This window comes from Vidua chalybeata, chromosome 25, assembly GCF_026979565.1.
Source record: "Vidua chalybeata isolate OUT-0048 chromosome 25, bVidCha1 merged haplotype, whole genome shotgun sequence".
Lineage (NCBI taxonomy): Eukaryota > Metazoa > Chordata > Aves > Passeriformes > Viduidae > Vidua > Vidua chalybeata.
Genome location: NC_071554.1, coordinates 4443015 through 4724428, shown reverse-complemented (window position 1 = coordinate 4724428; position 281414 = coordinate 4443015). Strand labels below are relative to the sequence as shown.

The following is a 281414-nucleotide window of genomic DNA, read 5'->3' as shown; positions in this document are numbered from 1 at the left end:
TGCCATGGCTGGGGGCACAGGAAAGGCTGTGCCATGGCTGGGGACACAGGAAAGGCTGTGCCATGGCTGGGGGCACAGGAAAGGCTCTGCCATGGCTGGGGGCACAGGAAAGGCTGTGCTATAGCTGGGGACACAGGAAAGGCTCTGCCATGGCTGGGGGCACAGTGAAAGGCTCTGCAATGGCTGGGGGCACAGGAAAGGCTGTGCTATAGCTGGGGACACAGGAAAGGCTGTGCCATAGCTGGGGACACAGGAAAGGCTCTGCCATGGCTGGGGACACAGGAAAGGCTGTGCCATGGCTGGGGGCACAGGGAAAGGCTGTGCCATGGCTGGGGACACAGGAAAGGCTGTGCCATAGCTGGGGGCACAGGAAAGGCTGTGCCATGGCTGGGGACACAGGAAAGGCTCTGCCATGGCTGGGGACACAGGGAAAGGCTGTGCCATAGCTGGGGGCACAGGAAAGGCTGTGCCATGGCTGGGGACACAGGAAAGGCTCTGCCATGGCTGGGGGCACAGGAAAGGCTGTGCCATGGCTGGGGGCACAGGAAAGGCTCTGCCATGGCTGGGGACACAGGGAAAGGCTCTGCCATAGCTGGGGACACAGGAAAGGCTGTGCCATGGCTGGGGGCACAGGAAAGGCTGTGCCATGGCTGGGGACACAGGAAAGGCTGTGCCATGGCTGGGGGCACAGGAAAGGCTCTGCCATGGCTGGGGGCACAGGAAAGGCTGTGCTATAGCTGGGGACACAGGAAAGGCTCTGCCATGGCTGGGGGCACAGTGAAAGGCTCTGCAATGGCTGGGGGCACAGGAAAGGCTGTGCTATAGCTGGGGACACAGGAAAGGCTCTGCCATAGCTGGGGACACAGGGAAAGGCTGTGCCATAGCTGGGGGCACAGGAAAGGCTGTGCTATAGCTGGGGACACAGGAAAGGCTCTGCCATGGCTGGGGGCACAGGGAAAGGCTCTGCCATGGCTGGGGGCACAGGAAAGGCTGTGCCATGGCTGGGGACACAGGAAAGGCTGTGCCATAGCTGGGGGCACAGGGAAAGGCTCTGCCATGGCTGGGGGCACAGGAAAGGCTGTGCCATAGCTGGGGACACAGGAAAGGCTCTGCCATGGCTGGGGGCACAGGAAAGGCTGTGCCATAGCTGGGGACACAGGAAAGGCTCTGCCATGGCTGGGGACACAGGAAAGGCTGTGCCATGGCTGGGGGCACAGGGAAAGGCTGTGCCATGGCTGGGGACACAGGAAAGGCTGTGCCATAGCTGGGGGCACAGGGAAAGGCTCTGCCATGGCTGGGGACACAGGAAAGGCTGTGCCATGGCTGGGGGCACAGGGAAAGGCTCTGCCATGGCTGGGGACACAGGAAAGGCTGTGCCATAGCTGGGGGCACAGGAAAGGCTGTGCTATAGCTGGGGACACAGGAAAGGCTCTGCCATGGCTGGGGACACAGGAAAGGCTGTGCCATAGCTGGGGACACAGGAAAGGCTCTGCCATGGCTGGGGGCACAGGGAAAGGCTGTGCCATAGCTGGGGACACAGGAAAGGCTCTGCCATGGCTGGGGGCACAGGAAAGGCTCTGCCATGGCTGGGGGCACAGGGAAAGGCTGTGCCATAGCTGGGGGCACAGGGAAAGGCTGTGCCATGGCTGGGGACACAGGAAAGGCTGTGCCATAGCTGGGGGCACAGGGAAAGGCTCTGCCATGGCTGGGGACACAGGAAAGGCTGTGCCATAGCTGGGGGCACAGGGAAAGGCTCTGCCATGGCTGGGGACACAGGAAAGGCTGTGCCATGGCTGGGGGCACAGGGAAAGGCTCTGCCATAGCTGGGGACACAGGAAAGGCTCTGCCATGGCTGGGGGCACAGGGAAAGGCTGTGCCATGGCTGGGGACACAGGAAAGGCTGTGCCATAGCTGGGGGCACAGGGAAAGGCTCTGCCATGGCTGGGGACACAGGAAAGGCTGTGCCATGGCTGGGGGCACAGGGAAAGGCTCTGCCATAGCTGGGGACACAGGAAAGGCTGTGCCATGGCTGGGGACACAGGAAAGGCTCTGCCATGGCTGGGGACACAGGAAAGGCTGTGCCATGGCTGGGGACATCTCCCTTTATACTTGATGTCACTGGAGATGCTTGCAGGACAAGCATGGCTTTCTCTTATCTTCATGTAGTCATGGATTGCAAGGCCAGAAGAGACTGGCTTGGCCAGCCAGCCTGACCTCCCACTGGCCCAACCTCAGAGCTCTGGGTTCAGGTTTGATAATCTGGAGAAGTGTCCACATTTGGTTTACAGCTGAGGACCCAAGGGCCAGTGCCAGGCTCCTCTGAGGAACAATTTGAAGTATAAATGGATGTGAAGGAGAAATGGAGTCTTCCCTGAAGGGAAGCTTTGGGTAGATTTGAAACATTTCCTTTAGTCAATCAGGAGTAAATTGGTCTGAATTTCAACAACAAAGGTTGGAATGACCACAGATTATTTTAAAATCCAGTTTTTATGTCCTTTTGGTGGCTAAGAAGGGCTTGAAAGCCTGAAAAATTATCACAGAATCTAGTGTGAAATAAAAATTGTTGGATCCCTGCCTTAACAGGAACAATCTCAGCTGAGTCCTGGCTTTCAGCCTGGGCATTGGTAACACCTTATGGGTTGGGAAGGATAGTGTGGACTGAAAATAAAATCCATTATGAGAATGCATTCAAGAAACTACAAAATAAATGGAGATGGAACAGCCACGAGGATAAGGACAAAGACCTGGAATTGTTGAAATACACCAGAAGGAAATGTACCGGCTGAAGATGCCACAGGCCCTTCACTGGACTGAAAGGATCAGGGATTAACACAGCTCCAAGGAATTCACTCACTCTTTTGTTAATATCTAGAAAGATAGTGGGAGAGCTTTCCCAGCAAGCTGAGATAACACACAAGTGTCTGCTGGACCCCCAAGAGAAGGAGGGTGTTAAATTGCAACCAGGAAAAACAAAGTTTAACTGATTGCTAAGAAACTTCAAAGTTAAACACCTCCAATAGCCTGAAACCAAGGCTCTGGAAGGGGGAGTCCTCTCATGGCATGATGATATTTTTAATAAATCTAGGAATGCCATGAAATATTTACAAGACTGGGAGAAAACAAATGCTGTGGCATCCTCCACATAGAGCAGAAGGGAGGCTATTCCTTTTCCCTGTGAAAGCAAACTCAGCAGCCCAGGTCCTTGATGTCAGTTTGTAGGGTTCCCTTGGGACTGTCAGGGCAGCACAGGTTTGAGGTGGGGGCAGCTTGGGTCTGGGACACAACCTGCGCTGTCCAGATTTTCAGGTGGTGGCTGCATACTCAGGTTCACAGGCCCCTGAGCATGGACACCAACCCTCTTCCATGTGAAACACAACTTGCCACACCAGGTTTGTGATGTCAGTTTGTGGGGTGAGCTTGGGACTGCCAGGCAGCACAAGTTTGAGGTGGGGGCAGCTTGGGTCTGCGACACATCCTTGGTCATTGGGATTTTCAGGAGGTGGTTGCCATTCTGGGCCACACGCCAGGAGGTAAGTTGGGAGTTACTGCCCTGCTATAAACACCTCTGTAAGCTGAGGGAATGGCTGTGGTGGTGTTCACACCCCAGTGTTAAAAACAGCTGATAAATGGGGCTTTCAAAAGAATGCAGGAAGGTCTAGGAAATCTTCCTAGTGGTGAATAAAGTGAGGTGGTCAGTGTGTTAATTTATCTGTGAACAGGTGCTGGGAAATGACAGAAATCGAGATCTGCCTGTGAGTGGATGCTGGAAAAAACTCAAAGTGGAAATAAGTTGCAAGTAAGGAACCTTTGCTTAGGCAGGAGCACTTGACTTTGGCATGGGATAGATTTTCCAGCAGGTGATATCTGTATACAAGGATTGCATTTCTGGTGCATTTGGCTCAAGGAAAGAAGTGGAGGAACCCATGAGCTGATATCCAGGCAGTCACACAAGGAACTGTAGTAATCTCTGCTGGTCTTACTGTCTGTGAAGGTCTTCCAGAAATGTCCTCCACTAGAGATTCAGCAGATCTTCAGCAGATCCTCAGCAGATTCATTTCAATATTTGGGAAGTGAGTATTTGTCCTCCATATCTTCATAAAGCAGTAGCTATAAAAATAAAGGTAACTCAATCTTTCTCAAATAATTACTTTGTCTCTCAAAACATTACAGAATGCAGAGAAAATAAACTGTCTGAACTTAGCTGCTTACACAACATATTTCACAGAAAAAGTAAATAATTTAAGCTGACAAGAAACTGGAGAAATTTCCTAAATCAGGCAGAAAGCACTAACTACGAAAGTAAAAGTGAATCCTGCTGAAATTGCAATGTTTTTTAGAGCATGTTTAGTCAGTTTGGCTGTGGTGTCCATGATGGCTGCAGGGGGCTGCTGCTGCTGTGTGTGGGAAGGGGAGAGGCTTGGTCTTGGCTCTGGTTTGTTTTAAGGCCTCTTAGCCCATGAAACTGCTGATTGCTCTGGGAAACACTGATTCACAAAGCCTCACATTTCTTGTTGGAGATGTCTTCGTTTGGGGACGATTTTGTAGCTCACACCTGAACCTGGGGCTTCCAGAGCAGCAGGCACAGTGAGAACAGCAGCTGGCCCCATTGCAGGCACCTGGGTCACCTCTGGCTGGGGACACTGGGACTGGAAACAGCTGGAAACAGCTGTTGTTCTCAGCAGTGATGCTGATTGACAGCTGTCTGTCTTGGAAACATCTGGAACATTCCCTGTCCAAAGGAAACGTTGACAGTTTCAGCCCATTTCAGACTGAAACCAAATTTCAACTGCCCCAAGTATTCATTTTCTTGGAAATCACACTTTCCAACCAAGTTTCAGTTCCTTTTCTTAGGGGAAGTCTAAAGCTTTTGTCTCATGGGGATCAGCAAACAGGATTCTCCCTGTGGCTGGATCCAACCACAGATGGACCTGGCTGTGCTGGATCCCTGAGCAGGTGGAATTTAGAGCTATGCCAAGGCTCCTACGAACAAGAAACAAAATATTTGCATAAAATCCACTTCCCCTCCACCTGTGTTATTGCTTCCCTGCATGATGAAACACTGGCCTATTTCCATAACAATCAAAATGCCTGAAGAAATGGCCCAGAAGTGCTCAGGACTTGTGACAGCACTGATAGGATCGGGAGTGCAGAGAAACCCTGAGGCTCTGAGAAGAAATGGAGCTTTTCTATGTATATTTATTTCTGTTACTCCTAATACCTTTGCTGCATTTCTCCACCATGAGGACAAAGCTGTTCATGGTATTAAATCTTAAAAATTTAATCTTAAAATCTTAAAAAATAAGTCTTGAATGTTACTCATTATGTGCTCCTATGCAAAAAAAAAAAAAAAAATTGCAAAATCAGGGGGCATTTGAACTGCATGGACTGATGTTATTAAAGCTCCAGGCTAAAATTATTTTCAAGATCACATGAGAAATCTATAACAAGAGAAGATGAGCTCAGGTTAAATTCATTTTTGCTGGGGGTACACTGCACAGTAACTGCAGAGTAGCTGCTGCAATCCATGGTTTTTCGAACAGTTACTTTATTTTCTGTTGTGCCATTTGTTTAGCTATCCTATCAGATGTGCAGGCACACTCAGTTGTGAGCCCCAGGAGCGGGCTCCAGCGCTGCCCTTGCTGCCTCTGCCTGCCCTGCTGTGTTTGCCAGCAGTACAGCAGTTTGCCAGCTGGTTCCCAAATGGCTTTGAAATTTTCTCTTCTTGTTTCTTGTGTCCCTTCCCCAAGCCTGCAGCTGGACGCTCTCGGGTGCTACGTCAGGGAAAGCAGTGCCAAATTAGCATTTTCAGAAGTGCAGAATAATGTCACTGAGAGGATCGTTGCGTTCAAGGGAAAAAACTAAACCACAGGAGCAGCAAGACATGACAGAACATGGTTTCAATTCAGCTGTCTGAACAATGTGAACTTCCACTTTCCAAGAAGCAGGAAAATATTGCCTCTCTACAAAGGCATTACGTTGATGTTTCACCTCCTGAAGACCCTGTTTCCCTTCTTCTGACGTGTCCCTGTTTCAAAACTGAAATTAAGTACAAAAGGATCCATAGGAAAGAAAGCAACACCTTGCTGTAGCACAGATGTGCCTGGCCAGCCTCGTAGGTGCCTACAAAATATGAATTAAATAAATTTACTGCCATTCCTGCAGCTGAGAGGAGGAGCTGGACCAGCTCTGCAGAGCAGGGACATGCAGCAAGGAAGGTGAGGGGGCAGTGTGCTCTCTGGGGCAGGGGACATCCAGCTAGTGAGCAGGGAAAGGACAAGATATTCCCAAATGTCAGGGCTGAAGGATGTCTGGTGCTGAGTCTGGTGCTGAGTCTGATCCTACTGAGCAGAGTCGTCCATCCCTTGCCATGATGGAGGGGTTGGAACCAGGTGATCTTTAAGAGCCATTCTGTGATTCTATGGTTTTCCTGTTCTTACCTCGTGTTCTGACTGTGCATATTGAAGCTGTGCTTGGGCCTGAGCTAACAGGTCAGGTGTGAGCTAGAGGAGAATTTTACCAGCATATCCAAGCCTCAAACACTGTCAGTGAAAAGTCAGTTTATGTCACAATTCTGTGATTCTGTGTCCCATTGCCAGCATCAAACTTTCTCTGCTCACCCTGGTCCTTTGGCTTTAAGGGGGGGTGGAAGAGACACTACCTAGTTCAGTGCCTTGTAAATTGGCTGGAATGAAAAATAAATAGAGAGCCAAAAGCTTCTGCTTTTGGATGGACAATCTCATGGGCAGAGCTTCAGCTCATAGCTCCAGTCGCTGGAAGAGAGACCACAGGTCTGCAAAGTGGGAATGCCACGGCTGGGAAGGATCATGGGATGCATGGATTTCCTTAGGAGAGAGTCACTGAAGTAGATAAGGAGGCACCCTCAGCATATTCCCTGCAACCCAGGTAGGACACGTTGATCTGCATTTTCCTGCAGGAAAACAAATGCATTTGGCAAAACTTGGGTGTATTTTCATATGGTAATGTGGGTTTATGCAACCCAGCCCCACTCCAGAGCACTTCAGTAGAAGTTTTCTGAATAAATACATGGGGACTAATGTTTATTTATCAGAGTTAATCCTTCTGTGAGATAAGCACATCCCATCTAATGCTGGCCCCTCCTGGGACCCTCCTCTGGTCCTTGTAGCTCTAGGCACGAGGCAGGGCTCTCACACAGCCCTGACTGTGTGGGTATCCTCAAAACAGCTCAACCTCCCTTGCATCCCCTTCCTTCCTTCTAACTAATCAATGTAGGAAATTTAAGGTATTTACAGCTTGGGATCTCTTGTTTGTGGCAATGCAAATGAAGCGCTGTCGGAGCTTGTCGGGCCTGGAATACACAAAGCCTTTGTGATATGCTGATTGCTCACACCAGGCTCACCCTCCTGCCAGGCAGCTGATTGAGTTGCCACCTTCCCAACTACCCTTTTCCCAGGCAGCTGGAGGGTGTGGTGCTACCAACATTTTTGTAGTGGCAAAGCCAGTTTGAGAAATTCCTGCCCCCACCCCTCCAGTTGTGTCAATACAGCTGTATGCGGAGCTGTGTGGCAATTGGGATGGCTCACACGGGCACACAGAGAGAATAATTGGCAGGAAGTGTTTGTATACACCTGGCTGATGTCAGCAGTGTGGTCAGAAGGAGCCCTGTGCAGCAGATTAAACAGTTATTGGGACTGATAACAAAACTGATCTCTGCTTTTTGTTGGCAGAGCTTCATCCTGATGGACAAGGGGCTCAAAAACAAGGTGCAACCGAAGAGTTCGGTGTCACATGCATGTGTCAAAAGGAGAAGCAGCTGGGATCTGCACAGAGCAATGGGTTAAAAAGCTAATTGGTTTCTCCAAGGACCAAGAAAATGGTGCCAGGAGTTTTGAAATTAGCAGTGAAGATAAAAAGAGAAAGATAAATGAATGAGAGAATCCTGCGAGAAGGAAATGAGCCTCTTCAAATGGGTTTTTACACAGAAACAGTGAAAAAGTGAGTGCAACCAACAAGTTTGTCAACGAGCTTTGGGTTCAGCTGCCCACTGGCTGGTTAATGCTTGGCAAAAATGAGCACTTGGGCAGCAATGAATCCAGTTTGATTTGAGAGGAAGGCTGTGATTCATGTACCTTGCACTTTGTTTCTGTTGAATATTGCCAGTCTGGATTGTAGACAGAGACAAAAAGGAGGATGTGCAGGGATGTGCTTCCAGGACACAGCTCCAGAGCAGGGACCAGCAGCTGTTTCTTGTTGGCTACAGCTCAAAAAGCCAAAACTCTGCCAAGCCAGCCCCGGTTCAGCTCTGGAGATGCCCCCCATTCATAAGGAATGCTGGTTTATCACAAACTTGACCCACTTGAAATGATAAAAAATTTGAGCTCTGAGCTGGATCTGAACAAGTTGCTCTCAGTTTTGCACCAGACCCAGGGCAAGGACTTCCTAAGTGAGCACTCAAGTCATTGGCATGTGCCCTGCTGTCTGTGGGGCACAACTTACTTTTCTGATTGTTCCAGCATGTGCTGATAGCTTTGTACCTATCCTCACACACCATCATGCATGGTTTTGCACCTGAAAATTAATTTGAATACACATTTTGTTTGAAGCAAATGTTTTGCAGCTCAGGTCTTTGAGGCAGAAAGATAATTGGATTGTATTTTTAGTTGAAATTAAAAGTATTTTAGTTCCTTGTCATCCAGAATTTCCTGCTAGTGACCACATCTGATCCACATACACTTATAGAAACCAAGTTAGGCTGCAAAACACAGACTGGCAATCACCGAGCCCAACAGAAACATCTCCCAAACAGCCCCCTCTGAACAGTGACATTTGCTACCAGATTTATTTCCCATTAGCTGGCTCTGCTGATGGGCTATCATCTCCATTGATTTTTTTTTTTTTCCCATTAAAACCACAAGTGCACAATCCTGCCTGTGGGAAGCACACACTCCCTGGCTGTTCCCAGGCCCTGGTTGCTCAGGGTGTGGTCCTTGCTGTGATGCCTTGGAGTGGCTACCTAAAACAGAGGCTAGACAAAATTGGGAGAATAAAAACAGGTATTTATTGAAGGCCTTCAATAGATTCACCTTGGGCAGCCAAAGCCTCCGAGGGACTGCACCCAAGATGGACAATGGTAACAAGTTTTTCAGACAATTTTAAGTTTGATCCATTTACATATCAGGGGTTAATCCTCCAATTACAGTTTTAGGTAATGAACTAATTTACTCCAAGTTTGCCCCCCCCAATTCACTGCTGTTTACATCTCTCAGTGCCTGAGACAGTGAGGTGTCCTTGAGTTTCAGGCCTAGGGAGGAATTGTTTTGTCGGAATAAAATGGGAGAACAGTAGCTGACAGTTTTAGAGTTATGCACTAAAGCAGTACAGGATTTGAAAAACATAAATGCTAAATTGTGAGGCATCAGCTGCACCCTTCCTCGCTGGGCTGGACAGGCCAGGCCTCCATCCAGCATCTCCCAGATCTCCTCCTCCCCTCCTGCCTGCTGTGATGGGGGCTCTGGAGACCCTCACAGCGAAAAATGAAGAGAGGGAGCCAAAAGCGTGGCTGGAGGTCCTGCTGCCCTCCCCACACTGCCCTGCCTGCCACAGAGCCTGCAAGGGCTCCCAGGCCTGTGCAGGTGACACCAGGAGGGTGCTGGCCCCCAGGAGCTCCTGTGTGATGCAGACAGCCACCTCAAAGAGCTGCCTGGTGTTCCCAGAGCTCTTCTACACCTTCAGCCTTCTTCTTCAACCCTCCCCAGCGTGTGCTGGGCAGCACAGGTTGGTTTAACCCGTTTAACAAAACCGCCCAGCAGGTCGGTGCAGGAACAGGCAGGTGTATCAGGCTGAGAGCTCCAGCCATTCCCTGGTCCCAGGCAGGCTCTGGAATCTGGCACGGGCAGTGCTGCAGCTCTGCAGGCCTGGGCACACTGAGAGAGCTCATGGGAGATCAGTTTTCTTAGTGGTGACCTTCTTAAAAGCACATATGGGGTTTGACTGGCAGCCTGGAACTAGCCAAAGCCATCAGTGTAATCCTGCACTGGCTGCTGAAGAAATCAAAACTCTGGAGGAATTGTTTTGGACTGTGTTAGCACGTCTCACAAGATTTGAACGTGAGCAACCCTAGGAATGTGTTTTTCCATCCATCAGATGTGCTTTGCTACCCTGCTCTTGATGTTGGCATCTCTTGGAGCCAGGCTGAGCAGACGTGCCTGCACTTGTTTCACCAGGATCCTTCTGGGCCTTTGGCTGAGCTGAGCTCTCACAAGGCAGGGATCCCTGCCAGTTTTCGCCTGAGAAGACACCTTGCCCACCTTCAGCAGAGCTGAACAGAGCACTGGGGCTGGCAGCGTGGAAGAGCTGCCAAGGATCAGTTCTGTCTCCTGCCCTGGAGGGAGCGGGAAGAGATGAGGCAGGGAAGAGCTATCCAAACAAGTTTGTACACACATGAATTTGTAATGTGCTGCCTGGAAGAGACTTTGGAGCTATGGTGTGGAAGAGCCTGGAGAGTCTTGTGAGGATCACAGCCCTGCCCTCCGAGGAGGATGGGGCAGGCCAGCACAATGCTCTGCACTGGCATTTGGCTAACCCAAGCCAGCCCCTGCAGATGGGTTTGGGAGCAGCACAGCCACGCAGTGCTGTGAGGACACACAACAGCTCCAACTCGGTGAGTTGGTGTCTCCTGTATTTAGCTGGCTCTGCAGGAAGTTCCTAATGAAGTGCCAATAAAGCTGCCAGATGTCAGTGACTGCGCATGGAGGCTGTTTTGGATGCATTGAGCAAGGCAGGGGGTGATTTCAGCTTGCAAACATTTTATAGTTCCATATCTGAAGAGCAAACCACACTCTTTTGCCAAGAGAGACACAGCAGGTTTTACCAGCACCGAGAATAAAGAAAATGTCGGTAATGACCGTGGTTAGGCCCCAAGGAAGTGCTGCTTTCAGATATGCTGCTGGCTTCTGGATCATTCTGGGAAAACTTAGGGGAGTGCTAGACACCTCACCAGAAATCAGAGTCCATCTCAGGGCATGACTTCTCTGAAGCATCCCCCCCTCCCTGACCAAGCCACACTACTTGAACTACAGCTGTGAGCAGAGAGACCACCTCTAAAGGTACACTGGGGAATAATCAGGTACCAGAGAAAATCCTACCATTGAAAAATCTCCCTGGAGGACGGTGACACAGAGGATCATTAACAGTGTTCACCTTCCACAGCAGTTAAATTCACATTTGGCATGACTCTGAGTGTGGCAAGCACATTTCTCTCTCTCTCAGGATTTTTTTATTGAGGTGCACAGAGAGAAATGAAAGAGAAAACAATTTCTATTTCTGCTCCTTGTTTTTCTCTTGTGGAATGTGTTTGGAGAATTGTTTACCCAGAGTGAGCGCTTGGTTGGACCATGGTGGATTGTTTGGGCCTGATGGCCAATCGGATCCACCTGTGTCTGGGCTCTGGAGAACAGGGTCACGAGTTGTGAGTTAGTTAGATATGATAGTTAGAGAAAGTAGCATGTAGTATTTAGTATCCTCTTTTATATAGCATATTAATGTATTATAGCATAATTATGACAAAGAAATAATTCAGCCTTCTGAACTAAGTCAGACATCAGCATTCTGCCCATTGGGCTCGCTGACATCTACAACACCTGAGGACCAGAGAGTGGACCATCAGCCTTGCTGGGCACCAGCACCTGACACCACCTCCTTCCACCACCCTCACTCAGAGGCAGTTTTGTTTGTACCCTGACAGGGAATCACCTGTGCATGGCACTCCAAGGACAAGCTTGCTTCTCACCTCCAATGGGACCCCAAACAAAACAAGTTTATTTGTTGTCATGAGTTGTATCTCCATTACCTGCTCTGCCCCAGAATTGTCCACACTCTTCCTCAGGACCTTTGGTCTTTCCAGCTGAGTTGCTGGCTGATGGGAATCTCACCAGCTCCCAGCCTTATGCCTGCCATAAACTGCCCCTGTGAACCCCCAGCCTGTTGCTGATCTTTAAAATGGGACACCAATGCATTCCAGCTAAGTGATGAGTTTACTGTGAAATCAGAAAGAACCGATGAAAGAAAACATAGGCTTTGAAGGTCACTGCCACAAGATCAGCTCCTGTCTCCTAGATGCCACCCTCTGCCAAAGCTGTCCAGGGCAGTAATGCAGGGGTTGCCCATGATGCTGACCATGATGCTCCCTCCACTGGGAACTGAGTCTTGCTCTGCCTGGAAACAAATCTGAAAAAAAACCTTGACCACTGGACCAGTCTCTGGCCTGATCCCACAGGAGCCAGGGGACCTGCACACACCCAGCCAGTGGCCAGGGAAACATGGGCACCCTGATGTGCCACAGCCTCGGCCACAACTTCTCCCTGCCTTTTCTTCAAGTCAGGATCTGCTCTGTGCCATGTGATTTCTGACCTCTCTTCCCAATCCCTTCCCCTACAGCAACCAGCAGCCTTCTCCTTTTCTGCCTGGCAGTCTGGGACACCTCAGTTTCCTCTCCCTTGTTTTGAGAGCACCACGTGGCAGTACCAAATACAAGCATTTCCAATACACCTCCCTGCTTTGTTCTCCATCCAGACACTGCCTTGTGGATTTTCCAAGCTTTATCAGCACTTTCTATATCACACAGTTTGAGAAATGGTGACTGTTCACACACTGTGTGTTGTCATGTGCTGGTAGCTCAGTTCAGCTTTGGAGAAGAAATCTGATATCAGAGATCACAGAATCATAGAACACCCTGAGTTGGAAGGGACCCCAAGAAACACAGAATTTCTAGCCCTGCACAGGATGACCCCAACAACCCCACCCTGGGCATCCCTGGAGCTCTGGCAGCCTCGGGGCCGTGCCCATTCCCTGGGGAGCCTGGGCAGTGCCAGCACCCTCTGGGGGAAGAACCTTTTGCTAATATTGAGTCTAAACCCCTCACAATGAGGCAGCAAAGAGGCCCTCCTGTTCCCAGAAGAGTGGTAGAACCCAGGTGCCATCCTGGGTTTCCCTGCCAGCACCTGTGCCGGGTCCCATCCCACAGCTGGAGCTGTGTGGACCCCTTTGCTGTGCTCTCCAGGGCAGGAACAGCTGCTGCTCCTGTGACCACAGTGTCTGAGCACAGCAGGGCCTGGTGCTGCCCCAGAACGTGGCTAATGGCAGTGACAGGAGGGGAGGAGGACGTGAAGGCACCCCAATAAAGAGGAAATGGCTGCAGCCATCCCTTTAGCTGACACAGCTCCATTTGCAGCCCAACAAGACTGCAGCCCAGGAGGAATGAGCACAACTGGAATCCCTGCACTGCTCCTGTGGGACTGGCTTCAGCACCAATGGCTGCTGCCAGATGAATTTTGCTCGGAAGTGTGATCTGCTTGAGCTGCCCTGTCCAGGGCATTTGTTCTGCTGACACATCACCCTGGCAGGAGGATGTTCACAAGCAGCTTCTGGCACAAAGGAATGCTCCCACTCTTCCCACAGTGGTGCAGATCAGAGTAAATCCTCTTTGATCAATGCAAAATCCAGTGTAAAACAGGAGTATCCAGCCCAGGCCATTTAATTCTCCAAGATATAAGCAGGCTGGTAATCTTCATCAGCGTTGCTTCCTGCTTGAAATGCTTTTCATTAGCTGCTCATTCAGTGAACACAACCACTTCTGCTGCCTCAGCAAAACACATGCCACACTTCTTGCTCAGCAGCAGAAGGCAAACATTTTATTGCATTTTAATCACTGGCAGTTTCAGCAGTTGCTTCCTGCTCTGTGTTTCTTCCACCCATCCTACTGAGAAGCCTCTATAAACTTTGATTGCTTGGCCAAAGCAATACAGGACCTCCTCAGCCTCCAGGTCCTGGGGAAGCTGGAGGTTGAAAGCTTGGTAATCTCAGTGGCCTTTTGATCCTGTTGTGGAAGAAGTGGGACAGGCTGAGCACAGCTGATCAGCTGCAGAGCCTGGCTGCCCTGCTGAGACCTTTGCTATGTCACCAGTCTTGCTGGAAAATTCCATGTAAAATTTTTATTCTGAAAGTAATGATTTCATGGAGCTGAAATGTTTCAGGGGAATATTTCAATGACCAAGAGAAAAAAAAAATGGTTTGAATTGCAAAATAAGAAAACCCACTGATGGTGTGCCTTCTCCCAACCCAGCCATTGAGAAGGTAGAAATGCTCCGTGACAGCAGTGCAGCCAACAGACAGGAGAGCCTTAGGGCCCACAGCCCACTCTCAGGACATGGTTCAGGCTTACTCTGACCCTGCAGTTTCAAGCCAAGAACTGTTGAGTGACCAGAGAAAGGCTGATGGATCCTGGCTGACTGGGACCAGCCCAGTGACTGGCATCTGTCAGCTGCTCAGTGTCCCTGACAGCTCTGTGGGTGATGCCCAGGGCCAGGCTCTCTGAAGTGTTCACTCCTTTCCCCCGGGCAGACCCTGCCCTGCAGCTTGTGACCCGCTGCTCCTCTCCCAGGATCATCCTTCCTGTGCCTCTGAGTCACAATGAGTGTTTCAAAGAAAATTTTGGTGCCTCATTTCTTCATTTTCCTGTGTCTGGGGATTTTCCAGCCTCCGATCCACACCCTTCAGGCTGTCGCAGTGCAACTCGTTCTCTTCACTTGTTCTCCTTGCTTGGGCCTGATCCTTAATGTGCCTGTAATTTGCTCACAGTCCCCACCTTAAGGTCAAAGCCCCTTGGTTTGTTCTGCTGCTGCACCAATGGCAAGGTGGGCAGGAGATGGGGCAGGGAGTGTCAGAGCCCCCCACCAGCTGCTGATGAGCACCAAACAGGCTGGGTGAGGGCTGACAGAGCCTATCACTGCCCAAGGATGGGACCCAGGACTGCCTGGGGCAAGGGCAGTGGGGCCACCAGCATCCCACCAGCAGCATCAGCCTTTTTCCTGCTCGGGCACCCCAATTAGTTTCAGCAAAAAAAACAAAAAACCATTGACCCCCATTTACTCCGTGAAAATGAATGATAGTATCAGGTCCAGCCTGTGGCTATCAGCTGTGCCTCGCCCTGTGCAATTGCCTAAAGAGGAGGGTGAATTCACAGAAATTCACAGAAATCCCGGCAGAGGAATAGCAAAGGCAGCTCCCTTCCCCTCCCTCGGCGTTCTCGGGGTCCATCACCCCGAGTAACTCGATCCTGCCCTGCGCCCCCGGCCCGCACAGCTGAGCTCCAGCGAGTCTGGATAACAATGAGTTAATTTCTCTGGAGCCTCACAGGACTCCCCAAGCGGCCCTTTCAGGAGGGGACTTTGCTGACTCTGCCAAATAACCCAGCATGGGATGGGGGTGGGGGGCACTCATGGACCCCCAGATCCCCAGGTTTTCTCCTCCAGCCCTGACTCCCCTGACCCGTGAGGCTCAGGTTGCCCTGGGACAGTCACTTGCTGAAACTGTGCAAATGCAGTATTTTCTCATCCTGCACAAATTTTGCCACATCTTCCTCCTCCCCCACTGCACCCTCAAGGTCGCACCGGAACGATCTGATGAAAGGGAACAGGGAGGGAGAAAAGCCCAGCCAGAAGAAAACTGATCCCTGCTCCTGCTAGTTCCCCTGTCCCCGCTTGGCTCCCTTCCCGCTGCCCCAGGATCTTCACACTTTGCACCCTGGACACACTTTTGAGGTGGTTATGAAAGGAATTGGACAATCAGGTATTCTAAGAGCTGGCTGAGTCTTTTGTCCTGAGCGTGGATGGGAAAGCTCCTTAAGTGAAGGATTGTGTAACCCTGGCATGCAGCAGTGCTCCTGCTGGAAAGTGATGGGAAACTGAGCAGAAAACAGCCTTTGAAATGCCCAGCTGGACACAGAAGGGCCTCACTAAAGCCCTGGATCCCCCTCACCCTACTCATAACCTGACGGCTGCTTCTCCACCCAGGAGGAGATAGACAGGGATTTACCAGCAGCCAGAGTCCTGTGTCTGTAGCAGTAATTTGAATGTGACTGGCACTGCTCCTGGCCCTGAGGCCACTGACACTGAACACTGTTCAACTTTCTTACCCCCAAGCTGGGATGGATGCAATCATCTCAAGGTGCCCTTAAATGTTTTTCAGGACCCCAAATCGTGTGCCTGTGACCTGCAGTCACAGTGAGACCTGGTGATGTTCTTGATGGCCACGGAGACCTTCCAGCCCAGGTCCCTGTGGCCCAACCCTCTGTCATCCCCACACTGGGGAGGGCTGGAGCAAGAGAGGAGCAGCAGGCAACAGTGATTTGCACATCCTCACCCCAATGGCAGCTGCAGCTGGGTGCAGTTTGTGCCAGTTTGCCCAGTCCTGGAGCTCCCGTTGTCCTCAGCTGACAGGTGCTGGTGTGGGAAAGGATGCTCACTTCCAAAAATTTAAAAGGTTTATTAAAACCTTATCAAAAATACAACAGAAGACTGAATAGAGAAAATATCACAGCGCCAGGAGCAGAGGATTTCCCCACCATGTGCTCACCCCCACAGTGGAGGTTTCACCTTTTAACCCTTTGGCCCCTCCCAAGGTTCTGTCCATCGACTCCTCCTTGGCTGCCCAGGGCTGGAGATCACTGCCTGACATCCTGACTGGGGGCAGCTGTTGCCATGGTAACGAGCCCACCCTCCCAAATGTCCCAAACCCAGGGCAGCCCTGATAACAACGCAAGGGGGGAAAAACACAACTATAAATCCATAAAACTTCTCTTAACATGATATTTGATATTTGTGAGATATATATATATATATATTCACACATGATATTTGTCTTTTAATTGTGAGAGTCAGCCATCACATTACTCATGTGTCACACTGGGCATTCCCAGACCACTCCAGAGAGCTGCAGCTTTCACTGCACAGCCCTTAGCTGCAGCTCCTGGCTGCCACCCCAGCCTCCTCAGGGACACATGGCAGCTCTCCCACACCCATCTGCAGTCCAGACCTGGCTTGGGTGCACCCCTGCCTGGCCACGTGCACCAGTGCTAGTGAGAGGGCCATGACAGTGTGATGAGAATGAACACATAAGAGAAAACACTGATTTTGCTGAAATTCTGTGGTGAGCAAGCTGAAGACAGCTTGCACTGGGACAGGAGCTAAAGAGGAGCTGAGCAGGGGCGTGGGCTGTCCCCTAAACCAGGGTTTGGACAAACTGCTTCCCATCACTGCTCCTCACCCCAGTGTTAAAAACGGGACCACACTCCCGGTACTGAAAGTGATTTCAGCACTTATTATAATAAAAGAAAGGCCTAAAGCAAGGGGGCTCGTCCGGGCTGAGCAGGAGCGCTCCCGTCGAGGACGCTGCGGCGCTGGCGCTGGGTCTGCTGAGCAGCGATGGCCCCGACGTTCCAGGTGGGGCAGCACGGGTTCAGTGGGTCGGAAGCTCCCTTTTATCCTGTTTTTTGTCCCTTTGGATTGGTTTCTGTTTGGATCCTTCATTTGCATGAAGGTTTAAGGCGCTTGATTGGCCCATGGCAGTTCTGTCCAGGCTGGCTCGTTCCGCTGGGGGCGGTGCGCTTTACTTAGGTGTAATACGGTACTGTTATAGTTTAATAAAAAAGTGAATTTTTTTAAGAAGTTAGAGTTAAATTAATTAGTAGTTAAGTTTAAATATTAATATTTAGAGTAATTATTGAAAGTATTAGATATGTTTTTGAGAATATAGAAAGTTAAAAGTAGAAAATTTTTAGAAGAATCTCACAGCACTCATTTAAAAAAAGTGTATTTTCATAAAGACACTAACATTACACCAAGATCAAACCATAACAGGTACATAGAGTCCTGTATTTCTGACAACCACCCCTTTAAACCCCTTTTACCATAACCAAACTAACAGTGCATGCTTAACAACTATCAACTATTTTACAAATGTTTCTAACCTATTTTTAACACCAGGCCAGCGTGGGCAGGGGCAGATGAGTCCTTCGGCTCTCGGGAGGCAGGAGCAGCGTAGGGGAAGGGATGGTGTGAGGACACCTTCAGTGTGAAAGTCACTGGCAAGGCTGAAAATCCTTGCTGTTGTTTGAAGCTCTCCTCAGCATTAGTGGGATTTTCCTGCCTTGTTTCCTAAAATGCCCACCATGGTTTTCAGTGCTAACAAGGTGGAAAGGCAGTTTCTGTGGTAAATACAGGACGGTGGGACTTAGGAAGCTCCAGGAGTTCCAGTTTCACTGTTCTTCCTCCTGCTAATGGCAATGGCATTGTGGCCTCCAGCAAGGTCACTTGAAGGGTATTTCCTGTCCCACTGTAAACCTGAGGAGCTCTTGGCCTGCCAGTGACTGCACTGCACAAAAGGATTGGTGTGCCCAGCTCCCACCCCTGCATGAAACAGCCCCAGAGAGAGCTCTGCCCCTCCAGACATGCTGCTCCTAAGGCAAAGGAGAATCTTCAAAGACTGAACTCTCTCTTCCCACAGAAAACTTTCCCTGATGCTCTGTGTCCATGCAGGATGGCTGAGCTCCCCAGAGGCAAACCAGGGCTCTTTGGAAGTTCAGAGCAGGTCCCTTAGCTCATCTCCCACCCCTCTCTGGAAGCCTAGGTAAGGGTTAAGCCACGCTTATCTCTTTGTCAGCCTGGGCAGGAGCATCCATAACCTGAGTTTCTCCAGCAGGTCTCCAGGCTCCCCACTTCTCAGGAGTGTACTGAGTAGCTCTCTCCTTCTCCCTTGTTTTTACCACTTGCATCCATGTTTTCCAGAGTACCAAACACACTGGGGCTGCATTCCTGGGCCTGAATGCTCAGATGAGCCACCCAACACGCTGGCAGGGTGCCAAAGTGCTTTCTGCAGAACTGCTGGACTGTTTTTCGGCAGATGTCCTGTCAGTAGCTGGATTGTTTGAATATCCAGGGAAATCAAGTGCAAAATTCAGGTTGGCCAGGTGAGTTCCCAAGAAACAATTTTATCAATACTTCTGGCAGAGCAAGTGCCTGGTTTGACAGAGCCGTTTCAGGGGTGGGCACGGAGAGCAGGGATTCAAGCAGCACCTTTGTTTGAGCAGAGTCAGAAGCTTGGCTTTGCTCCTCACTTCCAGTGTGTGCCCCAGGCACAGGCTGCAGGAACAACCATCCTCATGAGGAGTGTGTAATTAAATTTTCACTGGGCCAGGAGAAGCCTGCTGTGCATGGTGCAGAAGATACCCATTCAGATACCTGAGCTGCATCTTTCCAGGGTAACATATGAACCACAGGTCTGTCTTCAGTGATGTGCTCCCAAATTTCATCTTCTCAAGCATGATTTGAGTTGCTGCAGGTTTCATGCTGCTCATAAAACAAACATTGGGGGAAGCTTTTTTTCCTTTTCACAAAACAAGCTTCCATTTCCCATAAGCAGGGAGCACAAGTTTAAGCCTCCTAAGAATATCTTTGCATTTTTGTTTGGGTTTTCAGTGAGACATCATCAAACCCCAGGTGGAACAACACACTCCAGAGTGGCCATCACACTCCATCCTAACAGAGACCTCTAGTTCAAGCAGCAGGAGCACTCCAAAAATCATATCAGGCACATGGTTTGATTTTTGGGGTGTCCTGTGCAGGACTGGGAGTTTCACTTCAACACTCCTTGTGGGTCCCTCCCAACCCAGGGCGTTCTGTGGTTCTGAGTTTGCAGTGTGGGACATCACAACACCTGGCATTGGAAAAATCAGGCTGCTCCCTGGCTGTTTGATATGCTATTGTTAGCAGCAGTAATCCTGTGCTACAGGAGCTGTGAGGATTAGGAAGGAAGAGCATTCTCCATGTGTTGTGGGGATTGCACAGTAAATTTCCACAGGCTGGTGTGCACTGAGGTGAGGGTTCCTCAGCTACAGCTCTCCTGCAATTGCTGCTACAGTTGTGGGCTCTTTAAACAACACAGGAGTCAAGAAAAAAGTTGCACCACCATCACAGAAGTGTAAAACCCCCAAAATGGTTGTTTTTTCCCTGAATAGTGGTAGAGCTAAAATCTGCTTTTATAATAATTTTGTTTCTGTTGCTTGGATTTCAGGCAAGGATTGCTTTCCTAGGAGCACAGGGTGGCTGGATTCTTTAACAATGCGTTTCAGCATTGCCAGTCATTGTTAAACCTCAAAAGTGTGAAATCAGATTAAGAGATATTTAAGAATTGAAAACACATTGGATCCTATTTTGCCTACTCCATTCTGCCCTCACTTGTGTTCTCAAGCATTTGTCTACTTCACCTAACCTGGCAATAAAGAGGCTCAGATTAGCCTCCATCATGGATTTGTGGTGGGAAATGTGCCTGAACTGGTAGGTCCTTCTCTGTCCAACTGCACCATGACCTGCTCATCGTCCAGCCCCCTACCCTCAGACATCCTCTTCCCACTGGAAAGCCACAGCCAGCCAAAGCCATGGCCCCAGACAGCCTTGGCCATCCAGCTCTGCTGTGGCAGGCACATTCTTTTCTTTCTCAGGATTTTTCATAGAGGAGCACAGAGAGAAGAAAGAGGAAACAATTTCTATTTCTGCTCCTTGTTTTTCCCATGTGGAATGTGTTTGGAGAATTGTTTACCTGGGGTGATTGCTTGGTTGGATTCTGGTGAGGATTGTTTGAGCCTGGTGGCCAATCCAATCTACCTGTGGCTGGACTCTCAGAGAGGGTCACGAGTTGTTAGTAGTTAGATATGGTAGTTAGAAAAAGTAGGTTTGTAGTTTTAGTATCTCCTTTAAATAGTATATTAATGTATTATAGTATAGTTATAATAAAGAAATCATTCAACTTCTGAACTGGAGTCAGACATCAGCATTTCTTCCCACCGAGTTCACCTGCATTTACAATACTGTGCCATGCTGGTACCTGCAGGGACAAGAATGACACCTCGCTGTGTGCCTGGCTCCTATGGATTTGGGTTCATTGGAAAGCCAGGCTGTGCCAAACAGCAGCAGTCTGGCCTCTCACCAGAGTCCAGCCAAGGCTGAGTGTGCAGTGTCTTCATTTGGAAGAAAAACCCAGCAGCAAGGATGAGTTTTTTTCAGGTTTTGTTACGTAAAGGTAATTTAAACACTTCTGCCTGTGGTAAGTAGCCAGGATTGATCTGTCTCCACAGAGGCACAAAGGAGGGCACAGACTCAAGGAGATACATCCTCCTTCATGCCATGAATCTTCTTCCCTATTCACACCCACAGCATTGTCCAGGTTTCCGCTTGGCAGCGTGACTGGAGCCGTTGTCTGCAGTCCATATCACTCTTATTTTCCACAGGGCTAGAACAGGAGGTGGAGCAGTGACATGTGACAGACTGATTTAGGCCCTGCTGAGAGGATGTTTACAGAACTGGGACACTGGTGACGTATTAAAGAGAAGCAGGATGTCTTTGCTCCTCTAACTCGGTGGCTCAGCAGAGCTTAACCTGTTTGCTCCTTCCATAAATGTCCCAAAGAGAGCCTTGAGCATCTCCAGGCCTTTGCCACCAAGGTTCAGTCAGTGTTGTTGCTGTCAGGGGTTACAGGAATGCCCTGTGCTGGGCCAGTGCCATGCCTGGCATGAACATAATGGCAAAGAACCACATCCAGAGACTGGGGCAGATGTAGCACAACTTGATTTCCCATTTCTTTTGGGAATTTCAGCAACAGCTGTAGGAATGCATCTCTTCAGAGCCAGAGACTGCTTGCAGCTGTCCCTTTCCTGGGCAGAAGTACAGCCCTTCTGGTAAGAAATACACCTGGTCATCCTCATGTTGCATCCCAAGAGTCAGAAATTTTCCCCATGAGCGTGTGTGAGTGCTCCAGCCAGTGCTGATGGAAGCAGACAGAGAGGATGAGGCAGCCAGTGAACTCAGAATAACTCTAGAAGTGATTGGACTTTGCACTGAAAATTACCTGGCGCCTGATTGCTCTGACCAGAGCCCAAATGAAGGCTGTGGGGTGGTCCCTGAACCATCAGGGTGTGGCCCCTGTCCCGTGCCACACCCAGGCTGGGCTGCAGAGGTAGCAGCTCTCAGCCCAGTAAAGCACCAGGTAAGGGTTTGGAAGTTCCCAAAGCTGATGCTGTGGTTGGGTCACTTGGCCAAGTCCTAAGCCAGGTGCTTTGTCCCTGCAGTGAGCAGGAAGGCTCTGAGCTCAAGACACGCCACAGCACTGGCAGGCAGCTGCTGTCTGTGCAGCAAAGATCACATCCATACCCTGACAGCTCCCTGTGTCCCCAGCTCCACCTCCCAACACAGGGCCTGGCCGGATGTTCCCATGACTTCCAGATCTTACAAATATTAACTCCAGATCATCTAGATTGTACAGCCCCCCCCAGCCCTCCAGTCTATCTGCTGCCTGTGAGCAGCACAAGGTGGGAAGGAAGCAGCTGGTTCCCCTCTCAGTCTTTAAGACTGTGACTTTCTCCATTCAGACACAGGCCACACCTGCCCTCTCTTAGACCTTGTTTCTTCCCAAGGGAATTTGCTGATGTGAATGCATAAAAGGCAGGAAATGTAAAAATTCAAGACCTGCTAGTGAGAGGAACTCTCTTAACCTTGCCTATCCCAGCATCTCGGGAATCCAGCCAGGAGCTGAGTCCAAGGCATGGCCCAGGGCTCAGCGTGCTGCAGTCAGGAATGACAAACACTCCCCAGGGCATGTGGCTTCCCAGCCAGCTGGGGCCTGAGTGCCAGGGGCCACTGCATACAAAGAACCTGTTCTCTGTAAAACCTGTGGTCTCTCATATCTGGTTTTCACCACTGTTTGGTCTGTTTTGAAGCAGCACAAGGCACTGCAGGTTCAGTTTTGTCTCCATATATGCTGGTACAGGCTCTTGCACATTTGCTGATGCTCAGCACCTGCCAGAAGCCTCTTCTCAGTCCCTCCCCCTACACTCAAGCTGCACTGTTCAGCAAGAGAACACAAAATTTAACAGGTGTCCAAAAGTTTCCTTGTTGTTACTTACTGAGATTGTGGATGTCCCTGTCATTCTAGAACTATCTGGTAAGATTTCAAAGCTCCCTAAAGTGCCAGCTGATCTCATGAATGCCACAGGTGAATGCCACGCTCGGTTCCTGCTGTTTGAGCTGCACTGGTGACGGCTTTTTTCTGGGAGATGTGCCACGGTAACTCTCAGAGGAGCTCATTAAAGGGCTGTGGAGGAGCTCATTGGCTGTGAGTGGTAGAGCAGGGAGAAGACCAGGCTGTATTAGATACCAAGTGATTACAAGCTGCTTACACAGAAGGCCCATAAAAAGGTGAAAGGATGATAAAACAGGTCTGGGAGACACAGCAAGGTGTCAGCTAATCCCCTTCCCACACAGTGGTGCTTCTGGCACTTATGACAGTGTCTGACCTGGATTTAAAATCCTCTCATGCTGGAGTCACAAGATTTTCCCCAGCATTCGCCCTTCCTGATGGTCAAAAGATTTCCACTTGTGTTGAACCAAAACATTCCTTTTTATTGTTTATTTTCACTACTTCTCTTCTTTTTGCCCATGAACGCTTGTTGCCTTCAGCTTTGTACAGACTTTCCTCTTGAAATATGTCTCAGCAGCTGTAGAAGCAATGCCTGCCATTGTAAAACATCAAATTTTCCGGAGGCTTGTAAATGGTTTCCCTAAGGCTCCACCTTTCATGAGCACACACACCCCCACACGCTAGCATTCTCCTCTGATTATTTTGGGAAGTTCTCTTGTTCCACCATGGAAAGAGAATTGGAGATCTGCCTGCCCCAGGCAACATGACCAGCTTTCCCCAAAGTGAAGTGGAAATAAGATGCCAGAGTCCAAAAGTGAAACAGAGTGCAGTTCACCTCCTGTGTGAAATGGCTGAAAGGCAGGGAAGCCGATGTGAGCAAATCATGCCCAGCTCCGTTTATAAGCACTGGAGGCAAAAAAAAAAAAAAAAAAAAGTACAAGTGATTAATTTGTTTCTGACCTACCTGTCAGGCAGGTGAGTCGTGCCCCAAAAGGGCTTCATGCCCTGTATGGAGCCTGAAGCTGGTCTAGACAGCTCGCCCATGGGGAGACAGTGACAGCACCTCCCATGTCTGAACAGGGGGGAAGAGGAGTGTGAAGCCAAGCTGAGAAGCACCAAAGCCAGGCCTGGCAACATTGCCTAAGCCTGGGCAATAGAAGGATCAGAGTTTTTCCGTCTTGCAACTTGGAAAACATCCCTCTGCCCCTTATTTTTGCTCCATGTTTTCTATTTCAATAACCTCTTTATGTGGAGTCCAATCACTGGGTCCCCGCAATTTTCAGTTGTCCTTAAACTGCAGAAAACTGGGATGGAAAAGAATAGAATAGAATAGAATAGAATAGAATAGAATAGAATAGAATAGAATAGAATAGAATAGAATAGAATAGAATATTCCATTTGGAAAAGGCTTACAATGATCAGCCAGTGCAACAGCCCAACCATTTCAGGGCTGACCAAATCTGAAGTGTGCTATTAAGGGCACTCTCCTAATGCCTCCTAAACCCTGCCAGGCTTGGGGCACCCACCAGCCCACCAGCACCCAAGGAAGCCTGTTCAGTGTCTGACCACCCTCTCAATAAAGAAATGTTTCCTTAGGTCCAAACTTCTTGTGCATCCTGAACCCATGAGCTCTTGGCTGGCTCTTGGCTGGGCGTGCTGTGAGGAGGGCAGAAGAAAACCTCACTTCCCAACCTGCAGGAGGATAACTGGTGTTCCCAGACATGCCTCATGGGAGGAGAGTGGGTGAGGGGTGCGTGTGTGAGAGGGGCATTGGCACTGTGGAAGCAGGATGGCTCCATGGCTGGCAAGCCCTTGCCCTCACTAATGTGCCAGCCAAGCTCCTGGGCAATGGAATTGGTGCCAGCAAAAATCCAGACTGACTACTCTTTAAGAAGGCAAATATCCCTGATGGGGAGTTTTTATTATACGCCTTGAGGGAAGTTAAACACACAATTGTTCTTAACGCTAGAAGAGAAATTTAATGAACACTTATTGGGCAGAGTCCTTCTGCAATATGCAGAGTCTGAAAAGATGCATCACAAGGAGATTCCTTATATACCCTTGCTCCAGCACCAATCCCTTGCAAGGAGCCATTTAGTCTCTGGCACTCCTGCTTCCAGAGAGTTTAACCCCTCCTTGCATTTGGCCCTATGCCCCCTGTGCCAGATCATTCCTTGGTCACAAATTTTCCCTGCTGAGCAGTTGCAATCAGTATTTCTTTCACCCAGCCCAGACCCTGGAACCAAGAATTAAGCCCATATGTGTGTGAAAGAGAGCAGGCTGCAGTGATGTTCTCATCTCCTGTGACTACACTGCTGACCCAAGTGCAGCTCCTGCAGCAGTGAGACAGCTCTGCAGGAATCTGCCTTGTGGGGAATCATCTCCAGGTCCAGACTGAGACCATGATCCAGCTGGAAAATTTCTTGTGTTTTGTGGCCCACCTCCTTGGCCACCCATGGTCTAGGGTTTATTCAACAGCCCCTGGGGTTGGATGCTTTCATCAGAACAGAGGATTAAGCCAGGGAATGCAGGGCAGGTGCACATGTGAGTGATGAGCACCAGAGCTGCTCTCAGGCCAGGCCCCAACAAGAGTGGCAAAGCCATGCTCTGAGCTAGTGAGATTTGCCCCATTTCATTAACTAATAATGTGGCTTAACCCCATCCCAATTGGCAAGAAAAGCTTAAAAATAGGGATTAAGTGAAGTGTCTGTGGAAGCACATCCTGGACTGCAGCCAGGCAGAGCTGTACCTTTGAGGAAGGGAGACACAGTGTAATGTCAGCAAGGCTTCTTTCAGGGGGTTCTCTCACTGCCCAAAATCCAGCAGAATGTTCTGGCCAGTCATGTTCCCCAGAGAAGCTGTGGCTGCCCCTGGATCCCTGCAAGTGTCCAAGGCCAGGCTGGACAGCAGCCTGGGACAGTGGGAGGTGTCCCTGCCCATGGCAGGGGTGAAACAAATGAGCTTTGAGGTCCCTTTCAATACAAATCACTCCATGATTCCATGATTTTATGATTCTATGACCTGGTGGTCCCTTCCCTCACACAAGGGACTTGGGGCAACTCTTGAGGTGGAGAAGGTGCTCCAGGTCAAGGCTGCAGGTGCAGGCTGAGGAGCTCTGTGCAGGCCGTGGCCAGCCAAGCTCCTGGTCATGCAGGAGTTGTTTTCTGTAAGGAACAGGAGGCTCTGCAGGGCAGAGAGTTGGGTGCAGATGTGCAGCCAGTGTTTGGGCTGACAGGTGGGAATCAGACCTGGAGAGTGAGCTGCAAGCCATGGGAAAGGAATGCAGAGGATCTGCCAAGAAGGTGAGTGAGACCTCTGGACTGCCAGCATTGCTGCTGAGCCTTGCAGAGCAGCACCCCAGAATGAGCATTTAAAGAACAGATTTTGCAAATAGCCAGAGTCCAAATTACAGATCAACAAACCCAGCCAGATGGACACTGCTGCCTTCTGGACATCTGCATCATTTATTGATGCTATCAGGACTCAGCCATGCTGCCAAAACTGGAGGCACAGGCCCTTTGCCAAGGCTATGCCCAGCACAGCCTCCTGCTCTGCCACAAGGACAGAACAAACTAACCAGGGCTCACATTGTGAGCAGGAACCTGGCCCGGCTGTCCAGCCTTCCAGCAAAAACCTGCCCTGAAAGACAGGTTTTAGGAAAACTCTGTCCTGCCAATTGAACCATCTGTCTTGTTCCAACTTATTAATGAGCCACATTCTTACCTTTGCTTGTGTAGTTCTTCAGCTCTGCTAGCTGAAAAAGCAGCTTCGCTTTAGCTGAGAATTGACAACAGCACTACCCTGGAAATCCGTCAGTGCAAATGATAGCCACATCCACAACTTTTCCAGGTCTGAGGGAGTGAATTAAACATTTCCCAAACTGACAGGAGATCAAGCTGCCCAGATGTGCCCACAACCTTGCTATCAAACTCTTTGAGCCTCCAGAACAAGGTGGTGGATGCAGCCTGGTGGGTGCAGCCTCCAGAACAAGGTGGTGGGGCTGGTGTCACTGCACAGGGAGCCCTGAACATGCCCAGGAGCCGTTTGCAAGAGCATCACTTGGCCCTGGTGCCCACAGTGGCATGGGCTGTCTCTTGGCATCATTGACTCAACCACTGTGATGGGGCAGAAGAGAGTCTGGATAATTGACAGTGGCTCATCATTCACTCTGGTTTTACTCCACTTTAAGGCTGTTGCAGTAGCCAGGAATGCTGGAGCCTGCTGCCTTCAGAACCCTTCTGGAGTGGTTGCTGGAGGCACAGGGATCTCCAGTGCTTACACATCATTAGTGATCTCATACAGCTCAATATGAAAAGAAAAAAAACAACCAACAAAACCAAACCAAACAATTTAAGTCTGTAGCACAAGGAAGAAAGCTGCCTCTATGCAAATATAGCCAAAAAATCCCCAGACCATATTCCTGGTGGCACTGCAAAAGGTGGCTGAACATAAAAGCTGTGGTTCTCTTCTTCCCCCTTCTCAGTGGTTAGTTTTGGGTGGTTGGGATTAGCACAGCATTGAACACGTCAGTTAGGTACAAAATTGTTGTCAGCATTAGAAAAATCACTTGCCCCGTGGAAAAGCTTACTGCACAATGAGCTGCTGTGGCATGGGCACAGATTCAGCATGTCCAAACACAGGGAGTGAGCACAGGAGCTCTCTCTGGGATGAGTGAACTGCAACCAGCACACTCCTGGCTGAAGTGCCCCAGAAAGCTTTGTCTCACTGCAGGTGGAGATCTGATTTACACTGATAAAAATGTGGCCCTGAGTGTGCACAGAGCCCTGGGTCAATTTGTCTTTCCCAGGCCACGCTCAGCACCATCACATTAGCGCTGCTCACGAAGATGTGGTAACCTGATTGAGAGGGGAAAAGGGCAGCAGTGAACAGATGCCATCTGCCAGGGAGCTAAACCTGAGCCACTCTGCCCTGGAATAGGGACTCCGGTGTCAGAGCAAAGCTCTGCCTGCAGGGATGAAACAGAGCAATTGACCTTTAGGTGACAGTTTGCAGGATGTCAGCTCGAATGACACTGTAGGGAGGGGGGTGGGTGTTATTAAAGTATAAGATACCACCCACAAGCAGGAAAATAACAAAATTCCCCTAGGAAAAAAAAGGCCTGTGATTTGTCCCTTGCCATGTTAGACTTCTTGGCTCACTGCTTCACAGACCCTCTATGGGAGACAAGAGCTTATCATCAGGATACCTGCATTTCTCCTAAGAGGTGAATTGCCTTTTAACTCCTCTCCATTGCTTTATAAGCATCCTACTTAAACCTAATGATGTGCAGAAGTTTAGAAAGCATTTTCCATGACCTGCAATGCTTGGCAGCTTGTGAGTAGAGCAAATAGCTTAGCTGGGATAATAGAGAGGAAATCCACTGAAGAGCTCAAGTCATTAAGATGTTTGCATTTGATGAGACAACCACTACCAAGGGCCAGAGCACAAGAAATGAGCCAGTGGTGATAATTCGAGGTGTTTGGAGGCCTTTCTACATCCATCCCCCTTCCCAGCACCATCAGAGCTGCTGGCTCAAGTCTTTTCCCAATGCACCAGCTTGATTGCTTTCTGCCCAAAATCTTGACATTCGAGCGATTCTACACAAGGAAATAAATAATAAATAAAATTCCACAGTGACAACAACTGCATCACTCCCAAAACTTTGAAGAGAAGGGCTGAGGCAGCATGTACCTCACTGGAGCTCTCTTTGGGAAACATCATCAACCTGAAGTTATAAGGTGGAGTTAAATACCTCTTTGTTCCCAATCTCCTTTGCTGTAGCTTTCATTTGTATTTTAAAACTTTAGGGAAACTGCTTTTGTTTTTTTTGTTTTTGTTTTTGGGGTTTTGTTTGTTTGTTTGTTTGTTTGTTTTTGTTGTTTGTGTGGGTTTTTTGTTTGGTTGGTTGGTTGGTTTTTGTTTGTCTTTTTATTTATTGATGAATTAAATGCATCTTTTTTCCCAGGAATAACTGGGAGCTGCCTGGAGAATGGGGAGGACCATTGCAGGAGGACAAAGTTCTGGCACTATGAACTCTGAGGGGTCAGGAGAAGGCAGACACAGGAGCCCTTTGGACTCTTTTTGGGTATGTCCACTCATGCCACACACCTTGGAAAGGGAAGCTGAGGCAATAACAAACACCTTATGAGCATCAGATGGAAAGGAGGATTTTATCTTTGTCACACAGCCTCAGGGACACATTCAAATGGAGGCAGAAGGGATTCAAGGGAAGCAAGCAAAAAAAAGCTGTTTCACACTGATGGTTACTGTGAGGAGGCCAGGAGTCAGAACCTTCAGGCAATGTGGTGCACAGGACCTTGTCCCTGCCCAATTTTTATCTCCACTCTGAGAGACCCTGTCGTACCATCAAGACTTCTGCCCACTTGTTCCAAGACACTTGACCTTCCTCCTCCTCTGTCTCCTACTAGGTTGTTTTCTCACTGAAGACTCCAGTTCCAGGAGCACAAACAACCAGGGAGCTCTCATGTGGGAGATGTCACACTGGGGCAAAAAAAATTTGTGTTTTACCCAAGCTGTCAGAACATCACTTGAGGACTGACACTGGTGGTTTTATCTGAACTAATCCAGATAAATTCCTTGCTTTTTCTCTCCAACTGACTGTGGCAACTCAGCATGTCCAGGTGCTATCTGGAAGGACAATGATCCCCCTTGCAGAGGGATTTTAAAGTCATCCCTAATTTGGCTCATTATCCTCTGAGTCCCTGGGTTTCATTTCAACAGCTCATGAGAAACAAATTACTTCAGAGCATTGTACATTGCACACAGTTGCGTGGAATTCTTTCCCAACCCTTTTTTCTTTATAGGAATCACAAAAATGCTGGATTTTTAATGACTAAATGAACACTGTGACAGCAGCAATTGTCTGCCATAAATAAATTGCCAGGACTAATTAGATTAGGCACAGGTACAGTGATGAAGTCTTCAAAATCCACTTTTCCATGGGGTGTCCTCTTGCAATGTCACTCTTTGAGACGTGACCCTCTGCTGACACAGCACAGGTGCTGTCCCAGGGCTATGGAGCTCCTTTCCCTGCACCAAAACATGAAGTTTTCAGACAGGAAATTGCAGGGATTCACATAAAACTGTGTTAGAAACAGTTTCACGGGTGCTTAGTGGATGCTGGATTTGCACATATCCCCCGCCTCACCATTCATAAATATATGCACAAGCGTTATTTTATTCACACAGATTTTGGCAAGAGGCCCATTGAATTCAGCAGAGAGAAGTCCATTGACTTTGGTAGACTTTGCACATTGCGGGTGAGAACAGATGGAGGCTCCATTCACCAGTTGCCACTCGTTAGTTAAAGCTTATTATTGCTGAAGAGTTTTGTTAATGCATTTCCAAATGGAGCATGATCCGAGTGATGTAACCACTGCTGAGTGCTGGAGAGCAGCAGATGTGCTCTCCCAACACGGGTGGAGGGAACAAAGGACACCCCTGGATACACAGGGCTTACAGACTGGACTTTACTGGCCCACTCTTTTCTCAGCCTTTGGAAGGCAGCAGGCCTGCAGCCAGGCTCACAAGGAAAAGGCACTTTCCAGCAGTCCCAGTGTGGCACAAGGCAAGCAGAAAGAAGGCACATGTGAGCACAAGCCTTCTCTGGTGCCTGAGGAAGGTCCCATGGGTTTGGGCAGGAGCCACACTGAGCTCTTCCACAAGATACAGCCATGCAGAGTGGAAATTCTCCTTGCTTTATGAGGGAACAAGAAATCACATTTCCTGAGCACAGTCAGGGGAAGGGATGTCTTCTGGAGAAAAAAATCTCCCTACACAGCTCCTGCAGCTTTGGCCAAGATCTTTCCTCCAGGGACCCATGCCATTGTGTTTCTCAAAGCTGGATCTTGTTTCCATGGAGCTCCACAACTCCATGTGGCAAAAAAGGTCAGGTAGGGGCTGCCCAATGGCTCATGGGCAGGCACTGCTCAGCAATCAGCTTTTGCAAAAGGCAGGAGAATTTACATTGCCCATGGAGCCATAACAGCCTTAAAATCATGTAATGCCAGGATGGATTGGGTTGGAAGGGACCTTAAAATTCATCTCGTTCTACCCTCTGCCATGGGCAGGGACACCTTCCACTAGACCAAGTTGTTCCAAACCCCATCCAACACTTCTATTTGGACATTTCCAGGGGTCCAGGGGCAGCCACAGCTTCTCTGGGCACCCTGTGCCAGGACCTCACCCCCCTCACAGGGAAATGTGCCAGTAGTCTGGCTGTGGGACAATGCAGAGCTGGTCATGAAGCTCTCATTAAGAGCTGACTCCCCAGAAAGCTCCTCAAGAGGCATGGATGAGCCAAGAAGAACTTGTTCCAGTGGTCAAGCACTGGCATAGGGGCCCAGAGGGACCATAGCGGGTCTGTCCTTTAAGATTTGCCCAACTTGCCTCAACAAACACTGAGCAACCTGTGCCAGCAGGGCAGTGAGATCTGTCTGATCTGTGATGTGATTTTACACTTTCTATTCCAGGGGTGCTGGAGCACATGTGAACTGAAATCCTTTCATGGAACAATGCCAGAGTCACATAAGATAAACAAAACCTGCTCTTTCTGCACTTCTTAAAATGGTTCAGGGAAGAAAGTGAACATATGTGAGTTACAGAGGAACTGAACCTCCCATCCCTGCTTTCTCTTTCTGCTTCAGGGCTTTTTGTCAAGGCTACAGGAACAGCATCTCTTGGGGCAGAAAATGGCCTGAAGGGCTTATGTTGGGTTATTTTTTTCCATCTCACACATATCCTTCCAAGGCTGGATTTGGTGTTGTGTGGCCTCAGCCATGGTCAATGAGCACACTTCCACGGAGCTGACGTGTGTGAATGCCTTTTGTACAATAATTGAAACGTGGGTCTCTCAGGCAGACTGTAACTAAGCTCATCCTACAACAAAACTTTTGTATCTGGGGGAAGTTACCTTCACCTCAAGTCTCCTCAGCAGTGAGCTCTTTTTACAACATCTCTTCTTTAACCATTTGGCTTGACCTGCTGCCTTCCCCCTGTGCTAACCCTCACATCCTGCAGCCCACAGATGCATCTACGCACATCATGCTTCCCCATCTGAGCCACCCTGGTGAGTTATGGAGTCTCCATCTTGTTTTTTTGACATCTGTGAGCAGGTCTGAAAGCATTACTGAGAAAACCATGAATTTCTACCCAGGATTGATTCATATGCTCAAAACAAGGCCCCTCCTTTGGTCTCTAAGGCCACGTCTGGCCCAGGACTCTCTCCATCACATGTCCCTGTGCTCTTCTGCACCCAGTGCAGCTACTTAAATCACACATTGGTCTCCTTCCAATCAGCTCCTGAAATAAAGGCAGAAGTAAAAGTGTTTCTTCTATATTTCAATGCCAATTCTTCAAAAACAAAGCATACAAAAATCCTCGATCCCAGTCCCACCAGTGAAACCAGTTCAGGCAGGAGAGGGCCACGAGATGCTTTTCTCCCAGAAAGCATCATTGTGCCAAGCTCAAATCCAAGTAGTTCTCAAGTTGTCAGGTTTGGGTGGTTGGACTTAGTAAACAAAACTTGAAACTTTCTGCTACAAACAGTTACCATAAAAAACAAGGTAAAATCAAACGCCTGCATTTTTGGGAGAAAATGATGAAAGCCAAAGACGGCAGCTAATGCCTGTGCAGAACTGGCCCTTCTCACCAATGTGCTCCAGCACAGGGGGCAACATGGGCAGGGATGGCCCCCTGGCACAGTGGATATGGACTGGCACAGCTCCTGGGCTGGGCAGGAGGGTCACATCTCCATCCCCTCCTCCATACCCATCTGTGAAGCCAAACCAGACCCAGGGAGCACCACTGAGCCGGGAGTGAGGCTTTGCAGCTGTAACTGGCTGTGGAAGAGCAGCCTGGCTCTGTAGCTGGTATCAGTTAGTGTGTGCAGAGCCTAAAAATAGAGACCCTCTCCTCTCACAATGACTCAGAGATGCAGAAGGGAAACCCACAAGCTCAGTGCTTGGCTGTCCCCTGAGCTGATTGAAAGTTTGCATCTAAAACTTTGTTTTGACACAAAACGGCTTTTGAAAAGCAAACTAACGAAAAAGAAAAAAAAAAAAAAAAAAAAAGAAAAAAAAAAAAAAAAAAAAAAAAACAAAAAAAAAAAAAAAAAAAAAAAAAAAAAAACAAAAAAAAAAACCCTAGAAGAACCAAACCTCCTCTCTCACCACCAGAGCTGCTGGGAATTCTTCTCATTTGGTCTAAGTTTGGAAGAGGTCCTGGCCAGTAAAGCATGACATTTTGTAGTTTTTAAATGCTAGCTGGCAAACCCCCTGCAAGTATTTACTTGCTAAGCTCTTTCTTGGCAACCTTTGAGATGAAATGGTGCAAGGTGTGCCAGTCCTCTGGAACTTTCATGGGCATACAATTCCTTTTCCAGACAGCTCTGATTCCAGCTCAGGAGGAACACATCCACCAGTGGCCTCACTGAATCCCATGTGGAGGGGATCCTTTAACTCCCTGCTCATCCCATGCACAGAGGGCTCCGGCCAGTGCCACCCAGGTTTTGGCCATGCCATGGGTGATGGTAGCCTGGAGGGGAAGCAGAAGGGAACCAGGGTCCCAAGGAGAGGTCCATCACTGCTCCTATCCTGCCCATGATAAGAACAGGTCCTTCCTCCCCTGTGTCTGTTTATCTGCCCCATGGTCACAGGTCATTTTGGGCCTGGATGAGCAGCTGCCTGTAATTATGGAGATGTAATCCACAGAGATTTTCAAAATTGCTGGACAAGGCTAGGAGCATCCTGCCCCATCTTTGACATGGCAGGTTGGATTAGTGACCTCCAGGGATCCTTTCAGGCTCGGTGTTTCCCTAGTGTCTCCTCTCAGGCTCCCACGCCTGCTGGAGTTGAGCAGGCACAGACTGAGAGCAGAGGAGAAGAGCAGGCCAGGGCACCAGCACAGCCTCTAAGCCTCCTCTGCTTCCACCTGAGCCACAGCTGGGCTCATTTGGTCCTTCCCATCTGGAGGTGAGGGAGAAGAGGCAGCTGAGACACTCCACACTGGAGTGTGGCCCCAGAACAAAAGCCACTCGCTCACAGAGGTGAGCCCTGTGTCTGCTCTGGCAGCTCCACCCCTGCAGAGGACCCGGCCACCAGCCAGGATCTCCTTCTCCTTCCGCAGTCCTGGAGGGCCAGGTGGGCTCTGTGGTGGAGCCGTGTTGGGCTGTGGCTCTTTGAGAAGTTCATCCATCCCCATGGCACACATGGGGCTGCAGAGGTACAACCCAGCTCCCTGCCATGGCCGAAGAGTGGGGACAGAGACCTGAGCACACAGAACTGCTCCAAGTTCATTCTGTGGGAGATGTCAAGCATTCACTGGGCAAGAGCAAGTCAGGGGTGTCCATGCTGCCCTTCACCCACCCCAGGAGCATCCTCGCTGCCTTCGTTGTACCTTCAGTCTGAGCTCCAGCACAGACAGCCCAGCCCCAGGCAGGAGCCCACGAGCTCACACACCTGCAGGAGGTCTCAAAATGCTCCATTAAATCCCTGCACTGCCAAGAACTGAGGGGGACCACAGCAGGGGTCTGGCTCAATGCCTGTCTCGTCCCTGTGAGGGGCAGCCCAGATGTGGCACCAGAGCCAGTCTGGGCAGCCCTGGTCCCCCAGAAAGGGGCTGTCCCAGCGGGAGACAAGGTGGACCCAGCACTGGAACACCCTCCCAGCTCCCTCGGGAACACCAGCACATCGTCCTGCCTCGGGCGCCTGTGACAAGGCCAAGGGGAGACAGTGAAAAGGAAATAAACCCACAGTGATGAGCTGCCAGTAATTCCCACAGACAGCTCGGAGGAGAAAGACCTCAGGAAGCCTCCCCCCTTCCCTGCCAGGATCAGCCCTACCTAAACTAATGGACCATCTGCCTGCTGGCCTGGCCTGTGACCCCAGCAGGGCAGAGCCAGCCGGCTGCAGGGATGGGGGGGAAAATAGTTCCTGCAGCTCAATCCAGAGCTCCCATGCTCGGCACCAGGAGCTGAGATCTCTCCTCTGTTGGCTCCTGCTGGGCCATTCCCTTTCCAGACACCCATTCCTGCTTTACCCACCCCTGGCTCATGTCCCAGGGAAGGTGATGGAGGCAGCATGTTGCCCCTTGTCGCCACACACAGTTAGAAGTTTCCCCTTGATGCCTCAGGTTTAGCTTTTCTATTTTTCAGATTCTGGGCTGCTTTAGTGTGTGGGTCTGGGCTTCATATTATGGGATGGTGAGCTCTCTGCACAGAGTAGGGAGACAAAACAATTCCTGCTCCAGCTGGGCACCAAGGACAAATGATCCAAAGCTCAGGCCCAGGAGCACAAACAGCGTGGGCTGGAGAGAGAAAAACAAGCAGGATGGGAGTGCATGGGCTAAAGCTGGAATGGGACAATGAACTGCAAGGTGCAAATGGAGCAGAGCTGATCCCAGTGAGAGCCCCCGGGAGCGCTCGTGCATTTTGGGACCATTTTGGTTCCTCTTGGGTGTAGCCCTGGCTGGGTGGGCTCTTGTGCTGCCCAAGGTGGATCTACTGAAGCCTCCTAATAAATCCCTGCTTTATTCTTTAACTCCATCCAGCCTCTGTTCTAGGTCAGCCTTCCCAAGGCATCACCCTGTGTGGCAGTGGTCACTGCTCCCATGACCTTGGTGTGGGCTTTTCCATGTCCTGCTGAGCTCCACCTGGAGCTTCAGCAAGTCTGCCAGGAATGAAGTGGCCTGTCCTGAGTTCACCTGGGAGCTGACACTGCCACACGCACCTGCCACTGAAGGAACTGCATGTGGTGACCCCAGCTCTGGGGTGGCCACCCTTCAGCTCACTTGTGCCAGTGGCTCACAGCCAGGACAGGGTCCAGCCCATGCTACCATTGGTTTGTGACTCTATCAATTAAATAATTGAACCAGAAAATTATTTCATTATCAATTCAGATCTAGTCACTTCTATATTCCCCTTTTCTCACCGGCAAAGTGCTGTGTTTGAGATTAGTCAGGAGCATTTTGTTCCAGCTGAAACAAAATTTCTGCTTTCGTTATGGCCTCTGTACCAAAGTGAGGTCCTTGGCCCTTGGAGGGTTGGTGCACTCCTAAGTGAGACCCCAGGGCTCAGGCTGCTGTAGGACACTGGCCATTTGGGCTGGGTTTTGTCCCATGTGTGGCTCTCTCCTACATGGCAGGTTTGGAGATCCCTCTGGGCCCCTCACACCTCTCTCCTGGAGAGCCACTACAGACTGACTCTCACAAGCAGGAGCAAGATCCCTGCCCCTACAGGAAGGGCCATAACCCCCAGGACAGCAAGATGTTCTCACTCTCCACGGGCCACTAAATATTTCATTATCCTTCACAGAGCAGAGAAGACAGGCCATTTTCCACCCCCTGGCTCTGCACACCCACAGCAGGACAAAGGCACTTCACAGCCCAGCAGCTGTGGGAGTCCAGCCCCAAGCATCTTATTCAGACCAAAAGGTCTTGTCCAGTTTCCTGTGACTATCACTGGCATTTCCACGAATGCCACACTCACTGAGAGAAAAGTCACTTTCTGTTAATAACGATACTTGAGTTGGTGGAAAACACTGGGAATTTCTCCCTCATGAGATGAAATGGTATTTTGTTTTGATCTGAATCAAGATCTTCTTTAAATTTTAGTCTGAAAATTTTGGAATTGATGGCTCTGTTACATTCTCAACTTCTTGTCTGTTCTCTCTCTGAGCTGCCAACCCCCAAGGTATCCTGGTTAAGCTTTGGAAATTTGTCAGTACAGGGCAAAATTTGGACTGTCAGTTGCACTTAAATGCAACATTTTTACAAATAACCAGAATAGATGTGTGAGGATCTGCTCTGAAATAGGGCACTGGGACAAAGAGAAAAGCACAGTGTGCCCAAAGTGTTCATGATGAATAACAGTGCAGAAATGTCACAGCTCCTACACAGCAGCCCATCATTAAATACTTCCACTTTAGTGAAATGGCAAAAAACCAGTTGATGCCTTCAGCACAGAACAAACCAAACTCTATCCACATCTGCCTTACAGTGTCAGATTCGTGCAGGAAGCAGAAGTGTTCCTGTGAGATTATCATCTCTTACTAGAACATGCTTGTGAAAGGTGAGAACACAATGCCAACACAGTGCTATTCCTGTGCATTTTAATAGTGATATCATTGCTAAAATGAGATATAATGATCTTTAGTTCACTTAAAAAAAAAAAAAAACTGACTCAAAGGAATTTCTGGGCACTTGCTCAGAAATTTATTCTTCCTGGACCTTAAAATAGCCCTTCCAACTCAGTCCTTCCAGACCACAGAAGAGCATTGCTGTGTAATGGTTAATGCCCTCTGGTAGCACTCAAGGGGTTTTATTCTGCCACCACAGTTTATCTAAATTCCCACAAAGAAATGGTAAATTCCAGCTCTGAACAGCACACAGTGCGAAAGCTCAAAGAATTGAAATGTCTGCTTATTTTTAGGAGAAGCTGATACAAATTTCCCAGATGCAGGAAAAGGAATCTAGGAAGAGCAGCATCAAGGAGAGAAGTCCTTCTCTCTCACTGAGAGACCAGAGGGGCTGTTCTGCCTCTCCCACCTTCTCCTCTGGAAGAAGGCCCCTCATGGGGCCACTGATGTCCTTTGTGAAGGGCTTAAGTCAGGCTCTCACCTTTCTACCACAGCATGAGGATAACTCTCCTCCATCTAAACTAGGTGGTTGAGAGGCCACAGTGGGACACGCAGAATTTGGGATGATGTAGAAACACTCATTTCCAAAGAGCTGCTCCAGAGTTTTGGCCAGGTGGGTGCCCTGGAGTGTCTCAGAGCTCAGATCTCCCTCACTGTGGTGCTTGTGGCAATACCACAGCCACGAGCACCTTTGGTGGGTTTAGCTCCACCTGCAATGCCCGGGAAGGTGTGCTCAGGATCAGAGAAGTTGCTGTCCCATGTTAGTAATCAACAGGAGCACCTTGGGGCTGACTCCATATCTTGCATTCCCAGGGAATACCTTCAGGTATCCTCTACCTACCTGGCCTGTCTGTCAAACCCAAACCAGTTTCAGTCTTTGCAGATCCTCAGCACTGGGCATCAGGAGAGAGAGCCCTTGGATTCATCCTCACACAATGAGTATAGATCCAGTGCAGGAAAAGCCAGGGGTGCCCTCCTGAGCATTCATCACCTCAAACCATCGTTTGTCTCCTTCCTAGGCTGCCTCATGGGAGATAGGAGAGAAAAACACCTATAGAAGATATCCTGGGATTACTTTAGGAGCCATGAATATTTTATCTAGAGCAATCAAGTGGGTTAGGGAGGTATTTTGGTTTTTGTAGGCAGTATTCATGGACTGTGCTGCCAGTTATGGTGCCCGTGTTTCACAACAAACGTGGACAAATTAGAACTTGCCTGGGATTGTTGGATTTCTTTGAAAACTCACAGCAAAAGTATTTTTTTAAAAAAATCCTGCATTCTTTATCCAGAAGAAAAAACAACTTGAGGTGACACTCTGACACCTGCTGAGTGGTAAGTGACCTGACTTCTTTTTGTGGCTTTTCCCCAGATCTGCTGGTGACTCAGTTGTCCCACACATGCCAGAAAGGACGGCCAGCCCTGAATTCCCTTCTGTGCTTGGCTGCCCTGCTAAGCCCACTGAGCTGGAAAAGGATTCACTGGGAAGCTCCTGAGTGCTGCTCATCCAGCACCAAGCAGTCGTGCTGGTCCCTCTGCTCTGCTCTTTCCATCTCAGCGCTGCAGCCCGAGAGGAAATGGGGCTGCATCAGCCCAGAGGAGCTGAGATGATGCAGCTTGTGGCCACACCAGCCTGGCTGAGCAGGGCAAGTAACAGGGGCATTTGGCCACATCCAATGGTCACAGTCTGGCACAGGGTCTCATTGGCTCTGCCATTTCCAAGACCTTCGCTTCCATCCATAGGCAGCTCCTATATTTAGTAATTCTGTTGGTGGCAAAGGCCCAGCCTCCAGGATGTTGATTCAGACACCCAGACACTCAGCCACTTCCTGTTTGGATGCACTAAAATTATTTGCATCATTTAAAAAGTGATGCTGGTTAAGAGAAACAAAGTGTTATTGTCAGAGGAGGCTGAGCTGGGTTAAGAGCCCATGCACAATGGAAAAAAAAGCAGAACAAAACGCCTCCATCTCCCAACAGCAGCACACTCAGACAGTGTGTCCTGGGAGCCACTTTCACCCCTCCTCTGGCCCACTGGCACTGCTATTGCCACAACAGTGCAGTAAAGCACTGGCATCCCCTGCCCAGCCTCCTCCCAGGGTGACCCAACACCATGTGTACCTAAATCCAGGAGCAGAGACATATCCAGGAGCTGTGGTGTGTGCTGGAGCAGGCAGTTGAAAGCACCTGCTTGCTCTGCCACCCAAGCACTCACAGCTACAGACAAGCTTTCCCACTGCCACACCTGGACAACCCTGGGCATAAATGTGGCACCCAAGATCTTCACAGACTTCTGGTGACTTGAGGACCACCTGGTGGGTGGTGGCTGTGTCTAAAGCCGGAGTCAGCTCTGTCACCCTTGTGCTTCATGTCTTGCCAGGGCAGCTGCTGAGTGAAAAGGCCGACAGGACTCAGTTTGGGCTGACTGCTGCTGGGTGAGGGGTGATGTGGGACCCCTGCCCAACTCTGGCAGGGCCTGTGTTTGCCCTTCCACAGAGCCTGGCTGTGCCCCAGGGCCACGTGCTGCAGTGTCACCCAGAGCTCAGCCCGGACACCTTCCAGGAGCTGCAGGTACTTGGAGACATCCCCTGCCCTTTCAGCCTCTCATCCCAGCCTGTGCCTGCAGCCACTGCGGCTTCCCCACTCCCAGAAGAGAGCCAAGAAACAATTTGCAAAATATTTTCAGGGAACCCTTGCAAGTGATTCCTTCTCCACTGCCTGCAGGAGCTGCATGTCCGATAACTCCCAACTGCTCCGTGCTCAGCTCCTCACAACCTCCCAGGCACACAACGCCCCCAGACACTTACATGAAGGGAGTTGTCCTGGATGCTTCACATCCCATCTCCAAAATACGATCAATTTAGCCTTTCTCCTGTTTTTTTAAAGCCTTACTAAGCTATTCCCAACGTCTAGGAAGGCTGATGACTCAATAGGTTTTTCCACACAGAGTCTGGACAAGCAATCTCTTGGCAAGGGTTGTTTATGACTTAGCTGCAGATGGATTTACCTATCCTGCCTTCTTTTTAGCAGAGATGTAATTAGTCATGTGCTCCAGGAACTTTAAAAGTGAATGGGTACCTTAGTGCCTTGACTTTCATCCCCAGCTGGGCACCTAAAGAGAAGGTAACCCTGTTTCACTGTCCTTTCTAAAATTCTTTGTCAAAGTGCATCTTCCAAGCCCAAAACAGGTGAGTGCACTGTTTGAGCTAAGGAATAAAAGGCAAATTACAAATAACTAATCTCAAGCAGTAGGTTCTGAGTCACCCTCAGCCTGTGGCAGCAGCCCTGCAATCAGCATTTAGGTCATAACTGCATTGCCATTGTATGTCCAGGAATATCTTCTGGCACCCACAGCAATACCTGTGTTGAGTCAGCAAGGCAAACAAGAGTCAAATATAGTTAAAATCTTATTTTTTGTTACTGGATTTAGCAACTGTTTCTGACTATCTGTCACAGCAGATCAAACCTGCAAAGTCACATCCCTGGATTTCTCAGAAGAAAGTTGCAGTTTGATTGTTGCTAAGTGTTTTAAACCTCAGGTCAAAAGTTCCCAGTTTGTGGCATCCCAGAGTTCTTCAGGTTTGAATACAATTTTTGATTTTAGCATCTGATAGCAAAATGTCAGGAAAGCACTGATCATAACAGAAACTACCAGTGTGAGAAGTCAAGGATGTTTCTCCAACACGAGACCCTGGAGCAGGGCTTGTGCTTCCCCTGCAGCTTCAGATGGCAGCAAACACGATGTTTGGCAATCCTGAGCAAGCCTGGTCCAAGTCAGGGGTGATGGCATGTTGTAGTTGAGATGGTCACAATACAAAGCAACACACTCCATTTTCAGAAGGCTTCAAACCTGTTTTTATTATAGCATGCAGGCTTTTTATACATTCTTACATGATGCCTCAGGTTTAGCTTTTCTATTTTTCAGATTCTGGGCTGCTTTAGTGTGTAGTTGTGAGCTTTCATATTATGGGATGGTGAGCTCTCTGCACAGAGCAGGGAGACAAAACAATTCCTGCTCTAGCTGGGGACCCAAGGACAAATGATCCAAATCTCAGGCCCAGGAGCACAAACAGCGTGGGCTGGAGAGAGAAAAACAAGCAGGATGGGACTGCAGGGCCTGGAGATGGAATGGGACAATGAACTCCAAGGTGCAAATGGAGCAGAACTGATACAAGTGTGAGACCCCATGACCAGTCATCCATTTTGTGACCATTTTGGGTTGTGCTGCCCAAGGTGGATCTATTTGAGGCCTCTTAATAAATTCCTGCTTTATTCTTTAGCTCCGTCTAGTCTCTGTTCTAGGTCAGCCTTCCCAAGGCATCACACAAAACTCCTAAGTTTACACTTTACTCATTGGTCACAAGAGAGAAACAAAATACTTATTGGAATTGGCAGTTGCAGGTTTCTCTTATTTTTCCTTCTTTCTTTCTTGGTTTCTATGTCAATGACCTTGGTAGGAAATTCTTTCAGGGGTAAACATGGATCCTCTTATCAAACTTCCCTCTGGCTCACAGAAGTCGCTGTAAAACCTCTCCCACGATGGCAGCAGGAAGGATCCTGAGCCCTCTGCACACAGAGGGGCCCCTGCTGCCCCCTCCCTGAGACAAGGTGAGCACTGCCTGCCCTTGCCAGGCCCAGCCAGGAGCAGATTTCCCCACATCCCAGCACTCAGGAGGTCTGGCCCTGACAGCTCAGAGAGGTGCAATGTCCAATCTCAGATTGCCAGATGCACCCCAAACTGCAGGCCCTGCCTGCACCTTCCCCTCTGCACTGATCCTCTCCTTGTGGAGACCTTGTGTTTTCAGCTCCATCTGCTTTGCCTTCTCCTGGCACACTCTGGAGCTGAGAGCATGCCAGCTGACCACGCTGCTGTACAAAGATAAGCCTTTGATTGCAGAGTGGAGAATAAAGTTAAAAACATGAGAAAATACAAATACAAGGACACAAGGCCAAGATCATTGCTGGTTACTGCCCAGACTGCTTTCTGGGGGATATCCCAGGGTGTAACTCCAGCAGCCATGCACCTGGAGACTGTCTGCAAGAGCAGGATCCTAGAACATCACCCTGCCTTTCCCATCACATCTCTTTTATTAATTTCCTTTCTGTTTGGCTCATTTGATGCAAATGCACAAGGAACTCCTTTTTCTCCACTCAAGTCTCCCTGCCCTTGCAGACCTCCTGATTTCCATGCTGAGTTCACTCCTTCAGGCTGCAAACACCTTCTTGCTGCCTGCAGGATGATCACACTATTTAGTGACTCTCAAGGAGCCTGCAGCACTCTCAACATCACTCCAGTTTCCTCCAGAGTCCTTATCTGTGCCCACACAGCTGCATCAAGGGCAGCTACACCAGCCAAGAGCCTTTTGTCAAACAACTTCCCCCTCCTTCTGCCACTTTGGGGGCTGCACTCTTACCCTGCTCACACATTCACTCCCCAGCAGGTTCAGGATGGAGGAGCTGGGGATATTCCTGTGTGTTTTGAGCAATTAATCCAGGCACTGGCTTTGCAGGACTCCTGGGCTCAAGCAGCCCAGCAATAACAGCACAGAGAGGCCAACCAGGCTTCCCAAGCTCCCACCAGGCAGTCCAGCAGCTCAGGCTCAGAAGAGTTGGGGAAGGAGCTGGGGCTGGACAGGGCTTGGGGAGGTGTTGGCTGTGGGTGTCACAGGCACTGGTGGAGTTGTTTGTTGAAAGAATTTGCAACTACTGTAATTGATTAAGAAATGGAGTAATTGTGCAATCTGCTGATTACAGAGAAAGGTTTATTAATCCTCCAGACAGGCCTGCTAAAGGCCCTGTCAAAATATTAGGGAAGATGCTGTGAGGAAGAAAAAGGGCATGTTGTGCTAGTTACACCACACCTGACTGCCAGCTCTGCTGCACGAAGGATTAAACTGATTCAGCATCTGATTGGATCCAGACATCCCCTGAGAGCACTGGTTTGAGATTCATCCCCCTGAGGGAGAACCACACCACCCGAGGGTCCTGTTGCAAACCGTGGTGGAGTCAACTCACCCCTTGGAGCCTGTTAAGAACAGGGTTAAATCTGATATTTAGACACTGATGTGCCTCCATCAGTCAAGGGAGTTTAGGGGAAGCTGGAGATGCCAACTTCAGGGTGAACTGACCTTCTCTTATATCTCTGCTGGCTCTGAATTAATCAGAACCTCCTGGCTGACGGGAGAACCTCCTGGCTCCTGGCTCTCCCAGAACCTCCTGGCTGATGGGAGACATTCACCCTGACCCCTAGATGTAGGTGTGATCACAACTCGAGTCTGATCCCAGATGTTATGGGAGAGGAAAGCACCTCCCCAGCCTGTGTCTCTCCTGCCCTTTTGACTTTCCCAGACCCTAAGATATGTTGTCAGCAAAGCTCCTGTTCTCACCAGCAGGCACAAGCTCAGGGCAGAGGTGCAGGCTGACTGCTGCCTTCCCCTGAGTCTTCTCTGGCTGCTTGACACCCTTCCTTTGGCCAGTCTCTCCAGACAGGAGCAGGGATGCTCAGCCAGAGCCCCACAAGCACTTTGTCCTCAAGGCTCACACAGCACTGGCTGCTCACAGGGACCAGGTGGCACCTGAAGACAAAAGGAGAACCCAGACCCACCCTGGGGACATCCTGAGTGGCTGAGGCATCTCCAAGTCCTGGCTTTAACAAGGACTGGGGCATTATCCTCCCCTGAGCAGAGCCTTGCAGAGCGGGGGCAGGTAAACTGACCACGGCCTGCCCGGTTAATCTGGGCTCAGTTCCTTCATCCTGCCTGCCTATATTTAATCTCCGTGCCAGCCACCTGCAGCCACGGGCGGGGGGAGCACATGCCACAGGTGTGGGAGGGCAGGGGGGATGTGCAGGGAGCACCTCAGTGGCAGTTCAGCTGCTGCCCCAGGCCAGGCACAGCTGGGAGGTGAGGAGGTGTGAGCAGTGCCACGTGCCAGGTCACACAGGTCACACCTGTCACACCTGGTCCCATCTGATCACACAGGTCACACCTGGTCCCACCTGGTCCCACCTGGTCCCATCTGATCACACAGGTCACACCTGGTCACACCTGTCACACCTGGTCACACATGGTCACATCTGGTCACACCTGGTCATACCTGGTTACTCCTGGTCACACAGGTCAAACCTGGTCTCACCTGTCACACCTGACCACACCTGGTCACACAGGTCACACAGGTCACACCTGGTCACACCTGGTCACACCTGGTCACAGAGATCACACCTGCTCACACCGGTCACACCTGGTCACACATGGTCATACCTGTCACACCTGTCACACCTGGTCCCACCTGGTCACACAGGTCACACCTGGTCACACCTATCACACCTGGTCACACCTGTCACACCTGACCACACCTGGTCACACAGGTCACACAGGTCACACCTGGTCCCACCTGGTCACAGAGGTCACACCTGGTCACACCTATCACACCTGGTCACACCTGTCACACCTGATCACACCTGTCACACATGGTCCCATCTGGTCAGACACGGGGGCTGTGGTCTCCTCTCCTCCCCAGGCTGGTTTGAGTGGCATTGCTCAGTCTGGGATGCAACCACGGACAAGGTGGATTTGGCATTTGGGACAGTGTCAGCCTCAGAGCAGGATGGAGGTGGAATGAGAGATGCAGAGCACAGGGGAGTGGGGACATTGTAGGGGTAAAAAAATCCATGCAAACAGATTTGTCTTCCCACAGAAAAACTGGGTAGAAATAGAGGTTGTGATGACATGGCAGGGAAAATTGCTGGAATCTGTCCCATTATGGTACTGCTGGGCAGGACAGAGGGACACAGGGGCCAGGCTGGGCAGAGTGCATGGCTGGGGTGAGGTGGGGGAGGCACAGGCAGGGATGGGTCTCCAGGTTGGTGCAGAGGAGGAATTGGGGTCCCACAGCAGGATATGAGCTTTCCTCACCTTTGCAGGCACAGTGTCCAGTGCAGACCAGTTTGGATCCTTGCCACCTGCCCACTCCCACCTCCAGTCCCCACCAGAGGCTTCATGGCACACACTGCCACTGTGGGCCTGGTGGGGTGGGGTGCTGAGCCTGCTGAGAAACAGCTGGAAGAAAGCCTCTGCTCACAGGGTGCTTCCTGTTGGAGGAAAAAGAAGAGAAATACCAGTTCTCAGTTCTCCCTGCTGTCAAGATGGAATTTTAGGAAATTCCCTTTCATCCTCACAGACATGTTTTCTATTTAAATATCGATCCTCCTACTTTGAACGTGTTCTGTAATCACTTAGCCTGCTCCTCTGATAAAGCAGAGACAAAATGCTCAAGGCTCATCTCTTAATATGCTTAAAAAACCCCAAAACCATGGTGTTCCTTCCCTTGGTCCATCAAGGGAAGGGCAGGTGAGGCAGGGCAAAGGCACCCCACTGGTATCTGAGAGCTCTTGTCACAGCCTGGCTACAGACCGTGGTGGCAGCAGGGCAAGCCCCACCAAATCCTCTTTTCTTGCACCAGAATTCATGCAGGGTTTGTGCTGATGGTTTAAATGAATTTCTAAAATCCAGACAGCACCAGGGGGGCTTGGTGTGCCCATTCTGATAGCCATATTTAAAGTAAAGGAGGTCTAAACTGCAAATTACCCTCACAACATAGTAATTGCTCAAAAGACAGAAAAACCACCAAAACAAAACAAAAAAAAAAAAACAAAAAAAAAAAAAAAATTCTTTGATCTTTGAGAAAGTTGAAACTTTCTCTATAAGAATCACTTCCTGGATTATCCTTCTGGTGCAAGCAGGCATCTCCCCTTAAACAATAATAAATTCATGGGTATTATATTCAAAGGAAAATAGCCAGATAAACTAAGGAAAATAAATCAAAATTGTATAACCAAACACATTGGTGCATCTCCAAAACTTTTTCATCATTTATTGCTTATTCTACTAACTACAGAATTGTAAGAAAAAAAAATTCTGTCCACTCAAATCTACATTTTTGTCTTTGCTTAAATCAAATATTTGACAAGTGGAAACAACACAGGTTCACAAGTGGTCAGTGAATATTGTGCTTGTTGCAGTAATTTATTTTAAAGCCATTTCACATGAGGCATTTGACATCTTCTCCACCCTTAGGTAAAATTTACATTCACCCTCCCTCAGTCCTGCAAAGCCAAGACCCTCCAGCCTGATGGGATGCAGTTGGTCTTTGTATTAAAGTAAACTGGAATAAAATCCTATTTAGCTTATGCTCAGGGACACTCTGAGCTTCTGGTGGCAAGGGCTTATTCCAGGGGGATTTGTGGAGTTTGACACAGATAGGAGTTCAAGTGGAGGGGCAGGAACGTGTCACCAGGGCCAGGCAAACAGGATGGATGTCCTGATTGTGCCCTTGTGCATCTGCTGGGGGATGAAGCAGAGAGTGCACAGACACACAGCCCCTGCTCCTGAGGGGGCTCACACGTCCCAGGCTCCCTGCTCTGGGGAGAAGGAGTTTGGAAGGAACTAGAAGAGGGATGGAGGGGTGAGGACAGCTGAGTCTACCTGACAGAGAAACTAGTGAAGGGGATGGGGGGAAAGCAGGAGGACAGGAATACCCAGGGCTTCTGCAGCAGCAGCTGAGCCTTGCACAGCAAGCACTGAGCCCAGGAATACTGGGAGTAACAAGGAAACCAGTGCAGTGCTGCCCCAGCACTGCTGGCTGTGCTTTGCTGGTGGGTCTGGTCTCAGGAAAGCGTGGCAGGGAGCAAAGCCGTGGGTACAGACTCTGCCCCAAGTCTGAGGGCTCCCAAAACAGCTTGGCAGCTGCTGGGCCTCTCCAAATGCTCCCAACCAGTGCCAGTGCCACAGCCTGGTCAAAGAGGATTGGACCATCACTAGTCCAGAAGAGGAAGACCTCTCCTGGTCATCACATCCCAAGATGGAATGATCAGTCTGGTGATTCCTGGTTATGGCTGTAGATTTTTTATGAACTACTGATGATCTCACAGAGAGATACCTCTAATCACCAGTAGGATGGAGTGGAGGTGAAAGTGGGTCAGTGGTGGTTCACCACAACTCAGATACCTCACAGAAACCATAGGACAAGTGAGGAAGCCAAGCTCTGCAGTTCAGCTAACCTGGGGGCTCCTCTGCAGCAATGAGCCCTGTGCTCCCCAGGCTGATGCCACAAGAGATCCCTGTGGCAGGAGCTGAGCCAGGCTGGCCCTGCTCTGGACATGGAGCATGAAGTGCATTCATGGGCTCACAACACACCACTGCCTCTGGCTGGGCCGGGTCTGCTCTTGTGGGAAGCAGAGTTTCTGTGCACAGCATTCCCTTCACAGGGTGAGATGGTCCAGCATCAGCCAGGGAGAGAGACACTGCACTGCACTGAGGGTGCAGGGCGGATCAGGGTTACAGCATCATGGTCCCTGCGGGATGGGCAGCCGGGTTTTTATCACAGCCACATTCCAGGGAGACATCCCAGGACCATCTGGTGCCTGTGCAGCCAGCGAGGACAAACCACATCTGGACAAAGCACAGCAGGAGAAACCACACCTGGACAAACCACACCTGGACAAACCACACCTGGACAAACCACACAGGAGAAACCACACCTGGAGAAACCACAGCAGGACAAACCACACCTGGAGAAACCACACCTGGACAAACCACAGCAGGACAAACCACACCTGGAGAAACCACACCTGGACAAACCACAGCAGGATAAACCACACCTGGAGAAACCACACCTGGACAAACCACAGCAGGACAAACCACACCTGGACAAACCACACCTGGAGAAACCACACCTGGACAAACCACAGCAGGACAAACCACAGCACGACAAACCACACCTGGACAAACCACAGCAGGATAAACCACACCTGGCAGCAGGACAAACCACACCTGGACAAACCACACCTGGACAAACCACACCAGGACAAACCACAGCAGGACAAACCACACCTGGACAAACCACAGCAGGACAAACCACAGCAGGACAAACCACACCAGGACAAACCACAGCAGGACAAACCACAGCACGACAAACCACACCTGGACAAACCACACCAGGACAAACCACAGCAGGACAAACCACACCTGGACAAACCACAGCAGGACAAACCACAGCAGGACAAACCACACCAGGACAAACCACAGCAGGACAAACCACACCTGGACAAACCACAGCAGGACAAACCACAGCAGGACAAACCACAGCAATGGTCAGCACTGCTGTGAACACCCTGTGCTGTGCAGACAGAGGGAGGCAAATCATTCCATACAGGTGCTCTGAAAGTTGCTGTGCCCCATCAGGAAGAGGAACAGGACAGCTCCAATTAACTGCATGGGTCCAGCCTCCCCACCCCCCACATGCTGCATCAGGCCATGTCCCTGTGGCTTTCACATCATCCCACCCTCCCCTCTTTAGGACATTCTGGGAAAGGGGAAGCTTGGTTATTTCTGATAGCCCAGTCCTTTTTCTTGCCTTCCAAGGAACCCACCACCACCAATTGCCTCCACAGATGCAACCAGGCAGAGCTGACCATGGGTCTGTGTGACATAAATGGCTTTGCTGACCTTAATGCTTCAGAGCTTACAGCTCCTGTCCCAGGACAGCCCTTCTGCTCAGCTCACTGATGGCAAAATTGTTAGACAGGCACCTTGGGAGCTGGCACAAAAATGACTTTGTGGTCCTGTCCTCCTGCCACGACCAGAGGAGCTCAGGTGAGCGTGTGTCCCAACCCTCTCCTGAAAGCACAGGGTCTGCCCTCTGCCTTGGTGCTGAGGAAGCAGGAAAGTCAGGCTGACCCATGAGCAAGTGCTGTGAGAGGGTTAAGCAAGAGGTGCTGATGGCATCTGTCCAGAAGCCAGCAGGTAAGTCAAGAATTTCCCCAGTACATGCCTCAACCTTGGAGCAGAGCGAGCCAAAGTGTCGTAACACCTCCTGCAAGCTCAGGAGACACATTAAAGGAGTTCACAGGATGGAAGCACTTCTAGGCCTGTTGCATAATCCAGATAAGTAGATAAGCCTGTAATATTTGCACAACATGGTGTCCCTTCCTTGGCCTTGTTACTGGTCCCGTTTTGCAGGACTTAATTCGGGGGATCTGATGGATTGAGGACACCTTTCAGGTCATCGATTCCTTGGGAGGTGGCTGTGACTCAGCTCTAGCATTGTGACACTGTGAGCATTAAAGGGACAGGGACACCTTGCTGGCACCTGGACTTCCTGCTTCGCAAAGGCATTTTGGAATTGCACTGTGACACCCATTGGGGAGCTTTTTGTGGAAAGACACTGGTAGTGCAAAACCATCGTGGAAAAAGAAAGGTGTCCTGCCAAAGATGCAATAACCTTTACATCAACACACGAATACACCCAACTTGGGCATAGTCACAATCTATTTATTTGACCCAAAGGGTGCAGGATGTAGGAGTTGAATAGCGTCAGGACTCAGGTGCCAGGGAAACTGTTGAGTGCATTGACTGAGTACAGACATGGTCCAGAGCCTGCTGGGATCTGTCTTGCTTCAGTACCTCCCCTCTCTGGGATTTACCAGGCAGCTCGAGGCGAGGGCACGGTAGCATCTCCCCAGCTAATGACTGGCATCACCTTGCACTTATCTTTGGACTGTGGGTGCAGGGAGGATGCAGCCAGCAGGCTCCAGGGACATGCCCTGAGCACAAAGGCACAGAACTGAGCAATCAGCACTCTTATCTGGGCACTGGCACAGTCCTACAGCAAGACAGCAAGCAAGGAACAATGCTGTGCCAAATGCCAGGGCCAGCCTTCCCTCCAGGAGCTTTCTGCACACCTCACACTGGGAGGGACTGGGAGGTCAGAGCAGGAGGTTCAGGACCCTGCTGATAACTGCCCAAGCCCACACTCTGTACATGAGCCTGAGTTAACAGGCTGAGTAGCAAACAGAGCTGCACATGCAAACTTTCTGACCCAAGGACCCCAGCCTGGTTCCAAGTCACACCAAATGGATTTTCACCTACCAAGTGAAAATTTTCCCCATTTCTCTCTTCAGAGCCTGGGATGCTTTGTTCTTGAGCGCAGATGATCTTCTTCAGGGATCTGCAGCATTCCTAAATTGCTGCAGGATCCCAGGAAGGACCACATTGCTCCTCACATTCTTTTAAGACAGATTCCCTGTGCCTGTGGTTATCCAAAGGCCATCAGCCCCAGCCCACTCTCACACCATGGGGAAGGTCCCCGACCCTGCTGTGCCCCCACTCCTCTGGTCAGCTCATGCTGGTTTAGCAGTGGAGTTCTCCTCTCTCTCAGGGGTTTCTTTGACTCGTTCTCAGGCCACAGCCCTCTGTCAAAGTCCATTCAGAAATTCTCCCTGGCGTGCTCATGGCCACAGAGCGGGGCTTGCAAGGAAAGCAGGCAGCACACGCAGGATCACAGGGTCAGGAGTGGCAGGACAGGGAGCAGGGCCAGCAGGGCCAGCAGGGCCAGCAGGGCCATCACCCCTGAGCTCCTGGCCCTGCTGGAGTGAGTCACCCCGCACACTGACACCAGTGCCAAGGGAAGGGCAGGGACACCTGGCCCAGGGGAAGGCTTTTCCATGCTGTGTTCCCTGCCTGTAAAAGCACTGCTCCTGCCCTTCCTTCCATGTCCTAAACACGAAGCACCTCTTCTCCTTGCCCTGTTCCTCACCTCAGCCTGATCCACCTGCCAGGGGCACAGCCTGCTCCTGGAGAGAAGTTCTGCCCTCTTCAGCTGCAGGAGCATGCACAGATGGAGAAAGGAAGCAACAGAGCTGCCTCATGGTGTGGGTGCAGACAGCTCCCTATCTTCCCCAAAATCTCTTCCTGGGGCAGTGCCAAGCAAAGACCAGACAGGAAGAAGAGTAGAAAGGAAGGAGTCGGCATAAGTGATGGTAAAAGACTTTCCACTTGTTGCTTTTCCTTCTTAGTAGGGATTGTATTGCACTTACAAGATTGCAAAATCTATGCTTGGGATTTTTTTTTAAATGCTAATTCTGGATATCCAATCTTGAGCTGGGCAGGGGGCCACACTGAAATAATAAAAACCCATTTGTTTCCCTGAGGGGGAAACTAGAGGCTTGTTTGTTTTCCTTCCACATCAGAAAGTCAGATCTTGTGTGTCTAACTTTCTGAATTATTGGATGAAAAAAGGCAGGTGGTTTTGTAGCACCAGATGCACCAAGAAAACATACTCCTATTGCTTGAGTTGTGACAAAATGGCTAAACATGTCAGTCATTGTTGTTTGCTTCACTCAATAACTAAACAAACACTGGGAGAAAAGGTTAGTCCTCTTAAGTTTCAGTGCTCATCAGTGAGAGTCAGATGAAGCTTATTTTCTGCATGTGGGTCCTCTAACAAGCTCTACAGGAAACCCAAAAAATGTCAGATGTGACCTTCCTGACAAATCAAATGTGAAAAACAAGGAAGCCATCCTAGGCAGGCTCTTTAAGGAAGTAGAAAATGGGCACAGCCCACTTATTTTTCCTCAGCAGATCTCTCTGAGGTCATTATACTCCTGTAAACTACATCTCAGTTTGGCTGATAAGAGAATTGAATACTCTGTGGCATTTGTTGTGTGTGGGTCTAAGTTCATCCAGAGGAGAGCAGAGCCTGGAGAAAGAGCCATGAACCTGTGTTTGGCTGTGGGCAGCTGTGGTGGGGAACTGAGCATTAATCACAACCTCCTGGTCCTAGCCTCATCCAAACCCAAAAGACAGAGTGTCTGTGACTGGACCCAGTTTAAAAAAAATACTTCTGTGTTCAAAGGAGCCAGAGGTCTTTTATGGCTCCCCATTGTGAGGATCCAGCTTCCAAGCAATGTGGCAGAGGGGTGCAAAACTGAGTGTCCTGATTAACTGCCCACATTGTCTCCCCTTTTGGCCATGTTCCTTTTCAAAGCCTCCAATGTGTCAAGATGTTTTGTGCTAATTAAAGCTGTGGCAGTCCCATCCCAGATGAAAAAAAGCCAGCGGGACTGTCTGAGTCACCCCTGAACCACAAAACAGCCAAGACAAGATGGGTACAGAGGTCATGGAGTAAGAGCAGGAATCTCCACGGCTGGTGCCTGTATCTCAGGGGTTACTTGAACTCCTGTGGGCACAGAGAGTGTGGGGCACTGCTGACCAGACCAGAAATAGGTGCCCAGCAAGGGAGAGGTGGACTGTGTCCTGTTGTATTGTGTTTTTATCTCTTTGTAACAGTTCTGTAATGGTTTGCCCCTTCACCCCCCATTTTCTCCCAGTGGTTCCACCCCGAGCTTTCCTGCCTTTCCCTCAATGCCAATCTCCCTGAAAATGCTCAGTCACTCCCCTGTCCCCTCCCTGGCACCCTGTCCATCACTTGGGTCCCCATCCCGCTCTCCCAGAATCTTCCACCTTGGCCATCGAGTGAGTGGACGAGGGCCAGGGGTCCCTCCCTTGAACTTCCCCATTGGTTTGTGTGTCTGTCTGTCCCTCCCCGAATCCCCCCATTGGGTGGTGGGTGTCCCTTCCCCCTGGTCACCGCCCCGGTACTTAAGATGATTGTGAGCGCCTCGAGGCCACTTTCGGCCGCCGGGACAATGGCGGGCAGAGCTTCTCGGAGCTTGCATTAAACCTGAGACTTTTTCTCCGGCCTTGAGTCGACTCCCTCATTACCTCCTCGGACGCCGCCTCTCCTCCGTACACGGCAGACAGCGAAGCGCTCTGTCTTAGCCGCTCCCCGACTCTCCTCGAGACACGGGAGTGTCCCCCGCTGCTGACCGTGCCTCGGCCGGGCAGGCGAAGCCAGGGAGCTTCAGGGCGGGCACTGCGGCAGTGTCCCTCACTGCCTGAGTGGGGAGGCTCCCAGAATCTCAAGGAGAGCCCCACTTTGCCAAATGAATCTCACATCCTGCGTGATGTGCAGTCAGCTTTCACTGCCAGGACACAGCGTGGCTGCACTCTGCCTTTGCCAGCTTTCCTCTGCCCTCTGACTCCTACAGCTGCTGGCCTCATTTTCTCCTGTTGGGATTTAGCAAGAACAGTTGTGAGGACCAAATGCAGGACTCCTGCAGCTGGAGAGGCTGTTGGGATACTCCCAACATGGTGAGGGAAAACTCCCTCACCATTGTGAGCTCAGCCCCAGGGAACAGAGAGCTGCAACAGGAGCAGCACAGGCACTGCCTGTCACAAAGGAAGGGTTTGCATCCCCACAGAAACTGTGTCTGCCTGGCATGACCAGCTAGAACCAACAAATGACCAAAGAGGAGGGAAAGATGCGATACAAGGATGAGGCAGGAAGGATGGTGCTCTGATATCCAGCAGCCAACACCAAGGCCTGATCTCAGACCCACAGAGAAAATTACATCTCTTCCATTTGGGACCACGGCCACGTAAGCCAAGCCAAGCTTGGAGGCTGGTACAGGCATAGCTGTACCCCAGGAGGCACTGGGAGGCACTGGGAGCTGCCTGCAGAAGCCAGCACCATCCTCCCTCCTGCCACGCTGCCAAGGGAGGAGTTAAAGTGTCCTTCTCAGCAAGAGCAGCTCGCAGTGTGCCCATCTGCTCTCACCCCCACGTGCAGGGCACCACTCCCTTTCCCATTTATTCCCATTTATTCCCATTCATTCCCATTTATTCACATTTATTCCCATTTATCTGGGTTTTTTTGACAAAACCAGAGCTGCTGAGATCCCGTACCATGCAGAAGGGTGTTTGGGGCATTCCCAGTGTGCCGGGGAGCTGGGCAGGCTGGGAGCTCAGCTCAGGGGAAGCAGCCACAGGAGGGTCCTTCCCTGGGCAGGCAGGATGGGGCTGTGTCCTCCGTGGCTGCTGCCATCACCCACAGCTGTCCCCCCGTGTCACTGGGTGCCCGGGCAAGAAGGAATATTTACGCACAGGGAGCATCCTCTGTTTGCGGAGGCTCTCCAGCAAAGTTTCCCTCTCCTCCAAACCAGCAGCAGCACTCTGTGCTTTAACAGTCTCATCATAAACAGCAGTAACCCAAGACACACCCCAAGAGTCTGCTCTGAACCTGGCCAGCTGAAATGTGTTCTTTTAAACGGGCATGAAAAGAAACTGCAATTGCTGGAGGGCAACAACCCAAGCCTCACTCAATATATTTTTTTTTAAACGACCCATTGTCCTAAAAAAAAAAAAGCATTCGATAGTCAAAAAAAATCACTTTTCATGTAGACCTTTCTGGCAATTTATTCTGTAAAAGGTTTCTTTAAAAGGCTGGAATATTTTTATATATATATTTCTATTTTTAAATATATATATATAATAGATATAATATGCATTAATATAATATAATATAATATAATATAATATAATATAATATAATATAATATAAATAATATAATATAATATAATATAATATAATATAATATAATATAATATAATATAATATAATATTTGTATTAATTTTATATAAATATATTAATATATAGATAGAATATTTCTAAATTATTCAAATGAAATGTTAATTCAGGGCAAACCAAATCCTTCTTTAAATGGTCTCTTCAATGAAATTTTCAACGATTTGCCCTAATTCAAGTAGAAAATGGTTTCAGATACTCATGAACTATGGGATGGGAAGTGAGAGCTAGTGAAAACCAGCTGATAATTGCCCGTCTAAATCACTTGTCAAGGCCTTGTGAAGAAACAAATCAGCAAAAGGAATGAAGATGGGCAAGGTAAGGCACAGCACTGGTTTCAAAAGGCACCCGGATGGATGCTGGCCTGCAGAGGCTTTGGTGACTCACGGGATTTCCTTGTCTCCTCTTTTTAGCTCATGCCAATACAGTTTGTGGTCTTTCCCCTGCCCAGGGTTTGTTCTCTGGAAGTCCTGGCTCTGCAAACAGCAGGGCCAGTTCCTGCTCGTGCTCTCAGAGCTGGATGCAGCCCAGAGGAGCTCAGAGCTGAGGTGGTTGCAATGGAGACAAGCAAAGTTTAGAAAGCTGAGGCACAAAGAGGAAGCAATGGGGGCAGGGAACAGTCCTGCTGCTGTTTTCCTCCCGTGTCTCATGAAAGGAATGAAGGATTTGTCTTTACATACTGTAGGTCTGCTGATAAATAAAACTGGACACAGAGATGAAAGGAACTATGGGAAGATCCATAGATTCCATAGGAATTCCACCAGTTGGCACAAGGAAAAGAAAAAGGGGGGATATACATTACAAGGGGGTCTGTATTAGGTGATTTGGGAAGTCTGTACCTCTCAAGTACCACAGGCAGTGGGGAAAGAGAGAGGGAAATGTGGCTGGGAAATTGGGATAAAAAGGAGGCTGTGTCCTCTAACAATCCGGGAAATGCCCCATGGCCTCTCCCTTTATTCAAATAAAGTTACAGGGCTCCCCTGTCTCCTTTCTCGATATAAACCTCTGGTGATTGTGGATCAATTTTCCTGACACTCGCTGGGCAGTGCACAGTGCTGGTGGGGCAGAGGGAGCACTGATGGTGCCAGGAGACCCCTTACTGAAGGGCCACCTTGGTGGCATCCCCCACTGCCCCCATTTCCTGCTCCTCCTGCTGGCCCTTCATTCTCCTTGGATCCCCCTTGGTGACCCCTTCCCGTTGCATTTTCCATTCGCAGCCTACAATCATTTCTGCATTCACTTCACAGGTCGGGAGGTGAATTTCTTCTAAGGAAAAACAGGCCAAGAGATCCCAGAGACCCAGTTAACCTCCCTGCATCCACTGCAGAGGTATTTGAGAAATCCCCCTGGCAAGGTGACCCGCTAGTCTGAGACACCGTGGCTGTTGCCTTGGTTTTGATATCCCTTGCAGGGTAACTCTCCCTCCTGGCTGCAGGGACCCCCTCAGCTCTGTGCTGAGTGTTTTGCAACCCAGATATTGCAGCAGGAGAGCTGTCCCCGGGAGCAGGGTCTGAGCCCTGCACTAGGTGCCCTTGCCTGACTTAATTCAAAACAAAGCAGAGAGGGAGCTGCAATGGGTGGCAAGTCTTCAGCTACAGCCTGCCAGCTCCCACACAGAGGTTTCATTCCCCACATCCACCCTGGAGTTCCACAGGGAGATTTTAAACAGTCTCAGGTATTGACCCAGGGCATTGATCAACTGGAGGTGGACAGACAAGTTCTGTGCCATGATGCTGAGCAGTCACAGATCTGACACTGAGACCCTCATCCTTCAAATCCTGTCTTTCAAAGTAAAATAAACTACAGCAAGAGTTTAAAAGGCACATGACAGCACCTCCAGGTTAAAAAGCCAGACCATAGCTGGGATAGTGGCTGAGAGCGATGAATTTTGGTTAATGGTTGGATTCAGTGATCCTAAAGTGGTTCTGTATTCTGTGATTCTAAGATGTGCAGAGCCCACAGGAGTTTGTTCCTGTGCACCTCCTGGTTCCAGTATTCTTCAGTTAATTCTGTCTACAGGGCTATGAAACTGCAGAGACATCTGACTGCATTCTGTGTAAAAATGAAACTAATAAACCACATGTTTTTTATCAGAGGGTAATAACAGCAGGTGAAAACAAAACTGTTTGCATCTCCTTTGAGACTAAGGAACAGAGCTTGCAGCACTGACACCTGAGAGGCCCAGAGATGCTGGCTGGCATGCAGGGATCCCCATTTCAGGGGATGCAGACATGGACAAGCTCCTCCGGCCACAGCACAGCATGCAGCACCAGGTGACCCTGGATCATTCCCTGCTGGTTGGGGCTCACAAAGTCCTCTGGTTTCACAAGGAGAGGCAGTGGGCTGTGCCTTACCCACCACCACCACCTCCCATTGCCTGGTCTGGTGACCTGCTACTGCCTGGGGACACCAGTGACCCTCTGGACCACTTCTGGTGGAGATGTAGAACTTCAATCAGCGAGAGCCCAAGGTCAAAAGTGTAAAATACCCTGTACTTTGCATCATCCTCACTGGGATATCCCTGCTGATCATAGTGCCCCTCACTGCTCTGCTGATGGGATGGAATGGGGGGGTTTGACTTACTCCTTCCTTTCTCTCACTGGAGAAGGAATATTTGTCTTGCTCAGCAAAGAAAATGCTCAGCTCTCCGATGTAAGTAAATCTCAGAACTGCACAGTGAAAAGGAAAGGGGAAAGCCAAGCCAGGAAGTGGCAAATTATTTTTCTGTGTCTCTGCAAGTCATCAACAGACAGAGGGGAACATCACTGGCCAGTGGCCAGCACAAATGGAACTGCTCAGCCCACCAGCTGGAGAACATCCACATATTGCAGAGAGGCAGGAGTCAAACCAGGCTGCCCAGAGCAGAGCACAAGAGCTGTTCAGCATCTGACAAACAAGACAAGGTCAAATCTTGTGCTTGGACACAGGGGCAGGAACCTCAGAACATGCCATTGCTCTCAGCAGCTTGTGACTGTCAGTGGAGCACCCATGGCACAAAGGAAGTTTGTGCAGCAGCCCTTGGTGCACAAACACCCCTGAGAGCTGCTGGCCTGGGCACTGTTGGGGTGAATGCAGTGGTGGGTGGAAGGCAGGGACCCCCTCATGTCTGAGGGGATCTGGACACTGGAACTGTGTGACAGCAGCACTGGAGGAGTGTCTGGGGAGAAGGAGGCTGTGAGGTCCCGCTGGGGTGAGAGGGCTGAGCTGCCTCTGAGCTGAGCTGCTGCCTGTATGGCCCAGCTGATTAGAAAAGATAGAGCTGTACTGGTCAGAATACCCATGGCAAGGTATGGGTATCCTCCCTCCGGGAGAAGCCAGGGCCCAGCACTTTGGGATGTTGTCCGTGGGATGGAGAAGATTCCAACAGTCACAGGAGGACATCGATGCCATTGTCCATACCACACTTTCAAAAAGAAGCTGGATTTCAAAAGCTCTGAGCACTTGTCAGGATTCAGCTGCCTGCACTGGCAGAGAGGGACTGCCTGGCTCAGTGCAATAGCACTGCTGGTGCTGCAATTGCCCTTTCCCCTACTTCTAGCGCTGCATAGAACACAAAATATTAAATAAATACATAATAAAGGGAAGGTTTTCATCACAGGAAGAGGACAGTGAGGGCGCATCTGGTACCAAATATTTTTCTGTGCCTGCTGTGTCACTACAAGTTGGGGCAGGTGCATTTAGAAAAACAGAACCCATATTTGTGCACTCTTTAAACTGTCATTGAGCTGTGTTTAGGACCCAGCAGGAAACTGAAACTCCTTTTTGTAATGTGGAGGCCATGAGTGTGTAAGTCAACCACATATTATCTGGTTAATAACATCAGAGCCAGGGACTCCAGGCAAGTCTGGGTTAAACAGTCCAAACAGCAATATCCATATAATTACTAAAACATTTGTTGATGTCAAGATAGCAAAGATGCAGGGAGGGTGCATGTGGGTGAGGGCTGTCTAAGAGTAAAGAGGGCTGTCTGAGAGTAAAGAGGGCACAGAGGTGCCTTGGACTGCAGGGAGATGCACCAGTTACCCCAGCAAAGACACCAAAGGGGTGTAGCAGGGAAGTTCCCTGCAAATCCCCAGCCTGCTGCACCCTGGCAGTGAGAGCAGAGTGATGCTGCCCGGTGGGACATCCCCAAAGCCCACCCCAGCCCACAGATGAGACCCCAGCCCCAGCCATGTGCTGGCAGAAGGGGCAGGCACACAGCTGCATTCTGGCTTATCCATGCAAATACATCGTTTTATTACAGGAAACCCTGGCCAGCTGAAACTGGCCACAAACCATTTAATCTCTGTGCCCACAGGGTATCAGTTAATGCCTCTGACCTGAGCACCCATGGGAAAACACCTTCCCTGCAAAAGTCCTTTGCAACCTGTTTCCTGAGGTGCTGGAGGACATGGCAGGGATTGTGGCTGCCCAGAGCCAGCCCAGCACTGCAGAGCTGTCCCTGGGGGGCTCAGGCTGTGCTGTGTAAGTATTGCAAAACCTTTTTGGGTTTTGCTGTACCGCCACTAATCCCTGGTGCACCCTACCTGCACCTGGGGTTATTTTCCAAACCAAGTCAGACTCCAGCAGCATCCACAGGGCCAGAGCTGTCACCTGACTCTTCTAGAAACACAAATGCAAACAACCACGATGAGAAACGGCCCTGGAAGTCACTGCAGAATGCAGAAATTGCAGTTGCAGCAGGAAACTCAATCGGGATCATCTCAAGAGGGGAATGTGGTTTTTATTTTTGACAAAGGTGACTTGGCTCACTCGGTCTCTCCCGGGGTTTCGCTCACTCCTCCTTCATGCTCACATACAAGAGATGAGTGTCCAGGCAGCCTGGCCAGGCCCACTGGAGGTGACCCAGGAGATGAGGGACACCAGCTCCCAGTTCCTCACCCACCACGGTGGATTCTCCTCAGGTGGGTGGCTGTGCCCTGGTTCTCAGGCATGCCTCTTGTACCCTGTGGGAGCAGACCTGATTGTGATCTTTGCCTCTTCCCTCAGTCCTGCCTGTGAGTCATGAGGAGCAGCTGATTTACTCAGCTGGTTGGGCTCCTCTGGGGTGTGATCTCTCCTTTGTTTTAGGCTGTCCTTTGTTTTAGTGCTCTCCTTGTCCTGAGAAGCTCAGGCCAATTGCTCTGCTCTCAGGACCTGCTGATCAGGCAGATCAGCACATGCCATTCCTTTAACCCTTCCTCTCTCGCTGTTTCTCCTGCTGCTTTCACACCCGGACATCTCCAGTCAGGGCAACTTTAAGTTTTTGTTACAAATCTCCACAGCCTGAGCTGGATTCCAAATTGCTGACACCACGTTAGAGACTCCTAAAAGCACTGCAGGTTTGGGTCTCATTGTGTTGTTTCACACATGGACAACTACCACACACCTCCCTCTTGCCAGCCCCTTGGAAAGCCTCATCATCAGCATTAAAAGCTGAATTTAGCCATTCATTCTCTCTGCAGAAGGACAGGGGGCACTGAGTGTATCACAAAACTGTCTTGTTTGCCAGGACATTTCCTTTGAAACCACTCCTTGCACCAGTTCAGTAGATTCCTGGAGTAGTCCCACGTTTTCTTTGCTGTATTTTCTTGGAGCCCTGCAGCTTTGAAACTGGATCTCCTTCGTGTTCAGTTGGATACATGGAGGGACAGAGAAGATCTGGTTTGTTTAAAAAGGATGAGATCTGACCCAAATCTTACATCCAGGAAAGGCTCTGAAAGCTCATATACACCCTGTTGATTAGATGAGGCTTCTTCTGTGTGACATCTCCTCTCCTGTCTGATATCACAGAATCACAGAAAACCAGGTTAGAAGGACCTGAAGGATCATCTGGTCCAACCTTCCTTGGCAAAAACAAGGTGTAGACAAGATGGCCATTGTGAAAAATTCTCCTCATATGTCCAGTCAGATCTTTAAGGTCCCTCCAATCCAAACCAGTCTGTGATTCTAACATGTGATAAGAGGAGGGTTTGGAATATCAGCAGAGGAAGGGTGTTCACTGGAGAGGCAGGGGCAGGCTGTAGGAAAGGAGCTGTCTCACAGGATGCACCAGGAGATTGAGGCTCATGGAAGGACATCCTCCCCTCCAGCTTTTTAAGGGCAGAAGAGCAGCAGTCATCAGTGGGCCAACTCAAGCTGCCCCATCAGAAGAGCAGAGAGCAGCTCAGAGCTGCAGACACAGCACCCTCCATCCCCTGTGCCCTCAGGCTGGCACAGAGGTCAGGGGGTCTTTGATCTTCCTTTCTGCTTGTGAGAGGAGACACAGCACTGCCAAGCCCAGAGCAAGGTGGTGGATCTCCAGGGCTGGTGTCCCCAGACTAACAGAGGGGATCCTTAAGCCAAGCTCTCCCTTGAACCTGACCTGGCCCGGTGCTCCTGTAGCACAGCCAAGGCATCTCTGCTGGCCTGAGCAGCACAGGGCCACCACAGGGACCGTGTCTGTGCCATCAGCAGCTGCTGCTCACAGAGCCACCGAGGGCCTGAGCAGCTCCCACACCTCCAGACTGAGCCAGAGCTGCCAGAGCTGGTCCAGCAAGCCAGCCTGGGTTGCAAATCCACAGCTGACAGGACAAGCCCAGAGCAGACAGGACGGCATTCCTGGGCTGCAAGCAGAGCCTCTGGCACCCTCTGTGAGCTGTTCTCCAAGAGATTATGCTTGCAAATGAGTTCAGCAGGCTGGGACTCCCAAAACAGCCCCTGTGCAGCCAAGGGAGCATCCCCTGCTCCACTCCCAGCATTTGGAGACTTCAAAGAGGGCTGTGACAACCAGGAAGATCCCACCCTGGCCCCTGCTCCCCTGGCCACAGTCATGTGATGGGTCTCACCAGGACAGCTCTCCTTCCCTGCCAAAGAGCTTCACTCTTTGCCTCATGTCAGGTGCTCACACAGCTCTTTGCAAGGGCAATCATCTTGATTGTTTTTTTCATTAAAGATTTTCCTATGTCATTTAGAAGTTCTCCTGCTCCCATAGAACTTAAAGAAATGGGTCTCCTTATCTGCAGGCATGAGCTGATAGCACATGAACTCTGGCAGCTCTTCCAGGAGGGTGTATGCAAGGTGATTTCAGCCATAAACCCATTGAGGGAGGGGTGGGATTATTTTTTTTTACCCTTCTCATTCTCCAGTTAGAAAGTTGCACTGATTACAGATTCTCAGTGCCCCCATGGGTTTATATGTGCTGAGAGACATTTGACTGTGAAAGCACAAGCTCAGAAGGGTTGTCCTCTGCAGGGTGCATCCCGTGACTTCAACTCCAGACAGGCAGCCCAGCAGGATACTGCAATTTTCCTCTCTAGGCATTGAGCCTGATGCTGTGGTGTGATGGGGGGACAGGGATGGGGAGCCCACCATCCCAGGGCTGTGGAGATGGAGATCATAGAGATCCATGCTGGAGGGGCAGGCTGAGCTGTGCTGCCCTGGCTGCTGTCAGCGAGCAGAGCAGGACAATGCAAGGGGAGGGCAGGAAGGCACCAAACAGCCCTTTTGGGGAGTGAGGAGTGAGAGGACGGGCTCTGCAGGGCAGCAGGAGGGCTCAGGGCTGCTTCCTGCAGAGTGGGAGCTCCAGCAGGGCCGTGGTCACCCGGACACCCCCTCTCCCCCTCAAAAGGATGGCTTTGTGCACAGTTTATGCATAATAGATCTTCAGAGGAAAGAGATACTGTCTCCTTGCTCCAAATACAATTTCAATTAGATGAATAGCAGCGTAATCCCATAGAGGCACTCAGCTGGGAACTGACCATGTGAGAGGCAGCCAGCCCTCCCCCAGCCGAGTGGTGAAAGGGGATCCCCCCCTCAACCTGCTGGCAAAGAGGCCCCGAACCCTCCAACAGGGACCATCTGCTCCTGCAGCAGCCCCTCCTCCCGCAGCCCCAGCGAAGAAAGAGCCAGGGCTGCCAGTGCCTTCTGGAACAAAGGCAGGCTGAGGGACCGCTGCCTTCAGCCCCCCGGGACCAAGGAAGAGGAGGGAGTGAGAGCCCCAGTGGCTCCCTAGGAGACCCCCTTGCTGCGGCCCTTTGGGCAGGCAGAATTGGAGGGAATGCTCCAGGAGAAGATGAGGCACTGAAATGGGGAGAAATCATTGTCCCCCTGCAGCAGATGATGCCAACACAGGGGAAGAGGAGAAGGGAAGGAGGACAGATCACAGGGACACACCAAACTCTCCTCCTTTTCCTCCTGCTCTGCCCCTGGCACATCCCAGGGCAGGGACTTGCTTCCCCTGCCATCCTGGCCAAAGGGCAGAGCTGCTGCACCATCTGCCAGCGATGAGACAGCAGCAGTGCAAGTACAGAGCTGAGCACTCTCTTCCCTCTGAATATCTCTGGGCTCTTGGAGGGAATTTCCTCTTGCGTCGAAATTTTCAGAGTTGTCCCTTAGTGCCAGAGAGGTAATTTAGGGAAAGTCTTGAGAAACCTTTCCCAGTTGTGCAACTGGGAGTTTAAAGAGATTTTCAACCCACAAAGCAACTGACACCACTTTTGTCAGCAACTCTTACCAAAGCCCTCTGTTACAGCAACCCCTTCCCAAGCAGGAATGCACTTCACTCACTACTCCACAGCAGATGTGCTCGCTGGTATCAAACCACCAGACCCTCGGCTTTGTGGAGTCCTACTCCACACATCCCAACACCCTCCAGAGCAAATCTCCCCGTCAGGGACGCCCTCCATCTCCCTGCCTCAGGACAGATGGGAAGGCAGTTCTGCAGCACGTGAAGGAGCATCACTCAGCAGAAGGGGCAGCCTGGCAAGCTCTGCAGGGCAGCAGCAAGTCATTTTCTTGCTAAAGTCAACAGCTCAGAGCCTGAATACACACAGCTGGGCACAAAGTGGCTGGAGATCACATCTGCTGAATAAGAAGTGGCCATTGTTATGCTTTGTCACCCGTTTCAGAGCAGATAGCACTTTAAAGCCATTTGGTGCTGCACTCTGAATAGTTAAAAAGGTCAGGCTCTGAGCATGGGCAGTGGGGTGTTTTCCCAGCGCTGGAGCGTGATGAGAATATTCCCAGGTGCGAATATTTGCCTGAACATCCGCTGCCTTCCCAGTCCCTCCGCTCGGGAGGGGAGAGCTTTGATCTCTTCCCCAGCTGAGACCTGGAGCACGTTGTGCTTTCTCTGTCCCCACTCACCCTCTCTGCAACCTGTTGCTGCGGAGCAGGACTAAAGGCAGGACTAAAGGCTGGACTAAAGGCAGTGACACTGAACACAGCTCTGCAGGAGACGGGCGCGGGCGGACCCGGGGTCCAGCGGCGGGTTTAGCCCAGCCTGACCCTGCAGTCAATGCCTTAACGTGCTCTTGATGTAAGATACAGCACAACGTGCTCACAAAAGGCCGGTTCTTGGTTGCCCAGTGAAAGGGGTGCTGCTTTATCCTGCTTTTTGTGTCCCGGGATGCTGCTGGAAGCACAGCAGGCACCCACGGCCGGCCAGGAGTGCGCCCCACCACGCTGCTCCCACAGTGCAATCACAAACCCAGACATAAATCGTGGTTAACCTTTGCTCTCTTCTCCTATGTTTGTCCAGAGGCTACAGAAATATTGCACAAGACACGTGATAGCCAGAGAAACAAAAATAACATTTATTAAACTGTCCCAGAGTGGGAGGGGTGGGGAAGTTTTTGGTAAGCCAATGCTTCTCACAGTAAGGGAATGCATTTGGGAAAATAATGCAGACCAGGTAGTCCTTTATCAGCAAGTAAAGGTATGTGTTGGGATCTCAAAAGGGACAGACACACCCCCTCATGACTCACCTGCTTTTTACTCTGACTCTGACTTTGACTTCTTTGCTAAAGCAAAACAACTTCTTTCCCATCAGCTCAGCTCCTTCCAGCTACCCTGACTTTAAAAACTCCTGCTAAGTCCTTTTTTCCTCCCTTCTATCACCGCTGCAAAACAAAGTTGAACACGTCCTAATGCCTTGTTATTACTGAATGACGCAGGATTAACCAGAAGAAGAGAACCTGATTTTGCAAAACCGACTGAGATTTCAGCTGCTAGAAAAATAAACACCTCGCTGTGCCCAGTACGGAGCTGACTGCGAGATGTTTGTCTACCTGCAGAGAGAGATATCACCCAGCTGTGCGTGTATTTGTGATGCTAAAACTGGCGTCATAAAGGCTGATAATCACGGGAAAGAACATTCCTGTGGGCTGAAACCCATGAAAGCACCAGAAAAGGTGGTAGAAAAGCCCAGTGAATATCCAGGCTGGGTTTATAGAGAGGAATCATCTGTGCTAGAGCATGCAAATACAGCCTCACGCAGCTTTTGTATTCACTTGCCACAAACCTGCGACTGAATGAGTTTTACCAGCACAAATGTTGGAGGAAAGTGAAGTTCAAAGCTGCACGCATGAGTAACCATGGAAACAGAATTTTAAATTTGCACATGCGAGTATTTGTATCCAAAGTACTTTGTAGGGCTCGGCCAATGCGGGAAGAGGGACACCCCCATGTCACACCCGGCCAATCGCAACTCGGAAACACGGCTTGAATTTCAAATATCACCTACTTACAGCAAACCTCCGCTCCGAGTGGAGAAAAAAGGAATGTGAAAAAACCTGCCTGGAATTGCCATCTGCTCGTGAATATTCCACAATTAGCAGGGACGGGATTCATTGGATACATTATTCATTGTGGATTATTCGCCCAGATCTAACAGCAACAGTGCAACGGGCATTTAAATATTGTGATGAGGAGCCATTGCAGACATAGAAGGTGTATGTCACTGTCCCCATGTATGAATATGGATGTGCTCCTCTCCTCCAGGAACCTCTGGGAACAATAAATGTGTGGTCAATACCACATCTAGAACTCTGTGATAAACTGCAATTTTTGGTTTTGATCCCTTTTCCTGATCATTTGTCCTCTGTCTCAACCACTCCTCCCTCAACTGGGCTACTCATGCCCCAAAATCCACTGCCATTTCAGCAATAAAGGCACTTGCTGTTTCCCTTGCTGTGGCTCAGGCTGTGGAAGAGGTTTGGTGGGACAACATTTTTCCCATTTGCTCCCCAGCCTTCCAGTGTGGCCCATGTTAGGCTGTGAAAATCATAAAAACAAAACAAAATAAAAACCTCCAAGTTCAACATTATATTTGCAGTCATGCCTTTCCCAGGAAATCTCCATGAGCTGCCTTGCAGTTTGCACTGGCCACAGCACAGATGGGTTTTGGGACCCTTTGCAGGTTCAGCTTTCACAGCACAGAGCCAAATAATCCATGATTGAGCTTTGCAGACCTGTGTGCCAAATCATGGCAAAACAGAGACACCCCAAAAAACTCCTCAGCTGAAAGTGATGACCAGCAGGCACAGAAAGAAATTACCTTTGGAGGGGGACAGGTTTGAGAGGGTTGTGTGTGAGGCTGGAGTAGCACGGAGCTGACACACCTGGGCTGTGCCAGGTTTGCTTAAGTAGAAACAACACAGAGAAAAAGAAAGAGGAAAAATGATAAGAAAGAGGAAAAAACCCACAAAACATACAAATCCAATGAAAGAGTCCAAAGTAGCAAGGGATGGGGTTATGCAATTTCAATTTGTCCAGCGCTGCTCACAGACAAACACTCCCTGCAGCAGCAGGGACTTGTGCAAGCGAGGGTTGTGAAATCCCCGTGCCCTGCCAGCTGTTGCCCAACGCTGCTGGGGAGCAGGGCAGCACTCCAGGATAATCCAGGATCCTACAAACACCACAGCAAGGCCCTGGCACTGTGCAGCACTGCAGTCCTCTGCCTCTGGTGGGGTCTCTTGGCAATGGTGCAACCATCCTGCAGGAAGAGGTGGTCAAGAACAGACGGGACAACCTTTCTGCTGCTTTCAGTAGCCACTGCCTGGCTGCTCCTGATGAAGTCTCTGATGGGCCAGGGTTCCCCATGCAAGATGTCTACAGATATCATACACAGGCAGAGGTGACTCCCCAGGTGATTGTTTCCTTCCCCATTACCAAAAAATTGTCTCCTGTGAAATCTAGACTGTGAGAAACTCCCATCCAAAAGTTCCGTAACGTCCAGAACTGTATGCTCAAAGCTGGCAATCTTCCCTGGGGTGCACAGGTACATGAAGGCTAGTTTTTTGGTCCCAAAGTTTTGAGGCAGAGGGTTAATCTTGGATCAGTGCACAGACATCCAGATTTAAGACCTTGAACAGGATCTACTGAACCCACACAGGCCAGATAAGGATCTGGAGATGCTCCTGTGAAGGTGAGCATGTAAAAATCTTCACAGAGGGCTCCAGGAGCTGAAACACTGCCTGGGAATTCCCATGGGAGGGCTGCTGGGTCTGGGGCTTAGTTAAACCTTCCTACTTAGATTCTCATGACTGTTGACTGGAAGGGTAATTCCCAAAGGGATCAAAGCAGCACCTCCACACCTTGCCTGGTCCTGCTCCTTTTCCTCTCCAGTGCTGAGGTCTTCCCAGGTGCTGGTGGCACTCTATTGCCTCTCTTTGCTCGCCAGCCAGATAAAACTCCAGATGATCTAAAAACAGCTGTAACATGCCCAGAGTCTAGGAGAACCTCTCCAACACAAGGGCAAAAGCCACCAAACCCATCACCCCTCACCACCATCCTGCTCTGCATAAGCTGCAGCTCCAGAGCTGAAGCTCATTTGAAACTGGGGAGATAATTACTCCATCATTTTGTCCCCTTCTTGGACAAATCTTTGACCACACCCATGAAGGTAAAAAGTTGGGGAAAAAATAGGAAGAATGATGAGAAAAGCAACACATTCCAGAGAACTTAAAGGAAAAAGAGGAAGGGGTGTAAGGGTGGGAGTGACGGGTTCAGTAAGTGCCACCTGAACTGCAACCACTTTCAGAGCTAGTTTAGGCCATGTCAGAGGGTGGCGAGCAGTGAGTTCTTGTCTGAGACCTGTTCATCTCAATAAGTTTCCACTAGAAATACAATTGGTCCAAAATAGAAATTCGTTGTTGGAATGTGTCAATTTAGATAATATTTTATTTGGGAAAAAAAGTCAAAATGAATCAGTACACTTTTTTCTTCTCATTTCAGTGAGGTAGAAAGTTTAATTTGACAATTATTTCTTTCATTTAAACCTTTAAAGCTAAATAACCTCTTGCACAAGAATAACATACATGAAACAGCATTAGATATCCACCATGTAAATCTTGCTGCAATGAGCCACCAGTACCAAATTACTGAGTTCTTCATTCCTCTAACTTAGCAACTACTCTTTAAATTGGGGAAAGCTCCCAATTTGTGCACTGATGTGAACTCGTGTATTTTCTTATGGCTGAAGCAACCTAATTGTCTAATAGGATCTATCCCAAAACCCCACCAAAGTGCACTTGGGATTGGATCACTTGATGAGCCTCCAGAGTGAGCAGCATTTGCAGGAGTTACCTGTGATTCAATCACTCCCCAAAGGCAACAAGGCAAAGACCCAGCACATAAAAAGTTTTACCCTTATGAATCCATCCTGTTCCAGCGCAGACTGAACCAGACTGGTACACAAATCACAGTTAATATCCTCAGAACTCTCACGGTATGCAAAAAGAATCGATTTAAATCTGGAACTGCGATTTGACTTTGTGGACAAAGACTTCCCAAACCTTGGGAAGAAAAGGGCTATTGCTTTCTTGTAGGAGACCCTTTCCTTTGCTCTTTGATCCAGCTCCTCACCCATCCACGCTGCATCCAGCATTTCTGGGCCAGCTCCTCTCAGGGCTGTTCCCTACAGGGAGTGCAGAGGAGTCTGCCCCAGGTTTGGTTCCTTTTGCTGTTCCCAGACCTCCACTGTCTCAGACACAACCTGATTTTTCCTCCCTCACCCTCAGGAATTGCTGTGACTGTCCTGTCCCAAGTACATGCCTTTTGGGACTAAAGCTGTCTTTTCACCTGTGCCTGTTCAGCACCTAGCACAACGACCTGATAATTATAACAGGAGCTAAATTACTGCTAAAATTAGGTGCTTATTAACATTATCGCCTCTGGGCACCACCACAACACTTAATAATGCTGCAAGTGTAAGAGGAACCCAGGACCCATCATAATCTTCATGAAAAACTGTCCTTAGGGACAGTATTTCTGTACTTCAGGTCTCAGTTTTCCACTAGGTCACATTTTACTCATGGAAAAAAATATCTGTTCAACTGCCTGAGGATTTCAGTTCAATGATTTCAACTGCAAGATGAAGGCATGCATATGTTGTCACCTCTAAACTTTACTTTTGGTTGTAAGCTTTGAGTTACAGGTTTTGAGAACAGTTTGGGGTTAAGGGACTTGGACTCTGGCAGGTCCCACACGCCACCCCACACACACAGAACTGCAGAATCAGCAGCACAGAGCCAAAACCAAGCTGTGTTTTCTCCTCTCTAGTTCCCACAGCCTCTTTCCTAGGACCAGGATTCCTGGTGGGGTCAGGCCCAACCCCAGGGTGAATTTAGGACCATGGCTGGAATGGAGCACGGCCAAACTTCACTTTGCTGCTGAATTTCAACCCAGTTAACTGAACCGTTGAAGATGAAATGTGGTCCACGGAGAGTCCCTCCGGAAAGGCTGAGGTGAGGGCAAAGCCAGCTTGTTCGGGTGCCACGTGCTGAGGCAGGGGGCAGGGCGAGCTCAGCATGCCCCGGGGCTGCAGGACAAGGAGGAAGAGTTTGGGGGCACTTCTCGGGTGGCAGAGCTGTCACCTGCCCTACACAGCCCCCTGGAGAGGACACAGACATCCCAGCGGGACTATCTCCCGCTCGGAGATGCAGAGACAGGGCTGGAGCAGAGACTGGCACACACCTGAGCACCTCCTCTGAAGATAACCCCACCACCAGCCCGGTCAGCTCTCTGTGTCCCGGGTGAAGGAACGACGGGCACAGCCCCAGGCGAGGGGAACAGCCCCGCTATCATCGCTATCGCTATCGCCGTCGCTATCGCCCCACACCTTCCCTGCGCTGATCCACGAGCCTGGCGAGGAGGCACCGGCAGCCTCCTCCCGGCTCTGTCCCTCTCGAACACCCCCACAACCACTCATATTATCTGTATCAAGCACATTTTTATGTAAATGGCCCAAGCATCCCTTTCAGAGGCACAATGGCTCCCAGGCTAAGCCCCTGAATGGCTCCGGCACATTTCCCGTGCCTCAGCTGCTCGCCCAGACAAACAGAAGTGTGGCTCTCCACAAAGGGCTATGGTAATGCCGAGCTGAGGAGGGCTGAGGGGAGGGGGCAGGCAGGGGCCAAAGCTATTTCAATGACAGAAGAAAAGCCCAGCTCCGGTATCCGGATGAGTCGAGGAAGGGACAGGCTCCACAGATGGATAAATGGAGCTACACCAGGCAGACGGCTCAGCCTCCCAACAATGCCTCGGCTCTGGGCCCCGGAGTGTTGCTGGGAAGGCAGGGGCTGCACTTACAGCCTGGGATCTCTCCATGGAAACAGCCTACAGGGCAGGGAAGGAGGGTATGCAGCATCAGGAGACACTGAACGCCATCACACGGTGTCCCCAGCCTCTGCACATGCTGTAGGCAACAGTCCAAGGGACAAGAGAAGGGGCAATATCCCATGCTCCACCCTCATCCCACCATCACTGGGACCCTCCTTTGGTCCTGCTGTGGTGTGTTCTGCTTCCCCTCATGTGCTGGTGGTCAGGGCTTGGTGGCACATCCAGCAGCTCTGCCTGCTCGAGGTGTGCAAGAGCCCTCAGTCAGGAAACAACCATTTCCTCTGCCAGGAATAGATCAGCAAGAAACTCACGTTCAATGAGAAAGCTTTGAAAGCATCCATGGACACCCCATGCTGGAGGCTGGTGTGCCCAAGAGTTTTGGGACACACTTTTTCTACATTTAGACTTTGTAGCTGTAACTGGTTCTAAGTTCTCTGTTCTTTATGTTTTTAAGGTTTGTTTTTTCTAGCTTTCTGAAAACCTTCTTACCTTTGCTATTTCCCACATTGATTCCCCAACACCCACCCAACCAGAGGGACTTTCTAGCTTTTCTCTGCAGTGGTTTTGCAACAAATCAGGTGTTATAACACTACAATCTCATAGGTTGTACTTTCCCAGTCATAGATTAGGAACAACTGCATCAGAATCCTGATCTGGGGGTACCAGAGATGTGGCTTGCCTTGGCCTTCCCATGCGATCCATCCTGTGCTCAGTAAAGCCTCTATGGGGACAAGCCAGGATCAGCAGGGGGGTCTGATGTGCATGGGACCCTCTCTCTTTTGGAGGGCCCAGAGGAAGCTGAAGCTGCTGCAGAAATGCTGCAATTATGAGACACAGCAAACAAAACTCCATGGGGAATTGCATGTTTGTCTGTGGGTGAGGTGGGTGTGGGAGGGTCAGCAGGGAGCTGAGGACAGATGAATGGACATCTGGATTTGACATTTCACCACCTCACACACTGGCTGGGGCAGAGCCCTGGAGATGGGAATATGAGACCAAAGTCTGTGCACAAATGGGACACTTTGGGGCAGCCCAGGTGTCTCACACCAGTGTCACCTGACTCTCACAGGGCCAGCTCCACAACACCAGCTGTGCTCTGCTGATGGAGAGCAGCAACACCAGACCTCACCTGGCAAAATCTTCTCCCTCTGCTATCCTCTGCTGTCACACATCCCAGTCACTCACATCAACTGTCCCAAGAGAAACTGGGCAGAATGTGGCAGGGATGAGGGGCCAACACAGCATGGCTTTCCCAGCATCACTACAAGCCAGAGCACTGAGAAAGCTTGACAAGAAGGTCAGGATCCACGTGGAAAGCCCTGGGCAGTGTTTCCAGCTGCTTCTCATGTACAGAAATCCAGGCAGCACATGGCCTTACTTTTGCTGCCAGCCAGGCTGTGCACTCAGTGCATTAGTCTCTCTCTGCAAAACCAGGCCAAGGGCACACAGATATCCTTTTCATTGATTGTTCCACTCTGCCCTGGCAACTCACCAATAAACTGGAAGGAAGTTTGCAGTGAGAGGCAGGGAGAGCCGTGGGACATCCACAGGATCTGGCTCTGTGTGACAGGAGGGGCTGGTGCAGCTGCAGACAGGACCAAGGGAAGGGCAGGCAGTGCCACATCCCCAGGGCTGCAGCCCACGGGCACCACGCGTGCCACTCCCAGGCAGTTTCCTCCTGCTCCACCAGCTGGGTGAGCTGGAACAGCCTTGTCCTCCTCCAGCTCCTCCAACATTTTTTATTCCAGCCAACTTTGCAGCATCCACTGCCCCACCAGCGGGACAGAGCAGGAGAGACGGGGCAGCCCTGGGTGTGGGAAGGAGACCCCAGGGGTGAATCTGGAGTGGGGCTGATGGAGAGGATCAGGCTGTGGCAGCCTGGGTCTCTGTGTCCTGCTGGTGCTAAACAAGGGCTAAAAAAAGCTTTGATTGTAACTTCCCCCTCACTCCCTCCAAACATGGAGCTTCCTGGTGTTCCCCAAGTCCAGGGCTTCATCCCACCAGGCTGGGAGCTGCAAACCCGAGCAAAGAGCAGCTGAGGCTTGGGTCAGCTCAGCAGCTTTGCCCTGGAATGTGGGCTTTGCAACAAACAATTATGATAATTGGCAGTGACAAAAACAGGCAGAAAACGCTTGTGTCATGGCAACACAGGAAATAAACCCAGAGCAGAGCCTGTGTCCATCGGGCACTGCTGCCAGTGCAGCTCATGCTCCAGGGCTGATGCCCTGTGTTTTCTAACAGGCTCTGTCCCCACTGTGCACCCCTCAGGAGCCAGGCCGGGGTGGGTTACACCATCCCAGAACTGCCCTGACCTGCAGACAGCAGGCACAGGGCGGGGTGGGGCAGTTTTCACTCACACAGGGATCCCTGCAGTGCTCAGCCCCACAGAAGTACCCCAAGCAGAGGTAATCCTCCAAAATGGGGTGCACCAGGTGACCTCACAGGGAAGAGCTACTGTGCAAGCTGCACTTGGGGGTTATTCACCTCTTGATGAACACAGACCTCTCCCTCCCTCCAGCTCTTGGCACATCTCCCAGCCTGGGTGCTGGAGGTGCCTTGTGTCCCCTCCAGCTCAGGCCTGGCAAAGACCATGATGTCCAGAACAGAAGTCCCCTCCCTGCCAGGTCTTTTGCCACGGGAGGGTGGAAGGCCCAGCAGTGCAGGACCTGGCATGTAACTCCCTGTGGGCCTGCCATTCCCAACCTGCTCTGCTCCCCTTTCTCCTCACCCCTGCTCATCTTCTTGCATAATTCAGTCATGACTGATGAGAATTCCCTCCAATTTCCAATTCTAAAAAAAAGATGATATCTGGACTGAGGCCAGGGAAATAAAACTTCAGCTCTACAGGACAGTGATTCAGCAGAGTATAGCCAGGGTTATAATTGAAGCTGCACTTGCTCATCTGGTTTGTGTGCTGGCACCTGCTCATGAACACCAAACCATGTGTGTCAAATTACAAACCAGGGAGAGGGCAAACCTGGCTGTTCCTGTGCCAAGAACCTTCTCCCCTCGTCTCCTCAGAGGCCAGCCATGCTCTGTGATGTGGCTCTGCAGGGCTCACCCACCCAGGGAATGGACCTGGGAAAGCTTCCTCCTCCTCGTAAATCAGCAGCATCCTCACCATGCTCCAGGTGCAATCAGGCCTGTGTGGTTATCAAGCTGGATTCTTGTCACCAAGGGTGGACAAGGATGTTGTTTCAAAGGAGATGGGTGGCACTGATGTGACCTGCGGCATTCTTACTGCCACAGTGATGCGAGGGAAGCAGACAGCACAGGTTGTTTCTAAGATGCCAAGCTGACAGGTAGAAAAGATGGTGTCCCCTGCCTTGTTTGAGCTCCAAATATTTTCATTTCACACTATTTTCTGTGGAATTTGTGAGAAGCTGGATAAGTAGCTCTGCAGCTGGCTGCTGTTCCCTGACCCCCACAGCCCTGGGGAGTTCCTAAATTGCAGGTGAAGGTAACAGGGGGCCACATGTGGAGCAAGGGGAGGAACAGTGGCTCAAGGCACACTTGCTCATCGGTCTGGCTTTGATGCCAAGTGAAGGAGCAATAGGTGCATCACTCTGTTAGCAATGAATTAAAATAGAACAATATAATTAGCACCAATTACATGGTTATACAGAAACGGATTTTGTCAGATTAGCATGGTGCTTCTTGAGGAGATTAAAAGATTGGGTGATCCTGGAAAAGAGCTTTTAGGTGAATTTCTGACAGAGGTGTCTGGGTTGATGCCACAGAAACACTCTCAGGGATCACGTGCAGAAGCCTCTTTGTGCACCGTGATGCCAAATCTGGGGGTAACCACTTTGCTGCTTTCCAACCCAAGTCTCAGCTTTTCACTTCATTTGTTACCTGTTTCCTGAAAAGAAATCAACCAGCAGAAGTATTGCCAGTGACAGGGGACTTCACCCATGGCTCTCTTGAGCAGAATATTTGGAAGGCTCTGAAAATCTGCCACAGCAAGAGTCTCTGGAGATGTCTCTGGGCAGTGGGGCAGAGCTGGGCTGTGACAGGAGCTGTGCAGTCACTGTGGACACTCTGGAGAGGCTATGGAGTGCTCCTGGATGAAGTACAGGTCTCTGGACAGGTGAGGAGCCTGTGGAAACCAGGCACAGTGCTCAGCCTCAGCCATGTGCAAGGTTTTCCCTGGCAGCAGGACAAAGCAGCGGAAGGTTTGGCAGAGGTGACAGGATTGCTGTCCTGGTGTTTACCTCCCCCCATGGAGAACAGAAGCCCAAACCATGAGAGGCAAGTGGGGGAAACCAGACAGCACTACAACTGGGAGTGGTCTCTGGTGGGCAGGTGCAAGGGACTTGGTCCATGGAAGGACTTGAAGGTGAAAGAAAGCAACTTTTACCTGTCAGAGCAGGTGTGAAGGTGTGGAGAAGAACAGGAGAGAGGGATTAGGCAGGGAAGCAGCAGGAGAGCAGGGTCCTTCACACACTGATCTGGGCAAAACAGGCAGGAGAGATGACTGAGGGTACCCGAGTACCCAAGATGGTGGAGAATAAGAGGAAGTGATCTTTGCCTTGAGCTGGCAGCTGATCGTCCCAAGTCCCCGGTCAAGGCCTTTGGGACAGATCCAGCTTCCTCCCAGTGAGAGGAGGAAACCAGTACCCTGCATCCCCATTAGCTGCTTTCAGCTCAGGGGCCCTATGAGAGCACAAGGTCCAGCTGCTCAGAGATCCTCTCCCACCCACATCAAGGGAACAGGAGGGGAGAGAAGAGGAGCAAGAGGAACCTGAGGCCAGCTGCTGTCCATTAACCTCTTGCCCAGGCAGCAGGAACGCTGCAAGGAAAGCCCCATCCCAGGGGGTGCAGCTTGAGCCCACGTGCCCCAGAGCTGGGCAGTCCCCCGTGCAGGTGCCAGCCACACCAGCAGAGTGTCACCTGCTGCATCCCCACTGCCCTTCCAAGCTCTGCTCAGGTGCAGCCACCTGCACGAGCTGCAGGTGAAGCAGGGCTGAGGAAGGCACCTGCTGCCCTGGTCTGAGGCACCCCACAGCTCTCAGACACAGCCCTGGGGCCAGGTGTGGCAGCAGAGGTGCTGCTGAGGTCTGGCTCTGCAGGCAAGGGGGTCTGTGCACACACCTGTGCAGCCCAAGGGTGCTGGTCCCTGACAGTGGCAGAAGGGATGTTCTGAGGTACAGGCTGATTTCACAGCAGGGCCCAGCACATCCATCCCAAAAAAGAGGAGACAACACCAGGAGAGAAGGCAGCTGGGCAGAGCTGAAGAAACACTGACTTCACCCCAAAGTTTTTTCACTGTAACGTCAACTGAGCAGGAAACATGACAAAAACTCCAGGGAATCCCAAACACCTTTGGGATTTTCCCTTGCCAGGAGTCAGAAGTGATCCCCAGGGCAGAAGCAGTGTTGCAAAGGCTGGCAGCCCAGATGCTGAGTGGGGCTTTCACCTCCAGGTCTTGCTCTGTGCCACAGCCTTCAGTAATCCAAACCCTGCACAGCAGGCACTTCTTCCCAGCCAGCAAAGGCAGGAGGGCACAGATCAACCTGGAGATTTTCTCTTATTACACCACCTTGCACTGACAAAGGGAAAGGGATGTTACTCTCCACGCGACTTCAGCAGGGCTAAGCAGCCACATGTTACTGCTCACAAAATGTGATTTTACCCCTTGATGTATCTCTATAGCCCTGGCCCTGCCCTGATGAAGAGGCTGAAACAGTTAAATCAAATCCTGAGGGGAGCAGGAAATATCCAATTCAAACTGAAAAGGTAAGTTTATTTTCAGTACTACCAAAAAGCTTAGCTATTAAGGGGATATTAATTTCAAAAAAAAAACACAATACAGTAAATGTAATTTATTGCACTATTTTTTCAAAAATACATTTAATTGCCAGTACTTACGTAGATACATTTTGTGGAGAAGTGCCAGATGAATTAATTCCCTTTAAGATCTTTATGTTTCTCTAGCCTACTGATTTGCTGTCACAGACTCAGACTGACCCTGTATCACTTATTTTTGTAATTAAATAGGATTTCATCCTCACTATTTTTGGGTTTGACTCCTGTGTCTTTGTCCACTCAGGCAGCTCCTGCAGACACCACTGCAATTCACACCTGCATGGGAAGGCCCTTGTGTGGCACTCCCATGCACTCACACATCTTCATGGCAAGCCTCAGGGTAGGGGACATCCTTGGCCTGAGGAGAATGTTTTAGGAAGGCTGCTAGTGTTCTTTTAGCTTTCCTGATGACTATGTCAGTCTGGAAAGCCCCAGAGTCACCCAGCTGATCAGCTCAGGAAATTAACCCAGGGATTTGAGAGCATCCAGGAGTTGGCAGAAAGGGTGTCTGGAGGTCTTTGTCCAGCTTGCTGTCACCAACCCTGCACCTTTTCCTCGTGAAGCCCTGTAAAAGCCCAGAACACAGCCTGAACCTCACCCTTCAGCCTAGCTCACACCCCTTCCCCCACACTGTCCCCACCCTGGGGGGCTGCACAGCCAGGACCTGCCTCTCCCCTGCTGCAGGTGGGCTGTGGGGAAAGGGCAGGACATGGCTCTGAGGGGCTTGTGGGGCAGGAAGGTTCAAGGGTTCACGCTCTGCTGGTAGGAAGCACTGCCCAAAGTTCTGCTGTGCTCCTGCCGTGTTCCCCCAGTTCAGGGGATGCTCACCCCATCCTGCAGAGCTCAACCCAGCCCTTGGAGCTCACTCCATCCCTTGGAGCTCACCCCATCCCTCAGAGCTCACCCCATCTCTCAGAGCTCACCCCGTCCCTTGGAGCTCACCCCATCCCTTGGAGCTCACCCCATCCCTCAGAGCTCACCCCATCCCTTGGAGCTCACCCCATCCCTTGGAGCTCACCCCATCCCTCAGAGCTCACCCCATCTCTCAGAGCTCACCCCATCCCTCAGAGCTCACCCCATCCCTTGGAGCTCACCCCATCTCTCAGAGCTCACCCCATCCCTCAGAGCTCACACCATCCCTCGGAGCTCACCCCATCCCTCAGAGCTCACCCCATCCCTTGGAGCTCACCCCATCCCTCAGAGCTCACCCCATCCCTTGGAGCTCACCCCATCCCTCGGAGCTCACCCCATCCCTTGGAGCTCACCCCATCCCTCAGAGCTCACCCCATCCCTTGGAGCTCACCCCATCCCTTGGAGCTCACCCCATCCCTCGGAGCTCACCCCATCCCTCGGAGCTCACCCCGTCCCTTGTATCTCCCTCAGAGAATCAGGAGCCAACCAGGCTACAGCCAAGTGAGTTTTTGCTTGGGCGAGCTGGAAACTCACTCCCACCAAGAGCCACCCCCTTGCGCCGTCTTCCTGAGCCCCAGCAGCTCCACTCATGGCTGAGCCCTGCAGGGGCTGTGGCACTGGCCAGGCAGCAGAAGCCCAAGTCACACTGAGATGACCTCTGCCAGCATCAGATAGCAGTTCAAAAGGCAAGCAGCCTTTCTCCTCACTCTCAGACTCCCTCTCAGTTTCTTTTAAGCACAGAAACGGCATCCCAAAAAAAAAAAAAAAAAAAAAAAAAGGGAGGAGAGGAAAGAAAAGAAAGGGGCGATTTCCAGCCAGGCAGTAAAATGCCATCTGTCTCCAGACGGCTCATGTGACATTGACAGACGTCCACTGCCAGCCAGAGCCAAAGGCTCGGCAGCTCAGCAGCAGCCCGTGGTCCCTGGGCCCTTTCCCCAGTCCCCAAACACAGCAAGGGCTCCTGAGGAGGGACAGAAAATGAACCAGGCTGATCCTTGGTGCCCTTCCCGCAGGATGACGTGCCCAGGGTGGTGGTGGAGGAGGCAGTGCTGGACTTTGGAGCGGGGTTGTCTGTGCCTGGTGACTTCTCACCAGGCTGAGATCCCCTCGCATCCACCTGTTTTCCTCTCTAAAGCAGCTCCCAGAAAACAAAGGGGATGAACAGCAGGCACCCCCACCACCCCCACGACACACAACTGCTTAATTGCCTCTAGGAAAAGAGCCTGGCTGACCCTGGGACCCTCCTGGGCTGGGAGGGCAGAGAGCAGAAGGGCTGTACAGGACTGCCCTGCTGCCCGTGACCGGCCGCAGGCTATGCCTGCCCACACTGCCACAAAGGGGGAAGCTGCAGCTCTCCTTTCCTGGGAGCACAGATGTCTCTGGATGACACAGCCACATCCCACAAAGAGATATGCACCTCAGGGGAGATGGCAGGGAAGTCCCTGTGCTGTGGGTAGAACAGGAATAGCTCCAAATGTTCCTGGTTTCCCTGTATTTCCCAGCAGTGAGGGTTTCAGGAGAGCAGGAATGAGGTGGGTGTTGGAAGGCAGAACCTCCTTTCCCTACATCCCTGGCGTCTGTGGCTTTGCAGAGCAGCACAGCCCCTGGGAAACTCAGCATCCCTGGGTCCTGTGATGGCACCAGCTGGGCAGCCCTGGGCAGGCTGGGCACGAGCCACACACCTGCCTGTGGCAGCCACCCTCGTGCCAGCCAGGCCAGCAGGGCTGGCACAGCAGCAAGGTGATCACCTTGCCCTTCACTGGAGCACCAAGGAGCACCAGGAGGCAGCAGTGCAGGCCAGCACACACCTCCTTCTGCAGGAACCTGCTGTCCCTACCCTGGGTGGCTGCACAGCCAGGACCTGCTGCTCCCCTGCTCCAGGTGGGTGGTGGGGAAGGGGCAGGACAGGGCTCCGAAGGGCTTGTGACCAGGACCTGACAGGGCCCCCAGCCATGCCCACCACTGATGGGTGGCTCTGGGGAAGTGTTGAAGGGTGTTGTAGAACCTCGTGACATCATCCTGCTGGCCCTTGGCAGGCAGGGGAAGCCACCTCACCTCACCCCCCCAGCTCTGTGTGTGGCTAAGTGCCTGCTCCTGCAGCTCTGCTCCCAGCAGGCAGGTTTAGGATATGAGCAGCTCAGCTCTGAGATGGACAAGGTCTCCTTGCACAAGGTCCTGCCATGTACTGGGTGGTGGGCAGTGGTCTGGACGGTGAGGCTGGGCATGAGAAGGAGTTACTCACTGATCCTTGTGTCCCCTTCCATGAGCAGGACTCAACATCCTGGCAGTGGCTGCCAGCACTGTAGTCCTGTCGGGTGAAGCCACCAGAGAAATGACACCACATTTCCCACTGTGTCCTCCCTGCTGCCTGCAGAAACAGCCTTGATCCTTGGCATTACCAGAGGGGTGAGAAGGGCTGGACACGTGGCTGTTTCTTAAGGGTGGGCAAAGAAACAGCAAGATCACCCCAGGGCAATGCCAGGCCTTGGGACACAGTGCCAGGGCAGCAGCTCTGTCCCTCGCTGGCTGCAGCAGGTCAGTGCTGCCATCAGGAGAAACCCCATGAGGAGCTGCTGCAATGACACCCCCAGAGCACACCCTGAACTTGGGCTGTGAGGCCTGGACAAGCCTGGTATAGCACACAAGATGTACCAAGGAGAGCCCCAGCATCACTCCCGAGCTCCTGGGCACAGGTGTGCATTGTTTCACTTGTTCCACACCATTCCACCCAGAGATGTTCTGTTTGACCTCTGCAGCCACCCCTGACCCCACAGGTGACTCCTATCCACATCCTGCTCCCCTTCTCTGGGTTCTGCAGTTTTTCAGGAGGATGGTGCACAAAGGGGACCAGGGCTCTGGGCTCTCTGGGGGATGGAGAGAGCATCAGTATCTGAACAGCTTTGAGCCAAGACAGCAATGGTCACAGGGTGCAAAAGGCCCCACAGAGTTTACTGTTGTAGAAGCTCTGATTGTGTTGTGAAATGGTGCTGTGGGATGGAAACAGACATCACTGCAGGTGGGGCTGGCAGATGTGAGGCTGGGAAGTGTGGGGCTGCTTCCAGCTCAGCCCCACAGGAGCCACTGTCCAGTGCTGGGTGCAGAGAAGCACAGAAGCATCCTGGCCCTGCTGTGTTTAACCTGGCTAATGAGTAGCCAGGCAGGATGTGGCCATTCAAGGACACTGGATGACAACAGCCCTTCTGCCTCTGTTTACACAGCACACACAGCTGGGCCATTCCCACATCCCAGGATCCTGCCTGAAGCCTGCACATGGCTGCTGGGATCAAGAACTGGTCTTGGACCAGGGAGTGACCCCATCTCTGCAGTGAGAGAGCATCAAAACCTCTGAGAGAGCAAAGTGTGGCTGAACAGATCCCTGCCTACCTGAGAAACAGCCCTGCTAAAACCCCACCTAAAGTCACCTCTGACCAAAAGCTGAAGGCAGCAGGTTCTGTGCTTCTCCCAAGCCAGCAAAAACATCAGGACCAAGAGGCTGGAGGAATGGAGAGACTGCCTTGCCCGAATGCACACATGGTGCATGTGGGATGACAGGGCCAGAGAACGTGGGTGTGAGCAAGCAAGCACAGGAGACCAGGCTTGCCTGCTCCGGGCTCCTGCTCTGCTTCACACGGACCTGTTGAGGGACTCACCTTAGGAACCATTTCACAGAATTCACAGAATTCATAGAATGACTAGGTTATTGTCTTTAAAGACTTTATTGACCTTAAAGATCATCGAGTCCAACCCATTTAGAAGGAGCAGTTCAGGATTTGTCTGTGGTGCTGAAGAAGGAGGGAAAGTCTCCCAGTTTTGGAGACTAAACATAGGACATGTCCTCTGGCAGGTACTCACGTCTCCTAACATGAATGGTTTAACACTGGGACAGACACACAGGGATGGTGTGGACTCTTCATCTTCAGAGAATTTCAGAATTTTAATGGATTGGGCCTGAGAAACCCATTGCAGATTTTAAGCCAGTTATGCACAGAACAGGAGGTTTGACCAGGAACCTCCAGAGGTTCCTCCTAAACTAATCCTTATTGCAATTCTTTCAGCTCCCTGAACTTCTGATCTTTGCAGACCGGCCAAAAAATTGGGCCTATCCATAGGTTCCCACCTAAGGCAAGTTTGGGTGAACTCAAGAACTGGATTTTCTTGGGTGTAAGTAGAGTTGGGTTATTCATGGTGTTTGCTTTGCATGGCCCTGGGAAAGCTAAGGCTTGACATGTCTCTCACACATGCCTCCCACTCAAGTTAATATTATTCTTCTTGTGAGGAAGAGGAAACCACTTAAGGCTCTCACAAGTGCTTCTCATCAGCTTAAGTGAACAGAAAAGTGAATATGAACTGATCTTAGGTAAATGAAGTCCACTTCAATAGTCAGTTAAGGGTTCAAAGCCATTTCATTAATACATTTCAGCTCCACCTCCCTGTACACAGACCCAAAGACACACCTCACACCCACTTTCAGTGCTGTTCAGCAACTAACATCCCCACTCAATCCACAGGTACTTGAAAACCTTGGTGAACCTCACCTAGGTTCAGATCCAAAATCCCCCTCTGATTCAGCAGACCCAGGACAATTTCTACCATTTTCTAGCCCTGCACTTTTCTTTTTCCTTTCCTTTCCTTTCCTTTCCTTTCCTTTCCTTTCCTTTCCTTTCCTTTCCTTTCCTTTCCTTTCCTTTCCTTTCCTTTCCTTTCCTTTCCTTTTTCCTTTCCTTTCCTTTCCTTTCCTTTCCTTTCCTTTCCTTTCCTTTCTTTCCTTTCCTTTCCTTTCCTTTCCTTTCCTTTCCTTTCCTTTCCTTTCCTTTCCTTTCCTTTCCTTTCCTTTCCTTTCCTTTCCTTTCCTTTCCTTTCCTTTCCTTTCCTTTCCTTTCCTTTCCTTTCCTTTCCTTTCCTTTCCTTTCCTTTCCTTTCCTTTCCTTTCCTTTCCTTTCCTTTCCTTTCCTTTCCTTTCCTTTCCTTTCCTTTCCTTTCCTTTCCTTTCCTTTCCTTTCCTTTCCTTTCCTTTCCTTTCCTTTCCTTTCCTTTCCTTTCCTTTCCTTTCCTTTCCTCTCCTCTCCTCTCCTCTCCTCTCCTTTCCTCTCCTTTCCTCTCCTTTCCTCTCCTTTCCTCTTTCTTTTTCTCCTTTTCTTCTTATTTTCCTTTCTTTTTCTTTTTCTTTTCCTTTTCTTTCTCTTTTATTTCCTAATTTCCTTCTTACTTTCTTCCCTTCTTTCCTTCCTTCTTTTTCTTCACTTCTTTCCTTTTTTCTTCCTTTTCCTCTGTACCATTTGAATGACAAAGGTTTCTGATTGCAGTCCTCCAGGGGAATCAAACACCAAGGCTGCTGCTCATTTACTGACTGGCAGATTAAGATGGATAAAGGGAAAGATTTGTATATTGACTCTGTGTTTATGTAACTCATGTGCAAGGACTGGCCAGAAGCAAAGGGGGATCTGACCCACATAAATAATAACGAGCAGCATTTTTAAACTAAATCATCTGGAAAATTCACAGACGATTCCATCGGTTCCTTCTATTGTGTCACCAGAGGGTCATAAATAATTCAGCCTTGCTCAAATATTTATGGAAATCAATTTAGCCCTCAGACCAATGCCACCTCCCTGAGAAAACAGTTTTCTTTCCTATCACAAGTGCAAACTGACTGCCCTCTATCCCACGAGCCTTCCCAGGGCCAAGGGCACCTGTAACCTTCCACAGCACATCCAGGTGCCAGCTCTGGGGCCACAGGACCACAGGGAAGATGAAGGTGCACATGGTCTTCCAGGAGAGGAGCAGGTCCAGCACCAGTCCAGCTGTGACCACCCTAAGCTCCACCGTGGGCATCTGCCCTGGCCCAGGGTGGCTGTCAGCTCCAGAGCTGAGGAACAGCCTTTGGCAAAGCTGTGGGCACATGGAGAGCAGCTCCTTGTGCAGGTGACAACTGATGCTCGAGTCAACAGCTCCCGCACAGGAGAGAGACACCTTGATGAGATCAAAGGTCACAAAACAAGCTCCCACAGGAGCCAGCAGCCCAGGGGAGCTCCCCATGCCCGCTCCCAGGGCAAGGTCCATGGCTGTGCCATACCCACCGAGGAGCAGCTGCTACGCAACCTGAGCCGTGACCTGGCACTCGCTGCTCGCTTCCGTCCTTCCTCTCGGGCTGGCACATGGAAGGACTCTCTTGCAAAAGCAGAGCGGCCATGTGGGCTGCTCATCATGACCACCATCCCATGGTGAGCCCACCATGCTCCTGAGCACCTTATTGATCCTTCTGGAAGCTCAGCATTTCATGGGCTATTCCTGTTTCTTGACTGAAAACCCCATTTCCTGGGAACTGTGAATCTCTTCCAGCACCTTTACTGCACACAAACAGGACAAATTCCTGGGGTCCAATACATGCACACTCTTTGGGGGTGCAACACATTCAGCAAGTAACTAGACCACCACACAGATTAAGATCAAACCTCCTCCCAGCTCAGCCACCAGCACAGGAACTGGGAGCAGCCACTCACAGCCCATGACCGTACGGAGAAGCCACATTTCCTCCAGCCTCTGTGTTACCTGAAATTCCTGATCACCTCTTAGTAGGTCATATATCTGGCCTCTCCCCAAGTTTCTGAGCCCATTTCTCTCCCCAGGTGCACTTTGCCTGGAACAACATGCAGAACTGTGCAAAGGCACAACCCAGACGGGTTCCCATGGATCCGTGGCAGACACTGGGACATCTCCTCCTGTGGGGTGCCGTGTCTGTCCCAGGCAGCAGTGCAGTGAGCTGGGCACACACCAGCTGTGAATGCCATGGGGATCTGAGGAGACGTAGACATGCTGCAGTGACCAGGAGTCCAGTGAGGGAGTGTTTTGGTGGTTTGGGAGAGATTTTCCTCCTGTTTCCATCACAGGGGTATCTCTGCACCAAAAGCTCCAGTTTACAAACTTTGAGCACCTGGGGCAGGAGACAAGCCTGGTGGTGAGCTCAGGGCAGGTGTCTCAGTGTGTAACCAGGGTCACTGACAGCCAGAGAGGTGAAACAGGAGTGTTCCTTCCAGCCATTCACACTGTTTGGGGCTCTTCAGGGTAAGGAATGCTCTGTGCTGCAGGGCGAGGCAGAGGGAGGGTGTGACTGGCAGTCAGAGGGGCTGCGGGAGCTGGTGGCACTGTGGGTTAAACTCTGCACCATCCTGGCTGAAGGAACAGCAAAGGCACACTCCAGTGTGTGAGGAGGGTTTGTGAGCTTCTCCAGTGTCACATGTCTCAGCACAGGAGGCTTCCAGCCGACTCCCTTCTGCTGTCCAGACTCTCTTCTTTCACTCTGCTTTGTCACCATCCCTGGAGGATTTTAAGAGCTGTGTAGATGTGGCATTTGGGGACATGGTTTAGTAGTGGCTTTGACAGTGCCGGGGGAATGGTTGGACTTGATGATCTTAAAGGTCTTTTCCAACCCAAACAATTCCATAATTCTATAAATCTCCTTGACACAACTGCTGAGGCACCACCAAGGCCCACGTATATCCCACATCTGCACATCTGTAGATGTCACTAGATGAGTGCACGGCTGTTGCTCCCACATAGAAAAGCACCAGTGGTCCACAGAGGGGACACTTGCATGGGTTTACATGTGCAAAATCTTTACTGCAGGTGACTCTCCCAAAATCACCACCCACCGTCTCTGCTCTGCATGCACACCAAGGAGCAGCAGGATGCAGCTGGCTTGCAGCTCCCACCATAGGGGACTGCAAGCACCAATGCTTCCCCAGCACCCCTGGGCATGGGAGACAAAAGATCATGGATATTAGTAACATGGAAGAGTTTCACAAAGGGAAATAATTTGCCCTTGTTAGGAGAAAATCCTGGGGAAAAGTTAAGTAGGGTCCTTTTCTGGTTTGTATTTTTTCTTTTTTTCTCCTTGCTTGGCAAAGTCCCTCTCCTGTCCAGCATTAGTGATTTAGGAGCTTGGAAAGTGTGCTTTTCCTCGTCAGACAGGTGATTAATCACAGACTGGAATAAATGGATGTTCCTGGGCTGCAGGGCCCTGAACTGCCCAACATCTGGGATGCCATCTAACCATTACCCTTAATTCACAGTCTGTTGTACGAGTGTCTGCTTCTGCAGTCAGGGCAAGGACATCACCTGGTCTCTCTGCAGAGCTGTTTCCTGACAGTATGTGCATTAGTTGTGTTTTATTCAAAAAGGGGTTAATTTGTGCCCTCTTATCCCCCAAGCACAGGAACACAATCAATCTCAAAAGAGCTGCTTGGCTTTTTCCTCCCTTCTCCAGCCTCACTTCTTGGCTCTTAATAAATTATTCAGCTTTCCTAAATATGCATAGGGATCTCATTAACAACTAATTTTGCTTATTTAAACCAACTGCATAATCAAACCACTATAGTGTTTCCCCTTTCTTATAGGCATGAATTATTCATGTGCTGGGAATCTGCATACAAATTTATTGATTCTTAAAGGGTGCCTTTTTCACAGCCTGGAAAAAAGAAACCCTGGTTATTCTGGTGTCCAACATTTTGGCCCAAACTCCCATGTGACAAATCATATGGTGTTTTCCTGGGAACAGACAGCAGACAAACCTACAGCATCACCAAATGCACCTGGAATTCCTGAGTACAAGGAAAGGGAGCGTTTCCAACACTGCAATTAATCGTTTGCAGAATCTCAAATTGCAGAGTGTGAAGGGCTTATTGTTGCAGCATCCATTTCACTCTGACTCCCTGGTGCCTTGGGGTTCTCCCACACAAGGCAGAAAAACACCCAGATAAGAAATGGACATCTTGCAAAGTCCTGCAAAGCCACCAGAGCCCCCAGACACAAGCTGGGCTTATCCCACAAAGGAAGCACTGCAGATGAAAGCATGCAGAGGATCAAGAGGGAACATGGACCAGTGTGTGCTCAGCCCTGTCATGGAGGGGAGCAGGGCTTTAGGGACCCACACATGGCCCTGCTCATGCACACCCCTGGATTCCATACTGGCCTGTTACATTTTGTCTCATTGTGAAGCTCTTCTGAAGAGCTGTTTTTGGAGATCCACCCCCAGACCCCACATCCTTCTGGCACAGATCCCTGAGGAGGTGGTCCCATTCTGCTCTTAGGTTTACAGAATTACAGAGGAATTCAGGTCAGAAGGAGCCTCTGGAGGTTTCTAGTCCAACCTCCAGCTCAAAGCATGCTCAGCTGTGAGATCAGACCAGGTTGTCACACCTTTACCCAGTGTTGTCTTGAGAATTTCCAAGGGTGGAGACTGCAAAACGTCTGAGCAATCTATTCTACCACTTGACTGTCCCCATGAGATGTTTTTCCTCATATCCATTCTGAAACTCCAGTTTTCAATTTGTGTCCATTGTCTCTTGTCCTTCTGTAATTGATTGACTCATCTTTCCCAAGTGCTTCTGGTTATCATTACTCTCCAGCCTTCAAGGCCTGTCTAAATCTCAGGCTGAGATCTGAAGGAGCAGTGTCCATAATGATAACCACAGCGCAACAAAGCTTTTACAAACATCTCCTCCTCAAGAAGAGCATTTTCAGAGAAGGCTTTTACATCCTCATCCTCTGAAAAGTGAATGTCAGAAATGGAGCCATGAAGCAGTGACCTTCAACTCATTGCAGACAAAGGAAGATTTAGAAACATCTGTGCATCTTCTTGTAGATACCCCCAGGTTCTCAGTCCCTGCTGGTGGTTGGAGACAAAAGGGGAGGTGAGGAGTGTCTCCACTTTCCCCAGCTGGAGCTCTTGGTATGAGCCCCAGCACAGACAGCTCTTTCCTGAGGTCTGCTAGGAGCCCAGCAGCAGGTCCAGAAATGCCAGGCACAATCCCAGGGACTGCACACTGCTGCTGCTTGCGGGGTATTAGCTATGCTCCCTCCACCAGGAGCTGCAGGTGGGTCCACCCGAGCAGGGGAACTTGGAGCTGCAAGAGCTCTGATCCTGCCTGTCTGGGGGCACTCCAAGCTCTGGACAGTGCTCACACCTGCAAAGCCAAGAGCCCCGAGTGGCTGCAGCAGTGCTCACGGGGAGCCTGGTTCACCACAGGATGGAGTCTTACAGCCTGGGGCTCCCGGGGTCCATCCTCCCCGGCTGCCGTAGGTGTCCCGGATAGCGCTGGGCTGATAAGCACAGCCTGTCCAGGTCCCTCAGGCAAGCTCCCAGCCACAGGCAATCTTAGCAAGCAGCTCAGCTCTTAAGTGAGATCAGCTCTTTGGTGAATTCAGCTCTTCAGTGATTTCAGCTCTTTGCTTGCTAAGTGCCCCAGGCAGACGCACAGAGATAGAGAGAAGGCTGTGTGAGGTTCCACAGAGGTGTCTTTATTGGCAGCTCCTGCCAAGGGTCTCAGTGACAGCTCTTCTGCCAAACTGGGCAGAAATGGGGGTTTATGTAGGGTACAGGGGTGTTGGAAATTGTCCAATAGCCAGGGTCAAGGCGAATATGACCTATGGTCTTACAGAGAGATAACAAGGGTCCGAAGGCAGAAGAGGGGGCTTGTTTGGTCCAGGCATCATGACTAGGCATTTCTTATCTTAGGTGAGTGACCGCCAGGGAGGCCTTGCAAGGCCTCTGGCTGCTACAATGGAGATTTCAGTTCATCTGCTCCAACACTGTCACCAACATCAGGGCAGCAGCACACACAGCCCAGGGACATTTGCAGTGCTGCCATCCAGAGAAGCCTCCCTGGCAGGCCCAGCTCTAGGACCTGACCCTGGCAGCCTCTGGTTTGGTGCCTTGGTCAGATTTGTCCCGCACGGGGCAAAGCTGCACCTCTGTAGCCACATCTCTCTCCAAGCCTCTGCTGACAAAGCCATGGCTTGTCTGCCCCACAGGCCATGAGTGTTTCTGCACTGAATGAACATCAGATGGTTCATTCTGTTTGTCTTTTGAGAACTGGTGAGGCTCTTTGTTTGCTTGCTTTGTAAAGGAGCAGGTTGTTGTGTTTTAATTTGTCTTCTTGCTCCTTCATGATAAAAAATAACCCTAGCTGTGGGAGGAACACGAATCTGTAAATGTTCTTTTATAACACAGCAGAATCCTGACACAAAATCTCCAATTTTTTCTTTTCCCTGAGCCTGCATTGGTAGCTGGCTGGCTCTCTACTTACTCACCTGCTCAGCTGCAGCTTCTCAGAGTGTCATTCAAAAGCAGCCCCATGTGGAACAGCTTGAGAAGTTGATCCCAATCACAGCCTGCAATGGTCTGGATTCAGCCAGGACTTGTTCAGGGAGAACCTGGTGGTGAATCACAGAACCATTTCATTTGGAAAAGCCCTCTAAAGTAATAAACTCCAACCACTAACCCAGCTCAGCCAAGCACAGCATCCAGGGATACAGGATTGCTGCTGAGTACCCCCATTTCACACATTCAGCTTGAGGCAGTGGGGTGCTGACCCACCCTTGAGCGAGGGAATGGATCTGCTCCTTGCCAGCCCCGTGGAGGTGCCAGCACGGGTGTCACAGCAAGGTCACCTCAGAGCTGGCAGGACAGCACACACTGCTGTGAGTCACCCGTGGCTCTGCCAGAGCTCCTCACATGGCACTTGGGGAAGGCAGTGGCACTCAGGGTGACCTCTGGAGACCAAGGCACTGAGGAAATGGCAGGTGCTTTCAGGCTGTTGTGGGTGTCTTCTCAATGGCCCGCACTGCTGTGCACCCAAAAGCCACCTCTTCTCCTCACAGCTTGTGACACCCCTGATCACAACCCCACTGCTCTTCCTCAGCCCTGTCCCAGAGCTGGACTGTGCTGAAGGACTGAACACGACACGGAGAGCAGGGGAGGGCCTGGGTGAGTGATGCAGGAAGGGCAGGGAATACTGAAAGCAGAGATGGAAAGGCACTGTGAGGAAAGGGTAGGAGAGCACTGGTGAGATGCTCCTCACAACCACCAAGCTGAAGCAGCTGAACTGGTTGTTTGTAAACCCAGCTCCTCCAAATCTTTGGAAAAGCCTTCAGTAGCTGACTGAGAGAAAACCTGCACAGGACAGAGCAGCTATCACCCCTATTCTGATCAAGCAGCTGAATGATCCCAGGAGGAAATTCATTTAATCAGAACAGCAGGAACTTGACAAAAATCCCAGCTGGGCACCAAGGGACACATCAACCCAGCCACTGCGGTGGCCAGCAGGCAAAGCCCTGCAACCCTGGAGCAGCTGCATGGACACCAGTGAGGCTGCTTGAGGCACAGATGAATACATGTTCTCAAGAGCTAATTTTGTGTATACAGCAAGCCTGAAATAGCAGCTTCTGGGAAACATGGCCAACAGGCAGGGAAATGAGACCGTTCCAAGGGTGCTGAAGGAGTTCTTGGCAGTGTGGCAAGGAAGGTTTGGTTACTGTTGAACCAGCAAGTTTGTGCTCTTGTCTTTTGCTCAGAGTTCTGAACCAGCTAAAAGGCATCCACATGGCTCCAGCTGGGAGAGTGCTCGGGTGGGGATTGCAGGATGAGCCACTTGGCAGAGGACAATCCATGAGCCACATAGATCCCATCCTGCTCCAGGAGTTCCACTCCTCTGTGCAAAGAGCTTCGGGGTCAAAGAAGTCACATTTACTACCTTGAGACTGAATTCTGCCTTCCATGGCCCCTTTTCACCCTAAGAGGAGAGGGAAAAGGCACCAGCATGCTGGGCTCACAGAGCACACTGCTGCTGGGCACCAACAGCAAGCACAGGAAACAGGGAGTTTCATGCCTCCAAAAAATCAACCTGCATACATTTTATCAGGGACAGCTGGTCTCAATGTAACTTCAGGCACATTCCCAGAAGAACTCAGAGCTTTTTCTCCTCTTTAAGATCAGGCTTCTTCTTGTCTGTGTCTCTTCACTTAGTCTCTGTTCCTTTGTTCACCTGCACATTATAAGAGCTAAATTCATCCTGTGATCCTGCTGGTACCAGGATGCCTGGGTCCTGTGGAGGGTGGAGAAGACAGAAGACACTGTCCTTGACTTCTTTGTGAGCATGAACCAGTCACCTTCCTCTTGCAGACCTCATTTTCCCAGCTGGAGATGGTTCTATTTACCCACACTTGTCAATACAGCTTTACAACCTGGGTTAATATTGATTTCCAAGGGAATGTATCAAACTCATATCCAATCCTCAGCACCCGTTTAGAGCTTCCCTCTTTCCCAGCACCTCACAGGTCAGCTGCCAAGCAACACAGATGCATTGAGAAGCTTCTACCAAAGCACAGCTCTTTGCTGCAGCTGCTCTTCAGAATGATCCCTGGGACAGACCCCTCACACAGCACTCACGAAGGAGAGAACTTGGCTTTTCTGGATGCATTTTACTCATCACAATTGTGCCTCCTGGTAGTTATTCCAGATCTGTTCTTCAGAAACAGGTGGCTGACCTGCTCTTGACATGTGTGTCCAAGCAGAGCCTAGCACACATCCCCCATTCCCCCCTACCCATGGTTTAGCAGCAGCAGATAAAATCCAAAATGTTGTGAGAACAAATATACAAACAGCTTATGTTTTGTTTACATCTTTGCACATGTCTGAGCAGCTCTGCTAGGCTCTGTGGGTGTGTGCATGGCGCTGTCCCTTCCCAGCCCACCTCCTCTCTTGCCCACAGCCATCGCTGCCCTCTCTGCCTGCCCTGTGGAAACAGGGAGTGGCACAGAGTGTCTGGATTCCATAAGAAGCTGAGATCCTCACATAGGCAGCATTAATTGCAACTTTTAACCTTTAATTATAGGTTCCCTTGGTTTCCATTGTGTATTTTCAGCTGATTGCCTCTGTGTTTCCATAGCTCGGACGTGAACTCACACTCTAGCAATGGCAGAACCACTCCAAGTGACCCAGGCCAGTTTGTGACCTTAATGATCTGCCATCCATTTATGGGCACCTGGAGAGAGCCCAGGTGAGGATCCCAGTGTTCCCCACTGACTTCATCCCCTGTTAAAGCAATATGTCCCAAAAACAGCCTCAAGTGGTATAGGAGAACAAGAGTCTCCTTCACATCAGCAGAGTTGGGGAGTTGAGCCTTTGGGGCCAGCAATCCACAGGGAAATTGGGACCTTCAGTCACACAAGATACTGCTTCTTCTAAATGGACCGTCAGAAAGATTTGATCATATGCAAAAATATGCAGATGGAGCTGATTGCTCTGAGTCACACCCTGAGTGCTTCTCCCAGTGCCCACAGTTTCACAGGAATGCATGCAGCAGGGACAGCACAGGGACTTACCTGTGAGAAGTGAGTCATATCACAGCATGTCCCATCCACATCCCTTCCTTGCAGCTCCCTGCTCCCTTCCCATACAGTCTCTGCTGTATGGAGCTGCCCTTGTTTGGGGGTGATACAAGCTCCCTGTGGAGCAGCATGGCTCCAGGCCTGGAGGGGAGAAATGGCAGGGCACAGCAAGAAGGGAACATCCTTGTTTCTGCACTAATCCCAGCACTCTTCCAGGAAGCTGGACCTGCAGATCTGGGCCTTAATTAGGGCTTCAAACACCCCTCTGAGCACTGGATGTCCATTATCTTTGCTGTGAGGGAGGCAGCTGCTTCCTTCAGCTGAATGATGGGTTGTGTGACCCAGGAACAAGAGCCCGTGGCTTACTTTACAAGATCAACCATTTTCCCCCGAAGATCCTCCCTCAGAGCTTGCCTAAGGGACAGGTCCGACTGGACAGGAGGCACCTGGCCATTCCCAGAACCAGGCGTGATGTGTGTGAATGTGCCCTGTCCTGCCCTCCCAAACACAGCCTCGTGCACAGCCACTCCCTGCCTTCCCTGGAAGTGAGTGAGCTGCCATGGCAAGGCCGTGCCCGAGGGTGAGTGCACAGGAGCTCCACGCTGCCATGGCGAGGAGCAATGAGCTGGATCCACCTTTAGAAGGCAGGAAGCAGCACTCAGCTTTGCCCAGCTCCCCGGGACAGCCTGGCCCTAGCCTTTGTATGCACTGGGCATCACAAAATCACCTCCAGATGCTTCCTCCAGTCTTTTCCCATGGGTTATGCCTACCTCCACCACAGAGGGCTTGGAACTCTATCTTATCTTATGCACAAGCACCAACTGGCTTGAGGAAAACAGCAGCAAAACAGCCCAGCTGCCCATGCTCCTGACACTGCCAGGAGCACACGTGTTCCCAGCTTGGCAACCTGCTTCCCACAGCAGCCCTGTGACTCCCATTCCTCCCAGAGCTGCTGCATTTGTTAGGGCAACTTGGAAAGAGAAAGGACATGGGGAGCTCATCTCGCGGGGCTGAGTGCTCTGTGGTTCTGGGCCCCCTGAAGCCTGCACATCCCAGGACCAGGAGTTACAAACATGGCTTCGTTTCTTTGAGGGAAGGAGGAGGATACGCCCAGCCCAGTAGAAATGTGACCGCTCCCTCCTGCACTCTGCCCTACTTGGAGACAGACAAGATAAATCCTACTGACTCCCAGCTCCTTCTCCTCCTGCCCTGTGTTTGCTCAGGCTGGCACACCAACACACGGCAGTTCTGCACTGCCTGCTCACCGCCAGCTGCAGCTGCATAAGGCTGGCCTCAGAGGAGCTACGAGATCCCTACAGCTTTTATCTCAACTACCTTACAAACCACACAAGGACCCAGCCCTCCCCAGATGGTAGAAGATGAGCCCCACCACTGGGGATGCAACAGGCTCGGTCATGGGAGTTGCCAGAGTTGTATGCTGGTTTCCAGGAAATGCCCTGAACAGTCAGGAGTCCCTGAACCCCTTCAGAGGGGTCTTCTGGCAAAGACAGAAGCAAGGCTGGAAGGGTGTCAGACACCTCCCACCCAGAACAGGTCAGGTCAGAGTGCCCATGACTGAGGGATTGAAAATGATGGTTGAGGTGGGGCCTGTCCTTGCCCTGGTCTGTGCTGTGCATTTCTGAAAACTGAAGGACAGTGAAAAAACCCCATTTCCCTGCACCTCACTGGTGCCTCTGCTTGCTAAGAAGCTCATGTCTCTTCCTAGCTTCACCTGATGAACAGCTGCCCCTTCCCACTCTGCTTCTCAGCAGCACAAGGACAGCAGATGATTTGTAATAAAGGAATTAAGGACAAGATTTTTAAGTGAGCCAGAGGGAATTTGCAATCCACAATCCACTGCAGTTCAAACCTGTTGCTTTCAAGCAGAAAAGTCCTTTCTGCAGCACCAGCACGGTGTCTGCCTTCACTCCCCAGTGATGAGAAGAAGCCCTTTGCCTTCCCCATGGGGGTCAGTCCCACCACAGCTACACCCCAGCTGTGCAAATGGGGCTCAACCTGTGCCTGACTTCTGCCAAGTGCATTCAAAACCCACATGATAAAAGGTTTAGATGTCATGCTCTGCTCCATTACGTCACATTAAGTCATTTGTTGTCACCCCACACTATGTCAGCTCAGAAAGCAGCTGTGTCCTGGTGACTCAGTCATTTAGGCTGAAATACAGTCCCCTCTCCCTACTTCCTCTCATGTCTGGGTGACATCTGAAGAACACATAATATTCTGTAATTCTCTGAGTAACTGTTTTCTAGGTGCAAAAATGAAATTTCTGAAAATTTACAAGAAAATTATTTATTAGCACATGAGATAACATTAATGCAGAGAATACTCATGATAAAAGTGGTGTCAGGGAGCGTGTCCACCACTGATCCCATCAATGAAACAGCACACACTCTCAGCCTCTGATACAGATGAAATTCTCTAAAATCTCAAGGAGACATCACATTTCAAGAATATTTTCTCAGAAATAACAGGCCTTTCTGTCTCTAGCACTCTGAAATTTCCTTCTGCAGCAGCTCTCGCTCCTCCTGACACTCACAGCTTTGTCATTCCTTCTTATTCTCAATTGGCATGAAGCCATGGCACTGTTATTAGGAAAACTCTTCTCTCGGAAGGGTCACTGCAATTTAATCCTAACTTTAGCCCTGACTTTCCCATTTGCTACAATTGAGTATAAATAACTTCTGAAAACATTTTATCATCAATTTTTGAGTCTGGGCACCCCATCTAAGCAGACTTTCCTGGCTGCTCCCCATCCAGAGGTCTTTACACCCCTGCTGTTTGCTCTGGCCTGTGCATTGCTGCCTTCACAGGTGGGATTGCTCTGTGGGTAGGTGAGAGTTGCTCATTTTTCACATGCTGCAGCAAAGCTGCCTGAGCACAGTCAAGGACCACTGGCACTGCTGATGAGCTGGAAAAGAGTCACAAAGCTGATTATAGTCTGTCAGCTTCCCTAACCACTTCCAGCAATTAGATTTAAGGACTTTCTTACTAAATTTGCAGAAATTGCTTCCTTTCCTCCTGTTCCTCTGAGCAAAATGAGCAGAGCCTAATCCCAGACCTGCCCACTTGCATTGTCAGGACAAACAGTCCCACTGCACCCTGGTCAAACCACACCTCCAGACTGCTCAGGCAGACCCAGCACCCACTCCCCCAAGACTCTGACCTTTACAATAACCCAAGAAGAGAGAGCAAGGATATTTACCTTCAAGCCAGGTGCATGTCATTCAGCAGCTGAAGACAGTGGGTGCTGGACTCGGGTCAGGGACTGCTTGGATTGATGCCAGCCAACTCTAGGGATTTGTGGACTCATTTCTTCCCCTTTCTCCTCAACCCCATGCAGTCAGTCCTCCTGCAATTTAAACCCCTCTAATTCTGCCAAGGCAGGACCTGCCTTCCCAGCCCCAGTGAAACAACCCCTTCCCTGGCACCAGGCACTGCTCTGGCCATGCAAACAGCCATCACACAGGCTGATTTGGCCCAACACAAAGCACATTTGCAAGGTTATTTTTCCCTGAATTAGCTCAGCCAGCGCTGGCACAGGGGCAAGCAGGAAGATGCCACCAAGGGCAGGAGCCCTGGCAGGGTCATGGAAACCTCGACTCAGATTAGCTCCAGTCATGGAGTGAAATGGATGCATGAAAGAGAAGATCTGTGTAGGGGACAGTTCATCCCCTCCCTGCCACACTCAGTGTTCCTTCCCTTCCCTCTGTCCTTGGCATAACACAAGCTGTACCTTTCCACTGCAGAACACAATTTTTTTTTTCCTCTTGCAAAGAACCAGGCAGCCCTGTGACACCAGGCAGGAGGCAGAAGCTGTACCAGAGTCCTTGTTTCCCAGAGGGTCCATCCCCAGGAGACAGACCAGCTGACACCCTGCAGGAGAGTGCAATCCATGGCGTGTCCTTTGTATGTCACACACAGAGAATGAAGAAACAGAGCTTCTAGAAACATTCCCAAATCACAGGGATGGCAGAAATCTACCCAAGCTCTGGGGACCTTTTGGGCTGGAGAGAGTGGGTAGAGACCTAAAGCTCTGTCCTCCTGCTGAGCTTTCTCCCAAAGAAAACTTCAGGTCTAACAAAGCTATCTCTCAGCTCATCCTGTTTCTTGCAAGGCAAGTGGGAAGCCAGGAGTGATTTCTCATGCATTATTTTGCCATTAGCTACTCTGCAAAGAAGAGGCAAAGGATGTCTGAGAAATGTGGCTGTATGTGCAGAGCAGAGCAAGTGCTGCACGCACATCCCAAAAGAGAACTCTAGCTGCAGCAGTTCTCATTGTTTGCTTCTTGGCTGTTTTACTTAGCACACATGTCCAGCTGGCAGGAAAGCTCTCCTGTTATCACAGAGTAAACTTCCCTCAGTGATGGGCTCAGAAAACCTCCCATCCTCTGATCCAAACATAAGAAAATACTCAAATTGCCCTTCTGCCTCTTCAGCTTTCCCTCAAAGGGAACTTGGTCAGTGGAAGAGTTCTGGATGGTTTCCTCACACTTCCCTGGTTCCTGTCCCCATCCTACACATTTTTCCCTCTTCATGGGGGAGCACAGTCAGGCTGGGGATAACCATGAGTGAAGCCTCAGCACAGGAGCCTTCTCTTCATGAGGGCTATGCTGTGGAGCAGCTTGTCTCTCTCCTTGCCACTTCCTCACATTCCCTTGTCTTAGGAAATGCAGTACTTACAATTTAGAAACATTCTGTCAACACATATCAATTTTGGCAGTTTTTCAATTTAAAAATCTGTCACCTCCCCCCCTCCACCTCACCTGATCCCTGCTCCCATGTCAAGTCTGCTTTTTAGCTGTAAATACAATGCCGCCACTTCCAGTCAAACAAAAATAGCCTCCATATCCTCAAATTGGCTTAAAGATCATTTAGAGCATAATTTTTAAAAATTATGGGAAAATTAGCTTGGTGTACTTTGCCATCTATTCTTGAGCCTGAAAAGGTTCATTTCTGTCCAAGTGTCTCCACCCAAGACTCTTTTTCCAAGGTGACAGCTAAGGCTCAGCTTGGCATCTGCTCTGAATGGAGCTTCCTTGGGGACCAGAGCTTGTGTGAGTACAGATTTTGTTTTCAGGTTGAGCCCTGGGGCTTCCCAAATGCAAAACCTCAGGCAAGTTCCTCTCGCTATGGCATGCAACATCAGCTGGGTGCTTCCTTCTGACTTGGGCTCTGCCTCATGCCAGAGAACCCAGAGCACACCCATGCAAATGTGGCAAAGCTTGACCTGGAGAGCAGCAGACGAGATGTGCCTGGCAGGCTGAGGAAAGGGATTGTCTGCCCTGTGTGGGGCTACCCCTGGATATGGGGAGCAGTGGCCCCCAGTTCAGAGGGACATGAGGAAACTGGGGAGGGCCAGGTGCCAGGAGCCAGGGCTTGAGGAAGAGGCTGGCCAGCATGGCAAACAGAAGGATGAGGGCAACCTAGCAGCCCACATGGAAAGGGAGATCTTCATCCCATCCTCATCTCAGAATTTTTCAAAACTAAGTGAGACACAGCCAGCTTGATCCAGTGCTGGGAATAGTCCTGCTCCAAGTGTGAGGCTGGGCTGAAGTCCTTCAGACATCTGACACCAGCACTTGAGTGATTCTGCAAGTCTCCTTGTCCCTGCTCTGAACCACTCAGTGCCACTGAAAAATGTTAGAGAGGAACCCAAACAGCTGTGTCCCTCAAAATGCTGCAGGATTGTATCAGTCTCCCAGGCTGCAACACTGCTCAATGGGTACAAAATATTCTGGAGAAATACTGGAGAGGCATGAAGAGTACAAAAACTTTTTTTGTGGTGTCCACAAATGGACCAGGCACATCTCCCCAGCCTCTGGGGGATGAAGGGCAGGGAAGAAGAATTGAGGAGACTTGAGGAGGTGCTGCCCACAATCCCAGCACATGCTCACCTGGGCAGTGCAGCCTGAAATACCCACAGCAGCAGCACCACGGGGACGGGGCTCTGGCCAGTCCTCCTACCCACCCCATTTCCCTAGAGAGAGATCCCGTTTGGACAGCCCCAAACATGGGCAGCACAGTGGGGCCCAGTGCCTGTCCTGGAGTGTGCCCACCTTTCCCAGCCTGCCCAGCAGCAGGAGGGCTCCTCCACAGAGCCCAGGGGCAGCAGCAACAGCTTCCCCTGAGACCCCAGGTCGGTTGCTCTGGCAGCCAGGACATCACTGCAGAAAGAGCTGTGCAAAGCCAAAGAGCTGGCAGCACTGGAAGCAGACAGAGGAGATAGCAGAGACTGCCCAGAACCTGGCTGGAGCCTTCACAGCGCCAGAGAACATCCAGCAACCCTGGGGTCTGCTGAGGGCAGCCCAGGGTGGCCTCTGGATGTCTCACCAGGTGCTTCCATCACCAGTTCGTAGGCTGGGAACAACCACCCCTGCCACATTGCCTGTTCCTGGCTGGGTGCAATGCTTCCTTGAGGGGCTCTCAGAGATATCAGCAAGCCAAACCCTCTGCAGCCACCCTAAAAGCCTCTCAGGAGTGCCACCTCCTGCATCATTCAAAGCATCTTCTCACCCAACACCCCTCAGTCAGACAAGGGCTGGGACAGCCTCCAGCAGAACCTTGCTGTCAGTTCCTGCATGCTCACCCTCCTCCCCCTGCCTCGACTCCCAGAAAGCCCCCATGGCTTCCCCACATGCTGCTTTCTAGAAATGCTGAAATATGGCCAGTCCAACGTGGAGCAGTCGGGCCTGGCTCTGCCATCTGGGCTGGATGGAAGCAGCCAGTCCTGCCTGGGGAAGAGGGGGGCTATGGCACAGGGTGCCCCCAGTCCCTGCCCCCCAACCCACACACTGCCTGCACCCTGAGGCTGCTGCTGCCTCCTCCCCAGCGGGGAAACAGCTTCCTCCTCACAGAGCCCACAGGAAGCACCGTGGTATTTATAGAGCCCTGAGAGCGTCGTGCACAAACTCGGGGAAAAACCTACACTCAGTCAAAAACAACCTCCTGCACCCAGAGCTGCACTGGGAGCTGGTGCCTCGGGATGTGTTCCCAGGCCCACAGGTCCTGGAAGGAGGTTGTAGGACCTTCTTCATCATAGAGATGGGATGTGGAGCCTTTCCAGGACTATTTCTGGCCTTCTCCGCTGTCTCCTCCTCATGTGACTCCTTCCATCTCCCACCTTTTTCGTCATGTTCCTCCCTCTTCCATCTTTCTCTTCCTTTCTCCTCATGGTCTGTGTGATCAAAGCTGCTCCCACCTGGCCACATGCACTGAGCAAAGCAAAGCAACCACCAAAACACAGAGAACACTTCTGCACAGGACAGGAGAACAAACCTGCTGCCCTGCATGGGGTGAAGAAAAGCAGAAGAGTCAGAGCTGCTCGTTGACATGTGCTCATCTCTCTGAGACATCTCTCTATGAGTGGCACAGAGTGCAAGGACCCCTTCCACCAGGAATTTCAAGATGTCAGAATCTGACTTTCATCTCAATTTTTTGGAAACAAAATTTTGCATTTCCGTCTCAATTTTTGGAAACAAAATTTTGCATTCATTATTTTAGAGAATTCCAAGTTTCCATTTCTGTTCTGAATTTGAGATCATTTTCTGCTATCACAAGCAGCAGGAAAACATTGAGATTTCAAAATATCCACTTCAAAAGGAAACCTGGAAGTGTTTCATTCCAAAAGAGCTCTGAAAGAAGTTCAATTACAACCCTGAACTTTTCTTTCCTGAATGAATTCTGATTCATCTGGCCCAGTTCCATGACTTCTTAGTAAGTTCTTATAAGCTGAGGCAACAGCAGTTCCAGGAAAATTTTCCCAGCCACTTTTGGCCCTAACATGAAGTCCACTTCCAAGCCCAGTAATGTTCATTTCCACCTGAGCTGGAGGTACCCTTGCCCTCAGCTGTGTCCTGCAGTCAGCCCTCTGAGCAGCCTGCAAGACACAATGGGTGATGATCTTCCTAAATCTCACTGCAGATGACCCCACCAGTGCTTTTGCTCCCCTTCTCCCAGCCCTACAGCTAGCCAAGCATGCCCAGCAAAGCTCTTCTGTGGCTGGGAGAGGCACACAGGCAAGATTATCCACCTTGCACTCCTGAGGGATACAGGGTCATGCAGAGCCCAGGCTGGATGTGCTCAGAGCAGCAGGGCCCTTGCAGGAGTTAAACTGCTGGACCCCTCCCAAGGCTGTCCCTCACCGAGGAAGCTGAGAGCCAGAGGTGACCCATTGGTAGCTGCCTGGGCTGAATCTGAGTCTGGAAGTGCTGCTGTTACCTAAAAATCATGTCAGGGAGCCAGTGCTGCCTCAGGCACAGGAAAGAAGAGCCTTTGCTACATTGCTCAGCTGAGGGCAAAGAAGTGATTTTATTCCTTATTCCATTTATTCCTTGTTCCTCCACTGTGAATGTGGAATTGGCTCTCCCAGCTGAGCTGGAAACAGCCAGCAGGGGCTGGGTCCACTGGAGCTGTGGGCCTTCCTGAGCTGTTCCACTGCAATCAGACCCATTTTTAGGGACAGGCAGGCTCTCATGTTTAACAAACCTGCTGTGGCTGAAAATTCAGTTCACCAGAAAAGTGCTCTTTGCTTACCTCTCCTGTGTCCCTGCTGCAGCAGCACAGGGAGAGCAGGAAGCCCTGAGGCTTGTGCTGCTTCAGAGAAAGGAGGTGGCAGATGACACAGTCCACCTGCACTCTCTCCACCCATCCCATCCCATCCCATCCCATCCCATCCCATCCCATCCCATCCCATCCCATCCCATCCCATCCCATCCCATCCCATCATCTGTAGTTTCAGGTGCACAAATAGGAAACCTAGAAGACCTAAACTAAACAGCATTTTACTTTACAGGCACAATGCATGAAATATATATGAAATCTGTGCTACAGCTCCATATTCAGGACTTTTTTGGATTAGCAGAACCTATTGCCACAGCTGCAAGGGATTGTCAGTTCCAAAATACCAGTAGGGAACATGGAGAAGATTTTTGATGTGACAGAGCTCAAACTGGCACGGATTTTGCCATTTTGCTAGTACTATTCCTCAAAGTTGAGCCCACGGGGACTGGCAACAAACACACCATACACCCTCCTTCAGCCTGGTGCCCTTCTCTCTGTGTGTATGTGCAAATGTGTTGTCTGAAAACTCCTGCCTGAGTCTGGGAGCTGCAGAAGATGAAGCACTGGAGAGAGCAGGAGCAGCTTCCCATGACCCCAGGTTGTGCTGGCAGAGTGCTGAGATGATCCACCTTTGCCTGTAAACCATTCTCTCTCCACCCTCTCTGGGAGGCCCAAGCTGTGGCAGCATCTTGGAGATAACTTCTAACACAGGAATATTTGCACATCTCTCTCTCCTGGAGCCAGGCCAAGCTGCCTGTGGTTTGTGGCCAGCAATTACAAACGTTACAGCAGAAGACAGTATTTGTTTAACTGCTTGTTCTGTCAATACTGCAGCTTGCAAAGCCCAATTGCACAGCCAGAGCTGGCAATCATCTGTTCTTGCACCAAGAATAGGGGCTGATTTCCTGCAAGGTGGGACTCTGCTAGGCTTCACTGCTCTGGAGACCAGGGGGGATGGATGGGATGGGATGGGATGGGATGGGATGGATGGATGGGATGGGATGGGATGGGATGGGATGGGATGGGATGGGGGTGTACCTGCTTTTCTTAGTCATGATGCACACCACGATCATGGCAGAAAGATCCATCCTCCACCTTCTCTGTGGATTTGAAGACTTCTCCTGCCTTCCTCTGCTGTCTGTTCTCCAGGGTAAACTTCAGCACCTCCAGCTGTCAGGGCTGTGGCAATGACTGCACGTCTCAAAACACTCTCCAGTCCATAAGATCCATATCTTCCTGAAGTGCTGGAGCTTCGGGAATTCCCTTCCTGAGTGCTTCCTCATTCACAGCCATCCCGTCAGATCTGCTCCTCTGTGCCAGGACAACACTGAGCCAAAAATCCCCACACATGTTTGGGGGGTTTCAGCACTGCAGCACAATTTAGCCCAGGTTCATGCCCAGAGCAGGGAAGGGGCAGCACCCAGAAGCTCCAGTACAGGGCTGACCCTCTGGCCAGAGGCACAGGGTGAACTCTGAGAAAACCTTCAGCAGACATCCCTGCACTCATTTCAGCTCCTGCTATCTTGCTGATGGTTTCCTCAGCATCTGGCTGAGGTGCAACACAGATCCAGATGGAATGATATCCACTGGTGTTAGTACAAAGCCTAGAGCCCTGGAATGGCACAGGGTGCAGAAGCAGAGGGAATCAGAAGCCGTGTGTTTTCTGGTGCAGCAGGTGTGGCAGGTAGCTGGGACTGTGGGCTCTTGCCAGCATGAAGGTAAGTTTTCTGGTGGAGCTTGGGAGTTCAAGAAGCATTTGGACACACTCTCAGGCACAGGGTGGGATTCTTAGGCCTATCTTGTGCCAGGCCAGGAGTTGGACTCAATGATCCTTGTGGGTCCCTTCCAGCTCAGGAGAATCTATGATTCTAGAAGAGTTAAGCACACTGAGAGAGGCAGGCAGCCCCTGGCAGCCAAGACCCTGACTCTGTACAGCACCTCCATGGCCTGCTTTGCAGCACAGTTCCACTTTCCTCTTTGTGAAAGGCTTCAGATTTCTTTCTGTGATGGCTCAAGTTCGTTGTGAACCAGAATTGAAGCGTTGAGCTGGTCAAGCTGCTGGTTTCATTGCTCCTCAGAATAGCAGCTCTATTTCCTAAGCCTTATTTATAAACTGCTGCTGTTTGGGGTTTTTATGACAAAGATAGTGAGCTCAGGAAATCAGCAGTGGTTTCTGTTATCTGGAGCACAGCCACACGAAAGAGGGAAGAGCGTTGTCATACTCCAGAAGCCTATTCATGGAAACTAGTATCTCACTGCTTTGCCCCTGGAGAGCCAGATATTTATAATCCCTCTCACTTCCTCTTCCTGCTCCTTGCTGTCACCAGCTCCAAAACCTGCTCATACTTTTCACCCCACAAAAGGACTAGCAGGGGAAGGCCACCTCTCTTCACTGCCTTCACTTCCATGTGTAATTTGTTGCTCATACATTACACAGAACAACACAGAACAGTTGCAGCACCTCAAGTTGTCTCCAGTGGACCCTCCCACCTGCTGGCATGCTTTGTCCTGGCCTTGGGAGTCCCCCCATCGACCCAGGCACACCTCATGTCCCTGCCCAGACACAGCTCAGGTCCACAAAAATCCTGACATACCCCAGGCTTCTCGGGCAGCTCAGAGCCCAGAGCAGGAGGGTGCAGTGAGGAGCAGTGGGTGGATGGACAGCCCATGGGGCACCCGGCTGCCCCAGGGTGGGCAGGCCCCGGGGTCATGGTGGCTGCAGCACAAGGACATGGGCACCCACGAGGGCTCCAGCTCCCTAATGCAGATTGCAAAGATAACAGGGAGACATCGGCAGCACAACCCTCCAAGGCATTCCCAAAGGTGCTTGGAAGCCCAAGGAGGTCTCAAGATCACTGAGGAGCAGTGCCCAGAAACTGCTGCACAAACTGCAATACAGAAAAGACGTGGAATTACTGGTGCAGACAGGGCCAAAAAATGAAGGGGTTGGAGCATCTTCTGTATGAGGAGAGGCTGAGAGAGATGGGACCCTTCAGGTCCAAGAGGTGTCCGTTCCCTGTGGCACAGAGCTGATGAGGACAGATGATTTCCTGGACCAAGAGAGGAGCCCATGGAGGCAAAGGACAAGGCAGGGATGCCACAGCAAGGTTTGTCAAGCTGGAAGACTTGAGAGCTCACAGCGGGCTGCCTCTGCCTGTGAGACCTGTGCTCCCAGTCCTGCCATCACAGCGAGTGGGGCAACCCCAGTGAGCAGGGCAGACCTTTGCAGTGATTCAGACCTTGATCTGCAGGTTTGGAGCAGCTTTGTTCTAACACAATGCTCCAGCCAGACCACTCCAGGGTGCAGCCACAGACTTTACCACATCCCAGGTACAATATCTTAAGGCAGCTGCTCTGGGGACAACACCCGAGTGGGTGCCCTGAGAGAGCAGCAAGTGCTTTCAGCTACCAGAAAAGCCACCTGTGCACAGACCCCCTCACCTGCCTTGTCTTTGTCCTCCCCTTCCCCCAACATCACCTAGTCCAGCACACACCCAAAGCTCAGGGACCCAAATGCTGCACAGTCCAAAACATGGGCAACACCTGCCACATTCCTGAGCAGTGACACTGGGCCACCAGTCACAAGCTGGAAAGCATTCCACTGTGGCCATGGAGCAGAGACTGTGAAACACATGCCCAAATCTAGGTGAGCCCATGGAACACATGCATCTCCACGTTGTCCCCAGTGAATTGTGATCATTCCAGGAGCGCCTGCAACGTCTGTGTGCTGTGTCACCTGCTCCCACACCTTGAGAAGGAAACTGCATTGCTCATATGACTTTGGGAAAGGGGATCTTAGCTGGGAATGCTGCAGAAACCTGTGCAGCTTGGATCAGCTACTCATGTGGGGAGAGTAGCAGCAGCTCTTTGCCCTCTTGGGCTAATTTACAGGGCCCACATCCATGCTGGACCTTGCCAGTCCAAGCCCAGTCCAAATCCTCCTACCTGACAACATCCAGCTGAAAATGCCCAGAGGAGGTCCCAGACACTGGTGGGGCTGCACTGCCCTGGACAGTTTCTCCTCCTGGTTGCTCCAGCCCAGTGCTCCTCTTTGCTCAGCTCTGGGGGAGCTCAGCTCCTGAGGCTCAAGGCCCTTTGAACTGTCTCACAGAGACTCTCTGGAGCACAGCTGGCAGGGGACTGCAGTGCCACCAAGGTGGAAGCTTAAAGCTGGTCCACGTTGCTCTCCAAGGCTGAGGGTGCATCACATGAGATAAAGTGGACCAGATTCATGCCACATATCCATAGTAAGAAGGAGACCTTGCTTCCCAGCCCAGAGCCCTTCTTCCCTGCTTATCAAGAGTTCCAGCACTAGATAAGCTCCTGTGTGAGATACTGGAAATCCCTAAAGCATCAGAAAACTACACCAGTGAGAAGGCAATTCAGCCTGCAAAAATGCAGCCATGGAGCACAGTTCTATGTGTTGTTTCCTCAGGACAACAGTAACACAGCCACCTCACCCCAAGACAAAGGAATGCTTTCACAGTGCTGCTGAAAAGTGCAGCACAACCAAGCCACAGCCTGGAACACAGAAAGAGTTGTGGTGGCCCAAATCTCACCCAAAACCTCCAACTTTGTCCCAAATGAGAGGCCTGTAACTCCATGCAGAGCTGCCCCCCAGCCTTACACTGCTGTCTCCCAGGGACTGCAGTTTTTTAATGTGGATTTTTCCCATTTCAGATGCTCAACTTTTCCCTAAACTCATTTCATGCTCTCAACTGCAGAGCCCAACTCAGACCTTGCCAAGGCCAGAACTGGCAGCACTTGAGGTCACTGGTGTCAGGAAATGAGATCTTTAAAGGATGCCAACCTATGACTGGCACCATCTCATGTCTCTGCTGGGTGCATCAGGGTGATCTCAGTGACAGGAGAATTTCAGAATTTTCAGAGTCTGGCCTTGGCCGCTTTCTCACTGAGATACACAGGAGTTCCTTCAAGGCAACCCCGCCATAGATTCAGCAGCAGGGAGAGATAGATGGGGCAGGTGGAGGAGGGTGAGGGAGGAGGGAGGGAGAGGACGGTGGGAGAGGAAGGAGGGATGCTGTTCCCACCCCTCCTGCACCCTCCTTACCCATAGCACCAACTCTCCCAACACCACTGTCCCTGAAGCCCGGGCAGGAGGAACACCATGCAGAGTGTGGAACTAGCAACACCTTTCACAAGCCCACAGCATGGCCATGGCAGCAGGAGGAGAGGTTCTCTCCCCACCTGGCAGTCATGTACTTTCACCAGCTTGTTCCTTACACAACAGATGCCTTCAGCAGTCAGTGTTCCCAAAAAGGGCAATTGAGTTTTAATCCTGACAACAGCAGCAGCAACACGAGCTGTTTTTCTAACATCACATATGCCAATAACTCCCATGGATTTCAGTGGATACTGGCCAGCAACGTGCATTTTTGGACAGCACACATTTTCAGTTTACTCCCAATAAATTAATAATTCACTTAAGCGTCCAGACAATTTTCTTCATGCAAAAAGAAAACCTGTCCACATGAGAACTGGCCTTCCTTTGGCCACAAACCCCTTTGCTTTGGCTGATGTCCACATGCACTGCAGCAGGCCAGCAGCGCTGCCTGAGCCTCTGCCACACTGCCCTGGTGGCATGACAAGATCACTGAAGCTCAGGCAGGCAGCAGCAGCAGGGCTGCTCAGTGAGATAGGCACAGCTCTGCTTCTCTCACCACAAACACCAACAGATGTTTTCTTCTGTATTTCTAAGATCATAAGCAACTCCTGCTCCCTGTCAGCTTTTACCGCGATAAAAAGGAGAATGGATGACGCAAGAAGAAAAAATTGTTTCTTTATTTCTTCAACATAAATATTTTCATGGTTTGCTATTAAGCAAAAAGTTACCTATCAGTGAAATCCCTGGTTTAGCTGGCAGGTTTTTCTGATGAAGTTTGGCTTAAGAAGAAATGTCCTGCTCCAGAAAGACGTTGTTGCAAATGAAGGAAACAGTGTCTGGCCACCAGAACCGTCTCCCCAGAACTGTCTGCGGCCTCCCGAGGTTGTTCAGGCTCTGTCAAGGGCCAGGCTCCCCAGGGAATGGGCACGGCCCCGAGGCTGCCAGAGCTCCAGGGATGCCCAGGGTGGGGTTGTTGGGGGGTCTGGGCAGGGACAGGGTTGGATCAATGATGTCTGTGGATCCCTTCCATCTCAGGAAGGTTCTAGAGTTCTGTGAAGTCACCACCACACACAAAACCCAGGCACACATGACAGAGTCTGAAGGTCTCCTCTGACAGCAGAGGCTGTGGTGCTTTGCCCTGGCTTTGGAGGAGCTGGCAGGGGCCAGGTCCCCAGGCAGCACCAGGGCTGTTCCAGGGGCACAGCCCAGGAGGAGCAGCTCTGGCTGCAGGCAGCCACAGCACTGGCACAGCTGCACATGGCCACAGCAGAGCTGAGATCCAGCCACCCAAACAGGCTCTCCACGCCGGACACTCTCCACCTCTGACGCCTGTGATGCCAATCAGATGACAACAACACAGTTTGTTTTCAGGAATACTGAGCTAGTGAATAACAAATAAAGGAACCTGACAAACAGGTCCCAGCGACCTGGATCCCAGGCAGCTCTCCCAGGACAAAACTTTCAGTTGCCCTGAGTCACCTGCCCTGATCCTCCCCTGGCCACGCGAACCAGAGCTGCCAGCACCCAGCCCATTCACAAGCTTGCATCTTCCCAGGGCTTTGCTGTAGTCCCTGCTCATTTATGGAGTGGAAAAGTACTTGGGGATCCTAATGCAGTCAGAGAAGGGCAGGTGTGACATTGGATGTTACAGCCATGAGGGTCTGGAAATACCAGCAAGAGTTTTGTTGCTACATCAACCCTGGAAAAACAACCACTGCCATCTCAAAAGGAGGTTGCATAACACGAAGGAAAGAGAAGGCAGATAAACAGCAACAGATACTCCTGATGATAATGAAAGAAACACCATTCTACAGCCCCCCCAAAGACTCACCACCACAGCCCCGACTACCCCAAACTCCAAATGCAAGTCAGTTGCATGAGGCAACAGCTGACCAGAGAAACCGCCACAGCTAATCTGCCCCAGCACAGCAGCAGAGCAGGTGCCTGGAGATAACAAGAAATAACCCTAAGCCTCTCTGGCTCCCTGCCCCAGAGAACAATGGGTCTCACAGGAGCAGCACTGGAGTGAGAAAGCCCCACTGCTGTCCATCTCCACTGACCCCAGCACCACACCAGGCCCTGGGAGGAATGGGCAGAGGGACAGGGTGTGGCAGGGGGACCCAAGAAGAGGCAGTCTTGACCTGTGATGAGACAGGACACAGTAGGCTTCTTGCCAGAGAAGCCACCGCCCTGCTCTGTCCACCTGTGCCTCAAATCCCGCCTGAGGGAAATCGTGGTGACCAGCACATCCAGAAAGGCCATGCAGTGATGACCACAAGCCTGGGCAGCGATGTGAGCCAGGCCTTGGGCAAAGCCTTCTTACCCCAAAGCAGATCTACAGGTCATTCACACGACAAGGGTTGACTCCTTGGCTTGTCTTTAGAAGGGAAAGAACATGCTGGGGGGCCTGGACAGGACAGCCATGGGACTGATGGCACCATGCAAGAGCAGAGCCCCATGACTTGGCGAGTGGACCGTCCCTTGGATGTCACTATAGGACACGAGAAAGCACGACGCCGCCACTGCTATTGTCAAGGTAAAAAGGCTAGTTTATTTTTTCTGACTCCAGCATTTATAGTTTTCCAAAGGTGCCAGTGGATTGGAGGGTGAAAGTGCCACCTCTCCAACGACAGTGGACAAACTACCAGTCCATCAAATTTCTCCGCCTCTATGAAGGAATGCAAAAACAATAAGTTATTTACAGAAAGTGTGTGAGAAAGTTTGCTGCAAGAATGTAAACTCAGAAGGCTGTAGAAAATCTTAAAAATCAAGGCGACACTTGGACACCAGAGCCAGCTCGTTCATAGTCTGTGGACCACAGACTCCATACAGAAACCTGGAAAACTCCTGGCTGGAAAGGAGGAATAGAAGTGGGAAACACCAACAGAGCACAGGCAAGGCCTGTGCAGGTTGGTGGCTCAGCTGTGGCCAGCAGCAGGACAAGGTCAGTGCCTCAGTTTCCCTGGTCGCAGCAAGCCACAGAACTGTGCCGGGGAAGGATGACAGCACGGGGAAGAGGTGAGTGGTGCCACGTGCACTGCTGAGGCACGAGCTGGTGACACTGATGGCCCTGTAGCATGTCAGAAGCTGTGCTGGCAGACTGGTCTGGCAGGCTGCCTGTTCCTGACACGCTCGGAGCAGCACCTGGAGCCCTTTGGGCCAGGCTCAGGCTGCACATCCATGGCTGAGCGGTGCTTGGGCTGCCAGCCCTCTCCAAAGCAGGACAGATTTTCTGTTGTCAGACCCTATAGGAAGGTCCTTGAGGGCTTGAGGGGCGATAAGTGGAATCTCTGGGCAGGGTTGGGACAGGCAGCTGGGTGGGCTGGGGCTCAGGTACCACACCACCTGTGCTGGGTTTGGCTCTGCCACAGGACAAGAACCCCTCTGGGCCTTTGAGGCTGAAGTGCAGCCCACCCCAGCCATGGTACAGGCCTAAAGCCAAAGCAGCTGCCCTGGAAAAAGTCAGGATGCAGAGCAGGAGCTCACCAAGTGCCAGCCCACTCTGCAGGGCATCAGTGAGGAGAGCCCAGACCCCACTGCCCCTTCTGCTTCCTGAAGCATCCTGGTCCCAGCCCACAGGGACATCCAGGGAAGCACAAGGTATTGCAGGAAATTTAGGACTCTTGAAGAACTGACTAATATGATTAAGTAGAAGTTGCTGATTGTTTATATTACACACATATTTATAGATTTTACAAACTACTAAGTACACACTTCTTGATTGGTGCCTTTGTCTTGTATACTTGTTTTCTGTCTGAATTTCTCAGAGTATATGATTGGTTATAGTTTAGGTGTTTCAGAGTTTTCTGTTATTTCTTTCTTGTGGTCTTGGTATTTGGTTTCTCAGCCTCTTCTTTCTTATTTTAATACAATTTATGTTCTAATAGCTTTGATGAATTTTTGAGGCTTTGATAATAAACTTAGAAGCAGGCTGGCTGATGCACATTATGGCCTAACCCTTGCAAACACATTGCAACAACAAGGTGGTGCTGAGTTTGCTCTGGTCACTCTCCATGAGACCAGGAACCAGAAGCAGTGAGCAGAGCAGGAAGCAGGCCCAGAGGAAAGCAAACAAGAGAAAGCAATTGAGGAAGCTCGTGTCTCATTCATGTGTGTCTCAGCCAAAGTCCAAAGCAGGAGGCTCTTGCAAAGGACACTGGAAATATTCCAGTGATGTTATCTGCCCCCACAGAGCAAGATTAGCCCAGAGGAAAAAAAAAAAAAAAAAAAAAAAAAAAAAAAAAAAAGTTGTTTACAACCTGGGCAAGCCAGCTTGGTGGTTGGAGCACACGGGGCACTGGGATCAGCTGTCTGCCACTCCTCAGGGAGCACCAACCCCTCCTGCCTGGCTCTGGCCTCAGCCACCTTTGCACCCTTTAGTGGCCCTGGCAGGTGAGATGCTGCTGAGGGGCAAGTGGGCCCCCATCAGTGCACACAGGAAGCATGTGCAAGGAGACTGCACACCCACCACCTGCACATTTGGCAGGCTCCCACAGAGCTGAGAGGAAGCACAGCCTTCCCATCCGTAGCATCCCAGCGGGGTTCATGACTCCCCAGACCTGGCCACTGGCTGCAGACCAGTCCCTGCACCCTGTGGGGCCTCAACCCACCCTTTGCCCCCTCCCATGGGCTGTTTGCACCCCTTGGCTCTGCCTAGCACCCCCTGCTTTTTATGAAGTGTTTCCATCTAAATGCAGATGAGAATTACAGGCTAACGTAGCACCTGGATTCTGCTCTCCTGGAGGACCCTTTCACCAGGCAAAAGTCAGGGAGAGGAGATTTGGGGCTGCTGCAGGGTGTGGCTGCTGTTACTGTGAGTTACTTGTGCCCAGAGAGGAGTCACATCTGAGCTCTTTGCTTTTCCTCCTTAATATTCTGGGTGTTTTTTAATCTTAATGAAAAGTCTTTCCTGCTGCACACCCATAGCTGCTCGCAGAGAAATGAGAAAACCCACACTCATCCCATGTCTCTCATCTAAGAGGCATTTGCTCAAGGAAGCTCCATGCTGGCACGAGCCTGTTCGTGCCCCACATATACTGAGGGATGGCACGACACCATGACTGTGCTGGGCAAAGTCCTTCCCTGTAAATCACCTGTGGGGTGCCAACTCCACAGACCCATCACCAGGCAGGCAGTGTCTGGGCCACCTTCCCAGGAGATGTTGCTCTGCCCTGCTCACAGCCCCCAGGGAGCTCAGATCCACCACACCTCTTTGCTGGGCCATGCTGGCACCCGTGGCCCTGATGGAACCACAGATTCCCCACATCCTGCCCAGTGAATGGCAGTTGTCACCTTAATTGTCCATATCAGACCCATCTGAGGACAATAAATAGGTTTGGGGTAACAGGGTGTCTCAAAGAATTTGTTGTTGGCCAGTTCTCTTTGTCAGAGACACCTGTAAGTGTAACTCGGTGTAAAGAAAATTAATATTTCATTAAACTTCTAAATCTTGGCTTGTTGACATACCTATTTAAAGCCAAACTGAAGAAATGCCATCAGAATTTGCTCCTGGTTCAGTATTTATAGCACCATAGTCTCTGCTGGACTTCTCACCTTCAGAGTTGAGGTTTGCAAACTGTGATGGTCCTTAAACAAATGAAAAATGACAGTGCATTGCACCTCCTTCTCATCTCCTGGTTGTCAATAAAAAATCTGCTGGGAAAGCATTAAATGTGCAGCAGAGACTCCCTGGGATCCTTCCAGATCTGGTATAGAGACCTTCAGCAGCTGACACTGAATGTTTGATTAAAGTGTATGTCCCAAGACAATCAAACATTAGGTAGAAAAACTTTCAACCCCTTGGCAGTGCAGGGAGAGGCAGCAGATGACTTGAAGGAATCAGATGCACCAGAAAGGGAAAAGCAGGCCCTGTGGGGTGGGCAGTGTGGGCCCTGGGACCCTCCAAGTCCAACAGATCTGTTTAGCCTCCCTCTGCCTGGTCGTGGTCCCTCTTTCTTCCCAGGAGCACGAGCCTCCAGCAAGGATCTGGCTATGGGCTGGTGAACCTTGCAAGCTGCAAGTCTTTGCCTCTGCTTACAGAAAACACACACCCATGCTACCTCTCATCCCTGGGGAGCTTGGAGGCAGGAGTTTACCACTGGAATTCCACCCGAGCTGCACAGTCAGTGCATGAAGATCAGGCATCAAGCATGCGGAGGGAACACCTCACCTAAACAAAATCATAGGTGACACAGAGCTGTGAATCAGGCTGCCTCCTAAGAGGGGAAAAAAAGATCTGCAATGTGCTGGTGGTCAGATCCCTGAACTTCTGCCCGCCCACATGGGTGCCTTGACCTGGGACAAAGACACATGGGCAGTGCTGCCACATCCCCAGTCACACGGAGGCAAACTGGTGCCACTGGGGCAACAATCTGACTAATCCCCAGCCTGGGTAATGCACCCTTCATGACACAGGGCTGATGATACCAGTATAGCCAGTACAGTAGAGACCTGGGTGTCTTGGTTTGGAGACAAATTTAGGAGAAAACACTCTGAAATGAGTGTTTCCTCTAAAGAGAAGGGCTCCAGTTATCCCTTTTTCCAATGAGAAATGAATACCAGTGGGTGCAAGTGAAAAAAAACCAACAAAACTGTTTATTAACAAAAAAAAAAAGCAAACTGAAAAACAAAGGGGTGCCTGCAAGGCACAGAAAAGGATTGAACAAATGCTAAATATTGAAATTTCAAAACCTTAACCCCCACCCCTCCCCAGACCGTGTGGATGGCAGCTGCCCCCCTTTGTCTCAGGGAAGGGAGGGAACAGGAGCTCACACAGCGCTTGGGCAGAATAGATGGGAACCTTTCTGCTGTGGGTCTCCTCACAGCAGGCAAAGCTGGTGGGTTCAGGGTGGCCCCCTGCCAGCTCCCCAAACAGACCAAAAAAAAAAAATCAAAGCCAAAATAGTTCAAGGAAAAAAAAAAAAAAAAAAAAAAAAAAAAAAAAAAAGCTGCCAAGAGGATTCCCAGTGCAGTCCCCAGGCTAGAGGAAGAGGGAAAAAAACTTCTTACTTCAAGCTAGCAAAAAATCTAATCCAGCAAAAGGAACAATGTAGTGTTCTGCTCCACACACAGCCTGAGCACACTGGAGAGAGAGGATTTGAACCAAACTATGCAGGAGCCCAAGGCTCCCCACCCCACCCCAGGTCCATCATAAAGCTACAGCAGCCATTTCTGGGCATAAAACAAATTATTAGGGAATAAAGTATGACCATAAAATCACCCCAAGACACTGGGGAAGTGCCATGTCAGGAAGCCATGAATGACACACTGATGGAGGTGGCTGATGTGGTGACTTCAATCAGGGCTCACTGACCAAGAGCCCAAGAGCTGGATCTGGCAGTTTATCTGCTTTCCCAGAAAGGCCAGTCTGTCCTAGGGCTGATGACAGATGGCAGGGCAGAGACACAAGCCTGGGGTTAGATGGGTCACACACAGTGTTTGTAAATATGGCTGCAGCGGTTTGGGTCCTGAATCCTCAAGACCTGAGCACAACAAGGACCCACTGGTTGTTCTGGGCCAAGAAGAGCAGAGAGAGATGCTACCAGAACTGATCAGCCCTTTCCCAGCTCTGCTCCCCAGCCACCAGCTGGGGCAGTGTGAATTGCAACAGGCTTGTCCAAGCTGGTCCCTGTGAAATAAAATATTACTGATTCAAGAACAGGGAGCCCTCCAGACACAGAGGGAGTTGTACAGGAAATTGGCACACACATGGCAAACATGGCAAACATGGAAGCTGTGGATCTCTGGACACCTCTGCCCACTGCAATGCCTCCCATCATCCCATCCCCTGTGCCCTTCCCTTTCTGCAGGCACTGGTTCTTCTCAAACACCCCAGGTCATGCTGGGGAAATATTTAGGGACAATGGCACAAAGCTGGCACACAGTTTTATTTCTGGTCAAACTCTTCTCAGACTGGATGAGTAGCTGATTGGTCTTACCCATGCTGGAGAAGGGGCATGAGTGAGGACAGAGATAGAGGGGACCTTCCCATTTGTGTTCAGCAAGAGTGTTCTGTCCTATGCTGATTTGTTTCCAAAATGAAGGGCAATTTACCACCTTTGGGGTCTTCAGTAATGCAAATGCTGTGGAGAGCCCTTTCCCACCTGTTACTCCTGTCCAAGAATTCCTGCCCCTGCCCAAGTCTTATAGGACACACCACGCCTCTCTTCCAAGTGAGAGATGTTTTCATGGCTGGATGCCTGTGAAAAGACCAGGGCAGACACTCCCCTAGCATTTATTCCTCACCTGGGTGTGCATCTCCATGTGCACTTGTAGGCAGGCGGGTATATGTATGTGAGCGTCTGTTTATTAGTACTAAAAATGCATTTGTCAAAATCTCTAGAGTTAAAAAACAATCATTACATAATTATAATGAACAATTAACCAACTGATTCATCACCTAGAGGCTCACCAACAACACCTGAAACCTATCCCAGCCACCTAACAAGGCAGAAGGTGGCACAAACAAATGCAACTCCCAGAATGTCCTGGAGATTTATGACCCTGTGCTCTGTCCAGGTAAGAGAAGACACTTTCCATTCCTGGTTGCTGGCATCTTGGAGCTGAAGGCTCCCAGGTGTTCCCTGCTCTGAGCTGCTGGTTTAAAGTGTTTTGAGACAGAAATTTTCCATAAAAGTAACCCTTTGGGTGAGTACCATGGCTCAGAACTCCCCTAAGGTGCCCATGCTGCCTGACTTAGACCTTTGCTCTGCTCACAAGGATCTGCAAGCACTATGAATATGCAGAATACTTAAAACTCCACAAATAACCTGCTCCAAGCCAGCAGAAAAGTCCTGTCTGTCACTACCAGTGCCATGGACTGTAATGCTGTGGTTAAGAGTTGTCTGGGAGAGGACCAGAGACAAAGAATGAAGTTGGGGAAGCAAGATGAACTGTGTCATACCGTGCCTTCCAAGCAGGTAAATATGCAACACTAATATCTTTTTAAAAGAGGTCTCTAGGTTCCTCCAAAACACAAAGCAGACAAGGAAGATCACTGCTGCTCTTTCATACATTACTGGAATGCACCACGTCCTGAAGAGAGCACCAGAGCTGCTGCAGTCTATGCCCATGGTGATATAATTTGGCTACCAAAGCTCAGCAGGTGGGCATGGGAGACAGAGCTCACCTCAGAGGTGACAAAGACACTGCTGCAGTTATACCAGCAAACCCCTGCGTGTACAATATCCTCAGTATCATCTGTGTTTGGAAGGCATGGAATGACACATCGTACTTGCTAGGAAGATACTTCCGACCGAGTAACCAACACAGCTGATGCCACCAACTATTCTTGACCATGAACCTCGGCCCTGGGAGCACCTGACAAAGGTGCATCCTGCAGCATAAACAGGGAGCTCAGCACAAGCCCCGCAGCGGGACCTGAGGTGCAGTGTGTCAGCGGGTACAAAGACTTGGGCAGTGGCGCTGTGAGGTGAAAGGCACTGGAGAGGTGACTGCAGAGAGCTGACGGGGTGCTGCTTGCAGTATCAGAGGGATGCACCGACAGGACTACCGAGCTGAGCAGAACCAGGAGCGAGCCCACCGCGCCTCCTTTCCCTCCGTCCGTCCCTCCCGCCCGCGCTCCAATGGGCGCCGGGGCCGCCCCCGCCCGCCCCGCCCGCAGCGCTATAAGTGCGGGAGCGCGGCCGGGCGTCCCGGCCAGCCCAGCCCAGCCCAGCCGCGCGGAGCTGAGCCCAGCTCGGCAGAGGGGAGCCGCTGCCCGCCGGAGCCCGGACCGGTGCGTACCGCGCGGGTACAGCCCCGCTCCCGCCGGGGCCCGGCCGAGGCTCCGCGCAGCTTCCCCCGCCAGCGGACCCTGCGGAGAGAGCGGAGCGGTGCCTTCCCCCCCCACCCCGGGCGGAGGTGGGGGCTCGCCGGGATCTTCTGTCGGAGCCGGCTCGGCGGGAGCGGGACGCGGTGCCGTCCCCGGGAGCCGTGGCCGAGCCGCTGTCATCTCGCAGGGACCTGGAGCCATGGCCGAGCATATGATGATGCCGATGAGCCACGGTGGCGCCGGGCTGCAGAGCTACCGCATGGGGGTGAGCGGGCTGCAGGGACCCCCGCAGCACGGGCAGCATGTGCTGAGGACGCTGCCTGCCGCCGCTCAGATGATGCCCTACGGAGGGGCTGGCATGGACGGTGCCATGAGGCCAAGACCCAGCCTCAGCGGACAGATGGGCCACCACCAGATGCAGAGCGCGATGATGTTCAATGGCCCGGGTCAGCAGCAGCAGTACATGGGGCCGGTGGGCACCCAGCAGCTCATGGCCAGCATGCACCTACAAAAACTCAACACCCAGTACCAGGGCCACCCGCTGGGCATGAGCAACGGGCCCATGGGAGCTGGTGCCCAGCAGTACAGAGTGGGGCCGGGCCAGCACCCGGGCATGCAGCACATGCCCTCACCAGCGCTGACATTGAATGTTATGGACACTGATCTTATAGATGAGGAGGTCTTGACATCCCTTGTCCTGGAATTGGGGTTGGACCGAATTCAGGAGCTGCCAGAGTTATTCTTGGGACAGAACGAGTTCGACTTCATTTCAGACTTTGTTAGCAAACAGCAACCCAGTGCCATCAGCTGCTGAGGGGCTTTGAGCTCCTCCTTGTGTCTTGGTGGTTTTGAGTTTGTTTCTAACTTTTCCCCACCTGCCATCCTCCTCCCTTCCCCTGCCTTGTCCTGACCTGGATTCCTGCCCTTCCCAAAGGGACAATCATCGGACACTGGCTTGCAATGGATTGCTTTTCTGTGTGTTTTTCCTGTGTGGGAGTTTCTGGAGAGGGGGTTGTTGCACCCCAAATAGAGAGCAGATCAAGAGCTCCTGCTGTAGAACTGCCTCTAAATGACATTAACAGGATTTCTGGCTTAAGTAGAAATAATGGACTTAAGACTTTCCTCAACTAGGCTTGGAGCACAAGAAGCGATAGGCAGCTGGCAGCCCTGCTGGTAGCTGGATTTGTTCGTGGATTCTGTGGTGCCAGTGGAGTTGAAGGATCCTGAGAGGGAATTGTCTCCCTGGTGCATGGTTTGAACCAGTTTTCCCTTGCAACCATGGGTGGGGTTAGTTATTTGTTGGGATGTTTTACTGTGACAGTAAATAGGTCTTCAGTCATGTCTGTTCAGCTCGGGAAGGGGCACTTCCCCATAGCAGGCTTTTTTCTAACTCGCAAAAATAAAGTATGCCTTGGGGAAGGGTGTGCGTTTGTGCCTAAATGTTAATCTCCGTGGAACTTCAGATCTCGGACCTGTACTGCTAATCAGCTGTAAAATTTACCAAGTGTTTGAGGTTGATTCAGGCATGAGGCTTAAAGCTGCAGTCTGGCTCCACTTTTTTTCCACCTTTGAAACCAAATAAAGACCATGTTAACTGTACATTTCAGTTCTAATCTTATTTATTTTCCTGTGATTATTTATTTGCAAGGGCTTCTTTTGTTATTTGGCTTTGGGACTGCTGGGAAAGATGCCTGGAGAGTACTGCAGCTTTAAGATGCTGGCTTTGGGAAAAGCAAGCCTGGGATAGCTTTCAAGCTGCTCTGCAGAATAGTCACTTCAACTCGAGATCGTTATGCTGAACGCGCAGTACTCTAAATCCAACACCTTTCTGAATGTGATAAAGATGACTCGATTTCCACCTCCTTTGCTCAGAGAAGGTGAGATCTGAGAGCCGGCGGGGTTTGGTTTCCTCCGCTGGCTCCTGTTTCCAGGCGCTGGGGAAGCTCCGGTGACTCCTGGTTGCTGCTGCCCCCTGGTGCTGCCGGTCCCTGGCAGCTGCCACTCGGCGAGTCGGAATGTACAGATGGATTTGCGAATAAAAGCTGAAATATCTCCCGTGTGCGTTTGTTCAGTGCCCGTCTCCGGACTGGTGCAGTGTGGACCTCTGGGAGAAAGGTTGCCTTTGCTCCTGCTGGTGGGCTGTAGGCCCGGTCACTTGTGTGCCCCATCTGATACTCGAGTTGGAAGGATTGGGTTTCTAGTTTAATGCTTGGAAATAAGTCCTTGAAGTGTGGCTGGGAGGATGAGATGTTCCTTTTCTGTGCTGGGGAGCAATTACAGATGTGGATGGCGTTGCTCTGTTGCAGAATGGCTGCTTTTGCTGGCTGAGCCAGGTGACAGAATCATAAAATGCTTTGGGTTGGAAAGGAATTGAAGATCATCTAGAGTTGCTTGGATGAGTGGGTGGTGCCTCCTTCCAGGCTGAGTGCACCTCTGGCAGGTGGGCTACAGCTCTGCTGCAGTCTTCTATATCACAAAGGCTCTAAAAATCAAGACAGCTGTTGCTCTCCTACTCTTACAGGGCTTGGATTTTCCTTTTTAAAGGATTTCCAGCCAGTTTCTTTGCAGAGTAGGGATACACCTAAGTGTTCCTTTCCTGCCCTGTAGTAATGGGGCTGTGGATGCTAGTATTGCAATGGCTGAACCACTTTGAACTGTCTGTCAATGTCCACTGGTCTTGTTCTGTGCACAACTCAAGACCAGTTGTTGTGGTTATGCCTGTACAGTCTGGAGACCTGGTCAAAAAATAACTGCTGGGGCTTTTGTTGAAGGTGGGAGAGCCCTGTTTAGGCTGTCAACTTTGTGGCAATGGGCTATTGGAGACCTGGAAGAACTTTGTTGTCTCTGTGTAGCTGCAGGTTGTAGGTAAGCAGTGAAGAGTTGGCAACCTCCTGTGGGAGCTCTCCATCCCACAGCAGGCAGGAGGGCAGCAGGGTGACCCCCAAAGTAATTCAACCACAAGAAAAGTATGTTCTAGGCTATCAGTTCTTGTTTGGGGGGGGGTGGGTGTAGGCTCTGTGGCACATACCATTGTGACCTACAGTGTCCCAGTTACAAGTGGGGAGCTGTGTCCATCCCACAGATGAGGATTATCAACTCAGCAATTTCGGCAGAGCTTCACCAGGACCAGGTTTGTGTGGTAAGCACTTCGCACTTGATGGCCAGAGGAACCTGTCTGTACATCCTCTCCAAGGGCTGTGCACTGCACTGGGAAAGGTGCTGTTGATTTAAGTCAGAGTACAGGAACTGATAATACCAGAAATGTGGAGTGACTGGGGGTTCACAGGATTTTCTTGGGAGTCTGTCCCAGCAGGCTCAATTGAGATTATTTCAATGGTTCTTGAGTATGTCACCCCTATTCCAATTCCACAAAAGACTCTGTTAAGTGTGGCCAGTCTGTGATCTAGAAAATCCAGGTCAAAACCACTTATCATTTCTGCTAGAAGCCTGTTTTTTTCTGTCTGGGCTGGACTGGCCAAATGCTGTGATCATTTCCTTTGTAATGCTTTCTTAGTTCAGGTGCAGTTTGCCCCCCACACCTTTGTGCTGCAGGCTCTGTATGCCTTGTATCAGGCACACAGGACCTGTACAGCAGCACAAGCTGCATCTTGGACAGCTCAGGTCTCCCTCTCCACTCAGCTGTGTGGTGCACCCTGCCTGCCCAGGTCCCTTGGCAGGGTGACTGTGAACCGAGGTGCCAGGTGGCACAATGGGACAACCCAGCTACCTGGGTCTGCAGGTGAGGTCCTCAAAGGTCACCAGAACTTAGCAGGGCTAAGTTCTGCTTTTCCCATGCAGCTGACACTGAGCTCTCCATCCCACAGCAGGCAGGAGGGCAGCAGGGTGACCCCCAAAGTTCTGATGGGGACTGACAGGCTCTGCAGAGCACTGCACACTGCTGCTGAATGACAGTGCCTGTCAATTTGGGAGCTTTGAGGGCAAATAATTGAACTCTGCACATGGAGAGCTTATTTACAGACAAGCACCTCTCCTCTGAGGTACCAGGAGATTACTTTCTGTATTGTGGAAGAAGGGAGTTTCTCAAACCCCACCCTGTCCCCTCATCTAGGCTGGATCCTTTGTAACTCTCCAAATAGGTTTTGTAACTATTTTTGTAATGTCCAGGGCTTGAGGCAGCCTCTGGGAGCATGTGAGTGTGAAAGACAAGGCCTTTTTGCACATGCCTGTCTCTGACCACGTGCTCTTGGGGTGATGAAGTTTGTTGCTAGCTCAGGGTGATGTAGAGTTGCAAAGGTGAAAGTCTGGTGCAGAGCTGGTGAAGGATCTAACAGTGAGTGGCCAGGCAATAACATGAGCAACGCCTGCTAAATACAAAATGATGGCTAGAGGGTTAATCCTCCTTGACTTCATGCAGTGCTGGGCTCTAAACCAGCTACAGCCACTCAGCAAAGATCTTACTGTGACAATTAAGGTTTTTATGAAAAATCTCAGCTTGCTGTTCAGGAGGAGCCAGACAAGCAAAAGGAAGGCTAGAAAATCATTAGAAGATGAATGAAAAGTACAATCAAACAGTGAATGCCCTACAGAACTAGCTGACAATTCAGACCCATGATGGTGAATTGTCAAAAATTCTGGTCTGTTTATAGAAAAATGATAATGTAAAACTAGAGAAATGGTAGAGAAAGAAGAATCAACTGAGGTGGAGTAATGTTTTTCAAAAGAAGCCACAGAACAGCTTGGGACTCCTCAGTCAGGAGGAAGCTGGGCAACAGAAGTTTATAATGTAAGTGAAAGGAGAAGGTGACAGGGAATTCTTTTTCCCAAGTGTGATGGGAGATATCAGCTGATGTCTGCAAGTTTAGCAGAGGCCAGGGTCAAACCCGAGTGAATGGAGGTGTTTCTGCAGGCAATGTGTAGTTCATTGAAGCTCTTTCTGACAGTACAGGAGGTACATGGACACTTGGGGATACCTGAACATTTCTGTATGGCCAAAACCACTGATCTGTGGCTCAAAAGATCTCCTGAATCAAAAGTTCCTGACTCAGAAACAGGAGGATGTTTGTTTTATTTTGGGGGTTTTTTTGAGTGGGTTTTTTGTTTGTTTGTTTGTGGGTTTTTTGGGTTTTGTTTTTGTTTTTTGTGAGGTTTTGGGTTTTTTGTTGTTGGGTTTTTTTGGTTGTTTTTTTGGTTTTTTTTTTTTTGTTGGTTGGTTGGGTTTGTTTATTTTTAATTCATAGATACATTTTCCTTCAGTGATGTCTTGTGCCAATGAAATCCACAGGGGAGAAATCAAGGTCTTTGTAAGAAGCTTAAGCTCTCTAAGCTCCTCTTTATTTAAACCTGCCACCCCCTCACTTTGTTCAGTGTCCCCAAATTCCCAATCATTTCTTGTTCATCTTCTCCACATCAGTAATGATTTTGGAGCTCCTGAGATGTTCCCTCTTGAGTGTCTCCCTGTCCAAGAACCACTGTGTGTTGTAGACTGTGATCACCTTTTTCTGCCCTGTTTCTAGCTTTATGGGATGGGGGAGGGAACAGCACTGGTTTAAGCTCTAGATGGATGTGTCATGGATTTTGCCAATGCTATAATTAGGTCTGGTTGTTCTATATTTCAAACATCCATCACAGAACCACAGAAATATTTAGACTGGAAGGGACCTTTTGAGGTCACTCAGTCCAATCCCCTGCTCCAAACAGGACTGCATTTAAAGGCAGGACAGGCTGCCCAGAGCTTTATCCAGGCAGATTTTGAAAACTTGAGGGGATGGGATTTGTTTGGAACCTTGTTTTAGCTTTAGGGCTCTGTTCCTTCATTTTTTAAACCCCTGTATTGCTGGGTTTGCATTTGCCTCAAAAATTTGGAGTGAGGAGTCCCATCTGCTCCTCTTCCTCACGCTGCCATCTTGGGACCTCATAGTTTCTGCACCACTGTCTCCTCAAGCCTTTAGAGAAAAGCCTGTCTGAGTTTCCTTGAGCAGGGGTACACTTTGCTCTGTTTCTCTGCACACTTCTGGGGATGGTTTGTTCCTACTCAAAACAGCCAAAGTAAGAATACAGTTTGTTCTTGTGACATCTTGACTTTGCCCATGAGTCCTCTGGACTACCACGGGGTGAGGAAGAAAGGGGATTTTACCTCACCCTAAAACTCCAAAGCAGAGTTACTAAGAAATATTCAAATAGCTTTCACGTTCTTGGCTACGACAGAACTGTGTCAGAAGTGGTTTTCTCCTCTAGAAAACTGGAGATGCTCCTGGTCAAATACTAACAATTTAGAAAAATAAAACTATGGCTGTGCCTGATGTCATCCTGTGCAGCTCCCAAAACAAGTCACAGCACCTGCCTCGAATACAAGCTGGCTGCTAAGGATACCCATCCCACAAACACTGGCACCTGCAGCAGAGTCCAGGGAATGCTCCACACATCAGCTCCAGTCCTGTCTTACAGGTAAGTCCCTCCCTATGTCCCAGCACTGCTCCTGGGGTATATGGCAAGAGGCAGAGGCGGATGTCAGCTCCCAAGGAAAGCATGACTCCACTACCTCCAACTCCATCACACTCTGCATTTGGACAGCACCGAGCCCCTTGACCGTTGCCTGTTAGCATGGGCTCCCTGACAATCACATTGCCTCACTGCATTGCCAAGGAAAAGAAGCAATTTGGAGTCAAGAAGCCAATGGCAAAGACAAGACAAAGAGTCTCACAGCTGCCACAATGAGGCAGAATACCTTCAGATGAGGGGACCAGGCAGGGCATCCCATGTACCAGGTCCTTTGTTGATCACAACAGAAACCAGAGTTAAGTCTGGCTGTGTCAATGCCAGAAACATCTGTGTTGTTCCCTCTTCCAGATCCTCAAGTCACAAGCACATGTTGCTGAGGATATCTGTGAGATCCTACATGTGATTTGTTATAGCTGGACTCTCTGCTCGAGTGCCTCTGCAGCCATAACTGAGGATCCCATTGTGGAGTATTCCCACTTTGCTGAACCCAAGTCCCTAGTGCAGCAGGGGTTCCCAGGAGCCTCCACATGTCTCTACATGAATAGGGATTAGGGAAAGCAGCTCTTTGCCAAATCCAAGTAATATTCCAGAGACAAAGGACTAAGCCCATAGTAAAAGCTGTGCAAGTGACTGCTTTCGCAAGCATCTGATCCCAGCCCAATTCCCAGATCAGCCTTTGCCCTGAAGAAGAGGAAAAACAGGGATCTGCACCTCAAGTCTTTGATAACATGCTGTTGTTTAGAAAGTGGTTACACTGTGGTCCATCTCTGCAGTATTCCCATGCTGAGGGGCTCTTCTGGGGCACGTCGTTGTTGAGCACGTTACAACACTCCCGATTTTCAGATGCTGGTTACAGTCTGCCGTTAGGTTGCTTCATAATTGCTACACCAAGGTATGGACCAAGTCCTGCTTTTCCTGTTTCAACTGTAAATGCAAAAGTCAGTTGATTGCAAAGCACTGTAGTGAGTTGAGGAAAGTTTTGACAAGTCAGCCAAGTCCCATGTCCGTTGTATGTGTGCAGCTCAGAGGCAGTGGGACTTTTCCATGTGCAGGGGCTGTGCTGCATCCTGCAGCCTCCGGATGGATTATTATTTCCTTTCCAGATTTGCCAAAAATATCCCTGAGTTCACATTTCCAGGGAATTTTGCAAGTTCAGCCTGCTACAAACATTCATGACCTGCTCATGACCACTGAAATACCAGGGGGGTGAAGAGACCTCAATGCAACAGTTTTCTGATCTTCCATGCTGCTGGCTCTGATCCATGGTCCATGCTCACTGCTTCAGCTGCAAAAAGAAAGCAGATTTCCCCATGGAAATCTGTCTCTCCCTTCATGGCTGAAGAGTTGTGTCTGCCCCATTCTCTCCCCATCCCTCTGCACACCTCTGCCTTTCTTCAACAGCACAAAACAAACTCCAGAAGGGGACGGCGGGTTTTATTTAATTCTTTAATTCTCAGACAAGCCCCTGTGCCGGGTGTTTTGCCAGGCACACTTCTGTGCCAGAGCCACAACCAAAAGCCATCACATCCCTACAGGTGGGAGAAAACAGGTAATGCTGCAGTACTGTGAGCAATGTCAAGAGCAAACCTGATTTGCCAAGAGGGCACAGCTAGGTAAGGAAAGGAACAGTAATTTTAATAACTAAACATAGCTGTAGCTTCCTCAGAATTTCTGGCAGTGTTCAAAAGAGGATCCCAGTGTCCCTGAAGGAAGAGGAGCTCAGCACTGCCTACAGAGCCACTGGCCTGCTGGGGTGAAATACAGGGAGGGAGGGAGAGTGTTGCCCAGCATCCCAACACAAACTGGCTAAAATCCAAAGGAAGGCATTTTATGTAGATGAGATTTGAAGGTGCCTATTTCTCTCCTTTCACAGGTGTTGGGAGGAATGGGTTAAAAGAAGACGACTGGTGAGGAGGATTGTAAACGCTCAATTGACCTTGCAGCTGGGAATAACCCTTGATAAAGCAGTGTAAGTAGCAGACCCGTGTTCCTCCAGCATGGACCAAGTTTTTGTACCTCTGCCTGGCTGTTGCTTTGGGGATCCCTGGGACTGCTCGGTAATGGGAATAAATTTGCTCTTTGTGCTTGAGCCACGGGTTTGTGGCTCTCCTGACTGCCTGCCTGTACTGACTCACACAACAAAGAAGCAAAGCTAGCCAAGGCTCCAAGGCTGTGTTTTAGACCTCTTGGAGCAGCCAAATCCACCTCTGGTGTGTGTGGATGCAGTGAACACTGCACTGTTCAGCATCTTGGGAAGACAGAGCTACAAGTGCTCCTGATTTCTGCCCTTGCACCACGAGGATCTGCCCCTTTGGACAAGCCCAGCTGTGTCACACATCAAAGGCACGACTGCCACAAATGGCCAATTTCTCCTGCAAAGCCTTTGTAAGAATTCAGGGCTGTGAACAGCACCAACGGCACAGCCCAAGGGATTTAAGGCTGAATTAGGTACTCACTGGAGTTTGACATTTCCAAAGAGTTACTACAAGCTGTAGGTACTGGAGCATGCCTCCAGCAGATGGGCAGCAAGACCTGCTCTATTCACTCCTGTCTAAAGGATCTCTGGGTGAGCTCAAGGCAGCAAAAGAAAAGCTGCAAGAGTCCCTGCCCCCCTGCAAGGGAAGGCTCTGCACCACAGGCTGTTTATAAATAGCCAGTTTCAGGAAAAGGCCTTTTCCGTTCTGGTGTCAGTATGCTGTAAAGAATAAACAGCTTTCAGGGCTGAAAAAAGCCCTCCTTATCTTCCCATGCAAAACCTGCCTCCTTGTGCTCAGCAAGCTCCAGCATTTAGCACACAGCTGGGGTCCCCTCAGCCATCGAGGAGGCAGGCAGGAGACCCTGAGTCACATCCTCCACAGAAATGTTTGTGGCAGTTTTGACGTGGCCACCAGGCAGAAGGCAGGCTTGTTAACACAGGACGTGCAATCAGGGCCCTCACTTCTGGACTGCTGACCTGGGTTATGCTCAAGAGGGGTTGAGCATACTGGAATAGTGCCCAGGGTGTGAGGGCACAGCCTCTCATTAAAGATCATTACCACACTTCCACAAATCACCTGAGCTGGACTATGGGTTAAATACATCGTATCCCAGAGGAAAAACACGTGAATGCTCTGGCAGTGTGAGACTGGCAAGAGAGCTAGGAGCAATTGGGAGGGAGCCTGCAGCTTCTGCTCTGAGCGCTGGGCAGCTCAGCCCAGCAGAGCCCCATGGGAGCTTCTTTATGGACTCATCTAACTCAAAATAGCTCTCAGACCTCTCTAGTGAAGACACACTTTCTGGAATCTTGGCACTTTCTGGAAAGCACCCTGACTTTTCCTTTTGTCTTCATCCCTGAGAACCCAGGACTACTCTGCTACCCGGTGCAAAGGGGTTGGAAGGGACAGGAGAGGATTGCCATTGGTAGGGGTGAAGGGGAAGAAAAGCCCTATCTATAGCTGGGTCCATTGCCACGGCAGCATCTTGAAGTCAGCTCTTTGGAGCAGCCAGTGTAAAGCAGAAAAGAGTACAGATAGAGTGCGATCAGCCTGTCCTCCCCATCCCAGTATGGCTGTCCCCAAATGAGGAGGGACACTCAGGTGCTGCGGAGTGATTGCTTGGGGGCCATCGGTGCTGACCTCACCCTGGTACGGGCACCGCTAATCAGCCGTGGTGCTGATAGAGCCAGCGTGGGCAGGAAGGGTCCCCGGCACCCAGGGCCACGCAGGGCCACCAAGGGCCACCAAGGGACACCCAGAGCCACCCGGGGCCACCCGGGAACTCCCGCGGGGCGCTGCTGCCCCCTCGCGGCACTGGGCGAGAACCACAGCCCTGTCCGGCCCGGAGCTGCGGGAGTGGAGTGCGGGGAACGGGGAGAGGAGTGCGGGGAACGGGGAAAGGAGTGCGGGGAACGGGGAAAGGAACGGGGACAGGAGTGCGGGGAACGGGGAAAGGAGTGCGGGGAATGGGGAGAGGAGTGCGGGGAACGGGGAAAGGAACGGGGAGAGGAGTGCGGGGAACGGGGAAAGGAGTGCGGGGAACGGGGAGAGGAACGGGGACAGGAGTGCGGAGAACGGGGAAAGGAACGGGGAGAGGAGTGCGGAGAACGGGGAAAGGAGTGCGGGGAACGGGGAGAGGAGTGCGGGGAACGGGGAGAGGAGTGCGGAGAACGGGGAAAGGAGTGCGGGGAACCGGGAGAGGAGTGCGGGGAACCGAGTGCGGGAAGCGGGGAGAGGAGTGCGGGGAGCCCGGGTGAGGGGTGCCAGGTTATAGGTACTGAGCGCTGAGTGTGGGGTGCTAAGTGCGGGGTGTCAAGTGCAGGATGTGGGTTGTGGGGTTTGGGGTTTGAGATTTCCAGGTGCTGGGTACTGAGTGCGGGGTGCAGGTTGTGGAGAGCGGGGTTTGGGGTGCCGGGTGCTGGGTAGGGAGTTTGTGGGCAGAGCGCCAAGACCTGGGTGATGAGTGCTGAGGGTCCTGCGGTTCACACCACCGGCCCCATCCTTCCCACAGCCACGCTGTTTCCTCCAGAAATGCATGGATGTGTGGGCTATGTGTAACGGTGGTGACATCTTCACACTGTGCACCCTCAGAACACAGAGCGAGGAGCCAGAGCCCTGGGAATCCTTCTTGCTGAAGCAGAACACACTGTAAGCACAGCAGCACCACGGGCATTCCCTCAACAGCTACTGCTGTCACTTTAACTCCTCCTGCAAAACTTCTTTCCTGCCCCATAAGCTCCCCTGTCCCATCTTCCCTCTTCCATTTATGTCGCAGGTTGGTATGAGTGTGACCCCCAGAGTGGCATCTGGGTGGGCAGATGGGAAAGTTTCCTTTCCAGGGCCTCACCACCCTCACAGGGAAGAATTTCTTCCTAATATCCCATCTACCGCTGCCCTCTGACAGTGGGAAGCCATTCCCCTTTGTCCTGTCCCTCCATCCCCTGTCCAAAATCCCTCTCCAACTTTCCTGGAGCCCCTTCAGGCACTGGAAGGTCACAATAAGATCACCCTGAAGCCTTCTCTTACTTTATTACACAAGTTTCATCCATGGCCCTGCTCCCTATTTACCATCATTTTGACCTGGTGTGGATGCTTCTGAAATTAGAAATTGTTTGTTGTACCAAGCATTTCTTAAAGAAATATTTACACTCTTTACACACACATACACTGACTTCTTAAGATCATACAGGGCACGACCCCAGTTTTTTTATTCAAAGATTGGATGTACTTTCCTTAAAATACTCCAACTCCTGCAGCAGGGAGCAGAAAGGGTTCTTCCCTTATATTCCTTTACTCATTATTTGCAAGCATTTACATTATTGCTGGTGGGATTGCACAGTATTGGAAGCATGGCTCTTCCTCACCCCAGGCCAGGCTGTCACAGCAGCCCTCACCCTGGCAGGGCTCCTTTTCCCTGGATCAAGAACCCAGCAGGGCCAGGGAAGTGCCTCTGCTGGGCTGCAACCTCCTAAAATTCTGAACAGCGCAGGATGTGTCCCAGACCCAGCCTGCCACCACCTCCAACTCGGGCTGTCCTGGCAGTGCCAAGCACCTCCTGCAAACTGTCATCAGGAACCTGGGGTGGTGGGTTTTGTTTCCCATGGAAAAGGGTCAGCGTTCATGTTCAGGGGCTGTGCCCTGAGTGTGCTGCCACCTCCTAAAATTCCAAATGGCACAGGATGTCTCCCAGAGCAAAGCTGCCACCACCAATAACTCAGGCTGCCTTGGCAGTGCTAAACACCTCCTCTGAACGGACATCAACACACTGTGGGGTGAGTTTATTTTTACAGGGAAAGGAGCAGTGTTCGTGTCCAGGAGCCTGTGGCCCTGAGTGGGCTGCCACCTGCTAAAATTCCGAACAGTGCAGGATTTCTCCTAAAATTCCGAATGGTGCAGGATTTCTCCTAAAATTCCAAATGGTGCAGGATTTCTCCTAAAATTCTGAACGGTGCAGGATTTCTCCCAGACCCAGTCTGCCACTGCCTACAACTCGGGCTGTCCTGGCAGGGGTCAGGCCAGGCGCCTGCACTCAGCCTTGGCGAGGCCACACTGCGAGCACTGCGTTCAGTTCTGGGCCCCTCACTCCAAAATGGACATGTAGGTGCTGGAGAGTGTCCAGAGAAGGGCAACAAGGCTTGTGAAGGTTCTAGAAAAACATGTCTTACGAAGAAGTGGGTTTGCTTAGTCTCGAGGAGGCTCAGGGGGATCACATAGCTCTCTACAGGTCCCCAAGAAGAGATTGTAGTGAGGTGGGTACTGGTCTCTTCTCTTGCGCCTGCAGTGAGAGGACAGGAGGAAATGGCCTTGAGCAGAGACAGTGGAGATTCACATGAGATATCAGAAAAACCGTTCTCCCAGTGAAGGGGCTGCCCAGGGAGATGGTGGAGTCACCACTCCTGGAGGTGTTCAGGAGGCGGTGGGATGTGGCGCTGGCTGACGTTTTAGCGGTTGAGGGGTTACAGCGGCAGTGCTGGGCGGACGGTGGGGCTGGAGACGCTCCAGCCGCGCCCGCACCCCCCGCCGCTCCTCACGCCGCTGCTCTCCCGCCTCACGCCGGCCGCCCCCAGCGCGCAGGCGCGGCGGCCGCGCAGGCGCGGCGCGGGCGGGCGCTGTCAGCGGGGCCCGCGCTCGCTCCGGCCCGGCCATGTCGTACGGGCCGCTGGACCCGCGCGGCCCCGGGGCGCCGCCGCCCCGGGACTTCGGCGGCATCATCCAGACATGCAGCGGCAACGTGCAGCGCATTGCGCAGTACAGTGAGTGTGCGGCCGGGGAGGGACGGGGCGGCTCGGCAGCGCCCCGGGGCCGGAAGCGCGAGGGTGCGGTGGGAGCCGGGGTGGGCAGAGCCTCCAAGCCGGGCTCTCCCGGGCCGGGCACACGGCAGGCACCGGGCGCGGTGATGCCCAGCCCGGCTGCAGAGCGGGGTGAACACTGCGGGCGCTCTCGGTGGGTGTTTGTCCCTGTCACCGAGCCCCCTCTGCCCCCAAGGCACTGGCACCTCGGGCAGTCCGGCCGCTCGCTGGCGTCGGGTGCCCTCAGTGAGGGGCTCCGGGGGCAGCAGGAGCCCGGGGTGTCACCGGGCTCGGGAGCAGCTGCTGTCCCAGGGATCTCGAATGGGCGTGGGAGCGTGCGGGTTTCCCCCTCGCTGTGCTGGCAGTGTCCTGCTCCCGGGCAGGATGTCCCTGAGGACAGTGTTGCACTTTCCTTGTCATTAGAGAAAGTTACCGGTGTTGTATGATGATCGTAGAAATCTCAGTACTGATCGCTGAATTGCTGCTCCTTAAAGCAGTCACATCCAGGAGAGTCTTTGATATAATCCTTCCTAAGGGTACAGGCTTTGCTAAAAAATACATTAATTGTTCAAGTGCCCATGCTAGATCAGTTGAACATGTTGGTTCCTCAGAAAGCTCGTGACTTCTCTGATGACACAAACATATTTATGTTACTGGAAATGCTTTGCTCAGTCATGTTCATTTCTCCTTGGGGTAGACATTGCTGAATTGCTGGCCAAATAGCATGGCTTGTTGAGTTTTTTTTCCCCTTTTTATTTTTTCCTTTACACTCCTTCCTTCTTCCTTCCACGGGATTTCTTTGAGCCTCCTGTTCTAAGCAGCTCAGCTTCTCTCTCTCATGGGGCAGGCTTCTGCTGTCTCATGACCTGCAGCCATCCTATCTCCATGCACTGCTATCTCAAGTTAAACAAATAGCCCTACAGTTTTATTGAGGTGGGTGGGAACACACAGAACATCTGACTTAATGTTAACTTTATTACACACTATATAAAAGCTTTCCATTCAAGCCAAGAGAAGATATATTGAAGCCTTAAGGCTGTCCTCGTTTCTTCTTCCCCTGTAAGGGAAGGAGCAGGCAAACAGTATGCACTGCTGAGTATTAGTCACTTCTTTGGGGAGTCTCTGGAGTGAGCATTTCACACAAAATGTACAGAAAACTGGTGGCCTGAGCTGGCAAAACTGTTGTTTGCTCAGGTAATGTAGCAGACTTGCAGCTAGAGGAGAGATTGAAGTGTTTCAAGAAATTGTAGCTGTCAGATAGTGAGTATGTGGAAGGCTCTACAAAAGGGCTTGGAGATGGAAAGCTGTTGACTGAGGGGCTCTGTGTGTTGGTGCATATCCACTATCCAAAGAATAAAGAGCTCCAGCCTCTTCCTTCCATTTCCTAGACACTTTATTCTCATTTTGTGTAGACTGTGCATGTTGCTGTTGGCTGAGAGAAACTAAGCAAAGCGAACTGCTGAATCTAGCTCAGGGCAGGACAGACATTGCCTGGCCTGGAAATGGGGCTGTGCAAGAATCTCCCCATGCAGAGAGAAAGAAGTCACAGAATGTCTGGACATTATGGCACAAATGCTGTTTGCCAAGTCCTCAGCATCCGCACTCAGAGTGCAGTCCTTGTGCCGTTTGTCACCAGCTTGACTATGAATTTTTCTGACCTTCCTGTGTCTGACAGAGCTGTGAAATATGTGCAGACTTGCTTGCTGGAACCCAAGCTCAGTATATGAGGAGTTGCCAACCAACTCCTCGCTGTATAAACTAACAGAAGTCTGAAATTCTAGGTGAGAATACACTTGGAGGATGTAAAAGCTAATTACTGGCTAATTACTGATTAACTCGTATTGCAGTCTTAGCTGAGCTGCCCTTGTTGTAAGCCATTGGACATCCCTTTAAAAGAAGTGGCCATTGTAGGGATGTGATGCTTCTCCAGCAACACATTTAATCAACTGCAGAGACTCCAGGCTGCAAGCAGAAGTTACACAGGGGGGTGTCTCTGAATTGGAAGAAACTCTTGTTAAACTCACGGGATAATTCAGTTCAATTCACTTGCCTGTGGAACTGTATTAAGGTGATTCTCCTTGGTCTTGCCTCTCGCTGCATGATGCAATAGCATAGAATTCATGATTGATTTGGGACAATCAATCTTTGTACTGCTGTTGTAAGTGCTGAGCCCAGCACTTTAGTAATGATAAAATCTGTGCTGCTGCAGAATATAGTGGATCAGCTTCTTGATCTGTCAGAAAAGAATTCTAAGGTAGAGGGACTGGGGAGAGAAAATGTACTTGGTTTTCAGGTAGGTGAATGGTTTGATGTTATTCATTGTGTGGTTTCATGATCATGAGTGCCTACACAAAGAAAATAGTGGGAGAACATCAGAGATAAGGGAGAAGGAGGTCAAAAATACCTCTATGTGCTACAACATGATTTCAAATTGACAAAGGCAAACTGTGAGGTGCACATTGCTATCTGTTCTTGAAAGATTGTTTGTGCCGGTATTGTGAAAGCTTTGGACTATCATGAGTAGAAAAATTCAGGTCTAGGTCAGGGGGTTTTGAAACTAATAGCAACACTTGGCATTTTCTTTTCATTTTTTTTTAACAGAGCACTAATAATTGAAGTAATTTAAAATAATGTAAAAGTGGCAACACAGCATAATGAAGTTTTTCTGCAGCAGTTTTTCTGATAGCCTAAAATACTGAAATAGCAAGGCTGGTAGAAACAGCTCTGTTAGTTGGTCTAAAAAGGCTGAGGAAAAGGAGTGCACAAGCTGTCAGGTCCACTGACTTCTCTTGAGGGTATCTATGCCTCACTATCACTTTCTCTTCTGAAAGTTAGTTTGTTAGGCTGGGTCATGTATAGGTGGGGATTTTGCATTTCACAGAACCCCAGAACTGTTGGGTTTGGAAGGGATCCCTGGAGATCACCTGGCCCAGCCCCTGCTAAAGCAGGTTCCCCTGAGCAGGTTGTGCCGGAGAGCATCCAGGCAGTGTTTGAATATCTCCAGGGAAGGAGAATCCACAGCTTCTGTAGGCAGCCTGTTCCAGGGCACTGTCACCCTCTCAACAAATGAATTTTTCATCATATATAGATGGAACTTCCAATGTTTCAGTTGTGGCTGGTGTCCTGTGTCCTTTCTCTGGACACCAGTGAGAGAAGTCTGGCCCCATCCTCTTGGCATCCACCCATAAGATACTTGTATATATTTAAAGCAAAGAATGTAAGTGTTGCTTTATTAAGTTAAGTCAGATATTAAGATAAAGTTAGCTTTTAGCTTTCTTTTGGGGAAAGCTAAAAGAATACATTCAAGAAGGAATAAAATGCTTGAAGTTGTCTTACTAACTCATCTTGTGATCTCTTTATCTTCAGCTGCTCAAATAAAGAATTTGATGAGCCAGCTGGGAACCAAGCAGGATTCCAGCAAGCTTCAGGAAAATTTGTGAGTATTAAATGAGCAAACATTTGTATAGATGTTCCTTCTGTCTGTGTTCTTAGGGATAGTGGGTTACTTGCTTTGGGGAGATGCTTTATTAGATAAATTTAATACAGTCCTGCAAACCCAGAATTACTAGCTGCATTAAATAGTTTACTGGACAAATTAAGGTGTTTCTGCACGACTCTGGAGAAGCCATTCAAAACTGCTGGATTTGAACAGTTCTTCCTATGTTGTTCTTCTGTATAATTTTTTAATGTTTTCTTTTAAAAGTACTAGTACCCTCAGCCATTCATTAGCATTAGCTGTCCTCTGAGGAGCACTCATACTAGCTTCACACATGGTTCAGAAGAAATGAATGCCATACCAGGTATTTGGTGCTCCCATGACACCAGTAAGGAAAAACAGTCAGGGAGCCCCATAAATGGAGAAAAAGGAGCTTGTAGTACAGATGGATTTAGTCAGTAGAAAGATTAGCAATCATATATGGCAGACAAAATGTCATACATGACATTTGTATACAATATGTCAGATGTAATTTCAGAAGAAGAATGTGCCAGTGGGGCACAATGTAGAAGACATTTAAACAGCTGTAATTCAAACTGACCCCTGCAGAGTCTCTACAGGGGCTCTCTGTGTCTGTGCATCTTTTACAAACTTGTAGAACATAAATAGCACATTATGGAAGGAATAATTTCTGAGGTCATCAAAGAAAACTTAAAAGTACATTCTTTCACTCTCTCTTCATGTGACAGTACCTTGAATCTCTGAATGCACAATTATCCTGGTTTTTATAATAGCAATTTTTTGATAAGATCATGACTTGTGATGGAAGATACACATACCAGATTTGAAGGATGAGATCAGAGTCCAATTGGGAGAGAAAGGGATTTGTTTCCTTGAGCTGCTCAGTTGACTCAATCTCTATTTAATCGGTAGATTAAAGAATTAATCACTGGTGACCAAACAAATGCCTTCCCATTTAACGTCACTGCATAATCTCTCCTCTTTGGGGTGAGAGTGGCTGCACCCCACAAATTGTCAGCTGCCATACCAACTTGCCAAAATGCATGGATGCTTTGTTTAGTTTACATATACAGCTTATACAATAATGGAGCCTGAATGCCTTGATTGTGTGTCCATTGGGCCAAGTAAGCGACTTTCACTTAAGCGTCCTGTACCTGTTGAATGCAAAAGAAATTGCTTCTGGTTTTAGTATTTTTTCTTCCTAGTTTACAGTATAGGATTTGTATAATAGTATTAGATTCTTCACAACAATAGCTTCATATTGCAATGTTGTTGGAAAACATAAAGGCTTAAGGGAAAGCCTTGCAATTCCTGGATTGTTCTTCTTTCTGATCACTGTTTTTCACAAAAATGAAGAATTTTGTATCAGAGTCCCTGTACTTTTATCAAATGTACATTTAACCAATGGAGTTGGTGGTTGTCAAGAGTTAGTTACTAATTGGTACCATAAGGAATTCACCGTAAAAGTGAGATTATGTTCACTCAATAAAGTTGTTTCTCTCTTATGCCATTGGAGAAAAAGATATTTTTTTAAGCTACTGAATTATACTAGTTAGCAGGAGCAAAGAAATTATTTGAATATTTTTTTTAAAATGTAGTCCAGAGTCAAGTTGATTTTAAAAAATCAAAGTACATCTCTGATCCTTTAGGTTGAAAAAAACCTACTGTAAGCTGTGTGATCTCAGAACCCCTATTTAGTCATTATTCTGGATGCTAAAATGCTCAGTGGCTGCTTTTTAGGTAGATCTTGTGTAACTGCTTTTGAACTTCTGTTTCAGACAACAGCTGCAGCACTCTGCAAACTGCCTTGCCAAAGAGACCAATGAATATCTAAAGGAGTTGGGGTCTCTGCCACTTCCCCTGTCTGCTTCTGAACAGGTAGGCAGGTAGAACTTTCTGGACATATTTCTAGATCACTCATTTCATGAAACTAGGGTAGACCACACTGTCACAAAGCCTGAACTGGCACAGCTGAAGAGACAGCAGCCTTTTGCAATGAAGGATGATGATGAAGTAGAGAAACTCTGTAAGCTGGCTGCATCCTGGCTGCTTATATGACCCTGGGAAAACCATGTTTCCTAGGAGCAAATAGGTATAAAACTTCCCCGCATGAGAATAAGAGGCCCGAAATGTTTGGGGAGAACTCAGTACGCAAGACTGGTTTTCTGAGTAAATTTCTGAAAAATAATCTTGTTTACAAAGTGCCTGGTGGTGCAAGGTAGTGTTTTAGGATAAGAATTCAGAGGAAACTACCTATCGGTATGAAATGTGAGCATGCCAGAAAGCTTTCCCTTGCATGTGATTTATTAGTGGTGGAGGGGGGGAAGCTGACTCACTTTGCTTATATTTGAGTAAAGCAAAATATGATGAGGCAAAGATTATGATTTTCTCTTACCAAATAGTAATTCCTGCTCCATGTGGGAAAGGGAAGGGACAGTCCTCTGCTGCTAGTGTCCATCTACCACTGCCTGCTTTTGGGGTGCTGTTGTAGGATGATCTGGGGATGTGGGTCAGCAGATGTTGTCTTGGTCTAATTCTGTATTGAAGGTTTATATGCCAGTTGGAAGCATGGCCATGCTTTGCTGGTTTGTTCAGCAAATATTTTTCTGTTAATCTTCTGTGATGAACAAAATCCTGTCATGTGCATCTCACTGAATGCAGCCCAGGGAAAATTCAGTCAAAATCTGCAGAAGCTGGTATCAGTATGCTGAGGATCTGCTCTGGAAGAAGACTTGTTGCTTCCAGAGGGTTCAGTTGGAAGCTTCAGTGTATTATGAGGCTGCTGTAGTGGCTTGTTATAGCAAAAATATAGTTGAAAATGTTTTTTTCCTTGAGATGATTGTTGAATTGGTACAAGCTCATTGCAGAATTGCAGTCCTGGAAATCCCACAATTTGAGCCAGCTGTTGCAAATCTCTCAATCAGAAAACATAAAAACTGATCTAATGTTGTCTTTGGGACCAGCTTTTTCACAATTTCTTATTTCCCATTGCTGGAATGTCACAGCACTCCTCAGATGTCCTGTGGAGGCTAAATAAATTGACATTGTAAAATGAGGATGAAAAGGATTATTGCAACTAATGTATTTGAAGAAAAGATAAACTGAAATAGTTATCAGGACTAAGGATGTTATCTGATCTAAAAACAACAGGCTTGTAGTGTGGCATGATTGGGAGAGACAGCTTAGGAGACTGGGACATTGGGTGTTATCTTTAGTTCTGGAAGTGTGGGGCTTCCTGTTTTTGTGATTAAAGTGTGAATTTGTGTGTGTTTTGTTAAGTACTGTGAGGTTAGCTAAGTGAAGGAACGGAGGGAAAAGGCATTGTATTTAACTGAAAGGTATGTAGTTAAATGTGGTGAATTACTGGAATGTAATTAGAATAAAAGTAGTGGTGTACCTCAGACTTTAGAACTAGATTAAATTGGAGGGTCTTGTTGCACAAAGCTGTCCTGCAGTTGGCAATGCATGGGCATTGGTGTAAGGAATTAAAATGTGGTGGGCTTCTTGTTCTGTCCAGCACCCCAGCCCACTGGCACCAAAAGATCACTGAATGCCAGTTCATTGTTGTTGTTGTGATGGTTTTTAAGAGTCTTGACAGTCACTTTATAATGAATGGGAATGTCTAAACTCTTGTTTGTGTTTTGATTCCTCAGCGCCAACAGAGGCTTCAGAAAGAAAGATTAATGAATGACTTCTCCACCGCCTTAAACAATTTCCAGGCAGTACAGAGGCGAGTGTCAGAGAAGGAAAAAGAGACTGTAGCAAGGGCAAGAGCTGGCTCCCGTATTTCTGTAAGTATTTATGGGAATTTTGGAGTGATACAGTGAACTGTGAGTCTTCTGAGAGATCTTGTATTTGCCTTCCAACCTCATACCTGTTTACTGACACCTTACTGAGTGAAGCTGAGGCCTTGGTGCAGTAGTTTTCCATTCCAGATGTTGGAAGTAATCTCTCATTTCAGTGTACTCCAGTGTAGAGGAGAGAAGGAATCCTGGTAGTTGCAAATGTTGCAGAAGATGAGATGGGGAGTCAAAGCATAGTGACTAGCAAAGTATTGTAGGCTGCTCTTCACTTCATGCCTGTCCTATGCTGTAAAATGTAAGACTTCAGAAGGAAGCTTACCACACCTTAAATTACATCTCAAATCTCATACTGAGTTGCTTTATATTCTTATAATTTCTGTCCTGCTAATATCTCCAATGTATGTTCACTGTTATGTTTTGACAAACCCCTGTGGCTACTAAGAATTCATAATAAAAGGGCCAGTGAAAACATTTCTCTCCTCTTGCCTCAGGACTTTCTGCTAGGTATGCATTCTTAATTTCTGCAAGGGAACACATTTATCCATTGGATGATGCTCTTAAATTTTTGCTTCGTGTTGGGAAAGGAGGTTACGAACATTGACAGCTGATCCAAGTACATGGACTGGCTGCTTTTGATCATTCAGTTGCCTCTGATTTGCAGAGACAATCTGATCTAAAAATTAAATCTAGAGATGAAGCTAAAACTAGTCTTGCATAACCTGAGCTAAATCTGAGGGCTGCAGTGACAGTGGCATCTCCAAGAACTCTCTGGACAGTATGTGCCTTGGTCTTCAAGATACTGCTGGTGATTTTGTGCATGGTCCTGGTGGTCTGTGAGAGTAGTGACTCATTTATCTTTTCCAGGCTGATGAGCGGTTCAGAGAAGAACAGCTTGTTTCATTTGATAGGTAATAACTTCTTATACTCCTGAGGTTTTCACTACATATAACTTAAGTTTTTATGGTGTGATGTATTACTGTAACTTGGGCCAGGCTCTGCTGGCTGAATGCAAAGCAAAAAGAGTTGAAAAGCAACTATTACAGCACATTAATCTACTATGTAAAATCTGCATATGACAGTATTTTATCCTCCTTAAGGACAGATTGTGTGATTACTACCCTGAGGGGAATAGTAGTGCCCTTAGGATGTGGCAGCTGGAGCTCCTGGTATTCTGGCTTGTAAACAGAAGATTACCAGACAGGATTTCACTCACTGTGACTCTTTGCACAGAGAGCTGCATATTTATATCATGGGTTTGGATGTTTTCTAGCAGCCCAGTTGGAGTTACAGCAGAATGGCAGATGAGGCTGCCTGAAATTCAGAAGTCCTGCACACTGTGCACTGGCAAACTAATCCTGGAATGTGCACAAGACAGCATTACTGTCACCTGTCAGTTGTACTGCTTCTGCAGTAACAGTGTGCCTGTGTGGTAGATGGCTTTGTAAAATGTCACATCAACTCTGCAGTGTGGTAAAGAGAGCCTGAGCCCCTCCAGAAGTATCTGTGATTAATGTGTCAACTGGGCTGAAATCTATTGGCCGTGTCTGTATAAATCCTTTCACTTTCTGAATCGAGACCTTGCTTACCTGTCTCATCCTCCCTCTGCAAACTGTCCTTCATCTGCTCAGCTGCTTGGTACTGTCCCTTCGTTAGCCCTGGGCTTTCACTCTGAGCCAGGGGTGAAGCCCCAGGTGCTCAGTTATGCAGGTGCTGGGATGGGTTTGAAGGCTTGCACACTAAAGCAGTGGGACCCAGAGATAAGAGATGATGGCACACAGCAGCTATTCCACAGTCAAAGCTGTTCATGTGTGTCATGTGTCAGAAACTTCTGCTTTTGAGATTTGCAAACCCTATGGTCATCTCAGAGCTGAATTACTGGAATGGTCAGCTGCGTCCGACCTATTCATGTAGTTTTTTTCATTTCTTTAGGCACTTTTAAGACTTTAAAACTTACTACTTAGTGTTGTACCAAACACTGGATTGATACAATGTTTTCTGGCACACTTCTCTATTGAAAAGATGGAGATGTTGCCCTTGAAGAACATTTTAAGCTGAACATAGAGGTAGCTTTGTATTATAGATGCTGGCTCCACTCTAATTGATGTAACTTCTGTAGCAGTTGTGAAGAACCATCTCATCAGGAGAGAGGTAGACTGGGATGCAGAATTACTTGAGTTTTGATATCTCTTCTGGTGTGTAATTTAATTCAAAGTTGCTACTAGAGTAATGAATTAAAATACTAAAACACTTCAGTCTTATCTCCAAATGCCAGATAGGCAAGAGTCTTTGAGTCCAGATGCTTTTCAGGTGTTCTTCTGTTCTGTTAATGTGCTTGCAGGCTGCTCTCTATCAGAACTTTCACCCTGATTTCTCCATTTTGGAGAGATGATAAGAAGCAGGGAAGGTACAAGTATTTTTTTTTTTAAGCAGAACTGAAATAGACAGTTTCTTCTAAAATGCTGTAGATAACTGTTATATTCTAGAACAGGTGTGCTATGCATGTAACTGCTTTCCAGTGTCTTCACATTGCCTGATCTGTCCCTTTTTTCAGTTGTTCAACCTGGGGGTTGTTCTATAGGGAAGTCTTCAACTTTTAACTCATTTTGCCATAAAATGCAGCATGGAAGTACCTATGCTCAGAGAAACACTGACTTTCCCTCTCTTTCCAGTGGTGAAGATTGGAATCAGATGCAGTCTCAGGAAGAAGATGTGGCAATAACTGAACAGGACCTTGAACTCATTAAAGAAAGAGAAACTGCAATCAGGCAATTAGAGGTGACCAGTCAATCCTGCACAGTTAATAGCACTGGGAGATAAAGCAAAGGATGCAGTGTTAATTAATGGGATGGGCTGAGGAGAGCTGATGGTGGAGGAATAGAGTTCCTCATAGAGAGGACTGATGCCAAGATAATCTCCCTGCTCCTGTTGAAGGAGATATATTTTCCCTCAGTGTTGACTGGTGATCCTTCAGATATGGCAGGAGCAATTCATGTTACAGTGTTCATACTGTGCTAATTGCTGGTGTGATGAAACAAATATTCAGTAGCTGGAGCACTGTAGGCTCCCATGTTAATCCCAAGTTGCACAGGTGGTAATATCAAGTTACCTCAGTCAGAGAATGCTGGTGCCTATTCTGACCCTTTGAGTGATGGTCAGAAGAAGTACTAAGAGTGAGGATTAGAAAATATTGTACCCAGTGTTCATTGTAACTTGTTAAACTGTTGTCTTCAGGCAGACATTTTGGATGTCAATCAGATATTTAAGGATTTAGCCATGATGATTCACGACCAAGGAGATATGATTGGTAAGTGCATTTGGATAATAAGTTTTTTCTTGGTTCAGTTACCTGTTTTGCCAGTTATGGATTAAATTTTTCAGTATTTTGCATTAAAAGTATTGTATTTTTTGGCTATAAACACTGAAGCTCTGAAATATTTTGCAATGAGTTCTCCTGTTTTTTCCATAGATAGCATAGAGGCAAATGTGGAAAGTGCAGAAGTCCATGTGGAAAGAGCCAGTGAGCAGTTACAGAGAGCTGCCTATTATCAGGTAAATTCTGTGTGCTCGCTTGATTGTCAGTGGATGGTTGAGCACTAATGAAACAGGCAGAGCAAGACACTGAGGACTGCAGCACACCAGACTGCTTATTAAAACCAGCTCATGCAAGCTGGCATTCATTCAGAATTGCCTGCAAGGAGTATATAAAGCATTCGAGTCAAAAACATGGTATTGAAATTCACCTTCTACTTTAGAGTAAAAGAGTAGAAATAGAGTCTGGCCCTTCACACTCTACAAGCCTAAGTGTTTACCTGTCTTTGTTTTTGTTAGGAGTTAGTAGAAGAAACAAGAACAAATTCTGATACTGTTTCCAACTTTTAAACATATCAGCCAAGACACTGACGTGCAAAAATCTATGCCCAGACTCGGGTCTGGTACCTCTGGTGACCAGGATTTGCAGCACTCCTGTCCAGCTGCTGAATTTCTATCCCATAGTTTGTGCTCCATCAAATCTCTTGCAGTGGCTCTCACTGCTGTGTGGTAGCCAGTGTTTCCTGTAGGTTCCTTTCACCATCCTTGTCCCTCTAGGTCCAGTTTCTGTGAAGGGGTAAGGGTTCTGCTTTAGTCAGTCCTATTACTGCTGGGACTTACACAAGAAAATACTGGACTCTTCCAAGCTCTTAAGTGGGAGGTACTGGAGGGCAATAAAACTCCAATGCTGTTGAGTGCAAGGGTGGGAATGTTGCTTTTACCATCTGGCAGCATGTAGTAGTAGTCTGTCTCTCCATGGCTTCCTTGCCAAAGTTCTGAGGTATTTATAAATCTAAGTTTTGGAGCTGTTGGACATGTTTTGCATGGGGTTTTTTTTCCTGGATGGAGAAAGAAGTGGTTATATATAGCTACCCTCAAATCCTTAGATGCCAAATTAAAAATATTTGGTGTATATGGATGGACTGTAGTTTCCTGTGATGAATAAAGTGAGCAAAGCTATAAAATCCAAGTTCAGTAACTGTACATGAAATCATTTAAATTGTAGAAATGCAACACCAAGCCCAAGTGGCCAAAGGAAGATTGTATGTGAGAACTGCTTAGGAGTTTGATTAGGAAAAAAATCTAAATAGCTAGAAAGGTTTGGCCTTCTCTGAGGTTTGTATATTCCTTAAGAGAAGCAAAACCTGTCACATTTGGACTTAACTGCATCTCTTAGACCACTGCACTCCTAAAATTAAAAACATTCATCTGTAGAATCATGGAGTTTAAGGAACATGTGAAAGTGTTCACTCTACACTGGTTACTTCTCTCTAATAACTGTGGGGGTACCAAGTGCTCTTGTTCACCCAAGTTAGTAACATGAATGGTAGCCTTGCTTTCTCCTCAAGTGTTCTTGTGTCAGTGGCTTCTTTTTTCTTCTCTTATTAGAAGAAATCCCGCAAGAAGATCTGTATCCTGATTCTTGGCCTTGCTGTGGTCTGTATAATCATAGGACTCATTATCTGGAAGGTAAAATGAAATCTTCCCATGGAACCCAGTGTCACAGCTGAGATTTTTTCTGTCAGAGCAAACAGGCTGACTAGTCTCGGAGATTAATTGACCACCCTGAGAGAGCACAAGTTGGAACTACTTCTAATAATAGATATTAGCAACTAACGTGCAGATAACTAGTATTTGGAATTAGTGAACCATGGAGACAGTATTTATCAGTTTATATACAAATTATATTGTTTTATGTAACTAAAATCTTGTGGTTTTGCTTTCTGTAATGTGTTCTTCCCTGTCCCAGCTGTATGCTGAAATGTGATGAATAATTGGAGATGTCTTGTTTTTGACAAGTCGCACAACTTCAACATTTTGTACGTGTAGGTAACTTTGTTGGACTGGAATGAGAATGACATTCAAAGAGAGCCCACCACCAAGTCACATTATGTAAATCCAGCAGTTTCTAAAGTCTCCAGTATCTGCCCCATGGTTTTATTGTCTCCAAGTGGCTCTGGTTCTAGATTCTCTTGAAGAAAAGGATGTCATCACAGATTTGAGAGGCAAGGAGGGTATGTGTGGATGATGATTTGAACCTCTACATGCTGGTCAGTTTAGCCTTGAGACTCATAACTGTGTTTAATTTTTTTGGGTGTGGTTGGGTTTTTTTTGGGTTTTTTTTTTTTTTTTTTCACAAAATGCATCACTTGAGGACAGAATGTTCTTTGACTTAAATCTAACAGTGCAATCTCCTTAGACTAACTAGTTGGTCGCTTGCTAGTGGACAGATAAGTCTCTTCCAATGCTGACTCAAGCACTAAATATAAAAGCTGCTCACTCCTAACTGTTTTTAGAAGCTTCCGGGAAAAAACACTTAAAAATGAGGAAGTGGGCACCTAAGTTTACAAGCTAGCAACATTAGTGAAGAGTGTTAGCAGAAATCTTGATTCTGAAGAAGTGCTCTTGAAGCTCACTTGTGGTGTTCTAGTAAATATTATGTGTGGCTTGTGAACATTTGGTATTTTCAAATCTTTATGAAATAGAAAGTGCAGAAACTGGCTGAGTGAAGTGCTAGGATTTTCAGACTGGGGATGTGTGTGCAAATGAAAAGGATTGCTGGTTCCAGCTCATAGGGTTGGGCAGAACAAGCAGCCACTCCCCACTTCAATGTAGCTCTGAACTGACATGCACTGAGGGAACAGTAATCTGTCCAAAGCCCAGTGGGGATGGTAAATGCAGCATACTGACCCATTTTGTATTTAATCCTTATTCCATGTCTCGTCTATAATAAAGTAAACATGAAAGCTGGGAAGGGAGTGTTCTCCCAATTGCACAGTGGTTTGCACTATTGCGCCGTCATTCCATCCAATAATCATCAATAAACACTTTTAAAAGCCTCTGTCAGAGCTCATTTCTCTTGCAGTTTACACATTGGCACAGGTGTGTTTGCAGAGTAGAGGACTTTACATCAGCACAGTAGTGTTTCTTGCAGCTTTAGTTCTGTGGTCCCTGATTTTTCAAAATGAAACTCCCTGAAGTCACAAAATTCATTTCACAAGGACATACACAATACTTCTGTGCAGAGTCCTGTACAACAGCTGATCCCAGAAAAATGAATCTCATACCTCAGCAGCATTGGGTCAGCTCTGTTTGCCTTTTGCTAGAACTTGGAGCCATTGGTGAGCTTGTACTATAAAATCTGTTTGAAAGTAAGGGGCCTTCGTGTTGCTCTGCTCGTTTTTTTTAAAGTTTTCCTTGGAAATGGTAGGAGATACTGATTTGTGCATGCCTGCTGCCAGGCAGAGTCCTTTGGGTGTCACACTGCCACACAAGAACAAAAGCACTTAGCTTTTGTTTGTTTGTTTAGGTCACCAGACCTAAACATGAGTGTTAATTGTAGGCTCCATCCTTCTCCTAGCCTGTTTTAGTCCTCTGGAAACTGGAATTGAGGGTACAGGGTGCTGAGCTCAGGGTTTCTGTAACTGCTTGACTCCTTTCTCCTCTCTACACAGAGAAGGGAGATTGCATGTGAGAGCTGCAGTTCTGTGGTCCAGCCCTGCCTGTCCCTGCAGAGCCCGGGCTGCCCCTGCTCACCCAGCTGTGCTGTACCTCTCGGTTGTTCCTGGCAGTAGAACTGGTGTTTTTAACACTCTTGTCAAATGTTCTCGAGCTTTAAAAGCCACCGTCTTGAAAAGTGGAAATTCCCGTGGCTGTTGCTGTAGTGTCTGGCTCTCGGGTGTGTGTTCGACCCCTCCGGGAGTTTCGGGAAGCGTTCCGAGGAGCCTGGCTGGCCGTGAGAGCCGGGGAGCGAGCGTGGCTGTGCCTGCGGGCCCCGAGCACAGCCCTGGGGCAGCTGCGGGGCCGGGGCCACGCGGGACAGAGGCGGCTTTTCACCGGTGTGCTCCTACCGGGCCGTGCCCTGGGTTCTGCTCAGACAGAGGCGCTGTCCCCGCGTTCCAGGCTCGGTACCGGGGCTGTTCCCCGTCCCAGGGTCGGTACCGGCGCTGTCCCGGGCTCGGTACCGGGGTTGTTCCCGTCCCAGGCTCGGTACCGGCGCTGTCCCGGGCTCGGTACCGGGGTTGTTCCCGTCCCAGGCTCGGTACCGGCGCTGTCCCGGGCTCGGTACCGGGGTTGTTCCCGTCCCAGGCTCGGTACCGGCGCTGTCCCGGGCTCGGTACCGGGGTTGTTCCCGTCCCAGGCTCGGTACCGGCGCTGTCCCGGGCTCGGTACCGGGGTTGTTCCCGTCCCAGGCTCGGTACCGGCGCTGTCCCGGGCTCGGTACCGGGGTTGTTCCCGTCCCAGGCTCGGTACCGGCGCTGTCCCGGGCTCGGTACCGGGGTTGTTCCCGTCCCAGGCTCGGTACCGGCGCTGCCCGCAGCTCCCGTGCCGGAGCCGGGCGGGGGCGGGGTCAGCCCTCAGGGGGCGGGGCACCGCTAGGCCCCGCCCAGCCCCGCCGGCGCCGCGCGGGGCACGCCGGGATCGCCGCGCGCCGATCCGCGCCTCCCATGGTGCCCCGCGGCGGCTGAATGGGGCAGAGCCAAGATGGCGGCGGGCGCGGCGCCGGCGGGCGGCGGGTCCCTGTTCGAGTGCCCGAGCTGGTGAGCGGCGGCGGGGCCGAGGGGCCTGAGGGGCGCGGGGCTGCGCTCCCCGGGGCCGCAGAGTGCTGGCCGGGCCGGTGGGGTCCGGGCGCGGCCCGCGGGTGCCGCCATCGACAGCGCCGCGGGGGGCCCGGGCCCTCCCTGGGGTGCCGAGGTTTTTCCTCAGAGCTCAGACAGAATCCGTGGTGTGGTAGGAATTAAATATCCTGCTCAGGGGATGTGTCCGGTACGGGAAATCTGTCAGCTTGAAACTCGGCTGGGGTTTTTATTAGCTTGAGTTCGGAAGTCAGGGCTGAGCGGAGTGCTGGAGGAGAAACAGCGCGACCATGCCTTGGGCTGGGTTAGAGGTGGGAAAGCCGCGTTGGAAGGGATCCCTGAAAATGTCCTGCCTCACCCTCCTGTCGGGAGCAGAGCTTGGCATCAGGGTACCCTTGTTCATTTGTTCTGTGCTTTGGTCATCGCTGAAGAAATCTTGGCTCTCCTGCCTTCTTTGGGTACCGGGGCACTGGGATGGGCACGGGAGCACTGGGATGGTACCGGGGCACTGGGATGGTACCGGGAGCACTGGGATGGGCACGGGAGCACTGGGATGGTACTGGAGCACTGGGATGGTACCGGGACACTGGGATGGGCACGGGAGCACTGGGATGGTACCGGGGCACTGGGATGGTACCGGGGCACTGGGATGGGTGTCACAGCACTGGGATGGTACCGGGGCACTGGGATGGTACCGGGAGCACTGGGATGGGCACGGGAGCACTGGGATGGTACCGGGACACTGGGATGGTACTGGAGCACTGGGATGGGTGTCACAGCACTGGGATGATACCGGGGCACTGGGATGGGTGTCACAGCACTGGGATGGGTGCCAGGGTATTTTAAATCGCACAAGCACCCCACCCCACCTGAGAGCTGGAGTTGTGTGGCCCAGCCCTGCCTGTCCCTGCAGAGCCCTGCCTGTCCCTGCTCACCCAGCTGTGTTGTACCTCTCAGTGCTTTGTGACAGTGCTCAGTGCATGAACGTGTTGTCATTTAGACCTGCTTTAGTTGGTTAGTTTTAGTGCCTGCTTTAGTTGGTAAAGCCATTTAAGCTTCTCACAGAAGAGAATTCCTCATGTATTTTAGTGTCTTATTTGTGCTGAACATACACAATAATTATCTTCTACATGAGACAGGATGGTGTTCCATAAGATAATAACACAATAACCAGATAAAGCCAAAGATTATTCTAGATATTCAGCTTGAAATTTGAAATATCATCCATTTTTTTTCATAGTGTTTTTATACAACAGTGATCACAATATGCATTATATTCCATATGAATTGGAATGACTTGTACTTTTGAAAGCTGTAGATGGAGGAGCTGGGGAAACACAGCTTGTAAAATGCTCAGTCTCAGTGGCTTGCATGCTATTGCAGAAGAATTCCTAAACAAATCCCATCTGGAGGAGAGAACTGTAACACCTGTAACTGTGAGGGCCTCTTCAGGTATCTGTTTTGTGTCTTATCTGCAGCAGGGCAGGGTCTGACAGAGAGAGTTTCCCCGTTTTCCTGCCCTGGTTTGGTTCTGAAGCACAGTCTGTTGTGCTGGATGAGAAATGAGGTGGGATCTGGGAGATGATCCAAACCCAGGGGTCAGGGGGGCATGTTTGGGTGCCAGGTCCTTTTCTCACATTTTTAAGATTTTTTTTGTAATTCGCTTACTGCAACCTGAATGTCCTTTTACAATAATATTCCAAAATAGTTCTTGGGTACAGCAAAGTTCCTGTCTGGACTCTGTCCTTGTACGTTGTAAGGAAACTTTTTATTTTCTCTTGGACTCTGTTGTATGTTTGCACATTGTAACAGTTTTAGGGAGCCAGCTGGGCAATTTGTCTGTTTGTAGCTGTGAAGTAAAGGAGTGCCTGAGACAATTTCATCTTGTCCAGTTGGCACGTGCAGACATGGCAGCTAACACCACGAAAGCTTTGTGTTTTTCCTTAATGCTGCTTTTGAAACCCAAAAGGTGTTTCATAAGAGGAAAAATAAAAAAGTGAGCTAACAGGAAGCCAGTCTGGAGAGCTTCCAGTCACAGTGTTTGTGTTCTGAACAGTGAACCCAAAATGGGGAGTGTTGGGTGATGCTGGCTGGTGATAACCATGGCCTCATCCCTTGGTGGAAGTGAGGAGCTCTCCCACCAGGTGGATTTATTTATTTCTGGTTATTTTTCTGTTCTGCAAAACAAGTAGAGTATATTTCATGCTAAAGCTCTGGATGCCTTCTGCTGGTATTTGCTGAGCTGCAGCTTCCAGCTCATGGTTTTTAAGTATTTGCTCTTTTCAGAGCCAACCAAAGAGTGCACAGATAGGATGTGGAATCAGTCTGGGCCTTTCCCAGGTAGGATTCTCCAGGCTGGAGGTGGTTTTCAGGAGCAGGCTTGGATCAATAGTGGTGTTATTCAAAGCTCTGATTTAAGAGGATATAAAGGTACCCTGCAGGAAGCCTGGTCTCACACAATCACCAAAAAGTCTCCTGTGAAGGCAGCATTGTAGGGCTTCATTCCAAGAGCTTTGGGTGACCAAAAGCATGGAGTTGCAGAGAGTCTTCACAGTCAGAAGCAGATTCTTCTGTAGTGAATTATCTTCAGTCTCCTCAGCCTCTATTAAAAACAAAATCACAGTCTTTACCAAAATGTTTCTTTTCCTGCTTCTAAAGAAAGCTGGCTGGGGCCTGTGAACACCAATCATATGAGAAATGCACCTTAGATATAATCAAAAGGAGTTGTTTTTTTCCTTGCCTTTAAGTTGTTGCCCATGCTGTTGAGGTTTGCCTCTATCATTTTACCTCTTCTTCCATAATTTGGATAGTATCTGAGTACCCCATTTCCAGAAAAGACTTCAGCACTGAAATTCCCAGTTTTCATCCAATTTGTGGCTTTGATTTAGTTTTTGTGCTGTTATAGGGTACTTGTTCATAATCATACAATATTTGTTCTTTCTTTCCTTCTGTTTCCAGCAACTAAACTTAAGACAGATGAAAAACAGTGGTTGCAACCTGAATAGTATTTGCTGACGCCAGAACATGTTTATGCATGTACTGTAACTCCTCTGTACATGTTAGCCAAGATTTGGGCTGTGCATTTACAGTTGGCATAAAGAGGGTGCCAGTACTTCCTGTAGATTAAAATTTAGCTATTCCATGAGATCAGAAAATGTCTTTAGATAGCAATTAGACATCTTAGTTTGATTAAGAATTTTGCAAACCTTCTGAGCTGGCTTTAGGCAGTAAAAGTGATTTCTCTGAGGTACAGGTTATCTGGTGTATACTTTTGAAGTGACCATCAGATGTTTAGTGGATATTGCCTGCCTGTCCTTTTGTCCTAGTGTAACTTGTATTTGGAATTGTGACTCTTCTCTTACTCCCTTTGACACATCAGTAGTGGGGATGCCAGGTTTGTCCTGGAATGGATATACATTAGAAATAGGTTGTTTGAAAGCAGCAATTGTTTCTCTTTAGTTTCTTTGGCCAATAACTGGCTATTCCTGGTGATGCTTTTACACAGATTTCTGGAGAGTATGAGCTCCAAAGTTCTGCATATTCCACCCTGTCCTTGAAGTTGGACATGAAGGTGTGTACATGAGTCAAAGAGGCCAGGATTTTAGGAAGTGGCTAAATTTAGGTTCTGAGTCCACGTTTAGAAACCCAAATAATTGACCTAATTTTAAACGAACACAATAGAATTATGGCTGTCCTATCTATGTCCTTAATAACAATAATTCCAAATTTCTTGTAGTGACTTAGATCAGTCAGGCTGCTGAGTTTCAGCTGGATATAGATATTATAACCCTGCTGGCGTGTCAGCATTGAATCTGCACTGTGGAAGAGATCCTGATTTGGAAAACATCAGTTCTTTTACTTGGCACATTCCAAAGTGTTAATGGCCTTGTCCTTCTTTTCCAAAATGCTTTATCTTTGTTAAAGAAACATAGCTTGGTCTGTGGTGCATGAGGTGGAGAAAGCAAGGAAACACAATTTTCTGTTTCTAGTACAGAAGAAAGATTTCTTTGCTTGTAGGTATTTAAATCTTTTAAAAACCTCTGCTGGAGCCTGGTTTTGTTCAGTGGTATCCCTTGTAAATATTTAACTGCTGATCATTGTAAGCGGTTGATGCCTTCTGTAAGGCCAGCAAATCCATGTGTGCAGCTGCCGTGGGAAATCCCAAGCTGGGAATGCTCCTGTTCTCCTTGCCAATCAGCTCTGTTAATTCTCTGGAGGTTTTACATCCCCCCCAGGAGTTTCAGGATTCAGGAGGCAGTCAGAGCATCCTGGGTCTCAGTCAAACTAACTCAACTCGTGACCACCACAGTCAGTGCATTTGCAGGTGCTATTTTCAGGTCACTTGCAGGATGCTGCCCTGGGGAGGCACTGGGGACTGTGACGCACCATCTGGAAGGTCCAGAAGAAACAGCTTCTCATTTTCAAACACAAGCTCTTGTGCTGGAGCCAAGGTGTGATAGGAGAGCGTTGGCCTTGGGGCAGTGCTATGGGCTCTTTGTGTTCTGTAGAGGGGACAATCTGCTGACCTCAAGTCATTCTTCATCCTTCAGAACAGTGCAGGAAAATTCGTTTAGTGGATACTTTAGCACATAGTGGAATTAGTTTAGTGGAAAAGGACTTTTTTAACATTGGACATAAAATGGGAAAAAAACTGCTCTCCTGTAACAGCATAAGGCCAGCTTTCTAACAAACTTTATTCTAGGAGATTTTTGCAAAAGATTTCCTGTCATATTTTACTCCTTGATCCATGAGGTGAGAGGTCTGGTGGGGCAGAGCATGTGAAGGGTGACTGATACTTCCAAATCCAGGCGTTACTTCTGATCTTTGGTGACTCTGGAGCTAATTGGTTTTGAATATAATACTGAAAAATCTTTCTCCTTTTTTCATTAAAAGGCTTTTCAGGTATCTAACTTGGGCAGCCTGAACTGTGACATTGACTTAAAATGTTCCAAAGGACTTTTCTATCAGAAATTATTTCTGTGAATTTGTTTTCATGGTATCATAATCAGTATTTACAACCTTCCTGTGTTCAGTGTTTTACAGGAATAGGTAGATGGAGAAATGCTGCCTACAAAGGATTCCCTACAGTCCAAAAGAAGCCAGAGAATAGGTAGATTTTTCTAGCACTTTAATTCATAGCTGAAGGCACTGCCTTGTAATACTGCTGGGCTTGGTTTATCTGTTGGAAATAAAGTTGAGGGTAGAGGCAGAGTAAAAATAAGAGCAAGGGTGAAACTAAAAGTAGAGGGGGCAGTGAAAAAGAAGAGCTGGTATATAGCAAAAGAAGAAGACCATGAGAGAGGATTCAACTGTGCTGGAGCTCTTGAGGGCTCTTCTGTGACCTGACAGGTACAGGGAGGAAGTTGCTAAAATGTGTTAGGACAGGCGGACCATTGAGTATCCAGGAAGAGATCACTGGACAGGAAAAGAAAAGTAAGAAGTAGACTTGTAGAACAAATTTGTTGAAAGGTTGACCTATTTGGAAAGAAAAAAAAATGGGGAAGTAGCTGTTGTTGGATCAGAGTAAGACTGGTGTGTGAAAATTACCAAAAGTTGGGTTGCAGAGTAACCAGAACTTGGCAATTTCACAGGAAGGGGGGAAAACAAGTTTTCCAGTGCTCAGGGGCAGAAAGAGGGAATACTAAGTGGACAGGAATCCATGAAGGGAACCTGTGTTTCAGTGAAAATTGAGCACTGAGATCTGCAGGGAGCACAAGAGGTGACAGTGCTCAGATGTAGCCTGGCTGTAAGCTGCTTGAGCAGCTTTTCCTTAAGAGGAGGAGCTTCCTTGGCTGTGCTGGAGGAACTTCAGCTCATCACACAGACTGTGTCCCACCTTTGGGAGCATTTCTGCTTGGTGGTCTGTCCCCCACATCACCATAATCCCATTTCAGAGGTGAAGTCACCACTTCAGCAGATTGTGCTGGAGTTTAGCATCCTCTGCTTTTGCTGCTGCTGTTTTTTCATCCGAAACAGTAGGAGTCAGTATTAACCATGTACTTGTTAGGGTGGGTACATCCACAGTCTTTGAGAAGGGCCTGACAAGAAAACTTGTGAAAGTCCCAAGTGGTCAATTGAGAAAGGGCCAGAGAGATGTGGGCAGGATGGTGTAATGGCTTGGAAACAAGAAAGGAAAATGCTTGGGAAAGAAATGAAGTAGAAATAACAGGAGACTGTGTTCTTACATGAAATTATTGAGGGGAGCTGACCTTGCAACACAGAAGAAACCAATAAATGTAAGGCACACCCCAGAAACATTAACATCTGTATTTAACCTCTTCAAACAACTTCAGCTATCAGTGACCTTTCTTTCTTCTGCAGCCACCCTGAGAGCATTGCTGCCCATTGTCACTGTTCCTGGGCTGGCTCCATGCACTGAGCAGAATGGGAACATTATCTCTGCAGAGTTCCTTAGCAGGGCAGCAGTGCAGCCAAGAACTAGGTCACTGCTGCTGCCTGGAAAGCTGGTCCAGCTTTAGAGACGAGCAGCAGAGATGTAACCTGTGAGGAAGTACTAGAGATGCAGATTCTGAGATATCTGAGCAGAAAAAGATCCTTTGTGCCAAGAGCTGGGGGATCCTCTGTGGTGCAGGTGGCACAGCAGGGTCCTGGCTTTGAGCACTGTAGGTTCCAATATGTTCCTGCTGCCCCTGTGAGTTCACCCCTGTGCTGGCCTTGTCCTGCTGTGATGTGCTGAGTCCCTGTGTGCTCCCTCTGCCCAGGCTGCTGACAGGTGAATCTGCTCCACAGGAGGTGAGCAGGAGCAGTGGGGCTGGGGGAGCTGGGCTGCTGTTTGTGTGGAATGTGGTGGGGGAGGACTGTGCTGCCAGAGGGCAGGGGTCCCTCTAGGACTGTGTGCCTGTGTTGTGATCACAGGTGAGTGTGGAGGAACACTGGCTATTGGCCAGCTCTTCTATACTACTACAGGTGTGTGCAGAGCCCCTTTGAGGTTTTTGCCATCACCATCCTAGAGGGGAAAGGTGGTAGAAGTTTCTGTTCCTCTCAGCAGCCAAGGGTAGAGATGTGCTATTTTGAGGGTGACATGAGAAAACAGCTTTTCAGCAAACAGTCCCAGCCTGTCCCCATCTCTAGTTGTTGGTCTCTTCCTGCCTCATGCTATGTGCTCTCAGGACTTGCTCTGTTTATTGTGTAAATCAGATGGTTTTCACCTGGAGAGGTAAAGCTTGAGATGCTTCATGTCCTGTTACCTTCACTCTTACCATAAAAAAATCTTAGTTTATGTGTTGTCAGAAGGAATCTGCAGGGAGGAAAAGAAAATTATGGGATTTTCATATTTTTCCCAAAATACTTCTGCTTACATTGGTGTAGGTTTGGTCTATAGCTCAAGCAGCTCTAATACTAATAAAATATTTATTAAGTGTTTTGATACTATATTTTTCCTTTATTTTCCAGGGCAGGGAAACCACCACCTGGCTTACATCTGGATGTAGTCAAAGGAGACAAACTCATTGAGGTATGGAATTAGAGTCTGATGGATTTGGTGTATCATGTACATAGGCACCAGCAGCAGAACATTCCCCATCATTTTCCACACTTATTCATAAGTATTTCCTTTCTCTCATGTATTCATTATCTTCAAATCACTTTTTTTTTCCTCTGAAACAATGAATGAAGTGACTTTTCCCTTGCCTGTGCAAGGCAGCCTCGTGCCATGCAGAGCTTCCATCAGTCAAACCTCTTCCCTTTGTACTGCTTGTTTGAGAAACCTGTCTGGTCAGTTAATTTTTTTATTTTGCATTACAGTCACATTAACCAGGCATCCTGTATTTTGCAAGAGTGCTGCTCTGTCCTACAGTATGAAATACACTTTGATTTGATTTTTCCTCCCACATTGAGGATCTGTGAACAGTGTTGTGATCAGCACAGATACTGCAAGTTATTTTTATTACAGCACCACCTCATTCTCTATTTCATATTTTATCTTATATCACACTGAAAGTAATAAATAAAGAAAAGTCACTTTACCACTGTTGACAGAAAGAGCCCAAACCAGTGAATGTATTTCAGCTGTGGAGAGACTCCTAACTTGAAGCTGACTGAAACAGAAATGTTTCTGGGTGTAGTGGTTTGACACTGGCCAAATGCCAGGCACCCACAAGTCATTCAGTTATCCTCTCCTGCTACAGTTGGGCAGGGGAGAGGGAAAAAATTAGCGAAGGGCTCATGAGTCAAAATAAGGATTGGGAGAAAAAAACGCTCTTAAGGGCAAAACAGGTTCAAATTCAAAGGTATAAAGTAAATGTATTATTAAGAGAGTCAGAGGAAGCTAAAAAGAAGTAAAATAAGCCTTTACAACACCTTGTTTTCCCCCCAGCCCCTGCCTCTTTCCCACCAACAGTGCAGGGAGGTTTGGTGGAGGTGTGGGGGGTTTGGTCAGTTCATGACTTGGCATCTTCTGTTTGCTCAGGGAGAGGAGTCTTTTCTCTGCTGTGCCATAGGGTCCCTCCCACAGGCAAACAGTCTTCCCAAAACTACTGTGGCATGGGTCTCTCATCCATGGGGTACAGTCTTTTAAGGCTGGGCTGCTCTAGTTTGGAAGCAAAAGACCCTCTCTCTGTTCGGGTCTCCACTGGATCACAGCTTTCTCTGGCATCCACCTGCTCCAGTGTGAGCCCTTTTCCCATGGACTGTGGGTGGATCTCTTCATCCTCCGTGGATCCCTACAGGCTGTGGGTGGATCTCTGCATCCCCCATGGATCCCCATGGGCTGTGGGAGGATCTCTGCCTCCCCCAGGAATTCATGGATTACAGGGACACAGCTTTTTCACGATAGTCCTCACCACAGCCTGCAGAGGAATCTCAGCTCTGGCACCTGGAGCACCTCCTCCCCCTCCTTCTCCACTGCCCTTGGTGCCACCATGTTTTTTTCCCTCACATGTTTTCCTCAGCTCCTCCTCTGCCTAGAAGGAAAAACTGCTGCTCTTAGGTACCACTGCCAACAAGTTTCATTAATTTAAAGATTCTTGCAAGATCCCGTAGCGCCGAGGCAAGCAGCACTTGGATGTGATCCTTGTGTTCCCCTGTTCAATACAGGTGGCAGAGAGTTTTCAGTTTTGTCTTTTCTGGTAGCCAGCAGTAACCAAGGAAGACCATTGTAAAATCCTGTGGCTTATTGAGCACTTGATACTAACCGAGCCATCGGTGTCCCAGCCTCGTGCAGAGGCCTGAGGATCACCCTGTGATCGCTGGGTCTGCAAAGTGCAACAGCAAAACAAGCCATGCAGTGTTTAAGCTCAGTGTGTGAAGGAAGACACTGGGTTATAGCTCAGAGGCACAGAACATTTTGGAAACATTGTCTTGAATTAGAGGCAGTAAAATTGTCTTCTCTGTTGATGATTTGTTGCAGTAACTTCCATGAATTTGTGTCTTTGCAAAATCTCTTGGAAGTGCTGCCCAGTCAGGGCAGTATTGTTTGTGTGTAACAGGTGCAAATGAAAACTTAGAGGACGCTTTTGGTTTCAGCTGTGGGCAAGAATGAGAAATGGTTTGATCAGTTTTTATGGTAACTGAAATTGTGAGGTAACTGCTTGCAGAGCTGATCAGTGTTTGTGGAGGAATAAGTGAGCTTCCACTTGGTATCAGAGCTGTGTTTATATAAGACTTACTTTCAAATTTGCAATAAATACTCATCTTTTTTTTACAGTGTGGAATCATAGGATTCACTAGGGCAAAGGTGTTGAGCATGGGAAGAGTCAGAGTGCTAAACCAAATGAGTAAGGAACTGCAGAATATGGGATATAAATCTAATGCTGGGAAATTAAATCCCGAGAAAACCTAACCAGGGTTCCTCAAAAGATGTGATGTAACAAACAGCTATGGTGTTCTTGGATCAATATCTGGATGAAACAACTCTAATCTTAAGGGAAAATATCAGTAAGACACATGAAATTATGGTCAAGAATTGCAAGGGAAAGCCTCACAAAGGCACACTGACGTGTAGAGCATTCAGGGAGGAAGTGGAGGGGTCTGTTTACAGGTGGGATTAAAAAATGAAATAAAATTCAAGCAGAAAGGATTGAGGAGACTACATACTCTTCATCTGTGGCTTATACTTTCTGGTTAACTTTGGAGGTCTTGTGAAAACCAGCGTTTGTGAAGACACTTAAAGTGATGATAAAGTGGCCAGGGGAGAGCAGAACCCAATAAACTCAATATAGTGGTTTCTCATGGTTTTAATCTGAATATTCTGAGGCTTTGAGATGCATTGCTCTGCACCAGACAAACCAATTCAGAGGAGACACCTGCATGTTTTACATCTCTCATTTGGAGGAAAATCACTTGCATTTTGCATTTGCACTTCATCTGTCAATGGACCATGTACTTACACGTGAATTGCCAATTGAGCTGTCATTGCTGCCTTAATAAATGAGATGTAGACTCACAGAGATTTTTTGGGGGTTGAAATCTAAGTATTGGCACTCTTTGGGATTTTCTGCCAGCCTCTGTATCACTGAGGGGATTGATGGAGTTATCATTCTATCTAGCTGTTTGTTTCTACAGAATTGCTAGAAATTTAATAATCTTGTAGTGCTGGTTGAAACTGGCCAGAGGATTAGAAGTTATTTGGTTTAGTAGTGGGTGTTAGAGCTGATAAATATGCACACCTTGATCACCTAAAAGCTCTTTTTTTTAAGATGGCAGGCCAAAATATGTTAGTCAGTAGATTTCACAAAGCAGTTGCTGTCATGAATTGATGCTTTAATTGTATACCTTGGGTTGGGGGGGAATAAGGCATTTAACAGAGTATTATCTAAGGGACCAATCAATCATAAAATTGTCATGATACATACAAGTGTGGAGTCGGGTTGTTCATTTAATTCTTTTAAACATGCAGAAATAAATGCTTATTACTGAATGCCAGATGATGAGAACTTGCAGCATGGGGGCTGACAGATACTCAGTAGAACACTGGAAAATCCAACCTGGAAAATATACAGCATGTGTATGGGGGAAAAATCAGAAAAAAAAAAAAACAGTGGGGAAGTGACATGTGACTGTAGCAGTGGTAAAACCATAGTTGGTAGGTAGGTGAATAGATGTGATTGGCAAGGTGATCTGCAGTAGAAGCTGAGGTCCATGATGGGATTTTTCTCCTCACAGATAAGGCAGGGGAGTCTAAATACTGTATCTTGTTCCAGTCTGTCTCCTTATTTTCTGTATGACTTGGTGGTGCCCCAGAGCGAGTGACTGTGTGGGTGCTCCTTGTGTCATCTGACAGCTCAGGAAACCCCCAGCCCAGGCCCCTGGGCCTGGCCACACACTGGCTGGTTGGAGCTGAGCTGTAACTGGTGTGTACTGGCCAAGGGAGGAGCAGACACCTGCTTGGCTGGAATGCTGCTGCCAGAGAGGGAGATCCTTGGCATCACCCACCCCGTGCCTGGAATCCACTGCTTCCGTGGAGCTGCTGGGACGTGCAAAGGCAGACTGATCCAGCCCACCCAAATGGGGGAAGATGAACACAGAGGAAAAAAGGCTTTGCAAGCCAAAACCTTTGCTCAGACACGTGGCAGTGGGATCAAGGAGAGGACTGAATAGCTGAGAATGCAGGGAGGCAGGGGGAGAAATCCAGGTGCTCAAGCAGGCAGAATGTTAGTTCACCTCAGACCACCTCTTGAAAGCAGTGTTCTCCTGCACCAAGATGTGGGTTTTTTCAGTGGATGATGTTATTGAAACGTGGGCTTTGGAAAATGTTTCAGAAAGCAGGAGAAACCTGTTAACAGATATGTAATGTGCAGCCAGCCTTTGGTTTGTGCAGCTGGAGCAGGAAAGTACAGATTAGATGAAGTTCTTGGGATGCAGTGAGAAGGTTCTGCACATGCTGCTCAGTATTGCAGCATTCAGGTGCAAGGAGTTCCTTTAACAGCACAGTCTGGTCACTTGAATACTGTAGGACTTTGTCAACATGTGCCTCACTTCATAAAGATGTTTATGGAACTGATATTAAGAGTTGTAAGATATTTTTTTAAAGATACTAGAACTAGGATCAATAAAGAAGAAATACCTGAAAATAATGGTTTACTTGAATAAACTAATATGGATTCAGATCACACCCATACTCAGTATAGTTTTGTCCCTTTATACCAGAGGTCTGAAATCTCCTGTAGGTCCATTTCTGTACAGAAGTATAATTTTGATGTCCTGTATCAGACTGGAGAACACCAAGCACGAGTTCCTGTCTTAGACAAAGCCTGAAGTCATCCATCAAGGAATGTGTTCAAATCTCTGGGAGCAGATGTCAGAGAAAATCTCCTGTATGAGGTAGTCTAATGCTTTGAAGAGTGACTGTCCTTCCCAGAATGTCCACTGTTGGCTGGTAAAGAAGGGAATAACTGGTACTCTCCCATATTCAGCTGTTCTAATTTCATAAAGAGCAGACTTGAGTTTATGTATTTAACAGTGCCAGACTAAACTGAAATACGATGAGCTGTTGATGCTTTGCCTTGAATTTGCTCTATTTATTCATGTTCTTGAATTCTTTTCAGGAAGATCCTAAAGATTCTAGGTGTCTAATATGCTTCTCTGTTTGATATTCTACCTCAGAAACTCATCATTGATGAGAAGAAATACTATCTCTTTGGGAGAAACCCTGATCTGTGTGATTTTACCATTGACCACCAGTCTTGCTCTCGGGTCCATGCTGCCTTGGTCTATCACAAACATCTCAAGAGGGTTTTCCTCATAGATCTGAACAGCAGTAAGTAGTGTGGCATTTAACCAGACAGAAGAGCTATACTTCAGTGCTTAAACATTCTGAATCTGAGACACTTTTTCCTTTTCCATTGTTGTCTGCACTGTGGGCAAATAGATATAATTTGAATTTGCATTGTAAGGAAAGACAAGGGTTAGGTCAAAGGAGTGTTTGCTCCAGGCAGCCTACAGCTGCCTCACTGGGTGTTTCAAACATTTCTAACTTGTAAAAGGCCAGAAGAGAGGAGGAAAGTGACTTGACCTTCTTGTCACAATTTTAGTGAAGCCTTGTCTTCTGAGGGTGATTTCCCAAGGTCTGAAACCTGTCAGGTGTTTTTTTGCACTGTCCAGACAGTACATTGGGACCTACAAGAATACAGAAAGTAAAAGGTGTTTTGTAGTTTATTTCCAGTAATTTTTTGAGGACTTCTGGTGTGTGTTACCTCAGTTTGTGAGATGGTAGGTCTACATAGCTGATGTTTTCAGCAGTACCTCAGTGCCTTGTACCTTGGAACAATTGTTACAGTTTCTGAGATTCTCAAACTTGAACTGGAATACCATGATCCCAAACTCAACAGACTATTTTGCATTTTGATGTCCTCAGCACATGGCACGTTCTTGGGCCATATCCGTTTGGAAGCTCACAAGCCCCAGCAGATCCCCATTGACTCCACGGTTTCCTTCGGAGCCTCCACCCGGGCGTACACTCTGCGAGAGAAGCCGCAGACGCTGCCCTCAGCAGTGAAAGGGGACGAGAAGATGGGTGGTGAGGATGAGGAGCTGAAGGGTTTGCTGGGACTGCCAGAGGAGGAGACAGAACTGGATGTGAGTATGATGGCACACTGCCTTGATGGCATTTCCAGCAAGGACAGCATTCCCTGCTCATTTGTTTAGTCATGGAATCATTTAGGTTGGAAAAGACCTTTTAAGATCATCAGGTCCATAAATCTAACAGGGAGGTTGAAACTAAACAATGTCCTGTGGTCTTCTGACGTGCACAGTCATGTGATTAAATCAGACTTCATACACTAGTTGCTTAAACTCTTTCATTTCTAAATTTGCTGTTAGAATCTGACAGAGTTTAATACAGCCCACAACAAAAGGATCTCCACACTGACCATTGAGGAAGGAAACTTGGACATCCAGAGGCCAAAGCGAAAACGGAAGAACTCCAGAGTGACGTTCAGTGATGATGATGAGATCATCAATCCGGGTAAGGAGTTTGCTTTAATCCTCAGCTGATGCCCTTCAGGACCTCCTTCTAGTATGCTCATAGGGATTCCTTATGGGTGCATATGGATAAGGAGAAGATAAATTTGGCAGTCAATATTCGGGATCTGCTATTTCACAGAAGCTGCCAGCATGTCTCACTGAAGTCTGGGACCTCTTTCTGTTTCTTCTGTTTTACCTGTAAAGTAACTGCAAGCTCTGAGCAGGATGAGGATATCAAACTCAGTTTCGTTGTTCAATACTCTATCAGATACTGGAGAAATGTCAGGGGTCCAAAAGGAGGAAGGTGGTTTACATTTTTTGCCCTCTTTAGAATCTCAGTGGGAACAGAACTTGTTTGCTTTTCACCTATCCTTTGATGTTTTTTTTTACCTGTTGCCTCTGGGATGTCTCAAGCTCAGAGGGTTTTTGCTACTTTTCTGCACATCTGAACCAAGTCATCCCTAAAACTCATTCAAACCAATGTATTTGAAGATGTATCCAATTCCAAATTAGTCTTTTTTTTCTCCCTTAGCTGTTCTGTATTAATAGCATTCTTATCAATCATCCTTTATTTGGATAATATTCCTGTTAATAAGAGCAACTAATTAATGAGCAGGTATTTTGAAATACAGTGTGGAGGTGGATCCTTTGGCACCCAGAGTGACCATTTTGGTTTATAATGTGATTCAGTGCTCAGTTCAGTGCTCAGAACATCCTAATGCAAACACCAATCATTCTCATCCCAAAAAAAACGATAATTTTTCCAGACTTTCAGAGACTGACTGCTTCTGACTCCTGCTTCAAGGCCCCCCAAGGACTTTAGGGACCAGCTGCTGTGCCTTTAGCACATGCAGAGCCTTGTCAGCAGCAGCTTTCAGCCCAAACTCCAGCCTGTCTGATCCCAAACCACTCATCCAGCTGCTCCTATTCTCCATTTGAGGGAAAGCCAGGATGCTTAATGAGCCACATGGAGACAAAGCCACTGGATTTTCCTCCTTTTATTTGGTCACACTTCTGCTAACTGGGAGCTGCTGGAGTGCTAGCTTTGGGAGAAGGTCTGTTACAGCTTTTCATATAGATTCCTTTACCCCACAGAGGTTGTTTTTTTCTGTGTGCTCCCTGATGGCATCACTGGTTGTGCTCTCTGTGAAGGCATCACTGGTTGTGCTCTCTGAAGGCATCACTGGTTGTGCTCTCTGAAAGCATCACTGGTTGTGCTCTCTGAAGGCATCACTGGTTGTGCTCTCTGAAGGCATCACTGGTTGTGCTCTCTGAAGGCATCACTGGTTGTGCTCTCTGAAGGCATCACTGGTTGTGCTCTCTGAAAGCATCACTGGTTGTGCTCTCTGAAAGCATCACTGGTTGTGCTCTCTGAAGGCATCACTGGTTGTGCTCTCTGAAGGCATCACTGGTTGTGCTCACTGAAGGCATCACTGGTTGTGCTCTCTGAAGGCATCACTGGTTGTGCTCTCTGAAAGCATCACTGGTTGTGCTCTCTGAAAGCATCACTGGTTGTGCTCTCTGAAAGCATCACTGGTTGTGCTCTCTGAAGGCATCACTGGTTGTGCTCTCTGAAGGCATCACTGGTTGTGCTCTCTGAAGGCATCACTGGTTGTGCTCTCTGAAGGCATCACTGGTTGTGCTCTCTGATGGCATCACTGGTTGTGCTCACTGATGGCATCACTGGTTGTGCTCACTGATGGCATCACTGGTTGTGCTCTCTGAAAGCATCACTGGTTGTGCTCTCTGAAGGCGTCACTGGTTGTGCTCTCTGAAGGCATCACTGGTTGTGCTCTCTGAAGGCATCACTGGTTGTGCTCTCTGATGGCATCACTGGTTGTGCTCTCTGAAGGCATCACTGGTTGTGCTCTCTGATGGCATCACTGGTTGTGCTCTCTGATGGCATCACTGGTTGTGCTCTCTGATGGCATCACTGGTTGTGCTCTCTGAAAGCATCACTGGTTGTGCTCTCTGAAAGCATCACTGGTTGTGCTCTCTGAAAGCATCACTGGTTGTGCTCTCTGAAGGCATCACTGGTTGTGCTCTCTGAAGGCATCACTGGTTGTGCTCTCTGAAGGCATCACTGTTCTTGCTTTGCAGAGGATGTGGACCCGTCTGTGGGGCGCTTCCGGAACATGGTACAGACAGCAGTGGTCCCTGTTAAGGTACGGGGTGACTCCTAACTTTCTCATTAGCACATTACATTGATGAATTCACTTTATGATTTATGAATTGCACCTTAGAAACAGAGTACTCCCACATGGGTGGTGTTTCATTGTTAAGCAGAAGTCATGTCTGTGCTCCAAGATGTGTGTGCTGCCAGTGCTCCATTTAATTGGAATATGCAAGGAAAAAGAAAGATCTGCACAACTTCAGAGCAGCTAAGCCAATTGTTTAACAGCAATTTCACTTGTTGGTGGTATAGACTAAATAACATCATGTGGAGAAGGATAATATTCCATAAACCCAGACTGCAGGAGAAGATTCCAGTGATCAGGAGCAAAAATGACCCAAGTGATCTATAAGTTGCAGTTTCTTTCTGTGGGGGAGGGAAGGTTTGTGTTATAATGCTCTCAGGCACAGGGTGGGATTTGGGGTATCATGTACAGGGCCAGGAGTTAAACTCAAGAAGCCTTGTGGGTCTGTTCCAACCCAGGACATTCTGTGACCTACTTGGTCTTTGTTCAGGATGAGGACTGGCAGGAGTGTAAAGGAGGTGAAGAGGTGCTCAGACTTCATCTGAGTTACATCTGAGTGTCAGCTTTTGTCTCCCTTCCTGCATTGTGCACGTCTAAGAGTTGTTGTGGTTTTCAAGGGAACCCAGAGGAAACCTTGTAGGACAAAGACTGGGACATGGTCTGTTGGCACTTTGTATGTGGCAGATTTAGGTATCTCTTGGGGGAAGTGGTCTTGGCACCCAGTTTAAACAGGTTGATGGTTTCATGCATTGTGACTAATTCTTTAACTCCTTCTGTCTGCAGAAGAAGCGCCTGGAGAACGCGGGCTCGCTGACCACGGACGAGTCAGCGTCGCGGCGCATGCAGAGCTTCCCCTACAGCGGAGGGTTGTACGGGGGGCTGCCCCCCACCCACAATGAGGCGGGGTCGCAGTCCCACAGCGTCCACGGCACCGCGCTCATCGGGGGGCTGCCCATGCCCTACCCCAACCTCGCCCCCGATGTGGACTTGACTCCAGTTGTGCCCTCCACAGTGAACATGAACCCCGCTCCAAACCCCACTGTCTTCAACCCTGAAGCTGTGAATGAACCCAAGAAGAAGAAATACGCCAAGGAGGCCTGGCCGGGCAAGAAGCCGACCCCGTCCCTGCTGATCTGAGCTGGGCTGAGGGAGGGTAGGAGTTACCAACTCCAGAAACTTTTCATGTGCGGTATCGTCTTTTTAAAATTTCAGTGTCCTAACAGATGTAATACCAAGATTGGAGGAGTGAACTATCCTTTAAAGATCTGTCTTCAAATGTTTTTATATGTCTGTTATAAAAAAAAAAAATACAGCTCCCATCTCCTTTTGAACCAAAACCCCTACAGCCTTTTCTTAGCCACCACTGTCCCAGAGGTCTCTGTGCTGAGTTTGGATCCACAAGTCAAAGGGGCAGTCACACAATTTCATTGTCACTTATGACATGACCCTGCAGGTCCGTGTATTTCAGTGCTGGGCTCACTGTGGTGACACTGCTCCTGCTGGACATTCTCACAGCAGGGCAGCTCTGTCAAGAGGAAATGTTTGTGGGGCCAAGCCTTGAAGAATCCCATTGGAAGGAGTTGTAAAACTTGCAGAATATAGGTCAGCTTTTATTTTTTATATTTTAAAACCCCACCAATGTGGGGCATTGTCTTTTTTATTATTACTATTAGTTCAGCTACAGCTCGTTTTGATTTCCACATAAAACACTAGATCATCCCATGAGTTGAGATGGATAAGCAGGGAAGCAGGTGGGTTCCTTAGCTTTGTTCCAGTGCTGCAGAATGGGGTCTGTGGGATGGATACAGGGTGCAAACGGTCGGGGTGTCCGACAGGATCAGGCACCATCTGCACTGTGCCATGGTGACTCCCCTGGATAACTCAGGGTGAAGTTAACACAGTGGAGTTTCTTTTAGACTTGATGGCCCCTGTCACTTAAATAGTTTCATTTTTATTTGCAAATGGAACTTTAGAGTATATGAGATTCATCAAGACAAAAAGCTGGGAAGACTGGTGTGTTCCCCACACACTAATATTTTGGCTGCTGGGAACTGCAGGTGAGAATTGAGTGCTACTGAGAGCCAGAATAGGAATTCTCAGTGGACTTGGGTTGTTGCTCAAGCCCTTTATTTCCTTGGGTTTAGATTTGAAAATTATTCACATACTCAGATATATTGTGGCTATACTTTATGCAAGGTAAGGCCAGAGTTTTATTATTCTTAAGTTTACTCTGGATTTTTGTACACACTCTAATGCAGTTCACATTCCTTTGCTGTTTGGGGGATCCAGGAAACGTGCACCAAAATGAGAGCATGTACCTGGCTGTTCACTGTGTGCAGGACTGCAGCTGTTTGGGGAGGTAGTGCCAGGTTGCTGGATCAGTGCTGTGTTCAGTGTGCTGGGGTGCTGGATGGTGCTGGATTCAGTGCTGTGTTCAGTGAGCTGGGGTGCTGGATGGTGCTGGATCAGTGCTGTGTTCAGTGAGCTGGATGCTGGATGGTGCTGGATCAGTGCTGTGTTCAGTGAGCTGGGGTGCTGGATGGTGCTGGATCAGTGCTGTGTTCAGTGAGATAGGATGCTGGATGCACCAGACCCGTTTCAGACAGATGCCCCAAAATCTGTGAGTTCTGCTCCGCAGTGATTGCTTCTATCAAGTCCCCGAGGTGCCAGCAGGCAGCTGCCCAGCTCACAAGAGCCATGGCTTTAGAGACTGCTCTGTTCCCTCCCCACACCATCACATCCAGCTCAGACTATTCCTTGTGTGGATTCAGCACCTGCTCCATGATCCAGCTGTGCTGCTCTGTGTTTAAGTTGCCATTGATGATTCAGCTGTTGGGCATTTGTTCTGCTTCCCAGTGCTCCCACAATGACACAGAATCTTCCTCTCTTTAGTCTGGCCTGTACGATTTTCATTTCCCAGCCAGTTGCTTTCTGAAGGCAACTCTTTAGAGTGAGACTAGTCAGGACAAACAAAAGTTGAGCAGGTTTTTCCTTCTTTTTCTTTTGGGTTTTATTTTGGGGGGAAGAGGGTTGGGGGTTTTTTGGGATTTTTTTTTTTTTTTTTGCAAGTGGCTCTTTGCAAGATTTTTCTTGACAAGGAAACTTCACTGCTCATTTTTTTAAAGCTCTTCTCCTCTCAGACTCTGAACCAGCTCTTATTATTTCAGAGCTTAGAGGCCACAGCTGGCCATGAGGGGACAGGAACATCGAGGAGCTTTGTACAGACATTTGTACACTTGTGTAATATGTAATAGGCCTTTTCACACTTCTGTTGAGCTTTTTACCTGTAACCTTTACTATGTTGTAAATTAAATGCAGATTTTGCCAGGTTGGAGAGTGTAGTGTGTTTGTTCCAGTCTGCCCTGCTACAGCTGAGCCTGTTGTGCTGTGGCTCATGGGAGGATCCTGCCATGGCAAAATGTCCTTCTCCCTGCAGGCCTTGTCCTTGGGCTGCAGCTCCTAAAGCTGCCCCAGCTGTGACCTGCTCTGCTGCCTCATGCCGCACTTTGGTACACAAGTGACACCTAACAGTGGATTTTGAACAGTGGTTGCTTTTGTTTTCCGAGTCGAGTTTTATCTGGTTCTGGCACAATCCTCTTTGTAAGTTTTACTCCAGAGCTCAGCTCTGCTGCTCCCATTGCTCAGCCTGCTCCTTCAACAGAGCGAGGCCTTGGGCATCATCCTGACACCATCCCCTGTCACTGGATCTGCAGCCTGCCCTGGCCTCTCTGGGCTGTCACCCCACCCCACCTCACTTTGCTCATAAGCCACAGGCTGCTGTGGAACAAAGCCACCACAACAAGACTTCATGAGTCACCAGCTGTGCAGACTTGCAAAAGTGTGTGCCAAAATAAGGAATGCTGGCAGCAGCCTCTGGAACATGTGGCAGCTCCCTACCCTCACCCCTTGCCAGTTCATGTCCACAGGCAGGCCTGCTCTTCATCTGATTTGTGAGGCTGCCCCAGCAGTCCTAGCAGGGGGAGACCCTCCTTGCTGCAGTCACTTTGGCACAATAATGCTTTCAAAAACATTGCTCTTCACACATCAAGCTTCTCTAGAAAATTTCAAATCACAGGGTTTTAGTAAACATTGACAATTTTGTCCAAGTTTTCCAAGCAAGTTCTCGATGCCAAAATCACCAATTCACATGCAGTGTAGTGTGATCTCGTGCCCTCCTCCTTTTCTCTTGCTCTTGGCCATCACAGCACTTGCTGAGGACTGAGAAATCCTAAGAACATGCAGAAAACCAAAAGCCAAACACTGCTGGCAGCAGAGGCAGAGCTGTTGGTTTTCACACACTCATCATACTTTATAAAATCGACTTCCCTGATGGCACACAGGTGATCCACACGGCATTCCTGCTGGCACAGCTCCAGGTCATACCTGGCAGAGTTAAACTCATAGTACAGCTGCAAGTAGTGGGGGTCCCTGGAGATCCTCTGCAGCACCGTCTGCATGGAGCGTGCAGAGCCATCAGGGACCTGGAAGGTTTCTGTCAGCCTGTACTCCTCTTCCCACTCTGGGAACTCCTCCTGCCATGGTGAGGCCATCTTGTTGGCACGAGTAAGGTTCAAGTAGTAAGTCACCATATCCTGAGGGAGAGAAAAACAGAACTGGGGAGACAGCAGGACAAGACTGGCCGTGGAGTGAGACACTGGGTCAGGCTTGGCCCCCACCCCAAGGGCCCAGCTGCCCTTGACAGGGCTTCCTACCGAGATGGGCACCTGGGGACACCTCAGGACCACCCTCCAGAACCCACCCCAAATGGAGCCTGTTTCCTAAGGGGTGAAGGTGTGGCTTTGCTCTGCTTGATTTTGACCTCCAAACATCAGAAGCTTTGAGCCTGGCCTGCTTCAGACATCAATCAGTTACTATCAACACTGCCCAGCAGCAGAAACAAGGGCTACACAAGTGTTACTGAGCAAAGTTACCTTCCCAGCTGTGAACAAACTGAAGAATCGAGTTTTTCACAGCTTCTGTTCTCAGTCTCTTGCTCTTTTTCTCTCTGCTTCACTGACTCCCCAGCCTTGCAGAGAGTATTTTAGCATTCACTTCTATGCTATAAACATGTAAACAGAGCAACTATAGAGAGCTTCATCCACTACAAAGGAGGGCATAAACACCCATCCTCCACCTCTTGGCAAACCAGAGATGCTGCCCCTACAATTCACCTCAATTCAGATCCACTCCAAATGCATTATTTTAGCAAGTAGAGGGACACAAATAATTTTTCAGATGGTTTAAAGGTTTTGAAGGGGGTCTAACAAGTTTGTTACTACTCAAAGAGTAGTTCTGTGATCCATATTATCTGGGGAGCAAAGCAAGTGTCAAATGAAACTCGCTAAGGACATGAAGAATACCACAAAAACTGTCTGACCCTGCCCAGGGGTGTGTGCGGAACTCATCCCAGCAGGGTGCACTGGCTGCCAGGGCCGTGCTTTGACTCACTGATACTCTGAGTAAATCTTTGTGCCAGACACGAGGTTGAAATATCCCGGGTCAGAGTCCTCTCCCACACAGCCACTCAGCTTCTGTGGACTGAGGAATCCTGAAAAGCCTCTTCTGACTACAGGGGGAATTAAAGTTGTTCCAGAGCTGCAGTGTGGTGCACACAGGGATCCCCTACCAAGACCTGCAGGGTGTCCTGATCATAGTCGACCACCCGAATCGCAGGGTTGTTGGCTCCATTGCTCACTCCAGGTAATGTTGTTTTCCAGGGAGTCACTCCAGGGGCCAGGAACATGACATTGATTGGAGTACCTTCACAGAAATGCAAAGCAAACTGTGACTGGAGACCACGGCTTATCCCACACCCTGTCCCCATCACAGTGAGCACCTGGAGCAGATTGCACTGCCAACAGCACCTTTGTCACCAGCTCCCAGTACCACCACACACACAAAGATTAATACGTGGAACAATACTGGGGACTGAGCACAGGGAATGGGCTCTCCAATGCTGGCAAATGCTCTTGCAGTGAGGGTGGCCAGGGAACCACACTCAGCAAAGATGTTTACCCAGAGCACCCCCCACACACACAGATTCAGCACTGCTCCCTCAGCAATGCCCAAACCCCTCAAGAGGGAGCAGGCAAGAAGCTGCCAGGCATTGAGGCAAAACAACAATATTTGAGGGTGAATAGGAAGGAGGGCAGGAGCTACAGACTGGGGATAGAGATGAGAACCACTGTTGCCTCTTGTTGCTCAAAGGATGTCAGATGGTTTTGCTGGCTTCTTAGTCGCTTTCAGCCAACAGCCACTAAAAACTCGTACGGACAGCGATTGTGAGAGCTGTCAGAGCTGTCACAGAGGTGCTTGGGTGACCAGAACAGGTACCTGTGGGGCTGTAGAACATGCGAAAGCTGTCCGTGTGATGGTGCCCAAAGAACTGGGCAGCGATCACGCTGTGGTGCTTCTGCACAATTCCCAGGTACCGCTCGTTAAAGCCCCTCCGGAACCAGGGCTTTCCCCGCTTCTTCTCGAAGAAGCCAGGAGGGACATGCCCCACAATGTAGACCTACAGAAGCAAGAGCTGCCCTGAGCACAAAGCCCACACCACCTATGGAGCACCAGCCAGCTGCAGCTGCACCCAGAGGGAGCAGAGCAGGAAGAGCTTCCAGGCTGGGGAGAAGCCCAGGTTGTTTATTCAGTCTTTTTAATACCATTTCATCTGCTCTAGAGGCATTGGTCAGTGTTTCTTCCAGCCACTGGAACTGCCCCCCAGGATCCTCCTCACCAGCTGTCTCCTCATTCTGGTCATAGTACAGGTTGGTGTTGAGGACAACCATCCGCCCCCTCATCACTGGGCCAGGCAGCTTCTCACTGTAGAAAGCTCCTTAAAAATGCAACCAACAGAGGAAGAGCTGGAGATCTGCTCACAATGGTGGCTGTGATCCCAGATCTCATTGTTTCCACCTCTCTCTGTTCTCCTTAGCAACAACCACAGCAGGGTCAGTGCCTGGGACAGTGCCCTGACCACTCCAGGATGTGGATTTGGAGTGACTCTTCCCTTTGTGTCTCTTGTCATTCTCGTGCCTCTCCCAGTGAAGGGAGACCTGAATGGGTACAATGGGCAGCATCAGGAGCTGGGCAGCTCTGGAGAGCCCCAGCACTGCCTGCACCAGCTGCCACCTTTAAAGATATTTTCCTCCCTTTGCAGGTCATCACTCTGCATTCTTTCCAGTAACTTGATAATGGCAGAAGAGACTAAAGTATAAAATAATTTCTCTTCTTGCAAGCAGAGCTCCAAGACAGAAACCAGCATTAAATTGGACCCTACCTCTGCAAATTTTCTATGAACACTGCTGCTCTGAGCATAGAAGCAAGGAAAACTGTTCATGGTATTCTCCTACCCCTCCTCATATCCCCAGCATGCTCTAAACACAAGCCAGTGGTGCCAGACCTGCTCTGAAGAGAGGAAGGGAGGCATCACTCAGCCAGGGCCGCCACAGCTCTGCTGTTTGGTTGTAGATCCTGTGCTCCTTCCCAGGAAACTGATTCTTGGGGTGGAAGTCATGATTGCCCATCGCCGCGTAGACCTTGGTACCTGGAGACAGAGCCAAGGAGGCGCAGGGGAGGTCAGTGCTGCAGAGCTCCTCCGAGCTCCCTGAGGCACTCCCAGCCTTGGGAACAGAGCTTTGCCAAGGCCAGTCACCCTCTGCCCCGGGGTGACACTGCCCAGGGCACAGGAGGGCTCTGACCCGCCCTTGGGACAAGCTACCCACAGCCAAGTGACTGAGCTGTCACCAGCAGTAACGCTCCTTGCCCCCTGCTGACAAAGGTTACCTCTGAGGGTTTCCTGCACCCTTTTCTGCCTTCATTACTAATGACAGAAACCTTTCCTTTCCTCTCTCCTGAGTGAGCTAACCTGAAACATGAGTGTGCATCAATGCTGTATGGCACAGCAGAACTGAGGCCACCAAACAAGTCCCACTGACCACAGCCCTTCTGTGCCTTTCCCTGTCCCAATTCTGTCATTTCTCCATCCTGGTTAACCCTTCCCATGAGTCTCTATGGCCCTCTCCCCTTCTTATCCCCTCAAATCCTACCTGGAAATGTCTCTTTAATCAGAGAAGTCAGATTTGCTATTATGTGCAGAACCTTTTCTTCTCCGAGCTGCTCATTGGGGACATGGGGAGTGTCATCTCTAGAAAAAGAGAAGCAGCACAGTCACTGTCGGGCACTAACAGGGCCTGTGCTTACAGCAATGAGCAAGGCAGAGAACTTGCCAACTCCTCTCTGTGCCTCCTAGAAGAGAAAGTTTAAGCTTTTAAGTGCAGAAGTCAGTGCTACGTTGACTAGCCAAGACACTGAGGGAGTTTCAAGAAATTGCTCACAGGGAAAATGAGCTCCACTCCAAACTTGCCAGAGTCAAGGAGTGTTCAGACAACACTCTCAGGGATGCACAGGGTGGGATTGCTGGGTGTCTGTGCAGGGCCAGGAGTTGGAATCCATGATCCCCATGGGTCCCTTCCAGCTCAGGCTATTCTGTGATTCCAGGATTCACTTGACCTGAAACTCTTGTGCACAAGGGCATGAAGGGGAGGCTCCCTCTGCCTAGGCAGCACTAAAGCTGCCTGGAAACATTGCAAGGGTCAGCACTTTGCAATCTGAGGGCATTTGATCTGCAATAATGAGGCAGAGCTGTTTGCACAGCTGTGATCACCATGAAACAAGGAAATGCCTCTAGTAAAGCAGCAATCTAGGGCTGCTCCATGTCTGTGTTTGCATTAACATGCTTACAGCATTTGTAGATGATGCTGGGCTGAACACAAAGCCAGTGGAGAGAGAGAACATTCAAAATCATGTCAGAGGACTGGGGAACATTGCTTGAGGGGAAAAAGAATACTCAACATAAGGCAACAAGAACCAGTAATTACATCTAAGTAGGAACAGGCATCTACAGGGACAGAAAGTGAAAACATGGGACAGGCAACAGCCCTGCAAACTGGAATTGGAGGTTACAGCAAGTCGTGGCTGCACTATCAGAAGAAGGATATATACACCGTCACCATGCAAAATAAAGCTTTTACCATCTGTAAGTGCTATTGAGGCCTCTCGTAGGACAGGGGACCCACCCCTGGAAACCATAGCAGGAGAGAACATCCTCCACTGGGGAGGTTCCTCTGACTCCTGAAGCAGATCTGTCCCTTCTTGAGACAGGTCTCCCAGGCGCCTCATCGCAGCCAGAAGAAATGCTGCAAGCTGGTTTACAGTGCTCTCCTCCCACTACTCGGAGCGGCAGCGCCGGATGCACGCACACACAGCCCACAGCTCCTTCCCCTGGGCATTCGGGTACTCGGACTCGCTGTGGGGTCAGACACGGCCGGACAGGATGCACAGAAGACGGACAGAAGAGTTGTGATCCTTTTGTCTCCTCACTGCCACGAGCGTCTTGCCAGTGTCGAGTGCCCTCGCTGGGGTTGTGCTTTCTTCCAAGCCCTTGTTTTGCATTACGAGGCACGCTATCCCCTCTCCTTTTCAAAGCGGGGACCATGGAAAGAGCCCTGACACCCCACGGGCTCCGTACGGGCTCCACTGCCCTTCTCCCGCCCAGCCCTGGCGTCCCTCAGGCGGGCCCGGCCCCTCTCACCCGGTCCAGAGCACGAAGTCCGGCGTGGCCAGGCGGCCCCGCATGGCCCGGGCGGCCGAGCGGAGCAGCCTCCAGGGCGCATCGCACAGGTAGCTGCCCCACGGCCCGGCGGGCCCGGCCCGAGCGCCGCCCGAGGGGCACGGCCGTCCCGCTGCCGCCGCCGCCTCGTACCCGGGGTCCCAGTGCAGGTCCGTGAGGTGCCAGAACCTCCCGGAGCCGCCGCCCGCACCGGGCAGAGCCACGGCCAGTAGGCAGAGCAAGAGCACTACCAAGAGCTGGCCCGTGGGCTGCATGGCAGACACCGCCGGCCTCACCTGGGCCCCGCCCTCACCTGTGCTCGGCCCCGGCCCCGCCCCCTCGTCTATGCCAGGCCGGGCAGCGCCCGCTCTCAAAATGGCGGCGGCGGCGGCTTCCCCATGGTCTCCTCCTATTGGACGGAGCCGGAAGGCGGAGGGACGCGATTGGCTACCGGCCGGCAGAGCGGCGCTCCCGGATTGGGCGGCAGGCGGCGGCGCGCGGCCCGGCGCGCGGGCGGGCGGACGGGCGGCGGCGGTCCCGGAGCGGCGCCATGTGGAGCGGGCACGGTGCGCGGGGCCGCGCGGGCCGCGCTCGCCGCCTCCGGGGGACCCTCCGGGGGACCCCCCACCCTCCGAGGGGGCCCGCTTCCCGCGATGGCGGCAGCGCTGGGAAAGGGGGTTGTGTGCCCGCCACCGCGTCACGGTCCCTCTCTCTCCCCCCTTAGGGAACTTCGATGGCGGGTACGGCAGCATGGGCGGCGCGGGGCTCCCGGGCGGCTACACGCAGTCCCCGGGCGGGTTCGGGTCGCCCGCCGGCGGCCAGGCGGAGAAGAAGCAGGTAGGCCGGGCGGGGGCCGCGGGACGGGGCCCGGGCCCGGGGCCGGCTCTGACGGCCCCTCCGCCCCTTGCAGCGGAGCCGCTCGCAGAACATCGTGCCCTGCACCGTGTCGCAGCTGCTGGCGGCCGAGCAGGTGGACGAGACCTTCCGGATCTGCGACGTGGAGATCTCGCAGGTGGGCGCCGGGGCGGTCGCGGCCGGGGCGCAGCCGGGCCGGCCCGAGTGACCCTTCCTCCTCCTCCGCAGGTCACCGTTGTGGGCATCGTCCGGCACGCCGAGAAGGCGCCCACCAACATCCTCTACAAAGTGGACGACATGACGGCAGCCCCGATGGACGTCCGGCAGTGGGTTGATACTGATGTAAGCATTGGATTTGCTATGAACCGGCTTCTTTAGCAGCTTTGGGGAGCAGCGGGTGGAGAAAAGCTGTAGAATTATACAGTGTCTCGGATCGTTGATGAACACCAACTCCCTACTTCTCACAGAGCTTTTTGAATCCAGAAGGTGTGGCTTTTCTGGGAAGTATTTTAGGGATAACATGTCCCTGAAATCAAAGGGAGATCCTGCTGTAGCAGAGGTCACTGGTGGTGTATATGACTGTCTGTCTGTTTAGTAAAGCTGAGTGCACTTGAACAGTTTTGGGAGGGTAATCAGGCAGAAGTTTAGCATGACATAGGAATGCACGTTGTTTGTGCTTGCTTGAGATGAGCCTTCTTTGCTGAGTTGCTTCTTGTGACAGTTGAGAAATGGAAACATGAAACAGCAAACCTCTGTTTTTCCCTGTCTGTTAGGAGGCAGGAGGTGAGAATGTTGTGGTACCTCCAGGAACTTATGTTAAAGTGGCTGGACACCTTCGGTCCTTCCAGGTAAGGTCATGTTACTGTGTGTGAGTCTTGTAGGACTTGTAGCACTTCATGTACCACATGTAGTTTAAATATTCAGATAATGGTGTATGTGCATTAAGGCAAGGTGCAGTTAATTCCCAACTGGTTAGAAAGAGGAGTGGCTCTGTCTCCATTGTCTTTCAAAACCACATCTCTCCCCTACTGCTTGCTTGCTCCCAGTGGGATGGGGGGGATCAGAAGGGTCAAAGTGAGAAAAACCATGAGTTCAGATAAAAGCAGTTTAATAAGTAAAGCAAAACAAGGAATTAATTCCACACTGCCCATGGGCAGGCAGGTGTGCCTCTTCCTCCTTCTTTCACCACTTTTATAACGGAGCATGACACTGGCTGGTCTGGGTTCTCCCGTGGGGGATTGGGGTCCCAGCTGTTTCCCCTCACAGCTCCTTGTCCCCTCCCAGCCTCATACTGGTGGAGCTGTGTGAGGAGCAGGACAGCCATCGGCTCTGTGCAAGGGTTGGTGAGCAATGACTAAAACATCCCTGTGTTACCAACATTTTTTCCAGCACAAGTCCAAAACCATGCTACTGTACCCCAGCCAAAACCAGCACAAGATGTAGGTCAGAACGTTTTGGACAAGCTGTATGCAGAGAAGCTCTCTCCCCGCTGCTGTCCCACAGTCCTGGAGGAAATGGCTGGGTTGGCTGTTAGGCATCATTGTGTTGCTGTGCTGTAAATGGTTTTCTTTGTTTTGTGTTTGGGTTTTTTTTTCCTCTGAAAGAATAAGAAGAGCTTGGTAGCATTTAAGATCATGCCTCTGGAAAATATGAACGAGTTCACCACACACATACTGGAAATTGTCAATGCACATATGATCCTCAGAAAAAGTCTTATGGTACGTACAAAGACCCTGATTTTATTGTGACCCTTCCTGAGTGACTGGTGATCTCCCAGAAGAGGGACCTTTCACTGGGAAAATTCCCTCATTTTGGGGCTGGAAAGCCTAAAGCTGGGCAACACTGAAGGTGTAACAGGAGTCCTGGCTTCCTTGCAGAGAGATTGCAATCCACTTCCATAAGAAGCTATTTTTACTTACTGGCTTAGAAATAACAGTGAGTCTTTAACTCTGGGGGCTTGGGCAGCCTGGGTAACCACAGCACTTTTATTCTCCTAATTCCAGTCAGCATCAAGAGTGCCACAGTCATTTTCCTCCAGTGCGATAAGTGACATGGGGGGCTACGGTGGAGGTGGCAGCCTGCCAGTGAACGGGCTCACGGTGCACCAGAGCCAGGTGGGTGTCAGCAGCTCTTCTGGGAGCCCAGCAGTGGCAGCAGAGGCTCCTCCAATGTGATCTAGTGTGGTTCTTGCTCATCCAGGTGCTGAACTTGATCAAAAGCTGCCATGTCCCAGAGGGGATGAGTCTACAAGACTTGAAGCTCCAGCTCCACAGTATGAGTATGTCAACGATCAAGTAAGTGTGTAGAAATGAAGGATGCTATGGAAATCCAGGCAGTCCTTCCAGAGGCAGAGAGAACAGTGGACAAGCCCAGACACTCACCTGTGAATCAGGGTGGGTAATTCAGGTGGTCCCAGCAGCACAGGAGCCAGAGCTTTTGAAAGATTCACTGCCCTGAATGAGCTGTTGCCAGTTGCTTTGCTCCTTGTTTTCAAAACAAGCTGTTTATCAGTTCAGTGGCAATGTACTGCAGTGCCTCAGTAGCATTTCTCCTGTTCAAAGACTACCTTGCTCTCTGCACACTGATAAAAATCTAGGAATAGTGTCTTCTACTTCACTGTCTCTTACAACATCTTCTTGAGATTTAAAAAAGTAGTCATTAGCTTCCACGACCTTTATATGTGTGGATGCCAGCCTGGTCAGGGAGAGAGAAATGGCAATCGTTTCTCACAGTGGCTTGGGAGAATTTTTAGGGAGCTGTAGGAATGTAATAACTTCTTAGTCTAAACAATATGCAGGTGGTGTTTTTCCACCTTGCTTTTCTGTTCCTCTCAAGGACGGTGTGTGAGAAAGATGTTTTTTATTAATTAACCAATCAACTAGAATGTGTCGTGTCGGTCTATTTAAGCCGAAGTTTCCCTTTCATTAAGGCCGCCTTTTATTCCTGTTCACGCGGTGTCCTCATCCGTTCTTGTGTCATTCTTGGGCCAAGGGTGACGTGTATGTTCTGTCCCCTCTGGAGCAGAGTGGTGGGTACTACTTATGAAATGCAGAGTGGTGACTCAAGCAGAGTCTGAGCTTCAGGGGGAGCACACTGCCATAGCTTTGGAGAAACTTCCTGTGTCACTTAAACTGCCCACAGGACAGAGACACCAAGAGCTTCCCTTGGCAGCTGCCCAGAGGGAACTGTGGGGATGGGGTCTGTAAATGGGAATCACCTGGCAGAAAGGTGGTGACTTACCTCCCTTTGCTAACTAATTGCTAAGCAGTTACCAGCTGTGGGGTTTTTCTTCAAGGCAAGCTGTGGAATTCCTCAGCAGCGAGGGACACATCTACTCCACGGTGGATGATGATCACTATAAGTCAACAGATGCCGAGTAAAATTGCTTCCATCTGATTTTAGTTCCAAGTAAATGTTTGTCCACGTTTCAAGATACCTTGCTGAGCTCTGCTACATGGAGGGTGACGTTTGCTCTTTGTGGGAAGTCCTGGTTATTTGGTGAATGCCAACTCCTTGGAATTCAAGGATGAGCAGAACGTGTGTGATTCTGGTAATTGGACCTGATTCTGTACTGTGACCATGTGGCTGAAAGCATGAACAGACATGAGAAAACTGAACTCCTCAAAGCTTGAGAGCTTTCACTTTGTTTTGGCTCCTTAGAAAGTGCCTGTTAGAAAGAAGAGCCTCTTTATGATTTGTCCTTTATTTCTAGAGTTGTTTCTCCTAACTCAGCTTCCATTCCATTTTCTTCACAAAGTGGATAGCTAAGAGTAATCTTCCACTAATGTACAGCAATCATGACAAGATGTTTTTATTGTTTAGTTTGTGCACTTAAATCTATATTTGTACTAGAGCTGATCTTGTTAACTAGAGCTTTTGAACTTTTTCAATAAAATGTTAACTTGAGGCACCTTGCGTCATGTATGACTCTAGAGGCTTCTCTGCCTTGAAGAAGAAAACTGCATAACAAAACCTGGGGATAAAAGCACAGCTCATACTTTCAGTTACCTATTCTTATTTTTTTCCTTAGCTTTTTACTTTGAAGGTTCAAACTGAAGTGAATGTCTGGCCAGTAAGAAATTAAATAATTGTACTACTGAAGAAAACAACGTGTATCAGTGTTCCAAATAGGGCCAGAACCATTTCTACCACCAAAACAGACTTCCCAGGGAAGGGGTCATGGTCCCAAGGCTGCCAGAGCTCAAGAATTATTTGGACAACACACTCGGGCTCAGGCTGGGATTGTTGGGCCAGGAGTTGGACTCAAGTATCTCTCTGGGTCTCCTCCAGCTCAGAATATGCTATCCTGTTTCATAAGACATGCATGCTGTGCTTTCAGCTGAAGCTCAAATGAATTACACCACCGTGTGAAACAAGATTTTATTCTTTAAACCATTTTTAAAGCATAACAGAAAAGCAAATAGGATATAGGTTGATAGTGGTGGTGGATTGAGATGGAGAAAAAGGCTAGACTGTTGCTCCAGCCTGTCCTACCCTGGCTGCCCCTGGAGCAGACCTCCGGTGTCCCAGCCCGCCCTGACCCTCTGTGGCGGGGCCGGAGCGAGCGAAGGTGCCGTGAACAGGGCGGGCTGGGGGGAGCAGCCGGAGGTAGAGAAGGGCAGTGTCCGAGCAGCCCTCCCACCTTCCGAGCGCCCGGGCACCTCCACCCCGCTTCCCGCCGGGGTCAGACCTCGCTCGGGCCAGGCGGGTCAGGACTGCGTGGGCAGGGGCTGTGGAGGGACACGCGAGTCCGGGGCTGCAGGGCTCGGGGTGCTGTGCCCCGGTGCAGCAGAACCGCTGCGGGAGACCTGCGGGGCTGCGGCCGGGAGGAGCGAGCCGGGGCGGCTGCTGCTTCCCGGGAAGGGGCCGGAGCGGCTCTGCCCCCGCCCGGGCCACCGCTGGGGCTGCGGGAGCGGGGCCGGCCCGGGGCGGGCACACGGCCCGGGGCGGGCACACGGCCCGGGGCGGGCCCTATCAGGGAGTGGGGCCAGCTCGTGCCGGCGCCGCCACCGCCGGTTTCGGGCCCGGTCGTGGGGCCCCGATGTCTCCGCGAACTGCCCCGCCGCGGTTCGGGCCGCTGCAGTTGGCGCTGGCGGCGGCGGGGACGGCGGCGGCCACCCTGGACCTGTGCATGGACGGGTGGGTGGCGGCGGGGTACGCGCGGCGCGGCCACCCCGGCTGGGCCGCGCTGTCGCTGTCGCTGCTCGCCGCCGCCTCAGCCGCCGCCCAGGCCTGCAGCTGGCTGTGGCTGCGCTCCGACCCGCCCGCCCTGCGCCCCGCCGTGCCCGTGGCGCTGCTCGCCGCCCTCCACTTCCTACAGCTTGGCTTCTTCTTTAGGTACGGCAGCCCCGCACCGAGTTCCCCGCGCGTCCTCGGGCATCCTCCGACCCCCGCTCCGCCTCAGCCTCTCCTCGGGTGCCCGAGGGTGGACCCCTGTCCTGCCCCACCCTCCCTGGGTGCCCTCAGCTTCCCCCCGGTGCCCGACCCTCAGCAGTGAGGACCTTCCCTCCACTGAGGTGCGCGACCCGCAGCATTTCACCTCTCGGCCCCTCCCTGCAGCCGGGGGTGGCGGTGAGCGGTGCCTTGGCCGGGAGGGCCAAGAGGCTCCCGCGTAGAGCGGTTCGGCCCAGCCCCGGGCTGGAGCCGCATGAAGAGTGTCGGTGGGAGCGAGGGAAGTTTCCCTCGGGCTCTGCTCTGTCTCCCGGTGCTGTTGCCGCTGCCCTCTAAGCAAACGGAACAGCGCCCCGAAACCTCGTCGCGGCCTCGGTGCTCCCGGCAGTTGAGGGGAGCAGCGAGGCCGAACCGGGGGAAGGGAATAATCCAGGCAGGTCCGCTGAGATCGATGCTCAGGTTTTTACGCTTGCACTTCACCCAAGGCTGGGCATCGTGTGGCTACTGTGGTGTGTGGTTTGGGCAGGGGGAAGGAGGGGTTTGGACACAAATCAGTGGGGTTTGTTGTCCTGACAGGAGTTCATTGAGCTGTCAGGGCAGCGTGGGGACCAAGGTGTGTGCTTTGCATGGCCCCTCACCACAGCTGGTCCCCACACAGGTGCATCTATGCTCTGAAAGTGGGCTGGAGGGTGTGCTGGGCAAAGGCAGAGGAGGAGGATGAGCAGAGACACATGGCCTTCCTCTCCCACGACATCAGCATGCTGCGTCTCTTCGAGACCTTCCTGGAGAACACCCCGCAGCTCACCCTGCTCCTCTACATTATCCTGCGGACAAACAAGGCTGAGCTTTCCCAGGGTGAGGGGTCTGGGGCCAAGGGAGGGGGATGCAGGGGTACAGGTTTGGGGGTCAGAGAGGGCTTGGGTGGGGCAGATCAGAAAGGCTGTCCAGGGGCTGGAGGACCCAGCAAGACACTTGCAGTGTCATTCTGCTCCCATATCACTCCTTCCTTTGACATGTCACACTATAGGGTGGACCCCTGTCCTGCACTCATATGCCCCAATGGACCGTGCTGGGCCTGGGGTGAGGGGGGTTGAAGCGATGGGACCACTGTGGTCATTCTTTTATGTGCCCCAGGATAGGCTGTGGGTCAGGTGAGAAATCAGGCACCTTCTGGGGAGTAGGGAGGTGCTGATTTTGGTATGGGTGAAGTACAGGCCGCTGAGCAGGGGCTGTGGTGCCCTTCCCGGGGTGGGGAGCAGGTGTCACTGCAGAGAAATGGGGAGCCCAACAATGTGGGAGCCAGCACTCACCTGCCTGTGTGGGCTGAGGGCTTCCATGCCTGGGAGATGGGCTCTGCAGAGCTGTTCAATCCCAGCATTTCTTCCTCATGTTCTGCACAAGGCCAGGCACCAGCCTGCTTGTCCTCAGGGAGGGCAGAAGGCCAGGGGAGAGATGCAGGTACTGATGCTCTGACCCTGACAGAGCTGCTTTGTGAGCTGGGGGGAACCTCATTTTAGCAGTGGCGGGCAGGGAGAGGTTTGGGCCATCCTTTGATCCCCCCTCAGCATTTTCACCTCTGTGTTTGCAGGCTTGGGGATGGGCAGCGCGTTCCTGTGCGTGTCCTGGTCTCTGCTGGACTACCACCAGTCCCTGCGTTCCTTCCTGCAGGACAAGTACGAGCTGAGCCTGGCCTCTTCCGTCGTCTACTTCCTGTGGAACCTCTTCCTCATCTGCCCCCGCATCCTGGCGGTCGCCCTCTTCGCCCTGCTCTGGCCCTACGGTGTGGCTGTCCACTTCCCACTGGTGTGGCTGGCCATGTTCGTCTGGGTCAGCCTGCAGGGCACGGACTTCATGGAATCACGTGGCCCCGAGCAGCTTTACCGGGCCATGGTGGCTGTGATCCTCTACTTCAGCTGGTTCAATGTGGCACAGGGGAGGACGCTGTACCGCAGCATCATCTACCACGGCTTCATCCTGGTGGACAGCACGCTGCTGGCCCTGGCCTGGCTCTGGGGCCAGGCTCCCTCTGAGGAGCACCCATACCTCCTCCCCGTGGTCTCCGCAGCCCTGCCCTGCTACCTGCTGGGGCTGGGGCTGAGGGTCACCTACTACAAGTGGCTGCACCCCAACGTGCAGGTGCAGCAGGAGGGCAGATACGATGAGGTGGATACCAATGGAGGGAGTGATGGGGTGGAGTTTCGCTCGTTTTTGGAACCAGACCTTGTCAACAGGCGGATGCAGTGGCTCGCCCAGGCCCACTTCTCCTTGTCCCAGCCAGCACAGCAGCACATCCTGAATGGGGCTGCTGCTGTGGAGTCAGCTGTCTGAGGGCAGCTCCTCTAAAGGGACATGAGGGGGGAGGTAGACTTGTTGGTGTGCCCCTGGTTGTGCCCCCCAGGCTGTTTTGGACAGCTGGAGGGAGCTGGCAGAAACCAGGGGTGATGTGGAAACACCCGATGAGTCCCATGGCACTCAGCATGGCTCCCATGGCTGTACCCTCAAGGAAAGCCACAGTGTTTGTGGTGAGTCCAGCACTTCGTGGCATATGGCTGCACTACTGTGTCAACTTTTCTTGTTATTTATTACTAGCTTTTTCAAAAAAGAAAACGAGCACTGGTTTATTTTCTCTGTGCCTCTCCTGTGCCTGCTGCTGCCATTGCTGTGCTGGGTTATGGGTGGTGGGGCAGGGAGGACCTGTTTCCTCCATGGTTGTGGCTATCTGACCTTTCTGTTTCCAGGCAGGATTTTCCTCCTCATGTTAGTTATGGTGTTAAGGTCAAAGCTCACCTGTTATCACTGTGTTCTGAGAGGGCTGGGGAAGGAGGCCTGTACTGGGAGGAGTGGCTGCAGGGTGGCTCAGGGCTTCCAGTTTATTATGGACACCTCATGCTCCCTTGGCTGCCATTCCCACCACCACAGCCTGGGCAGCGCTCCCAAGGCCATGACCAGGCTGGCGTTGGCCACAGCATTTCTCAGCCCTTGGTGGCTGTTGGTGTGGTCAGTGTGCTCAGCACTGGGGTCAGTGCTGTGCCAGCTCCTGGGCACAGACACCCACCACTCCCCAGGTGGGGCTGCCTCCACCCAGCTCAGTGCCCAAACCCAGGCAGGCCCCAGAGCAGCCCCTGCCTTTGCTGTTGCCCAGCTGCAGCTGTGCCACATCCTGGCTGCCTGCAGCACTGGCCTTTGGCTCCTTTCCCCCATCTCCATCACATCTCTCCCAGCAGCCCATCCCAGGAGGAAACGGGGATCTGGATGCAGCTGGAGGAGCAGCTGAAATGGTGTTTCAACAGCTGCTCCTCTAAGCTCAGCCCTGCCCAAGGCCAGCCAGCAACACAGGATGGGAGAGGGGAGTTGCCTTGTGCAAAAGCAAATGGGAAGGGAACATTTTGTGCAGGAAGCACCATGTGCCTCCCCTGGACACCTCAGCAGGGCCCAGGAGCAGGTGCCTGCCCCACTGGCTCCCCAAGAGCATGGGGACTCTGGTGGCTGCACTGTGACCTGTGGCACCCTGAATGCTCCTGGTGCTGCCAAGACTGGCTCGGGCTGTCACAGGGGCAGGGACTGACACAGGGACAGAGAACAGGCTGAAGCACTGACTATAGAAAATAAAGACTTTATTATTTTTTTCCAGTTCACAGGACAGTTCCCACTACAGACCATGAACAGGCAAAGGCCCCACAGCCAGCAGCACCTGAGATCACCCCTCGTACAGAGCAAAAGAGGTGCTGTGGGCTCCAGGGGTCCTACTGCTTCCCACCAGTGCCAGCACAGACATCTCCCCAAGGGCTCTTGGAGGCAACAAATATTAGTGGATCAGGTGGTTTTAAAAGCCTCTCTGGCTGTGTTGAAGCTGAAGGGGAAGCCAGCAGCACCCAGGTGAGCTCAGGTGCTCTGGGCCTGCAGGCTGACTGTCCTTCAGGTGTTCAGGTTTGCTCTCCCATTACCCCTGACCTGACTGTAGCTGAACTGGTAACAGAGACAGGAGAAAATCAATGCTTGGATAGAGATGCTGTTCTTGCCTCAAAAGAGACAGGAAAAGGCTTAAATTCAGCCAGTGGAGGAAAAAATAAAATAGCCAGGTCACCCCTTTATTAACAAACACAGAAATGTACCATCAACCTGCTATTATAAAAGTACTTTACATACATTCAAGGAAACATCATATAAATACCAGTATGAAATGTCAGTGGCTGCGAGTTCCACACTCAGCTAAAATTTTACCAACATCTTAAAATTTCCTTAAAACATTTGAAGTAAACAAACACAAAGCACAGCCAGCTGCCAGGCAGCTCAGGCCTGCAGGTCCAGCACCTGCTGCCAGTGCCTGGGCAAACCCAGCCCATCTCCAGCACGGCTCTGCTCAGCTGCTTCCGATGGGAGCGAAGCACGTGGGCTGCTCAGCCGTGCCGGTGGTAGGAGGTTAAGGCACAGGTTTTAATCCCAAATTCAGCCAGCTGGAGTACGAGATATGCTCCCAACAGGCTGCTGCACAGGCTGGGACAGCTCCCCAACCTGCTCAGGAGACCTTTGGATGGGCTGAGGGATGTTCAGCATCAGCACAGACTCTTCTGTGGCTACAACTGAGTCCTGATCCTCTGGTGACATTTCCAACCCTGGGAGCAATGAGGCTGCTCCTCACCACAGCTCTGGCACTTCACAGGGACCCCAGAGGAACTGGACTCTATGGACCCAGCAGTAAGGGAGCTGGAGCTGCCTCAGCTGCCTTGGAACAGGTGAACACACCTTGGCTCTCCATTTGGTGTAGACAGAGAACATCCCTGGGTCCTGCTCCCCTTTCCAAACCCGCTGCTGAGCACTCCCAGCACAGCCTGTTTGCCCCCTAGGCTCTGCTGGGCCAGCAGCCCCCAGGACAGCCAAAAACCTTTCCCTCTGCTGATCTTCCCAGTGACACCCACAGCAGACTCGATTTTCCTCATGGGATGAGCAGCTCCCACATGGACAGCATGTTCCTGCTGCAGAGCTCCTGGGGAAATACAGAGACACAATATCCACCTGGGATCAGAGCACAAGGCTAACACCTGGCAAGGAGCTGAATGGAAAGCAGATTACTCCTGACTCCAGTGACCACCCTGGAGAATCACCTTTGATTCCAATTTAATTAGACTAAAAAAAAAAAAAAAAAAAAAACCCCAAAAAAACAAACACCACCAACCAAACCCAAAGGGAAACTGGAGCTGGTATGTGAAACAGACCTCCCAGGTCCAGTCCCTGACCACCAGGTATCCAAACCCCTGGCTCCAGGCACCTTCTCCCTCACGGTCACTGGAGCTGGCCCAGGATCAGATGCTCCCAGGGCACAGCAGAGCCCATCCAAAGCTAGCCCAGCAGCTCCCCCTGCACTGATGGAAATTAACCCTCAGTAATTAAAGCCATGAAAGGAATGCAGCAAACATCCCTGCCCATATGGGCACAGCAAATGGGTCAGTGTCCTCCCTGCAGTGACTTTCAGCCAGATGGGTGACGTGGGGTTGATGACCACGATCTGGAGGGGTCTGGGTGCAGCCACAGGTCTGGCTCTGCAGGAGCAGCAGCAGCAGGTTCTGGGGCACAGCATACACCTGTCCTCAGGGCACCTACTGATCTGGTGCCATCATCAGATAGTACATGGGGGAGACCACCAAACGCAGCCTGAGTTGGCACAAAACCAGCCCCTGTGCCAGCCCCAGTCCCCAGCTGGCTGTTCCTGGCCAGGGGAGCTGCAGGTCACTGACTCCAGCCTCTACTCTGAGACAGTTGCAGAAAAATCAGCATCACCATCCCTCCCAAGTGCTCCATGCTGCTGAGTCACAGTGTCTTAGAAAATTAAGTCCCTCTTAACAAGACATTTGTTTGTCACTATGTAGTTAGGCTAATGCAAGGAATATAAGAAAATTGAATCTGATTCTACTAAAAGGAACTTACAAATAGGGTCAGGAACACAGAGGTGAAGGTTATAACATAGCCAGAGCCTTCTCTGCAACATTCATGAGGATTTAGGAATTAGATTATTCCTACTCCAGGTGAGGACTCAGTTCACATCTGAGCAGTATGCACCAATCTGCTGTACCTGATGTTCACAGGTGATTTCATTTTCCTTTGCAGGGAAAATCTGTGGGATCTACAGTCCAGACCAAAGCTGGAATCCAGTGATCTCCTGCTGGCTAAAAGGGCTTCTAAACACATTGACTAGAAGCCACTGGGATCAACTCAGAACACCAATACTTGCCTCTACAAGGAACCACATATCCCAGAAGCATTCCCTTACCTTTATATTTTCCAGTAATCCCACACTGAGGAAAAAACATAAGGACATTGTAATAAATTAACTGTTTTGAACACCCAGGGAAGGAGGACACATTTTACAGCAATAGAGGTATTTTTGACATTTTCGTTAATATTTTCTATGAAAAAAACCCCATAGCTCTTCGGCTTTGCAAAACAAGGGAGGTTTAAGCTCTGCCATCAGCGTTTTCCTATAAAAATAAATTTTTGTGTTTACTTGGGTTCTACAACTAAGCTGAATAGAAAGAAGAAGGCTCTTACACATAAATCTGCTGTTTTATGGCCCCTCCCTCTGGAGGCACCTGCCAGAGGCATGCAGCTGGCTCTCTAAGTCCCTTCTGCAGACAAGCTCTAGCTCTGCTGAGTCTAGGGCTTCTTCACAGGACACTTCTGGACTTGGCAGGGCCCGTGCTCCCGAGGAACGACCTGCTGTCATATTCCATTGTACAGTTTGCATCAGGTATGTTTTCTTCATCAAGCTGAAAGGTGAGTCCCCAAACATGTGAGATTTCTGTCCCCCCAGTAATGGAGAGGGCTGGCGGGAGCTGCAGTCACGTCTTTGCTCCAACTTCTTACAGGAAGTCCAACTCAAGGGCTTGGTGAAGGGACACAAGGTCGGCGTGGTTTGTGATCCTCCAGAATGGCATGTTGTGCTGTAAAGAGAGAGGACAGCCAGGTTTATGCAGGGATTTTCAGCTGAGGTGAAAGCAGGCTGGGTGGAGCTGCAGGGCTGTGCAGTGTGGTGGTTCTGAGCACACCACTCTCAGGACAGACCTCAGTCATGTGCACATCTGTATCTGGAGCCCATCTTATGTGCACAGATGTGTGTGACAGCCACCAGCACTGACTGTCAGCTGCTCACAATGGAAACCTTGGCTGTGAGCTGCTGCTGCACCCAGGAATGCCTGTCCTGGGCTGACAGCTCTGGCACATGCCAGAACGTGTGAAGCCTGCAGAGTCAAGGTCCTGACAGTCATCTTTGCACTTCACTACTAATTAGCACAACTGAACAACCCATCCAGGCCTGTCCAAATCAATCAAACTCTTTGCTCCTTGTTTGTAATCCAGCCTAATGGCAGGTGATGTATTCATCTGCTGCTGTTCCTGAGCCCTGCACACTCCTGAGAAACTGCAATATCCTGATAGTCATGGGCTATGATCAGCATACAGAACCATAGAATCAAGGGTGGAAGGGACTTCCAAGATCACCGAGTCCAACCTTTCAACATGCTACATTAAACCACTGCTGACAGGGACAGTGTCATATGCAATCCTAAACAATAGTAAAAGAGACACTTTAAACACCCAGGAGCCAGAAAACCGCCCATGTTAACATAATGGAAGATCTCTTGCATCAAAGGCAAACTTTGCTCCTGGCTGCACTGGCCTGAAGAATTCAGCCATGGAAGAAGAGTCCTTGTAGGGAAAGCCTGGCAGCAACTTCCCTTTGCATTGCCCCACCCCTGCAGTCAGACCCACCTGCTTGGCTGCGACCTCCTCGTCACGCCCATCTCCAATCACCACGTAGGTGACCTTCTTTCCAAACCGTGACACGATCCTCTCAAAGCAGCTCTCTTTACCTGCCAAACACAATCCCCCTGTAAGGAGCCTCAGGCAGAGAGAAACAGAGCCTGAACAGGCCCCTTCCTCCCAGTACAGAAACACTTCTTGTCTTACAGGGCAGGGGTAGCACCCAGTTCAGCTCCTGAGGCCAGAAGCATTGACCAGGTGAACCACAGCATGGGGCTGCTCAGCTGCAGAAATGGCATTTCCCCATGTAAAGATCCCAGCTAAGCCTCAGCAGATGGCACAATGCCAGAGGCTTGGCACAATCCCTTACCTATTTTTGTAGCACTATAAATATTTTCAATGGGAAACACCTCGCCCAATCCATACAGAAGAACTTTGGCAAGAGCTGGCATCAGTTGGGTGGTTGTGATCAGGATGTTCTCACAGTTTTTTCTGAAAGAAGAAAAACATTTGTAACAGCACGTCTACAGGCAGTGGTGCCAGGAATGCTCTGGGCAGTCCAATCAGCTTCCCCAGGTGACATGTGCTTTGCTATCCTGCTTTCAGGAGGCATTTTAGGACAAGGTTTTGCCATTTTTGCTTGTTTGCCTCTGGCAGAATTCCCTGTCAGAAAAACCATTTGGAGACCTTGCTAACTACAGGTGTTGCAGCAGAGAAACAGGTGAAGTTCTTGCCCTCGGTCGCTTTGCAGCAGTGTGACACAGGCAGTGCCCAGCACAGCGCTGCACCCCAGGGCCAGAAAGGGCTGAGAAAGCCTCACACGTACTGCCAGGTTCCATACCTGGACTGGATGAGCAGCAGGGATTTTAATGCAGTTTCCAGCCAGGAATCTGTCAGCACTTCTATGTCGGTCCTCAGTCGCTGCAGAGCTTCCCTCTTCTGTGGGCTAAGCAGGCCTGCAAGGTGAGGAACACGTGTTTGCCTGGCAAGTCTGACACGGGGAGGGCTGTCCCCCAGTGCACCAGCTGCCTGCTCTGCAATAAATAACACAGCTGAAGACCTCTGGAAGCTGGACTGTCTGTCTCAAAGCAATGAAAGAAACCAGCTCACAGTGACATGAATGAGCCCCGACATCCATGCAGGAGTCTGACCGTGGGGAGCTGGGCAGACACTTATCTGCAATTATTTCAAAGCATTTCTCAGGATACAGGCAAAGGCACTTCTCTTATACAAAGTACTTGCAGTAGCAGGGCCCAAGGCCACAGAGCAGGGGAAGAACTCCTACAGTCACCCTCTCTGACTTTCTGCTTTCCAAGGACCCTTTCCACTTTAAGCCCTTTTACATTTCTTTTAACTACCCCCCTTCTTTTATTCCTATGCTTGTAATTGCTTTTAGATATCATTTTCTTCAAGCCTCCAGTTTTGAATTAAAAGCAGACAGAAGTGGAGCCCATTTCTGCTCCTGACAGTAAACACAGCAAGAAAGGAACACATGGAGCCTGCACATCTCTCCAATTTCCATCCATGATGTTTGAGCCCCCCTCACTCCAGCCTTCTTCAACTCCAATCCTCTGCACTGAGGCCACAGGGGGACCCACAGCAGGCTGCACTGACAGCTGCTTCATCATGTAGCTTTCCACAGGTCCTGAAAAACTCTGCATCCAGGTTTCCCACAAGCAAAATACAAAATCACGGTCTGATCTCCCCTACAGGAAACCAGGTAACTGCAGCACACTGAACTGCAGACCTATACTGGCAGATTTTTAAGGCTGAAAGCTGTAGCTTTGAATACCTGGTTTTTAGAAAAAATGTCCCCCCAAAAAAACATTTATCAAGGTTTTTGTGTAGGCAAAGGGTACCCAAGACCACAACCAACCAGGCCTAGTCACCCTACCAGGTGAGCTACTCCAGCAGCGTTCCTTTTCCAGGGATGGCAATGCCAAGATTCAGACTAAACAGAAAATTCATCTCCATTTGCTCACTGTGGTTTGCATGATTATGACTGCTTTGGAGTTGAAAGGGAGGCAAAACTAGAAGGCTTTAAGTGACTTTGTGGAGAGAGAGCGGAGAAGTGCTATCAAACTGTGGGCCTGACAGCCCAGGGGTGACCACTGTATTTCCTGACAATGGCATGACCAAAGGCAGGCTTTGTGGAGACATGAACAAGACCTCCTGAGCAGCAGGGCAAATGGGTCATTCAGGCCACTGCTGAGCAGAGTGCCAGGCAGCCTTTCATACCAAATTAACAAAGGTATGGATAGGGATACTATTTGCACCAAAACCTTTGCCTCTAGGACTGAGTGCCCATCCTTATCTCCACAATAAATCACAGCCTGCACTGGCACACTGTTCAGTTTTGGAAGATGTACCCTCTTAAGATTCCATGGAAATTTGACCCCAGTTAGCACTAGGAGAATGCTTTATTTCTCATGTCCACACATCAGGAAAGCCAAAGCTCTGAGGAAGGACAGAGTGTGGCCCCACAAGCTCTGTTCAGTGCTCAGCCCTCAGTGCAGGTGACCACTCACCTCCGACGTTAGTTTTGTATTTGTTGTAGATCTCGCGTACCCTGCGGTAGCGGAAGGCCAGTTTCCTCATCCAGTCCACTCCCTGCACGCCCACCGAGGAGCTGTGGTTTGCATTGCTTCCCGAGCCACTGAAGCCATCCGTGGAGAAGTTGTAGTTGCTGTTCCAGGAAAGCAGATGTGTTAGGTGTGCCACAGCAGCAGAACCACTGCGCCATTTCTGGCGGGGCTGCCAGGGCAGCTGGAGAACGCCTCGGAGAGGAGCTGCACAAGCACCTTGGCACTTGGGGAGCAGAGCCTGGCTCCTGTGGGAATGCTGACATCCAACTACAGCTGTTGCTGGCCTGAACTGCTGCACTGATACAACTCCTTTCACACCCTCCACTACAAAACCTTCCTTTACTCTTTGGCTGCTCACTCCTCTGCCATACAGAGCATCCTTCCCACTGACCCCTTCCTCATCCTGCAGCTATGAACCCCAGCACATCACCTTCCAAACACAGCATCCATGCCTTTCCATCACAGCTGCAGCTCCACAAGCAGATGAACTACTTCAGCAGTTTATAACTGCAGAAAGCAAATCCTGCTTCACCACCTTCCCTGTATTTCTTTCTCCCTGACAGATCTTTCTCAGATTTTTTCATGAGCAAGTTCAGCTCAGTGAAAAAACCTACCTCCCCCTGTTTGAAAGTGAGCATCATTAAGCTCTCAGAGGGATGCAAACCACAGAGGGATTTTCAAAGACCAAGATCATAGAATCACAGGATGGCTTAGGTTGGATAGGACCTTCAAGATCATCTCATTCTAAACCCCTGCCATAGGCAGGGACGTTTTCCACTAATCTAATTAGAGTAACCATTAGATTAGGTTACTAATCTAATGCTGTCATCATGAGATCTGAAGTGCTTGTTCTCCATTCCTCACTTGTCATTTGAACACAGAGGCAGCATTCAACAGTGGACAATGTTAATTCACAATATAATTTCAAAACTCTTAATGCTTTATAGGTCTTCAAAGAAATGCCTCCCAGCAAACACTTTGCCAGGTTTTGTCCCCAGCACAATGCTGAGCTCCATCCCTTAACCCCATCTGCATTTGAAGTCTTCACAAAACCTGATTACATCAGCAATACATTTTCTGCATTCATCAGTACAGCACCTTAGATCCTGGCCATTGTCATCAGATGCCACATCTTCTATGTGTACCTGGTCACACTCCTGTTAAAGACAAAAAAAACCCAAAAATAATGTCACGTTGTGGTAATCCAGAAACACACTGACATTTGCAGATTAAAGAAACTGTGATAGAAACCAATCCCTTCACACTTCCCAACAGCAACAAGCCATGCCACACTGCCGTGTGCTCACCAGTCCAGAAATGCAAATACAGGATGGACCAGACATCACTCTTTTTTATTTGTACAGGTTCAAGCAAAAACCCAGCAGAAACTCAGAGAGCTCCTGATACTAGAAGGCTGCAGAATGCCTGTCTCAGTTAAGAGTGCCCCCCTGATTTGGCTGTGCTTACAACAATCAGTAAGCAAGAGTGAGGTGTAATTCTGACAAGGTAACGTGGAGTTCTGCCTTTCAAATACATTTGCCATGTACCTCCAAGTCATTGAAAAACAAGTGAGTATCAGCAACTTCAAAAATCATCTCCTCCATGGACAGACCTGAGCCAATCACTAGAGTTGGATCCTGGAAAACCACAAAAAGAAAATGTAAATGCACTTTGGATACAGGAAGAAGGGAATTGTCATAAATCTCTCATCAGTTAAATTGCACAGAGTTTTCCACTGTATATCAAACCTGGCATAATTCCAGCTACAGTCAATGGTGTGAACTACAATTTCCCTAGTATTTTAAACAACTTAATTAAAAAAACCAAAAAAAACCCAAACACTTCAAGGCTCCCCATGAGAGACTGATACATTTTCACAGTCAGCATATACAAAGCATTCAAAAATCTGCAATGCATTTTGAAGGAGAAAAATCACTTCTTTCCCCTATGTGCGAGGACCTCAGTTATTCCCAGTGAGGATGAAACCAGTTTGACAGACTTGCATTGTAAGAAGGGATGTCCACACCCTAACTCTGTATAAAGCCAAATTTAGTTCTTTCCCTGCCCCAAACTGCCAACAACTTAAAAGTACCACTGTAGAGAGTTTAAAAAAAAACCCAAACTATTCCTTTTCCAAAGACCAACATTTAATTCTGCCTGACAGAAATAGCTTTTCTTCCATGGAAAAGACAGTATTACCTTGCCATATTTTTGAGCATAAGACCCTGTGAGAAGAGAATGGAAGATGATGATGGTCTCATCCAGGTCCCAGAGAAACACCCGCTGCAGAGAGAACAAGAGTAGGTTAGAAATTGAATGAATTTCATGGAATGAAAAAAAGGGAGGAGAATTTTCACCATCACACTATTCTGCAATGCTACCTGTAGAAAAGAAGATCACTATTTACCTCCAGTTCACTGTCCTGTGAGGAGGAGGTATCTGCTTTCCTCTTCCCTCTGTTCTTTCCAGGGATGTTTTTTCTTGCTTGCTCATCTAACTCTTTACTTGCTGTTGCTCTTGGTAGCAAAGGACTTGTGGATGCATCTCCTGGAAGAAAGAAATCACAGGTTTCATCTCCTTGTGTCTCAAAACAAACACCAATACAGCATTGGCCACAAACCACCTTAGCAAAAGCTAAGATGTAACTTTACTATGTGGATGCAGTAGTAGTTGAACCCTGATTATAACATAAACCATAATTTCTTTGTCCCATCATTTCAAAACAGCTCTGTCTCTTCAATTTAGTCCCCCAGACCTATTGCAAGAGCTACTGCCTGCAGAGCAAAGCCAGAGCAGAGACCCTCCATCCTAAGGCCTGGAACCCTGCAGTCATTTCACTACCCTGGAACTACTCTATTACTCAACTATGACTACTTTATTTAATAGACAATTGAATATGAAAGAGTAACAGTGATGATGTTGGCCCTGAAGACACAGCCTTGGCCAAGCAGCATGGCCATGACTGACAGGGAGATGTGATGGAGCCTGTCCTGCTACTGCTAAGAACACCCTTCTTAGGGAAGGAGTACATCACCTCCTGCAGCCAGGTGTTCAGAGTACTCCCACTCTCTGGGGCACACAGAGTGGTGCAGGGTGTCCTGGACGAGCAGCAGTAGAAGGCTTCTGATACGTAAGTTTGGCTGGCCCACCATAATACTCTGCACACCAGTGAGACCAGGAAGGTCTCAGGAAGGCTCTGACAAGGAAGACAAGCGTCCCATTGGGCCCAGCATGACAAGATGCTGCAGGTACCCTCTGGAGATGTTTCCCCACACCTGCCCCCTGCACTGTTTAGCAGAGGTGTTTCACAGACCCCGCCTCACCAGAGGAAGGTCTCTGCACCGCCCGTGCTGGCACCAGGGCATTTGGTTTCTCCTCTGGGTACGTGCTCGTGGCTAATGCCAAGCTTTCCGTGCTGCTGTCTGCTGGTGGCACCACTCCGAAGCCTGAGCTCGGGTAGCAGGTCTGGTACTGACTCTGGCCAAGGATGGTGTACGTAGGATATTCCTGTTGGGGGAGAGAGTTAGTGATGGTAGGAAGGACATTTCATTCAGAAAACACTCGGAATCAGGATGACTTTTGTATTAGAATATCCTGTCCAAAAAAAATCCCAGCAAGAGCAGAGTCTGACTTTTTGCTGTTTCATTCTGCATATGAAGACATTCCCAAAAAGGGCTGAGAGCTCTGGCTGCCCAGTGGCCCCTGCACAGGCAGGTTTTGCAGAGACCAGTGATCACAGGGCCATTCCTCTGCTTCCAGTGCCTGTAAAAATTAATTCTTAATGAATGAAGTGACAGCAACAGGAGAGCTGAGTGGATGACAAGACATCAGTGCGCTCTGTGCTCAGGAATGCGTGGTTTTGTCCTGCATTTGACTTCCCGCATTTGACAGTGACAGAAAGTGACCTTGGGCCTTGCTGAGGGCACAACTACAGGATAATTGGCCCTTACTCATGTCCTGACTTCATCAAGCAATAATTCTGCATGCTGGAAGGTATCCATTTATGAAAACTACTTATTTCATTTAGGAGATCGCTCAGCACCCGGAGCTGTGCTTGAGGATTTTAACTTCTGCTAGTAACAGTAAAAAAAGCAGTGACCCCAAATGTCACATGACACTGCTCTGGTACACAGTGCTCTCCTGATTTACTTGAAGAGCAGCCTGGGTTTGTGAACCAGGTACCTTGGTCTGAAATACTAAAAGAAAATGTTTTTCCCCCCCTACAAGCTTACGTTTAAAAAGCAACAGCATAAGCACAGAGGGATTTTTGTGCATCCATTGCATTTTCCACACTTCCTGTATTCTCTTTCTGAAAAGCTGGACACTGAAGGCTTCCCTTGTTTAACCAAGTACTCAGAATGGCACTTAACCACCCACAGAGGAAAAAGGCAGGGGAAAATGGTCTTTGTTAGCTTGTCTCACTTTGTTCTAGTCTACCATCAGAATGCACACCCCACTTTATTGGGTTGGGGTTTTGTTTGTGTACCTAATTTCCTATTCTTGCTGAGGGAGAACAAAGGCGCTCAAAAAACATCCAACTCTAACCCTCCCTGCAGGTTTAGTCCTCAAAATAGCTGAATTGAGATGTTTAAATAGCAAGAGAGATGGAGGGGAAGAAACAATTCAGCTATTTTGAGGACTAAACCTGCAGGGAGGGTTAGAGTTGGATGTTTTTTGAGCGCATTTGTTCTCCCTCTCAGTTTTAAGACTCACCTCACAATTTGCAGATGAGGCAAAAGCTTTGAACAGATGAAGTGAATTTGTTGGAAAGGCCAAAGGGAGAAGCATCATGGTTAAAGAGACAGCAGGAGTGATTTGGTGACTTTGAGTTACACACTGAGCCCCACAGCTCCAGCACCACTGTGCTCCATTTGAAGTGACATTTCCATGTTAAGTTTTGAGCAACATGTTAAACAAAGGTAAAGGAGATGGTGCACATAAATTTACCAAGAAGTTTTACCTGTGAGATGCTGGCTACTGCTGATGTGGAAATATTGACAACAGTTGAGGATGTAGAGACTGGACTGGCATTGGTAGTTGGTGCTGTAAAATTGATAATTACTGCATTAAATATTCTAGAAAAGCATAAGAAATGAGAAGTTGTGAAATAAATACTTACTAGGCAAATGTGCAAGCATTTAAACACATTCATGTCTCTTTTCTTGATTTATTCTGATTCATTTTCAACTGCTACTGATTGATCATCAGAATGGGACTGTTGTCTTATCAAAACATGCAATAAAGATGTAAAACTTGCTAACACCCAAAAAAGGACTGGGGTGTATTTTGACACCAGTCACATTTCAGTTGGGTTTACAGGAAAGGAGAGCTAGTACATCTTTAAAACTGTCCTTTCCAATGGTCCAGAAACCTTCTCCCTCCATGAGTGCTAAGCAATTGGTGCAGAATTAAAAAGGTTTTACATCTTTACTACATATTTTGATAAGACAACAGTCCCATTCTGATGATCAATCAGTAGCAGTTGAAAATGAATCAGAATAAATCAAGAAAAGGGACATGAATGTGTTCAAATCAATTCTGTTTAAAAAAAAACTGCATCATTTTTAGTCTAATTAGATTTAAAATTTAAGCAAACATTAAGAATATTTCAAATAGTAGAAAAAGAGTGTTTCCTGCTGGAGAAAGCGAGCATCTCTCCCAACATCCCTGTATCTAGAGCTGCATTTTGGATGTAACTTTCTGAAATAATCTGTCAACAGCTCCTAGGATGAATTCTTAGGGATGTGTAGTTGTTGGCACCACCTTGAAGATGTTTTATAAGCTTTGTGTCACTGCATTCAGTTCTCCCAAAACACAGAAGAGGCTGCTAGAGCAGCACTTGGGAACACCAGTGGTTTAGCAGTTTTGGGGGGATTGCAGACACAGGGCCACTCCATTAAACATTCCTCAACGTGGGGTTTTGGGACTCACAAGGATGATAAAAAATAATTAAATCAGCAGGAACAAAACCAGAATGTACAAAACCACATGCCACCAAGAACTAATTTCTTTTCTAAACCACCTTCCTCTGCACACAAATAAAACAAAAAAAATCACTCTTAGATGCTTATATAGACTTGCAGAAATTCACAGTATCCCTTACCTTACCATCACTCTGAGAAAAACCCTTGTTTTCTGCAAATACCACCACACAAAATTCACCCCAAGAACTCAAGCTTCTGAAGGCTTCAGTCCTGCTCCCCCAGGGAAATGGCCCCACCATGAACTCTAAATCAGTGTATGCTGTGCTATGACAACCACCAATACTACCTGGTGCCTCCTGGAAAGAGGAATGGATCCAAAATACGCTTCAAAAAAGTTAAGAAAACATAAGAAACAGATCTTAAAAAATGTGTAGAAATACACATGATTTACAGGAGATGAGAAATATGAAGGGTGACATCTCTGTGGAAGCAGAAACAAAGGGAAGTAATTAGCCCCAGAAACATTTAGAAAAAGGCAAAAGGGCTGCACTGAACAGCAATAATGGCAGTGAAGACACTCAAGGACCCACAGCTACTTGAAGCCCAGCAGAGTGAGGCAAGGAATCTGTCACAGACACTCCTCATAAGCAACTGCTTGAAAACAGGGGCAGTTTCCAAATAAAGCTCCTTCCAGTTACACATCATGGAAACTACCATGGCTGTTATCACCTACAGAGAAGGTTGCTTCCTAGGCCCTATGAAGCCCAGCTCTCCAGAAAAGACCTTTGCTAACTGAACAAACCTGCCACTCAGCTGGGGCAGAGCAACTCTCTGGAAGACAGACTGTTACACCACTGTTCTCAAGACTGTTACAGAGAGGAAACAGAAAGTGATTCTTATCTGTAATGCTCTGCTGAGGCTGCTTCTCCACTGAGATTGATTACAGAAGTTAAGAAATGAGAAAAAAGGTTTGGCATTCCCTCACATGAACTTCATTGTTTATCTTAACTCTGGTCTTCCTCCAACAGGACTTTTTAATAATCCTGTATCTAAACATTGCTACATACCAGATTTTTTCAAACAGTTCCCACCACACAGATGAACCAATTCTTTCTGCACTGTGGGCCACTTCCTTTTACCTGTGAATGGGCCAGAACCATGCAAAAATATTTGGCAAGGATTTGCCAAACATGACCTCAAGGGCTGAGGTTTAAAGACCAGCAAACACAAGTACTGCATTAAACATGCCATAACTCTTTTCCTTTCTTTATCCCCCACTTCTTCATCCTCAGATATTACATCCCTGCCTCCTCTACCTTATAAATCCCAATCTGCTTTGCTTCAATCATTTTCAAAGAGCCAAAACCAGAATAATGCACTGAAATTCCCCTGCAGTGGGTCAGCATCATTGTACAGCTGTGTCTCACCCTGCTGATTTGAGTGGAGAGAAAAGACAGATATTCCAGGGATTACTACTGAAACAACTCTGTCCATCCTTCCAGCTCTGCTCTCCACCACCTCCCTGACACCAGCCCCTGTACTGACCTGAACCCTTGGTGGGCTGCTTGAGAAGGAAATATCACAAATCTGAAAAAGGAAAAGTTTCCTGCGAGTCTGCAAAAGGTTTTTCCAAAAAACAACAGCATTTGCACAACTGGAGTGAGTTTTGCACACTTTGGGGTGACTTGTGCACACTTTCAGAGAGCAGCCTGCAGGGAAATTTCTCACATCAGACATTCTCCCAGCAGCACAAATTAAAATCCTTCTCCTGTGTGAAACTCTGACAAAGCTGGGGTTGAGCAGTTTACAGAAGAGAAGACTCCAGGGAGACCTTAGAGCCCCTTCCAGCACCCAGAGGGGCTCAGAGAGAGCTGGAGAAGGACTTTGGACAGGGGACAGAGTGACAGGATAAGGGGGAACAGCTTCCCACTGCCAGAGGGTAGGGTTAGATGGGACATTGAGAAGAACTCTTGGCTGAGAGGATGCCCAGAGCAGCTGTGGCTGCCCCATCCCTGGAAGTGTCCAAGGCCAGGCTGGACAGGGCTTGGAGCAACCTGGTCTAATGGAAGGTGTCCCTGCTCATGGCAGAGGGGTTGGAAGTGGATAATCTTTAAGGTCCCTTCCAACCCAATCAAGTCTGTGATTTTATAATTCTACAGAGCAAGGCCTGACATGGGTCTGTCACCTGAGCAACCCCAGGGATCCACCTGCTCCCCACGGGACATCACTGGGAAATCTGGCAGGGGTCACGTTGTGTAGCACCATTCCTGACCCTTGGCAATTAAAGCTGGTGCTGTGAGACACAGTAAGTCATTCTGCTGGTTGGACTGTGGGAAGGAGGGTTATGCTGGAAGAAGGGAGTATTTCCAGTACTGCTTTCCTTGTGTTATGAATGTGAGAAGTGACTAAGGGTAAATACTACACTGAGCCATTGACTGTCTCAATAATGCAAGCTGAGCAAGTACCATTAAGCAAACATTAGGAATGTTTAATTATAATTTTTAATAATTTTTAAGACTTATCCTCCTTTTCTTGGCTCTCATGAGACCACATCTGGTTGTGGCATTCAGTTTGGCCCCTCAAGCACAAGAAACATGTTGATAAAGTTCAGTGGGTCTGCTAAAGAGACACTAAACCACTCAGGGATCTGGAGAACATGCCCTGCAAGGGACAATTCAGGGGAGAAGGACTTTCCAGCTAGGAGAGGAGGTGGCTTTGGGGACTTGATGCAGCCTGCTGGTACCTGCATGGACATTAGTGAGAGGACAGACACAGGCTCTTTTTGCAGGTGTGCAGCAGCAGGAGAAGAGAAATGGTCAGAACATGGAAGAGGGAAAGCTCTGAGTCAACAAAAGAAAAAACACTTCATCATAATGACAGTCAGGTTCTGGAACTGGCAAAATTTCCATCCTTGGAGGTTTTGGAGATCTAACTAGATAAAGCTCTGAGCAATTTGGCTCTGAATTCTGTATCAACTACTCTTTGAGCAGGAAGCTGAACTAAAAATTTCCTCAAGTCCCTGAATTATTCTGTGAAAATATTCTACAAGACATAGATTACAAATTCCTGAGATGCTTTATAAAATTTCCAGAGAAGGAGACAAATTTTCACCATTTGTCACCAAAACATAAATGGCAAATTCCAGCCTAAAGAAAAGTTATCCATTTGCACATATGTGCCATAAGCAACAATATTCCATTATTCAGCTATCTGGCACATTCACCCCTAAAAACTGCTGTGGAAGCTGGTGAAATTCAGCACCTGCCTTCTTAGATGTGACACTTCTAGCAATTACAGTATTTGACTGGTAGTTCTGTACTGAGAAATTCACTTCCTAGCAGATCTACCAACCCAGTGTCTGTGATATTCAAGAGCCTTCTACCTCCAGAAGGAATTAAAAACAAATGTTTAAAAACCTCACTGCAGTCAGCATATTTCCTGACATCAAGCTAAGAACCACAAACAAAGAGAAATGCAAGAGCATTCCCAATAAAGCATGCAGGAACACAACATGTAGTCTCTCCTTCCCCTTCCCATTTGCTCTTCACCCTGTTCAGCCCAGCAGCATGGCACCAACGAGCCAGCCTGGTGCACACACAGGTATGAGGCAAATCCAAACCCAGAAACACACAGGCACAAAAAGAAAAGAGGCAAAGCATGAAGAAGCATGCACAAACCAAGGACATGCGTGCAAGCCTCTCTAGTTTGGTATCTGGACTCAGCTAGGTGGAGAGAGATGCAGATAAAAACCATGCCAAGTTACCTTCAATGGAATAAGAATAATGTGCTGGGCTGGGCTGGCTTGTGGTTAACCCTGTAGTGCAGGTAAGAACACTGTGCTGACTTGTAGATGGAGTCTGAATTAAACCACTTTCAGGTTTCATACCTGGCCACAGTGCACCTGAATCAGATAAATTGGACCAGTTACAAACAAATATGCTGGGACCAAACAGCATGCTCCTCAGATTAAGATTTTTGCTCATCACAAAAGCAAGTAACAAATGACATATGGAAAATGTTTAATTTTGGCAATAGTAAGTGCTGACTGTCAGGCTGTGCAGGGATTAGAGCTGGTGACAAAATGGCTAAAAAAGAGAAAATTAAAAGCATCAAGAAGACTAATTTGCAAAGCTTTTAACTGAAAATCTGTTTGTGTCACTAAGATTCACTGCCCATGCAGAAAATGGACCTGCCAATGGCTGTGATTTTGGGCTGAGCTGCACAGCATTGCAAGTGACATCAGCTGTTACACAGTGAGGCCAAAGCTGGGATCTATGAAGGCCAAGTTCAACACTTCTACTACTTCACTGGCCTTTGGGATGAGTATTTTAAACCAAACCACAAGTCAGTAATTTTCCTAGACTGACAACAACAAATATAGAGCTAAAAAAAAAAAAATTAAAATCTGAATGTTTCTTCCAGACTTCCTGTTGTTTTGGAATGCTTTTGTAAGAACCCTGGGCACAGCATAGAGAGCAGAGTGACTGTAATTATGTGTACAGGGCACACTCAGCATGTGGCTCAGCTTGGGTGCTGTGTTAAGGTCAAGGTCTCTGCACTGATGGGTGCCAACAGCGTCCAACTGAGGCAGCTCAGCTCAGGCCTTGCTCTTCAGGGTTCTTCAGGCTTTCATTTGAGTGTCTCCAATTCTACAGCCAAAGTCAAAGACAGTTCTCCCTGGCCCTGGTTAGGAAGCAGAAATATTTTGAGAGGATCTACTTACAAACAAGCAGGAGTGTGCAAAGCAGCAGAACAAAGGACGTTTGGAGCTAGACAGAGTTCAGGGCCATCAGAAAGACCATCCTCTTTTTAAACACCTCAAAAACAGTACCAAGGCTGTGGAAGCCACCTGCAGCCCTTCACCCTCTCCAGCTGGATTGAGCCATAGGCTATGAGCTCTAGGTTTCTTACCTAAAAGACATGGGAGACTCCATCAAGCTGGATATGAGCAGCAGCTCCAGGAGGTCGCTCCATGCTGCAGCTCTGTCAGCATTAAATTCTGCAATGGCCCTTTGATTTATTTACATATTTGATCTCAAACTGACACCTATAAGTCAACTTAAATCACTCCCCTCTGCACAGTCACCTCAGGGTTTGACTCTTCAACTCTCAAGTTGTGTCTTCGTTAAGGTTTCAAACCTCCAGAACCTCAATAATTAGCAAACAAAAAGGAAAGGCTGATTTAAGAAAGACTGTAGATACACTGCAGAAACTCCAGAACAAAACATATGGGGAAAAAGATCTTCCAAGGAGAGTGGGAGTAGCTGTGTTTGTTTAGCCTAGAAAGGGAGTGCCAGCATCTCCAAATGGGTGAGCAGTTTTCACAGGGGACAGTAACCAGAAGCTCCTTAGGGCACAAGACAGAGCGACAAGGAGCAGTCAGCAACACAATGAGATGGCCACATGACATGCAGAAGTGCCAAAGAACCAGACAGCGAAACACAAACCCACCCTGGATGCCATGGGATAATGAGCACACAGGGAGTGTGGCAGGTCAGACACACACAGAGGTGTTGGCAGTGCTGGCTGGCTGCCAGTGCAGGAGTGATTCACGTCATGTGCTAAGGCATCTTTCAGCCCCTGCCTTCCATCACTGTCCTGCTGTTACAGGCATGTCCTTTATACTTTCTATAGAGCCAGGCACACTCCTGGACTGCTGGCATATGTCCTTCCCCTCTCATTCTGCAGGCAGCATTATAAGCTAGTACAGCCTCAAGGATGATGGAGGAGAAGCTGTGAGAGGGGGAACAGGACTTCCATGTCCAACAGCAGCACTGTATGTCACAGAATGTCACAGCACACATCTACATACATGGTAAGGCCCCACACAGGACATCCCATCACTTGTAGGTTTTTCTTGAGTTAATGTAATCCATGGTGCTTCTAAAACCAGCTTACAGCTACACGTATGCAGCCTGGATGTCACCACTCTTATTGTAATGCTTCTTTAATAAAATCTCTCCAGTCCACAAGGACATCCCATGCAGAACGATGCATTGAACACCAAGAGAGGTGACAAATCAGCAAGAGCAGAGCTCATCCCTTCTCTAAAAGGAGCATCCTGACTTCAGCTGCCTCCAGACTATGCTTGTGTTTGTCAGCTTGCTTGAATTTCATGCTGGTTTGTTCCAGTTAGATAACCCATGGTGCCTTCTTTCTGGCATAGAAACAAATACACAGTAGAAAGACACACCAACCTCTGTATCAAGCCCTCCGGTGCTGGTAAAACCAAGTTGCTGGCCCTCATTTGCTCACTGGAGATTTTGTGAGCAGAAACAATTTCCAGAATTCCCTCTGCAGTGTGCATGTTCAATTCTCTACCTTCTACCTCTCCACCAAACCGTGCAAGGTCCATCTTCTCAGCATGACTCAGCAGGTACCACTCCACTATGATTTCCATTACTGGAAATAATGACTTTTAACATCTTCCTAACACTTGATTTCACACTAAAAAATCAGGTGTTTAACAACAGACCTCAAAATCAACACCAGACATTTCAGTAACTGATGACATTTTGGATATTTTATAGACAAAAGCTCCTTTGAAGTCAATAGAAAATGCACATCTCCTTCCAGGTCTTCAGAAGAATTTCTAGTGTTACATTTAGACCATGATATTGAAGCAGCTGAGCACCCCTGCAATCCAGAACCTTTGGCTTTAAAAAAACGAACACTCCCCCCAAATACAGCCACCACTACTGCCACCAACAAAACATCACACACACAATACACTAACAAAACCCCTACACCTTCCCTCCCTCCTTCCAAAACTGTAGAAGTCTAAACCACTGCTTTAAACAACTTCACTGGAGCACTCCACATATTTACAAATATTTTCCTTTAAAAACACCAACATGTGACACATTAAAACACACAACAGCACACAAAGCAGCCTCAGTGCACCATGCACAACACACTATCAAGAAACCAAATAAATGGAGCAAAGGAAACCATCAGCCACTGTTCAGATACAGCAAAAAACAGTGCAACAAGGCACTGAAACCAAAGTGCAGGCACCCAGTGAGGAGGAGTATGTTCCAGCAACCATTAGTAATTACAGTATTAGTAATTTAACTTATGCTTAACAAAGCCAAGTCTGGATTTATTATCTTTCCTACACCATCTTTCAAATATATAATGACAAATCAATTGTCTTGTAACCTTTACAAAAGCCCATGTTCTGTCAGCAGCTACCAAAAGCCAGAAATGTAGCTGTTTTTATTCAAAGACATCTAATTCTTTAACTAAAGAAAAATTCATCCTTACACACATCAAGGTACTGAGATTTCAGCATTACAAATACATCTGCAAGAGGCTCAGTGCATATGGTTGTGCAGTACAACCACAAGCCCTTGAGACATATACTTAGAATCACAGAATGGTAAAAGTTGGGAAACATCTTTAGGACCATCAAGTCCAACCATTAATCCAGCACCACCATGTCCACCACTAAACCATGTCCTCTGCAAAGGGTGGTGACTCCACCACTTCCACAGGCAGCCAGGGTGCTCCCCCAGGTTCCCTGCACGGTGGTGTGATGCTCTCCCCTCTCATGCTAAGGGATAAAACAGCCTCTGCTCCCTTCCATTTTTTTGGGAGCTGCATTTGCAAAGACTGGAATAGCTATCAAAGGGCTCAATTATTAGAGCAAATGAAGCAAATGATTTGCCTAGTAAACTTGGAGACATTTTAGCATGAGCTCTCATTTGATGAAAGATGAAATCATGGAAAACAACAAGGAAAGGAGAAAAGAGGAAGGAGGAAGGAGAAAGGAGGAAGGAGGAAGGAGGAAGGAGAAAGGTGTTGTAGTATGGAGTGTTGTTTCATTTCACTAAGAAGGAAACTGCACAAACACAGCTATACCACAACTAGAGACAATTATGATCCCAAACCAAGAACCGTATGGCAAACTTCATGGGGACATCCAAAGTAAGAGCTTTGTAAAAAAAAAATCTTATTTTTTAAATTGAAGCCCCATCAAGAGATCAGTGCCCATCTACAATTTAAGCTATGCATATGCTCTCCTACAAACTCTTCTCTCCAACACACGTGGTTAAGCTTAACACTGGCTTTTTAATGAGACATAAACCAGTAATTGCAGGCAGGAGAAGTCTTTGAAAAGTCACTCTTTACCGAAAGGAGGTAGTCCGTAGGTCTGGGTGGTCTGGGGGTAGATGGTGTAGGGCTGGGACTGCTGTAGTGCTTGGTACTGAGGCTGACCGGGGTAAGGGCTCATTGTTTCCGATACTGGTACAGAAAGGATATGTGCATATGGCCTTGGTGAAAAGAGAGAACAAAAGTCAGAAAGAACTGTTTACATTATGCATCTTTCAGCCTTATTAACACATTAAAAAATTGCTCCAGACAGGAGAAACTACTCAGACTGACATGTCCTCTTAGTGCAATAAACTCCCTTGTTCTTCCCAAGGCAGGCTCTTGAGTTTATAGATGCTGCCAGCTTCCTGTGGTGACAGCAGGGAAACTCCCTCCTCCACAGTGCCAGAGCCCCAGTGCTCATCCAGGTCTGGGAGGGCAGGGTGAGCTGGGAGGGACACACTCCCCATTCCAACAGGCATGAGTAGTCAGTCTCACTAATCATGCCTTACCACACCAGACCCTGCAGCTACTGTAATCTAGCAGTACCTGTAAAAAACAGTGGGACACACACAGAAACTACACAAAAACAAGCAGCAGGGGTTAAAGCCTATCCTGCTCCAACAGGAAGAACTACAAAGATCCATAAACACAGTGAATGATGAGAAAATCTTACATTCCCCTTACATTTATTTATGTTCAACTTGTTTATTTGACAAATATTATGTGCATTATTCACCAAGACTATCATGTTAATTACTTGATGGGCTTAATTTATCTTTGTGAACATAGAACAACAGTTACTAAAGCCAAAGGGTGAATTTTTTAAGTTCAGTGTCCTCAGCAATGAGTATCTGCTGCCAGTAGTGGGATTTACTGCACTAGAGAAATGCATAAAGATACAAAAAGATTACTTCAGAGAGAAGTACGAGTTACAGAACTCAGTAACAATTTCTTGACTTACTTTGCAGAATACATTTGTGAGGTATAATCATTTGATGACCTTGGGATATAATCAGTGCATGTCATAACTGAAAAAAAAATAGTTTGTGTAATTACAGAGGTGCTTTCAAAACCCAACAAATAAAGACAAATGTCAATACTAATGGTACATTTTAGTCAACACACAGTACTTACAAAGAGTTTTAGTGCCTGAATATGTGTTTTAAAGCAAATTCTCAAAAACACACTGTTAAACCGGCAGAAAAATGTTTTGCCAGCTCACAGCAGGTAGATCAGTCAGTCACACTATTCATCTCTGTGAAACACTGCTCTTTATCAGCTGGTACCATAATTTTTTGCAACTGTCATAAAAAAACTTTGATTTCAGTCCTCCCCAAAACCCTGCATATTTGCAAAAGGGGCTTCATCTGCACCAAGTGTAACTTTTCTGTGTCCTGGAGCAGAGACCAAATGTCTGGTTTTTGCCAAGCTTTCCTGTTCCCCTACATACTCTATCCATGCATGGCTCCAGCAAACAGTCTTTTCTGCAAAAAGGAACAGCTCCAGCTCAATGAACTTAATCACACACATCCAGTGAAGTACAGCTGCAGTGCACGAGGCTCAGAGATCCCTCTAAAGTAATCTGGTAGTTACATTTAACCAGATGTTTCCATTTTTCTGCTTCAATAAATCCACAGCAATTGCACTCTGAAGCTGACAAGACAGAGTGGCTCAGCTGGCAACCCAGGGAGGAAATGTTTCAAATGTTCTCAGTCAGCACAGCCTATGGCTCTGGAACACCTTGCGGGAGAGAGCTCTGTTATAGCACTCCAGGATGGGCTGGAGATGGGGGCTTGGGCTCCTATGGCTTAACCCAAGAGCCATTAAACACCCCTCGGATTCACATCAGCTGATTAAATACTCAGCTGTCCATCAGACTAGGAAAGCAACAATGGGCAGGAGCCCAGCACAGAATTTGGCCCATGCAGCCTGTCTGGCACACGCCACCAGCACAGGACAGCTGGGAGCTACAGCTGCTGTGACTGGCTGTGCCCAGCACGTGGCTGGGCTTTATCAGCTCAGATCTGCAAGCACCATTCCCAAACCCACAGCAAACACAGCTGCACTGCTGTGCATCCAGCTGATTCCCCTCTGAAAGAAAAGCACACAGGGCTTGCCCAGGAGGTAATCCAGGCTAACAGTGTATCCCTTGTGCAGGCCATGGGGCCCTGCTCCCCAAAAACTACCACTACACTACCAGAGACCACATTTTCCCTCTCCCTTTGGAGTGACTCAATTAACAGCCCTCAAAACAGCCCAGGGTCATGGATAACAGCATACTCTGCCTTGGGATTTGATCCAAATGCCAATAATGTGCTCAAAAAAGTTGGGCTTTCCATATTGGACCTGCATTATTGCTCTTGTATGACCACATAGTAAATTCCCCTGAGTTACACTGAGGAAAGCAAGACAGTGTCACAGGCAACTCTAACCCCAATGTGCATTCTGCCACCTCAATAACCTTCTCTTTGTGTAATCTGAACCCAAGCAGCTGAGAAGTACAAACCATCAACCACATGTGCTGAACCTACCATATGATCTACGAATCACCATCCCCTGCTCCTCAGTGTTTGCCTTTACTCACAGTGTGCACAAGGATACAACAGGAAACACAAACTGGGAACTTTTGGACCCAAAGGCTTTCCTCTAACACTTGTCAGTTCCCACATGTTTAGGATTTGTAGGGGTTGTTTTAAGAATGTCAATATTCATCTGAATAGTTATGTAGTAATGATATTTCTAGACTTCTTATTTATAAAATTGCATACAAAGAATTAGGCAATGGTGTAAAAAAGAAAAAATCCCACAATAATGCAGTTTCTAGGATTTGTAAATAGTTTATCCAGTTAGGCAGCAGGTTTTGCAGGATGACATTTCTCATAACTCCTGCAACACCACAGTACATGGATTAAAATAGCAATGATTAAATCAATTACAATGGAGAGTTACACCTTACACATTTTCAGCTGAGCTGACTTACACTTCAAAATATGTATTGGCAGTCAAAGGTATTCCACACAGCAATCTGACTTTCCTAGTAACTTCCAGCCCTCTTTTTCCAAGAGAAAGGATATACTCCACTTTTCACTTAGTATGCAATCTTTGTATTCCCTGCCTGTTTCTTCTCTGTTTATTTCCTAAGAGCTTTCTGCAGACATTCAATACAACTCAGAGTCTAAGATGAAGCATATGGCATATTGCTACAAAGGACCCAACCAGATGATGATTTATAAAACATGTTTACTACAGGCATTACAATTGATATTGTCTCAACCCTCAAAAAGAATCATGTCTAAGGCAGATAAGACACAGCAGTACTCAGAAGCACCCAACAGCCAGCTGAGGGGCAGTTACACAAAAATATTTGTTAGAAACAGATATTTCCTTACCATCAGGCATTAACACTCTGTAAACACTACAGCAAACGTTCACTTTACAACTAGATAGTGAGAGCAGGCTAAGGATTACAAGGAGGAGAAAAAGCTCGTGGTTGATGAAGCATGGTACCAGGGAAAGACATGAGGAAAGACAATGGGAGAACTCCACAGATACTCACTCTCACTGGACATGGGAAGGTTTGAACCAAGGTTTGAAGATTCAGTTTTCTGCTCGCTGACTTCTGTGCTGCTCACATGACTGCCAGGACAACAAAGGTTTAGGATTAGCATTATGAACTCTTAAATTAACATCCTTGGGCATCATAACCCCCTTTCTGACCAAAGCTAACTAGCTCTTCACAAAACCTAGCCCTGTGCTCCTTGCTATTTCATGAAGAAATTCTGAGAGAGATCTGCAACTGGAATTAGACATCAAACTATAAGGGGTTTGAGTGGCCACGGCTTGGTAGAGGGGGGACTGCAGGGGTGGCTTCTGTGAGAAACACCTCTTGGCATCTCCATCCCATTCCCCCAAGCTGCAGCAGCCAAGGAGCTGCTGCCACCAGTGATGTGTGACCCTGCTGTCACAGGCTCCCCTGCCCATGGGCATTGCCTCACTGCTGGATTTGTCCCTAAAGACCAGTGTTGAAACACCCTTGAACTGGGGGTCACTTCTGTACTTAAATATTTGCAGGTTACTGGATTATTTTGGATTTGTCCCACATTGTTTCAGTTCCACGTGGATGTTGCTTTGCTCATATATAGAGTAGGAAGTACATGTAATTTCTGAAAGAAAGTCTTTTTTCCTTGATTATTGCCTTCCAGGCTTTAGTTTTATTATTGCTAGTTCTGCAACACAGCTTTTCATGAGGTTTTGAGCCATCTGTGTGCTGTTCTGACATTCTGAAACTGCAGTTTCTCAAGGTGAAGGAGCCAAAGGAACTGTTTATTGCTGCTGAGCAGGGACTTCCCCCCCTTGTAGCTCAGATGTGCACCAAGCATGGTGCTCTATGCCTCCCTCCATGACCCAACTCCATTCAGCATCCCAACAAAAAACAACTGCACAGTTCTGTGTTGGATGAGTAAATTAAACTCTCAGGAAGAGCCTAAAGGTGCCTGAGCTGAACTACAAAGGGAGCAGGAGGCTGTATGAGAAATAAACCCAAATCTTGCAACACCTTCCCCCACCCATCCCTGCTTTCTGGGCTCAACTAAACTGATTTTTTCTCCCTCCTCGACCTCCTGCAGTGCATGGGAAAGGGAGAAATAGGTCCAATAAATTCTTTTAAACTAATTCATTGGTCAAACTTAAAATCATCTAGAGCTTTATCAAAACAGAGCTAGAATATTTAAACAGAATATTTAATCAAGTTAGAAATGCAATTTTATCCCTCCTCTCTCTTCTGTTTTTAAATACTGGATGTCTACAATTTTAAAATATAAGGATATTTACACTCAAATCTTGAGCTCCCTGCGCCCGTAGGGAAGGCGTGGTTGTGCAGAAGCAGGGTGATACACAGGGAGAAGGAAGAGCCCCCCAGCATGTTCAGACCTGCCCATGCTGCCCTCTCTACCCAAGAGAGGGAAAAAACCCTCCCTAGGATGTGATTTCTCTGACCTCAGATGGGCCAGAAAGGGAGCTTATGTGATTAGATCAAAATTCTAATTTTGAGAATATACCACGTCCACTCCTGCAGAAATGGTGTTTCCTCCTTGCTCTTACTGGAAAGGCAGAGACTCCAAAAAGAAATCTTTCCTCATGGTATTTGCTGCTACTCAGAGAAGCAGAATAAATCTTAATAGAGCTATTCTCATTGTAAGTAGTAATAATAAGAGTTAATTCCTAAACACAATACCCATCAAGAAGTGTCTACTGAGGCCAAAAATAGTATCACCCAACAGCTTTAAATAGGAGAGGCTACAACTCAAGAGTTTCATTTCTCAAAGCAGTTATCCACAGAGTTTCACTAAGAATAGTAGTACAGATATTATTAAAATATCCTGAGTCTCACCAAATTAAATGCATGTTATTTCAGTCTCATTCTGTGAAAGATGGGTGTGATGATGCCATTAAGGCTCTTTGTGGCCACTTTTATAAAAGCTTTATACCATAGGGCTAGTTAATTATTTTTTATTGGGAACTTAATCAAAATTATACCAAATCCGTATGCAACGATATATTCCATAGCTCTGTAAAAATAAATCAAAAGGTGAATTTCTAAAATGAAAGCTTTTTAACTGTAAAACACCATAAAGAATCGTTCCACACTAAAATAAAATTTTAAATCCTGTACCTCAGGCTCTGTTCTCTGGATTCCTGCATCTTGGCTTTTTTCACCTGCAAAGACAAAAATGTTCAGAGCTACAACTAACACAAGCTGCAGGGTTCACAGTGGTGGCAAAATACACAGCCTTGCCCTGCACTCCAGAACTCACCCGAGTAACCATGGACTCTTCATCTCAAAACAAGCCTTTTCCTCATTGGAAAACAGGGGCTAACACTGGATCTTGTACAGCAGAATTGTCATGTTAGTTACATTAGGAACAGGTGCTGAGATAGACAGCCACAAAAATGGCTGGTAAGGACGATTTTGTGGAAATTTAAATAAAACAGTCATAAATTTTAAGATAATCTTATTCTGCACAGATTCAGCACTACAGCCACAAACTTTGTTCTTTTCCTCCTCACTCATTCATTATGATCCATCTAGTCTCATCTTCTGTCGCAGAATGACTGACTGGTATCACGTACTTAAATTACCAAGAAAATCTTTAGCTGAATATTACAGCAGAATCTGCTTAAAGGACACACCACTGAAAATTAGCTGTACCATATCTGTCATGCTCTAAAGAATAAAGACAGTTATTTCATTATATTAGGATGTATTTAGAGAGATTTCCTTTTTTAGTACAGGCAATTTTAAAACTCCTCAAATAGCTCTAGTACAAACTTTATGGTTTTGCTGCTTAGTTTCACATTTTGTGGATATTACTCAGGCCCATCATCTGCAGCTTGTGGCAAGCCAGGTTCTAAATAATTTTACATTTCCATTTAATTTGACTTTGTTCCTAAGTCATAAAATTGCATAAATGACATTACAATGTATTTTCTAACTAGTTTAACTGAAGAATATTAAATTCTCACATTAAAAAGGCATCAAAATCTTTTCAATTACAACACACCCAAAGTGCCCTCAAGCACATTATTCTGTTTCTGTGTGCATGTGACAAGGTCTCCAAGATTACAAGGATCACTCCCATTGTAACTTGGCAATTTCTTGTTGAGTTTGTGCCAGGTTTATTTTGGGAACAGAAAATTAATACAAACATTTCTGCTTAGTTCCTATGCTATTATGTTTTAGATACACAATTTAATTAATCTCATACTGTATTGCTAATTCTCTACCCAACACTTCCGTGCTGCGTTAATATCAGTCATTGATAATGCAAACACTATTGCAAATACTTGACATACATGTAGCAACTTTAAGCTTCAGACATGCTTCCCTACCCCAAGGTACTGTTATATCAGTCATTTAAAAATGCCTTCCACTTGTGGAAACAATGAATCACAGGATCTTTTCAAGATCCTTAAGCATAAGAAGAATTAAAGACTATACACTGTAATATCCAGCATGCTGAATTTGTCCCTAAAACCGTGAATTTTATTTTCTCTACAACAGGCTTGAGGTAAGTATGGTTTTCTGAGCATAGTAAATAATCATTTTGCACAGAAACATCATAACGTACATATAACTATTCCTTTATTACTATTGCCTGTACAATTATAGTAAATTAAATGTACAGCACATTTTACAAACAACAAAAAGCTTTTTGTCTTCTGGATAAATACACTAAGTACAAGCCTTCTTTTCCAATATTAGTTAAAATAACTGTATACCAAAATTGTAAGATCACTAATTTGTTTTAGATTTTCATTTTCAGCCTTTTTACATGTACTTACTGGTTGCTCGGGTAAGTCTTGTGGCTCTTCCATGGGTATTACTATTTTAATGCTTAAATGATTCAAATTGTGTGTTCCTCAGCAGTCTTCAAGCCCTGTTAAGAAAAGGTGTTCATGGCTTTATGTACTTTTTGTGGGCTTATCATGTAGGCTATCAGAGAATATCAATTGTTACATACTCGTCCCATAAAACTCGTGCGGCCACCTCCCAAATAAAATACAAAACTCGTATATGGAAAGATTTCATAAACAAGGGATTTAGCTTTAAGCTTTGAAGATACAGATGTTTCATGCACATGGTACATTTCTACATCATTTACTCGGGCCACGCTGACTGCAGAAGCTAACACACTAATCAGACACGTGCACCATGATTTTAAAGACACTTTAAATGATAAAGTCTGGTCTACTAGGTCAGTAAACAGCATGATTCAATCTAACCTGTTTTAATTTAGAACGTTTATATAACAATAAAAAAAAAAAATCAGGACAAGACTGTATACCCAAATGCATTTACACACAGTGCTGTTCCCCACCAAATTCACAAAGCAAGTTCATTATTTCAACTGCACCTTTCAAAAAGAGAAGTTTGATGAAATTTTATAAAAGAATGTTTATTTTGCAAGCATTTAGCAGAGAGATCTTATATACTACATCAAAAAGCTGCTGCCTTCCAGTGGCTTAAAATAATGAAAAAGAAATTTTGCATCATATTTTCACAACCTGATTAACTTTTGCAATTTGCTGCGCTAAATAGAAAGGCCTGTGTCCTCCTTTCTTCCCCCTCTGCCCACCTGATGTGCACAAGCAGTATGACCTGTGTTTTTGTTCTTTCTGCATCTCATTTTGGAGCCACTTTGTTAAAACCAACCCCAGCCTCTTTGGAGCAGCTTTTCCTGAGCTGCCTCCTCTGCCACACACCCACACAGCACAACTTCAGGGATTGCAGAAATTAGAAGAAATGCTGAAAAATGCTTAGTGGATTGAAGAAGTTAAATCCAGCAACTTTCTGTGCTGAGGTACAACCTATTCCTGCCTCAACAGCCACAAAAGTCTAGCTCGAAGTCTCTGTAGAAATGTGAAAAGGCTATTTTACACACCACTCCTTCCTCTAGGACCTTCTGTTTACCCACCCTGTCCAGAGTATTCAGGCACCATCCAACCATGGGATTATCCCCACACAAAGTGACTGAACCAGTTTACAGAAAGAACTTTCTAGCCTCCTGAAAAGCATGTCTCTGTCCCCTGCCTGGCTCCTGCCAGACCTACTGACCCGGGCAGCACGTGCAGCCCGCCCGCAGCCTGCTCCCACGTGCCAGCCACAGGGATGCTATGCAGCCTGGCATAATTTCATATTAACCACGAAAACACAAAAGGTTTCTCCTTCATTTGAGGGCAGATCTTAAGTGCCAGGGTGTATTGTATGTGCCAGGATAACATTTCATGGAGGGTTTGAGGATTTTGCACCCCTAATCAAAGCTACTTACCATTATTGCCTGAACTCTAAGTCAACTGAAGTTACAATTAGTTTTTCCATAATTCAGGTTCTTTGGAAACGACCCTTTTCACAACAAACAAGTCTACAATACAAAGCACTACTGTCACCTTTGCAGCTGTTCTTCCACCAGCTTCAATCAGTTTTATTTTAAATATAAATCTTATTTATTTTTTGTAGAAATAACAGAAAAATTAGGACTGAAGAGAAACTCTGACACTCAGAGATTATACAAAGGAGTACAAAATACAATGGCCAAGAGCAAGAAGATTTGGAATTCATACCAAGAGGTCCTGTCCCTTGTCCTTCCCTTGTTATTTAACACTGTTTTGCTGTGTAATTTCATAGAAGAATCCCAAACTGAACTCTTCAGTATGGAAAAATATTTTACGTTCCACTGATCCATACAGCAGTAACTTTCCATGCTATGCTTTGCTTAAAAGCTGTGAGTAGTTCTTTAATTCTTGTTTTCAGAAGGATTTAAATAACTACAAAGACAAAAAGATTCTCAGAGTCCCACTGGAATATCTTACATGCATGAAGAAAACACTCTTTCCAAATAAGCTGGGCACTCTGTAGCACCTGGAAGCAGATGACTGAACCAAAGCAAACTAACACAAAGTGCCTGTTTTAATGGCAGGCAGAACTTGACTTCTGGTGGTTTCATGCCTTCTCCCAGGGAAGTGAGAATTCCAAGTGAAAACTTGGCCTAGGGTGGCTTCCTGCCTTCCCTGTACCTCCAGAAACAGCAGCAGGGGCAGAGGACATCTCACACTCGAGGTGTGCTGTGGTTCCACAGATCAAGCAGCTGGGTGAAATGGAGGCACTGAGCTCCTCGTCTGGGAGCAAGGGGTAGGGCATCCTCCCCCAGCCAAAGCCAGCAGCAGCAGCTTCCAGTGGTGTGGGAAAAGGGAGAGCTCCTGCCTCTCCCAACCTCCCGCACCCCACTCCTGCCTGCCTGACACTCCCTCCTTCCTGGCCACCACAGGCTTGTGAGGTTGAACAGCAGTCTGGATGTAGGATGTGCCAAGGGAAAAGAAAGAGAAAGAAAAGAAAAACCAGAGATACACAAGCACAGTCTTTCTGCTATGATGTCAGGAAGATCAGCTCTGGCCCTGCACAGCCCTGTTCCAGGGGAGCCAGCAGGATGAGGGTCAGGAAAAACACACAAGCAGAGCAGCGGGATGTCCCTTTTCAGCCACAGCCATGGTAAATGAAACCATAATTTTATCATCTACTTGATGTTCCACTTTGATAAAGCAGAGACATGACAGTGATTAACATACAATAGCCTTTTCATCTGTATCACCCACCCAGTCACCAGGTTCTCACGCAGAGCAGGCACATGTCTTCTTGTGGCTGGGAACAGAAAGTCCTTGGATCATGGCATGGCAGGAACCTCTCCCAGCCTCTCTCCTCCTGCACTGAGAGTCTGAGTGAAGCTGCTGTCAGCTCCAAGGCTGAAGCCACCAGCAGGATCCAGGGAGCAGCTGCTCCTGCCCCACTCATATCCCTACCAGCCCTCTCCACCACAGCTAAGCCCCAGCTGCCCTCCAGCCAGCCCCTGGTGGGTACATGCCCCATGGCCCCGAGCCCCTCCAGGTGCTGTTGGACACCACCTCACCCAGTGTGAGAGGTCTGAACCCAGAGCTTGGCCTTCCCAAAAATCAAACCCAGCATCTTGCACTTGCTCAGCCTGAGCTGCCTCAGAGGAACACACTCAGCCAGCAGCTCGCTAGCAACAAGGATGATATTTCAAAACTGAAAATACACAACGCTGATTTTTTGTTGGGTTTTTTTGGGGGATTTTTTTGGTTGTTGGTTGTTTTGGCTTTTTTTGCACATCAAATCTCAAAATTAGATTCTAACTTGTATAAAACTCAAGTTAACTGCACTTCAGGTAAGCTTTATTACCTTTTATACATTACTCCAGAACATTTTTAAACCCGAAGTGAATACAACAGTAGAGGTATCAAAGATTCAGGAGATGAGAATGCTTCTGTGGGCCACTGGGTTTGTGAATGAGAAAAGCAGTATAAAATGGAAGCAAGTGTGCAAGAAGCCATTAAATGAGCTGCTGCAATGAAAGAAACAATCAGAAAAAGGAGTCCATTGTTCTGCTTCTGGAAACCAGCAAAGTACCACACTTCTTTCCTTTATGGGACGATTTTTGTTAATTACCTGATGAAAAATATTCCGTAATATGTGAATTAAATACCAGGTGTTATTTGATGTAGACTTGTTTTGAATAACCATCCTGTTTCATTCCAACTTGCATGGAACACCAACAATGCAAAATATTAAGAACTGGGTTTGTGTATCATTTTATTTCGTTTGCTCATATAAGGAGCCACATTATCTAAACTTCAAACCAGGAGGCATCAGAGCAGAGGTATGGACTGCAGAATCACTCTCAGCAGCTGCCTTCTGCTCTGCACATCTTGATGCTAATAATTCACCATTAAAAGTTCTGGCAAGTGATCTCCAGTTTCTTAAACTAAATCCTGTTTTAAAAATCCTAAAATACAAAGCCCAGCTTGGTCAGACTTTCTTAAACTAGATACTCTGGATAGAATTTCTGAAAGCTGCCTGCTATGAGCAGCACCTGGATAGAGTGCTATTTACTTTCAGATTGTGCTTTTCAAGTCCATCTGCCTTGGCTTTGAATATAAAGTTTCATGCAAGAAACAGTTCTCCCAAGCTGCAAATAATTAAAGTCTGGATACTGTGATAAAACCAACATGCAGTAATTATACTAATTAGAAAAAAAGGCTAATTGACTATGGTATTATATTACTTTAAAATAGTCAGTATTTCCCTAAGAACAAAGTTTTGATTGGGGTAATGAAATTACATCTATTAAACAGAGTTGGAATAAAATCATAGGATCATTTACTTTGGAAAAGACCTCCAAGATCATTAGGTCCAACAAACAGCCAGCACTGCCAAGGCCACCACTAACCCATGTCCCAAGTGCCTTGTCTTTTAAATCCCTCAAGGGATGGTGACTCCACCTCTGCCCTGGGCAGCCTGTGCCAGGGCTGGACAGCCCTTTCAGGGAAGAAATTTTCCCAATATCCAATCTAAACCTTTCCTGGCACAGCTTGAGGCCATTTTCTCTTGTCCTGTCCCTTGTCCTCTGGAAGCAGAACCTGAGCCCATCTGGCTCCATCCTCCGGTCAGGGAGTTGTGGAGAGCAAGAAGATCCTCCCAAGTCTCCTCTTCTCCAGGCTGAGCCACACCAGCTTCTCCAACTGCTCCTCATCAGACTTGTGCTTTAGCCCCTTCCCCAGCTCTGTTCCCTTCCCTGGACATGCTCCAGCCCTTCAATATCTGTATTGTAGTGAGGGGCCCAAAACTGAACCCAGGAGGGGGACAATCACTTCCCTATTCCTGCTTGACACACCATTTTTCACACAGGCCAGGATGCCCTTGGCATTTTTGGCCACCTACACACATGCTGGTTCACGTTCAGCAGCTGTCAACCAGCACCCCCAGGTCCTTTCCTGATGGGTTCCCTTCCAGCCACTTTCCTCCCAGCCTGGAGTGTTCCATGGGATTGTTGTGCTTAGGATGCACTCCATTCCCTTGCCCAGAACATTCATAAAGGTATTAAGCAGGACTGGTCCCAGTCCTGAACCCTGGGGAACTCCACCAGTGCCCAGCCCCACAGGGATGTAGTTCCATTCCCCTTCACTCTCTGGGCCCAGCCATACAGAAGTTTTAAACCCAGCAGAGAGTACACCTGCCCAAGCCCTGAGCAGCCAGCTTCTCCAGGAGAAATGGAGTCAAAGGGTTTACTGAGGTTCAGGCAGACACATCCACAGCCCTTTCCTTATCCACGATGCAAGCCACCTTGTAGAAGGAGATCAGGCTGGTCAGGCAGGATCTGCCCCTCCTAAACACATGCTGGCTAGGACTGACCCGGATTGTCCTGTATGTGCTACATGATGGCATGGGACATGGTCTGCTCTACAGCTTTCCTCTCCACTGAGGGGAGGCTGTAGCCCCCAGATCCATTTTCTGACCCTCCTAGATGGGCATTACATTTACAAGCATCCAGTCAAGTGGGAAATGATGGAAAGTTGCTCAGTGAGCACATCTGCCAGCTCCTTCAGTGCCCTTGACTGGATCCTATTTGGCCCCAGAGATTTGTCTAAGTGGTGCAGTGTGTATTTATAGAAACATTTTTTATTGTCTTTTACAGCAGTGGCCGTAACGTTTTGTACAAGTGTTTTGTACAAGTCACCTATGCAGTTATTCTCACTCCTTAGTTATTCAAGGACCACCACCTTACAATGAACAGCAACAAGAATACATGAATTAGGCAGCAGAATAGCATAGTGTTCCCATATTTTCTGGTGGGGTATCTCATGACAAAGTGCCCCATGCTGCTGTATTACATACACACAGCATCAGAGCATGCAGCCAAAACAATCCAAGACATCACTCAAGTGGAGCAGAACTTTTCCTCACAATGTTTTCATTCCATGCCACTCACCACATGACAGCTTCTGATAGAGGAGCAGAACTTGGCACAGTGCAGCATGGCAGATCTACCCCTCTTTCTTCTTCCAGATTGAATTAAAACACCCAAATAAAAACAAAAGCAGAAGAGACACATATTGACATTACTGTGCACTGCACAATGCAGCAGAGCTCACGTCAAACATGATACTCCACTATTGGCTTTTCTCATCCTCCACACACACCCACACACCCCTAGGTACAACACATACAGGTAGGTATCTGCAAAATACTGTGACAACAAGACAAATAAACCGTTGGGGTGAGTGCTGCTGGATGATTCCCTGCTCTCTCTCCATGCTTTTTCTTGCCTTCTTTATCAGCCAGGAAATTTCAGAATTAAACATTGTAAAATAACAAGGAATGCATTTTGTATGCCCCATTTCTGAAGGTCATGACAAGCCTGCAAATGCTGTCCTGGAGGACCAAAAAATCATGGTTTGATTAAAATTTCATAACCTTAAAATGGAAAAAAAATTGTGCTGTGAGAAATAAAATAAGAAATAAACACAGTGAGAAAATAACTGAAATCAAACACGGAAATACAAATCTAGTTTTCTCCTAAGCAATGCCTGTTCCACTGACAGGAAGTTCCCCAATTTTCAGATCCTTGAAGGGCTATCAATGTTCTGAGTGTCTGCAGCTCATTCTGCCTGACCGATGACACATGTTTGTTTTCCCAGCTCTTACGCAATGCTTTTTCAATTTGATTTTGAAACACAGCAGGGAAAATTTTAATGGGGAAAAGAACTGTTTTCACAAAAGGAAGATTTGGAAAGAACAACTTCATCCTCAAGAAAAACAACTCCCACTGAGCCCAGAAATCATGTGGCAAGTCCTGCTAGACAGAGCCAACATGCATCACTCACAGGGCAGGAGAACACAGAACTGCTGCTACCTTTCAGTGACAAAACCAAAGCACAGTGATTTACAGAAATATCAGCCAAGTAGAAGAACTGATTCCCTCTTCTCTTCCTGAGGATACAACTTGCAGTGAGACCAAACAGATTTTCCCCTGAAGACCACACAGAGTGTGGTACCTGAAATCTCACAGCCCATATACATTTTTGTGTTTCTGGAAATAATTAAACAGGTCACAAACTTCTAGAGCTGCAGCCCGAGACAGAAAAAAAATGCTATTTTGACAAGGCTCACCTCCAGACTGGGATGACCCCGGGAGGTGGTAAAGTCCCTCCTCCAACCCGTGCCTTCAAAGAAAGACTCAGTAGTCTTCAGTCGTCCGGTCTCAAGGTAGTTTATTGCACGTTATCTCAAAGCACACACACTCGCTGACACTCTCTCAGACTCCTCCTCACTCCATGTCTGACCCTCTCTCTTTCTGCCCGCCCCAGGAGCTGATGCCATCTTTTATATCATACATTATGTATTAAATGTTTATAGTTTTTCCCCAATGCCTATCACCTATATTGAACAGTGACTTTCTACTCTAAACCAATCTGTGAGTGACAACATCACCAAGAACATGGGGGTTAGGAAGGAGAAAGAAGGAGGACAGGGCACGCCCAAATCCCTCCATCTTAGAACTTCTGACCCCCGTGTACAAAACTCAGACCCCTCTGTACAAGGCCTAAAACCCCCCTGTACAGCACTCAAAAATCCTTCCTTTCACTTTGTGACTACTTCTATTACAATATCTAAACTTTTGTGATTTCTTGTTCTTCCTGCAAGGTTGGTAAATTGTTCCATGGGTCAAATTCAAAACCACAGGGGTTTCCGGCTGCCTGCCAGGGTCTCAGAGGCTGAGTGAACATCCAAGAGTGTCTGAGGGACACCTTGGGTTCCGATACTGTTTGACTTCCATGGTTTTAAAAACAAACTTCCCAACACCAGGACACACTGCCTTTAATTCCTAAAAGCCACTTCAGACATATCCTAATAGATTAGGACATTTCCTGAACAAAACACCGAACATTTTAAACTTCTCTCAGACAGCAAATCTGCATCACATTAACCACAAAAAGGAATTTATTGGCATTATGCAGTTCTAAATTCCATTTTCAATAAAATATTTTACTCATACATATCAAAAAGTCACATAGGTATCACCAGAGGCTAGCTATGTGACTTTTTGATATGTATGCACCTATACTTCTATTAGACAAACTCTTTCAGTACTCAACTGTACTCAGTTCAAGGTCCCAGGAGAAGTGAAGATGACAAGGAACAAAATAAACAGCTTACAGTTTGTTCAGAAGGCTGATCTGATCTGTACAATGCTATGGAGGGCCTGAAAAGGCAATGTTTGATCATCAAGGACAGCTTCCCCAAGCACAAGAGCCCAGTCCAGCCCAAAAGGCAAGAAAATGAGCAAATGCAGGGGGAGGACAGTTTGGCTGGACAGACAACTTCTGACCAAGCTCAAAAAGGAAGAATCTGGGAGGTCAAGCAAAGACCAGGTACCTATGAGGACTTCACCAAAACTGCTGAAAGTGGCTTCTAGGAGGAAATGAACAAGATCATGAAGATATCTTCATTGCTATAAATATATTCTCTTCAGACCTTGGCACTGAGAATCAATCCCTAACTGGATAACAAACAAATCCGAGTAAAACCAGTGCTGTATGTCCTGGAGTGCCTGATGACCACAGAAAATCTCAAGCACGAGATGAATGCAGGCAGATGAAGGACCTGGTCACTGCTTTACTAACAGATCTGTAATTAGTTGACCTGTGGCCAGTGATAAGATTGTGCACTTTCATTTCAGCTGACAGCAGCTGAGAGGTGTCACATCATGCAAACTCCTGCACTGGTAATCAAAGCATGCTTAACCTGACACTCTGCTAAGTTACAACCAGTTTTATTTGACAGCTGGGACAGGTGAGGAGCAGAGCACAACTCACTTCCACAGCTCTTGGGGCCTGGCAGCTCTGTCACCTGTGACCACGGGCCTGTTCCCAGGGGGCTCTGGAAGAGTGAGGAACAGGACTGAAGTGTGGGCAGAACCAGAGGTTGACACACACCTTCGGGCTGAACGACAGCCCAGGGAAGTCGTGTCTTCTTGCTTACCATATGTAGCAGGTAACCTTTGTGAAAAAAGAGCCCACAGCACCTTCTGCTGCCTTTTAGCTCTAAAATCTGTCAGTATCAAGACCTTACCCAAAGGGCTGTCATCTCTGATTTAGGTCTAGTCTGCCAAAAACTAGTCCACTTTTTACTTCCCTCACTGGAAAAAGAAACTGCATGACAATACTGGACTCTGCCAGCAGTTCAGTGAAAACTACACTTTCAGTAAAGACCTGTTATATTTGGGTTTTTTACAACTGCAGCCACAAAAAATAATTTTATTCGTGAGAGAGAGATGACAACTTGGTGCTGTTTTTTTATTCAGCATAAAGTTAAATTCTTTAGGTGCTGGACAGCTATCATAAAGACCTATAATCCACAGAATTACTGTAACTACTTTTGCTATCTTGTAAAATGCCACCCACAGTGATACCATTGACTCATGGGGACTTTCTGGCTTTCCTCAGGTCAGCCAAAAATGAGTATTTTGTAACTTCCCTTATTTTTTAAACCAGAAGAATTAATTTTTGCTCCTATCCAGAAACATCAACATAGCAGGACACTTGGCATGTGAGCTAACTACTGGATAGAAGGCGGGGGGGCGGGGAGGAGTAGAATAAGAAGAATTAAATCTCATGTTTCTTTGTAGTTCTTCAGAATACCAGCCAAGCTAAGAAGAATAGAAGTGTCCCTGTTAACTCTGAATCACATCTTCTAGAAAGGCCAGCTCCCCTTCCCATACCCCAAAAGTTCTGAATGGGCAGGAAATGGAGATTTAAAGTACACAGAATAATCAAGGCAACAGCTTCTGAAATTTCAGGAGCTGCTATAAAGGCAGGGAACAAAGCACCAGATATATCCTGCAAACAGGACCTGACTTGTATGTGAAATTTCAAAGTCCTGAACCAACAGTGTTGTTTTCTGTGACAATATTTTCCCCAACAGGCAGATAACAACTATGCCTTTACCAAAAGAGCAGCATGAGGAAATCTGAAGTACAGAAACCCAGTATCACTGTTTTTCTACCCAAAACACCTCCATGTGGTTTTGAAAACAGCTGCTACATTCTTTTCTGTTCTGAATAATTAATAATCACCTTGTCATGAATATTCATTTTTCTACCCTGATCATCTTAAGTCTGTAATATTTAAGGAAGGATTTCTTAAAGCTCTCTCAGAAAGAACAAGACAAAAAAATGTCACAGAAAAGACACTAGTATGAGACTGACTTGTAAAATCCCAAAAATGGAATGACACACACTAGTGCATTCTGTATAGAAATAGGAACCATCACCCAAGGTTTAAAGCTGCCACACACTTTATGTGACATTCCAGCTGGTGACTCTCAGGGGAACAGCACTGTCAGTATTCAAACACAACCAACAAGCATTTCAAGACACAGCAGGGAGCTCCTGGGATGCAAGAATGGTGTTCTGGTCAAGTCTTAACTCAGGAGAGACCCATCTGCTGCAGAACTGAACTGTTCCATCACCTCTGAAATTAGGCTAGACATACCCTTAACCCCAAATAAAAGTCTATTTAAGAGATGGAAAAAGTCCCCATGACAATATTGTAATATTTTTCTAAATACAAGTTTTGTTTTCTAGTTAGCTTGTTCAGTTATAGGACTGATGGGTGACAACCTGGAAAAGACAGGGCAGTGACTGGTGTGAATCACAGTGACACCATACCCTGAAGAAGCTGCTGTGCCCTGCTGTGTCACAGCACTCCCCTAAACTTCACATTGGGTATCAGGAGGAGATCCCAGCCCTTGCAACATCACCTTCACTGAGGCTCTGGAGGCAGCTGCAAGAAGAAAGAAAGGATTTGAAGTTACTCCCTCAGGTACTGGAGTGCCTCCAGTCCTGTCATCTGCACAAACTATCCCAGATTCACTGCTAGAGAGGGGGCACCAGAGAATACTGCTGAAGAGATGCTGGCTTGCAGCCCTTTAACCAAGTAAAGGAAAAAAAAAATTCTAGACAAATCAGGATGAAATAAAGAAAATAAATTAAGGGTACGACAAAGCAAGAAAAAGCTGAAAAATACCATCCTCAATGTATAACCAACCAGTAAGTGATGCTGGTCATGGTATAGGGGCAAAAACCACCCCAAGTTCCTGTAAGAAGATCTTGTCTGGAGATGGGTGGTCTGTAGACACTGCTTGGTGCAAGAACGTACATAAAATACCAGTTGTTAAGTCCTGACACAATTCCATTTCAGGCTCAAAAGTTTCCACACTTCTCCATCCTGGCAGCTCCTCTTCCAATTCCAGGGTTTTGCAGACCCAGTAAAAGTTTTATCAACCATCCGTTTTCTAAGAGCAGATTTCAGGGGAAAAGAGCAGACTTGCCAAGAGGGGAAAAAAATAACCCTGCTTCTGCTAACTGAGAGTACAGGCATGGAGCTACTCACATCCCAATGACATATTATCTGCTTTATGCCTTGAGTACTTTGTGTATAGCATGGCTTGCACACAGGCACACACTACTTGCCTGACTTTTAGTTCAATTAAAATACTTCAGTATATTTTACCTAGTTTTATGTTTAGCCAACTATAACCACCTTTTGGTACACAGAAGTTAGGAAATGGTACATTAATCTTCTGTAGAGGGGCTCCAACTCATTCATACAGCACATGGAAATCCATTTATAGTGTCTCCTGAACATATTCAACTCAAAATTCATTCAATATCTGGAGATTTCCATGGAAAAGTTTTGAGAAGTTACAAATACTTCCAAAGTCACCAATTACTTGGGAAATCCTACAGCTACTGCATACATCCGTGACAGTTCTTCAAACAAATTATTTGAAAAGCAACAATTTTTCAATCAGATGTGCTGCACAACCCAACAATACACAGTTCCCCAAGTGCCACAACTGCTGCTGAGGGAAGAGCTGAGAGGGAGACAAAAGCTGCAGGCAAACACTGCAGGAATTGCAGTGTTGGAAACTTCAGGACCTCAAGCTCAGCACCGTTTCAAACAGAGCAGGGAGAACGTACCAGCAAATCACTGCTTGTGTGGCAAAAGCTGGATGGCAGAACTCCACAGGTAAGAGGGATCGCACCACGAGGTGACAAGGAAAATCCCTCAAACACAGTAGGTTCAGCCCAACAAGCCTGTAGGTTTGCAGGCTGAGAAAACCACTATGTTCATGCATTTTTAAAAGTAACTTATTATGAAACCACTGAGGAACATGAATTGTGATTTTGAACTAAACATACCTTATTCAGCTTCCAGAGTTTAAGATAATCCACAACAGATAAAACAGAAGGAAACCAAACAAGTGGCAGATAATCATGATTATCGTTATTTTAATCAGAATGTTGACTGCCAGTTACCAGTTGGAGGTTACTGCACTACAGATTAAGTGTATCACAGAAGCAGAGCCTGCTCCATTCTGAAAGCAAACTCCACCATGCCTCTTTGTTCGATGCTCCATCAGAAGGGCTACAGCTATGTGTATGCTCTAGTCTGGAAACCAATCAGGCACACCATGCAGCACAGCAACCAAACTAACAAGGCATTCTGTGCTGGACCTGGCTGTACCTAAAGCTCCAGCAACTCTGCACAGCATTCCCAGAACCAGGAACATCCAGCAGAGCCGATCTGGATCCAACCTCGCTTGTGAGGCCCAAGTCCAGCCCAAACATCCTATTAAGAGTGCACAAGCTCCATCACAAGCAGCTAAACCCACCCAAGAGCGATGCAGGTGTGCTGAACCGTGCCCTCCCGCGGCCACCTACCGAGCCCCGGGCTGGTCGCGGGGTCGGCTCTGGACGCCTCTGGCCGCTCCTCAGTGCCTGGGCGAGCCCAGGGAGCCGGGCAGTGCCCCCCTGCCTTTCTCCCAGCTCTTCCGCGCACCGGCAGCGGCGGAGACGCCGGGACGGCCGGGCACGCCCCGCCGGGCTGGGGGGCGGCCGGACAGGGTCCAGCCCCGCGCCACCGGCGCTGCCGCGGCCCCTCGGGCCCGCGCTCCGGCGGAGGCAGGGGCAGGAGCACACGCTGAGCACACGCGTCGGCCTCGCCGCCCGCGGCCTCGCAGCCCCGGCCCGCCGGTGGCAGCCCGATCCTGTGAACAGCACCGGGGGCTGCGGGGCTGCTCCGTGCGCAGGCCCCGAGCAGGTTCTTACCGAGAGGCGGCTCCGGAGCCGGGCCCGGGGCCCGCAGCGGACATGGCAGCGGCGCCCGCGCTCCCCGCCCGCCGCCGGAACAGAGCGCGGCGCCGGCAGTGGCGTCACTGCCCGCCCGGCCGGGCGGGGCCGCGCCGCTGAGGGGCCCGGGCCGCGCCGCTGCCCGGGGGAGCCGCTGCGGCGGTCGCGGGGTCGCGTTCACTCACTGTCCCAACGGTATTTAAATAGAGGAGGGCCCGGCCGGGTGCACCAAAGCCGCTCCATCACCGCCCTAAGCTGGGCGGGGGAGAGCAAACACAACGAGAGGCTGGTGGGGCGAGAGCAGGGCAGGAGAGATGGCTCACCCAGCACCACTACGGCAGACATGGCCCGGCTGGGGGAACCCGTTTAATTTATTGCGAGAGAAAGCAGAGTAGGGTAACGAGAAATAAACCCACATCTTAATCCCCCACCGCTCCGGGCTTGTCGGACTCGGCTGTATTGGCGATTCTCTCCCTCCTCCCCCCAGCACTGGGGAACGGGGGATCACACTGCTCAGAGTTTTCCCCGCTCCAGCGTGGGGTATTTCCCACGGCGTCAGTCTTCCCGGAACAGGCAGCTGCCGTTCGGGTCCCCCATGGGGTCACAAGTCCTGCCAGCAAAGCTCCTCCAGCGTGGGCTTCTCTCTGCACGGGTCCACAGGTCCTGGCGGGACCCTGCTCCAGCACGGGCTCCCCACGCGGTCACAGCTTCGGCCCTGCTCCGGCCTGGGCTCCTCCGGGGGCTGCAGGGGCATCTCTGCACCCCCTGCCCACCATGGGCTGCAGAGGAATCTCAGCCCCAGCACCCCGAGCAGGTCCTGCCCTCCTTCCCCACCGACACTGGGCTCTGCAGGGCTGTTTCTCACGTATTCTCAATTCTCTTTTTCTTTGGCTGCGCATTGCTCCTATGCAATAACTGTTTTTCCTTTTTTATTATGTTATCCCAGAGGTGCTGCCACCATCACCGATGAGCTCGGGTCTGCCCTGGAGCCGAATGGTTTTGGCTTCATTGGATACGGGGAAAGCTCCTGACATCTTGCCACAGAAACCACCCCTGCAGTCCGCCGCACTCCCCCTCCTCCACTAGCACAGCCTGGTCCTGCAAACCCAATGCGTTAAAATGGTTTGTCACATCGCAGCCACACAATTGATCTGTATAAATTTCCCATATGCAGGCCAGAGAGTTCAGGGGGTTTTGTCTGGTTGGGTTTTGGAGAACTCCAGCAGATTTTTCCCTTTTAGCAGGTAGAAGCTTGCTGAGCCTTTAATTTCACTCCTCCCAAGAGTTCATATAATCGTTAAAAAAAAAAAAAAAAAAAAAAAAAAAAAAAAAAAAAAAAGATGCATTGAAGCTGTTTCTGTGTGGTACCAAGGCTTTCCCTCAAGTATAAATACAGAAAAATGAGAAGGTGGGAAAAGTTAAAGGGCAAAACACACAGGGAACACACTTTATTGAAAAGAACTTTCCAGGATCAATTTCATTGCAAGGTAAAGCAGAGTAATGCAACATTGCAGTAAGAACAAGAAAGTATTTCCAGGAACAGAAGTAGCAGCGCAGCCTGTTTTTTAGAAATGCATTTTTACTGACTAATTAGCATAACATCTCCTGAAGTGGCCTTGGGGCTTATCCTTTTCCTCAGATGCAAGTTTATGTTTGTACCCTGAGCCCGCAGTGCTTGCTGTGGAATAAAGCCTGTTATGTACCCATGGTAAAGAGCTAAACTGTAAACTCTTGCAAGCTTTCCAAGAACAGGTGGGAGATCATGCCAGCTTTCCATGTAAAAGTCTTTTCCATTTCCTCCAAGAGCTGCCAAACTCCATCTCTCAGGGCTTTAGGGTCTGTAAAATGAGAGCTCCACTATTGCTGGGAGCCAAGGGGGGAAAGCAGGTACCCCCCTCTGCCAGCTGCGTGAGCTCCTCATCCAGAATGTGCCAACAGAACAGTGCAAAAACAGAGGCAGATTCTGGTTTTTAAATTACAGGAATTGCTCCCTTCCTGTGTGCTGTGTCTCTGCAGATGCAGGGTGCATCTTTGAGCATGTCTGAGGAGCATGAGGTGCTGGCACGTGTTTGCTGTGAGTGGCCATCACTGGAGCAGAGCCCAGGACTAGGAGGGAGATGCACTCTTACTGTGATCAGACTCTTTCCTCTGGCACTGGGCCTGGAGTGCAGCGCTGGCCCTGGCAATGGCCTTAGAAAAATAAACATCTTAGTTCTTTTCCTTACTGGAACAAATAAGGACAAAAGCTGCCCGCGGAGCTCCAGAGGATACATCTGAAGGACCCGTATCTCCTCTGGGTACAGGCAAAGCAGTACAAATATTGGTCCTGTCTTTGGAAAGGCTTGAGCTTATCTCTCCTGTTCTTGGGCAGGTGTGGGAGAGCTGCTGTCCTGCACATGAATAATTGGTGTCACAGGTCAGATACACTCTTCCTGTCATCAACAGACTAGGACATTCAGGGAACCAACAACTGTTGTGAAAACAAGTAAGTTCCCTTCCCTGCCCAATTTCCTGTGCTAGATTGAGCAATTTGGGTCAGAAAAGGAACCCCAAGTGTCTCATGACTGGGAACAGAACTCAGAACCCATGGAAAACCACTTTGCCCTGGGCCCCAGTGGACTGCATCTGGCCCTGGGCAAGGGGCCTCCTGTGCTGTTGGAGTGTGTGAATTATTTGTCAAGTGTCCTGACCTAACACTTCACTTGCTGTAGATCAAGAACTGGTCAGCTTTGAAAGGATGGAGGAAAAAAAAATGCTAATGGCTATAATCCTAAATTAAATAAATAAGTACAAAGATACAGAAGCATTTTAAGCTTTTTTTCCTTATCATAATGCCCATACTGCAGTAGCCCTCTGTTATCTGGAGCCTCCTGAGCAAGACTGGGTGTCTGCAGACACATGCAGTCAGCCAGAAATTACTAAACTGAGTGCATGAAGCCACTGGCTGGCCAGTTCTGCTTTCACACAGGAAGCCAGGGCAGACCATAGTGCCCTTTGGCAATAATGCTGATCTGGTGGAGGGACGGGGGGAGGTGTGCTGCGGGACTGCCAATTTCTCTTCCTTTCCTTCCCTGCTTTACTGACCCAAGATCTGGAAGCAAAGATTCATAATAGCTATTCCCAGACATCTGTGAAGTTTGGATCCCAGCAGACCACGTGAGTCACTAAGAAGGAATGAAGGGATCGGAGGTGCAGATCTCTTTGACAGCAGTTGAGGAATTCTGTGGACTATGTCCCTTACAGCCACTCAAGAGCTTCATTAGCTCAGACTCTCTTCACCAGACCATGTAAGCTGCTTAGAAGAGCCACTCGATGATACTCAGAGCTCAGTCTGTTCTTCCAGGTCTTTTAGAAGTCCCTTACAGCTCTGATACTGGATCCATGGCGAGAGCTGGGCAGACAGAGGAGCAGGGATGGTGCTATCTGGACTGACACAATGGGTAATTTTGGCACACTCAGCTTCTAGCTGCTCACTGCAGAGGCTCAGGGACACACTTCTTTCATGTAAAGCAGTCATCTGAGCTGTTCTCAATGCCCATGAGAACACCAGCCTGGACAGAAGGAGCTTTGCTGCCAGATTACTGCAGGTTCCAGTTCTGCCCTTTGCATGTGACAGAAGAAATGAGTGTCCATTCTTCTGTCTAATGGGAAAAAGAAAATCCTGGTCCTCCATTGTGTCCTGGTGCCTCTTCTTGAGAAAAGATGAGTGAATAATTCACACCTCTCCATGTGCAACCAGAAAACACTGAGTGGCCCTAACAGATCCTAATGGCATCCTCTTGGTGAATGGTGCCCTCAATCATCGTATCAGTTGTTTGCCTGGAGCATTTGCGACTCCCTTTCATGCTTTTCAGGTTTTCTGAAACATGCTTCTGAAACTTCTTGGTGAGGAAGCAGTAGATGATCGGGTCCAACACACAGTTCGTACTCAAGAGGCACAAAGTCACCTGGTGAGCATCGTTGAGCTGTTGGCGCAGCTGACAGTTCTCCTTCTTCCACTGCTCCAGAACAGTCAGAGTCCAGGGCAGGTGCACAATGTGATGGGGCACAAAGCTTATGATGAACACAGACAGCACTGTGCACACCATCCAGAGGGCCCTTTGCTTGACGTGAGCGCTTTTCTGTGGATGCACTGACTTGGAGAACAGGGTCCTGATAATGACAACGTTCCAACCTAGTATTAAAAGGAAAATGATATAGAAGAGGATGCAGATGATGACATGAATGGCGAGAACAGCTGAAACACCACTCGTGGTGTCATAGCGCTCAAAGCACCGCGTGAAATTCCTGGATCCGACCTCTTCCTGATTAGTATTATTGTCAAAAAGGTAATACAAAGAGCTGCCCACTATTATGATCCAGATAGCTGCTGATAGGTAGATACCTCTTCTCTGGGTGGTCAGCTGAGCAGCTTTAATAGGATTAGTCACAGCTTGGTAACGGTTGTATGTGATGACCATCAGGAAGGCAACAGAAGTGTAGGTATTAACAAAAAATAAACAGCCAGCCACGTTACAGAGGAAGTCAGGCATGATCCAGTCTCCATGGTGGTGGTAGTAAACAATCCACATTGGCATCGTAATTAAGAAGAGCAAGTCAGCTACTGTGAGGTTCACCATGAATATCTTGATTTCATTGAGTTTCTTGGTGGGGTAAATATGGCTGAAAATCCAGAGAACATAGCAGTTGGCAACAAAGCCTAGAATGAAGATAATGCTGTAGAAAACAGTGAAGAGGCTGTAGCGAAACTCAGAGTCTATGTGGCATGAAATGTAGAAATCAGTACTGCCTTCTGCACCTCCTTTGCCTTTTCCAGACATCATGGTGTTCAGTGGCCACTGAAGTTCAGTTTCCTGCCACAGCTTTTCTTCTTACCTAAAATTAGACAGCAGAAATCAAGCTGATTGCTTTGGCACCATTACTAAGCCAAACCTCACCTTTCTTTGTCAGTTGTCTATGACCATAGAAGTTCTGCTGATGCCTTGGTTCCAGCCAGGCACCTGCCCTGTCTCCTTGGTCCTCTCTTTGATCCCATTTCCACAGCATACAAACCTCTGTGTCTTCATCCAGCATTGTTTGCTGCAGTGAGGTCTCAGATCACTCATCTCTAATCTTAAAATACTTTTCTGCATGAACATTCTTAGATAGAATAATCTGTTACACTGCCCCGTCTCAAGCTTCTTAATCTTTTACTAGAATCAGGAGTGTTTTCTATGACTAATCCTCTCCTTGCATGTGGTTCTCCTTTTTTCCCCTGCCACCTCCCCCATGCCCCTACCTCCCACCATGGTTCCTGATATTTTTAAACTTCTTTACACTTAAAGAATTCCGGATGTGAAACAACATGTGGTAAAAACCTCTCACAGGATCCCAGAAGAGCTGGGGTTGGAAAAGACCTTTGGGAGATCACCTGGCCCAGCCCCTGCTGACGCAGATTACTCTGAGCAGGTTGTGCTGGAGGACATCCAGGCAGGTTTGAATAACTCCAGGGAAGGAGACTCCACAGCCTCTCTGGGCAGCTTGTTCCAGGGCTCTGTGACCCTCACAGCTAAGAAGTTTTTCTCATTTTCAGTTGGGACTTCCTGTGTTTCAGTTTATGCCTGGTGTCCACGTCCTGCTGCTGGGCACCACTGAAAAGAGTCTGGCCCTGTTCCCCTGACCCCTCCCTGCAGACACAGACAGACAGGGATGAGGTCCCCTCTCAGATGTCTCTCTTAAGGCTGAACAGCCCCAGCTCCTCAGCCTTTCCTCACCAGAGAGATGCTCCAGTTCCTTCATCATCTCTCCAGCCTCTACTGGACCCACTCCAGGAGCTCCATGGCTTCCTTGAGGGGCTTAATTATAGACTGGGGAGCCCAGAAGTGGCCACTGCACTCCAGATGTGGCCTCACCTGGGCTGAGGGGAGGGGCAGGATCACTTTCCTCACTTGCTGCACCTGAGCAGGTGCCCTCCTGCCTCAAAACCTTCTAGATCCTCCCCAGCAGCAGGCAGTGTCAGGAACCCCCATCCCATCCTCTGTAGGCTGCGTCCCCCCCGGGTGCCCTTGTGCTTTTGTTCCTCATTTACACATTTGCTCATTTGCAATTTTCCTCTGCAAATGGGGAAGTCAGCTGGAGCTGGAGCTTGCTTTCCCTTTCTCTGCAGAATTGCAAGCCTTGGTACTGCTCTCCAGTCATTAGGAGAGGAAGGCAGCACTCATCTTCTTGAGTATCCTGTCCTTCCTTATCCCTCCCAGGTCCCCTAAGGACACAACAATTACAAGATTTGGACCTTCCCAGGCAGCTGCATGTTGGGCAGTGCTGAGTTCCAAGTGTCTTTAAGTGTCTCTCTGTCTTCCAGGCACGGTCCGAGCGGGATGGACACGTAGTGCTGGGAGCTGGCCCCAGGTGACACTTGTGTTTCTCCTCATTCACCTTGATCTCTGCCACCTTTCTGAGAGCCCCCTGATCTCCAAAGAGCAGTAAATTATTCAGGTGGGCTCCGTCACAGGGAGTGTAATGTTTGATACGCTAATCTGACATTGGAATAAGGAATAAAAACCCAAGAAGTCCTAACTACCTAAGATCATTAGAGAACTCCTTTTGTTTGTTTGTTTGTTTGTTTTTCCCAAACATATGCCATAAATTCACACTGCTGTGACTATCTGCAACACCAGCAAATAGTTCTGGTGCTTAGGGCTGGGATCTTTGCAATTGAAGGTGGTCTCTTCCTGTGGCACCAGACAGACCTGAGTATACCAAGAGTGGGGAGAAAAAAAACCAGGTAATGCATCTCTCTAGCAGGATTCATGGGAAGAAGTGCTTACATCCAACACATGGGCACAGCTGCTGTTCACAAAGCCCCTTCAGACAGTGCCCCAGGGCACTCTCCACCCACATCTCCATTTCTGGTTCTGCACAATGGCATGGTGGCCACCAAACTTTGCCCAGGAGCTCTGGTGAACTTTACTGTCTGCAGACTGCACACTGGCTGCCAGATTTAGCAGATGGGGTGGAAGGGAGAGTGAACATGCATGTCCCCTCCATGGCAGAGTCCTGCACAGAAGCTTGAGCCACAGGGCTGTGCTCTGAAATGGAGGGGTGAGTGTGAGAACATGCTCTGTGACTGCTTCCAGTCTGCTGAAATCTCTGGCAAAGGTGGTCTGTGGGAGATGGCAGTGCCATCTCTGGGCCCCAGCACCACCTGGTAGAGCTCATCTATCTTTGCATTAGAGGCTGTGCTGTGCCAGTGCCAGGGTCCTGCAGGGAACCACAGGAGAGGTGTCCTTTCCTTCCCAAGAGCTAAGTGAGATATTCTACAGAGCACAGCTAGAAGGGAACATAGCACCATTCCCCACGGAATTTACCCAAAGCCCAATTCCCTCTTCAGCCTGAGGAGCCCAGGCTGATGTCTCCGTACATTTGTGACTGCCCTGAGCCCTGGAGCACTCTGTGAGGGCTCTCCTCAGCCTGTCCTGCTGAGGCAGTTCCCCTTTCTCTGAAGCCTGTTCGTGCTGCCGTTGCCAGCAGAAAGGCGAGCAGGGCAGGGTCCAGGGGCTGTGGGTCCTGTTCTGTGCTGCAGCAGCAGCCTGTGCTGCCTGGCCAAACCCCCTGAGACCTCTGTCTGGTGCCACAGGAAGAGACCACTGGCCCAAGCCAGTGCCTTGTCCACAGTCCCCCAGGCAGTAACCCCAGGTGGTTTGTACCATCAGCTGCACTGGATGCAGGGCTGAAGGTGGAAGTAAGCAGCAGGGTCAGGGCACCTGCCTGTCCTGCTCCCAGTCTATAGACTGTGCCATGGACTGTGCCCTCCCAGTCAGGATTTACTGGCTTATAGATGCAAGCAAGCTCTGCCATCAGCAAGAGTATATTCCAAGAGGAATAGTACTAATAAAGTATATTTTCTGCTTACCAGAGTTGAAAAAAATCAGCACAATATGTCCATCTTCAGCCTCAATAGTAGTGAGGGGTTCACTGAGGTTGCTTGGTTGTCTCCCAGATGTTATTTTCCCTGCCCTGGGACTGGAGAATCTCCGCACTGGCAGCTCTTAAGAACAGGGCACCAGAATGGGAGCAACTGTAACATGACTGCAGAGTCACTAGAGCAGAGGAAATGTGTGACATCAGCTAAAGGAAATGAGAAATAAAATAAGCTGTAGAGGAAAGACAATTAGCCACAGCAAAGGTCTGGAAAGTCCTTAAGGCTTTTTCCTCAGAGTATCTCTGCTTCTGATGATCCTGAAAGAGAGCAAAATTGGGATTTTCCTCTAAAGGCAGAATAGGAATCCATTCTGTGTCCCCAGTTAGATTTGGGAATAGACAAACTTTTTGAGCATCTTTCTCCCAAACAGATAAATGGCAGAAGAACCTCCACTTAATAATTTCCAAGAAAGGGATAGGAAACTCATATATGGACAGATCATTTCCTAGCACTCTCCTTCACACTTGTGTTGGAACTAATTCAGGAATTCCACCATCCCAAGCCTCCCTTTATCTCAGGGATATTCAACAGACAGAGACAACCACAGCAGGGCAGATTGTTACCTGTCCCATACACCATCACATTATGGCCACTGTTACCTGTGGCAGCCTGAAGATCACTCAGCATGGTAATGCTGATGGTAGGATGCTCAGAGACACCAGTGATGAGCAAAGCTGCACATATGTCCCAGCCAAGCTGTAAATCCCAGGCTGTAGCTCCCACAGCCATGATTAACCTGCCCTCCTTGCTTGCCTCTGCTCTTACATCTGCACACAGCACAGATGTCAGCTTAGAGCAAAAACCTCTCACCTGACACACCTACAGGAACCAGAGCCCTGAGTCTGGTGCTTGGGGTCACTGGAACAGAGCCACAGAGTCCATCACCAGGACAAAGGGGTGTCCAGCCTGCCACAAGGCTGCTGAGCAATGGCAGGGCCCAAGCAGCAGCAGCAGAGGCCAGTCTGCACTGGAGTTCCACTGGAAAGGCTGGGAAAAGCTCTCCTGGCTCTTTTCAGGAAATGCCCCCTATGGCAAACATTCCATAGAAGGTCCTGGCCATGTCCATGCTGTTGGGGCACCAGAGACCCCCATGGTGTGGCTTCATGTCCTGGGAGCCACAGGGACAGGCTGAGGGCTGTGTGCCCTGGGCCTCACCACTGAGGACACCAGCCAAACTTCTCCAAGAGCAAGGAGCTGGCACAGACACTGGGACACTTTCAAGTCACACTTTTGTTGTTGGGCTGGTGAGGCCTGGGCTCTGAGCTGGGATATGGCAATTTCCTCATCAGCAAGGGAGATGGGTACTGACAGAGGGGCCAAGGTGGACAGCAGCAGTGCTGCTCTGTGCTGGCTTTTGGCTCACCTGGCCTCAGGAGTCCCAAGGTTTTGGGCAGCCATCTCCATTCCAGAATCCATCCACTGTCTGTGCCAGTGCCTGGATGTCTCCAGCCAGGGGCAGGCAAAGCCCCAGCACCAGTCTGGACTTCTTTGCTTGGATTGGCTCTTCCCTGGCTCTTCTCCAGAGGGTGCAGATGGCTTTTCCCAGGGCCACTACAAAGGGAAATACCTGGCATGCAATTCAGCATAGTGCTCTGAAGGTGTGCATCCAGGTGCCAGGCAGCCCCCAGGATCCCTGGGTGAGCTCCAGCCAGGCTGGAGATGTGCAAGTGCTCTGCGACCTGCAGGACAGTCCATGTCCTGCTGCTCTGAACCCCTCTCAGGGAGAGCTCCAAGACAACGAGAACTCCATGGACACCACAACTGGCACCACAGCACAGGGTGGCCAAGGTATTTGGAAGCTCCTTGAGCAGAGTGGAACCCCTGCAATGTGAGAGAGCCCCATAGCAACTGCACCACATGGGATGGAAACCTCGGGGTGGGCTGCACAGGGGGCTGGTATGTGGAGCAAGGGACAGCCAAGGTCTGTCAGGCCATGAGGGTGAGCTGAGGCTCCTGCAGTAATGCCCCAGAGCTGTGCTGGGATGGAAGCTGCAGCCATCTCCTTCCCTCTGCCACCTGACATCCTCCCTCCTTTCCCCTTCTCATCAGCTGCTGTAAGGATGAAGGAACCTGACTCTTCATGGATGAGACAGAGCCCCCAGCTCTGTCCTTTAAGCTGCTCCTGGGGGTTTAAACTTAAAACCAAACAAGATCCTGCTACAGAGGTTGGCTGACAGCCAGCCCAAGTCTCTGGGAAGAGCAGCCAGCAATGTCAGGGGCAGGGGGAGTGCTCGCAGGGGATGTAGCAATACTTGACAAATCTTGGTTCACTGTCCTGCCACAACCCAGCCCTTAGAGGAAATGAAAGCCCAGGGGGTTTTGGGCTGGGGAGGAACCTTCTAAAGTCTTCATCCTTCCTCTGCTCAGCCCTGCAGCATGGCCATTCTGCATTCTGGGGCCCTTTGTCCCCATACAGTGCCCACAGCCAGCTCCTCCCTTTTACTCCCTTCCCACCTGGGGACCCTCTTTCCCTGCTCTTCTGGCCCTGCTGCCAATTGCTGAGCACTCCAACATTAAGATTTATTTTGCCAGTGGAGGCTGGGCTCGTTCAGCACTCCTGGCAGTCTGGCTGCCCTGTGCTTGACACTGTTTCCTGCTCTTCCTGCCCAGGGAATGCACACACCAGCTAACAGCTATGCAAGGCTGAGTTGAGAAAAAAAAAAAAAAAATCTTGAAAATGCCTTAATTTTCATCAAGCCAACTTGCAACCTAATAAAAAACAAATAAACTTCTCTTGCTCTGATTCCCATAGAGCTGTTAAGGAGCACTGATAGTCCTTCAGGCCGTTGTACATGCTGGATCCCAGAACAGCTGTTCCAAATTCCACTCTGTGAGGATAACTGCACTCGGGCTGACTGGTGAGCAGTGGCTGTTCCCCATGGGTCTGGCACCCAGCAGCATTCTTGTGGCAGTACATGCTGCCATGGCAGACGCCCAGTGCCTCCTGTAAGCCCCGCCTGCCTCTGGCACATGCCCTTGAGGTCGTTTCCTTCTTAGATGTAGCCTGGTAGCAACATACTCACTTTGGATAACCACATAGAAATTTTGGAGGGATCAGAGACTCTTGGTTTTATAAGTAAATATCCAGAGATTTCTTCCCAAGAGCAAGCTACACTGCATAGGCAGAGAAGAGCTCTCCAAGGAGTGTAAATGGAGGAGCAGCATTTCAGCTGATGGGTCTGTGACTGCCTGTCAGTAACACAAGCAGCAAACAAGGACAAGATGAAAAACCAACACGCAGCTTGTGACAGCACCAGCCACTGGCACACAGGTGAGCTTGATCCCTGCTGGTTCCAGTCCCCAGGACACATTCTTGAGTACTAGGATGGGTCTTTGAAAAGGCATGAAATTCTTTTGGAGCTGCAGCACACGCTCAGCTGGTGCTGAGTGTTACTGTCTGTGAATTCCCACTACTCATGTAACATTACTACTCATGTAACACTCTGCTAAATTTTCTCTACGCTTGTTTCAGGCTGAGCACAGCCTGTCCCCACCTCGTTACCAACCCTGCAGGAATGTGCCCTGGAGCTGGGCTTGCTCAGCAGGAAAACACACATCAGCCAGAAGCCACTCCTGGGGCAGGGGCACTCCCTGGGTCCCCTCTGACAGCTAAGGCAGGGCATGGCTTCTGCTGCTGGTTGTGCCACAGGGATTGCCCAGACTGGCAGAGAATGTTACTGCTGGTAGCTGGACAGCCTCCCCAGCAGTGGGTGAGGCAGGGAGCAGAGCAGCCTCCAGCTGTTTTTGGTTCCCAAGCCCAGCCCTGCTGCACTGGGCAGAGGGGTGAGTTCATGGGCCACTGAGTCAGGATTTGTGTGCTACAGCCCCAGGCTGTCACAGCTGTGCTGGAGGCAAAAGCCATGTCCTGCCTGAGCTGCCACAGCTGGGACAGTGCTCCTGCTGCTCCCAACTGCAGCGAGACACCTCCTGCCACTGCTGCTGGCTTCTGCCCCATCTGCCTGCCCAGCCTGGGCAGGGGCTGTGCACAAGTGGGATGAGGGACCTGCCCTCCTTGAGAGGCTCCAAGCACTGCCTCCTCTTCCTCGCAGGAGTAAGGTCCAGGCACGGCTGCTCACCTTGCTTCACAGCACTCAAGCAAAGCCAGGGCCGTTGTCACTCAGGGGTGGAATGGGGGCTGGGTGAGAGCAGCCCCCTCCCCACAGCCCCAAAGGCAGCAGCAGCACCTGCCTGACTCATGCTGTCACGATGCACCTCATCACCCCATCCCTGCTTGCTGGGCATGCAGAACAAGGAGTGTCTTCCCACACCCATGCTGGGAGGATGAAGATGTCTCTGCAGCCCTTGGAGCTGTCTGAGATGCCATGGCTCAGAGATCCACGGGGGATGTTGAGCCAGCCCATGTCCTGAGTTACCCAGGCACAGAAGGAGCTTGTGGAGCTTGGGGAGGGAGGCCTGGGAGAGCAAGCAGAAGGGAAAGGAGTGTCTTACCTTGGGGTCACAGAGCACCTGCTCCAGCTCAGTCACAGACACCAGCCCACCAGGTCCTTGCTGCAAGTGGAGAGACCAGCAGGGCCGAGCTGCGTGTGTGCTCCTGCCTGGGAGGAGGCTCTGACAGGAAAGAGGATGATGTGCTGGCTCCCAGGTGAGTGACTCACTTCCCTCTTGGCACTTGTGACCTGCTTAGCCGTGCCCCGGCTGCTTGTTCCTCTGTGGTCCTTCCTTGGGCAGGCAGTAGAAGAGACACAGTGGTTGAGGCTCCATTGATGGTGAGGGGCTTGTCACACTCCTGTGTCACACTCCTGTGTCACCCGGTGCCTCACAGGCCAGAGATGGGGTAGCCCAGCCCGGGAGCAGCTCCAGGTCAGGGGCACTCCCTGGTTGATTTTTGGGCCAGGGGTGCAGAGGTGGTCCCAGCTCAGCAAGGGGGGGCCAGTACCCTCAGCAGATCTGTCCTCTGGGCTCCTCATTTCCTTCCAGGTCCCAGGGTTAGGAGGCAGCACAGTGAGTACTTGTTCCAGGGCTTCCATGATGGGTGGAGATTCATCAGGCAAAGTACCAGGAAGGGCACTGCTCTGCTCTGGGAATCCCCAAATCAGAAAACAGCAGCCAGAAAATACTTCAGGCAGGGGCAGCTCATTCTTGTACCCCTTCTGCAGCACTAGAAGCCCCCCTTGGTCCTTGTGCTCCTTCAGCCTGGGAAGAAAGGGTGGTCAGGGACATGGGGGACACTCCTTCCTGATGCCACTGGCACTGCTCTGCCCAGATTCTACATGGAGGTTCCCCCAACGTATTCTGTAGCACTGGCATTGCTGAGGTCATGGGCACAACATCCACCTGAGTCACTTATAACAAGAAATCACATGTGTTTCTGTCTGCTCCCTTTATGCCCCATGGGTTGTTTAACACGGAAATGTTGTTGGGGTTTCTTTGTTGGTAAGAACTGGCTCTTATTTTGGCAGGAAAGGAAGTGTAAGGCTTTTAAGACAGTCCTGAAGGACAAGACAGTCACTACCCATGCACAAAGCACTGCTGCCAGAAGGAACTGGCTGGCTGCATGCTCTGGAGCTCCCCAGACACCCAACTGCAGAGCTGCAGCAAACACCCCAACTTCCCAGCCCAACAACCAAGTTGAAGTATGGCCTTTCCCAGCCAGGTTGGGGATTGAGGCAGACAGGCTCTGCCAGGAGCACAGCCAGAGGAGGACAGTTAATGCCACCACCTCCAGGCTGGTGACACTGCACTTGGAACAGCTTGGGCAGCTTAAAAGGGATGTGGAGAACTGGAAAGGCAGAAAGCTGGCACCACAGTCTGAGTTTGGGGCACAGGTTCATGCTGAAGAGCAGCAGGATCTCAGTGACAGCACTCCATTGACACTCTTGCTATTGCATTTTTTAATAATTCCAAGGGAAAAAAAAAACGGTAATTTGGGTAAAAATTTATTTTACATACAGACCATTGCAGCTTAACTATTAATCAAAAGAAGTTGTTTTCCTTTATAGGAAGTGACCAGCTGGTCTGAGATTAACAGAAGTCTAAGCCTGAGAGCTGGGATTTTAATTTGGAAATCAGATCTTGGGGGCAGGTTCCTTCCAAGCACCACTCAGTGCAGTGAGGAGCTGCAAACTGCAGGCCAGCTGCACTGCACAGTGCTGGAAACATATTCCCAAAGTCAGTCCAGATCTTTCCCAAGCTGAACTTGCTGAGAAAGATTGTGCCTGAAAGGGTTTGGATGCATTTCCAATATTTTGTTCAGCTCTCAAACTAGAAACAGAAGTGGTGAAACAGCACAGTCTGTGAAGTACAAAACACTGAGTTACAGGGCAGCAGACACACGGGACAGCAGGAATGGCAGGGACTCTCCTAAGCCAAGAGTTCTACGTGTAGCGGGGCCCTGGCCGGGGTCATTCTCTGGCCCTATTTCAAACAGACAGAGTACAAAAAATACTTCGACTGATAATTAATTGTACTGGAACCAAACAGTCTACTAAAAAGCAAATCTTACTCTAGGTGCCAATGAGTCCTTAAAAGCAGAGAAGGGACTGAGGAGCTGCACTTGGGCAGTGCTTCCAGGATCATTCACGCTGCTCCATTTTTACTTTGGGAGGTCTCAGGAAGGTCCTGTTTTTCTTTTCTTTCTTCCCCTTTGTATTTGCCTGGAAATTTCTCCAGCTGTCCACACGTCCATCCCGACTTTCCTGGGAACAACGGGGAGGAAGTGGTGAGTTAACAAGTGCAAGAGCAAAAGCACAGGTAGTACATACCCGTTTCAGGAGATCAGTAGCAATTTCCCCTTATCCAGCATGCAGCCCCTGACAGGCAGGACACAAAGACACTGGGAAGAGCCAGAGCAGCACAGTGCATTGCAACTACAAGTGAGCTTACACACACCAGCATAAGCACTGTGCTGGATTCTTGTTTCAGAAACTACCAGATTGGGCTGGGCAGTCCTTACTCTCTACAGAATCCTCAAAGGAAACAAGAAACCTCTCAAATGGATGGTCCTAATCTGTCAGCCCAGAACACGGCATGTCCTTTCTCTGTCTCAACTCCTCACTCTCCTGGTGCTGCAGATTATAGGCAGGGAAAACAGAGAAGGGAAATGTACTGCTGCCTCATCTCATGCTTCTTGCTCAAAGTCTTATCACTTGAACACAATGAGAAAAAAAGGCCTCTGGTGCACTTCTCTCCTCTCCCTGCCCTACCTGCTGAGCAGCAGAAACCTTTCCCGAGGAGAAAAAAAAAACTAAATCAAAAAACAAAACCCACAAAAAAAAAATACCTTAAACCCCCAAATCTCCCCACAAAGCCAACCTATGATCTCTACAGGCTGAAGATTTCACAGCAGGAGAGAACAAGTCCAGGAAGGATCCTGTTCACAGCATGTGATCCATCCACTCCAGGCCCATCTCTGCAATACCAGAGCTGCAGATGGGCTCTGGCTACAGCAGCTGACTGCTTCCCTGCCCCTTCCCATGGCAGGATGGGAGAGGGCTCAGCACTAGCAGGGATCTGGATGCTGGAGCAACCAGACTGGAAAGTACCACAACAGTCCACACAAACACTTTGCAGATTAGGTTTTAATGGTCACCAGTGTCCTGGGCTAAGCAGCAATTCTATTTTACAACTAAAGATAAGAATGAACTGCTGACAGAGATGAAAAAATTAGTATACTCAATTTACCAGATCTGTTTCTGCATAGGTGATACCAAAGCCCTATTGATGGGCTCTTCTCCACACACATGAACAAACCCCAGGCTGGTGCAGATCTATTAAATTATCTTCCATACAAAAGGTCTCTCATCTCTCTAGGGGCATTCCCTGCAACATGGACAAGAATTGCTGAGGCCTATTCTGTAAGTTAACTGCTGAATACCTCAAAGTTCTTCTGCCATTCTCGTTCTCGCTTAGCTTTCTCTTGTGCTTCAATTTCCTCTTCCCTCTGCCGCTTCCTGGAAGGCAAGCCACAAAAGTTATGAACCCACAAGCATCACTTTAGAAAGCAAGGTAATACTTTCAAAACATCTTGGAAAGCTCCTCTAATTTTTTGGCAGATTACAGAAGAGATAAATACACACACCTAAGATAGCACAGCAAATACAATTTGGTTTCAAATTTGAAAGAGCTGCGAGCAGAGAAGATGTTTTGGTCCCACTGATAACAGGCATACAGTTAAGGAGTTGGCTTCCCTTGCCCAGCAAAATAAGCTGGACTTCTTCATCCAAGAAGCTGGACATCACTCTAGTGGTAAGTCTCTAAAACTGTTGAGGGTACACATTCTCAGAAGTTAATAACCACTTCAGCATGCAAAGTACAAATTAAATTTTTAACTCCCTACTTTTCACAATGTCCTGCAGCCATCTCCCACCTCACTGACCAGCAGAGAACCCTGCTGCAGGAAGTGTATTTCCAGTGAGCCCTCAGGCAGCACGTGATCAAATCACCTAAAATAGCTCAGGATCACACATGCCACATGGTATTTCTGGCATTTAAATAAAATTAAAAAGCAATCCTCTGCAAGCTAATAGCATGCAGAATTGTGGCACCATTTCACTGTTGTGGCTGGCTTCCATGTACACATAAGAGAATACAACCATATAAAAATATATTGACATCTTCAGCACAGGAGGGCAAATTTCCTGTGTGCTTTTCTCAAGCATAGGGCTCTACAGCCCACAGGCTCCCCAGAGACGTGGCAGAATCCACATTTTTGGAAATCAGATTGACAGGACCCTTGTTAGTCTCATCCAAGGTCCTGCTTTTAACAGGAGGTGAGACCAGATGATCTCCAGAGGTTCGTTCCAAATTAGACTATTCTAAGATTATCTGATCCCAATCTTCTCTGAGTAAACATGAGGTGGAAGAAGAGCCTGAATTGTACAAGTGGAATGTCATTTATACCTTTCATGCATTTCTTTTGCTTCTCTTTCTTTCCTCTTAATTTCCAGTTCAGCAAAGAGCTTCATTGTCTGTTTGTATACAGCTTGTTTGAACTGTAAAACACAAATCCAGTCTTAAAATAATGCCTATGAACACAGTTAAAGTCTGTTTTACATACAAATGTATGAAGCTAAAAAGAAAGCAAACCACAGGTGTGCCCAGATAACCCCTATCCTGCCCTGACAATAGCAGGAGCACACAGAAAGGTATAAACCACTGCTGATTAAATTCTGGCCCTGGCACCAGGAAACAACTGCATATTAACCTCATATTAGTCTCATTTTAATTTGTATTCATGAAGCTGTGCCTAAACAGAACTGTTCACTTCAAACCCTCTTATTCTTGGGTTAAGCCTTGCATTGTTACATTTGACAAAAAAAAAAGGCAAAATGGTCACTGTTTTAGAGAGTAATTTTCCAGCAGTTCTTCTTATGTGTTGTAAAAATCTAGCATTGGATTTCCCAGTAGGAAATCAGTATGCTTAAACCAATCTTCATTACTAAAGAAGAACAACAGACTTCTGAAAAATGAAAAATAGGATGGTTATGGGGTTAACTGTGGTGATATCAACAGGAAGAAATCACTTTCCAGGAAAAAAAAGGGCAATGAGACTAATGAAGTTAATGTTTGGCAATCATCTATCATTGTTACAGCCTCTCACATGGCTGGAGTTCTCTAGAACCCAGGTAAAAAGAACTAAGTTATGCCATGCCATTTCGAATACAAGTGGTTTGCTGCAGAACAGCACATCTGTCCCTCAGTCCTACAGGAATGAAACAGATGAAACCGCTCTCATTAAAAAGCCATAAGCTCATTTCAGTCACTCTGCAGTGAGTGCTTCATGTGCCTCTGCCAGCAGCAGGAATGCCACAGCTCCAGCAGTCAGAAGACAACAAGAAATTCAATTCAAAAAAGAGTGCATGATGCACAAGCAATGAAGACTTGTTTTGAGAAAAGAACAGGGTATTTTGATCTGTATAATCTCACAATATATTTACTCTTTACACTATAGTGAAGCTATTTTCCACAATATACAGGTATCACCTGACACATGATACTCTACAGTGGCTAAGCAGAATTTGTTCTTCTGTAAATGTAAGGGTTAACAACATTAGCAAGTCTAACAAATACTTCTATACTGGCTTTCAATCTTAACTCCTCAAAACACATTTTGTACTCTCCAGTTTCTCTGAACATAGTATGACTTACAACTTCAGGATCATCCTCCTCTACAGTTGGAGGTTTTCCATCCTTCTTCAGCTGCTTCTTTTTTTCTTTCACCTAATGATTAAGAACAAAAATAAGAGCCTTAAAATTCTATAGAACTTACATAATTTTATCCAAGTGGTTCTGCATTTCTATTCTAATGTACAGAAAGTGCTCTGTTCTTGATTGATGTTTTGTTTTACACCAAACCCTCCTAGGCCCAAACATATACAAGATTATTATCACATAAACTGTAGTAATTAAAAATACTGTCTTGGATACTATTCCTTCAACAGAATCCCTTTTGGTTTCTTGATATATATATTGAATATATCTTGAATATATTCTTATTCAATATACACCATCCAAACCAGCAGGAAGTTTATTTTGCTTCATGATATTCAAGTGACTTAACAACAAACAGAACATCAAGTGTTCCTTGTGTTAAGAGTATCTGAGTTCTCCCATATCATCTGCTTCCTCAAGCTTTCTGTGTTTTAATCCACCCACATCACTCTAACTTCTTGGCCAATGCAATCCAAGCTCCTTTTCTTATCTTATAGGTCAATATCCCCCAAACTTCTCAGTCTCCTGCTGTCACCACCTATTCTCTTCCACCTACACATATCTGAACTGCATCATTCATTCACAGACTTGGAAAAAAATATTTAGGTCAGATCATGTGGTCTGACCTGATTATTTCAAGTACTGAATTTCACTGAATTATCCTGCACTGAGCTCAACAGCAGTCCTGGACACAGCAGGATTGTTTCTGCTGTGAAGAGCTTGGAGCCCACTTGCACAGTGCCATTACAAGGTTTGCTCAGTTTAGTGGCCTAACATGAAGCAAGTGTACCAAAAAGCAAAATATGAATGATTGATTACCACTGACTCCCAAGTGTGGACATTCCCATAGAATACTCACAGTGTGTTCTACATATTCTTTTCCTGCCTGTATCACATCCAAGGCTCTCTTCTTCTGCTCCTGATCTAGCAGCAGCTTGTAAGCTTTATCTACAGCTAACAAAAAGCATCAATATTAATAGCACAGTAGTCATGTTCACAAGGCATCACAAGACTGCAACTTGTTGGCATTACTAATTTGCTTCTAGAATTTGTGGAGGTCATTTGTTTGGCAGTCTGTTTTAGGTGATTTTAATTTTTTTTTTTTTTATTAAATACATCAAGGAAAGCGATAAGTTGAATGAGTTTTGGGGTACAGTAATGGCAGGAACTGTCTGATACCTGCTGGAGGGAGCAAGAGAAAGCATCATTCCTACCAGCTTTACTTATGGGCATGAACACCTTACTCATGTGATTACCTGACTGCACAGCACACACCTAAAACCATCACTCTACTTCTGTCCTATGGACTTTGAATAAAATCTAATGCACAGATTAAACCGTTTTTCATGAACAATCCCAAAACCCCATGGAGATGTCTGTCCCTGTTGTGACATGGCAATGGCATTATTGCCACCTAGTGCCACCTGCTGAAATGCCACCACCTCACACAGCTGCTACTACCACAGCTGCTTTTGCCCCAGCTAAAGCACCTCTGCAGCAACCCTTCTGTCCCCTCCACCCTCATAAATTTTTAAACCAGTGCCAGAAAAGCTTCAACTACTAACCCAGAGCAGGCAGAGAAAGAGTATTACCTTCAAACGCCTTCTGGGCTCTATCTGCATCATCTTGGTTTTTGTCTGGGTGCACCAATATTGACAGCTGCAAGAAAAAGGATCTTGCTATCAAGATCATGGTAAAAGATGAAGAGTATTTCAGAGATTTTTGAGAGAAGGGAAATAGAAAGAATCCAAAGAGATCACATTCATTTGTACATGGACAAACCAGCTGACAACATGCAGGAGTATGTGCCAGTACAAGCTGATAGAACAAACAATCCCTGTAACAAACAGGCTGTCCAAGAAAAGCTGCAGCTTTTGAAAGGAACAGCTTAACACTCCTCAGCTGATATGAACCCCTTGGTCATCAAAGATTTGTATCCTTGGTCCTGACAAGAAACAAACATTAAAAGATTATCCTCAACCAAAGTCTCTCATTAAGTTCTCCAGCATGCCCAAGGCTGTCCAATCACCAAATGATTTAAGAGTGGTCATTTTTCCTTAGGCTGCTTTACTGAAAGTTAAGAAAACTCTTGCCTGTACTCTCCCTGGCAGAGACAGGACATAGATCACTACCATCCTGAGAGGAACTTTAACTAGGCTGGGAATAACATCCTCCACATTTCTCTTTCAGAGACTAATTTCAAACTTTCCCCATATGGCTTCTTTGTAATTCTTTTTTTTTTATATAGACCTTTTATTTTTGCCATTGCTGTACAGACCAGCAACTGAAACTGCTTTAGTGTTGAAGAATACAAAATAACTACTTTTGGAACTGTACAGCTGCCAGTTTGTAGCTCCTAGGAAAAGGTTTGCCTTCAGTCCTGAACAGATTTACTTCAGCTAGTGCTTTTTTCCCCCTTTGTTGGCTGTCCCACATTCTGCACTTGGGTGTTTGATTTCTTCAATGCACAATTCCATGCACATTTTTCATTTCATTACCCTGAATTCAGAACATCTCCCTGTAGGGTTTTACTAGCCCGAAGCTGAGAACGTCATACTTTACTGTCTTGCAGAAGTGAGAAGCCAACAATAGGCCAAAAAGATATCCCTCTCACTTCCAATCTCTGCACAATCTCTACAGCACTTTTACTTCCCCTCCACGAACTTTGAGTGCAAAAGCTGAATACCTGTCGGAATCTTTTCTTTATCTCTTCATCTGTGGCTTCAGGATCCATCTGCAGCACCTAAAAGAGACCATGAAAGCAGAGCAAGTTTGATGCTGCTTTCCATGTTTCAGGGTCCTGTCAGCAAGCTCTAACACTCGCATGAGGAGTGGCTGAAGTCACTTGGTTTATTCAGCCTGAAAAAGAGGAGGCTGAGGGGAGAACTCAATACACTCTTAAACATCCTTCTAAGGGGCAGCTCAGGGGCAGGTACTGGCCTCTTCACTCTCATGATCAGGACATGAGGAAACTGCATGAAACTGAGTCAGGGGAGGTTTAAGTTGGAGCTCAGGGAAAGGTTCTTCCCCCAGAGGGTGCTGGCACTGCCCAGGCTCCCCAGGGAATGGGCACAGCCCCGAGGCTGCCAGAGCTCCAGGAGTGTTTGAACACCACTCCCAGGGATGCACAGGGTGGGGTTGTTGGGGTGTCTGGGCAGGGCCAGGCGTTGGACTCAATGATCCTGATGGGTGCCTTTCAACCCAGCATATTCTATGATTCTGTAACACTTGCTTCACTGGCACACAGACACACACCAGAAAGCTTGCCCTGAAACAACATGAATTTTCACCCACTAAAACAGAAACATTTCACCATCTTTTTGACATTTGTGACACTACTTTTAGCAATGCTAGATTCCTCTGGCTATGCCAGTGTCCTTTCTATGTTCAAGTCTTGTGTAGACAGCTGTGGTCCATAAATTGGTCTGAGCCTTCAACCAGTCCTGCAGCAATGCTCAGTCTGACAGGGACAAAAGCATATGGTGGTTTGGGGACAATGTCAGGTCACTCATAACTTAGAATGCTGGACAGGAAACATACTACTTTATAAGAATTTATTAATTTTATCATTTTGAAAGAAGACAGTAGAGTTTTACTGTTTGGAGTGACACCAATTGTTTATTGATCTTTACAGATGTGGCAGAGTTTAGAAACTCCTTTGTGAATTAATTTACTGAACATTAAGATTTAAGCAACAAGTGAGCAGATGCTGCTCTGATTCTAAGAATCTGTAAATAAAAAACACTCTCCCACAGGAAAGCTACAGTCTACTCTGAAACAGCTTTATTAATTTACTCTTTAGGTACTAAGACCTATACAAAACTGATCATTGTCAAAGTGAACCTGCTGACTCATCTGGCTGTCCAGCCCTGAACTGGGACTACAAAAAGCACCTGAGGCTTGAAAAAGGCAGTGAAGATGACACCAGGAAGGAAAATGCCCAGGGAAAGCCAACTCCAGATGAATACAATATTGTTTATTTACTGCCTTCCTCAGGCTTTCCTCCTTATTAAAACTTTATAACTGACTGCAACTGAATCAAGCACTATAAAGTGCAAGGGGATTATCCATTACCCAATGGTTCCTCAGAGACTACTCACTAGTGTGACCACTGAGAGACCTTTTCTTACTCTATCCACCATACAAGTTCAGTGGGATGAACACCCAAAATAAAACCCACAACTACAAATGCTGAATTAAGAGAGATATGACCAGAACCTGCCAAGCTACTACCTTCCTGTTCAGAAAGTACCCAGCCAAATCTTCCAGTGCTGTTGTATGAAGGAAATGTGACAACACACAGTTTGTCCTGCCATCAAACACTGAGAAAGAGAGCGAGCACATACACACTATCCTGCTGCAAACCTTCTGCACACTAATCTGTACCCAGAGAAATTTCTCCTTTCCTTATGTTGTCTTTTACTGGAATAAATACTCAGGAATCAGGAAGCTCACACATCAATTCAGAAATGAGGACAGAATGTTCAAACTAACCTCAAAAGGGTTCAAGTTGAAATATGAGGATCCAGGTCGGGTCAGCCGGTCAATTTGGTTTTTTGATGTTAAAACAGAGTCTCGTTTTTCAATTTGCTTTACCTGAAGAACAAGAGAGACCTGTATCAACTAACCATCACAACAGCCTTATCTGTTTATTCCATGCTGTTAGAACACAGCCATCCTTGTCCTGTACTACAGTTCATAATGCCCCTTGCTCACCCCAAGCCTGTAGTTATTTTCTCAAGCACTAGCAGCACATATTTTTTAGCCTTTCCTACAGCCAACAGCATTTTCAACATAACATTTTCTCTATAAAAAATACTGCAGAATGGTTCTCTTTGTTTCTTCTAAGGCCCTGCTCTACAGCTGTGCCTTCCCTCCTCTCCATGCACCTCCAGCACTTCGATTCCTTGGAAACCACGGCATTGTTACTTTTAACCCGTTGTTGGCAGTGCAGCCCTTTAAACATGTTAAGTGACACTGATGCAAATACACAAGCCCACTTTAGTCTGACCACGGGTTATTTAGTTCCATTTTTGCCCTTCACAGTACCATGCTGAACCCAACTGTGAAAAATGTATGTTATATGGCTCTACGCAGATATTTACTATATGTATTATGCTGAAAGTTATGTTGTATTAACATTTTAATAATATAGTAAATGTAGTTTTGTAATCAAAATTAAGCATTAGTAGTTAAAATAGAAACTATGTGTGTTAGATATTTTTTTTAGGAAATGAGAAGATAATCAAGGAATTCTTCACACAGATAACAATCACAGAAACCCCTAAATTTTCCAGAGGAGAAGAATTTATAGCTTTCCTTATCAACAGAAACGAACTTCTTCAAGCCTGACTAAGACTCGAAGGCGCCTGGGGATTAACAGAAACTTTTGACAAGTACCAGACGAATTTCTTGTTTTAAATAAAATATATGCATAATCATGAAGTGTTTTGTATATGCAACAGGCTATTGCTTTTAAAGTTATTCCTTTGTTCACAAGGCATGCTTGTCGTGGCTTAAGTGCTCAAGAGCATCCGGACGTCCATAATTCTTTGCTTTTTATTGTCTTGTAATTGTCCTAACTCTAAATTTTTATTACTTTAATTGTATTACTATTTTTAGAAACATTTTATTATTATTAAACTTTAAAAATTTTAAAAACCAAGTGATTGGCGTTTTTCACACCAACCATGTATTTATATTTAACGTTCACCTTTATTTAAAGAAACATCCAGCGGACTGGCACGGGATCAGGACACCCGTTCAGGCCGTGCCCGCAGCCCGGCAGACGGAGAGGGGCCCACGCCCCCTGCCCGGTGACAGCCGGGCCGAGCAGGACGCGAGCGCACGGCTCCCGCCGGGCTCAGCCCAGCGGAACGAGGCCCGAACGCGGGTCCCGGTCCCAGGCACCACCAGGGCTGTGGGAGGGCCGGACCGAGCACCAACCCACCGGCGCCCGTCGCTCGCCCACCCCGACAGCGGCTCCGCCCGTCCCGCCCGCCGGCGGCCCCCGGCCCCGCCGCAGGCCGGCTCCGCGCGGGTCCCGGGGGCGGGCGGGGGCCCGGGTGCGGGCGGTACCTCGTTGTAGAAGGTCAGGAACGCGTCCTCGGCCGCGCCCGCGCCGGGCCCCGCCGCCGCCATCGCCACCGACACGTGACCGCGCCGTCACCACACGTGACCACGGCGCGCGCCGCAGCGACAGGCCCCGCCCCCCGCGGTGCGCGCGGGCCCGGGGCCCCGCCTTGTGACGTCACAGAGCCCACCCCGCCCCCGCCGGGGTCTGAGGGCGGGAGGAGGGCGGGGCCGCGGCTGCGCACGCGCGGCGTGGCGGGGGGGCGGGCCCGCCCGGCGGCCCGTCCGGCGCTCCAAGGGCAGGCGGCTATGGCGGCCGTGGCGGCGCTGGCGGCGCGGGGCGGCCTGCGCGGGGCTCTGCTGGCGCAGCAGCAGCGCTGGAGCTCGGGATCGGGCGCCGACCAGGTGGGTGTTCCGAGAGTGCCCCTTCTCCCCTGCGTCTGCCCGTCCCTTTGTCCGTCCTCCCCTCTGCTCGTCCCTCTGCTCCTCTGCCCCTCCGTCCATGTGTTTGTCCCTTTGTCCCTCCGTCCGTCTGTCCGTCGGTGTCGCTTTGTCTGCCCGTCTGTCCTTCCGCTCTCACCGACGTCTCTCCCGCAGCTGGGCGAGCTGGGTAAGGGCGCTGGGAAGGGCGGCGGCGGCGGCGGCTCCATCCGCGAGGCCGGCGGCGCCTTCGGGAAGAAGCAGGCGGCCGAGGAGGAGCGGTACTTCAGGTGAGCGGGGCCCGGGGCCTGTGGAGCCGCTCCCCGCGGACCCGGGCAGGGCCCGGCCGGCCTCTCCCGCGCCGCTCGGCTGCGGGGCTGCACTTCGAGCCGTCCTCTCTTGCAGGGAAAAGGAGCGGGAGCAGCTCTCTGCCTTACGGAAGCACCACGAGGAAGAGATCCACCACCACCAGAAAGAGATTGAGCGTCTGCAGAAAGAAATCGAGCGCCATAAGCATAAGATCAAGCAGCTTAAAGATGACTAAGCTGGTGCTGTTGTTGAATGTGCATGGCCAATACTTATCATGGTGTAAAACAGCGTGAAGACTGTATTTTTTGGTCAACATAATCCAAATCCATACAATTATGGTCTGCAACAACATCAAATAAACTACTCAGTCTCACTTTCTTGCTCAGTAACTGTTCAATGAAAACAAAAACAACCAACCTCACTATCTGGTTTTAAACTTCATTTTCTTCCAAAGTAAGGCTGCACTGTTGAGTAGGCAGAACTGAGGTATTTTTTTTAGATTGGTATGAAATAAATGACCATTTCTGCCTAGTGGGATAACTTTAAAGTTAACACTGCAAGAAGAGTTGGGGTGAAAAGGTACATGTGTAGCAATCCATTCACAGAGAAGTAACTTTGTTTCAAGTAAAATGTCTATGTGGCCTAGAGGGGTGTTAGCTCCACTGAACTAGCAGATGACAAAAAAAATAAGGTTCACTTGTTGCACTTAGTGTTTAGTGCCATAAACTGAGAGAGGAAAATAGTATTCATAAACTGAGAGAGAAATAGTGTTCAAAGTTATGCTGGTGTCACTTGTATGCTGGTGTCACTGGTCCTAGTGCCTGGAGCAAGACAGCCGAGATCCTGACTTCCATGTGAATGTTCTTTTCCACAACGACTTTAAGTACCCAGTAGATTACTTTTTGGGTTTTTTTACTGTCTCAACTTCTCTGTTCCTTAATTAAGTCTCTTTCCAACAAAGGATGGCTTAAGACTAATTTTAATCTGTAATTAAAAGTAATTTTCAATCACTTTTACCCTTTTAATGTAGGAAACTTATAATAAAATACCCAGTAAGTGACCTGAAACAACGTGGCCGTACTGCAGTAAGCACTGTCAAGAAGGGGGCTTTATGTATCAACAGGCAGGTAAGAAAAGACTTGTTGTTCTCTAGCTGTCATGTCTGTAAATCTGCTCAAGCAGGCTTACTGTGCAGCACTGCTGAAAGCTGCCTGTGTTACAGTCAGTGAAGGGTGGCAGCGACATTGAACTGGGTGGGTCCGTGCCTGGAACTGCCCTGTCTGAAAGTGCAGGAGGCAAATGATGCCTTTGATGTTGAAAGTGGTTTACGAGGGTGTGACTGGCTGGCTGAAGGTCCCAGTTTCTCCTGTGTTCCCTGATACATCCCCAGCCAGCTGCTTCCTTTGGGCTGCCCTCACCTGGTGAATATTGCAGGTAGTGGCACATCTTGTCTGCAGAGTATGTGACACCACTGTCACTCTGATGCCCTTAAACACTGTTCTTCAATGAAGATGTCACCCATGTGATCAGCCCTGGAAGAGAGGCTATGGAGTGTCCTTGCCTGGCCATGCTCAGTCTGTGGTGTGGCAAGTTCTGCCAAGGCTGTGCACAGAGCTTTGCTATGTTCCTTTTAGTTGGGGCTAATTAACAAATTATGAGCACCCTCCCCACCTCTCTCAACTTGGTGAGATGAACTGAGTAATGAAAAGCAATATACTATTGGGTTTGGGTTGTAACTATTTAAAAATCCTTTTTTTTAACCTTTTTCAGAATGTTTTTCTGGGGTTGCCTTCCCCAAAAGCTGCAGAGTCACTAGTGAGAAGTTTGGCATTACCAGCTTCAGTGGACTGTGGAGAGATGACATAAATATTAGGACAACTCTGTATTCAGAAGGGAACAGATGAAGGTTTAAATTCACATCTCTGGGTTTTATTCTGCATTTTGGTGCACTAACTATGCCATGTAAGCTCAGGCACAGAGCCTCTGCCCAAACACCTGTAAGGGAGAGGATTTGCTATGAGACTGGGAATGCAGTGATTTGGAACCTTTGTGATCTACTGTGCCACAGAGAGAGGTGTTAAAAACTCTCTGAATTCCCTCAGGGCTGCGGTGTGCAAGTCACTACCTTGCAACACCACAGAGCTTTCTTGCCCACCAGCAAATGACATGAACATGTGAATGACTTGGCAGCAAGCAGTTTGGGTTCACTCACCACTTCCAGGGCCTGTGGATGGAGAGATGCCAGCTACAGACTGTTTGCTGCAGGATTCCAGAGCAGGAATGCTGGGGAGTAAAACAAGATTATACCTCAGACCTGGGTGGTTGCTGGGGAGTTAAAAAGGCACAAGTTGTCAAGAGACCTTTCCAAGATTCCCCCTCAGTCTGTGCAACCTGGAAGACAGGGCTTAGTTGTCTTTTGGAAAGCTACAAACTTCTGCCATCTGCTTCCAGGCAATTCTGCTAAGAGCAACCAAACCCCAAAGCTGATGTTTGAAACTGGTAAGGCTGCAAGGATAGTGCTGAACTCAGGTCACAGAGGGACTAACTGTTCTGGGTTTCCTCAGTCACTCTGGAATGGCTGATGGCACGACAAGTCCCCTGCTTTGGCCCACAGGCACAGGGGTACACAAAGGACGGGATTCTTCTCTCTTCTCTGCCAGAACTGGTGCATCTTGGTTATTTGCTAGTTCTTCAGGGTTGGATTGACCCTGCTTACAATACCCTGACTTCCCATAGCCACCTACAGTGCAGCTCCATTAAGAGTTTCACTTCTTGGAGCAGATGCTTATCCTTCCTTAACACCAGATCCTCTGTCTGTACTGTGCTTCTAAAGATCACAGCCCAACACTGCTTGGCCACTGCAGGAGAAGGAAAAGTGCAATTTGTTTTCAGCTAAAACTGAGCTGGTGATTTTTGCTGCAGCAAACAGAAGCCATTTCCCAAGTTGCTCGGTTTGTGCTGCATCCTACACAAATGTGATGGAAATTGCCAAGAATCCTTGGCTCAGGGGTGGGGAAAAAATGAAAGGAATGTGAGATCCAAGATCTTTAGCAAGCTGGTTTTATTGCAAGGCACCCAGGTAGCCCAGTCTGGTCTCTTTGGGCCTTTTTGTCACACTCAACTTCCCCACTCCAGAGCAGATAAAGGGAAAGAGGCAAGACAAAGACAAAGCACATGTGTGTATTTTCCTAAAAATCAAATACACTGGCTGTGCGAGGCAAAATAAACATACGTGCACAGGGTAATAACAGTAGCATGGCCTCTGCAGGCAGAAATTTTTCTGAGCATTTCCCTGCTATAGAGGTGGTGGAACACACTGGGGGTGAAGATTTTTAAGACAGACCTCTCCCTGAAAGCCTGGGATTTAGCAAACATATAAGAGCTGCACCCAGAGCCAGAGAACAAGATATTTACTGGAGGTGGGCACATCTGTAACATATTATCCATAAAATGCTGCACTAATGATTGGTCAGGATAAGAAATCTAGAGCATCAGGAAATGTCATATTCTATATATAAAGTTAACAGCTCACCTACAAATTACAGCAGATTCAACTCTGTCATCCTGCTATTGATGTGGAACACACAGGACTTTCAGCCCAGTGTGGAAGAGAAGTGACAGACTGATGGGAACACGCTGAGCTTCAGCAACCTCTGGCCACTGAACACAGGAAAATGCCAACAAGTTGCAAGTAAATATATAGAGCTGTGGAAAAGCTGGGTCCCTCCACTTCCTTTGCTCTGTCCCCACACGGGTGCTCAAGGAGCAGAGCAAGGCAGCCTCCTTGCTAGAGGCAGGCTCTCCCTCTGCATGGTGGGGCATCCTCGCCTCCCAGCTCTTAGAAGCTGAGATTGACCCTCTCCTTGGTTCCAAGACTATTTTTGTTTTGTCTTGGCCTAGGACTAAATCAGCTCTTGCACATACCTGTTCAGCTCCAATCACAGAGAGCTGTAACTAGTCTCATCCTGGGATTTTCTAGCAAAAATTAAAATTGAGAAATCTATCAAAAATTTAAATTTCATCATCTCAGAGCATCTAGGGCCTCCTCTCAGGCACTGCTTGCTGTCTGGCACTAACTAAATACCTTCAGGCTATAGCTTCTTCCTGGCTAGAGGTGTCAAATCATTTTGGGCTGAGGCTGTAGTGTGTAACATGAGACCAAAGAACAAAGCAGTGCAAAGTACACAGAAACTAGGGTGGGAGTTGCTAGAGATATTCTGGAAATTATTCTCAAGATACATTTTGCTCATTAGCCTCATCATGTTCAGTTGCCAGTTGACAGGACATATGTCATTATACTTCATAATTCATTCCTAGATACTATGTTATAAAAAATTTAAGAGCTTTACAGGGCATTTATTAAGCACCACTAAAGATGCTTAGCTCCCTCAATTCCTCTCAATATTTGTATTGTGAGAACTCCTTCAACCCATCATTCTTAACCACCAGAAAAAAACACTGCAGTGAACTGGGATGGATAAGGCAATTAATGATTACCCCTCCTTCCATCTCTACACCACAGCAGACCCAACACCCAGCACTGAAGAGCTGGCTCTACTGCTAAATCTCAAGAGGGAAGTCACTGAGGCAGTGCCAATTTTACGAGAGAAGCAGCATGTCTGTCACCAGACAGGTTCAGCAAGACAGACTGAACACCTCCAGAATCTGCACAACCTTGCCTCCAGCTTCTAGCTTGGAAACACTGGACATCACACAGCACTTTTCCACAAGTCCCACATCACCAGTGGTGGGATATCACACATACGTGATTCACCACACAGGTACATGCCTTCTTCAGGAGAGTAATTTTGGGGTGAAGGTACTGGAAGAACCTTCTCTGAGAGTACATGAGCTGCAACTTTTGTTCACCAGACTCCAGATGCACAGTTGACATGACCATAGGAACATGTGCAGGTTGTCTGGGTTTAGTTTGACACAGCACACTGGGACTCAGCCTGACCAACCCAGCACACATTGACTTTCACGTTATGCAACCGCATGGCAAGCACGTGAAGCCAGCCCAACACCATCGGTGCCAACAGGCTGATTCCTTCCTCGCTTATCTATTTATTGTGTTCAGCCGGCACTCATCAAGAGCCTGATCAAGAAAATCTGGTGAGCAGGCAAGTAAGACTTAATCACCGGTTAATTACAGATTAGCAGCTGCAGAGCCCCGCACGCCAGTGTCCTGAAATGAGCCTGACCCGCAGCTCCCGCAGCCGCATGGCTTCTCCTCCTTGCCTCGGGCCTGGAGGGCATGGCGGCCAGACCCGGCCCGGGGGCTCACGCAAGGCACGGCACGGAGAGAGCGAGAGGCCCCGGGGCAGACAGGGCCGCGCCGGGGTCCCGGGCGCCCCGCGGGGAGCGGGGCCGGGGACAGTCCCGGCCCGGGGTCCCGGGCGCCCCGCGGGGAGCGGGGCCGGGGGCAGCCCCGGCGTCGCCCCCTCAGCACAGGCCCCGCCCCAGCGTGCGGGGCGGAGCCGAACGCAGCGGCCCCGCGCGCTCCCTTTGTTCGGGCCGCGGGAGGCGCTGCCCCTTTAAATGCCCCCAGTCCGGCCCTACCGGCGCGCCGGGTGGAAGGCGCCTCGCGATTGGTTACGGCGCCTCCCTCTCATTGGCCGCCGGGAGGAATGGCGCGTCCCGCCTCTCGCACCTCATTGGCTCCGCCGGCTGCCCGTCCGGAGCGCGGGTTTCTGAGTGGGCGAAGCAGCGGTCCCTGGAAACAGTTCCGGGAAACCCCGCGTGCTGCCGGGGTCGCGCCGCCGTCCATGAGGAGAAGGAGGAGCGCGCGCCATTTGCCGTCGCTGCTTGGGCCCGAGCTGCGCCGCGCCGGCCCCGCTCCGGTGAGTGCCGGGGCCGCCCCGCGGGGCAGGGGCGCTCCGCGGCCGCGCCGAGCCCTCCTGCGTGGGCCCCGCGAGGGGACGGGCAGCGCGGGCTGCGGGCAGGCCCGGCGCGGGCGGGGACGGGCCCGGGGCGCTGGCGCGGCGGAGCGGAGGGGGGCGGGGGCCATCGCGGGGCTGCTCCACGGGCAAAGCGGGCGGGCGCGGGCGCGGGAGCGGGAGCGGCGCCGGGGAGGGGCCGGGGGCGGGCCCGGAGGGTGGGGGTGGGGGGGCGGCCGGCCCGCTCCGCCCAGCCGTGCGGATCAGGGTTGCATGTGACGGGCGGCCGGGACGCGCCTCTCCCGGGGCTGTGGGTCGCGTCGGGTCCCTGCTCGGTCCCTCCGGGCTCTTAAAGCCGCAGCAGCCGCGGCTGTTGCGGTTGTGCTCGCTCCGCTCTGTCCGCGGGCACGGAAGAACGCTCTCAGCAGCAAATGCCTCGCTGTCGCAGCGCGCCCTTAGATCTTAGGTAGCGCATGATGTGGTGGAGCCGGGAGGGACAGCTGCACCCACCCGCAGCGCTCGGCTCTGCGCTTCCTGCTTCCATTGAGGGAATAACGCTTGTCAAGCACTTAAAGGGGAAACCAGCCAAAATTTTGTTGTTCAGACGTTGTTTTTCTTAAATTAACTTTTGTCGAAAGCCTTTACTAAATCTTGAAAAGTTTTATTGAAATGCATCATTGTTGCAAATACTTTAAAAATAAGACTTTATTTACTCGGTCTGAGCAGCCTTGTTGCCTGTCATGTACTTAAGTACATAAGCTGTGCTGGATTACTCTTTTTGAAACAGTCTGTTGGCTTCCCTTTCCCATGTTTATGGCTCTGAAGGATCCCACCGGCACTTCGTGCTGCAAAAGGACATTAATGCTCATGAAGCTGGCGCTTCGGTTTTTTGATTGGTTGGGTTTTTTTCCTTTGAGACTACACTTTAGCATAGTTTTTTTGGTTTTGTTTTTTACTTGTAAAAGTAATCTAACGAATTTTGCATCTCACAGTGTAAGGTTTTTGTAACTACGCAAAATGTAGTGTTTGCAAACAAGCAGTGTCTGCTTGAAAATTTTGCATCCTTGAAATTGTATTTCCCACAAGCATTACATGTCCTTAACTCTCAGTTTTTCTGTCTAAGTGAACACTGTTGAAATAATACTTGAGTCTCATGCTGACACTCAAGTTCCTAGTTGAGTCAAAAATCTCAGTATTCCCTGCTTTGTTAGACAGACATCTGCAAAATTCTTTAAGGATAACTTCTTTAGAACAAAGCTCATTTCTGTTGAAGTGTTGCTTGGAACTGGAGTACCAGGAGTGTTGTTTAAGTACAACTCAGACAACCAGATGAGCTATGAATAGCCAACTCCAGTGAGAAATGAGCATGGGCAGACTTTATGGTTTAGGTTAGCAAAACAGAGGAGCTGTTGGTGCAGTCAGTGTTTTTTAATGGCACTGATGGGCATGGTGCTAACTTGCTGTGCTAAAGTCATCTCCCAGTCGTAGTTGTGTGGGTACTGAAGCAGAGTTTGTTTCTCTGTGGGCTGTGCTGGTCCCTTGCTTAGCATCATACTGGAGGATCTCAGATTTTTCCAAGGGGCTGTGGAGTGAGTGAGGCTGAGCTGGAGAGGGTGAGGGTGCCGGCTGCATTTTGGCTTACAGGTAGTGAGAAATCCTGGCTACTGTATAAAGGTCTTGAGGCTGTGATTATGTCAAAATAAGGTTTCATGTAATTCATGCCAAGAAACACCTAGCATATCATAATTAAGCTATTAAAATGTGCTTTCTGTGATTGAATAAACTTAAGGTATAAAAGAAATGGCTATAATGCCTTTATGTACAGAATAAAGAGCCCGCCCTTTTGTACATGCCTTTGTGTACAGAAATGTTTCTGAACAAGTGAAGTTTTAATAAAACCCCAGTTCAGATTTTAAATGTGAATTCTTATTCCCCTCCCACTTGTATGCTTATCTTCCTTGCTTGACAAGAACCTTCTTGAAGTGTGAGGCATAACTATAAAGACTGCATTTATTTCCTTGTGGTCAATTAAAACAACAAAACCAAACAAATGTCCCCCAAACTTCCTTCAGTGTTATTTTAAACATGATTTAACTTAAGTGCTTAACACAGCTAATATATTTGTTAGGAGTAGCAACATAAGCAAGTGGAATGACTTTGGTGCAGAGTTTTTTTGTATGCATTAGTTGGCTTCCTGTGCACCTGAGCTAAACAAGTTCCATTTCTGCATGAAACTAAGCCTTCAGCAGCAAAACTAGTATTGATGTATAATCAATGAAGTTTATTATGGTCATTTTAGACATTGTCCTTTTGCCAGAAATTTTCTGTTCCTTCTCAATTAAGCTGCTCCTAAGCATGTTTTGAGTTAACTAGACTGAATTTATAATTAATTGGATGGAGTTATACTTAGATAGTCTGTAGGTGGCAACCTCTGTTAGAGGCATGGTATAAGATAAAGGAAATAGTAACATCATGGCTGTTTATCCAGTGATTGTCAGATTAAGGCTGTGATCAGGTATCTTTTCACAGCCATACACTGTGAGGACTGCACCTCTGTTAATTTTTTTGTTTTCCAGAAAAATAACTAATTGAGCCATTTAAGTTATGAAACACTGGAAGCACCTGTAGTTTTAACTTCCTACTTGTCATACGAGAGCTTTAAAAAGGGGCTAGTAACTTTGTAAATTACTATCGAGATGCATGAATTTTGGATGAAAGTTAGTGAACAGCTAAAAACACGCATTTTATCATGAAGTATTTACAGTCTTCAGCAAAGCATTGTTTGCAAAAACAGTGTGAAACTTGAAACAAGACCCCTCCCGGTATGCAGTTAGGAGGTGTGAGGGTAGGCAACATCTTGGGCATGAGTGAGAAATCTCCTTGCCCATGTAAAATTGCCCCCAGTGTCTATTCATAACTTCTGCTCATTTGGTGTTGTGTACACTGTTCTAAATTCATCAATTTCTGCATGTTTTAAAAACAAATACATATCCCACATGTACTTATATATGTAATTCTTTACTTATAATCCACCCTTGAAGTCTTTCTGATTCAACAGTCTCCCTCTTTTCTAGATATTTTAATATTTAATGCAGATGAAAAACTGAGTGTATGCAGGTGCTCCTCTGCATGGCCTGGTCTGTCATAGGCTGAGTCACATGGACACACTGCGTATGCAAAGAGAGATAGCACTCCTCTTTAACATGCTTTTAATATCTTTTAGAGCAGAATAAAAATGTTAAAGTAATCATTGTGTGTTTTACTTAATAGATAAAATTCAGTTAAAATAGTTTTCTTGTTAACTATGACTAACTGATGTTACTTAGAGGGAGAGCTAAACAGTCTTTTTCAGCTATGACTTTCACCCACATATCTCTGCTGAACTCAGAGGAAAGATTCAGTGTTATAAGAGATGCAATTTTGCTTGTTGGTGATTGTTGTGGAAGAAAAATCAATTTAATCTCAGATTTCAGGCCAAGCTTGCCAAGCCATTACGGATCTCTTGCTAGATCTGTGAAAAGGAGTACATGTCTTCTGGATGCTCTTGGTACCTGAATATTCTGGTAGCTGTGTCACTTCAGAATTTTCTACAGTGTATTTCTTTAGGAAAACCTTTTAAATGAAGTTTGTGTAACAGGAAATAGCTAAAATTTGAACCCAAACTGAACATGCATTGCATTTGACTTTAGTTCTTTATGAACTAAATCTTAAGCAAAAATAAACAATACAGCTAGTGAATTACAAAGCTGAGTTTGCCTAAAAGCCTACTTTAAAAAGCCTTTGAGCTGTGGTGCTGTGCAGTAATCTGATTCTTATGGGGTTAGATATTGCTCCACTGGTACATGCTTGTGGTGAAGGCTGATATCTCTTTGTGCTGCAAATCTTGCCTGTCAGAAGTTTGAATCACTGTACTCCAGAGGAGGTGTTTCTATCTGGGCACAGCATAGCTTGTCCACCTTTTGTGCAGTTATAGGCAACACTGAAAAAAGTGTTAAACTTCTGGGTATGTGACACTTGGAAGCTTCTCTGGGTTATCAAAAATTGTCCTGAGTGTCACCATAAGCCCTTGTAGTTCAGAAGGTCATAGTAATTGCTTCAAGTAAATTTTCTGTATTTATGTGTTGCTGTAGCCTCTCAGTTCATTGTGTTTTTTTTTTTTTTTTTTCCTGTGTATAGAGAAGACAGTATATGTGTAATTAAATGATTTTATAAGGCAGTAGGGAGGTGAACACAAAAATGTCCTCTTCTTTATATCTTTATTGTGTCTCAGCTTGTGAGTTTTTGAGAAGAGGGGTTGAGAATGGTACTGTACCCAAAGCATTTCCGGTATAATTAAACCCCCCCTCTGCCCTGCACTGTTTCAAATTTGAAATCTTGCTGAGGCTGTCTAGCAAGCAGACATGTAGCTGAGTTTTGCCTTCTGTGATGTTCATAACCTACAGAAAATTGATGTTCATTAGTGTTTTGATAGCTAATACCTGTAAGGATAGGTAAGCATTATTGTAGCTTCAGGTAGCATTTTTTTTTTCTTCTGTAATTAGGCTATAGTTGCTTTTAAGTAAACTGAATTGGTTAGAAAGTATTTTTTCTTTGTCAAGTAACAGAATGTGTGTGTGTGTGTATATATATATATATGCCATGTAGCTATGGAAAACTTCCTTTCTTTTCCACGCTAATGGCTTAAAGAAGCGGCATCTGACAGAAACAGTGTGAGGCTGCTTTATGTGTCTCTAAAATTGCCCTTCAAGATAAGACAGCTTTAGTAAAATCATTACTGTCTGAAGAAAAATTATTTCCTTTTTTCCTTCCCTTGCTCTAGCTTGCAAATCTTCATAGGATATCTTCTAACCAGTTCATGAGCTGTAGTCTGGAGGGGTTGGGTGTTCAAGGAACTGTTAGAGGTGTGCTTATGCTTGGAGACTTGTTTTGCAGCTTAGTAAATAGCTTGAGGCCTCAGCATTTTTTAAAAAACCTGTTCTTGAATCATTTTCATACCTGTATTCCAGTACTTAATTGCATTGCTCCAACCATGCTGCATTGTCTACCTGGTTATCATTTCGCTGCTGCTCATCAACTTCTGCCCTATCATTTAAAGCCTGAGGCTTGTTTCATTTCTGAACCTAACAGCTGATCATCCTTATGTTCTCCGCCGGGTAGTTGAATTGTCTCTCGTCAGCCTTTTTATTTGAAAGCACTGAATATCAGCTGGCTGGCTAATTGGGGAATTGAAACAGTCTTTAATGAATTGGGCAAAGCCCACCGGAATTGTCTGAGAAGATAGATGTGCATTTTTCAGTGCACGTATTTGGAATCAGTTTGTTAATTCTGAAAGCAAGTACTTTTATTATTATAAAGAAATGAAGATGCTGCAGTCATGCCTTCCTTTTAAACCAATAAGGTATATATTATTGAAATAGTAGCTGTGATTTGTACAGCTCCTATTTGAGGGAAACTGAAAGCATGGAAACTGTTGCGTTGCAGCTTCAAATGACAATGTCCATCAAAGTGCAATTTTTCTCTTTCTGTCCTTGAGTTCTGACAGCGTCGTGAGAAAGCGTGTGGCTAGTCTTGTGCAGCATGTTGGGTTTGAAGGAAGACATGGCGACAAGCCAAGCAAGTGGAAAAAAGTATTAACAAGAAACAAGTATTAACGTTTTTATACCTTAAGCTACCCTGCAGGGTTACGTGTTCACTACATTTTAAAGGATTGTTTTAAAAGTAGAGGATTGGGAAATGGAAATAGCACTAGATCTTCCGAGTCTTTGCTGAAGGATGTTACTGCCGCGTCCCCATACATTCTAGCTGCTATGGTAACCAGTTAATGACAATCAGTAGATGGAGTTTAGACATTGTTATGTACATGAAGTACATTTTTAAAAACTTATGTAAATTCTTCCATGTACATTTTCCACAGTATTAAGGGTTGTACTTTCTTTTGAAACAGATCAGCTGCATCCAAAAAGTATTAAATAAAACTTGATACAGGTGATTTTGCAGCATGTATACAAATTAGTTTAGATAAATCATGCATTGTCCTACAAACTAGTTCTTTCTGGCTTATTGTAATATAGCTCCTGAATTTTTTCCAGCAGCATAATAAAATGGCTAATCAGGTGAATGGTAATGCGGTACAGTTAAAAGAAGAGGAAGAACCAATGGATACTTCCAGTGTAACTCACACAGAACACTACAAGACACTGATAGAGGCAGGCCTCCCACAGAAGGTGGCAGAGAGACTTGATGAAATATTTCAGACAGGTATAATATGCATTTCTTGTTTCTGATTGGTTATGAAAGTGAGGGCATACCATTTTCAAATTTTTATAGATTAAGATTTAAAAATTCATTGTTTTTGATCTGTGTAGCTCTGAATGTTTTGCTACTTTGATTTCCCTAAAGGCAAATTGGGTTTGACATTGACTAATTACTTGACACATCCTTGGAGTTGTATGTGATATCTTAGTTGCTTTAGGGCACAGAGCACTACATTCTTAGACGACAAATGAAGATATATGTTTCCACATACTAAACTGTACATTTTTTTTTCTTCAGTCCGAATCATCATTTTGCTTTTATGTTTCTACTGTCACTGTCACAGTGATTCTAAAACACTCAAAGGCTGGATAGTTGACTTAGTGAGGGAGCAACTAGCTTGTCTTGCCTGGGACTACATTTGAATTGAGTCTGCCTGTGGATTTTTTGTTCTCTCTAGTTCTGAGTGGACAGTTTAATCCATGTTGGTTATTACACTGAAATGTTCAGCCTGACACTAACAAAGTTGAGGACTAAGCTATCTAGCAACGCGAGTAATACCTTGCTGGTAGCAAGTGGTCTCTGCAACTTCTAAAGAGGTTTCTTCATATACAGAGGTTTTCCTATTTTGTTTTTATAACCACCCTATTTTATCTTATAGACAGAGGCTTTCTTTTCCTTTTTAGTGTGTGTTCTGTGAACAGATTTACAAGAAGCAGTAGAACTGCTCTATGTGCTTATCTTGAATGCCTGGGTGGCAAAATGACAGTTTTTGTTGAAAAGAGTTAAAATTACACTGATCAAGTGAAGGCAGTTCAAAACCAATACCTTATCAATCCTCAGTGTGAAACTGGCTCATGTGGGTGATGTCTTTTGGAAGTCATTCACAGTGAGCTTTCTTCAAGCCTTTATCAGCTTTTATTGGCTATAGAGATGCACTTTCCAACTGTGGGTCATGATGACGTGCACTTGATGGTCTGAGAGAAGGTGTAAATAAATACCTGGGCAGAGGAACTCGTGGGGTTCTAACATGTGTTGCAGTTAGGTTGTGTTGTAAGGAGTTTAAAAGCTTTTTAGCTCAGAACCTGACTACCAAGTATAATTCCATTGCATGAGTAACCTGAAAACATTTATTTACACTTCATTAATGCCACTGAAGATGTTTGCATTGTGGAGGGGTTTGTCAGTGAAGCAAACTACTTTAGACACTTGACCCAAATTTGGGGTTGAATTTAGCGATTTTTTTATCTGCTGAAGTCTTCTATGAAACATACAGGTGCCTTCCAATATGCAGGATCACTTCTGAAATGTAGTCCTTGGGCTTGGCACTACTGTGCATTTTCCAAATCAAGTAGCAGTGAAATAATTGTGTATTTTGGAGATCAAGCTGTTGCAGAGTGTGTGGAGTTTTAGTATTTGTCCTAAATTTGGATGTATGGTTAAAAAGTGTAAATCTCAGTCTATATGTCTGACTCCACAACTGATGCAAGTGCATTACAAAAGGAAAAAAAAACAAACCTTGTAAAGGTCCTTAAAAAGAAAATGCTTCAGAACTGGTCCAGTGTTTCTTGGGGGAGTCTGTACCTGTAAAATTAACATTAGCTTTTTTTGGGTACATAACAGGGCTCAAAATAATACCTTTTTAAATTCTGGCTCTTGGAACTGCATAGAGCAACAAAATGAGTTTTAAAAATCCCAGACACTGTTTAAGATACACATGAAGTCCACTGACTCCTGCTGTTTTGAAGCTGGAGGAAAGAGTGAACAAATCATTTTTGCTTCCTAATATTTTGTGGGGTAGAGCTTCCTAGGTATTTGATCATCAGTTGGGTAGCTCCTTTTTCCCATACAATAGGATACTTGTAATGTTCACCTGTCAGTTTACTCTAGAACAACTTAACTCAAGAGAAGGAAGTGTGGAACTTTAAAATGAGGGATAAACAAACAAAATTCAAATTATTAAAAGCGAGCCAGAGTTCATTGTTTCAGACCCTGGTGTGAAAACTGTTACACATGGGATATAATCTTGCACGTCAGATAGTGCTTAGGTATATACATTTTAATTTAACTTTTTCATTGTACTCATATTCTTTCATATACTTGTGTAGGAATATATAATTAAATGTATAATTCTATTGCTATGGAATGTAACTTTTTTGCTTTAAAAGCAAATTGCATAGTTCTTAGTTTGTATGAAATTCAATAGAAATCTGTAACTTCTTTATCTTTAACTTTTAGGCTTGGTAGCTTATGTCGATCTTGATGAAAGAGCAATTGATGCTCTTAGGGAATTTAATGAAGAAGGAGCCCTCTCTGTATTACAGCAATTTAAAGAAAGTGACCTGTCGCATGTACAGGTAAGGTGAGAGCCCCAGGAGTGTGAGCACATAAGTATAAATAGTGTTCTGGCACCACTGGCAGGAAAGTTGTATCTTAGAAATTCACTGATGTTGCAGTATTATATTTCAAACCCAAATAACAAATCTGCTAAAAATGGCCTTAAATGTGTAGGTATTTGAGTACAAAGCAAAACCTCCCAGATAATAAAAATATGCGTGCATTTGAGAAAATAGGTTAAAATGCTGTTTGGAATCTGATGACTTTTTCAATCTGACAAGTTTCTTCAATTAATTATTGTATTTTCCTGAAGGATTCTTTTGACATTTGATTTATTTCATTGACTTGAAGTAGTGACTTCATGGTATGGAGTGTAAGATTCAGTGGATTCCCAGGGCTTGTCATACACACAATTGAATTATTTTGTAAATTGTATCTACAGAACAAAAGTGCATTTTTATGTGGAGTTATGAAGACCTACAGGCAAAGAGAGAAACAAGGCAGCAAAGTACAGGAATCAACGAAGGGACCAGATGAAGCAAAGATTAAGGTAACACTTAGAGATACTGTTTATTCTGTACTAGCTGATATATTATTGTACATAGACTGAATATGAACTCAAAAAGCATCAATACCACCTGGATAAGTATTCACACTAGGCTTTAAAGAAGTGCATGCATGATAGAGATTCTATAGAGAAGGGCTGTTGGAAATGCAGCTTTTTCTGATCACACTGTTGCCAAAATTTAAGCTCTATAAAAACATTGATATCTGTTTTAAGTGTTGTCCAGTGTTCTGCACTTCTCAGGGTGCTACATATAAAATGGAAAAGGCAAACAAGTTCTTTCCAGCAACCTTGTAATATAAAACAAATGCTGTTGTTTACGATTGCTTTTTAAACCCACAAAACAACAGGGGTTTTTGTAGGTTCTATCTCTTCATCTATACCTTATCAAGTGTGGCAAGGAGCAGATAAGGTATTGCTTATCTTGAAATGCTTTTTTTTGTTCTGTATATTTTAACCCACTGCCCTCTCCTCCTCTTAAGTAGTCTGACTTTTTTTTTTTTTTTACTTTTTTTTTTTTTTTTCTTCCCCAGGCTTTGCTAGAGCGGACTGGTTACACTTTGGATGTAACTACAGGACAGAGGAAATATGGGGGTCCTCCTCCAGATACTGTGTATTCTGGTGTTCAGCCAGGCATTGGAACAGAGGTTGGTATATACAGACTAATCTGATAATTGCTTTGTATAATTACACAAATTCATAAATAGGAAATACTTGAAAATAAACCATATTGCAAGTTTAATGTATTGTAGAGGAAAATTATCGTGTCTTAATCAATCTTTCTTACTCCTCAGTATTCTGTAAAAGACTGGAAGATAGGTTAAAGTGGAGAAAAAAAGAGGTGGAATATACTAAAAGGAATATACTAAAAACCTGTTCTTTTTAAATTTAAAAGATAGTTGGAAAAGTTTCAAAGACTTTAATTTTTTTTTTCCTCCCAAAGGACGAAGTTTAGTCTGTAAGCAATTATTTGGAAATTTAAGGTTATGACTGACCCTGTGCATCTTCCTAGAAAGCTGTGAGCAAACTTAGGTTTGGTTATGAAAATGCTTGAATTGTGTATTTCTTCACTTAGCTATTTTTCAAGGTTTTAGTCCCTAGGAGGTTGTTTTGTAATACATGCTCAACACTTTAAATACTCTCACACTGCTGCATGTCTGATACAGGACTTCTTTCAGAGATTTTTCTATAAACCACCAGACTAGATTTAAGAAAACGATCTGTCTCTAAGCTTAATGTCTTTCAATTTATAGATAAGTTTTCCATTCTTTGAGATGCTGAAGCTCTTGTGTTTATTGTCAAGAAGTATCACAGTAAGGATTGTTTCTGAAGGGAATGTTCATATTCCATGAAGGAAAATTAATTTAGTGGTGGTAAATAATTAGAATGAGTCCTTCTACTGAAAGATAATAAATGATGTGTATAACTTCTCAAGCTCTGCTTAGGTCTGTGTGCTCTATGCCAATTGAGGTTTTGTCTTTAAAAGCTGCAAATGAGTTAGAATTAAGTGTTCTAGAAGAAATGACAATGTAAATATCTATCCAGAGGAATACCTTAAGCTTTCTAGGGAGATGGTGGGGAAAACCTTTTGGCTCTGCCATTAAACTTTCACTTAGTGTGGTGAATCAGTTCCTTTCTTTTCTCCCCAATAAGTAATGTTCAGTCAACATTCACACTGAACTGAGAGAGCCTAAGCTTTTCAGAAATGTTCTGGAAACTGAGTTTCAGAAATATCTGTATAACATGAAGCATCTAGAAGTTCTACCTTATTCCATGTTTTGCAAGTTAGTCATATTCTCCTCATGAGTTTGTTATATTGGTGCTTATTATGGGCATGCTGAGTGTCTTTAGTTACAAAATTCTGCTATGCCTTCAGTGTTTCATACAATTATGACAAGGCCTTACTGAGAAGGAAAACGTTGACTCATGGCTTTTTTTTCCTACAAAAAATATTTGAAGTTAAAATAAATTTATTTTTATCTTAATGGGTGTTTGGAATGTTTTGTTTGTATTAACAAGGAAGAGGTTTTGAGACTTCGGAGGAGAGCTGCAGTGATTAAACAGCTGGGGGGATCTTTCTAGGCAGACCTCAGCTAAAGATATTAACTCCTTAACAAAACTTAACCCAAGTTAATTGTATGGAACAAAACCACAAGAACTCATAGGTTTGCTTAAGTAAATATTAAACATTTGGTTGGTGGAAGCTGAAACAAATGCAGATGAGAAACAAGACTATATATTAAAAGTGGAAAACATGCATCACACAGTTAAAAGGAAATGATTATTATTAAATTATTTTTCCATCTCTGTAGCTTTCCAAGGAAGAGTAATTTACAGAGTGATTTGAAAATACTGCAAGAGCAAGGAATTGCTTGGGCTGCTTTAACATATGATACCCAACTAGATAGTCTGTAAGGTCTTAGTTTTTAATTGCCAAAATGAAAACCAGGTATGAACCATTTATCTCTTCAGCAGGGGAAATTCACAGCCTCTTCAATATAAATAACAATCACAGGTTTTCTGTGTGTAAAACCTCATAGAAATGGCAGGAGGATTAGAACACTTGGGACATGCAATAACATCAGCTGATGTGAAGGCTCCACTGGGGACTGCAATGATTCTACTCTGCTGTTTTGTCTGCATTGTTCTTCCTTTCCCAGGAATTTCCAAGTGTTAAAAAGAAGAATCGAGGATTCTTGTATTTCTGGAAAAGTTTGTTTCAAGTGTCCTCTTCCTTTTTAGGTTTTTGTTGGTAAAATTCCCCGAGACCTTTATGAAGATGAATTGGTACCACTCTTTGAGAAAGCTGGTCCAATTTGGGATCTGCGTCTCATGATGGATCCTCTTTCTGGTCAAAACAGAGGTTATGCTTTCATTACCTTTTGTAGTAAAGATGCAGCGCAAGAAGCAGTCAAACTGGTGAGTTAACTTTCTTCCAGACAGGTCAAGACAAAGTAAACAGCAAACATATTGGTAATTTCTTGAGTAATTAAATCTTTAAAGCATCCATTGACAGACTCAAAATTTGACTTTCTTAAAAATTGCCTCCTGATTTCATTAGTAAGTACAGATACTTATAAGACTGTTATCTGCTGTACTTTACAGTGGCGGTTCAGGGTACTTAGGTGATTGTTAGGAGCCTACTTGATTCCAGCTAGAAAATACATTTTTTGAGCTTCAGTGTGTTTTAAGTTTCATCACCCTTTCTATTGTAAAGAGCTAGCTAATTGGAGATGCCTTGGTTTAGCTGCTGCTGCCATGGGGAGGTCTCCGAGTTAGTTCCTTTGGTTGTTTCCAGTGGCCTTCTGTTCTTTCCAGTCATTCTTGGAAGCTGACATGCATGCACCTAGACAACTTGGGAAAGAACACAGAGACAGCAGTCTGATTAGGGCCTTGCTTCTGCCTGTGAGGAAGAAGTAGAATTAGGCAGATTGGGATGTATCTCCCAAGATTTTGAATTTGGCTGTGCAATACTGTGTATACTTTGAACCAAAACAGGTGAAATGCCTAATCTCAATTGCCTTAGTGGAATTCGGCTCATCCTGAATGAGGGATGAAGAAGAGGGGTAAAATCTGAGCACCTTAGTTAAGCTGGTGGGGGCAGGGAAACCTGAAACCTGGAGAAACTTAAAAGCAGTTAAAACCATGTGGGCCTTCTCCTTGTGTTGGCAAGACACCAGTGGGAATGGGATTGATTGTAAGCAAAATGGCTTTGCATAAGATGCAATGTGAAAAACAGATTCAGGTTAATAAGTTCATGGCACCAGAACAAAAAGTTTTACTCTGTTAGGGATCACTTCAGTATGTGAAATTCTGAAGTGCTTTTTCATCCTTGAAGTGATTATTGTTTGATAGTCTGTGGTACCTTAACATTTTTCTAGAGTATGAAGACGGTTCCTGAAGGTGTTGCTGTCATTTTTAGGGCTTATGTCACAGCTAGATTTAGAATGGCTAAAAAACTGCTTTTAAAGAATTGCATGAGATTTTCAGAAGCTGGCTGATGATGAAACCTCCATCCTTCTTGCTGTGTTTGAAAATCCTGACTAAAACAAAGACAATATCTGTCTTGATTTTTTTTTTTTTTTTAAAGGCTGAATTCTTGTACCTTTAAAGGCCTTTTGGGAGTCTTTGTTTTCAGAGTTATCCAGCTGTGGGTACAGGCATGAAGCAGTGGACTAGATTTTTTATTAATGGAATTTTTAAATCTTGACGGTAAATTTTTTTAATCCCATCATATACAAAGTCATATTGTTGTTGTGGGTGGGGTAGAAGCCAGGTCACAGACTGATTTAGACTGTTGATTGTCTTGGCAAACCTTCTCAGTGTTCAAAGCTATCCAAGGAAAGAGGAAAACCTCCCAGTATCTTTAATGCCATGTATTTGCTTACTGATAACAGCAGCAGCAGTTGACTGACAGCAGAGGAAGCAGTAAGCAGTTACTAGAAAGATCTTTCAAGTCTGAGATAAACAGTAGGTGAATAAATTTATGCAATGCAATGTGTATATGGTCCCATGTTGTTGCTGTTACTGCAGGTTTTTTTGTAGCCTTCCATTCAACAAGACTTCTAAAATCTGTGGCACTCTTCTAAGCTTGGCACTCTTCCCAAGTGAATGCCGACACAAAAACAGCTGTTCTAGGAATTCTCTTGCAATGCCAATTTAATATGCTGTGTATAAAAGTAGTAGATGATGAAGAAAATACCTGATTTTATGACGTGAGGATATTTTTATGGATAGTATTGTGGATAAAGCAAGTTAATGGCTTTGTTTTTTCAGTGTGACAATTATGAAATCCGTCCTGGAAAGCACCTTGGAGTATGCATCTCTGTGGCAAACAACAGGTTGTTTGTTGGGTCAATTCCAAAGAACAAAACTAAGGAAAACATATTGGAAGAGTTTGGTAAAGTCACAGGTAAGACTTCATGAGTCTCATAACACCATTTAGTCTCTGTTTTGTAGGTCTAGTTGTTTGACCAATGTGTTCAGGTATCGTTTAAACTATTTTCAAGTTGGATTCCAAGTTTGATTTTGTTAGAAATTTTATATATATACTTTATCTTAAGGTGGAGTGTAAAGAGACTCATGTTTGTTTTAGTGCTTGTTAAATGAATGATGAAGTAACTTTAGAGACAGAAACAGCTCGAAAGAACTCAAAAACCAGCACACATGAACTCTGAAGAAAATGAAGGTTCCAATTCTGTTACCTGTTTTAGCTTTCTGTTGAAGGCTCTGTATTGGATCTACAGGAGGTTCTGCTGTCAACATGAAGTTCTTTGGGGAGACTGAAGCAAATGTATTCCTGAGTAGTGAAGGGGAGGAGGGAGCACTAAATTGGTTTAGAGGGGATATTACTAGAGAAAAAGTTAATAAGAGACTAATTTTTTGACCCAGTTTTTCAGCATTCTCCAGTATGTGCAGCAAGTAGGAAGAAGAGAAGTCAGCTCATCAGTGAAAGGGTGCTTCTGCCTTAGATAAGAGATTGAGTCACTTGCTCTTGTTCCTGTAGATCTTTAACCTCCTGATTCTATTTTTAGGATTGCTATTTATAAGTACTTCAGGGAAGTGGTGAAAACAGAAGGTGAATATTCATTTAGTGCTCTCTCCGCTTTTTGGAGAGATGTGGAAGATGTTACTTCTAGGTTCTGCAGGAGGCAGGGGAGATGTCACATGTTAGTGCTGGCTGCCTTTCAAAGATGTAAAAATGATTTAAAAAGTATAGAAAACTTAAACTGTGTGAATTGCTGAGGTTGGTGTTTTGCAGAGCCTATTCTGTGGAATTTCAATTGCTAGGTGACATATTTCTGGGTAAACTGGATGGATATCTGCTATCTGTTTTGCTTTTCTTGTGCTCCCACCCCTTTCAGGTGTAAAATTCAAAATTACTACAAAACATGAGTGAAGGCATTTTAGGATAGACTCTAGATTTTTACTTTTCTTTTGAAGCTCAGTACTAAAGATATGTTTTTCAGAGGGTTTGGTGGATGTAATTTTGTATCATCAACCTGATGATAAAAAGAAGAATCGAGGATTCTGCTTCTTGGAATATGAGGATCACAAGTCAGCAGCGCAAGCTCGCCGACGCCTGATGAGTGGGAAAGTAAAAGTCTGGGGAAATGTTGTTACAGTGGAATGGGCTGATCCAGTAGAGGAACCTGATCCAGAAGTCATGGCAAAGGTCAGTAAAGACTTCACTGGATGTTGTTGTGCTTTGGGAGGAATTTCCTTATGCCATAGTGATGGAGATTTGTTCCAGCTGAGCAAGGCTAGTCCTGAGGCACAAAAAGCAATTAGAGGGCATTTTCACAGTGAGCTGTGCAAATGGCGTGGTCTGAGCAGTGCAGATGAGTTGCCATTGGAAGATGTTGGAAACGTGCTGTTACTAACTGCTGTTAACATCTAAACTAGTCCTGTGCAGGGTTATCCTGCTGGATTGACACGTCAGGCTGTGCATTTTCTGCTTCAGCTGTAATCAATACCGGGTAGGTATGTGTAAAACTATTTTCCAGAGTGAGATAAAGGTGAAGTTCAGTGTGGGGAATGATGTGCATTTTATTCCTAGTGTTTTGGGGTAACTCCTTGCTGTCCTTGAGGTCTGTTAATACAATTTTGCTGGGATTTGTGGCATCCCAGAAGCAGAAAATCAAAGCTGAATAGTCTTCTGGTTATGGAAGGGAACTGTGGAAGGAGAGAAGTTGTAGAAACTTCATACAGGTAACTACAAGGCACTTTTTTTTTCCCCAACAGATTCAGAATTAGTAAAGTTACCCAACTTTCATAATGCAACAAAAAAAGGGAATAATATCTTACTAGTTGATTGTTTCCTTTGAGATTTGACTTTTAAACATTACAGCTTTTTTCTGATTTTTTTCATCAGGTTAAAGTTTTATTTGTAAGAAACTTGGCCACTACTGTGACAGAAGAAATTCTTGAGAAATCCTTTTCTGAATTTGGAAAGCTGGAAAGAGTAAAGAAGTTGAAGGATTATGCGTTTGTTCATTTTGAGGACAGAGGTGCAGCAGTGAAGGTAGGTTAATTATTTTTTCCTAGTTAAGTTGGTGAGAGCACTTTTTTTTTACGAATGGTTTTAAGAAATTTACAGTAAATACCTTGATAAGATAAACCGTAGAGCCCATTTAATAAGGTTCCCATTGTGAGAATTTTAATGCTAATAATTTTGTTCCTATGATTTCAGTAGCTAGGAGGATGTGAAACTTGAAAGGACAAAACTGTAGCAAGGTAACAGGTAGACTGGAAAAGAGGTGTAGAGCAATGCAGGAGAGTCTAGAGAAGAGGAAAAAAAAAAATATCAACCTAGACATTTTTTCTGAGGAAACTCTGGCAGAAGGTATCAGTTGTCTCTCAAAGACCCCTATTTAAAGGCTGTGTGTAGTTTTGGAGTGACAAAAGTATCAAATAGAAATTGGGAGGTAATTAAAAATTGCTTTGTGAAGGACAGGAGAGTGGTGTTGGCGACTCTTTAAGCATTACCTGTTTTTAACTCTGCGTGCACCCGAGGTTTCTTCTCAATGACTTGCTAAATATTGAAGATCATTATTGTAAGCTTCAGAGTTCTCTTCCTTTGTGTCCATGAGCTGTTGAGAAGGTCATTAATATCTACTGTCTGTGCTTCAGTATATTGAATTCTGTAGAAATTACTTCATCTGTTTTTTAAATCCATGGTTCATGTGGGGAAGAAGTAGAATAGGAAGTGTTTTTTGCGTTTGTGAGTCTTGAAGCAGATATATTGCATGTGGTGTATGTGGCTACATGGAGAGTTGAAAGGCTCCATACTCCATCTTCTTATTAATGATTTTATAGCCATTTAATTGCTTAGGTTTTTACTACACATGAGATTAGGTTTTAGAATACTCTTAAGTATGGCTTTAAGATGAATATCACTCGTACTTAAAGAGGTTGAGGTTGGTTTGGATAGGTTTAGACCATGTCTGAGGGAGGACAAGAAATTGTTGAAACAAGGGGTAAGTCAGCAAAACCTCTGGATGTGGTTTTCTGTAGTATGTCTGTAAACACTCTTTAGCCCCTTCCCAGTACAATTACCTGCTAAATGCTCTGTTAGATTTCAGCAACTGGAAACCTGTAGCAGCTGAGAAAAACACAGATCAAATGCATCACTAATGCTCATCTCAAGCTAGAAACTACCAAATCTGGCCCATGTGACTGCTTCATGGCCACTAAATTGGCTTATGGACTTTGTAAGATATTTTTGTGTATGTACATGTTTTGGCTTTCAATGTAGTTATGGTATTTATGTGTGGAATGCATGGAACTGGATCATTGACTCTAGCATGTACTGATTTTCAGCAGTAATAATGTGGAAATTGCCACAATTTCTAATGCTTTTGAGGCATGTAGGTGTACAGACACAAAGTCTTCATTAATGCAAATATTAATACCCAAAAAAGTTTAATGCAAAGCAGATAATTCCAGGTGAGGAACTGGGGGGGTCTAGTCCTAATTGTATTTTGTGTATTAAGTTCTCTTTGTGGGTACATTTGATAGTAAAAAAAAAGCCCGTTAATTTTCTGGGGGATTCATGTCTTGCTTGATGAGATCACCAAGTTTCAGTAACCTTCCTTGGTTTTCTCTCCTCAAGTATGTGTCCTCAAAACTACTTGATTTTCTCAGACACTTGACTCACATTCAGCTACCTGGGAACCCCAAACGTAACAATTCTTTCTCTTGTATGCACGTGTTCTACCAGGCTTATAAGTGCAGTGAGTGTTTTATGTCAGTGTGAGCAGTGAGAACTTGTTTATTTCTGAAAGGTTTCTAGAAGATACAGGAACATAAAACCTGATAGTGCTATGTCTGACTTGATAAAAATAATTCTTAATATGTTTTAATCCTCTTTTTTTTTGTCTTATGATATAAGGAGCATATTAAAAAAAAATACTGCTTCCCTGTAACTGGTGAATAAAATGGCACTTGGAAAAGTCATGTCTAACATTTTGTTTATGTAGCACAAAAGCAAAGCACATGGCACAGCTCAGCCTGGAGCAGCCCAGCTGTCTGGTTTCTTGCAGTAAGTTTCAGTTCCCTTCGAATGGAAAAAAATTTTAGTTATTTTTCTTTTAATTTTTGTACAGGCTATGAATGAAATGAATGGGAAAGAGATAGAAGGGGAAGAAATTGAAATAGTATTAGCAAAGCCACCGGATAAGAAAAGGAAAGAACGTCAGGCTGCCAGACAGGCCTCCCGGAGCACTGCGTGAGTGTCACCCTCGCACTGTGGTAATGCTGCAGAATGGAGTTGTACTGTGAAACAGGGGCTGCTCTAGAAAAACCTGAATGACTTGACTTGAATTATCTCCATGTTGCGTATTGTTAATCAACAGTGGCAGATGTATACTGTATTTTGGGTTGCTTTTGGAGATAAATAATTCTGTGCTTTTTTTTCTTACTAGGTATGAAGATTATTATTACTACCCTCCGCCTCGCATGCCACCTCCTATTAGAGGCCGAGGCCGTGGAGGAAGAGGTGGATATGGCTATCCCCCAGATTACTATGGCTATGAAGATTATTATGATGATTACTATGGCTATGACTATCATGACTACCGTGGTGGCTATGAAGATCCCTATTACGGCTATGATGATGGCTATGCTATAAGAGGAAGAGGAGGAGGAGGAAGGGGTGGGAGAGGTGCCCCTCCACCACCTAGGGGGCGGGGAGCACCACCACCAAGAGGTAGAGCTGGCTACTCACAGAGGGGGGCACCCATGGGACCGCCGAGAGGAGCCAGGGGGGGGAGAGGGGGCCCTGCGCAGCAGCAGAGAGGACGTGGTGCTCGTGGAGCCAGGGGCAACCGTGGGGGCAACGTAGGAGGCAAGAGAAAGGCAGATGGGTACAACCAACCTGATTCCAAGCGCCGTCAGACCAACAACCAGCAGAATTGGGGCTCCCAACCCATCGCTCAGCAGCCGCTCCAGCAAGGTGGTGACTATGCCGGTAACTATGGTTACAATAATGACAACCAGGAATTTTATCAGGATACTTATGGGCAACAGTGGAAGTAGACAAGTGAGGAGGGATTGAGAATATTGGAAACATAGAATTGGCTATAGTGCTACATCTTTCAAAAAAAAAAAAAATTGGCTTAATGTTTCATCCTTCAGTAGCGATTGGCTGCCATTTGTATTGGGCTGAAGAATCACTCTATTGTGTATATACTCGAGTCTCTTAGTTTTCTTTTTTCATAAACGCACTTGGACATTACTGGGCTTGCAGAATTCCTGAACTCCTTATGGGGTTTCAGTGCTTTTATCATTTTAGGCTTCACTTTAGCAGTTTAAAAGCAGGAATGGCACACTGTTCAATCATGATTTTGCAGAACCTCTGGTTTTGGACAGTTTATTCCTTTTTATTTTTTTTTTTTTTTTTTTTTTTGGATTTGGGATAGACTACATAGGAGTATGCTGTACATAAAAGTAAAAGCTAGTGCTTTGTCTTAGTAGTTTTAAGAAATTAAAACAAATTAAGTTTTCTTGTATTGAAAATAACATGATTGTATGTTTTGCATTCCTAGAAGTAGGATAACTGTGTTTTTAAATTGTTATAACTTCACACCTTTTTGAAAATCTGCCCTACAAAATTTGTTTGGCTTAAAACGTCAAAGCCGTGGCAATTTGTTCCTTGATGTGATTGTATTTCCAATTTCTTGTTCATGTAAGATTTCAATAAAACTCAAAAATCTATTCAAAACATTACCTATTTCAAATTCAATTGTGTCCTAAAACATTATTTCATTGGTAATTCTTGTGAAAAATATTGTTTTCAAAATATAACTGCCTATGTGAGTGATCAAATTCGTGCAAAATTTCCTGTGCTTTCCAACATGTAGCACTGTGGACATCAGACTGAAAACTAGGTGAAATTACAGACAGCCCAGAAGGCACTCACTGTTTAATTGCTGTTCAATAATTTATCAGCATCTAATTTTGAAACTTTTTTTTCCTATTTAAAAGTGTTGAATTGTATCCAAGCATTCACAGAGATCTAATTTAAATCTAGTCTTCTGATGTAATGTGGAGAAGGAAGCAGATCCTACAGTGGTGTTAATTTTGTTCCTTTGGTGATGTCCTGTGGAGTCCCTGTGGAGGCTGTTCTGGTAGGATCCAGCCTTATTGTATAATTGAGTGTACAAGCACACAGGGAAATTATTTTGATCTCAAGCATCTTAGTCTAATCTCAAATAATATTTGACTAGGAATGAGAATTACAACTTGGGTGCTGTAGCACACTAAATTAATTTCTTGCTATGGATAACACAAACATACTCTCCAGATTCTGCTTATTTCTATCTTGACATTTTAATTTGATGTTCTGCCATGATGAACAATTTGCCTTTGAATTCTCCTGCCTTAAAATAAAGGCTGTTAAAAAGTTTAAGACTTTGTCTTTTGAGGGCATTGCTAGCTACATTATATTATGTGTTGCTTTGACCCTTGTCTTGGACATTCCCAGATGTCAATTTTAACTGGCAAATCATGACATTACTCTTGTGTTGCATCTAAGCCATTCTGTACTCCAATGAAGAACATTTGCTTCTCAAGAAAAGAGAGAAACAAACGGATTAATACTTTCTCTAAAGAAAACTATTGCCGGACCTCTAAATATCCAAATCCAATACATTGCTCATTCTTGATTTACAGCATTCCAAACACAGACTATTGAGGAAGTTAAACTTCAGTGGTCATACTCCTCCCTTTGTCTTCTATTCCTGTCTGGTGTCTCAAGTGTGTTATGTCAGAATATACCCAGTAAGATGAGCCTCCCCGCTCTGCTGTGGATCTGGAATGGGATTGCAGGGTTTGAGTTGTGACCTGAATCAAAGATGTCTGTTTGCTTCTCAGAAATGAGTTTGCCCATGTCAGGCTCTTCCAATGAATAGAATTGGTCATAAGTAGCTTAAAAGTGCTTTTTAAAAAATCAATATCTAGTATGTTGGGGTTTGTGGTTTTTTTTCCCCACTTCATAAAGTTAATGGGGCCAAATCATGTCCTCTCTGATTCTTACCTGAGCAGTGAACTCAGAGGGCTGTTGCCTGAGTATCAGGCTTTTGCTTGTGATAAGGATGTGGTTTGTAATTCTGTTCTAACACCAAGTTTTGCTGCCTTATCTGTATGACTTTCTGGTAGTTATACAGCTCTTGTAGTGCTGAGCAGAACCCTGTAGTCCCAATAAGTATTGGCTTTTCAGTATTCATTGTAAAGGGGATCTAGTACAAGGAGCTTAATTGGAATAATGTTTCAAGTCCTCTCCATCTTGGAAGAAGGTAGCGTTCCCATATTGCACATGTTAACCTAGGAGAGGTGAGGTGCTAGTAAATGCTGTGGGTGGGAGTGGGAGGAAGTTAAACATCTCAGTTATAGTGGTTACAAAACAGCTGAGAAACAAAAATGTTAAAATTGTCTTCCTCAAGAACTGTAAGGTTGCATCTTGTATTTACTTTACTTTCCTCAAATAATAATTTATACTAGTACTTTTATTAAATATGAGGAGCAAGATATTAATTTTTTATAATTGGAAATAATAACAGTTAAACTCAGTAGAAGTTTATATTTGCAAGATATACCAAGTTCTTTGATTTACATGGTTTATGGCTACTCAAATTCACCTTTTAAATTTGCAGCAGTACTTTTATTTAATCCTTAGATAAGGTATGCTACAGCTTACTTGAATAGTGGTGTTTGCTGAACTTGAAGAACTTAATGAAATGATGGTAAAAAATTATCAAGGAAAGATACTGTAGTACAGTGGAAAACTACCATGCCTGACTCAAGGGAAGAATTTCTCAGCACAGTTTTGACATCTAGTTAAAAAAATAAATTTAAATTTACTCTTGTGCATTTCTTTTGATTGTTTCTTCAGTATAACTTAGCAAAAATCCGCTATAATATGTTGAAAATGGATTTCAACTTGCACACCAATATTCAGCTTTTATGAGTGTCCTGCTGGCATTGGAGGAGGAGCCATGAAATGGAGTTTTAATAATCATTTGATCACTCATTTATAGCAGTTGCTTAAATGTCTATATTGATAAGGTGTTTGACTTAAGAAGCAAGTTACCAGATTGCTAGCAATTCCAAAACTTGAGCAAAATACTTTTACAGCTACTGTGTTATTATATACTTAATTTCACTTTATTAACAAGTTAGTTTACTAAACTCAGCTTATAATTTTGCTATTTCATTCAACATAGTTTGCATTTTTTCAAAGTGTTTTCTAGCAATTGTTTATTTTTAAATCTCAGCTTCTGTAGTCTGATTATTAAAGAATGACAACTGCATTGCTTAAACCTTTCCAAAATAAACTCGAAGTAGAAGATCACCGCATGATTTTGGTGACTCTGTATAAAAACCTGACCACTCTTTGTCCCTTCTATGTTTGGACATTAAGCCCATTTCTATAATTTGAACTACACAGAAAAGAAAAAAAATAGAGAGGGCACTCTTATTATAAGGCTAGGAGAGAAACAAATGTGAAGTGCTGAGCAAAAAGTCTTAAACCTCTCAAAAACATTTGGTATCAAGACCCACAGACCGTACTGAATGAATGTATTTTCAGCAAGACTTAATTGTTATCCAAAAATGCTGGTGGCCCATCTATAGAACAGCAAGGACCTAGCCTAGAAATCTGTCATCAGCAATCTTTGATCATGCACAACTTGAGGTGGAGTATGTCTGTGATTAAGGATTGCTTTTACGGTGGAGGTTTTCAGTGGAATTCTGTCATTCATGTGAACTATGTGAGTAGCTCAGAGCCTTATAGAAAGAGTGTACCACATTGTGTTCCTGTTTTTTCTAAAACAACAACAAAAAGAAGTTAGAGCTTCTGTTAACTTAGAACTTGAATGATGCTGTTCTAGTCTATTGGCTTAAATTGTCCTTTGAAACCCAGAGCAGTTTTTTTGAGCATGTATTAGTTGATAAAATGTGTAGAGTAGGGAGAAAAAAAATCACTTGTACCAAAGGGAAACCATAAGCTTTTGGACTCGTTCAAATAAAATAGTCAAGGTGGATCTGCGATACTTGGTTACTGATCAGGAACTTCTGAAATTTTAGAACAGGAGAATCCCTCTGAAGAAATGTTGTTTTAACAACTTGGAGGTTACCAGAAGCTCTGAAAGACAGTTCAGAATATATTTTCTGATGTCCAGAAATCTGCAAGTGTCAATTTTGTATTTTAACTCCTTCCTTTTACCTGACTATCAGGGAAGCGTGGTTGAGGCTGACCTGACATGTCATGATGTCGACTTGCTAGGTGGGGTTCGCAGGGGACATTAACCTTGGAGTTATAGGTAAGAAAACTTTCTTTCTCATTTCATTCAGTAAGGTGAAAGGGTTGGTGTGGGAGGAGGGAGGATATGAGCTCCACAGACCTGAACACTGGAATAGCTTTCAAAATCTACCATTGCCATGGGGAGATTGCAAGTGTGGAAGGTAAAGGTTGAGGCTGATTCTGTCCATGTTCAAGAGAGTTATGGCATAGGTTCTTGAAATTAATTTGAAAATAAAGATGATTGCACTTCAGAAGAAAGATGGATGCTCTTTCAGGGGTGCTGGAAGCATAAAACATTTTGAACATTTAAATTTTTCCTCTCTAATTAAATCCAGGTATGGGTTGGATTTCTTTCCCCACCTGTGGAAAAGCAAAGAATTTGCATCACACTTCTTCAAAGCTTAAGAATGCTGTTAAGAAAACTGTCCAAGTAGATCTCTGGAAAATAATAAAATTTTGCCTTGGAAATAACAAAACTGGCATATCATGAGTTTGAATCATTTATGTATTGAACCTGATAATGCTTAGAAGGCACTAATCAAGAGAGAATGGTTTTTGTACCAAGGGATAGTTGTAGTTGGTCCCATTATAAAATCCCACTGGATTTTAATAATTATCTCTTTTTGTGGAGGGCATATGTTGATTCTAGACAAACAAATGGCAAAAGCTGAAGAACAGGTTTGCAAATCAAATACTTAGACATGTTGAATTCTTCATGGCACCTGCTCATCTTGCACCTTTCCTCAGCCAGCAGACTTGTCTTTTCCTGCTTGTTCATGCAGTACTTGGAAAGGAGCAGAGAAGTTGGAAAAGCTTACTAGGCTAGAGGAGCATTCCAGGTGCAGTCATTGTTTACCGTGGGACTGAATAGCATGCCAGTTCTGACACCAACTGCAGAAGAAATGTGCCTGGTGAGTACAGGTATTTTGTAAGGAATTTTCAGAAATTAAGTATTTGTTTCATTCCAGATAAACCTTACTCAGCATACCGCGACTCGAGAACAGTTATGATCACACAAATTCATCAATGTTTTTTCACTTGAAAGATCGTAAACAGAAAAAAAGAGGATCTCTTAATTCTGGATTTTCCAGGCTGCATGTCCCATAGAGTAGGATTTGTTGCACATGCTCAGGTGGCCTGTCTCTGGGAAAGGAAGCAGATGGCAAGGCTCTTACAGGAGAAAAAGCAACGGAATGGATTGGCTTTTGCACATGTGGAATTTGGAGATAGCTGGAAATGATGGGAATGGGACATGCTCCTTTCATAAAACATCAGTCTCTTATCAGTGGAGTTTATGAGTTTAAAACACAATATAAGTATGTATTTCTGTGATCATAAGCTGCTAAATTGCATTAAATCAAAAAAAAAAAAAAAAAGAGAAAAAAGAACAAAAAGCAGGCCAAATTCCAGTTCTGCCATCCTTGCTTCAGACACAAGCTTCACTTTTTTCCTTTTTTAGCTCCAGTGAGCGTGCAGTCTTCTCATTGGATTCTCCTGTTGAACTTCTGCAGAGCTTGTATAAGTGTAGGATACACAGTTTTTTCTCTCTCTGTTTTTAAATCTTAGCAGCAACCTGTGAGAGATAATTGTATTTGCGTTTTAATTTCAAAGAATGAGCATCCATTGTATCAGCATCTGTTCGCATGACATTATTCTTTCTGACATACCTTCAGACAATTCAGATTTGATGTGCAGAAGGTGCATACCCCAGCTGGAATTTCAGAGGAGATGTGGTGTTTGCAATAATTTCATGATAGGAAAGGAATCTAATTCTGCAGAGCATTCAGCTGTCTTAGCAATGGATGCTTCTTTCTGTTCTGGAATTCCCTGCTGTGCTCCTTTAACTGTTGCAGGAAAAGAGAAGTGAAACACTGCATGGGCTAAAAGTCCTGTGATTAAAAATAGTTGCAGTTCTAAAAAAAAGCCAAAACCAGCCAAACAACCTTTATGAAAAACCTAAAGTCCCAAACAAGGAAAGACAGCATGGCTGTGCCCACAGCACGCTGTGGACTGGGCGCCTTTTTCCTTCTCTCCCTGGGAAGGGCAGAGGAGTTGCAGTAGGGTCCTTGCAGGTAGGTGGTAGCTGGTCAGGTTTGGGAAACACCCCACTAATGCAGCAGTTCAGGAACAGCTGGATCATTTTTCAGTAAACATGAGTTATTGGCAAGGATGGCTCTAGTCTGACATCAGATCTCTGGGGCCTCTTACCAAAGTTTGCTGTGTGCCGCTCTAGGAGGAGGAAAACGACTGAATTCATTTTGCTTTCTCTTTTTGCTGGTATGGCCACTTTTCAAGTATTTTATAAATCTGTTTGTGCTGCAGCGGGTGTTCTCTTCCCACCTTGGAAGTGTTCTTGATGCAGTACCAGGAAGGTCAGAGTTGAAAGGGCTGTAGTGAGGGGTTCATGGAAGTCTGCTGGGAATCCAGGGATCTTGTACAGTGCTAAAAATTAAGCCAGGAGAATATTAGCACACTAGCATTCTGCAAGTCAAGTTCAACGGGGTCAAAAACTGGAGGAGTGTAGATCATAAAAAGGTCCTTTAGTAGCCAGATAGCTGAGCAGTAGCTCATAAATAAGGACAGTCATGCTTACCTGATTGTGCTTACTCCAGAAAGTTGAGCAGCCACCTTTATTCTCCTGTTTCCAAACAGTTCTGGATTCAATTTAAAATTTTTGGTGGACACAGCTTTAAAGGTGACTCTTAACCATAACCATTTCTGTCAGATTTGGTTTTCTGCCCCACCAATTTTCTTTCAGCTATTATTTAGGGGTTCACTACAAAAACCCTATTAATGAGTACCTAGTCGGTCTTTATGCCATACGTGTTGTTTTTTATTTCTGTAGCTTTGATTTTCAAACTGCTGTACATTTGCAGGATGCTAATACATTGCATTACACCTAATAAGCAGTCTGTGGGCTTTTTGATAGAGCACTGCTGAGCTGAACACATAGGTCAGATGCAAAATTCAGTTTCAGGTTAAAGAGTGAGTCTGTAGCAGTTCTCCTGGTGAGCTTGCCAGCAGGATTTCTCAGCTGCTTCTCATTCAGATCCAAAGTAATATTTTACCATTAGTGCTGTTCCCCTTGTTACAACGAGGCTGCTCTCTGGACGCAGTTCTTGCTACTCTGATACTGCACAAACCAGTAATTACGAGTAGAGACATTGAATTTAAGGTTCCTGAGAAATGAGGATGTTTAAACCCTTCATGGTAGCATTGTAGCTTCTGGTTTCTACTCTTCCTTTCCTCTCCCATTGTTGGTTGGATGTTCACCTGTACTTGTCTGTTCATGTAGAGAGAAAGAGGAGAAAAGCAGTGTCTTGGATCTGTTGAACAACAGATCTTCCCTGGATCTTGGGCTCGAGATTATTTTTAGCCCAGCCTGGATCTTCCCTGCAGTATCTTGGATCTGTTGAACCAACAAGCTGCTGGTGCAGATGCAAAGCCCTGTTGCAAGGTTTGAGATTTTTTTGAGTGGACCTTGCTGGTTTTCAAATTATTTTTTGGTGTAGTATGTAAAGGTAAAAATACTGCAGGAGTTTTCAAATTTCTTTGATATTATTCCTTACCTAATGAAGTATGAGAACTTGAGTTACTAATTTTGTCAGCATTTTTAGATGATAGATTTTGCAGAGAACTGTAGGCATGCACTTAGGAGTTAATTAGCTCATAAAATCATTTTATGCAAAAAAACATTGATCATTCATCATGTTTGTGAAGCATTAGAACATGTATTTTCTTTGATGTTCTGGTAAACATTAAATCTTCACTATATTTCTTTCATGGCAGTTCATAGAAAATAAATGTGCTTTTTTTCCCCTCTCCTTTTCTGCTTGACTGACTCTTGGTTGTAAAGTTTTAGCCTTTTCTCTCATGTCAAATAGATGTTTTCTTTTACGTGCCTTAGGAGTGGGTTCAGAAGGGTTTGCAGTGTAGCATGTAAAATCTAAAGATCACAAATTAAATCTATTTCACTGGGCTGAAATGGGGTCCATGCAGTGAAGGCTGCACGTTCCCCACTGTGGGAGGCCAGAGAGGTATCTCCACCAATGTAGGTCATCTTTTTTCTTTCATTGGAAATAGCTTGAAAAATCCTTTTAGTAGCTAGGCTGAGGTTTAAAATAGAAGCAGCTAAAGAACATCAAATGTGCTACTGTATCAGTAGAAGTTGTTGAAATGAGATACAGATGTGCAAGTATTTGAGTAGCTCTTTGTGGTTTTTCTGGTATGAGATGGGTGCAGTGTGGGATGGGCAGAGTGTTTGTTTATACATATGGAAGAACACTAACGTGGTTGCTCAGCTTTTAATTGCTGTGATTAGCTCCACCCCTTCTTTGACTGAGGAATAAGTAGTAATGGAAATTTGCATTTCAGGAATACTTGAAAAGCAGTGCTCTTTTTACAGCAAAGTCTAGACTCTAGCATAAAGGTTTAGAGTCCAGTTTTGTGGTGGGAATAATCATCCTTCTTCTCAGAGGCAATATTTGGAATGTTTTTTCCTTTAACTTCAGTAATTTTCACTTGTTTGACCTTTTTATACTGATTCTGTGTTTTCTGTTCTCTAATTATACAATGGCCATATATTTGAGTTCTTGGGATTCAGGTGTGATATCCTGACTTTCCATGAAGATTATTTCTTCAGGGTAGAGTTTTTTGGCATTCTGAAGAAAATTGGTCTATTTTTTGATAGACTTGTCTTGTTTGAATTGTCAAGTGCAACTGAAAGCATGTGTCTGCAGATACGATCTTCTGAGCAGTTCCTACTGAGATAGGCTATTTTCAGTGTTGCTTTTATGTGAACAAAGGGTGGAAGTGAATTAGCTCAGAAAGTTTTCTACTCGGTATTTCTACAGAATGACCTTGGGAAAAAGAGGGGACATCAGACATTTAGGAAAATAGTTGTACATTAGACCAGTAGAGGCAGTCTTTTTCACTAATGCATGAAATCCAAATCCAAAGTAACGACCTGCTTGTAGGCTGGGTAGCCAGGAGAGGAGTAGGAAGTACTAACACTAAATTATATCAGTGCTGTCCTCTGTGGCTGTTTCACTTGGAGCTCCTACAAGCTTGAAATGCAAAGAAGTTGTGTGTTTTACATCTTTTTAACCATTGTGTATTTCTTACAAAGCCTCTAGTAATAAGTTAATTAATGCAGGACAGGCCACAAGGATGTTTGGTGTAACTTTTTTTTTTCTTTAAAAATACGTGTTTTTCAGATACTGAGCTGGATCTGGCCATAGAGACTGTGAACTTTTATCTTGATGTAACAGAAACATGGGGTATATAATTCACATTGATTCTCTATTGTCATGTACTGTGTTGGTAGATGAAAATTAGATAATGATGCCTGAATTGATTAATCCCCTGGGCATGGAGGAACTGCAGCATATAAATATGTAAGAAGACTTCCAGGAGGAAGCGTGGGATTGGCAGAGCCAGGTGGATCTCAAGCAAAGACAGACTCCTTTCTGATGCACAGATCCTCTGCTTGTGTTAACAAAAAATTCTTCTCTGTTCCAAACTGAGACCGCAAAACCTTTAGTGAGAAAAAAACCCACAATCAGACTTTATTACCAAGAGCCTGAGAATGATTGCAGTTACTTACAGAGATAGGATTGCTTGATGAAAATTGAGATGTAAGTGTGATTAGATGTTCATTTGCTTGTTACAGTCATAGTTCAGTCCTGTCATTATAACAGTTCAGCCAGTGCAGGTGTCTTATGGCTGGCTGTAAGAAGATGGCTGCTGGCAGAATGAAAGGAGAAGAAAAAGCCTATGGCTGTGTAAATGTACACTATTTTTTTTCCTCTACTAGTGGTCTAAATAAGCTCTTTTGGAAACTATAGTTATTAACAGCAATCAGAAATCAGGCTCTGAAGAAGTTAAAACTCATTTTTGTATCTTAATACACAAGTGCCTAGACCCTTTTATCTACTAATAATGTTTTAACTTCCATTCTCATCTCATAATCCCTGAAGAACATTCATGATGCCATATGAATTGAGTTGGTAAGTTATCTCTCCTTGTATGTGTGGAGAAGTTTGATTGCTGGCTTTCCTGAAAGGATTTCAGGACTTCATTTATGCCATCTGGTATTATAGCCTCTGCACACACACTAGGATACTAAAGCTGTGGCACAGTGTGAAATCAGTTGGAGACTGGATATACTTTTAAATTTACAAAAAACTAGCAAAATTGCTATTTCCCTGTAGGTGACTCTTGGCCTGTGGCAGTGCTATGGGTTGTAGCCTGCAAGGCAATGCTGCTCTTCACTGCCTGACTGATGCAGCTGCTGCCAGAACAGGAAACATGTGGAAAGGGATTACTGGAGCACAAGTATCAATCACATCCTAGATTCTTGGGCTCTTAAACTTGTTAGAATAATACCTGGAATAATCAAGATATGCTCCACTACTTAAATCAAGTTTATTTTTAGCCCAGTGTTTTTTTAATTGAAACTGCTCAGGCAAAACTTGTGTTTGAAGTATTTATAATTGCTTCTTACAGTGTTGCACACAAATTTCATCTGAATGTGGACTGAAGGAATTTGGGCATACCAGTAGATGGCTTCTCAGTGCCCCTTTGCAACCTTACACTGGGGGGAAAATTAGAAAAAATGAAGAAGAAGAAGAAATAACTGACAAGTAGAGAAGTTGGACAGAACATTATAAGACTGCCTAGTATATTTTCAATATATATTACTTTTTTGAATATTTTTTCTTTTCTAGGTGTTTCCTACATTTCCTGGACTTAGGCTTTGTCCCTCTCAATCTCTTATGGTTCATCATGCACCAGCAGTCAGCAGGGTCAGAAGGCTTGGCTCATATTTAGCTCACAGTTTAGAACTCCTTGCAAACATTTAAGAAAATAAAAAAAATAAACATATATTTCACATCTTCCAGGTTTTCTATATTTTAAATGGAAGTGATTAGGAAGCTGGGTTTTAATGAGCTTTTAGTACAGGTGAGATAGAGAAGTGTTTGTTCATTATATTTGTCTGAAAACACCTTTTTGAGTGTCACCTGACTCAGTGCCTTCTCAGGTACCTGCTGCTTTGCAAGGCTCAGGTAGAATATTTGTGACACTGACACAGCAAGAGAGGCAGAGGAGGATAAAAATCAATTGTGTTCTCAGAAGTGGAGCTCAGTGCCTGCTTTTTTCACATGTGATTTGGGTTGGGAGAAGAATTGAACCAAACAGTTCTGGTGTTTTGTCCATTGATACCTGGTGAAGAGCAGCACAGAGCTGCATGACCTGGCTGAAGGAGGGCAGACCTTGTGAGCTGGAGAGAGGTAAGGCTTTGGTGCACCTTTTCCTTGCTCAACCCTTGCTGTCTTTGTGCTTGACCTATGCCTACAGCCTCTCTCTCTTTGGTCACAAAGGTGCCAGGCCCCATACACCTGCAACCTTTCCAGTTTCTCTTAGGGAAGTTCCTGGTCTTGCCAAAATCCAAACAAAGAGTGTAGCTTTGCCTGCAGCTTTTCAGCTTTTATATGTTTAGCCATGGAGGTCTGTGCTTATCTGTGTTTCCACTTCATGTGCGACCCTTTCTTTTTGGGTTTGGACCTTTTCCCCTTTTCATGATGGCTCTTCAAGGCTTGGTCTTCCAGCCTCCTACCTGGCTTACGTTTACAATAAGTAAAATATTTTCAGTGCTTTTGTTCATTTTTGTAGGTTTTGTCCATGAATAGGACCTCCTGGCATCACTCAGAGTCCAGGGTAATGTCTGAGGTGTGGCAGTATTAGGTTATGTTTGAGGTGTTGTTGTTAGAGGT

General features: G+C 47.7%; 11 protein-coding genes, 1 long non-coding RNA gene and 1 other non-coding gene across 23 annotated transcripts; 8 read left to right on the top strand and 5 right to left on the bottom strand.

Moving 5' to 3' along the window:
* Nucleotides 1-42674: 42674 nt before the first annotated feature.
* LOC128799980 (uncharacterized) lies at nucleotides 42675-52908 on the bottom strand. Of its 3 annotated transcripts, none has more exons than XR_008434886.1 (3): nucleotides 52493-52908; nucleotides 43061-45021; nucleotides 42675-42957 (listed from the first exon to the last, which is right to left on the bottom strand). It is a non-coding gene; the product is annotated as an uncharacterized LOC128799980 (long non-coding RNA). The 3 variants fall into 3 exon arrangements; XR_008434887.1 differs by having other exon boundaries at nucleotides 42675-43507; nucleotides 44846-45021; XR_008434885.1 differs by having other exon boundaries at nucleotides 42675-45021.
* A 60874-nt stretch (nucleotides 52909-113782) lies between these two features.
* On the top strand, nucleotides 113783-115966 carry LOC128799964 (cbp/p300-interacting transactivator 3). The gene has a single exon (XM_053964839.1). The coding sequence runs from the start codon at nucleotides 114114-114116 to the stop codon at nucleotides 114726-114728; it is 615 nt and encodes a 204-aa protein (XP_053820814.1). The 5' UTR covers nucleotides 113783-114113; the 3' UTR covers nucleotides 114729-115966.
* A 10984-nt stretch (nucleotides 115967-126950) lies between these two features.
* Nucleotides 126951-140766, top strand: STX12 (syntaxin 12). Its single transcript, XM_053964337.1, has 9 exons — nucleotides 126951-127100; nucleotides 130503-130572; nucleotides 132372-132471; nucleotides 134247-134384; nucleotides 135261-135304; nucleotides 137066-137171; nucleotides 137628-137700; nucleotides 137863-137945; nucleotides 139314-140766. Exons 1-9 carry the CDS (start codon nucleotides 126992-126994, stop codon nucleotides 139401-139403), a joined length of 813 nt encoding a protein of 270 aa, XP_053820312.1. The 5' UTR covers nucleotides 126951-126991; the 3' UTR covers nucleotides 139404-140766.
* A 1600-nt stretch (nucleotides 140767-142366) lies between these two features.
* PPP1R8 (protein phosphatase 1 regulatory subunit 8) lies at nucleotides 142367-161948 on the top strand. The gene is made up of 7 exons (XM_053964336.1): nucleotides 142367-142465; nucleotides 149915-149975; nucleotides 155063-155216; nucleotides 155814-156034; nucleotides 156278-156422; nucleotides 158522-158586; nucleotides 159403-161948. The coding sequence occupies exons 1-7, from the start codon at nucleotides 142410-142412 to the stop codon at nucleotides 159754-159756; spliced, it is 1056 nt and encodes a 351-aa protein (XP_053820311.1). The 5' UTR covers nucleotides 142367-142409; the 3' UTR covers nucleotides 159757-161948.
* LOC128799997 (small Cajal body-specific RNA 1) lies at nucleotides 151637-151801 on the top strand. The gene has a single exon (XR_008434897.1). It is a non-coding gene; the product is annotated as a small Cajal body-specific RNA 1 (non-coding RNA).
* Nucleotides 161949-162669: 721 nt separating the features above from the next.
* SMPDL3B (sphingomyelin phosphodiesterase acid like 3B) lies at nucleotides 162670-168600 on the bottom strand. Of its 3 annotated transcripts, XM_053964334.1 has the most exons (8): nucleotides 168209-168521; nucleotides 166665-166762; nucleotides 166019-166162; nucleotides 165279-165451; nucleotides 164953-165133; nucleotides 164246-164379; nucleotides 163003-163211; nucleotides 162670-162847 (listed from the first exon to the last, which is right to left on the bottom strand). In XM_053964334.1, exons 1-8 carry the CDS (start codon nucleotides 168499-168501, stop codon nucleotides 162763-162765), a joined length of 1317 nt encoding a protein of 438 aa, XP_053820309.1. In that variant the 5' UTR covers nucleotides 168502-168521; the 3' UTR covers nucleotides 162670-162762. The 3 variants fall into 3 exon arrangements, with proteins under 3 accessions (XP_053820309.1, XP_053820310.1, XP_053820308.1); XM_053964335.1 differs by lacking the exon at nucleotides 168209-168521 and adding an exon at nucleotides 168540-168600 and having other exon boundaries at nucleotides 162670-163211; XM_053964333.1 differs by having other exon boundaries at nucleotides 162670-163211.
* Nucleotides 168601-168732: 132 nt separating this feature from the next.
* RPA2 (replication protein A2) lies at nucleotides 168733-172987 on the top strand. Its single transcript, XM_053964838.1, has 9 exons — nucleotides 168733-168792; nucleotides 168951-169063; nucleotides 169137-169238; nucleotides 169310-169423; nucleotides 169855-169929; nucleotides 170686-170799; nucleotides 171085-171195; nucleotides 171281-171375; nucleotides 172377-172987. Exons 1-9 carry the CDS (start codon nucleotides 168777-168779, stop codon nucleotides 172459-172461), a joined length of 825 nt encoding a protein of 274 aa, XP_053820813.1. The 5' UTR covers nucleotides 168733-168776; the 3' UTR covers nucleotides 172462-172987.
* Nucleotides 172988-174080: 1093 nt separating this feature from the next.
* On the top strand, nucleotides 174081-177077 carry XKR8 (XK related 8). The gene is made up of 3 exons (XM_053964628.1): nucleotides 174081-174418; nucleotides 175131-175327; nucleotides 176061-177077. The coding sequence occupies exons 1-3, from the start codon at nucleotides 174123-174125 to the stop codon at nucleotides 176798-176800; spliced, it is 1233 nt and encodes a 410-aa protein (XP_053820603.1). The 5' UTR covers nucleotides 174081-174122; the 3' UTR covers nucleotides 176801-177077.
* A 992-nt stretch (nucleotides 177078-178069) lies between these two features.
* Nucleotides 178070-219449, bottom strand: EYA3 (EYA transcriptional coactivator and phosphatase 3). Of its 3 annotated transcripts, XM_053964527.1 has the most exons (19): nucleotides 219353-219436; nucleotides 216908-217022; nucleotides 206172-206266; nucleotides 204502-204545; nucleotides 202387-202466; nucleotides 199792-199858; nucleotides 198867-199009; nucleotides 194497-194634; nucleotides 189770-189852; nucleotides 188133-188316; nucleotides 187217-187356; nucleotides 187009-187092; nucleotides 186357-186446; nucleotides 185908-185966; nucleotides 184753-184910; nucleotides 183066-183180; nucleotides 182595-182716; nucleotides 182234-182334; nucleotides 178070-181407 (listed from the first exon to the last, which is right to left on the bottom strand). In XM_053964527.1, exons 3-19 carry the CDS (start codon nucleotides 206202-206204, stop codon nucleotides 181327-181329), a joined length of 1722 nt encoding a protein of 573 aa, XP_053820502.1. In that variant the 5' UTR covers nucleotides 206205-206266; nucleotides 216908-217022; nucleotides 219353-219436; the 3' UTR covers nucleotides 178070-181326. The 3 variants fall into 3 exon arrangements, with proteins under 3 accessions (XP_053820502.1, XP_053820501.1, XP_053820503.1); XM_053964526.1 differs by lacking the exon at nucleotides 216908-217022 and having other exon boundaries at nucleotides 219353-219449; XM_053964528.1 differs by lacking the exons at nucleotides 194497-194634; nucleotides 216908-217022 and having other exon boundaries at nucleotides 178530-181407; nucleotides 219353-219449.
* A 1342-nt stretch (nucleotides 219450-220791) lies between these two features.
* PTAFR (platelet activating factor receptor) lies at nucleotides 220792-233834 on the bottom strand. Of its 3 annotated transcripts, XM_053964432.1 has the most exons (5): nucleotides 233797-233834; nucleotides 231783-232371; nucleotides 228697-229154; nucleotides 227265-227479; nucleotides 220792-224248 (listed from the first exon to the last, which is right to left on the bottom strand). In XM_053964432.1, exon 5 carries the CDS (start codon nucleotides 224194-224196, stop codon nucleotides 223129-223131), a length of 1068 nt encoding a protein of 355 aa, XP_053820407.1. In that variant the 5' UTR covers nucleotides 224197-224248; nucleotides 227265-227479; nucleotides 228697-229154; nucleotides 231783-232371; nucleotides 233797-233834; the 3' UTR covers nucleotides 220792-223128. The 3 variants fall into 3 exon arrangements, with proteins under 3 accessions (XP_053820407.1, XP_053820405.1, XP_053820406.1); XM_053964430.1 differs by lacking the exon at nucleotides 228697-229154; XM_053964431.1 differs by lacking the exon at nucleotides 228697-229154 and having other exon boundaries at nucleotides 227265-227451.
* DNAJC8 (DnaJ heat shock protein family (Hsp40) member C8) lies at nucleotides 232383-243687 on the bottom strand. Of its 2 annotated transcripts, XR_008434822.1 has the most exons (10): nucleotides 243582-243687; nucleotides 241998-242099; nucleotides 240190-240246; nucleotides 239096-239162; nucleotides 238363-238457; nucleotides 237441-237512; nucleotides 236193-236284; nucleotides 235168-235243; nucleotides 233797-233989; nucleotides 232383-232487 (listed from the first exon to the last, which is right to left on the bottom strand). XR_008434822.1 is itself a non-coding variant. In XM_053964433.1 (9 exons), the coding sequence occupies exons 1-9, from the start codon at nucleotides 243642-243644 to the stop codon at nucleotides 233867-233869; spliced, it is 747 nt and encodes a 248-aa protein (XP_053820408.1). In that variant the 5' UTR covers nucleotides 243645-243687; the 3' UTR covers nucleotides 233214-233866. The 2 variants fall into 2 exon arrangements, 1 of the variants encoding a protein (XP_053820408.1); XM_053964433.1 differs by lacking the exon at nucleotides 232383-232487 and having other exon boundaries at nucleotides 233214-233989.
* Nucleotides 243688-243828: 141 nt separating this feature from the next.
* ATP5IF1 (ATP synthase inhibitory factor subunit 1) lies at nucleotides 243829-244677 on the top strand. Its single transcript, XM_053964627.1, has 3 exons — nucleotides 243829-243980; nucleotides 244173-244285; nucleotides 244401-244677. Exons 1-3 carry the CDS (start codon nucleotides 243885-243887, stop codon nucleotides 244537-244539), a joined length of 348 nt encoding a protein of 115 aa, XP_053820602.1. The 5' UTR covers nucleotides 243829-243884; the 3' UTR covers nucleotides 244540-244677.
* Nucleotides 244678-250041: 5364 nt separating this feature from the next.
* HNRNPR (heterogeneous nuclear ribonucleoprotein R) lies at nucleotides 250042-270065 on the top strand. 2 transcript variants are annotated; one of them, XM_053964346.1, is made up of 11 exons: nucleotides 250042-250147; nucleotides 256273-256441; nucleotides 258674-258792; nucleotides 259215-259322; nucleotides 259871-259984; nucleotides 262080-262256; nucleotides 264114-264249; nucleotides 265307-265512; nucleotides 266212-266361; nucleotides 268445-268566; nucleotides 268763-270065. In XM_053964346.1, exons 1-11 carry the CDS (start codon nucleotides 250073-250075, stop codon nucleotides 269373-269375), a joined length of 1989 nt encoding a protein of 662 aa, XP_053820321.1. In that variant the 5' UTR covers nucleotides 250042-250072; the 3' UTR covers nucleotides 269376-270065. The 2 variants fall into 2 exon arrangements, with proteins under 2 accessions (XP_053820321.1, XP_053820322.1); XM_053964347.1 differs by having other exon boundaries at nucleotides 250045-250147; nucleotides 256276-256441.
* Nucleotides 270066-281414: the final 11349 nt, after the last annotated feature.

Coding starts and splice junctions, on each gene's coding strand:
- LOC128799964 (XM_053964839.1), top strand. CDS start 114,114: ATGGCCGAGCATATGATGATGCCGATGAGCCACGGTGGCGCCGGGCTG.
- STX12 (XM_053964337.1), top strand. CDS start 126,992: ATGTCGTACGGGCCGCTGGACCCGCGCGGCCCCGGGGCGCCGCCGCCC. Junction 132,472..134,246: donor CCCTGTCTGCTTCTGAACAG/GTAGGCAGGTAG, acceptor TTGATTCCTCAG/CGCCAACAGAGGCTTCAGAA. Junction 137,946..139,313: donor AGAGAGCTGCCTATTATCAG/GTAAATTCTGTG, acceptor TTCTCTTATTAG/AAGAAATCCCGCAAGAAGAT.
- PPP1R8 (XM_053964336.1), top strand. CDS start 142,410: ATGGCGGCGGGCGCGGCGCCGGCGGGCGGCGGGTCCCTGTTCGAGTGC. Junction 149,976..155,062: donor AAGGAGACAAACTCATTGAG/GTATGGAATTAG, acceptor ATTCTACCTCAG/AAACTCATCATTGATGAGAA. Junction 156,423..158,521: donor TGATGAGATCATCAATCCGG/GTAAGGAGTTTG, acceptor CTTGCTTTGCAG/AGGATGTGGACCCGTCTGTG.
- SMPDL3B (XM_053964333.1), bottom strand. CDS start 168,501: ATGCAGCCCACGGGCCAGCTCTTGGTAGTGCTCTTGCTCTGCCTACTG. Junction 165,452..166,018: donor CCTTCCTCTCTTCAGAGCAG/GTCTGGCACCAC, acceptor TGCATTTTTAAG/GAGCTTTCTACAGTGAGAAG. Junction 165,134..165,278: donor CCTCTAGAGCAGATGAAATG/GTATTAAAAAGA, acceptor TTGCTTCTGTAG/GTCTACATTGTGGGGCATGT.
- RPA2 (XM_053964838.1), top strand. Junction 169,239..169,309: donor GCGACGTGGAGATCTCGCAG/GTGGGCGCCGGG, acceptor CCTCCTCCGCAG/GTCACCGTTGTGGGCATCGT. Junction 169,424..169,854: donor GGCAGTGGGTTGATACTGAT/GTAAGCATTGGA, acceptor CCTGTCTGTTAG/GAGGCAGGAGGTGAGAATGT.
- XKR8 (XM_053964628.1), top strand. CDS start 174,123: ATGTCTCCGCGAACTGCCCCGCCGCGGTTCGGGCCGCTGCAGTTGGCG. Junction 174,419..175,130: donor CAGCTTGGCTTCTTCTTTAG/GTACGGCAGCCC, acceptor GTCCCCACACAG/GTGCATCTATGCTCTGAAAG. Junction 175,328..176,060: donor CAAGGCTGAGCTTTCCCAGG/GTGAGGGGTCTG, acceptor CTGTGTTTGCAG/GCTTGGGGATGGGCAGCGCG.
- EYA3 (XM_053964526.1), bottom strand. CDS start 206,204: ATGGAAGAGCCACAAGACTTACCCGAGCAACCA. Junction 187,357..188,132: donor GGTGCAGAGACCTTCCTCTG/GTGAGGCGGGGT, acceptor TCTTTCTTCCAG/GAGATGCATCCACAAGTCCT. Junction 183,181..184,752: donor ATACAAAACTAACGTCGGAG/GTGAGTGGTCAC, acceptor CTCACCTTGCAG/GCCTGCTTAGCCCACAGAAG.
- PTAFR (XM_053964432.1), bottom strand. CDS start 224,196: ATGATGTCTGGAAAAGGCAAAGGAGGTGCAGAAGGCAGTACTGATTTC.
- DNAJC8 (XM_053964433.1), bottom strand. CDS start 243,644: ATGGCGGCGGCGGGGCCCGGCGCGGGCGCGGCCGAGGACGCGTTCCTG. Junction 239,163..240,189: donor TAAAGAAAAGATTCCGACAG/GTATTCAGCTTT, acceptor TTTTTCTTGCAG/CTGTCAATATTGGTGCACCC. Junction 236,285..237,440: donor AGGAGGATGATCCTGAAGTT/GTAAGTCATACT, acceptor TGTGTTTTACAG/TTCAAACAAGCTGTATACAA.
- ATP5IF1 (XM_053964627.1), top strand. CDS start 243,885: ATGGCGGCCGTGGCGGCGCTGGCGGCGCGGGGCGGCCTGCGCGGGGCT. Junction 243,981..244,172: donor CGGGATCGGGCGCCGACCAG/GTGGGTGTTCCG, acceptor TCTCTCCCGCAG/CTGGGCGAGCTGGGTAAGGG. Junction 244,286..244,400: donor GAGGAGGAGCGGTACTTCAG/GTGAGCGGGGCC, acceptor CCTCTCTTGCAG/GGAAAAGGAGCGGGAGCAGC.
- HNRNPR (XM_053964346.1), top strand. CDS start 250,073: ATGAGGAGAAGGAGGAGCGCGCGCCATTTGCCGTCGCTGCTTGGGCCC. Junction 250,148..256,272: donor GCCGCGCCGGCCCCGCTCCG/GTGAGTGCCGGG, acceptor AATTTTTTCCAG/CAGCATAATAAAATGGCTAA. Junction 262,257..264,113: donor CGCAAGAAGCAGTCAAACTG/GTGAGTTAACTT, acceptor TTGTTTTTTCAG/TGTGACAATTATGAAATCCG.